We start from the raw sequence: 288,358 nt of genomic DNA on the forward strand, positions 1-288,358 counted from the left end.
TTAGGCAAAGGCATGTAACTTCAGCTTGGCCAATAGCTACCCAGGAGGAAGTCTATATGTAGAGGCAGGGTTTCAGATAGATAAATGAAGATGACATCGAACTTTAAAACTTCTGCAAATCAAAGGAAATAACAGAATGAAAAGGCAACCTACAGGATAGAAGAAAATAATTACGTCTTATATCTGATAAGGGGCTAATCCAGAGTACATAAGAAACTTCTAAAACTCAACGAAAACCCTGATTTTAAAACAGGCAAAGGCTGAATAGGCATCCCCAAAGAAGATATACAAATGGTCAAGAAGGGCATGGGAAGATGCGGGACATCATTAATTATCAGGGAAATGCAAATCGTAACAGCAGTGAAGTATCACCTCATGCCTATCAGGACGGTTACTATCAAAAGAATAGAAAATGACAAGTGCTGGTGAGGACGCAGGGAAATGGGAACACTTGTGTACTGTTAGCGGGAACATGAATTGGTACAACCATTATGGAAAAACAATATGAAGAGTCCTTAAAAATTAAAAATACTGTATAAATATTTCACTGGGTTCCTGTGAGGATTCAATGAGCTAATGCATGTAAAGTAGTTAGTATGATAGCTAGTGCAGAATAAACTCAGTTACCCAGGGGGGAGGGTTTGTGGGAGGTAATTAGGTCAAGTGGGTGGAGCTTTCCTGATAGGATTAGAGCTTATAAGAAGACAGCAGAGAGCTTGCTTCCTCTGGCTCAAGGTCCTATGACTAGTGCTGGAGCAGATATATCCAGGCCAGTTCTGTCTGGCTCCCATGCCAGTGTTTTAACCCCTGCAGATTAAGAGTTACCAAGTGGAGGCAAGAGCAAATTTTTTTTGGAGCAAGTTTGTGAGAGGATTGCAGAATAGCAGAGTATGCCACCACAACATATGTCACTTTGGCAGAAGGATTGTTTTCAGCTGATGGCAACTGAAGTAGATATAAGAAAAGCTCTCTGCCCTCTATGTGCCTAAACATAGGACAAAAATTTGTGCAGTTTGTGCCCCATACTCTCGCTACCAGGAAGGACAAAAGTTAATCACCAGAGACATCTCAGAGATGGCACCAGAGGAAGCTACATGACAAATTTTACTAACTAGCCCTTATCTTCTGTTAGTTTCCTCAAAAATTTGCCTTTACACAATTTACCACCTTAGAAATTCAGAGTCCTTTTTGCTCAAAATCTTGTCACTTCTCTAAAATTTCATTGTTCTTTTGTTAAGGTGCCAATTAAGCTCAGGTTCTAAACATCCCTTTGAGTGACTCCATCTCCAGGTACTCCTGTGTGTGTGTGTGATGCACATGCTAATAACTTGTTTGCTTTTCCCTTGTTAATCTATCTTTCGTTTGTCTAATTAGAAGGCCCCAGCATGAGAACTTAAAACGGGTTGAGGAGAAAAAAAGACTCCCTTATGGGATGAATGACTGAGAAGGGAGCAGGGTCCTGGAAAGATATTTTCAGGATTACGCACGCAGGGAGCATCAGAAGGCAGGGGAAAAGGCTCCAATGGAGGAGACTGTCAGTGCTAGAGAAATCCAGGACAGGTGAGGAGCAGAGTACTAAGTTTAGCTCTTGATTTGTGTAGATGTAAGCTAATTTGCTTTGTTGGCCATTTTGGGAATGTAGGTATCTAATTAGTTGACATGGATTAACTGGTGAGGGGAACTGAAAGGCAGTTATTATTTGATGGCAAAATGAAGTAAACTTATTTGCCTTCAATTTTCCTCTACCAAGCAATTCGTTAATGTGAAAAATTAAAATGTAAAATGAAGCTGCTACACAGAAAAATGAAGTTCCGATATATGCCACAACACGGGTGAACTTGACAACATCTTATCAAGTGAAACAAGCCAGACACAAAAAGACAAATATTGTACTATTCCACTTATATAAAATATCTAAAATTAGGGCAAATTCAGAGATAGAAAGTAGGTTAGTAGTTACCAGGTGCTGAGGAGAGGAGGAAATGGGGAATTACTGTTTAATGGGTACAGAGTGAAATGTTTTTCTTATGCCTTCCCTAGGCCCTAGGTCGAGGCTGCCCATCTGGCTTCTCATTCAATCTTCACAATAGTCCAGGGCAAGTAACCCATTGTGGTAGTACAATTATTATTCCCATTTCCCAGATGGTAAAACCGAAGCACAGGTTAAGTAACTTGAGGAATAACCTGTACAATGTAAACGACAGCTTCAGAATAGTTGAGCACTGGCTATGCTGCTGCTTTACGCTGTAAGAGTGAAGAAAGGACAGCCGCAGGAAATCTGACGCATTCCAATACATTGCAGGCTGTGGACACGGTCAGTTATCTTTTTCGTCGCTTTATTTCTACCCCTTCACGTTTCTTCTGATTCTGAAATCCTTTTCTAAGAGAGTTCACGGGGATCGCTGTTGGGAGTTCAGAAACTCAACTTCACGTCAGGATTTGCTGTACTGTCTTGGGTAAGTCATTTAATTTCACTGGGCCTCTTTTTCCTCCCTTGTAAAAGAGAGAGTTGGAACAACGTTCTTTGAGTTTAGGTGATGGTGACTGGCACTTGATGTAAAGTCACAAGACACCAGATAGAAAATAACTTGAAAAATCTCTTCGCCACTAGGGTTAAACAGATACCAGCGCACGCTGCAGGAGGATCTAGTAGCTTTATATTTCTTAAAAACAAAACAAAACAAAACAAAACAAAACAAAACAAAACTGAAATCTGTTTCCACTGCTGTAAAGGAAAGATAGCTTGTCTTCTAGTGGCGGCTACTCGCTTCCAACCTAAGTCCCACCCCCAACCACGCTCCCGTCGTCATGGAGACCCGGGACGCCCCAGCTGGCTGATTCCCTTTCCGCTCTATCCAGGTGGGGCGCGTAATGACGCACGCGCGTTCTCGGCGGCCGCGGTGGCTGCCGGGACTGAGTTCTTAGCCGCCAGATCAGGAAGTGTCGGGCGGAGCACGGGACCGAGTCGCCGCCTCAGCTGCCGCCGCCGACGCCGCCTGTGCGGAAACCCGGACCTGGCGGGGCAGCGCCCCGGCGTGCGTGCAGGCTGGGGCGCTGACAACGAGCGGGAAGCGGCGGCCACGCGGGCGTGGGCGGCTGGTCGAGGCGGCAGCGGGGCGCGTTGGGCGGCCCTTCTCGCTCAGGTAAGGGCTGCGGCCGCCGGGTGAGGGGCGCAGAGCCCCGGCCTGGAGTTCCTCGGGGCCGCCTCCTCTCGGGGGCGGGCGGGTCTCTCACTCCGTGGGACGCTGGGGCTTCCGTTCCCTACGCGAAACGCTTAAAACCCGGTCACAACTTGTGAGGAGCATTGTCTTTTAGGCCGGGGGTTCATTGACAAACTTGGGTTGGAAAGGGGAAATTCGAATCGGAGAGCTGATGGCGCCTCTTTCTAGCCCCGAAGTTTACATTAGCAGTAACCGCATGAACCATGTGTGTGGAGTTTGGGGAAACCACGGCGTCCAGCTAACTATAATTTTTATGCTCCTTCATGGACTGTTTTTTTCCACCTGCCTTTTGGAGACCTAGTTTGGAATGATTTTTAAACTTTAGTTATAATAGTTTGTTTTCTGCAAAGTCTAAAGACATTTTCCAAAACAAATTGCGGCGCTACCTTTTACCGTCCACCTCTACATTTCTGTCATGTAAGCGGTAAGCAGTCTCTGTTCTCAGCTTGCCGGCTATTCATAGTGTTGGCACCTGCGAGGCTCAGGCAGGGAAAGAAGCAAAAGAGAGGAAAAGTAGTAAGGTTGAAAGAAATCGAATAATATCCTGGAAAGAACGTGGGACTTTGGAGTCAGAAGATCTGATTTAATTTTTGGCTTCTTAGTGGGCGAACACGTGAACTTACTGAGTTGTGGTGGTGTTTTTTAAAATGTAAAATGGGCAGGGTGATATGTCCTGTCTGCTACACTGATCAGTTCATGTAAAACTCCAAATATTGAGTCATCTTTGAGAAAAAGGAGGAAAAGTTAGTTGGAGCGTGTGATGGTGAAAGACATTAAGCCTTATATGTTTCAGGTGCCACTGAACGTTACCTGCACCACACAGGTCGCTTTTGTTTCGGAGGCCTTGGCCGGCATTTCAGGGCTGGAGTCAGGAGCAGCTGACTTAGGAGTCAGGATATTGGAGTCCTGGCTCAGGCACTTTCAGCTGTGTGACCTTAACTATGCCCCTTCACGTCAAGTTTCACCTGTTGAAATAGGGATAAACCTAAATACCCAAATATTTATTATCTGATCCTGTTGTGAGGATCAAATGCTGTAAACATTTAGGTCTTTGTAAACTGTAACCCTTTCATTTACTGTGTTAAACTTGTGATTATAAAAGCCTGGGTTAATTATCTGGCTTAACAAGGTGAAACAGATACAGGTGTTTCTTGTTTTAGCTTGTCCCGTCCCCCCCCCCCCCCAGCCTTGGGAATTCTCTTGTTCTCACCTTCCCTCCCCCAAGACTCTCCTGCTTTCCTCGCCCCAGTATAACCATTCTGTTATTTCTTTTCAGATCCAACTCAAAATAGTAATACTGAAATAACATATGTATGTAGCTGTACTATTTAAAAAACTGCTTTCACAAACATTTGCTCACTTTATTCTTACAGTTGGGCTAGCTGTAGACAGCATTGATAGGTATCCTCATTTTACTTATGATAAAACTGGATTTCGAGAAGTCTAGTGGTTTGCCCAGGGTCATGTTACTCTTAGGGATTAGAACTGAGGGGAGAAGGCAGGTGTTTGATTCGAGGTCCAGTACGAGTGATTCTTCCTTAACTGAAGTTACTCTGATTATTTCTTACTAGTGCTTACGTTTTTAACTTTTAGCATGCTAAGTCGCTTTTTATTTCTTCATTGCTTTTTAAGTGAGGTGCTCTGTGCTCTCGTGTCCTCAAATGTAAGCTGCTTGAAGGCAAAGATTTATCTTCCAGAACCTTTTAGAGCTTGGAGTACAGTGCCTCACAAACAAGATGTTTAATTAATGCTTGTGAAACCATTAACAATGAGGCTAGAGCAATTTAAAGATATTCCTCATTCATTATTCATTTAACAAATATTTATTGAGCTACTCCATGCTTGAAGGCTTTCAGAGTATAAGATAGTCTTTTTTTTCCTCTGAGACCTTTCTTCCCAACTTATTACCATTAGTCTTACAATGTAGAAATCATTTACATCGTCAACTTGTGTGCTTCTGAGACTCTCCACAGAGTTCTAGGGAGAGTTCAGACAAGAGAGGAACGTTTTTAAATACTTGGTTTAATGACCTGTGGCTTTCCGATTGTACTGAAGTAACTTAGAATTATAGTTTCAGAACTGAGGGACAAAGAGATCTAGTCCCATCTCCCTGTAAATCAGGAATTTTCTGTACATATTTCTAACAAATATTAATCCAGCCTCTTCACCACTTAATGTTAGAGTTCATCAGTTTTAAAATGTATCTTTTAATTTATAAGCAATTCTGATGGTTCTCTTTTTTTTTTTGCAGTGAGCCTTATGTCTCCTAATTTCTGCCTGGTTGTCCTGATGCTGTTTCTAAAGCAGCATTGTCCAACAGAAATAGTGTGAGCTGCAAGTGTGAGCCACACATGTAATTTAAAAATTTTAAAACCCAACGTTGTAAATCAACTATACGTCAAAAAAAATTTTATTCTAGTACCTATAGTTTAAAAAAAGGTAAAAAGAAAGGAAAATTAATTTTAACCTTTTACTTAACCTAGAATATCCAAAATATTATCACATTAACATAATCAATCTTAAATATCTCATTAGTAGTTCTAAAAGTTCTTTTCATTGTATTGAGTCTTTTAAATCTGGTGTGTATTTTACACTTTGTACATCTCAACTCTTGCCCCATTTCAGGTGCTCAGTAGGCACTGTGGCCAGTGGCTGTCATACTGGACAGCGTAATTCTAGTGGTTTAGAGAATAATTCTTTTTACCTAGTACCTAGCACAGTGCTTGGCTTATAACAGTTACTAATTAAAGATTTTTTTGAGTGAACGAGTAAATGAATAAATGCAAGTGCTAGAGGACTAATAATAAAAGGTAATTTTGTTTGGGAAGTAACTCTTGTTGAGACCTGTGAATTTAGCATATAGGTTTGAGTGACTTGAATCTGTATTAAAGAAATTTATTTTTGTCTTTGCAGCATTATGGATCCAAGCCTGCTGAGAGAACGGGAGCTGTTCAAAAAACGAGCTCTTTCCACTCCTGTAGTAGAAAAACGTTCTATATCTTCTGAGTCATCATCTTCATCATCAAAGAAGAAGAAAGCAAAGCAAGAACATGGAGGATCATCAAGTTCTAAACAGAATTCTGGTTAGTAAAACTGACTGTTCAGCTTTTATTTTTGGGAAACCATTTAGTCATGAAAAGTTCATTTTTTCAGTTCAGCATTCATATTGATTGGTACTTTGTTAAGTGTAAGGGATAGAATGATAAGAGTTTTTTGCTCTTAAGTTATTAAGATTTAACTGTTAAGGTGTTAAAATTGAAGGTGTTAGAATTTAGGTTGTTATCCTTTTAAAAAATGTCATTGAGGTTTAATGTCTATACCATACAGTTCACTTATTTTAAGTGTATGATTCAAAGGTTTTTAGTAAGTTTGCAGAGCTGTGCAGCTGTTAACTACAATAGAATGTTAGAACATTTCCATCACCCCCAAAAGATCCCTTGTGTCCACTGGTAGTCACTCCTTGTTCCCATGTCAGCCCCTGAAAATAATCTATTTTTTGTCTCTATATGTTTGCCTTTTCTGGACATCTCATATAAAAGGAATTGTATAATACGTGTTTTTTAGTATGTGGCTGCTTTTACCTGGCATCTGTTGGGATGATCATGTTGTTGGTTAACACTGTATTCAGTTAATTGATTTTCAGATATTCAATGAACCTTAACATTCTTTGAATAAATGCTACTTGATCATGGTGTGTAATCCTTTGTTGTGACGTTCAGTTTGCTGATGCGTTGTCCAGGATTCATCCATATTGTAGCATGTATCAGTACTTTATTCCATTTTATTGGTGAATAGTATTCCATTGTACGGATATACCACAATTTGTTTATCCACTCACTAGTTAATGGACATTTGGATTATTTCGAATCTTTGTGTGGATGTGTTTTTTTCCCCTTTTGGATAAAGACCTAAGGGTGGAATTTCTGGGTAATGTAATAATTTTATGTTCATCTTTTTAAGAAACTACCAGATGGGTATACTGTTTTACATTATTTTATTTTTTTCTCATTCTTGACAACACTTGTTATTCTTTGTCTTTATAGCCATTCTAGAGGGTGTGAAGTAGTATTGTTGTGATTTTAGTATGCGGTACCCTAATGACTAATGACGTTGAACATCATTTCATTTCATGTGTTATTGACCATTCATGTGGCTTGGTGAAATATGTATTCAGATACTTTTTGACCATTTGAAAAAATTGGGTTGTCTTCTTCCTATTGATTGTAAGAGTTCTTTGTGTATTCTGGGTACAATTTGTTGATCCAGTATCACATGTGTTCTTGGTGTCATATTTTAAGAGATCTTTGCCTAACCCAAGGTCATGAAAAGTTACTCTTGTATTTTCTTATGAGTTTTATAGTTTTAGCTCTTAAATTTTGGTCTGTGATATATTTGAGTTAATTTTTTTGTGTATGGTTTCATATAAGGGTCTAAATTCATTTTTTTTGTATGTGGTTATTCTTTTGTCCTTGTGCCATTTTTGAAAAAGGTTTTCCCTATTGACTTGGATTGGCACCCTTGTTGAATTCATACTCAGGTGACAATAAATGAGGGTTTATTTCTGGAATCTGTTAGGTTCCATTGACTCATATGTCTGTCCTTAATGCCAGTACCACATCTCTTGATTGCTGTAACATTCCAGTCAAGTTTTGAAATTGGAAATTGTAAGCCCTTCAGTTTTGTTTTTTTTTTCAAGATTGTTTTGGTTTTCCTGGATCCTTTGCATTTCCATATAAATTTTAGTATCAGCTAATCAGTTCATGTCTGTAAAAGAGCAAACTGTGATTTTGATAGGGATTGCATTGAATCTTTAAATCAATTTGGGGAGACCTACTGTCTTAACAATATTAAGTCTTTTGGTCAATTAACATGGTTATCTTTCCATTTATTAGGTTTTTAATTTAAGAATGTTTTGTAATTTTTAATATGTCTTAAATTTTAAGTATTCTTTTTGATACTGTGAATGAAATTTTCTTAGTTTGATATTTGGATTGTTCATTGCTAGTATAAATATATTAGAGTTTTGTATATTGATCTTGTATTCTGCAACCCTGTGGAACTCATTTATTCTAGTTTTTTGTGTGGGTGGATTCCTTAGGATTAGTCTACATAATAGGATTATGTCATCTGTGAATAAGAACAGTTTTATTTATATGAGTGCCTTTTATTTTTCTTGCCTGTCAGGACTGGCTAGTATGATTTTGGATAGGAGTAGTGAGTGTGAATATCTTTGCCTTGTTCCTGATCTTAGGGGGAAAGCATTCAATCTATGCAAGATGTTAGCGGTAGGGTTTTTGTAGATACCCTTTATCAGGAGTTCCCCCCTATTTCTAGTTTGTTGAGAGCTTTTAATCTAAATGAATATTGGATATTGTTAAATATTTTTCCTGCATCTATTGAAATTATCATGTTTGTTCTTGTTCTTTATTAATATGGTATATTACATTAATTGATTTTCAGATGTTACACCAACCTTGCATTCTTGGAATAAATCCTGCTTGGTCATGGTGTGTAATCTTTTTTGTTGTGAGATTCAGTTTGCTGATATTTTGTACAGGATTTTTGTCTCTCTATTCATGAGGGGTATGGTTTGTTGTTTTCTTCTGATGCCTATTGAGCTATTTATGGCCCAATAAAATGATCTGTGAAGTATTCCATTTTCCTCTACTTTCTGGAAGAGTTGTGAAGGTTTAATATAAATTTCTCTCTAAATATTTGATAGAATTCACTAAGTAAGCTATTTGGGACTGAGTTTTCCAATTGTGGGATGCTCTTGGTAGAAATTTCTTCTTGTAGATCTATTCAGGTTTTCTCTTTCTTGAGTTAATTTTGGTATTTTATGTCTTTTTAGGAGTTTGTCCCTTTCATCATCTACATTATCCAAAGTTTTTAAAAGTATTCTCTTGCAATCTTTTTGATTTCTGTAAGTTTAGTAGTGATATCCTTTAGTAGTGATATTCCTTGTTTCTGATTTTAGGAATTTGTGTTTTTGTTTTTTGATTAGTGTAGCTTAAAGGTTTGTCAATTTTGTTGATATTTTAGAAACCCAACTTTTGATTTCATTGATTTTTTTCCCCGTTTTTCTGATTTTTAAAAATTTCATTAATTTCCACTTCATTTATTATTTCCTCCCTTCTGCTTATTTTGAGTTTAGTTTACTCTTGGGCTGTTATCTTTTAGACAGCTAGGTCAGTGCAACTTAATTCATAACAAAAATTATTTACCTATTTCAAAGTGTAGTAGTAGTGATCTTTATAGATACCATCTTGTTAGATGTTCTTCAAGCTGTTTTCCTAATTGACGTCAAAGCAGAGCCAATCTTTCTTTGAAAGTAGACTTGTCATTCTTATTAGTACATAACAGGTTTATCTCTCATTCCAATAAAATTTGCATTGAATTATGGTAAACAAAATTTTAGAAGTGTTTTAAACATTAGCAAAGACTTGCTCTTAGACCTAGTCTCTTTGATTTGCTTAAGGCTATTTTAAGCTCCAAAATCTCAGTGGCTTAAAATAACAAAAGTTTTTCTTTCATACCTGTGTTTATCATGTGTTAGCAGAGGTCTTAGCTCATTAGTCAGTCAAGGACCCAAGCTGATAGAGTAGCTGATACTGCAAATGTTGTTGGTTTCAGTGCCAGAGGGAAAAAGAACTCTTAAAGATCTTGCCTGCCAGTTCATTGCTCTGGTCTGGAGGTGAGGGTGACTTCATCTCACAACTCATTGGCTAGAACTAGTCACAGGGCTGTATCTAACTGGTTCCATGTGCTCAGAAAGAGGGGACCTGGAAATACTGGGTGTAAACACTAAAGACACCATACCACCGTAGTTCGGGCCACTGTCATTGGATTGCCCGATTAGCTGCTTACCGCGTCTCCTGGTTTACTTTCTTTATTATCCATTCTCTGTACAACAGCCATTGATTTTTCTAATCATTATTCTGATGACATCTCTCTCTGCTTAAGGCTGATCATTGTTTTCAGACAAAGTCCACCTTTCCCTGCAGTTTGCATGCTGTGCCTGATCTGGTCTCCACTTACCTTTTATGCCCCTATCTCTCTGTTCCTGTACTCTGTGCTAGTGATACTGACTTGTAGCTTCTCTAATCTGCTTTACTCTCTTCTGCCTCTTGGCCTTTCCTCATAGTACTTCCTCTTCTTGGAACATTCTTTTGTACCTCCTTCCCTCTTTCCTTTGGTTAACTCCCATTCTTTTAGATTTCAGCTTAATAGTCATTCCCACTTGGCAGTTTGAATTCAGTGCTTAGCCCTTGAATTCCCATCGCACTCCCTATTTCTGAGGAAGCTGTTGTATGCCTTTGTAATTGCATGGTTACTTGTTTGCTGTTGTAACCTAATATCTCACACAGAGAAACACTCAGTACATATTTGTTGAATTGCTAAATAAAGTACAGGGTAAGGTAGGGAAAATTTGATAGTGTATATTATAAAAAAAAAAAACTGTATATTAAAGGACCCATATGCTTCCCAACTATGGCAAGGACCCCAAAGTTTTCTGTTTATGAAAATATGGTTTTAACAAGTACCTTGGTTATTAAAGTATTTTGTATATCTAGATTTCATAAGTCTTTTGAAAGTTGGTTACATTTTCTGTGTTTGTTTCTAATGTCAGAAAAAAAAGTAAGTATTATGTCGAAAAGTGATTTCAAACTGGCATTTAGGGTTCTCTAAAACAAAAATGACAGATATGTATGTTTCATGTCACATATCAAATATTTGCTGTTTTGCCATAATTTTCAATAGCTTCTTAATTTATTAAATTGAAGTGCCCATTTAGTTAAAGGCTGTTATTTCCATTTTTTTTGTCGTTATTTTGAGTAATGCTGTTGTACACATCTTTGTATCTTGAGGGTTTTTTTTTTTTTTTTTTTTTTTGACCTGATTTCTCAGAATAAATTTCCAGGAGTGGCATCTCTGGTCTAAGGGCAGTTGTAGTGCAGTGGTTAAAAGCATGCTTTGGTTTGTTCACGGGTGGTAGCAAAATAGTGTCATGGTTATAAAATAGAATACTGTATAGCTCTTAACATTCCAAGAAATAAAACTGCCCTATTTCTTAACAGGTGTTAAATGGTCTTACCTTTTGACTTTTTTTTGCAGTTTTTTTGCATTGGGTATCTTAGCCCTTGAGAGAGTGAATATGAGAAGCATAAAGAAAGAACAAGCTCAAGAAATGCAGTTTAGGGGGTGTGCAAGTAAGTTTTAGTTTGAAAATGGCCCATCTTAGACCATGTATTTCTTACTAAACAGTAAGTCAGTTTTATGAAAAGTTTATGCAAGTGTACTTGTGACCTTTCTGAGTATTTTGAGATTTTTTTCCCCACACCAATCTTACATAAAACTTAATTTTTAAAAAATGTGTAAGCTCAATAAACTAGTAAATACTGTTTTTTAATAAGTGGGGACTTATGTGTTAGTGGAAGTATTTTACTTTGGTTTTGGATAAGCATTTTAAATAGCATTTTAATTAAACCAAAACACATGGAGAATAATTCTGTTTTTTTAGTCCATGTGATTTGTTTAGGTATAAGTAACTTGGGGATCATAAGCCTTTCTTTTATTTTCCAGTTTACCTTTTAATGAATACTGAATTCTAGGAATCTTTTATCCAGTTTTTGAAGTGTCATTTTAAATAGATTGGTAAATTATTCACATTTGTGAAGTTTCACTGTATATTTAATGAAATGGATACACACACAGAAAGTGCATATTTAATTTGTTTTTTCTTTCTAGTAGAAATCTTTTAATTATTCATAGACAGAGTCAGTTTTGTAATAACAATTGGCCTCGGAAATTTTTCTTTTTTTCTCAGTGGTTGAGGGCTGTTTTTGAAGCTAGACTACTTCAGTTTCACGTTTTCTGATGTTGTCCATCATACTTCTGAGGGGGTTCGGTTCACTTCTCAGGTCTTTCACAGTTTTGTTTTTCACACAGCAGCAGCAGTTAAGCACTTCATAAAGGAAAGCCAGCACTACTAAAGAGACCACTGTAAATATAAATAAAAGCAGAATAACAAAGCAGGCAGTGTTCCAGTTATCATGGAAAGGGTAAATTTTTTGAACTTGAAAACCAAGGTACTGATAAACAGATGTAGTTGTTTCATTCCAGAGGCTGGAGCTCAGGGAGGCCATTCTTAAAGAGATAGCACTTCTTATGTCGCTTGTTTGACTCTATAGAGAGGTAGAAAATGAATACATGTAACCAGAGTTTACAGGTTTGTCAATTCAAATCTCAGTTTTAAGATTTGTTAGTAAATTTATATAGGCTGCATCAGTGTTCCTTATTTTCTGCCATAATTAGAGCCTGAGTGGTGTTTCTGAGTTTTTTCTGTCTATGCAGTGTATTCTTTAAACCATACTATGTATTTCTTAATGTATATCATTTGTTAGACAAATATGTTTGTTCAAGTGTCATATACAGAAATTAACTGCTAATGGAGGGAGAAAAAGGCAGTTGAATTATTTTAAAAATTTGACTAAAGCAGTAGTCAGTGAGCTGTTATCTATAAAAGATATTTGCCCTTTAAAGTCTTCCAACTGCCCTCAGAAAAGCTTTTCGCATTACCCTCATGGATCCATCTCACCTGCTTAGTTCAGTGTATTTCTGTCTCTTGTTTCCTCTCCTTTAAACTTCCAGGACAGGTGATCTGAATCAGGAAGTAGTGGCTGAGTGAAAAACAGCAGATAAAGAAAAGCCAAATAATGACAGTTTTCAGAATAAGGACAATAAAATTTTAGATTAACGTTGCCTATGCAGAGACCTGAATTTAAGGTGTTTGTTTTTGGTAATGTGTACGATAGTCTTAAATGTCTTGTAATACCTCAATGACCTATGGGCACGAATACTTAAAAAAAAAAAAAACAACAGACAAATTCAGTGCTCCAAAGCTACCTAAATTGTTGTTTCATTTCGCAGAACTAGCCAGTGAGTTAACGTTTCAGTGTTCTTGCACTAGATTTTGCTCTTGTTGACCTGATACTTGTTAGGCCTTAAATGGAGTCATAAGGATTGAAGATTTGATACTATTAAAAATGCTAAATGACTTTTTATTATCTGAATCTTTTAAAAATATCTTTTTAAGCTTTAAAAAATTATGCAATACCTATATACCAAGAAACTTCTTGAAGTAAAAGGGGAAAAACCCCGTACTTCCACTTGAGTTTGTATGCTTTCTTTTATGAAAGAAATGAATTACTTTGCATACTTTTTCTTTGCTACGTAGTTGTAAATATTAAATGTATTTATTGATTACCTACTGTGTAGGAAATACTTTTCTAAGTGTTGGAGTAATGTGTGTGAGAGTGTTTTATTTAAAGAAAATTTCAAGGTGGTATAGAAATTTAAGAGTATAATGAACGCCTGTGTGCCGTGACAAGCTTCATTTCTCAACTCTCGGCCAGTCTCCACCTCTGCCCTCTTGCTTCTACCTCATACATTATTTTGAAGTAAATCCCAGATATCACGTCACTTCATGTAGGAATATTTCAGCACATATCTCTTAAAAGGTGAGGGCTCTGTTTTAAAATGTAATCACAATATCATGTTCACACCAAAAAAGATAAAAAGGTGACTTTAAAAAACTCCAAGCCATAACAATATAATTACATAGATTTGTTTTCTTTATAAACATAATTTTAAAACTTTGGGATTGATAAATTAATATTTTCTAAGTTTCCTTTTTCTTTCTTAAATATAATTTGCTTGGCAAATCACTTCACCTGTCTGAATGGACTTGTTTCCTTCCTTTCTTCCCTTTGTGTATGTTGAAGATCAGATCGATGATCTAAGGCCAGAAGTTAAGGCCTAAATTTATTTACTTATTTTTGGATTTAAGAATCCTTCCGTTTCATGGCGCTCAGTGACCCTTCCTCGTGAAATGAGGTACAAGAGACTAATGGACAGTAGTTGAATCAGTTGCTTCCTTAGTTCTTGGACATACAAAAATACATTGTCTGGCACATAGATCTGTGATTAACTTCCCACTACATTACAGCAGTTCAAACTATGTCAGGAGACCCAGCCTTTCAGAGTTACCCTCATTTGTCCTTTGGAGTTTTCTTTTCTAAGCACAGTCTTTAAGAAAGCAGGGCTGAATTGCTGTGTTGCACAACTCCAGGGAGCACTGGTCATACTGTGTTGTGGGGTGGGCACCATTCACATAGGATACAGTGTAAGCTGAAGCTGAGCAATGTGGGGTGCTGCCAGGCTACCCCTCCACCTCTGCCTTGTTGCTGCCTCTGATTTTGCACACATTGTCAAGTAACCTATGGAAACTAACTCAAACGGAGACAGAAGTTAAATCCTTTTTGACCCAGCCTTCCTAATAGACTAGTGTAGTGTGTGCATGTGCACAGACACGCACATGCCTGAAAAGTGTTCAACTTTGGAGCTCTTTTAAGGTTTTTAGCAGTACTAAAATGAGGGTATTCCTGGGAAGGGTAACATACATTGTTAGGGTTATTTTTACTTAAGTGTGAATGAGTTCCAGGTCGGTTTTGAAAAGCAGAGGAGTTAATAGAGAGGCGAGAGAAGATGAGGACCTTGGAGAAACGGGATGGTGCTATTTAGCTGGGTGGGTGAAGAGCAGGAAGACCTGCTTGAGGGTCTGTCCCATAATTTTACCTGGGCTAACCTATACCTCTTCAGCACTGATGAACGTATTCCTTAGACTTTTTGTTAAGACTTTTCAGGCTGATTCCTTTTTAAAATTTGGGAATTTCTTTTGAAGATTTCTCTTCTAAATCTGGCATTAGAGCTGATTGTGTAGGGGAGGGAGGAGAGAGTCGAGTGAAGCAATTTCCACATTATGCCCCTCAAATTAGTTGATGTACCTTATTAATGGACTTAAGCTGTTACTTCACTATTGATTTCAGAAATAACAGCAACTTAAAATAAAATTTGAAAGCATCACCTGTAATGATCCTATCTCCCTAACATATATGAAACTTGGCTTTTTTCTTTCTCCTACAAGTTGACTATATAAATCCATAATTTATACCTGGTTGAAATTATGCTGAATTTATTACTTTGCATAGTTTAATTTATTATGAGTAGGCCTTTTTAAAAAAAATTTGTAGTGACTTTAAAACTGGGGGGATTTTGTAAAGATAGATAATGTAAATCACTATTTCAAAATGAAATTTTAGAATGATTAGAAAGTTGGCTTAAGGAACTTTATACTCTATTTTTGAGATCCAAGTGAACTGCTTAAAAACTTTTAAGGTCCCCTCCCCCTGAAAAATTAGGGAGGGAGGAATAAGGATGGGAAGGATGAGAGAAGGGGGAGGAGAAGGTGGGATAGGCAGACAGACACAATTACATTTAATTATTTGAAGTTAACTTGCTCTCATTCAGTGACTCTTCTACTGATTAAATTAATACAGTATATTCACAGTTGAATGTAATGCATGAGTGAGGTGACTATGGAAAGCTTTTTAGATATGTTTTTAGGTGAACAAGATGCAGGACAGTGTGTAGAGGAAAGAGGGAAATAATACATATTTCTACTTGCTTGAATCTGCACAAAAATCTTTGAAAGGGAGATACAAGAAATTAATAACAGTGATTCCTTGTGGGGTTGGTTGGAGAGTAGAACCTGGGGACAGGGATGTGTGTGAGACTTCTCAAGGAGTACCTTGTGGACAAAGAATGCCACCTGCTGTGTCAGCAAACAAAGGATGTTGAAGCCGTGAAGCCATCAGCTACTACAGCTGCACCTGCCAGTGAGCCCTGAGGGAACTCAGGATGGAGACAAACAGGCTGCCTGCAGCAGTGCACACTGAGGGGACTCAGGATGGGAAAGAACTAGATACTGGCCCTAGATAGTTAAGGTGCATATCAAAGGAACGATTTCAGTGCTCCCAGACTCGTGCATCTTCCTGCAAATTCATAAGCCTGAGCTATAAATTCATTAACCTGAGGTATCTGGTTTTCTGTAATATTTTGATGTTCCTACTACCTGGTTTTTGTTGCAAAATCTCGTATATCCTGGCTCCTCCCTTACCTCTTTGGAGCAATCTGAGAGGCTGCCTCCTAGGCTTAAGTCCTCAGAAAGCCCCTCAAAAAATCTGCCAAATAAAACATAATTCTCAACTTTTAGGTTGTGCATTTTTTCCTAGTCGACAATTCTGTATATTCTTTTGGTTTTTGAATCATTTGAATGTATTACTTATTCAAATCCAAACTAATATATTTTAAAATTATTCCCTGCCTTTGGTTTTTAATAGTCTGTTGTGTTTTATATAGTCTATTGTGTTTAATTGTTGTGTTTGGATTACTTCTAAAAAAATGAGGTTTAGTAAACTCATTTTGGTTAGGCTGTATACTTTATCCACACACGAATGTGCCTTTAGTAATTATTCTTGTAATAGTGACTATAGAGAACAGTGTATGGTGCCTCCAAGGGTAGTTCTAAGTTTCGCTAGAAGCATCTAAGCAGTTTTAAGAAAGAGTACATACATGTCAGGTTTATGTTGTAAATGACGACAGCTGTTTGTGAATGTGTTGATAACTGATGAACAACTGAAAACATTCACTCTTTAGTTAGCTTCTGGGCGTATCTGGAAAAAGTAAACCTTTAATGTGGAGTCATCTTCCACCTTTAACTTTTTTTTAATTTTTAAATTATTTATTCATTTTGTAATTGAAGTACATTCAGTTACAACATGTCAATTTCTGATATACAGCACAATATCCTGGTCATGCATATACATACATATGTTTTCATATTCTTTTTCATTAAAGGTTATTACAGGATATTGAATATAGTTCTCTGTGCTATACAGAAGAAACTTTTTTTTAGTCTATTTTTATGTATAGTGGCTAACATATGCAAATCTCAAACTCCCAGATTTATCCCTTCCCACCCCCTTTCCCCATCACCTTAAATTTAATGTGGTTTATTCTTTCAAAGTACACTACAGTTCTTCTGTGTTAAGTTTAGGTAAAATCTAAATCTTACTTTGATGGATTAGACATAATTAGATACATAGAAAGACATTTACCATTAGTATTTCCTTGTATTTTAAGACTATTTTTGAAATTAAAACGTAAATTTATATGAAGCAAATGCTGTAAACATGCCTTATGAAAAGTAAGAGAAAATGGCTTAAGAAAAATGGTCTATTGTACTTTTCTGGATCCCTCATTCCCTTTAAAATTTCATTACAAGAATGGGAAGTATTAAAGGAAAATTATAATTTTTAGTTTATATTGTTGTTTTGTATATTCCCTTATTTCTCCTTCCATTTTAAATGGTCCTAGTGAAATATTTATAAGGATAGGACTTGGAGCTGTTCTAGAACCTTGAATTGCCAGATGAGAATAAAATTATGCTTTTGCTCTATTTATGGAAAAAAAAAACCCCTTGAATTGAATTCTGTAGTGCCTTTAAACATATCACTTTGAAATATGATCAACTGATCATAATATCATTTATATATAGAACAATTCACACGGCCCTGGAACTTTCTGAGGTAGGCCATGTCTCTAAGGTAGTTTGGCGAAACAACAGTGAGCCTCCATCTGCACTAACTATAGCTACATTACCAGTAAAATGTGGGCTGATTATAGGGTTAAGACAATGTGGGTGGTAGGAGTTTCTGCCTGCAGTTTACCTGAAGTTTACAAGTTAACTGTTTTATTTGACAAAGTTATTTTTACTTTATCTGAGACTTTTTTGGGGGCTCCCACACTTTGTATATCAAGCAGGAATGCTTTCTAGGCAATTAACCACACTGTACTGAGCCTGGAGAGATCCAGTATCTTTTTACAGAAGCCTTTGAGCTCTATAAGGGATACTTTGCTCATGCCAGCAGAACACTGGCTAAGAAATAAAAGGAAAAAAATTCTTTAAAATTTAAATAGATTTACCAACAAAGAAAAGGGCAGAAGTTGGATCTTTAGTTTAGTTTAGGTAATCTGGAACTATAGCATCTAATAAATAATTATATTTTCATGCTTGAATATTATAGAATTAGAAATTTGGTCAGCAGTTTATACTCATTTTTAGTAGACATGAATGATGGCTCTGAGCCATGAAAGTAATCTTACTACCTTGAAAGTTACCCCCTGTCCCTTAACCAGTTTTTCTTAGGACATATTTTTTTTTAAAATGGAATTTATAAAAAAGATTTACTGTGTATTTATTTTGAGGATCAGTTTAAGAATAACTTTAACATATTAAAGTACTGTGATAAATACATATTTTGTAGCATACCAAAAACATAACTGTCTAAGAAGGTTTTTAATTTAACAATGGCATGACTTGTATGTTCAGTAACATAGACTTTAAAATTTCACTGTAAGGAATTTTAATTAAAATATATGAAAATCTGAAGCTCTATAAATGATCTCTTTGGTTACAGTATAATGTAGCCTACCTATTGGTACCTTTCTGGTCTTTTTATTTTTATATAAAAATCACAGTTATGATCATTTATAGGCATTCTCTACACCTACACTCAAAGTCAAATAAAAACAATTTTGAATTATTTTCTTATATTTGTTAAAATACAACAAACTTTTTTTTTTATAAATAACTGCTTTTTACCAGCCAATATAATTTGCACATATAATCAGAAAGCTTTATGCTTTTAGTCTAGGTTTTTCTTTAAGAAAAATCCTTTGTTAAGAGAAACCAAACTGCTGAAATGAAATAGCTCAGAGAAAATGAAATTTGCAAGTAACCACGTAAATCAAATGCATATGGTTTACTCTAAGGTCTGGATATAGATCAGATTCATAGAAAATGTCATGAATTTTCTGTTAAGGCGCAGAGGGTGAGGGTGCTTGCTTATCAAGTAGCACAAGGCGGACTTCACATTTTCGTAATAAAATCCTGCCAAGCAATGAAATGAATACATTTTTTTGGGTCTTTAGTAGGAACAAAGCTTTCTGCTTGGTTTTTATGATAAAATATTTATACTGTATCATAAGGACATGTATTATTAAATAAAAAAGATCATATAAACCTACCTCTTGCTGAAAGGCTGCTGTTGAAGCGATGGTATCGTCTGTGTGTAATGCAGTCTAGTGCACAGCCAAGATGGAGCTGTGCTCCTATTGGTTGAACCACAGTGCAGCTGACAGTTTCCTCTCCGTTCATTTGCATTTAGTCTTGCCACCCTAAGAGTAAATCATTCATAAACTTGAATAGAGCTGTCTGGGTTCTCAACTGTCACCCCTTTTTCTTGCCTTTTTTGTCTTTAAGCTAAATTTCTGTATAGGAATTTGTGAGTTAGTAACAAATTGTTGATTCCTTAGTGTTTAGCTATAGAATTTCAGATCCTTCAGTGATTGTTTCAGTGCTCAGGCTAGAAGAGAGGTTGTAACCTAGGAAACAGTCCAGGTTTATCAGTTTGGTATTTCCTTCAGGAAATGTGCATAAAAATCTCATAAATGATTTTTTTTCAGTATTTGTTCTTTATATAAGTCTTGCTCTCTGAAAGTGATTATTTCCATGTGGCAGTTTGATTTATATGAAATTCTGAGGGAAAAGAAATAAGGTTTTTACCTCTACTAATTGGGAGAGGGTTAGTTTTGGTAGGTACACCACCTGCATTAGAAAAGCAGTCTGTGAAATTTAAATTGCAAAAGAATCCTTAGTTGGTCTTTTAGAGACAGAATGTTTTTATTTTGCTGTATTAGAGTTGTGGTCTAAGCATAGCAGTCATGGTTTTTATTTATGCGAATGGGCTATTATAACAACAGTGGACTGGGTAAGTGCTTGCTATGCAGACATTTTTTTACATTATGGATAAATCAGCACATTTGTTTCTGGGGCAATAAGGTGTACATGGATATATTCTTACATTCGTTCCGTCAACTAATATTTATTGTTTACTATGCCTGGCATTGAGTTAAATGCTGGAGACCCCATGGTTAACAAAGCTGTTTGTCCTTCATGATTGACCATTTGCATGATGCTTATCCTTAACATACTGTCCTTTACTGTTTTTCGTAGTCTTCCCAGTTAGTTGTTTAGTAGTGTAGGATAAACTTAATGTTATTTTACTTAAGTCAAACAAGAATTGATTAAATATGCACTTAAGAATTTCTGTACTCTGACAAAATACCCAGTTTGAGATGGAATAATCTGTGTTAAATGCTAGTTAATGATTTTTATACAAGGCAGCATCACAGGGTTTACAACTGGATTTGAATCTTTATTCTTCCTCTTACTACTCTGTTTTCTTATGCTTCAAACAGGACATAAAACCTCCTAAATAGGCTTTTTGGGAGGGATTAAATGAGAATCATTTAACATGGTTCTTGGCAAATAGTAAGTGTTCAATGAAGATTAGATACTATTACTGTTAGGAGCGTCCTGAACACCTCGGAAAATGAACTACATAGGAGGTATGAAACAGTGAATGTGAAAGCACACCTATAAGGCATTCTTAATATTGTTATTTTGGGAAACATAGTGAAGTAGGCTTTAATGTGTCAATTGTATTATCAGCATTGTAAAAAGTTATTTTTAAAGGAAGATTGCATCTGAGGTCTCATTTTAGTCTCAAAAACATATTCAATAAAGCCTTTTCACTAACTAATCTCAAAGGAATATTATGTTGCCTTCTAGAAGCTGTTCTTTTGGATCTCTGACAGTTGTTACATTTGACTTGTGGTTGTTCTAATGCATTCTTTTGTTTAAATTATTATTACCAAACTGGTGCCAGAAATTGACTCACCTTCCTTTTATTTAACCTCTTCCTTTGTGGATCAGCCACATGGGAACTTTATAATATCTGATCTGATGCCTTGCTGAATAGAATGTGTACTTCTGAAATGTCTTCCCAGCGTTTATGATTTTTTTTTTTGCTGTTCCTGCCTATGATTAATGGAATGCATTTGTGATGCAAAAGTAGCATTAGGGTTTCTGTTTATAAATATGCAACAAAATGGTAGATGTTTTGAACCAGATTATCTTCTTTATAGATTGCTCCTTGTTTCATGCTGTTATCCTTTTTAAGCACCTATGTTTACGCAGTGGCAGCCCTTGTATTTTTTTATTCCAAATATATCTCTAAAGTGGACTTTAGAATAGTTATGGTATAATACTTTTTATTAATTCCCATTAATTAATATCCATTTATTTAAGCTGGTAATCAGAAATTGATGTAATAGATGAAAAACTGAACTTTTTATTCCTTTCAAATAATCTCACTTCTCATGGTTTTAAGTCTGTCAGAAAAGCACTATGGATCAGATTGAGATTTGTATTGTCCTCTTGTTTCAAAAGGTTTGCCTCTATTTATGGGGGAAATCTAATCAGAATTAAGGAAAGAATGAGATAATGGTGCTTATAAAAGAAATGTATTTTAATGCTTTTGAATTATTTATATTTTGTTCCCATCCTTAGAAAATGGATGGTTTTTATGCATGCAAAGATTGTGAATTTGTTACTAAGATTTTATAGGATAGAATTTACTAGATAGAAAAACTCAAAATATGAAGTATTTTACCAGTGTTAAAAAATCATTTTAGCTGCTTGAAAGTCATAATCATTTCCAATATAGAAATGTTTTAATGGTTTTTTTGAATTTCATTTGCAGATCATAGCAATGGATCGTTTAACTTGAAAGCTCTAACAGGAAGCTCTGGATATAAGTTTGGTGTCCTTGCTAAGATTGTGAACTACATGAAGGTAAGTACTTTACTCAGCTAACAAAAATTCTGTTTACTTTTTGGCAGAAGAAGGGGATTGGAATTTTCAGGAGTAAATTTGTATATAATGTCAAAATGTATCAAATTATGTTTCAATATGTGTGGTTTATTGTATGCCTGTTATTCCTCAGTAAAACTAAAAAATATTTAAAACTTCAAGCCTTTTACATTATATCAAATTAGCATTGATATAATGCTGAGTGAGTCATCTAAGTATGTTTAATTTACATTATATTAATTCAGGTACACAATTTAAGCCCACCATTTCACTTGACAAAATTGTGCTCAGGCAGTAGATACAGTCACTTCTTAATTAGTCAATACCTGCTGGCAGAACTAGTGAGAAGATGTGAATGACTTAGAGGATATTACTTCCATTGTTGTGAGAAGTGAAAACTGCATAGCACAGGCAGATGGTGGTGGTGGCTTTTCTATATCTTGGAAGAGAAAATTTGAGTGTTACTGAGGGTCTTAGAAAAACATTTACTCACAAAAGAATTAGGATTTACTGTTTGATGGGAAGATTTAGTATTTTTTGAAGTAAATTTCGAAGTTTTGATTTTGGCTTTACTAAATACTTTAAATCCTAACTTAATTTATTAAAATTGAAGTTTCATTTATGGCTAAGGTAGCCAGGTGATTACAAATTTACCCCCTTTGTCTGCCAACTCTTCCATTTAGTTACTGGTATCTTTTTTGAAAGAAGTCAAACTACTAACTTTGTTATTATTTCAGATTTTACCTATCTATCTTTAATATGTAAATGAAATTTTTATATGAAGGTTTTTCTTTTGTAATTTAAGAGATCTGGCATCTGGCTGTATTCTGAAATCTATGGTTCGTATTTGATTGCTATTAGAAATCTGTTAGTTTATAATTTCCTGTTATCAAATAATATACTCTGACACTTACACGCATTCACCTTTCATTTGGTTCATCCATTTCCCCACATGGTAAATAGTTATTAAAACCTACTAGGTGCTATTTTGGCATGAATGGTATGAATACCCAGACGAATTGTATGCCGCCCTCGAGGCTGTCAGTTTATTGAGGGAGACTGACATTCAAATGTCATGTTTTTGCCACTGTTCTGAAACAGTCTTCGTTTATCTCGATGACCCTTACTTACAGCTTTGTTAATCTAGGACAATGATCTTCAGATTTTTACTCAAATGTTCCCTGAAACAATTTCAAAAAACTGTGTATCCCTTTGCATATATTTAAATTGGTAACTATAATTTTTCAGCAAAAGTTTAGTGATGCAGGATGAAATTTTTGGCATATTGTAATATTTTGATAAAATATAGCACTCTTAAATTTAGCTAAGAGAATCTAAATGCATTTTTTAAAAATTTGAATGAAACCAAACTTCGGTGGTTGGGAATTTTATTTTCACTTTCAACTTGTATGTCAGTTCTGTTACTCCCACTGAATTTTATCCTAATGTTATATGTTTTTATTTTGAAAATTTTCTGTTGATCATACTTTTTGTCACAATAATGTACATAAATTGAAATTAGGAATGTTTTCCCTGTGACCATAAGGCTCTAAATATTAAAATTATTTTCTAGTTTGAGTTTTTATAATTACTATTACCACACAGCTGATTAGAATAATATACATATGTTAAAATTTTGGTTAAAATTCACTTTGTATTAATTAGGCAACAGAAATGTGTTTTTTAATTAAGTGAATGGAGCTGTCTTGTCTGTTCCTCCAGTGGTTCTTATATCTGGATTTATATATATATATATATTAGTTATTGATAGAATGACACAAGATTTTGAGATTTTTGAGGTTTAAGTGCTGAGAAATAATTATTCATATAAATAAGTTCATTCTAGTAGAAATTTTGTGATAGCAGAGCCTTCCAGTTACATGCCAAAAATCACATAGTGACTTATCATCAAACATCCATCAGTTGACAGTTCTGTTAGGTGCTCCTTCGGTTTTGTTGAAAGTGAAAGAATGGGAATCACCTTATTTGCCTGGTCCTTAACCATTTACTTATTTAGTTTCTAGGAGGTGCACCAAAAGGATTAACAGGACTCAGTAAATGTCTTCTTACATCAGTTTTCCCGTCTTTCCCATGCAGGCACTTTTCTTTAATCTGCTATACTCAGAAGCAGTTGAGAAAATAAAAATGCTAATTTCAACACACCTTTACCAATGCAGTTTGTTTTGATGAAATATTTTTATTTTATGTATATAAATTTATTTCTGCCAAGACTGTCAGGTTGAAGGTTTAGCATATTCAATTTATGGAAATTACCTCCTAGTTAAACAAAGCTAGTCTCTATTGTCAGGCCAACCAGATACTTTGTATCATAAAATAGCTTTTACCATTAAGTTCTAATAGGTTAATACATATTTTCAGTAATATAAAAATCACTGAGAAATACAGTATAGAATGAATACTACTAAGGTAGCTGAAATTAAAATCTTGTGGATCAAAAAGAATTTACCCATTTTTATAATAATTTAAAAACATGCAGTTTACTGTCATTTTACATTGCATCATTATAAATTAAATAGTCAAATATTAATGAAGTGAGGGATATGATAAAAGGTGTGTGCTTGTATCTTCTGATCTCTGATATTCAGCTTTTAGTTACAAATAAATGGGAATGATTCAGAAATAGCTACATTCTACTTCAGGGTGGTTAATGAAGGAGAAGGTTACCTATCGCTGAAAACAAATCAGTTTTACTAGCTAGCTATGACTTATTTTTTTAATAGGAGGTAGAAATATTAAACCATTTAAAAGATGTAATGAGAATTGACTAATCAGAATAAAAATTTCATGATATAATTTGACAAAATAGGTTTTAACTACCACATTGAATAGTGCACATTCAGTCTAAAATAGTTCATATATGGTTTTTGTCTGTGGGTCTTATGTAATAGCATAATTTGAACAATTCGGTAGTCCTAGAAAATAATTGCTATATTTAAAAGAATCAGCCTCCTTAACTGATATTGCTTCAGCTCTTTAAATACATTTTTTCTTCAAGCTAATATTCAAGGAATGGGTTTTGAGAATTGCTAAAGTTAATTACTTAAATACTTGGAAGAAACCCACTTTCATCACTAGATATTTCTTACCAATGTTCCCTTTACTTTGCTCTTGCCAGATTCTCCCCTAAGAGCAATGCATTTTTGGACAGTATGGAATCTAGGTGGGGTGTGTGGGGGTGGAAGAGACAGAGTTGTTTAAAGGAAGCTGCTCTCAATTGCCCACAAACTGTAATATATCAGAATTTGAAATGTCTTAGCAAGGGCAAAAATATCTTATTTTTAACTCTGAGAAAAAGATAGGGCTGGAAAAAACAAGAAGCCCTACCTATAGTGGATAGTTCATGATACCTCAGTTATCAATTAAGAAGGCTTCCCCAAAACAGTATTTTCTGACCTGTCCTTTTGTTTGAGTCCCTGGAGTTCATTACAGTTCTAGGCAATGCGTCATAAATTCTGGGTGGAGGTGAGAGTTGTACCTTTTGTGTGTGTATGTGTAAAAAGGGGACAGGACTGTTTTGAAAGGGAAAGAGTACCTATGGAAGGTGATCTGTAACTTTTCTTGGAAAATCTTCAACTGTCTCTTGTGTACCCTTTCTAAAGATCTGATAAAACCAAGAACTTAGAAAGAAAGCAAAAAGACAACACAAAAATGCTCCTAGTTTATTCATTTACTGATGGAAGAACTCTAATTGCTCAATGACAATTATTTAGAAATTCTATGGAGAAGGTTCAAGGGACACCATTAAAGAACTGTTTGCGATAGGTGCAGTGAGATTTAGAGCAAGAAGTATTTAAACGGGGAAAAAATTAAGAGCCAGATGCAAGAACTTCACAGTCATGATACTGAGAACATTTAACAGAGGAACAAACTGCCCAACACATCTCATTGGCTCCCAAGATGGTTATTGTACCACATCCTAGCAGTTTATGTTAAAATAGTAACTGAGACATCAAAAAGATTAAATTACTTGCAGTGGACCTGATTGAGAAGATAGAAGAATTTCATGGTCCATTTTAGAATGGCTTTTATAGATATAGTTAATGTAAAACAAATTTTATTGCTTAAAAGAGTAAGTCTGAAGAAAAAAAAAAGCCCTTCGAATTATCTTAAAAATGCCTCTTTCTCCATTCAAGACACTAGTTCCCAGATGACACATCAGTGGGGCACTTTGTTTTTGATGGAATGCTTTTTTTCCTTGATCTCACTGTTGTCCCTTTATGTGGGTATATCTCAGTTATGGAAAACATTATGTTGAAAAATTTGATTAGTTTGGTTTAGCCTAGCTCAGTGGTTCTCAACATATCATTCTCTAGCCAGTGGCATTAGTATCTCCTGGGAACTTGTAAGAAGTGCAAATTCTTGGGCCCCTTCCTAGATCTGTTGGGCAGGTGCAGCTCAGCAATCCGTGCTTTCACAAGCTCTTCCGGTGAATCGGATGGATGCTGAAGATTGAGAACTACTGGCCTAGCCTAGCTTCTGTATGAATTAATTCTGACAATTTTATTTGAATTTAGAAACTCTGAAGTCCAGAGAAATTAAATGACTAGCTCATAGGCACAGCTCTGGTTGACAGCAGGGTAGAGTCAAGAACCTGGATTTTTTTAGTCTTAAGTAAAGCATTTAAATTATACAGTAGTATATCTGATAAATACAGGTGTAGAAATCCTTTAAAAGATGGGAACAAATCAAATCTACTCATATATAAAAAGAATAGTAAGTTGTGATGAAGTAGAGTTTATTCTGGGTAAGTAAGAGTGCTTACTGTTTGAAAATCAGTGTAAGTCATTATTACATTATTAATAGAGCAAAGAAGAAAAAGCATAGGATCATCTGAGTTAGATACAGAAAAAGCTTCTGATAAAATCTGACTCCCATTCATGATTAAAAAAAAAACTTGGAGCAAATTAGTAGTATAAGCTAGGTTCCTTAAGACGGTAGAACGGCCTTTCTCAATCTTCTTACCCTGAAGGAACCCTTGAAATAATTTTTAGGTCTCAGAGAATTCTTGGAAAAATTGTTATGCCTACAGTTCAGCTGTGTTACTTAATCAGTAAGTTGTGGCTATAATAAGCCGATAATAATTGTCTTATTTAGTTTTTGTACGTGGTTTTCAGTAATGCTTGAGTCTTGCTGACATCCTTCCTCACTCTCAAGCCCAAACAACATTATAAAGATTTCTTTTTGCCACATGATTTTTCCAAAGATTATTTTCCATTGAAATCCAGAAATCACTTTAAGTCAAAGCATTTTTTTTTTCCTTAGAGCCTTGCAGAAACTTGTTCAGCCAGTTCTTACAATTAAAAAAAAAAAAGTCTGCTAAGAAAGCTAGCTTCTGCAGTCATTCTTCATCTTCAAAGCACTCAGAAAAGTATGGTCTACTATTTTCTTGAGAACTCTTCCTCTGCTAAACCACTGGATTTCTGTATGGAGCAGGAGATTTATATGCTCAAGTGCACTGGTCTTTGTTAGTGAAGCAAATCATTTTTGTGACACCATTCAAGACATTTTCATTTCATTTCCAAGGGTTGTTTTTTGTTTTGTTTTTTTTTTAATACTGGTACCTCTGTGAAGAAAGCAGTGTCTCGTGACAACATCGTAATATTCCTTTTTTTTTTTTTTTAAACAAGAGAGGCAAAACCTTGTACTGAGCCAGCCATCGATGGGGCACATCAGTGAGGATACCAGTGCAGTTTCTCCAAGACAGACCTTTGTTTCTAGATATGAAGATACCACCTTAAATGTCTTACTCTTTGCTTGTTTGTGGCCGTTCTTTGCGGCAGAAAAGTTTTCTTAAAATTTACCATCATTTAAAAACTTTGCAGATGTTACTGTATAACATTTATTGGTGAAATCTGTTGGTTTGTCAACCTGGGTAGACAAGCTGTTGTTTCTCAGTTTATTAAACAAACCTCTTTAGTGTCATGTGATGTGTCATCAGTTTGCTGATATATACTGTTTGATACTTTTCAGTTTCTCATACTGTGCATTTTACTCATTATCATTTGACATGTTAATATTGTTAGGTTCCCACCAACTGTGTGATACACCCACTCACCCTCTTGTTCTGGGTGGTAATAACTTGATTTAAGCCTTTTCACTGAACGTGACATTTTTTCTCTTAACAAAGGCTTTTCTCTGTTTGATTTGAGATTCCAATAGTTGTTTAAAATAGTACCTTGACTTGTCCAATACCTGTGACTTATATTTAAGTGTATTTTCAGTTTTGCTGGAACCACTGTTAAGTCGTTTGCCGTGATGATGCACAGTGAATTAGGACACCTGGGTTACCAGCCCTTGTAAACCCGCATTGGTCAGTAGCTCATTGTAGTGGTAGGTGTTCTTGGTATCTCTTACTGCCCTGGTGTAGTGAAATGACTTAGAAGATTATAGTTCTTTATTACTAACCTTATTAGAATTGTTCTTGGACCTAGGCTTAGAATCCTTTGCTGTCACAAATCTCATCTTCAAAAATCATCACACTGGACTGTCAGGCATGTTTATAAAACAAATGCTAATAAATTATAAAACCACAGGGAATAACTTTCCAAGAACTACATCACAAAAAATACGAACATTTCACAGTGTTTTATTTTTGTTACTACACGATCCATGTTTTGCACATTTACAGCAGCAAAGCAGCAGGGGGCAGTTGAGTCCTGGTGTGTAAAAATCCTTGTTTAGACTGAACATTTCCCTCAGATTTCCTGATACATGAGCGCAGAGCTGTTTGCTGCCTTAAGTCATTTTGGTACTGAATAAGTGAGGGTTAGGGGAGGTAATTTGGAAGGGAGTTGCTAACACTGTCAGCCTACCATGCTCCCATTTGTGCAGTAGAGAGCTTATCAACTATTAGTGGCCTCTCCCTGTTTAATCAGAAACCGATAATGGGCTCAACCAAAAGAACATAGCCCTGCTCACGTCGCCACATGATGCTAGAAGACTTCTAATGAAATCGTTAGCCTGGTGGCTCATTGCATGCATTGTTAGTTGCACATTACTACACTTGCATTGCATGGTTCATGCAGTTGAAAATATTATGGTTATTTTTAAAATTACAATTTTTTGTGGTACCCCTAGTGAAATCTTATGGAACCCTAGGGTTTTAACATGCAGTAATGGTGGAAAAACCCTGTGATACGAAAACCTACTTATGGTGAGAGAATGGTTGCATTTCCTCTGAGGTCAGAAAAAGACAAAGATACACAATGTAAGAGATAGTTGGGTATTACACTGGAAGTCCTACCCAATGCATTAAAGCAAGAAAAAAGAAATAACATATAAAAATTGGAAAGGAAGAAGAGAAACTGTAGATGACATGATTAAGTACATAGAAAAGCCAAGAGAAGAGGGGAAGAAGATGGCTCAGTGGTAGAGCACCTGCTTAGCATGCACGAGGTCCTGGGTTCAACCCCACCTCTATTAAAAAAAAAAAAAGGGCCAAGAGAATCTACAAACTATTGAAATTAATGAGTATATTTAGTAGAGTTGCTAAATACAGGGTCAATATACAGAAATCACTTTCTGCAAACTTTCAAAAAAAATTAGAAAATGAAATAAAATAGGAAGTGCAATACACCAGACATCTTTTGAGTATTATGTATTCTCTAGACACTCCTGTCCATTTTTCTTAATTCCTAATCTAAGCAAGAAATAAGGAAGTAATTTTAAGTTTTTCAGGTATCTCTCTTGCTCTTTTTTTTTTCTTTCTGATCACTCATTTTTTTGTAATATCTTTTCACTTGACAGTTTGATAGCTGTATTTTTGGCTTCTCTTTTTACATAATTCAATGAAACTAGTTCAGCTTTTATACATTGAGTATTCTGTCTATTAAGCTTGGTCTGATTCTAAAAGTAGCATTTATTTTAAACTTAAAAACAGCAATAATAACAAAGATGGGGCTAGTGCTTTTTAAATTTTTCTTGAGCTGTATTTATTTGCTTATATTTCCAGATTGACATAGTCTTTTAATAATTTTATATTATGATGGGAAGGTTTTTAATGTGAAGAAAACTAAGGAAAATATATTTGATAATCAGCGATAATGGAGAATATGGAAAAATTATTTTGAAAGACTTCACTTGGCTATCCTTAAACAAATAAAATTAACCTCCTTTATTTCTTCTAGTTTAAGCTATGTACTTCCAGGTCCATGTATCCCAAATATGCCTAAATACATTGCATATATACAAAATAATCAAAATACCCATTCAAAATAACTGTACTGATCTACACCATTGTTTGATTGGCCACCCCAAGATTAAAAATCCTCTAGCTTTATACATGTACTAATACACTTCTGTACTGATACCCTCTGTGTGTTATAAACTTGCATAAAATTAGAAATTTTAAAAGTTGAGATAAAAGGTAAAATGGATATATTTTCTTAAAAAACCCTTTTGCTGACTGAAAGCAGTATGATCAAACATCTCATCGTGTCTGAAAATCTTCGTTTAGCCTTCTTTTACAAAGTGATTTGAATGTTTTACTTTATTTGAATCCTTGGCTTTAATTGCTTTCTTTGCTATAAATACAGAGATTCATATAGATCTAGGGGAAGAAAGTACTTATGTTAGTTTCTTATTGATGCTGTAACAAATTACCACAAACTTAGTGACTTAAAACAGTGCAAATTGATTATCTCACAGTTTTAGAAGACAGAAATCCAAAATCAGTCTCACTGGGCTAAAGTAGGCAGGGTGATTCCTTTTGGAGGCTCTGAGGGAACCTTCTGTTTCCCTTTCCGTTTTTGGCTTCTGGAGGCCAGCTGCGTTTCCTGACGTGTTCTGGTCCCTGCATCACTCCAGCCTCTTCCATCATCACAGAGGATGATATTAATATTCACTGCGACTCTCCTTCCTCCCTCTTTCCCTTATTAGGATATGTATGATTACATTGGACCTACCCAGACAATCGAGTCTCTACATCTCAAGATACTTAATTTAATCACATCAGTCAAGTCCCTTTTGCCACAGATGGTAGCACAGTCACAGGTTGCAGAGATTTGGACGTGGATGTCTTTAGGGGAGAGAATGCAGTATTTGGGGGAGGGGTTTCAATAATGATGGCAGTCACAGTCAGTAACTCATTACAAAATTATGAAACTAATTTTTTAATCTTTCTCACCAATTAGGCAATTTGGTTAGTAAATTTCCATCTTTCCTTATTTCAGTTCATGCAACCATATCAAAAGGGTTTATAATTTTTTGTATTTTTGATGAATTGAACTCACAAAAGGGTTTTGTATGCCTAACTTTTGTATATGTATGTTTAGTTCTTACTCTATTTGTGGAGCTCTTGAAAGGCAGAAGTAGTTTGCATTTCATTGTATGTCTCATTGCAGTACTTTTGGCAAAGAGGAGTTATAACTAAGTATTTGCATGAATAAGTGGATGAATTAATAGCAAATGTTCAGTAAATGGTTCTTATCTGGTATATGTTAAACTTTGTCTGCTTTCCAAACATACCTTTGGAAAATAATTACTCTAGTTTTCAGTGGCCTGACTGAAGCCCAGAGTTCAGTAACCTGTCCAACAGTGATGGAGCTTAGGGTCTGAAATTGTTTTTTTTATTCTTCTTAAAAATTTTATTCTTTTTCTGGCTAGCGGGGAGGGGGGAGATAATTAGGTTTATTTGTTTATTTATTAATGGAAGCACTGAGGATTGAACCCAGGACCTTGTGCATGCAAAGAATGTGCTCTCCCACTAAGCTATACCCTCCCTCCTTTTTCTTTTTAATTTAATTTTTAATTTAACTTTTTGTTTAGTATATCTCTTGGTATAAAACACAATATAAATAATGACCAAAAATTTTTCCAACTTGGGAAAGGGAACAGTCACCCACGTCCAGGAAGCTCAGAGTTCCACACAGGATCAACCCAAGGAGGAATACACCACAGCACATAGTAATCAAACTGACAAAAATTAAGGATAAGGAGAAAATGTTAAAATTAGCAAGAGAAAAGCAACAAGTAACATACAAGGGAACTCCCATAAGGCTGTCAGCTGATTTGTCAGCAGAAACTCTACAGGCCAGAAGGGAGTGGCACGATACATTTAAAGTGATGAGAGGGAAAAACTTCCAACCAAGAATACTCTGTTCAGTAAGGCTCTTGTTCATATTTGATGGAGAAATCAAAAGCTTCGCAAACAAACAGAAGCTAAAAGAGTTCAGCACCACCAGACCAGCTTTACAACAAATATTAAAGGAACTTCTCTAGACATCAAACCGTAAGAAAAGAGAACAAAAAGAAGAAAGAAAAAAAGACCTACAAAAGATTGCTTTGGCAATTTAGGGTCTTCTATGGTTCCATGTAAGTTTTACAGTTGTTCTAGTTCTGTGAAAAATATCATAATTTGACAGAGGTTGCATTGGATATGTAGGTTGCGTTGGGTAGTGTGGTAGTGTGGCCATTTTGATAATGTTGATTCTTCCAATCCAGGAGCACAAGATAATCTTTCCATTTCTTTGTATCATCTTCAGTTTCCTTCATGAGTGTTTTACAATTTTAAGATCATAGGTAATCTCCTTAGTTAAGTTTATTTCTAGGTATTTTGTTATTTTTGATACAGTGAAAATGTTTATGCCAGTTACAAAATTCTGATTTTTGAAGTTAAAAAAAAAAGTGAATGAAGGGCCAGAAATGGCAAAAATATCCTTTTTAATGAGTGAGTCATATTCCATTACATATATAGGCTACGTCTTCTTTATCCGTTCATCTATTGATGTTCATTAGGATGCTTCCATATCTTGGCAGTTATATATAATGTTGCTGTTAATAGCAGGGTGTATGTATCTTTTTCAATTAATGTTTTTGTTTTTTTCAGCTATATGCCCAGGAGTGGAATTGCTGGGCCATACGTGGTTCTGTTTTAGGTTTTTGAAAAACCTCCATATTGTTTTCCATAGTGGCTATACCAATTTACATTCCCTCCAACAGTGTACAAAGGTTCCCTTTTCTCTATATCCTTGCCAACATTTGTTATTTGTGTTCTTTTTGATAATGGCCATTCTGACAGGTGTGAGGTGATGTCTCACTGTGATTTTGATTTGCATTTCCCTGATACTGGTGATGTTGAGCAACTTTTCATGTTTCTGTTGGCCACCTGCATTTCCTCTTTTGTAAAAATGTCTGTTCAGTTCTTCTGCCCAGAAGTTGAGTTGGTTGTTTACTTTTTAAATGAAGTACAGTTGATTTAAAATGTTGTATTAGTTTATAGTGTACAGCATGGATGGACTTGAGGGCATTATACTAAGTGAAGTGGGTTGGACAGAAAGACAAATACTGTAAGATATCACTTACATGTGGAAGCTAAAAAAATAAACCAGTGAATATAACAGAAGAGAAACAGACTCACAGATGTAGAGAAGGAACTAGTGGTTACCAGTGGGGAGAGGGGAAGGGGAGGGGCAAGATGGAGGTGGAGGATTAAGAGGTACAAACCATCAGGTATAAAATAAGCTGCAAGGATGTATTGTACAACATGGGGGATATAGCCAGTATTTTGTAATAACTATAAATGGAGTATAACCTTCAAAAATTGTGAATCAACTATATTGTATACCTGTGACATACAGTATTGTACATCAACTATACTTCAATTAAAAATACGATATTGTAAAATAAATATATAAATAAGTTTTTAAAAAGAATATAAAAAGGTATTAATGAAAAAGGTCTTATTCTCACCTCTAATTCAACTTAGTTTTTCTTCTGCCCTGCTTCCTATGAGTAATCCCTTTTATAACTTTCTTGTGACTCTTTCTAGCGGTTCTTTATATGGAAACAAAATAGGAATATACATTTTTATTTTTGTCTTTTATGTGAAAGGCTTCATATGATATGATTTTTAACATAAATACTTTTTTTTACTTTTACTTTAAAAAATTGGGATATGATAAACATATTACATTGTATTATTTTTAGGTGAACATAATAATTTGATATATGTATGTATTATAGAATATAGTATTGTTAACTGTAGTCACCATGCTGTACATTACATCCCCGGGACTGACTTACCTGGAAATTTTTACCCTTTGACCACCTTCACTCATTTTCTTCATCTGTTAATTACCCACGTCCCAACATGCCTCTGGCAACCACTAGTCTGTTCTCTGTATCTGTAAGTTTTGGGGTTTTTTTGGATTCCATATATAAGTGAGATCATGCAGTATTTATCTTTCTTTGTGTGACGTATTTCACTTGCATAATACCCTCAGGGTCTGACCATGTTGTCACAAATGGCAGGACTTCTTTTTTATAGATTAATAATATTTCATTGTGTGTTATATGTATATAAAAATTTTAAATACTGATTTCACTTTTTTAGAGCAGTTTTACGTTTACAGCAAAAAAGGTTGACATACAGAAAATGTGTATATATTCCCTCCCATCCCTACAACCTCCCACGCTGTTTGCATCCTGCCACCATAGTGGTGCATTTGTTAAATCTTTGAACCTACGCATTGTTGTCAGCTAAAGTCCATAGCTTACCTTAGAATTCACTCTTGGTGTTGTGCATTCTATAGGATTTGACAAATGTATAATGAATGTGTCCATCATTATAGTTTCATGCAGGATAGTTTCACTGCCCTAACCCTCTGTGCTCTACCTCTTCATCTATCCTTTCCCCTTATCCCTTGGCAACCACTGAATTTATTCTCTCCATAGTTTTGTCATTTCTGGAATGTCAGATGGTTGTTTTGCAGCCCTTTCAGGTTGGCTTCTTTCACCTAGTGATAGGCATTTAAAGTTCTTCCATGTTTTTTCATGACTTGATAGTTCATTTCTTTTTAGCACTGAATAATATTCCATCGTCTGATGTTCCACAGTTTATCAGATTGACCGAATGAAGGGCGTTTTCGTGGTTTCCAGGTTTTGGCAATTATGAGTAAAGCTGCTGTAAACATCTGTGCAGGTTTTTGTATGAACATAAGCTTTCAACTCCTTTGGGTAAATACTGATGAGCACAGTTGCTGGACTGTGTGATTAGAATGTTTAATTTGCTAAGAAACTGCCAAGCAAGAGTAGCTGTAATATTTTGCGTTTCCACCAGCAGTGAATGAGAGTTCCTGTTCCTTCACAAACTCATCAGTTTTTGGTGTCTACATTTTTTTTTTTTTTTTGCAGGGTGGGTAATTAGGTTTATTTATTTATTTGGTTTTTCAGTGGAGGTACTGGGGATTGAACCCATGACCTCATGCATGCTAAGCATGTGCTCTACCACTTGAGCTATACCCTGCCCCTACATACGGTTTTGAATTTAGTAGTTTGTCCTGGATGTCCTTCCAAATTAGCACATAGAAAACATCTGCAATTTCTTTTTTTTTTTTAACATTTATATAGTAGCATAGATGTGCTGTAGTTTGATCAGTCCTTTATTGACTGCCACTTTAGTTGTTTCTAATATTCTCCTTTTACAAACAATGCTTGCCGTGACCTTATCACTTTGCTATGTTGTGGTTTATCTATAGGGTAGTTTCCTTTAAGTGAAATTGTTGGGTCAAAAGGTCTCAGCACATTTATATTGCCAAATTACCTTTCCCAGGAGTTGTATCAATTTGCATTCTTACCAGAATGGGTCTGTTTCCTTACAGCCTCACCAATAGAGTTGTCAAACATGGATTTTTGTAAATGTAGATAAGAAATATCTTGGTGGAAGTTGAGTATCTTTTCATATGTCTAAGGTCATTTGCATCTCTTTGTGATTTGTATGTTCCTGTCTTTGGTAATTTTCTTAGATTTTTGGAACTGTTAAAACACTAAGAACGTTAATTCTTTGTGATGTGAATTGCAAATATTTTTTCTCAGTTTATCATTTGACTTCATAGAGCTACAAGTTTGAACTCGATTCTGATTTTATAGTCCATTCTTTTCATCACTGTACTTGTACTGCCTCAAATAATACACATTCTACATTCCTGAAAAGATGTACTTGTAACTGTTACTTAATGCATCTAGCATTTTAAAACTGTCTTCTAATAACAGTTTCTTTGCTCAATAGACACGGCATCAGAGGGGAGATACACATCCTCTTACTTTAGAAGAAATTTTGGATGAAACGCAACATTTAGATATTGGACTGAAGCAGAAACAATGGCTAATGACTGAGGTAAGCATAGACTTAAAATATTGTGGAAGAAAATTGCTATAACTAGGGTTTTCATATACTGAAATTTGATCATTATTTTTGCTTTTTCTTTAAAGAATTTGTATAGGGCTTTTGTTCTTTAAACATTCACATTTTGAGATTGACTTGCTTTTCATATAATCTTATGTATCTATTTAAAACTATCAAAGACTTTAGAATAAAAGTTGTAAAGTTACATGTCAGTTATTGTACCAATTTTTACTTAAGTTTTTACAGAGTAATTGATGCTTATTTTGAATTGCTAATTTTATAATGTATATGTTGGCAAATTGTATTATTTCGGTTTTAGGACATTAAAAGCATGAGGAATGTTAGGGAAAGCAAGGGATTTGTTGTACTGCTACTACTATTATGATTTCATAGTGATGTTACTGCCTCTAGCAGGTTACTTGGAAAAATAATCTCGAACACTGTGTATATACACACAACATTGGAAGAAAAGGAATCGCAAAACCATCAGTGACCGTGCTAATTTGGAAATGAATAGCATTTAAAAAATTGAGATATTTATCTTTTTCTGTTTAAGTATGAAATAACAGTTAACAGGACAGACTTTCTAGGACCAGTGTTGATTCTAAAGACCAAATGTAAACTTCCTAAAATAGGATTCATTTAGTTTATTTTACCAAGCAAAATTTTGTTCTTGGTTTTCTTAATGTAAAATGAACCAGTTAGTGGCTTATATTAGTGATATGCAAATAGTGGCAATCCACATTTAAATTTTGATGCTTTACCTAATCTTGGGATTTCACAGACTACCCACATTAGGTAAAGGTTATTTTTATTACTGTTCTATTCTCCCTCCTTTCTTCTTTCTGTGTCTCTTCTCTTTATCCTTTCAGGGTCAGGCTGTCAGCTGCAGAAGAAAATAAATAGGTTGCTCTTTCTTGAAGAGCTTTCCTTCTAATATTAGCTGTACGAAAAGACTGACTAGGAACATCATTATTCTCAGTAACTCCTGTGTTCCTACTGAGTTTCAAACTCAAGGTGACATTATAGGTAAATTTCTTAAATGCACTACTAGTCTGGTCCTTTTCAGTTCTTTCCACAGCTGCTAGTGCTGTTCGATACTGTAGACTGACTGTTGATACGTTCATACCATGGATATATTTCTCACATTGTAATCCCAGCATGCAAACAACTGTACTTTGAGGGTGGCACAGGTGGTACTCGTCTTGCTTTGTCTGTTAATATTAATAGATGTTTTAGATTCTTACCTGTCTTCTAAAAGAATATGGGTGCTTTCTTCAAAGAAGTTGTAATAAAATGATTTCTTTCTCATCCAAGGAATTGAGTTTATATAGATATTACACATTTTCTTTTATAAAAAGTGAGCACCATGCTGATCTCTTCCTGTTGCTTTGGACCCTGGATAATCCAGTATTTTAGATCTGCTAGTTGATATTCACAGGATACTTTTAATTTGCCACTGTATTGGGTATTGTTATTTATCAAATACTTAGTAGAATTTAAGAATGTATATATGAGATTTCCTTTTGGTAATGCATCCAAGTTGTGTCACTGTTACAGGCGTTAGTCAATAATCCAAAAATTGAAGTAATAGATGGGAAGTATGCCTTCAAGCCCAAGTACAACGTGAAAGATAAGAAGGCCCTACTTAGACTCTTAGATCAGCATGACCAGCGAGGCTTAGGAGGAATTCTTTTAGAAGACATAGAGGAAGGACTGCCCAATTCCCAGAAAGCTGTGAAGGTAACCTCTTTTCTTTCTATGCCTTAATATGATTTGAATTAATAATATCCTCTTGATCTTAAAAAATAGCAAGATTTAAATTTTTTTAAAAAATTTTTCTTTATAAAGATTCCATCATATACACTTGAGGTTGTCGTGAGCCAGTTGCAGATTTGAAATTTGTGTTTTGTGCTACACAACAGGACAGAGCATAGCCATTTTTGTGTAACTTTGACAGTTCCCTTTTGAATTCTCTTGTGAAGGCTGCTAGTCTCTGTTATTCACAACTGCTAATGATTAATGCTAACCTGTAAGCAGATTAATTCTTTTTGCTATCTGTGGAGTAAAACTGCTTCTTTCTCTCCTCTACTTCTTGGTGATTCAGTTACCTATATGTTGGACCTTTTGGTATTGTCCCACAAGTCCCTGAGGCTCTGTTTTTTTAACTTATTTTTTGTTCTGTTGGTCTGCTGTCAGTTGTACTGACTTTTCTCCAATTTGTTGTTAAGCCAGATTGGTGAATTTTTTATTTTAGAGATTGTATTTTTCAGCTATAGACTTCTCTTTCTTACGGTTTCTGTTTCTTTGGTGAGATTTTCTGTTTTTTTTTTCCCCATTCATTACAAGCAAGTTTTCTGTTACACCCTTGCATACAATTTCTTGTAGCTGCTTTAAACTCCTCTTATTTCAGTTTCAAGAGCTGGATCATCTTGGGGCTGATCTGCACTGAGTCTGTGTCTCTTGAGTATGGGTCATATTTTCCTGTTATATGTATCTATATATCTATCTATCTGTATATATATATATATTCCTTCATAGATCTACTAAATTTCTTTTAAGTCTTGAACATTGTGAATTATATAGCTCAGGATATCTCGTGGTTTTGATTTGCAATTTTCTGTTGATTAGTGATGTTGAACATCTTTTCATGTACCCATTGGCCATCTGTGTGTCTTTGGAATAATGTTTATTTGGATACTCTGCCCATTTTATAATTGGGTTGTTTGGTTTTTTGCTGTGAATTCTTTATATATTTTAGATATTAATTTAGATATTAACCCCTTATCAGATAAATGATTTGCAAATAGAGTCTTCCATTCAGTAGGTTATCTTTTCATTTTGTTGATGATTTCTTTTGCTGTGCAGAAGCTTTTTAGTTTGATATAGTCCCACTTGTTTATGTTTGCTTTTTGATGCCTTTGCTTTTGGTGTCAAATTGGAAAAATCATGGCCAAGACAAATGTCAAGAAACTTACCTCTTATGTTTTTTTTCTAGGAGTCTTATGGTTTCAGGTCTTACATTCTTTAATCAACTTTGAAATAATTTTTTCATATGGTATAAGAGGGTCCAGTTTTATTCCTTTGAATGTGGCTGTCCAGTTTTCCCAGTACCATTTATTGAAAAGTATATCTTTTCCTCATTGTATATTCTTGGCATGTTTGTTGTAAATTAATTGACCATATATATGTAGGTTGAATTCTGGGCTCTCTGTTCTGTTTCATTGATCTATCTGTCTGCTTTTATGCCAGTACCATACTGTTTTGATTGCTGTACCTTTGTGGACAAAGTTCCTGTTTTTTTTTTTTTTAACTTTTTATTTTCATTTTTGGGGGGTAATTAGGGGATTGATTGTATTGAGGATTGAACCCAGGACCTTGTGCATGCTAACCATGTGCTCTGCCACTGAGCTATACCCTCCACTCCAATTGCTGTAGCTTTGTAATGTAGTTTGAAATCAGGGAGAGCAATGCCTCCAGCTTTGTTATTCTTTCTCAAGTTTACTTTGGCTATTTGGGGTCTTCTTTGGTTCTGTACAAATTCTAGGATTGTTCTATTTCTGTGAAAAATGCCATTAGAAATTTTGATAGGGATTGCACTAAATCTGTACGTTGCTTTGGGTAGTATGGACATTATTTTTATAATACTGATTCTTCCAATCCATGAACATGGAATATCTTTCCTCTTTTTGTGCCATCTTCAATTCCTTTTATCATTGTCTTACAGTTTTAAGTGTAGAGATCTTTTACCTCCTTGGTTAAATTTATTCCTAGGTATTTTATTCTTGATGCAGTTGTGTATGGGATTGTTTTCTTAATTTCTCTTTCTAATAGCTTGTTATTAGTACATAGAAACACAGTGGAGTTTTGTATATTGATTTTGCGTCTTGCAACTTCCTGAATTTATTATTAGTTCTAACAGTTTTTTTGTGGAATCTTCAGGGGTTTTTTTAGGTATGTCGTCTGCAAATAGTGACAGTTTTACTTCTTCCTTTCCTATTTGGATGACTTTTATTTCTGTTTCTTGCCCAATTGTTCTGGCTAGGACTTCAATCCTATGTTGAATAAAAGCGATGAGAATGGGAATCCTTGTCTTGTTCTTGATCTTAGAGGAAATGCTTTCAGCTTTTCACTGTTGAGTTTTTTGTTAGCTGTGGGCTTGTCATATATGGCCTTTATTATGTTTAGGTATGTTTCCTTGGGACCCACGTTGCAGAGAGCTTTAATCATAGTGGATGTTGAATTTTGTCAAATGCTTTTTCTGCATTAGTTGAGATGATCATATGATTTTTATTCTTCATTTTGTTAATGTGGTTTATCACATTGATTTCCTCATATGTTGAACCATCCTTACATGCCTGGAATAAATCCCACTTGATCATGATGTATGATTCTTTTAATATATTGTTGAATTTGATTTGCTAATATTTTGTTGAGGATTTTTGCATTTATGTTCATCAGGAAAGGGATGTTGGCCTGCAGTTTTCTTTCTTTGTAGCTTCCTTGTCTGATTTTGGTAGCAGAGTAATGTTGGCTTTGTAAAAATAAGTTTGACAAATCTCTTCTTCTGTTTTTTTGGGAAGAGTTTGAGATGAATTGGTATTCTTATTTGAATGTTTGGTAGAATTCACCAGTGAAGCTGTCAGGTTCCGGACTTTTTCATCGGGGAAAGTTTTTGATGACTTATTCACTTTATATTAGTAGTTGATACGTTCAGAATTTCTGCTTCTTCATGTCAGTCTTTATAAAAGCCTTTGTATGTTTCTGGAAATTTATCCTTTTCTTGTAGGTTGTCCAGGTTGTTGGCATTTGTTCATAGTAGTCTCTTATGATCTTTTGTATTTCTGTGGTAATCATTTGAATGCCTCCTGTTTGATTTCATTTCAATTTATTTGAGTCTTATGTAGTTTTTTCTTGGTTAGTCAAGCTAAATGTTTGTCAATTTTATTTGTCTTTTCAAAAATCATCTCTTAGTTTCATTGATCTTCCCTGTTGTCTGTTTAGTCTCTATTTAACTTTGTATGATACTCTTTAAATCTGTTGAGACTTATTTTGTGGCCTAATGTGTGGTCTGTCCTGGAAAATGTCCCCTGTGAATTTGAGAAGAATGTGTATACTGTTGTTGAGTAGATTGTTTTGAATAGGTTTGTCAGATTTAGTTGGTTTATTGTGTTAAGACTGTTGAACTTCTTGCATGTTTATATTCATATCTTTCATCAAATTTGGGAAGTTTTAAGACATTTTTTCTTCTGTCTTGTTCTATCCTTTATTAAAAATGGGGTATTAAAGTATCCAACTGTCCAACTATTATTGTAGAATGAATTCTTCAGTTCTGTCAGGTTTTGCTTCATATATTTTGCTGGTCTGTCTTTAGATGTTATGTAAATGTTCATAATTGTTGTATCTTCTTGCTGTGATGAATCTTTTATTAATATATAATACTGCTTTTGTCTTGTAACTTTGATTTATACTCTATTTTGTCTCATATTAGTATAGCTACCCCTACTCTCTTTTGTTTATTGTTTGCATGGAGTTTTGTTTTTTGTTTTTTTTTTTTCCTGTCCTTTTGCTTTCAATCTGTGTCTTTGAATTTAAAATGAGTCTGTTGTAGGTAACATGTAGTTGGGTTATCTGTTTTTATCCATTTTTCCAGTTTCTGTCTTTTGTTTGAGAGTTTATTTGCTTTTAAAAGTAATTACTGATAAGCAGGGATTTCTGTCATTTTTGCTATTTGTTTTCTATGTGTCATAACTTTTTGTGCTTCATTTCTTGCATTAGTATTTTTTTTGTGTTTAGTTGATTTTTTTAGTATTGAAATAAAAAAATTCCTTTTTTATTTCTTTGTGTATATTCTATAGCTATTATTTTTGTGGTTACCATCTGGATTATATTGAACATCCTAATGTTACAACATTCTAATTTGAAATTAAATCAGTTTAACTTTAATAACATGAAAACTCCACTTCTTTACAGCTCCATCCTGACCCCTTTTGGTTGTTGATGTCTTAAAATTACATCTTATGCATTGTGTGCTCCAAAACATGAACTAATAATTCTTTTAAATCCAATAGTTTCTTAAAGTATGTAGAAGAGAAAATTTGGAGTTAGAAAACAAGTTATGATAATACTAGTTTTTAGACTAATAATTGCTTTACATAATGTATGTCTTAAGTCATGTAGAAAATGATATGTGAGTTAGAAACTGTTACTCCAGGATTACTAACTTTCATAATTGTTCACATATTTACCTTTATTGAGATCTTTATTTCTTCATAACTACTTTGGGTTACTGTCTGGTGTTCTTTCATTTTACCCTGCAGGACTCTCTTGAGCCTTTCTTACAGGGCAGATCTAGTGGTGATGAATTCCCTCAGCTTTTTTTTTTTTTTTTTAATCTGGGAATTAATTTCTCTTAATTAATTAATTTTTGGGTCTTAATTTCTCTTCCACTTGTGAAGAATAGATTTGTTGGATATAGGATTGTTGGTAGACAGTTTTCTTTCTTTTAGCACTTTGAATATATTGGTCCACTACCTTGTGGCCTGTGGATTTTCTGATGAGGAATCTGTTTTTAATTTTATTGAGCATCCCTTCCTTGTGTATGATGGTTTGCTTTTTTCTCACTGCTTTCAAGATTTTCTCTTTGTCTTTTGAAAGTTTGTTTATAATATTCTACTATCAGGCTTTTTGCATTCTTGTCCTTATTCATTAGTAACAGTGAAATATCTTAGATCAGTTTCCTTGTCATTGTTATGTGTATTAGAAAATGAAGAATTCTGTATTTAGCTCAGTGAAAGCTACAAGACAGCAAAGATTACTCAAGATTTTTATATCTTTTTGAGAGAGGGTGTAGTTCTTTGGGCAGTACAATAAGAAAACTGAAGGATGACTATCTCACAGTTGCACACTTTTAGGTGATTTTGATTATCCTTCCATTTTCTTATTTTAGCTTTTCAAAGCATAATTGGAAATAATTGATGGGTAATGATGAGTAAGTAGCAAAACACTTCAGGGCAAAGGAAAGGTAAGAACACTGAGATCCCACGGTTATTCTTAGATCAGTAAAAGGGTCCAATAGACCCAAATTGTAATTGCAGCATAGATTTATTAATTTTTTAAATAGAATAAAATTCAATTTTCTTTTAGTACTTCAGAAGACCTCTAAGAATAAAAGTCTCAAAGTATCAATAGTTAAAACTATTCAGAACTGCCCAAGAAAGAAACTCAAGAATTAAAATTGGGTCTAGTGGACCTTAATGTTATACTGAGAGTTAAAGAAAATGGGAGTCCTTTGCTTTGAAAGAAAGAAATTTTTTTTCCTTGGGTGATGTAATTTTAGTTAACTGAAGCATTTTTCTTTATCTTTAAGGCATTAGGGGACCAGATACTGTTTGTAAACCGTCCTGATAAGAAGAAAATTCTTTTCTTCAATGATAAGAGCTGTCAGTTCTCCGTGGATGAAGGTGAGCCTTTTTGTATAGATGCTTTATTTAGTTTGCAGACATGATACAAATTTAGGGTGACAGAATTTGTAATATTTATAATACAATTATAACTTAAATTTTATAATAGTGCTTTTTTTGCGTATTACCTTAGAACAGAGTTAGTAACTCATATCTAAAATTGTTTCTCAGAATGCAATTTGAAATATGTAGTTTGAAATATTTTATGTTAATTGTACTTGGAGTAATGGTGTAGCAGTTCATGATTTCTTATGCTTACAGCCTAGCTGTACCAAACAGGAGTTTGTTTATTCCTTTTATTTTACAAATACTACTTCCTTTCTTGATATGAAAGTTTGATACAGGATGGAAAAAAGAATCAACTTTTTTGGAGACTGATATGCTCTTAAATAAGTTACGAATTTTTTGACTATCAAATTGGATAAGAAAGGAGATTAATTTTTTCTTTCTGGCAGTTGTAGAGTTGGATGCTAAGCTATATGTTGTCTTGTAAGTGTGTGACATCAGTATTTTAGATTTACTTTAAAATATTTCAGTAATATTTTCATGTAAAATAGTAAATAAATGTTTATGAGTCATGAGAAATTTCTATACAAATTCTCATTTAAGCAAATATGATCTTTTACTCTAAATTTGTATTAATTTTGAAGTTTTGTTACAAGAATTGATCATTTTAATTAAAAAATTTAAAAAGTAATACAAAGTCACAGCAAAATACTCTAACAATATATGAGGACATAGAGTACAATAGCAGTATTAGACTCCAAACAGTGAAACTACTGCTATGCCAGCCTGCTAGTCATACTGACTCTTTTTTTATGGCATTATATAAGAGGGATTCTTTTGAATGAATAATTTTGTATAAGAAATGCATTTACAAATCTTGCCCCTGTAGTAGCTCATACCTGTCTTGATTATGATTCGTAATTTGTACATAACCCTAAGTTTTTCTTTTATATGTTTATCTGGTTGTAGATACTCAGGCTTGTGGTGCTTATGGTTTAGTCAACCTGAAGTTACTTAGATGACTATGACTTGTAAAAAATAGAATGTTGTATTTTTGTGAAAATCCTCATCAAGAGTACTTTGTTATCTAGTTGATTCTCAATAAATGTTAATTAAATGAAAATTTGCAAAGTATTCTGGCTCTTCTATAATGCCATTTCTAATAAGTAAGCTTGCTGCATATAAACAAGATAGTAGTCAGCTTCTTCTGTGTGTTGTATTGATAGGTGCTCATTTCAGGAAGATTTGGCTTAGCAATTTTTAGTATTCCTTGAGTCTCTTACGCTTGGAATTTTGCTGTTATGTAAACTTTTGTAATCGTCAAATTGATTTCTTCCTTTTAAAAACTCGTATGAATGGACTTGAACTTTAAAATCCTGAGTTTAAACAAAGAAACAACAGATTCTTTATTCTTAGGCATAGTTAATCCATTTGAAGAAAATTTTCACAGTATTAAAAACCTTATCAGAAGTATCACATGTCCAAATAGTGAGGAAGATCTTACAGTAAGAAAAGTAGATATGCTTTTCCTTTCTCTAGTTCCAGTCCCTTTCTTTTATGGCAAGTAACCTACCTGGTTTTATTTTAGGTTCTTCTGATGGTTTTTCCCATCTTGCTAAATAACTTGCTTATACTGTTATTTCTTGATTTTTTAACTTGAAACATTGTCTAATGCTTATTCTTTGTCATCTCTCTGGTTCTAACACCTGTCTCTCTTTTCTACTTCCCAATATAGTATATCACTAGTTTTAGTTTCTCTTCCATTTATCTTGGGCACCTTCAGCAAATGACAGGCTTTCTCAATGGGACATTTTAGTATTAAGCCTGCTCTCTTGATGGCAGCCTGGTGCAGCATATCTTCTGGAAGTTGATGCTTACCTTGAGGCAGGTGTTTGAAAGTAAAGAGATGGTAGAAGCTCTGTAACAGCAGCATGAAACTAGGATTTCTTGGTAGTGTTTCATTGGAGAAATTTTAGGAGCACAGTTTGATTTAGCCGTGACCGTCACACTGGACCTGTACTAATAAGCATTGCTGTTTTCTGTCCCTTGTGTGTGCTTTCTGTGGATACTCTTGTTTTACCTTTTGCTCAGTCTTTTCCTATCTGTGTATCTTTTACCTAGAGTTCTGTTCCTTAGTATTACCCCCGTTTTCATTTGCCATTTTATATGGCCTTTATTGGCTTAACCTCTTCCCATCTCCTCATAACTTGGCCTTACAGGACAAAATGAGGATTTTTACTTTTTTCCCTTCAAATTATGAAAGTAATCCTATATGCTTGTTAGTAAAGTTTCACACATCCAGAAATAAGTTCTGTGAATAGCTGAATGTTTATTTTTCTGGTTTACTTTCTCTGTACTACGGATACTCTGTAAATAGCTGTTTAGTATTCCATTTTATACGTGTACCTGATGAATGAACTTTTAAACATTCAACAGTGCCTCAGGAAATATCCTTACATATACCTTACATAGAGGATATGTGTGTATCTATTTTTTAATACATATAAATCAGGAAGATACTGGGAAGGTAAACAGTAAGTCATTTTTGCATCTTTTAAGATCTTTATTGCTGTTGTGAAATACATTACTAGCTTTCCCAATATTGAACTATCCTTATACTCCTAAAATAACCCTTCTTTGGTTTATGCATTTCTGCATTCTTTTTACTGGTGTATGTAAGGATTTTTGCTTCAGGGTGGTCAGGTTTCTTTTTTGTGTGCCTTTCAGGGTTTGGTATAGTGTAATGCTGGATTCATTAGAAGAGAAATAGTCTTTCCTCCCTTCCTGCCTTCCCTTTCTGTCCTTCCTTACTTTTCTTTAGGAGTATATTGGATTTCTCAAAGATTTGAAAGCATACACCCATGAATGTATCTGGCTTATTTTTTGACAACATTCTTTTTTTCTTTTCTTTCTTTCTTTTTCTTTTTCTTTCTCTCTTGTGTGTGTGTGTGTGTGTGTATTGACAGCATTCTTAATGTCTTCTTTGGTTATGTCCTTCTCTAAGTTTTCTGTCTTGTGGGTCAATTTTAGTAATTTATATTTTCCTACAGAATCACCCATTTTAAATTCTCAAATTTAATAGCATATACTTTTACAGAGTATGGCCCAAGAACTTGTCTGATTTTTTTTTCTCTCTGTTATTTTCCCTTTTATTGCTAACTTTTTCTATATGGGCTTTCTTCCTTATTTCTTTGTTATGCTGGTTTATCTGTTTGGTTTGGTTTATCAGTTTAATTTTTGTTGTTGAGTTTTTGTTTTAAAAGAAACTTAGATCACCCAGGTACTAGTTTTTTTGACTACTTGATCTGAGCAGTGACTGAGCAAATATTAATAACTCCTGTTACTTTTATATTTTTGTTAATTTTGCCAGTAGTTACTGCTTTATAGATTTTTGTACAGGTTTTGGTTTATAAGTGTTCTTAACCATCATGGTCATAGTTTAAGTATTGTATCCATAATCATTCAGTATCCCTCTTAGTTGTAATGAATATTGTTTTATTTGAGGTCCAACTTTATCTCCTATTATTATCTAATAATCCCTTGTGGGGTTTTTTTTGATATATTTTTGCCCTTTCTCTCACTTTATACCTGTATTCTTTTATTTTAGTTTGAACTTTCTGAATCAGCTCTGAGTGTCATTTTGTATTTACTGTCTTTATTATCTAATGTAGTCTCCTCATTATTTATTTGGAATTTGTATCATTTATTTCTGGCTCATGTATATATAAAGTGGTTCTCTTTATATCTTTTAAGTAATTTGCTTAAACCTATAGGTATTAGTTTATCAACTTCATTCTTTTACTCTTGAGTTGATATTTTCTGAGATTTTTGTTACCATCTATAATCATTTATTCATGAGTCCATTTATTCAGCAGATATTTACGGATCTCCTGTTGCTTGCCCTCGTCATTTTGCTAATGTAGGGGATACTGTAGTGAGCAGCATAGGGTGGTTTCTGCCTTCATAGAGCTTAAATTCCAACGGGGAAAATAGGTGATATACAAAATTAAAAATGATTGCAGATTGTATCAAATGCTAGGAAAGAGGTAAATGAGGATGTGCTTAGCTCGTGGGTTGTGGGAAGAGTGGAGCTCAGAGATCTCTGTGAAAAAGGTGGAGAGGGAGGTAGAGCCAGCCTTGTAAAGTGTCAGAACTGTGGCCATGGGGGCAGTTGTCAGGGGAGGGAGAGGGTTTTCAGGGAGAGAATAGCAAAGGCTGGGGGAGAGACTGATCTTTTTGGTAAGCTAGTGGTTTTTTAATTGTTTAACCAAATTCAGTGGACAGTTTTTATAACAAATACTTTGTAACATCTTCTTTGCCCTTGTAAAAATAAAATTCATAAATAATGTAATTTACCTATACACAGAATTTCTTAAGTCAGTATAATACCCAAACTGTGAAATAAAGAGAAATGAAATTGATTTATATTTAAAAAATGTATTTCAACACTCATAATTATTCAAGCACATTTATACATACTAGAATATAAATGGAATAGCTGTTTACATTTATATGTAGAATTACCATTGAAGGTGATAGCTACAGATGAACTAATAAAGGTATGATTCATTGGCAGCTTATGTACCGTACTTGGTATTTTCCTTAGGTGATAAAGAGTTCGTGGGAAAGTTCTAAAAATTATGAAGTGTAACTTTTCTGTGATTTACAAAGGTTAATCATATTGTATTCATACACATTATACATTGTATATTAATCATACTATATTCATATACATTATGTGTTGTATATTACTAGAAAATCAAATGTGTATTAATACTTTGCTTATATATGTAAAACAAAATTGGGTTCTAGGCTCAATTTGTTATAAATTGGTGTTTTTCATTAATCTGTAATTTTCAGGGAAGATGGCTGGGAGAAAGCAAGGTTTTTCAGCCTTGGCAGTATTGACATTTGGAGCTAGATAATTTGTTTGGTGTCATGGTTGTCACTATGCATTGTGGGTGATCAGCAGCGTCCCTGGCTGTTTTAGGTGCCAGGAGCATATCTTCCCCCACAGTGTGACAACCAAAAATGTGTTCAGACATTGCCCAGGTTGAGAATTATGTTAAAGGTAGTTTATGTTTATAAAACAAATATTAAGGCACATTCTCTTCAAGCTTCTTTTCATAAGTTCTTTCATTCAGCACATTCAGTGATGTAAGACACAGCAAAGTAAGTAAGGTTTCTGTCCTTGAGTCCAGGCTAAGGGAGAAATGACATGGGTTCACATGTGGTACAGAATCATACAGCGTGTCATTGTGATGTTCATACGGTGCTGTAGAGACACCGGGGGTCATAGTTACTCACAGGAACTTCAGGGGTGAGACACTGTTCTTTTGGTTGAAAGTGTTGGTATTGCATAAATCACTAATTTATAAAACTGAGATTTTTTTGGTTAATGATGTAAATTATGTGTGTTTTCAGAGAAGACCTGTTGAAAATTGATGCATATCTTAACATTTGTCTTCCTCACTATCCGTCTCTTTTTTTTGTGTTTTCTCAAAATTTTTTGTCTCAATTGTGCTGATGAAGATTTTTGTTTTAGCCCACTAGGTGGCACTCTTAGCATAGAGAGGAAATCCTGAGCAGTAAGCAAGCTTTCAGTCACACTGAAGATTTACCCTTCATTCTATCTGTAATAGAAGCCAGCGTCCTAAACTGAGATATAGCATAAGTAAGGAGAGAGTCCATTGTGTTGTAAATTAAAAAATGAAATAGGTAAGTGAACACAGAGTATTTGGATCTAGGTGTGTGTTTTACTTCACATAGGCATTTATTTCCTTAAATCAGGATCTTACTCATGTAGGGGCAGTACAAATGCAGTGGTCAAGAGGATGGTCTGAGTAGTCAGCTGTAGGTTTAAATCTCGTCTCTGCTCCTTACTAGCTTAGGCAAGATACATAACCCCTCTCTGTTTGAGATTCTTCATGTATAAAATAGGACTAATGGTGTCTGCACTTCAGTGGACCCTGTGAAGATTAAACGAGTTAATGTAAATAAAAATGCTTAGGGCTTAGAACCTGGCACACAGTAAAAATAATAGTAACAGCAAGGTTAGCAATTAGTAGTAGTCTTAAAAATATAAAGTAGTACCAAAATACTAGATGTTTTAAGCTTACTCATCAGGATGCCTTACTTAGCTGATTATTGACTCACTGACTCTGTAGTTTTGAAGTTGGTTAGACAGATAGCAAAGAAGCAGACTCAATTCCAAAATTGGAGGCACTTATCTTTTGCAGTCAAATATTAGCTGGTGTTCCTAGTAAGAAGTCCAATGACAATCTGACTTTCCCCCATTGCTGGCAGCTTGTTCTTTTCTGCCTGGAAGCTTAAATGATTTCAACTTTATCCTTAGAATCCAGGACTTCTCCCAGTAGCTACTCCCCCTGGGGCTCTAATGCTGTTTTAGGTCATTCTTTTTATAATAGCTATATGGTATTCCATATATGGACGTACTTTAAAACAGTTTATCTGAGGCCCCACAGAGAGAAATGTAGTTTGTGTTTTGTTTTGTTTTGCCGTATGCTATTATAAATAATGCTTAGTTCTTACACATGAGTAGATGTGCACTTGCCTGATTATCTCCTTATTCTAGTTTTCTTGAAGTGTAATTGGTAGGTCAGAATACAAGGATACTTGAAAAAATTTCAGCGCCCTGTCTAATGCCCACCATAAAGTTTGCAGCAGTTTTTTGGGGACCAGTTTACCCCTTCACAGCAGTATATGAGAAGGTACCCATTTCATTACCCTCACTGCTAGGTGCTAGGTGCTCTTAGTTGACTTTGCCATCCTCACAGAAAATAAAGGTTATCTTGATTTTAACTTGTATTTTCTTGCAATGATTTTGTAAAATTAAAACCAGTATGTTTCTCTTTATACCTCTGTTAGCTGAGCATTTTCTGTCCCTGCATACATTAAAAAGTAATTATATTTGGGATCCTATGAGATCCTGTCTCTAAAATGAGGCCCTGCCTTGCAGTGTTCATCTAAGTATTTATTCAGCTGTACTACATTGACATAGTAGATGTATTTAAATACTGCAATAGCATTCAGCTAGGGAAAGGCAAGGATTAAAGTAGAAATGTTTTATTAGGGGAAAAAAAAGACATTTTATTCAGGTATCTTCCTCTGAATATAGCTCAAGTGATGTTTCTTTTAGCAAAAGGAAATAAATTTTGTTTTATTGTACTTTCATTTCCATTATACCATGACAATGTACAGTGTTGTCTATTCTTGGTGGTGGTATATAACATACAGACTGAGTTGCCAGACCGTTGCCCGTGATTGTGTCATAAGTGGCCTGAAGTGCGTAGACTCTGAATGTATCAGGTACAAAGTGAAACTAGTTTTAGTCTTCAAGGAACTGAAATTTTATAATGCTCATAACGTAGAGGCTTGGTTAAAAAAACAACAATGAAATTCACCACTGATTAAAAGGTATTTTTATTGTATGTATTTTTTTCTCCTTACCTTTTTGTTATGCACAGAGAAGTACACAGTTTAGTTGCTACACGGTTTTATCATGTAACACTTATTCTAAACAAATGAATACAATTTTAACAAGTTGATAGAATTTAACAAATTCGTGTTGAAAATGTTAGAAGTATTCTTTCCTGTGTGACATACTTCCTTCAACAGCTGTGGTTAATTTAACACATAAAAATTCCTGTTACGGTATACATTTTTAAACAATTTTGTGTGCTTTCTTGGAATCAGATGCTTTTTATCGCTGATGTGAGTTTGACCTGAAGCTGTTGTCTCATATGTACCTTCTGTGAGCAGAGCTGGTCATGTGAATCACATGGTTCTTAAAGTTTGGATAAAAAGTAGATAGTTGGGGGCTTCTAGCTTTCACTTAGAATGGAGAAAGCTGGAGAAAGCACTGTTCCCACCCTTACTGCTACTGCAGCAACAAACCCCAGCCCACTGCAGACCCCGTCAGAGGGCTGAGTTTGCAGGGCGACCATCCAACCTGAAATCGAGGAAAAGACAGGTACCTCCAAGAAGAGATGGCATGCAAACCTGTTCACCTGGGACAGAGAACATGAATAGCACTCAGAAGAATTCGATTAAAATGTTTGATGACCTGCTAAAGGCCTAGTGTGGACTAGCAAGAAAATACGGGGCCGCTGGGGCGGCAGATGCCCACTTGCAGCCTCTTCCTCCCTGGGCGTTTACAGGAGGCTCGGCCCGGGGTGCTGCCCTCGCCGGGAGGGTCTGCAGGAGGACAGCATAGGTGCTTCGGGAAAGACCCGAGCCCTGTCTGGCTCCTCCCTTCCCTGTCTGCTGTGAGATTAAACTGCTGCGGGAAGAGAAGAGAAAACCCTCTACCCCAGGGGAAGGGACAAGAGTGTGCGCTGGGCCAGAGCTTTAGCAGAGGGGGCAAGGCAGCAGCGCTGAGGACCAGGGTGCTTGTCTGAGGCCAAGCCTTCATCAGAATATCGGAGAACCCCCACCCCATACCAGGCTAACGGATGTTGGGTAGCAGGTGACAGTGGAATTCCGTAAGAACACAGAGGTCAGCTGACCGTCCGAGGTGTTGCATAAATTGAAGACCTAAAACTGCAGGTGGAGCAGAGAAAAACCCCTCTGGCAAAGGAGTCTCTACCCTAAACACAAGGGCTGGCTAGAGGAACTGGGAGCCTGTGGGGCATTACGAGTAACCACAGCAGCAGCAAATCCCCAACCAAGTCCATGTTCTGACAATAGAAGACCTCTGACTCCTCACACGAAAGGCCTGGCAGAAGGAAAGGTGTGCCCGTATCGAGGCACAGAAACTATTTCCCTCAGTCTCTGCAGTCCTACAGAGGATATCCTGCTTTCAAAAAAATTATGAGGCTTAAAAAGAAGCAAAGAAAAGAAAGCAGGGCATTTTTGAGACAAGGGAATGGACGGAACCAGCCTCTTTAGGACACAGATACTGGAACTGTCAGACATAGAATTTAAAATTACTCTGGTTAATATATTAAGGCTTCTAGTAGAAAAGGCAGTCATGTATGATCAGGTAGGATATTTCAGCAGAGAGATAGACGTAAGAAAATCAAATGAAAATTCTAGAAATGAAAAGCATGGTAGCAGAGACAAAGAATGCCTTCAGTAAGCTTATCAGTCAACTTGACATCACCAAGGAAACACCTGTAAACTCGAAGATAGGCCAGTACAGATTGTCAAACTGAAATGCAGAGAGAAAAATGTGGAAAAAAACCCCCAAAACAACAGAGCCTCCGTTAGCTGTGGGATAATATCAAATGATCTGAACGTAAAATCTCAGGAGAAGAGAAAGAGAATGGGTCAGAAGAAATAAAGGCCAAATATTTTCCAAAGTTAGTGATAGACACCAAAACAAAGACCCAGGAAGCTCAGAGAACATGAGGTAAGATGACCCCCCCAAACAAATCGCAGGAAAGCACCTGGACGCATCCCATTCCAACTGCTGAAAACTGGAAACGAAGAGAAGGTACTGAAGGTCGTCAGAGGAAAAGAGTTACAGCAGAATTCTCCTTTGAACCTGTACAAACCAAAACACAGTGCAGTAGCATCTTTAAAGTGCTAAAAGGGAAAAAGTTTCCAGCCCAGAATTCTGTACCCAGGAAAAGTAATCTTTAAAAAATGAAAGAGAAACACTCTCTCAGAGGAGTATTCTCTCAGTATCACAGAAGCTGAGAGAATTCATTGTCATCAGACCTTGCATCACCAGAAGTGCTAAGTTAGTTCTTCAGGCAGAAGGGATGTGATACTAGACATAAACTTGGATCAGTACAAGTAAGTGTGCTGTAAATGGAACAGATGAAAGTAAACTATAAAATTTATGTTTGTCTAGTTAAAATTTACATGTGAACTTGTATAACTTACTTGAAACTCGGCCCTGGTTAATTAAAGCTGTGTATTGTAAACCCTAGGGCAACCACTAAAACCATTAAAAAGAAAAAGTAACTATGGTTAACAATACTATATTGTACATTTGAAAGCTGCTGAGAGTAGGTCTTAAAAGTTCTCATCACAAGAAAAAAACTTAGAACTGTGTGAGGCCATGTATGTTAAATAACTAAACTTACTGATGTAATCATTTCCAGTATATACATATATCAAATCATTATGTTGCATATGTAAAGCTAATACAATGTTATATGTCAGTTACATATATCTGAATAAGTAAAAGTGTAAATAATGAGACAATGGAGATAAAATGGTATCATAAAAATGTGGTTAATCCAAATGAACACAGAAAAGGAAAAAAGGAGTAAATGGAAGAAATGCAAGATGATAGATTTTACTCTGACCATATTAATAATTATGTTAAATGTAAATCATCTAAACATACTAATTAATTCAGATTTTCATCTGTCTAAACATATAAAATCATCTAACATACTTTTTCATTGTAAAAATCATCTAAACATACTAAACTGAGGAAGATGTAAATTGTCTCAACATAGTAATGAAGGCAGATTTTCAGATTGGGTACAGAAGCAAGGCCCCAGTATGTTCTGTCTATAAGAAACTCATAAAGGCACAGGTTTAAAGTAAAAGAATATAAAATGATATCCCATACAAACACTGGTCAAAGGAAAGCTGCAATATTACTATCAAAGTAGACTTCAGAGCAGAGCAGCTTACCAAGGATTAAGAGGAACATTGCATAATGATAAAGGGTTCAGTTCTCTAAGAATATATTAACAGTCCTAAATACGTACATATCTAACACCAGAGCTTTAAAATACTTGGGTTAAAAATACATAACTAAAAGGAGAAATAGGTAAACCTACAATTAAGATTGAAGTTCACAGCACTCCTCTCTCTCTTACCGACTGAAGAAATAAATGGAAAATTAGTGAGGATATAGAAGTCTTAAACAACACTGTCAACCAATTTGACCTCATTGGCTTGTAAAACTTGACTACCAACAGCAGAATGCACATGTTTTCCAGTGCATGTGAAGTATTCACCAAGACACGTGGTGTTCCAGGCCACAAAACCTTAATGAACTTAAAAGACTTGAAAGCATACAAAGGATGTGCTTGGATCATAATGGAATTAGACTAGAAGTCAGATATATTTGGAAGCTCTCCAAAAATATTAGGAAATTAAATAACACGCAAATAACTCATGATTCAAGGAGGAAATCACAAGGGAAGTAAAAAATGTTGAGTTAAATGAAAGTGAAAGCACAACAAATCCGAATTCATGGGATGTGGCTACAGCAGTGCTTAAAGGGAAATAGAGCACTAAATGCTTACATTAAAAAACAGTATTACATTATGGATATACCGCATTTTATTTATCCATTCATCAGTTGATGGACATTTGAGTTGTTTCTACATTTTGGCTATTACGAATAATGCTGCTATGAAATTCATGTCCAAGTTTTTGTGTGGACATAATTTTTCATTTCTCTTAAGTATATACTTAGAGTGGAGTTGCTGAATCATGTGGTAATTCTGATGGCTACCTTTTTGAGCAGTTGCCACACTGCTTTGTAAAGTGGCCGCATCATTTTACATTCCCACCAGCAATTATGAGGGTTCCGGTTTCTGCACATCCTTGCCAGCCAGCGCTTATTTAAGTTGTCCTACTGGGTATGAAATGGTTATCTCATTGTGATTTTGACTTGCATTTCTCTAATGATGAGCATTGTAGCATCTTTTCATGTTTTAATGGCCATTTTTATATTGTCTTTTGAGAAATGTCTAAGTTCTTTGCCATTTTAAAAATTGTGTTTTTTTAATTACAGAATTTTTTAAAGATTTCTTTATTCTGGATACAAGTCTCTTAAGAGATTTATGCTTTGTGAATATTTTCATCCATTCTGTGAGTTGTCTTTTCACTTTATTGATAGTTTCCTTTGAGATGCAAAAGCTTTTAATTTTGATGAAGTACAATTTATTTTGTCTTCTGTTGCTTGTGCTTTTGGTGTCATGTCTAAGAAACCATTCCCTAATGCAACAACACAAAGATTTATTCCTGTTTTTTCTTTGAAGAGTCACCATTTTAGCTCTTACATTTAAGTCTTTGATCGTTTTGAATTAATCTTTCCATACAGTGTGAGGTGTGGGTCCAGTGTCATTCTTTGGAAAGTTAAATATTTATTACTATATTGTAATATGTATGACTGGATGACCAGCCATCCCACTCTTAGGTTTTTACCCAAGTTCATTCAAAATCCATGTGCACGTTGGCTTTTACTCATTATTTCCAAAAACTGGAAACAACTCAGGTATCTTTTAACTGTCCCTTCATTGCCCCCAAGTGTGGTACATCCTTCCAATGGAATATGACTTCCCAATAAAAAGGAACAGATGTGTCACACTTATTGAAGCAAGATTCAAAAGGCTATATATTGTGTTATTTATACTACATGTTTATGATACTCTGGGAAACGAAACTGTAGGAACAGATTAATAGATCAGTAGTTGGAGGGGCTGCTGGTGAGGGAGGGGCTGACTGTGAAGCAGCAGAGGCGTGGTTTTTACCGTCATGGTATTGTTCTGTATTGTGACTGTGTTCACATGATGATGCATTTGTTAAAACCTTAGGAACTGTACACTAAAATGTGCAAATTTTACTTCTAAATTATATCTTAATACAATAAAGTGAAAACTTTAAAAGGTAATTACTCAGAAGTATATTTCCTGTTGAGGATAGTGTGTCTTCTGTTGCAAAGCAGTTTTCAGAGAGTTACCCCAAGGTTTCTCTTCCTTACCCTTTGTACTGGTGTCACTTTACCTTGAGTAAAAAGTGCCATTGCTCAGGGTCACATCTTAGCAGGATCACTGAGCACAGCAAATAGCACCCAATTGTTTTCCTCCTTCCCAGCCACAGTCTCCTGGCTTCTGCCCAGTTGCACTGCCACACTGATTTTGGCAAACCATCCCTGTTCTTTCTAGGTGTCCAGTGTGTACCACTGTTCTGGTGACAGAATCCTCAACAAATATTTGTTGGAGTGCTGAGAATGAAATGTCAGGTGTCTGTCTAATCTTACCTGCTTAAATTATACTTTTTAAAGACGAAAAGTCTGAAGCCATGGGTATTACTTTCCTATTGCTGCTGTAACAAATTACCACAAACTTAGTGGCTTAAAACAACACAAAGTTATTAATTTACTTTCTGTTCTGGAGGCTAGAAGTCTAAAATGGGTCTTAGGTCTGCATTCCTTCTGGAGGCTCTCAGGGAGAATTCGTTTTCTTGCCTTTTCCAACTTCTAGAGGCTGCCCGCATTTCTGGCTCATGGCCTTGCATCACTGTGCAGCCTGCGTCTTTCATCACATCTTCTCTGGCTCTGGCTCTCCTGCCTCTCTCTTTCCCTGATAAGGACCCTGTGATTACACTGGGCCCATCGGGGTAGTCCAGGATAATCTCCTCATCTCAAGATTTTTAATCACATCTTCAAAGTCCCTTTTGCCGTACAAGGTAATATAATTGTAGGTTCTGAGGGGTAAGCCTTTGGGGAGCTATTTTTCTGTCTTATCACACAAGAGGCATTATTTGGGTAGTATCTGAAATTTCGGATTACTACTTTAGGGGATGAGGTAAATTGAGAAATGTTTGTATTTCTGGAGGTGCAAAATGGGTAACACTTGTGAAGGAAAGAGAAGGCATCCTAATAACAAGTAGAGGAAAACGCAGAAAGATGTGGTGTGTGCTGTTTGAGTTTGCCTTTTCTTCTTTAATGGCAGAGGTGTGCCTTGAGTCTAATGTTCTTAGAGCACCGTGGTCTAATGTGGATGTAAGAAAAAGCAGTACGTGTTTTAATTGCTAGTAAGTATGATCCTTCTTATTCTCAGGTTGTCATGTATGTATTTAAAAATAATGCTAGTAATATACAGACACCTCTGATACAAAATTTCTTGTCAAGAATTTTATAGGGCAAAATGGAAACTCTCGAAGCAAACCTTATTTTTTCTCTTTGGGGATATGCATTGGTGTGTATTTTTTTCAGATTTTTCCAGTGCATTTAACGTGTGTACTTTTTCTGTGTGTGAGAAATTTTTAGGATTTCGGTTTTTTTTCTATTTTATGTAAATGAGATCACTCTATCTTAGCTAATCCTTTTCTTAGGTGTTTTATACTGCTTTCCTTTACGGCGTTAGGACTCAGAAGGGAGATGATAGATGTTGGAAGATGATGGTAACTGGCGGGGAGGGCTAGTGCTTTTTCTTTTCTAAGCATTATGCTCGGTGCTTTATGTATTTTAACGCATTCAACCCCCACAGCTCTGTGAGACAGCTTAATTATCATCATCCCTATTTTACAGATCAGGAAACTGAGGCAGAGAGGTTAAGTGACTTGCCCCATGTTACACAGTTAGAAACTGGGGCCCTGGGCTCACAGCCAGGCCAGCTGGCTCTACGGTCCATGCTGTTCTGCTGACCTTGCATTTCACAGGAAGGCTCTGGGTGCAGCCAAATGTGAACGGGTTACTTGGGATTTTAAGCAAAGCCTTATCGATGAGTTTACTTATTTTCTTTCCTTCTCTGGCATACTTTCTGTTACAGGTTTCATTCTTAGCTCAAGTGGGATGGAATTCTCTTCAGGTGAAAGGGTCAAATCTGAGTTTTTAAATTCTAGTCTGTTTTCTTTTGTTAAAAGACAGCAGATTTTTAAAACAGTTCCTGTTTTATCTACCATTATAATTTAGAGCGTGCCAAACTTTCATGATACTTGGAGATACTCTCTCTTAACAAATTATCTGTCTTTAAATTTTATGTACCCTAATCATTTATTATTTTCAAAAAAAAAAAAAAGTTATTTTCATGGAAAAAGAAGACAGAATGATTAGGTCTCAGTTTCTAAATACCATTCTCCAATAAAATGAGTCAGGACTCCTTGGCAAAATGGTTGATTCCAAGTTTGGGGAAATGCAAGATGAGCTTGGAACATGTTTTGGACCAGAAGTTAAGAGTGTGCTCAAAAAACCCAAAAACAGGCAACAAAAAGGAGAAGCAAGTCAAAAAGACACAGGAACAATTTGAAGGGACTTAATGACCAAAGCCAGGATATTTGAACAGTGAAATAATGATTGTAATGGATTATAATTCATGAAATAAAATAAGTATCCATGAAGCCATAGTAAATTAAATAAACAATTGAATAGATAAATTGGAGCAAGAACAGTCTTCCTTACAGTTCTGACCCATACTTATGAAAGGAATGATGGAAATAATATGCCATTAGGCAAACCCACAATTAATAAAATTGTTGTAGGCAAGAGCCATCAATGGATGCTAAAATTAGTGACCTGAAGTATGCTGAGAAGCAGGATATTTGCATAATCTCAGTAGATCTCCCTACAGGATGCTTAGTAATTATAAAAGGAAAAAGAATAGCTTAATGGAGAAATCTGACAGACTCCACCTTAACCAATGGTTAGCTTAACAGCCCCAGTAATAAGACATAGGACCGGCATGTACCCTTGATGTTGGGCACCGAGAAGCAAGCACGGTGTCATTTCGGTGATATTCTTACCCAGAATCCAGAACCTCAATTTAATCACGAGGAAATGTCAGACAACCCCTTGGGGCCCTTGTTTAAAATAACTGACCAAAACTCTTCAAAAGTGACATGGCCCTGGGAGACAAGGCGGGACTGGGCACACTTAGAGACTGGAGCAAGGAGATCCAGTGCAGAATCCAGAGTGGGACCCTGGACCGGGATGAGGACGTTGGTGCTAATAGTGGTGAAGTTGGAATGGAATAAGGTGTGTGGACTTGTTAATAGGCTTGTATCAATGTAAATCAGTTTCAGTAATCTTACTAAGATTATATATGGTGTTAACATGAGGAGAAGCTGGGTAAAGGGTATGCAGGAATTCTTTGTACTAATTTTGCAACTTTTCTGATGATGTAAAATTATTTTAAAATAAAAAAATTTTGTTTCTTTTAAATGGAGGTACTGGGGATTGAACCCGGCACCTTCTCCATGCTAAGCATCTGATTTACCACTGAGCCATATCTACCCCCCAAAAAGTTTTAAAAATGTGAAAAGAAAACAAATACTCTGTGGTGCCCAGACTATAGCATTTCATACGTTCAGTGGTCAAATTGGTGAGGATGTACTAGGTTCAGTTCCACTGTAGTAGGAAACTTAGGAAAATAGAATTCCCTGCTCAGGGAACTTACAGCCATTCAAGAGGCTGAGAAACTCATGCAAATAATTGTCACCTGTTGACTAATGTCTGTAATGTATGCAGGTGATAGTTCAGGGGGCACATAGGAGAAGGAGGCCTCTACTGTGTCTGTAACTTAAAAAATTTAGAGATGTTGGAGATTTGTGCCCTGATTGAATTCTTTGTAGTAGATGTCATTTTTTGCAGCTGGTCACCATCAACAAAAAGCTTTTCAGCGTGTGGCAGACAACAGGTTTCCTAAGTATCACCAGAGTCCCAGCTGTTAGGGCATCATTTGCTTCATGTAGTATGTACTGAAACTAGAAAGGAGGAAAGAAGAAAAGTGAAGAGAACAGTCGGGTCCAGCACAGTACTGTGTGCCTGCTCTACTTACAGCTTGTGAACGGACCGAGCCGACAGGGGGCGCTGCCTTGATTAGTCCTCTGGGACCCTGTGTGGGAAGGGGGCTTGCGTGGGAGGCCTGTGTGAGCAGGAGGCCCGGCCGACAGCCTCAGAGCACTCAGGGACCTTTCCCCTCTTCTGTCATCCAGAGGATATAGGTCTTACGATTTGCCATCAGAAGAAATTTTTTTGTGTTGGAAAGTAGATGTTAATAATGAGGTAAAACCTGCTTATTTGAATCTGTCTTTCGGGACAAAATTTAAGATGCAAATGAGTTTCATTCTGGACGTGTCCCAATTGTGATCTCTTTTGGTTGCAAAAATAGTGATGTAGCAGAGGGGCCAGGGGTCTGTGAGAACAAGATATAGGCTGGCTGGAAAGCCTTTTCCCTTTGTTATCCAGACAGCATTACTGTCTCAGCTTCCTTCCTCTGACTTTTATGATCTCTTAGTCACCCATCCCGATTTTTTTGGTTTCAAAAGGCTCTTGTGGAAATAAACTGTTCTAATTCCTCACTCCCATATAAAGCTTTAGTTCCTCATCTCCTTATGTGTTGTTTTCACCCACAGGGGAGGAAGTGGGGTATACTGAGCTCACGGGAGATGAGCAGGAATTTGAACTATTTCATTGGAGAGAACTGATTTTTGCAATGAAAGAAGAGTGTCAACTGCCTTTTTTCCCAGGAAAGCAGCGAGGCCTCAGTCACATGGCCCTTCATTTATAGACTCTAAAAATAGAGTAGTGCTGATCTGGTCTGTAATGATGCAGTTTGTGTTCCCAGGCCCTTCTGCTACTCAGTGTCCAGCATTTGAATGTTCTTGTTTTCCTTTGTTTTTATAATGAAATCTCAGATGTGCTAATTTAGACCGGAAGAGATAATACTGAAGCCTGATGTCCATCACTGAGATGCTGTAGCTTGTGAACGCCTATTGTACTGTCTTGTTGGCACAGAGTTTCAGAAACTGTGGAGGAGTGTCACCGTGGATTCAATAGATGAGGAGAAAATTGAAGAATATCTGAAGCGACAGGGTATTTCTTCCATGCAGGAATCTGGACCAAAGAAAGTGGTATGTAATCTTTAGAAAAAATGTAGTCCTCGCTTTGAACTGTTGCCTGCTTCCTCTGAAGCTCTCTAAAGAGCAGGTCGGTAGTTTTCCCTCCCAGTTTTTTTCCAGTGCCCTAATTCCATGACCTTGGTCAGATGCAATCCAGAGCATGTCTGGTTTATTGAGGGCCAGTGGATCTCTCTGCCCTCTGGTGCTGCTCCAGATATGTGAGAGCCTCTCCCGTCACCCCTAGCCCCTGCCCAGGCAGTGCCTGTTCTTAGGCTCCAGCCATGTGAACTTTTTCTGGTGCCCATGTCTGCTCCATCAGACGTGGCCTTTCTGGTCTTAATCATTCCCCACTCCCACTTGCCATGAGCCTTGTGGTCTTGGTGCCTGGCTTTGCCTCAGCCCTCATCACATTGAATTGTCCTTGACTTTCAGATCCTTTAGGAACCAGGTGGAATTTTTATAGCCCCAAATCTTGCACAGAGGAGAGATTTGTAAGCGAATGAAGACTTGTGAATTGTCTCGTACCAGCGAATCCGCTCTCTAGTCCAGGGCTGGAGCCAGGATGAGGGATGCTTCACTAGCACCCTGGGCTCTCGCTGCCGCCTCCTCTTGTCCACCAGCGTGCCTTGCAGCTTGTCTGCTTTGTGACTGTGTGTTGTTAAGTAATTTTTAGGACTCCTTAAAAGGGAAAATTTATTGCCAGTGATCTCCATGAATTAGTGTGATTGCAGTACTTTATGGTTTCCTATCATTGTTTAGTTTGTTGATTTTTTAATCATGTGATGTTAATATTTCAAGTATGCAGTAAGGAAAAGAATACTTAACAAATCTTTCTACGTCCATCTGTGTCCCAATTTTGTCATACCTCTGTATTTTGCTGTATTTTCTTCAGGTCTTTTTTTTTTTTTTTTTAGTTGGTAATGATGGATATATTTTTAAATTCGAGATGAAAAACAAAAGAGCTTTACTGCCTCTCTTTTAATCCACTTAGTGCCTAGAATAGTCATGGTAAGTTTTTGTGCCAGTGCGTTTATTCCAGGTGGAGGTGTGCACTTCATCGTAACGGGAAACACTGGTTCTTGTTCGCAGTTGGGGAGTGTCCTGGTGTGTGTGAGGCTGGGCTGCCGAACAGAAAAAAGGTCACAAACCCTGCATCTCGCTGCTGCTGGTTTCTGAGGCATCTTGTGCAAATCCCCCCCCATTACCGCTCTGAGTGGCTGCTGTTTCTGTTTTTACCTTTTCCTATAGGCCCCTATTCAGAGAAGGAAAAAGCCTGCCTCACAGAAGAAGCGACGGTTTAAGACTCACAATGAGCACTTGGCTGGGGTGCTGAAGGACTACTCTGACATCACTCCTGGCAAGTAGTGAACAGTTTGGTCCAAGAGCAAAGAGTTACAAAGTCAAGATCTTTCTTGATGCTGGGATCTGAAGACTGACTGTCTTCCTATTCCGCTTCTTGGGACCGAGGAGGGAGCAGTTCAGTTTACAGAACAAGTGAAAATTACCAACTCGAAGCTTATTTTAATTAATGGGCTAATGAGAAATGTGATGTTCCTTGTTAACCCCGTTAATTCTTGGGGGAAGGCGCTTAGCATGGCATGCAGGTGTCTTTGCTATTTATCTCTACTTCTAAGTGGTTCCCCGTCCCATTTTTCCTTTTATTACTTTAGAACAAATTTGCTGATAGTCTTGAATGCAATATTTGTTTATTCCAAAAGAATGTATTTATAATAAAATCATTGTCGACGGAGCTCTAAGATGTCAGTGAACTCAGGTCACTTCTTTTCCATTCTTGGCAATGGCGGGCGGCAGCTCTGATCTGACCTCCGCAGGGTGCACGTTGGGAATGTTGGTGAAGACTGGTCTGTGCTGTGTTATGAGTGTGTGGATTTCACAACTGGAACCCAGATTAGCAAGTGAGGCGACAAAGGTACACTACATGTGACTTTCACTGCTTTCTTTTAAAAGGATGAATCTTGGATTTACTGTCTTGGATTTCACAAGTTTTGGTCTCATGCCGTCTCCAGCAAGGACGGATGGATTCCACTTGCCAACCTGAACATCAGCACTACTGTCCCAGCTCTGGTGGGGTTTGGCCCTGGGGTTATTCTGGTGGAGAGACTCCTCCTGTCTCTCCATCACTGGCCAAGCTCAGGAGAGCCATTCTCAAACATGTGGGTTCTTAAGTAGTGGTGACTTTTGGGGGAAATCAGTGGTCATTCCAGTGTTCTTTGGTAAACTGCACATTTTCCTTACCTGTGTGTTTTATGGTCTGGGTGGCCCTTTGGGTTGATTGTTATGGCCCTCATATCACAGATTCAAACTGTAGAGGAATATAAAACAAAGTTCAGTGTTCTCAAAAAAGGTGTGTTGATAACCCAAAGCTGTAAGTCCTTTGTATGTAAGGAGCCTTTTTTTCTGTTTTAGTTTTTATCCTTTCTGTATGCTTTTCATCCATTTTCAGTGCCATCTTATTTCAGTGTCACCTCATTCTTTCTTAACATCCAAGCCCCAAAATATGAGACAAGAAGATGTAAAACTAAGGCTCCCCAGGATAATTTAGAAAATGGGAAACTCAACCTATCTTGCTTTGTAGAGGATTTTTACTACTAAGGAAGAGCTTTAATTTCTTACGGCATAAACTAGTTTTCCTGTTTAAAAAAAAATCTGGAGCTAGCTTATCTCCAAGTATGCCTGCCTTTTGTGGTCTATACGTATCATCCGTCCCCCTCCTCTGATTTTATTGAGATAATAATTGACATACAGCACTGTGTAAGTTTAGTATGTACAACGTAGTGATCTGACTTACATTTATCATGAAGTGATTACCACAGTTTGTTTAGTCTACATCAGTCATCTCATATGGATACCAAAAAAAGTTTTTTCTTTGTGATGAGAACTCTTAGGATTTCCTTTCACAACTCTCACACGTATCATACAGCAGTGCTAACGGTAGTCATCGTGTTGTACATTATATCCCTAGTTCTTACTTATAACTGTAAGTTTATAACTTTTGACCACCTTTATCCAATTTCCCCTCACCCCGGCCCACAAATCTAATCTTTTTCTGTGAGCTTTTTTTTTTTTTTTTAAGATTCCAGATATAAGTGAGATCATGTGATATTTGTCTTTCTCTGCGTGACTTACTCACTTAGCATAATACCCTCAAGGTCCATCCATGTTGTCACGAATGGCAGGATTTCCTCCATTTTTATGGTCAAATAAGATTCTGTTGTGTGTATGTATGTATGTATATGTGTGTATCCATTTCACCCATCAGTGAATGCTTAGGGTAATACTAGCCTTATAAAATGAGTTTGGGAATGTTTCCTCTTCGATTTTTTTGGAAGTTTGAGAAGGATCGGCATCAATTCTGTAAATGCTTGGTGAAGTTCACCTATGAAGCCATCTGGACCTGGGCTTTTCTTCCTTGAAAGATTTTTGGTTACTGACTCAGTTTCCTTACTGGTAAGTAGTCTTTTTAGATTTTCTATTTCTTCCTAATTTGGTATTGGTAGGTTGTCTCCAAGAATGTTTCCATTTCTTTTAGGTTGTCTGGTTTGTTGGTGTGTAGTTGTTTGTAGTAGCCGCTTATGATTCTTTGTGTGTCCCTTGTAGTGTCTCCCTTTTCATTCAATTTTATTGATTTGGATGCTCTCTTTTCCTTGGTTAGTGTAGCTAGAGGTTTATCCATTTGGTTTATCTTTTCAAGAAACAATCTCTTAGGTCGGTTACAATCTTTTCTGTTTTCTGTTCTGTTTATTTCTGCTCTAATCTTTGTTGTTTCCTTCCTTCTGTTAACTTTGGGCTCAGTTTGTTCTTCAAATTTGTCTAGTTCCTTAAGGTGTAGAGTTAGATTGCTTACTTAAAATCTTGCTAGTTTATTAATGTAGGTGTTTATTGCCGTGAATATCCTTCTTAGAACTGCTTTTGCTGCATCCCGTAAGTTTTGGTTATGTTGTGCTTCCATTTTAGTTTGTTTCAAGATACTTTGAAGTTTCTCCTTAAATTTCATCTTTGATCCATTGGTTGTTCAGGAGAGCATTGTTTAATTTCCATGTGTCTGTGAATTTTCCAGTTTTCCTCTTTTTATTGATTTCTGGCTTCATACCACTTTGGTTAGAGAGGATACTTGGTATGATTTCAGTCTTTTTGAATTTGCTAAGACATTTTCTGTGGCCTAATGTATGGTCTCTCCTAGAGTATGTTCAGTGTATGCAGATGCCTGTTCTGCTGTTGTGTGAAGTGTTCTGTGCAGTTGGCCCTTGAAGGACATGGGGTTTAGGGGGGCCGAACCCCCATACAGTCAAAATTTTGCATTTAACTTTACAGTTGGCCCTGGTATCTGGTTCTGCATCTGTGGATTCAACCAAGCACAGATTGTGTAGGGCTCTAATATGTATTTATTTGAAAAAAATCCACATGTAAGTGTACCTGCACAATTCAGGAGTTGGCTTTGTGTCTGCTGGGTCCGTTTGCTCTGTAGTGTTGTTCAGACCTTCTGCTTCCTTACTGATCTCTGTCTGGATGGTCTGTCCGTTGTAGAGAGTGGGATATTGAAGTCCCTGATTGTTAGTTTAGTGCTGTTTATTTCTCCTTTTAGCTCTGTTAGTTTTTTCTTCATTATTTGGGCACGCTGATGTTGGGTGCATAAATATTTATAATTATTACATCTTCTTGATTGATTGACTCTTTTATCATAATAACCTTGTCTCTTTTGACCATTCTTAGTTGAAAGTCTGTTTTGTCTTACGTAAGTATAGGTGTGCCTCCTTTTCTTTTGATTACCACTTTCTTAACATACCTTTTCCTATTCCTTCCCTCTCATTTTATGTGTCTTTAAGGCTAGAGTGAGTTTCTGGTAGGAAGCATATCATCAAATCTCGGTTTTTTAATCGATTCAGCAGTTCTTTGTATTTTGATTGGAGAACTTAATCCATTTATGTTTAAGATAATTATTGATAGGTGAGGACTTAACTTTTCCCATCTTGTTAATTGTTTTCTGGTTGTTTTGTACATCCTTTGTTTCCTATTTCATATCCAGCTTTCTTTTTGTGTGTGTTTTGATGTCTTTTGGCGTCAGTATGCTTTGAGTTCATCAGGTTCTTTTGTGTAATTACTACAGGTTGTCCCTTGTGGTTACCATGAGGCTTCCATAAAATATCTTAAAATTATAACATTATTTTAAACTAAAAACAACTTAAATTCAATAGAATTCCTAAACTTTATACTTTTGCTTTTCCTTCCCATCACATTTTTGGTTATTGATGTTACAGTTTATGTATTTTTAATCTTGTGTAACTAAAATGGATTATTATAGTTATTTTTTACTGTTTTCTAAGTTTTAAACTAGAGTTGTAAGTAAATTATGCACCACCATTAATTACCATATTACAGAATCTAGCTTTGACTATATTTACCATTCTCTGTGAGTTTTCTACCTTCTTATGCTTTTATGATGTTAGTGTCCTTTTCTTTGACTCAAAGAATCCCTTTAGCATTTTTTTCCTTTACCATTTCTTGTAAGGCAGGTCTAGTGGTGATGAGCTTCCTCAGCTTTTGTTTGTTTGGGAAAGTCTGTTTCTCCTCCATTTCTGGAAGACAGCTTTACTAAGTGTACAATTCTTGGTTGACAGTTTTTTTCTTAAAATATTTGAAATGTATCATCCCATTCTCTTAGGGCCTGAAACGTTTCTGTTGAGAAATCCACTGGTAGTTTTACGGGGCTCCTTTGTGTGTAATTTATTTTGCTGCCTTCAGAATTGTTCATCTTTGACATTTGATAGTTTAATTATGATGTGTCTTGGTATAACCTGTTTTGTTGGTTAGGTCTGCAGATGCATTTTGAACATCTCAAACACTTCATCTGGTTTTGCAGGGAGTCAGACATCAAGGCCTCTGTCACGGGTTTGAAGGTGAGATGCCTTAGTGCTGCTTGTGTGTTACTAGTGGTTTCTAGCTAAGCCCGTGGTCTTCTGTACGTTGTGAACTGGCCTGATATGTCAGTATCTTGTCTAAACTCATTTCAGAAATGAGAAAATTGAGATATGGAGAAATGAATCATCTTGCTAAATTGTGATGTGTATCGTTTCTATAGTCTTACCTCGTTCACTTGTGTTTTCTCGTGTTAAGACTTGATCATCCCCTTTGCCTACTACATGAAAGAGAAATGTCTCCTGTACCCCAAGCTGAGGTGCTGGGGTTGGGGCTTCCAGTGGCGTGTGGGCAGGGATGATAGTTTTTGTGGGAAATTGTGATAGGAACCCCTGTTGTGTTTTGAAGATTATAATAGAAAGAAGAGTCTTTTGACCAGTTCTTCTGGGTACCTAGAAACACATCCACCAGAAATTCAAGTTCAAGTTGAAGTCACGTTCTCCTCTCTGCCCATTTCTGCTGGATCGGCTGGCTGTTTGAAAGCAGGCTGGAATGGGCGCGGCTGGGCGCATTAGAAGTTGAAGACAGTCTGTGTAGCACGTTTATCTATAATTCATCAGTCATCCAAGGCTTTTACAGGATAGCTAAGAGAAATGTATTTGGGCCCAGATAAAGTGTAAAAACAGAACATTTGGCCGCTGCTGTCACATCGTGTAAGCGTGGCTGGGTGATGGTGGGCTCGGGGGACGGAGGGCTGTGGATGCGGTGAGCGGAGCGTCAGCGGGAAGCAGCGCGGGGCTGCATCGTGCTCGGGGCGGCTCTGTGGACCTGCGCCCTTGGTTCTTTTGTGAGTGGTTTGGAGTCACTAGCAGAAAACACACGTTCTGAATGTGGGAATAGGGCATTTGAACTTACAAATTTTCTTACTGGCTAATGACGGCTTTCTGAGAGATAGAAGATGAGACTGGGTGTTCCCTCTTCCCTCTAGCTACTGTTTTCACATGCAAACATGGTTGATTTGTGGGGAAGATGATTTGGGGTTTTGTAAGGTTTTACTGACTGTTCTTAACAAGCTGAGGCCTGCACTGTCACTGTGTCGCAGGGCTGGAGTGCTGTGTGGAGACAGCACGGTGACCTACCACGTATTCCTGCCCTCGGGTCAAGGACAGCCCATCTTTCCCCGGTGTATTTTGTAGGAGGCAGAGGGGAAAGGGAGGCCTAAGGACCTCTTGGGAACCACTTCTCAGACAAACTGGATGTTGAAACCCTGCCCCTGTCCTGTCATGTAGAATGAGCACTCTGGAAAAGCAGAGCATTAGGCCCTGGCGTTGCGCTGTGAAACAAAGCACATCTCCTTTATCGTGGGATTTCCACTAGAGAGAGATGTGCTGGTGCTCTCGGACGGGGTCACAGCTGCTGCCACAGGCCTCCTTGGACAGGCCTGCAGCCCTCGTCCCGCTGCCCTTGGTGGAGGTAGGCCAGCACGTTCCTGCCACTCAAACCACATGGTTTCCAAACCCCGTGAGAACCCAGTGACTTTCAACCACCCAGAACTTTGCAGGGCTCAAAGGATGTTCAGTGCAAAGACTCACCATGACATGTTTTTTTAAATAAGTAAAAGCACAGGATGCTAACGAGAGAATGGAGTAAACTGTAGCTCGACCTTGGCAGGACCAGCTCCAGGAACACCAAGAGCAGGTTTACCTTGCACTTGACTGTTGTCAGATGTTGAACGTTCTTGGCTGAGCCCCTCACAGCCGGGTCCTGTGTTTTAGGGGAAAAGTGCTCCTTTATCCAGGTAAATATTTTTAACCTGAGCATCACTTCTTGTTCCATTTAAGGGGTGTCTTTTTGCTCAAGACACGTTTGAGTTGAATTGAAGCATCTGGCCCTATTAAGTTTGTAGGATGTTCTGCAATGTTCTGCAGCGGTGGCAGAGCTTGACCATGGGTGTTAAATGTTCTCCTAATTGGATGCCTTAGCAGTTAGCTGACTGCATAGGTTTTTCGGCATCAGGGTCATTGGTTTTAGCCTGAGGACCAGGACTTCAGGTGACACCTCACTTGTAAAAGGCCTTCTGCCTTCTCAGAATGTCGTAGTTGTTCGCTGTTCTGAGAGGGTGTGACAGGGGGGTGAGTGGAAGAGTAAGAGAGCGCCCGTGTGCCGACACTTCAAACTGGGTAAGAACGCACTTTTCACCTGACAGTCGGTGTCCCAGCGAGGACAGGGGATGCAGTAGGAAGTGGGCTCCGGTTCCCAGAACTGAGAGTTTGCGCGGAGCACTCGGAGCTAACTAGTTGATGCTTGTCTGTCACCGAGACACAGACACCAAGAGTTCCTGGGATGTCAGCCTTGCTCCTCCATTCTCAAGAACGCTCCTTGGGCTGCACAACGAGGACCCAAAGGTGCTGTGGGGTGCTGGGTCCGGGGGACCCTCAGAGAGAAGGGCAGGAATAAATGCAGGTCAGTCCTGTGAAAGTAGGGCTGATACATATTCAGGTACTGTGAATTTGAAGCCTCAATCTGTGGTTGTACTGGAAACATAACTTTCACTGTGAAAGTTTTAAGGTTCTTTTCCAAATCGAGTTCGTATTTTTGCTGTAGAGGTGGAAGGCACAGTACTTGGTTTCTGATGCCTGTTGTACAGCTACAGTTGTCCTGTGTTCAGAAGTGGCACATCTTCCCTCCCAGTGGAGAGTCTACTTGGTAATGAAACAAAAGATGGCTTAGTTATCATCTTTCTGGATCCTCCAAACTGGGACAATATGCACGTAAGCAAGAAGGAAAAAACAGACCTGCCTTTTCATCTCAGGTTCCTAATTCCGAAAGATAGTGCTCCTGCGCAGTGCAGTGACAAAACGAAGCTGGCCTTCAGCTGATTGGCTAGCGGGGCTGTGTCTGGAGCTCACACTAGATGGGGAAATATTGTCCAGACTTGTCAGCTGCACGGACCAGTGATGGTCAGCACGGTTATGATCGGGGCGCACGTGTGTCCATCCAGGACCCCTGTGGAAAAGCATACGGCGGTGACTGTTCAGGGCCTGGGACAGGAAACCTTCCTGGGGAGCTGCCCTCAACTTTCTAGGCTGTCCTGCCCAGCTCTGGTGCCTGAGGTGGAAGGTCCCAGATTAGCTGAAGACGAAGCCACAGGATCAAGCCGTCCCAGAGCCAGGATCCTGGAGCCATGCTGGGCATGGCCTTCAAAGCCTGGGAAGGCATTGTGGTTTCTGCCGTCTTTCTGGGGCTCCAGGGTACTGTACGCAAGGCTCTGACTGGGATCTGCTTTTGGTGGCTGGTCTCCTGTGCAAAAGGTATGTAAGCACCAAACCACAGAACCAATAACGGTGAGTGCCCGACAGGACGACTGGTTGCTTAGGGTTGTTACCATTAGTCAGAATTGAGCACTGTGGGCCCCTCTTCTGCTCTGGGGGGAGGAGGAGTTGGTGAGAGCAGATTTATATAAAACACTGGATTGTCCTGGTTATCAATGTCTGGCTTATCAGTTAATATATTTTTTACTCATAGTCAGCAGAAAACCACAAATACAGATTTTAAAGTCTTGAGCTAAAGCTTTATAGGTGGAAGTGGAAGTGGGGTCAGCCGAATGTAGTAAAAGGCATCAAGAAGTATGTGACTCTCCCTTGAGGTCCTCCTGCCGGACCAGGGCCGCAGCCTCAGGTGTCGGTCTGGGTCAGCAGGTGCCCACAGTAGAGTATCTGTGAGGGTGGTTTGCAGGCTCGCCCGTCCCCACCCCTTTCCTCCCTGGGTCTCTCTGTCCTTGGCTCCAGGGCCAGTGCTTAGCTCTGTCCAGACCCGAGAGGGAACGGGATCCGCTGGGCCCAGGTCTGCCCTGCGGGGTGCATTGGGTTGATCTTGCAAAAAAGGAATTTGCGAAGCAGTGGTGTGACAGCTGGAATGAGCACTTTATTTTTAAAAACGACAATAGAAAAGTACCTTTAAACAGTTTATAAAAGCATAGTAGACTGTGGAAGTTGCTCTTTTTTCCTTAGAAACGAGTACAGAAGTGTCACCAGGAAGCAGGCGGCGCTGAAAGGCTAAGCAGGGCTCAAGCACAGGGTAAGCGCCCCTCACCCCCGCCCTTCTTGTTTTTTGTGATGACCTTTAAAAGCTTCTTCACGTCTTTCTAAGGGAAAACAATGAAACTAAAGAAACTGACACCAACCACGTAGTCATTAAAACATTGAAACTTTCAGCACAACAGTGAGCAGATCAGTAAGAAAGCTTGTGACCAGCAGTTGAAAACCTCAGGTCAGTATATTTTTACACACGGCTCTTCTACAACAGTGGGGAGAGCAAGCTGTCCCAGACTCTGGACAGGTGTCAGCTTATGACACAGGGCTGACTCCGGCTTTGAAGAAGTCTTGAAGCCAGCTGACCAGCGTGCACTCCCCACGCCCACTGCGGCACCCGTCTCCCTGGGCTGGTGCGGTAGGAGGTGTCACAGCGAGCATGTGGGATTCAAGAGCATGCTGTAAATATTTTGGCACAGGGCTGCCAAGACTTGAACACCAGCTCTGTTCAGCTGAGGTTTTGCAAAATGAGTTGGGAGACAGGAGCTGCCTGCTGCAGCCACTTGGCTTGGGCAAAGCTGGCCCCCTCCTGAGGCAGGGCTGGCCTCCCCTTCTCAGCGAGACGGACACAGCACGTCCACTGGGGGAGCTGTGCGTCGGCAGGGCGCACGCACAGGACCGTGCTGTTAGGAAGATAAATGTAAGAAAATGACAAAACCTAGTCCTTGGCACACAGTTTTTATGGTCACCTCTGAGGCTGCCAGACTTCCCCAGAGCGCACAAGGGAAAGGCTGCTTTGCCCAGCGGGAGCCCGCCGTGCGCCAGAAGCCGCCGGAGGCAGGCTGACTTGCAGGGCTGTCCTGCTAGGAGGGGGCGCACATGGAATGCTGCAGTAGGTAGCGCAGTCCTAACGCCTACCGCCACGTGCTGATGCCCCCGGGCTCAGGCCAGGCAGGCAGATCTCTGTACATTCACAATAGGATTCTGGAAATTATGGTATTTAAAAACATGCCTCAAACATGCAGCTTATTTTAGAGGAAAAAAATAGATACTTTTAATTACAGGCATTCAAAAGTCAAGCACAAAATTTGTGATCCAGCCCAGTGTAAGATCATCCATCCTGTCATACTTAAAATGTTTGGTATAAAAATACTCACTCTCTCTGGTTTTATCATTGATATCTTTTATGTTTCATTTGAAAATATCTCCGAACTGTACAGAAATGTATGTCAGACCATGCGTTCACAAATAACACACTATTTCTTACAATTATACAGTGTAAAAGAGTAAAACATTTTATTATATTTTTTTCTTCGAGTAAAACAGATGTGTGATAGAGGCTGTGGCAAAGTCTTGACGGGATCAAAACTGGGCGCGGTTTTTCAAGCCTGAAACAAAAAGGAGACGTGTAAGGAGAGCAGTTCCCACAAGCCGGCGTGCTGCGCCCTCCGAGGCGCGGGGCTGGAGAAGGTGTGGGGCTGGAGACGCCGGCGGGTAAGACCCCAGGGGCCGACTCCCCACGGAGGTGCAGGTGCGGACGTGTGTGAACTTGGAACCTGTCAATCACCAGAGTATCAGTGGCCCCACCTTAGACTCCTGGGGAGTATGTATTTAATTTCTGCTGCTCTCTCTCTTACTAGAAACTTTTTAGGACCTCCTTTTCCTGCAGTTACAAGGAAACGTACATATGTGTTTTGGTTTGTGGCAGAAAAAGGGCCCTCGGACACTCATTAGAGTTTGTCCTGAAGCAGCCTGGGGCGGCAGGAGTGAGCACACCTGGGCTCGGGCGCCCTCCCCGTGCCGTCAGGGCCTAGGCATCAGCTCCGGGGCCGCAGCAGTTGTTTCCTCACGCACTCACCAGCTTCTGGCCCCACGTCCCCGTGGACGTCTGATCCGCGCCCTCTGACTGCAAGGGGAGCCCCCCTCCCGCCCCCCACCTCCCGGTCAGTGTCTGTCAGCAGAGGAGGGAAACCAGCTTAGAGGAAGTGGAGACCAAGCCAGTTTCCTCCCCCCGCACTCCGGCTTGTCAGGCCTGGAGTGGCCAGCTCCACATCATCCCCAAGCTTGACCCCGCGCCAGCACCCCAGCTGTGTGCTGATTCCAGGAAACCATTTCTGAGGAACAGTCGTTGCTCTACGGCTGTTCCCATCTTGGAAAAGGTTACAGGGGGCTGCACTTGGCAGAGTCCCTTGGGCTCTGGGACCCTACAGGCCTGCCCACTGTCGCCGGCCTCTGACAGACACGGGCTGGGGGAAGCCCTGGGGAAAAAGCTGAACGCAGATGTGGCAGCACTGGGGCTGTGCGGGCAGATGGAGGAACGCTGGCCACGGGGCCCCCGCTTTCCATGCTCAGGACGATGGAGCTCCTGCCGTCCCCTCCAGCCCTGGCTGTGCGGCAGGGCCAGGCGGGTCTAGAACTCAAAGGCTACCTTTGGGCACGTGCACATGGCCAGCTCCCGCCTCTTTCTGTTTCCACCGCCAGTTCCTAGGCCATTATCCCCACTCCCCTCGGCTGTGCCCTGGACGCTCTGCCATGACTTTGAAGGCCAGACGTCTACACCCGGACTCTCCACCTTGCCTTCTCTCGGGTCACCTCATCACCTTCTTGGTTCGCCTCTCCTGGTATGTGTCCACTTGACTCCTAATCTCCTTTGTTTCAGGCAGCAAGAGGACAGTTCCTCAAGCACCTCCCCCACCCCCAGCTCTCCAGTGCCTCAAGACCCTCAAAAGTTTGGTCATAGTCTGCTTTCAACAAGAGCATGCCGCCCACATTCCTCCCTCTTCCCTTCTGTTTGAAAGCCAGCAGGGTTCATATGTGCTGAGCATACTCAAACTCAGTTTAAGCCCCTTCTCCTCCAGCCCGCAGGGCTTTCTCCTCTGAACTCTAACCAGGAGCTCTCCTTGTCCAGGCCATGGACCGGCTTCTACAAGGACTACCTGGGCTCATTTTCTTCCCTAAGACCATCTCTGACATGGTCGCTTAGACGCAGCAAAAATTCAGGCACTTAGGTTCCAGGACAAATGAAATGGGAACGATGGGCCATTAACGGGCTGTGGTCCAGAGACTCCGTCCCCGCCCGGGGGCCCCGTGGGGCTCTGTACACTGGCCTTTCCTCTGCAGGAAGCTGATCGGGGGGTGAGAAGGTGCCCCCAGCTTCCCGAGGCCATAGCAGCCCACCTGGCCCCCTGAACAGGAGGGAAGGCGCAGGGGCCTGGTTAACTGGGGCTGACTAGGAAGACTGATCTAGTGAAGTTCAAGATCAGGGAAGGAAGAGACAAGGGAGGGGTGAGAGTCGATAGTTTCCCGAGCTTTTCCATAACTGTGCTGGGTAAGTGCAGCTCTCACATGGGAAAAGAATGTGTCCACACTGCCATAGATGTCCCCAGACTGAACAGAAGGTCAAAATGTGGCTATTTTGGTCCCAGTAAACAAGGAAAGGGGTTTAGCTAGGAACGGAGTTCAAACTTTGGAATGTATTAACAAGGACATTCTAAACAGAATGCAAAGACATCCGGGAACACAGAACGGTGGTGGTGGGGGGGCGGTGTCAGGCTCTGTTTAGAGAGCAGACCTCCTCACAGAGCCTCTCTCCTGAAAGGGGGTCAGCTATGACGTGCGTGTCACGGGGTAAACGAGGGGAGAACATGTGTACAACAGTGTATCTGAAGCAGGTCACAACTATCCCAATTTGAAGACACTGGCACCTTCAGGAACATCCCACAGTTCTAAACCAGTTCATTTCAGCTGTCTTTGGTCGAGAAGATGAGTCCATGGCCCTCAGTACCTGGGGACATCTGCTGATGGGAGTGGGTCAGGGTGCTGGCTGCCCTTCCCTGATACAACTTGGTAAGTTAGAGGCTGTTTATCCAAGTGCCTTGTGAGCTTTTTCTCCTGGCAATAAGAAAATCCCTTCGGTTTTCCCCAGTCCATCTACATGTATGTGACCTATTTACTAACGATTTCTTCCCCCAGTTTTTCTAACATTTATTTATTTTTACCAAAAGCCAGATATAAAACAGTCCCATCCCAGTCCCAGTAAGCATGGGGCATCGTATAATTAGGTCTTTAATTAATAAGAGTGGTTTAGTTTTCATTTTATACCTGTCAGCTTGATTTTTAAAAAATCAAATGCTGATAGTAATTTGTAATAAAGACTAAACAGGTTCAGTCTATAGTCTCCAGGAAAGGTCTTCTGCAGTTAGACACTCCTCCCTATTCTAACGCTGCAACTCCCACGGCTGTAGCCATTGGCCCCCGTCCCGAGCCACCTAGGCGTTTCCTGCGTGGATTCCAGCCCTGTGGCCAGAGAGCCCCTCTCCCATTATGTCCAGGCCTCTCTGTAGTGTCTCCATAAGCGGTGTCACCTCTTCAGATCAAGCCGCCTCTAAACTCTTGTAAGCCAGAGGTGGCCCTGGAACTGGTGAGCCCCATCCTGAACTTGACTAGAGCTGAAGACAGCACCGCACCCCCACCCCATCCACTGCCCACATTCAGGCCTGTCTGGAACCTGACTACTCTTTGCTGCCCGCCGTCTGTAGAGTCTCCACTTAGGCCAGTGGCTGCTGCTTCTGGTCTGGGCTTCTCTGCATGTGCCCAAATTACTGATGTTTGGGGTTCATTTACTGAATTAAAAAAAAAATCACTGTCCTAAGTGGCTTCTAAAAAAATTGTATGGGTGAGTTTTAATTGGTCCTTAAACTTCCCCAGAGGAGGGGAGAAACCAAACAAAATCTCGTCTTTTTGAACAGTTTTCCTGGGAGGTAACAGCCGTAAGAACATCGTGAGCACAGCTATGAAGGCCCATGACACGAAGGGAATCTGATCAGTTAGGAGGCTGTAGAAGCAGGGGGAGATACACTGGCTGCCCCCACGTGATGTGGGAAAACATTCACCTGCTGGTGAGTTTGGTTAGCGTTGGGGAACACAGCCCCCAGGTGCCAGCTTCCCGTCCGGGGGAGGAGGCAGCCCGCACTGCAGGTGTAGGTCTGAGCATGAAGTCACTCTCACCCCAAACCAGGTGACGTCTGGTTCTCTGTCCTTAGCAGGAATCTTGTTCCCTTTCTGACTCATCTTTTCTTTATAAGCCCCTTGTAGGGGTGAAATCTGCCACCTTATTTGGGCCCAGACGTAACTGCTGTTGGCTTGCGCCTGGCATTCCTGCTGTTCTAGGTCAAGCTTTCCAGAGACTGGAAGCCTCACACGTGGTGCCCAGCAGGCGGGTCGCCTTCGGGACGCTGCACAATACTTCCAAGACCGCATTTACTGCTGGAAGTAGGAGAACTGAGAAGAAACAGCTGGAATCCACAGAAGAGACAGACATATCACCCAAATCTTCACCACTAGGAGAGCCTGGCAGCTTAGAGGAACACGGTGAGATTCCAATTCAGCTGTGCCCCGGGGGGAGGGTGCAGCTCAAGTGGTAGAGCATGTGCTTAGCATGCATGAGGTCCTGGGTTCAATCCCCAATACCGCCTCTAGAAATAAATAAACCTAATTACCTCCTTCCTCTAAAAATAATTCAGTCATGCCCAAGGGCGATCACCCTATTTCTGAAAAGTCTCATAAAAATGCCTCTGAGTCACCAAGAAAGGACTGCACGATAGTCAGTATAATTGGATTAACAAATCAAAAGGAGTATGCAAGTTACATCTGAAAATTTCCACCAATGGTTAATTAAAAAAAAAAAAAAAGGCTTAGGGCTTAGGAGAAAAAGCTCCATTCATATGTAAGTTCCTTTCAGTGGAGTATCTCATTCCAGATGAAAGGTATTGACATCCTCGCTCAGGCATCAGCCCGACCAAGCAAGGCTGCGAGGACCAAGCGCTGGGTGATGTGCTTTGAGTTTGCAGAGCTCGCTTGCTACCCTGGGACCATCTGCCCGTGGGAGGAGATGACAAAGAGCAGACCCTGGTCCTGAGCACCCACACCAGCAGGTATCAACCCAGAGTGCCCACCACACCCCAGAGGCCTGGGTTCCCAGGGGATACTGGTGTGATGGTCCCGACAGCGCTGCCAAGGACATGCTGCTTCTTGGAGCAACTGTTTAGTCTCTAACTTTGGGACTCACCAGCATGCTCCAGTTTTGTAGAACAGCTCGAGAACAGTGCCACTTGAAGATTGTATTAATACCCACAAGACAGATTGCAGCCACCATCACACACCTGGAACCTGGGTGGAGAAAGAAATCGTCCATTAACGCACGCAGTGACGTCCACCCCGGCTAGCCGGCCTCCCCGGGCCTTGCAGCCCAGCACTTCTGAGGGCACAGAGCTGGGAGGACAGGCACCACTCAGAGCGACTGTTACATCACTCTCGCCCAGGATGTGGCGGAGCAAGTGCGAAGAGGCACTCGGGGGCCAGGGTACAGTGCCCCTGTCAGCCAGCCTGGGGGCAGGGCACCTGGAGAGAAGTGTGTCCTTCAGGCTACCAGGGTATAAGCCACCTGGGGGCAGGGCCTCGGTGTGCACGATCCTGTGGGCTTGGAGCCCCAGGACTGTCCCAAAGCCCAGCCGGGGAAAGCATGGGACTGCGGCCTCCCACGAGAGCAAGAGCCTCAAACGTAACCACCTCCAGGGCCACTCCAGACCCCAGAAACAACTCTGGGCAGCCTGAGGCCACGGAAGCCCTTCTCCAGGAGCTCCCCATGCACCTGTGAGCTCAACTTGATTCCAAGCACCTACTAGGGAAAAACAACCAAAAGCAAATACTTGTGCACATAATCCTGCTATTCCTGGGGTCTGAGAATTTTGAAACAGAAGGGTGCAGAGACCCAGTGAGTAGTCCATTTTTAACATTCTTCCCGCAGGTGCGGCTACCTTTGAGCCGGCTGGTTTTACCAAGAATTCCTGGTGCCGAGGAAGGAAGCTCAGCACACAGACTCCAGGGCCCGTTCCTGGCTAACAGCTCTCAGGTGTTTGGCGCCGTGCTCCTTCCTGGGCACGGAGCCTGAGTCTCCGGAGCGGGAGCCACCCCTCCCGGATGCAGCGCAGAGAGGAAGCCGCCTCTGAGATTGTGGGTGAGGCTGAAGGGAGGCTCTCCTTCCTAAGGCATCTCTCAGAATTAAGAAAAAAAAAAAGGTTTTCCCCACAGTTTCACTATAAAAACGTTGAAGGATGAGTAGATGTGATTCTAGTTTCCTAGTAAAAGCTAGGTTATTTGAGGATAGGAAAACAGATGTTCATCTCTGCAAACAAAACCTGACTGCTCATCCGACTTTAACCAGCCTTGTCCACACCTGTGAGCAGGCGAGGGGGGCGGGAGTGCCTGCAGCAGCAGCCCTGCGGGGGTCCTCCTGGTGCGGCCAGACCAAGGCTGCATTTTTAGGATGCCTGTCCTTGAAGAAATCACACTGATGACCAGATGGAATCCTCTTGGTCTCTGGGCTTAAGTTAATCAGGATGACTCAGTACTGGTGATTTAAAAGTACTGGGCCCACAGGGTTTTCTTTTGTCACCAAGCTGCTCTTTGCAGTTATTATAGCAACAACACTTGTCTGCACACCAGGGTTTCCCAATGGGCAGAGAGGAGGCATGGGCTGGAGTCTGCTCTACAGGGACCCCATGAGATGACTCCCCAGAGGACACACAACACCAGCGGGAATTCCAGACGCACTCATCTTTAACTTGATGGTGAGCCTGCAGGTCTTCTGAATTTCCATTTTCAGCCAAGCAGGGATGATGGCAGTGGAGGGTGGGGGCCGTCTCCTGTCAGTGGCCTTGCCCTCGCGGCTGTGGAGAGGCCCTGACTCAAGGTCCTGATCGTAATGGACTGCACTCTTCTGGGGACCAGCCAGGCCACTCTCCTGGTGCAGTGCTCAGGGATCTCCATCTTCCAGTCAGACTCACAGAAAGTGACAGCTCTGACTGCACTGGGCTATCGCCACAGTCACCCGCAAGGTGAGCTCCGCACATGCTCGTCAGTCGTTAGCCGGTGTCTGATGTGTCCTAATTTCCAAAGCCTGGAGGAAGGGCAGTGGCTGCGAGGGGTGCCACGTCCCCTGCTTTATAACTCATGCAGGAAGTGGAACAGACCCTGGGGCGGAGGGTGGGGGGTCAGAACCAGGGCACATAGAGCCCTCTCTCAGGGAGAGGCTGACCCACTTGGGCTGCCCGGACACCCTCTGCCAGCACTGCCTTGGAGCTCCCCCTGGCTCCAACCTGCTGACATTAATTTAACTTCTCTAATCCTCTTCTTGCCTGCCCTTTTGCTAAATCATTCTCTTAGCTTGAGCAAAGTGAGGTCTGTTCTGAAAAATGAACCCTGTATCAAGGTGAGAAGGGTTTTATCTGTGCTCCTGTGTACAGTGAAGCACCTGCCAACCCCTAACCTTTACCCTTTCCTTATTTTGCTTTTTCCTATTAGCCTTTCTCCCCATCTGAGCTGTTGTGTTTTAGTATTTTATTACTCATCCTCTCCATTACTGAATGTCAGCTCCACAAAGGCAAGGGTTTTGTCTACTTTTGTTCACGGAATATTTACTTTGTTAATGAACTTAAGTGTGACTCAGAGAAGGAAAGGAACTGGCCCTGGGGTCTAGGGAGGCAGGGGTGACTGCAGGAGTCACAGCAGCTATCTGGGCCGCTGTGAAGACTCGGGGCCCTTCCCCCCTGCTAAGTTCTCAGCTCGGCCTTGATGTCTGTCTAGCCCTTGTGCTCACAGCCAAAGCCAGACGGGGCCACTCCTCCCCAAAACTAAACAAAAAGGAACAAACAGCTTCAAATTCCAGCCTTGTTATCTCTTGCTATGTCCTCCTTTAATTTGGTGAGGCTGTAACTGCATGTGCTTATAATATCTATGCTGTGGTCTTGGCCCATGGCCAGGGAAATTTCACGAGTTCTCCCATATCCCCTCCACCTCTTTCTTCCCTGTTCTGATTTATTTAACTACATTTGGACACCCGACAAGGAAAACCATGTAATCCTTATTCTTTGTAAGGAGTGTAAGGACTAACGACTTGCTGTGCTTTCCTCTTCTCAACACATCTGGGAAACTGATCCTTCCCCATCATTATCGTGTATCCAGGGCCCTCTGCCACTCGGCTGGACCATTAGCAGAACTCTGGTGATGTGCACACACTTACAACCAGACTACACACCATCTGTCGAGCAGCATGTTGAGCAAATCAGAACATCAATATCACCCACCCCACCAGCGACCACTCTTGAGGGTCTCACTGAGGCCACACGCGTGCCTACACCCCCTCTGGAGCATCAGGGGCTACAGTTCTAAAACCGTCCATGACTCCTGCCCTTTGGAACTTCAGCTCCTCAGGGCCCAGGCCGAGTGCTGCGCGTTTCCTATCTCGCACACGGTGGACACAGGGCACACGTCTGTGTGAAGAGTTAAGAGCTTGTTCACTTTCCTAGTCTAGTCGCTGGTTTCCCCTTAGAGTTACTTCTAAGTCCTTGAAGGGACCTCTGGGAGAACAGGCCTCCCTCATGCCCCACACATCAGAAACGACAGGAGCGCATCTTTCCATGGGGGAAGAAACCCCCTCCCAAGGCCTGCAGGAAGGCCACGTGGATCTGCCCTTCATTTGCTCTTTTCAAGAGGCTCATTTGGGCTCTCAAATGTGTCTTATTTCATCAGCACCCCTGTTTTCAATTCTAACTTCCCTTTCCCTAAGATTACAGAGCCTGGATTATGAGCTATCTTGGAAAGGACTCAAGAGACTAGAAGGAGCCTGAGTAATGATCCGTACTGAGCTGGTCTAACATCAGGCAGGATGGAGATGGGAGTTCCAGCCCCAAGTGCAGTGTGACGAGTTCAGTGACCTGTCCTCCTTCCTGACCACTCCACTCCCTTCAGACCCCAAGGGAGGAGTCTGGCCTATGTCCCCAGCTTATCTCGGAACAAAGGCTACACCCACAGGAGACAAGCCTGACTCAGGGGGCGTGGGGTCAACTGCCAGCCTTCTCTGGTAGCCACACCACCTGTAGATCCCTGGGGAATAATGAATGGATCTCCATCTATTCAACTGCTAAATGATCATGTCTTCTCTTTGTTCTATATGAATGCTTAAAACAAAATCCTTCCTTAGGCCCCATGCCACCGCCATTTTTTGCCAACTGGAACCACCAAAATCGTACTCAGCTTTCCTGTAGCACTGGACACCGCAGCCAGCACTGCCCTTCCGAGGCTCCATGCCTCACCTGGCTCCTGGTCACTCTTCATTTTTGATAAGCTAACTCCTTACATCTAGTGAGCCTTTGGGTTCTGTCCCACTGACCTGTCTTCTAGTTTAAATTCCTCAACTGTCAGCTTGTGCTTAATGCCAGATCTACATTCCAACCCACGAACTCTCGTGAGCGTCACAATTTCCAGTTTTCTCATCCTAGACACCTCCAGGTGAACACCTACCAGCCTCTGAAAACAGAAGCACTGCTGTGAGGGAGAGAGGCGCACAGCAGTGGACCAGTCACCCTGGCAACAGATGAGATTCCCACACAATGAATTGAGTAAGGTTTTTCTGAGCAAAGAAACAATGGCTGGGGATACATAACTTGAGTTTAAAATTAATGATAGGCGTTTGGATATGGAATATGGACTTAAGATTTGTTGAGTCCAGAATTTCCTAAGATTTCACAAAATAGTAAAATATTTTAAAGAACACTTTAGGTATGTACCATGGAGTGCTGAATTTATTTCTAAGAAAAGATATTTAAAATATGACTGTTCTTCACTAACACTGCCATTTCATTTAGGAAGAGTAGTTTAACACACACAGAAGAGCATAAGGGACACATTCAAGGAAAGAATCCAGATTTCCCCGTCATCACAGATGAGTGCAAAGTGTTAACAGGTGCCACTGGCCCCAGGACGAGGTGTAAGGGTGCCACTGGTACAGGTTCTGGATAAGAGGGTTAGGGTTGCAACATTAGTCTCCCAAGATTCTAGGAATAAAGGGTTCACTGGTCCCAACTAGGTTTGAGAAATACTGCATCCTGGAGTTTCCTAATCTTAAACTGTCACGTTGCGCATACTGTTACGAGGGTTCTGAGAATTGTTTGGTAAAGAAATCTGTTTAACTCTCAAGTCTCTGGCCACGATTACATCTGAGGACAAGCACACACTCAGAAATATGTCAGGTTGGGGAAGAACAGGTACATCCCTAACTTACTCAAGTTGATGTCTTAAAGCACAAAAATACTATCCCTCAACTTATTTCCACAGCCCGGGGTGAATCCCAACTAGTTGGTCTGTGAGTCTCCTGACTGGGCACGGTGCTGCCCGTCACTAATCCTGTTGGGTAAGGCCCTTCCTTCACGAAGACGCCTTCCTTCTGACCTAGGACCGGACTCTCTGGAAGAGACTGACCTTTTACAGTACTGAGAACTTTGGCAAATGAAATCTGCACTCAGCAGCTCCCCTGGAAATTGAGATGAAGGTGACATGAGCCACCAACTGAGACTTTAGGTCAACAGGGCAAACTGCATGTGGAAAGTAAACCCTGGAACACTTGTAAATCCCATTTGGGGCTCTCCTCCCTCCTCGGTAAGAGGGCACTGACCTGCACGAGGCATCTACTCCTCCAGTATGGCCCTGTGAGTGGTCAGAGACAGCTCTCCATTAACGGTGGGACTAAGTCAACCCAGGCCACTTTCTCCCCTCGTGCTCTTTCCTTCTCCAGAGTCTCAAAGGCCTCAGGTGACCAAACACAGGACTTAGTACTAATGGAAGAAGAAACAGAACATCTGAAGTATTTTCATCTTAGAACAGAAGCTCTCCAAGAGAAGGCGTGTCAGCATTAGGTAGAGATGTGTAACAACTCCCCATGGCCTCAGCATTTATAACTGGATGAATCTGGTCCCAACCTAAGTCTCATTTTTCTTCCTATTTTGTGAAGGAATGATGTAAACCAAGGGCTGAGTGTAAAACGGTAACATTTAAAACACTTGACTTTAGGGCAGACTTAATTCACCAAATTAGAGCTCAGAATAACAGTGCTAAAGAAACAATCCCTTTTAAAACTGCACCCAAAACAATAAAATACTTAGGAATAAATCTCACCAAGGAGGTGAAAGACATAAACATGGAGAACTACAAAACATTAAGGAAATTAAAGATGACTTAAAGGAATGGAAAGATATCCCATGCTTTTGAATTAGAGGAATCAATATTGTTAAAATACCCATAATGCTGAAGGCAATCTACAGATTTAATGTGATCCCTATCAAATTACCCACCATATTTTTCACTGAACTAGAACAGACAATCCCAAAATTTATATGGAATCACAGAAGACCCAGAATTGCAATAATGAAGAAATAGAATGAAGCTGGAGAAATAACCCTCCCAGACTTTAGACAATACCCCAGAGCTCTAGTAATCAAAACAGCATGGTATTGGCATAAAAATAGATGTATGGATCAGTGGAACAGAACAGAGAGCCCAGAAATAAACCCACACACCTATGGTCAATTAATCTTCGACAAAGGAGGCAAGAACATACAATGGAGAAAAGACAGTCTCTTCAGCAAGTGGTGCTGGGAAAACTGGATAGAAGCATGTAAATCAATGAAGTTAGAACACTCTTTCACTCGTACACAAAAATAAACTCAAAATGGCTTAAAGACACGATAAATTTCCTAGAAAACAGACAAAACATTTTCTGACAAATCTTAACAATGTCTCCTAGGGCAGTCTACTCAGGTAACAGAAATAAAAGCAAAAATTAACAAATGGGACCGAATGAAACTTAGTAAGCTTTTGCACAGCAAAAGAAACCATAAACAAAACAGTGACAACCTACGGAATGGGAAAAAATATTTGCAAATGATGCAGCTGACAAAGGCTTAATTTCCAGAATATATAAGCAGCTCATACAACTTACTAACAAAAGAAACCCCAATCCAAAAATGGGCAGAAGACCTAAACAAGCAATTCTCCAGTGAAGACGTATGAATGGCCAATATGCACAAATGCAAATCAAAACTATAATGAGGTATCACCTCACACCAGTCAGAATGGCCATCATTAAAAAGTCCACCAAAGATAAATGCTGGAGAGGCTGTGGAGAAAAGGAAACCCTCCTACATTGCCGGTGGGAATATGGTTTGGTGCAGCCATTATAGAAACAGTATGGAGATTCCTCAAAAAACTAAAAATAAAGACTTACCACATGATCCAGCAATCCCACTCCCGGGCATATATCCAGAGGGAACCTTAATTCAAGGAGATACATGCACCCAATGTTCAGAGCAGCACTATTTACAATAGGCAAGACATGGGAGCAACCTAAATGTCCACTGACAGATGACTGGATAAAGAAGTTGTGGTATGTTTATACAATGGATTACTACTCAGCCATAAAAAAAAGAATAAAATAATGCTATTTGCAGCAACATGGAAGGACCTGGAAATTGTCATTCTAAGTGAAGTAAGCCAGAAAGAGAAAGAAAAATGCCATATGATATCACTCATGTGGAATCAAAAAGGAAGAAAAGGACACTATGAACTCTTCTACAAAACAGAAACAGACTTGCAGACATAGTAAATAATCTTACAGTTATTAGACAAAGTGGATGGGAAGGGATAAATTCGGGAGTTTGAGATTTACAAATGTTAGCCACTATATATAAAAACAGGTTAAAAAGTTTCTGCTGTATAGCACAGGGAACCACGTTCAACATCTCATAATAACCTTTAATGAAAAAAGTGAAAACGAATATATGTACGTATATGCATGACTGAGACATTATGCTGTACACCAGGAATTGACACATTGTAACGGGCGGTACTTCAATAGTAAAAACAAACAAAAAAACCCCAGTGTTTTGTACTTAACTGAAACTCGGGCAAGACACTGAATTAAAGAATGCGTTTGGGATTTTACAGAAATTCTACATTCCTAGGGAAAAAAAATCATAAGGTAGTTCTCTGAAGCAAGGTTAGGCCTATGATAAAATGGCACAAAGATGCCAATGTAGGATATTGCTTCCCTCAAGAAAATTTAAGGAAAGCCTACTGTAAACAGCACAGTCTGCCTTCAGTAGAAACATTAGGTGTTTTGGGAAGATGAGAACCTCTCCAAAGTTCTAACATACACACAGGTGTGCGGGGAAGTCAGTGCGGCAATCTGAGACTCCCACACTGAAGCACTACGTCTGTGAGTAGATTACTCACGCTTGTAACTTGAGGAAGGTTTGTGTTCAACATTGGCAGCAGGTGAACTATAATCACGTAATTTTCTGACGCCTGTTTCTACAGAAACTAGCACAAACTGCTTATTTAATAAAGTGGGAAGTCCAAGATCGTTTCCTAAGTTAGGCTCAAACCAGTAGCATCCCTCACGTCTCTGTCAGTCCCAAGTGAAAGCCTCTTGGAAGAGACACACAAAGCAGTTCTTCCGATGAGTGCAGTGCCCTTGGACAACCCCGGGAGGTGCAGAAGGTGTGGGTGCTGAGGCAGGGTGATAGCTGCCATTGACCAAATCTCACCCTGGCCTGGGCTCGTCCACACACCGGACCCAGCTCTCATTGAACCTTATTGCGTACTTACACAGTATTCAGCAGAACTGACGGGACTTCCAGCCCTGAGAAGTAGCCTCGGAGGGAGGGAGCCAGCGCATCTGGAAAGACATGTGGGGAGAAAGCTGTGAACCAGGGCTCCCCGGGGACATCCCATTCCTCACTGGGCATCCTGCCGGGATGTTGCCCTCTACGCTGTTCCGAGACAAGACGGTGCCCCTTCAGCCTTGACCGCGGGCAGCTCAACCCCCAGGGGCTGAAAAGCGTCAGTGCAGCATTGTGAGAAATCCCCCGAAACCCCTTTTTGAATATAGGACCCCCGTTCTCAAGAGAGCGCCCAAGGCCCGGCAGCTCCCTTGCTCCCACCCTCCTTCTGCTACCAGCTCTTGCTGGGCTGAAATCTGTCCCAGCCCCCTTTTCCACACCCGTTTGGCAACACCTAGGCCAGGGGACAGGCTGCCTAATGGTTTTCTAAGCAAGATGTAGAAACATGTATCTGCTTTGATAAAGGGACGGTCATGACACCATCCACACTGCAGGTCTGGCCAGGACTCCTGGCTGTGAGATTCTGCTCCATCCTGGCCTCTTGGCACTGGGGTGTCTGGGGCCCTGTGATGCTTTGTGTACCTGGCAGGCTGTTCTCTGTCCCACACTGAGGAATATGTGAAAGAAGAAACAAAAGGACAAGTGCACTTTGGCTCTAACAGAAGTCCGTCTACTGGCACCGTCAGCCTTGCCTTCAGACAGGCAGGACGTGCCTGTTTACTGCTGCTTCCGCTGACACTGAGGAGGGACGGCCTTCCCCCAGCCGATAAGCGGCACAGGTAGCAGTGCTGGGAACAGGGAGGGCGAGCAAATTACAGCCAAGGGGAGGCTGCACAGCAGAGGGCCGGATGGCCCTGCGAGGAGGTGGCATCCTCCCCAGCGTGGCAGGAGAAAGACTGCTCCTTATCTGGGTTTGGTCCAAACCAGTCAGGTCAAAACCTTTCTGGAGTAGAATGCAATGCTGGGAGGAATTTTAGCCTAACAGTCAACGTCAGTGGTTTAGTAAATTCTGTAGCACACCACTTTCTTCACGAGGGATCTTACTACTGTCTCCAAAGCATAAACAGATGAAGCAGCAATCTGGCTGAAACAGAGATGCGAGGGGCCTGAGGCACTGACGGAGACCTTCTGCCTCTTCTTACCTGATTTGTACAGGAGGGGAAGTCAGTTGAGGTCTGGGTATTCTGAATGACATCCACTATGGTCATAGAACCCAGTGGGGTCAGGGCTGGTCAGAATCCAGAGCTGAGCCCCCACTAGTTCTGACTTGATTCTAAGAGCTGGGCTGTCTAGGAGTGAGTCCTAGAGAGCCCACACAGTACCCCTGGGGTACTGGTGCAGAAGTCCCCGGAGTTCCCTTCTACCCTGTGGGCCTCCTTCACGGAGTGGCTGTTACTGCACCATGAGGGGCCACCTGGGGGACTCTGGCCTCACTCACCCAGGAAATAGGGGCTTTAAAGGACCAAGGATGTATTTTGAGCTTCTGCCTCGCTGGGGCTCCACACCTTGGGGAACCCCTTGGGCCCGCTGTGCGGTAGTCTCACCAGAGGAGCACATCAGGTATTACTAGAAATCAGATTACCAGCCAGAGTGGGGCCCCCATATTCTGAGAGGGCAGAGCTGTATTCCTCGGGAGGTACTGAAGCTCATTTAAGGCTGAGCCAGAGCTGTTTCCACCCTCATGGCAATTTTGAAGACAAGGGACCAAAAATGTCACAAGCAGATAGGCTAAAAACATGTCACCCTGGGAATTGGGGGGGGGGGTATGCAGGACAAAGGAGAGAAATAAAGAGGGGAAATGTGGGAGGCAGGAGGATGGAAAGGGCGAGAGGGGGTCAAGTACAAGGGCAGAGAGGGAGAGGGCAGAAGGGAGGGGAGGAAAACAGAGAAACAGACTCAAAGAAAAAACTCATACCTACCCATGGCTTATGGCTTTGTGCATCTGAGTCCACTTGCTCACTAAGCAAAGGGCAGAGTTGGAGCTGCCTTCCTGAGACAGGAGGTAAAGGATGGGCCCGGGGCACAGCCCTGTGGCAGGTGTGGGGCTGGGAACCTAAACACACAGTGGAAGGGGATGGGTCCGAGTGCGTCAGGGTCGGGGGAGCGCAGTGTGGCGGCTGGTGCTGCCTGGGTGTGGGGCTGGGGTGCTGAGCCCAAGGAGGCCAAGACACGTTGGTGTTTCACAGAGGAGACGCGGGGAGAGGGAGGCTGATCGGGGAGGGGAGAGCGCAGAGTGGATGGCATGATTCCTGCTTCAGTGAAGGTGACTGCGAGAAGGAAGGCCCTCACCTCCCGGCACCCACTCCAGCCTCTGTGCCTGCCTCTCCCGCACCCGCGCCTTGTCCCCCGCACACAGCCCTCGAGCTCTCTCAGGTGCACACGCGCCTGTGGTGCGGGGTCAGAGCACTGCAGTCAGCCTGAGCCACATGACTTGAGCAATCCAGGTGACAGGTGGATTCTGAGCCAGGGTGAATTCAGCCTGCTGGCTGATTCTCAGGGAGGATGTCTTGGCAATGAAGTAAAAGCAGGCCCTGAAATCCATCCCTCTGGTGCCCCAAGGCTAAGACACACTGCTCACCGCGACCCAGACTCCCAAGGCTGCCTCCCTCCAACTCTGAGAGGCGCAGCTGCACCCACCTGCCAGCAGAGGGCAGTGAGCTGAGCTCCCAGGGACACACCTTAGCCCAGGCAGCCAACCCCAGGGAACAAGCTCTTCGGTGCTCATCCCTGTGGTTCTCCAGGAAAAAGAAAAAGGCCACCTGTTCTGCTGTTGTTTTTGGCCTGAGGTCACTCGTGGCCACTCTGACCATTGCCTAGGGGCTGCTTTAGGTGCATCACAAACACCAAGGAAACCATGGTTCCCTGACTCCGGCTCCAGGAACAATCCAGCAGGCATTAAGTCTACATGGGTGACCTTCCTTGTAACGCAGTGGTCCTGTCTGCAGAAAAACGCACGTGTACTCAATCACAGATACACAACTGCACGCTCACAACCTTGCATGCAATGCTGGGAGCTTCTGAAGTCCCCTAAGAACCTCTAACATAATATATATGTGCCAGAGACTGCTAAGCACATCACACAGATTGTGACATATAGGTCAACAAACCCCACAGAAGACCCGGGACGCGTCTCTGCTAGAACTTAGTAATGCTGACAGTTATTACTGTTAAAATTCACTGTGCAGGGGCCACACTGTCCGGGAGTCCACTATTGCACTTCCTCAGGAATACTCTCAAATGCAGTGGCCCTGCAAGGGTCACACTGAAATCTCCAGCACCTCAGCATGGGACCAGTGACTCCTGTGAATGGTGACAGACTAGACAGGAGAGCACCCAGAAAAAGAAATAACCCAGAGCAAAAATAAAGTGGAATGCCAGACAGAGGACTAGGTATCCGTAAAAATAATTGCCATCCTCTTCCATTTATAGATGAGGAAAATAAGGCCCAGAGGATTAAAATACATACAGACTTCACATTCCTAGTAGTGTTGCCAAGGCCAGGAAGACCTTGACTGGGCTCCAGGCTGGATGCCCTGCCTTATCCTCCAGCCCTGCTACAGCGGTTTTCCAGCAGCACAGTGGAAAGCACCGAGAGTCATTATTTGCAATTATACTCTCCCCTTCCTAGTAACCGAGGCTCATCATCCCACGTGCCTTTAGAAACAGAAGAGCTCATTAGGTAGCTGGCTTAATTCACAGCAGCTAATATTAACAAATACCCCTTAGTGTAGCTACTTCCTTCTCTGTGGAATAAAGGGATAAATCTAGACCAGTGGTTCTCAGTGTGGCCCCTGACCATCAGCACCTGGAGACATGTCAGAAACGCAGAAACTGAAGGGTAGAGCCCAGGGATCTGCATTTCACAAGCCCTCCAGGTGATGAAGACGCGTATATATGCTCACATTTGAGACACTGCTCTTGAACGAGGTTTCCAAAAATGTGAACAGAAGAGGAGATGCTCTAGAGTGGAGTATGTTTGAGAAAAATGCAGCCTCAGCAGATTCTAGACACCCCTTAGTACATTAAAGGCTCTGAGAAGCTGCTTGCCTTGAGTTAACCCTGGCTTTCCCAAGTTTACCTGACCACAGAATCTTTTTTATTATATAACAGCTATTAATACCTGTAGGTGTTGAGAAATGTTGGTCTGGAATGCCCCTTCCAGCGGAGACGTGGATCCAGGAGGCTGAGGCACGCCAACACGACATCCAAGTTCCCAGCTCGTAATGGAACTAATTAGAGCTGGAAGACTGTCCGACCAGCTGGCACCCTGGATGTCTAATCTACGAGGAGCGTGAAGATGTTCTTACCTCTTCTAATGCAGGTGCTCTACCAGAAAGCAGACTTCCCAGCACCATATTCAGAACCAAGCTCTCTCTCCTTTTTAAGGCATGGATATTCTTAGGCAGGTTTCTACCACTGTCCCCAAGATATCCTGCCAGGGCCTTCCCAGCATTGAGCCAACGGCCACCAGCCACTCACACATTATTTAATTATAATCAACTCCGAGCGACTTCAGATCTAAGGATCCGCTCTTCAGCAGGATCACCAAATAAAGCAGGTCAGGTCCCACAGCGAACTCTGTTGAGGGCTGCCAGGCTGAGGAGAGGCTGCCAAGCCAGAATCATACTCTGGTCCAAGAAACTCCAAACTCACCAAATAGACTGGAGTGATGATTTGCAACACACACACAAAAAATCATCCTCTTTATGGGACTAATTACAGAGCTCTTTTAAATAGCAACCATCCCCATTTCTAATAAAGCATTCGCCACAACTGGAAGAACACTTTTCAGGAATTTCTCTCCTTCAAGAAATGAGACCCATGAGGATTACTCTCTAAAGGAACATCCCCCCACCCACCCACTCATACTCTTTCTCTTTCTTAGACACAGACACGAAATGCAATCAGCTTTCTCTGCTACTTACTTAACACCTAATCTTCCTTGCCTAGGGTAACGAGACAGGTTTCCATTACCCAGGCAGAACGTCAAGATTTACGTGAACTAGTCCAAAGGTGAGGTCTGCCATCTGACCCATCCCAGCAGCTGGGAAGGAGGTGAGCAAGCAAGTCCTGGCGGGAGAAGGCCCTGTTCCAGCGCAGCCCTGTGACCCCACATGGCCTCCCAGTCTTCATGGGGAGATGTGGCTGAGGTCCGAGACCAGGCAGCACCTGGGTCTACACCCCAAAACAAGGCCCCAGGCCTGTGAACACCTCTTGCTAAGACCACTCAAGGCTGGGCTTAATTAAACATAAACCTGTAGGGATAATTTTCTCTCCTGAGCGACTCTTTCCCTGTCAGGCATGTGAAATGTGCTCAGACATCGCAGAAGTTCACTCAAGACACCACTCAGGTTGAGGGCACCCAAGCGTGTAACACCCTGTGTCAGATTAAGTCCACAGTGGTTGCTTGTCATCCATATTTAATTTTGTCAGTCTGTTAATTTTTAACTATGTTTGTTATCAGGGGCCATTAGAGGTCTCCAAGAACTGCGCTCAGTGGAGCGAGAAGCACTTCGTGGCAGAGCGGATGAGTCCTGAAGTTGGGGTGTCCCACTTTCCCATCCTGTCACCGAGTTCTGGCCTTCCCCACTGGCAGCACAAACCCTGAATAAAACATGATCCCATTTGGAGTCGATTTTCCTTTTTACCCCTGTCACAATTCGTTTTCTTCAAGGAGAAGTTCACTTTTCTTTTATGAAGGCTACATGTTATAATTCCAAAGTTTCTTTGTAAACTTGCTACAAAGCAGTTAGACTTCACATTCTTCCCGGCGGTATCTAGGTGCCTCTTCCTACCAAAGACGCCCGTTTTGCCCTGGCATTAGCCGCTTCTCCCCTTGACCAAAGAAAAAAGCCTGCCTTGGGGCCTTAGGTCTCTCCTGGCAGGGTGCTGTCCTGAGTCCCTGCATCCTAACTGCTCCTTAAGCTACAAAGGGAGGGCTCAGGAGCCCCTGGGCCATGCCTGGGGTTCTGACCACCTCCTACTCCAAAAAGGAAACGGAAAAGCTCGTTTAACAGTAATTACACCATGCCACGCATTTCACTCTTTCCCCCAAAATAACCCCATGAAATAAGTGATAGATGAAGAAACTGAGGCTCAGTGAGGTTAAAAAAAATTTGCCTAAAATTCCAAAGTTAGAAGAATGGGTGGAAATTCTCATTAAAACCTGGCCTGTCTGATTTTAAACACTGAGTCCCAGTTATGTGCCAGCTCTTGGCACCACCTGTCCTGTTGTGATGGGGGGACCACACCATTGTTAGTAATCCCAAAGCAGTGGACTCGCGAACAGTACTTACGGGTGAGACTCAGTGAAGGGCTCTCACTGCTAGTGATGTCCGGGAACAGACACAGGATCTAGTGAGGTTAGCCTTACCAAGGAGAAAATGGAACGTGCTTAGGAAACCTGCAAAACACAGCGCAGCCAATGAAGGCAATCCTGGTGCCCCCCAGTCAGAAGGAGGCCCCCTGAGCTGTTCTCTCAGTCCCGGCAGTGGTTAGTTCCACTGGGGGCTGACGGGTCTCTCTGCACAGCTGTTGCTGAAAGCTGCCCTGGAGAGGGACATCTGGGCCTCAGTAGCAGCTCTGGCCCAAGGGCTCTGGAAGAAGGACTGCAGACTGCTTCTGAGGGGCCAGTGAGGACAGGACAAAGGTTTGTCTCTGCCTTACTAAGGAGCTCCTTAGTTCTCCAAATACCAAAAGCAGAGAAGGTGGGGGAAGGGACGGACAGAAGGACGCAAGAAGATAAACAGGGTATTTGCTTGGCCAGAAGTGGGCTCCCCTGGGGTTCAGCCACAGGACTGTGAAGAAAATCATCTCCCTAAGACACAAAATGTAACCCCACAGCCTGGAAATGGGGCTGGGCAGAGTCCTGGTGGAAGGACTGTGAGAAGAATGAGCTAGAATGCCCAGGAGGAATGGGCTGGGTGATCAGCAGCTGGAGAGTTCAGGGACAATGGGTTTGAGTAAAGGCACACACACGAACCATCTGTTATCTCTGAGAATTCAGCTGTTTCCCACTCTTGATCTGTTTTCCTGTCAGGGCAGGCTTTCTTCTGAGGGGCGTGTCCAGGCCTGGCCTCAGGGGAGACTTCCTCCAGGGGGTCCTGGTGCCAGGACAAGCTGCAGAGACCACCCGGCAGATGCGGGGTGCAAGGCAGGTACCGTCACTTGGTGATGGTGGTGGCTGTCATTTGATGTCTCGCTTTGCTCACCTGCTCCTCATTCTTTCCAGCCTCTGGCCTCTGACTTGGCTGCAGCCATGAGGACTCTGCAGCCCCGTCAGTGTCATCAGGACGTGATCCATGTTCTCAGTGTCTCAACTATCACAGCCCCGTGGGGAGCTTGTCCTGGGCTTCCTTCTTGAAGATTCAAATGCTCTGTAAAAGGCCAGCACTAAGCTCTTACTGTCTGCCAGGCGCTCTCTGAAGGGCCAAGGGCGCCCGCTACATGAGGGATTACTAGCCCCACTTGAGGTTAAGGAACTTGTTCAGTGAAGGTCCCACAGCTTATCAACGGCAGAGCCCACGTCTGACCAGGCAGCCCCAGGAGAACTCCAGTCCCAGCCCAGGCCAGGCCTCGTGGGATTGGCAGGGAAAGAGCCCAGGAAGGGGACTGGGAAAGGAAGCGGGGGGGGGGGGGGGGGTCCCAGGTTCACAGGAGGCCGGTGCTGAGAGTGCCTGGCCTGGCCTGCCTGCCCCCAGTCTCTGATGGGAGTTAAGCCAGATGCTCCTAGGTGACCAGAAAGCCAAACAAAACAGGGAACTAGACAAGGCCAGTGTGCTCAGGAGATGGAGTACCAAGCGGTGGTTCCTCCTCCCAGCCTGACTGTCACGGAGCTGCAGATTTAGAGGGAAAGGGAAACGTCGGAGAAGTAGTAGTTCTGTTTCTACCTGGAAACAATTCAGATCCGTGAATTGTACTGCCTCAAAGGCAACACTGCAGTCCTTCAAAGCTGTGGTTCCCCGGACAGTCACAGCCCCAAGCTGAAGGCAGACAATGCACCTTTGTGAAGGCCGAGCCCCAAGAATGAGGATGTCAAGAGTTAAGAGCAGATGCTGTGTGTGAGGCACAGAAGCAAGGCCCAATCTCCTGGCTGGTGAGGGGCTGCAGCTGCCTCCCGGGGGCTTGGTCAGGGTCCCACTACGGTCCAGTCACCATTACAGCCCTGGCTACCGCCTTCTGAACAGAAGTCCTTCTCGTGTGAGTCCCAACACATGCCTGGGCAGGAAGTATCGCTGCCGGCCTGAGTCCACACTCACACCTGCCTGCTCCCCGCCTCCCTCTAGACACTCGCGTGCACTGTCTGTGGCTGTAGGTCAGACCCACGCCAAAGCCGATGTTCTCCTGTCTCCTTTATCTCAGTATTCTCTGTGGGGCACAATTTGACAGAGGAGATGCTTAATGAGATTAGCTTTTTAAAAAAATTTACAAATGCAGCTCTCCAAAGTCGCACAGCGCTGCTCAGTAGACGCCTGGATGGGGAAGGGGTGGGGGGTGGGGGCCCAGCAGTTAGGCCACCCACAGCCCACCCTAGGCCCATCTCTCCCCGGGGACCTCTCTTCCCAGTCTGCCTATGTCTCTTTTCCCATGGTCCACTCTTGCATTTATTTTGGGTTTAACCTTTAAAGTTTTTCCAGTGTGTCACAAGGGACCTCCCAAGGGGCAGGTCTTGCCCTGGGAAGTCTGTGTTGTGATTTTAAAACCTTTTGTTTACAGGCAGGTGATGTGTCCCAGTCATCAGCGGCCCAGCAGCGCTGGGGGGAGACCTGCTGTTGCTCAGGGCAGATGAGGCCTCTGTGGGAGAAACAGGCAACCAGGACTTGCTCTCTCAGTCCTACTTACCTGCAAAGTTTCTGGCCCAACAGTGTGGCTCTGGTTAGGGGTACACAGTACTGTTTCTAGGAGGCAGTGAGGACAGTGCACTTTAACTTTCTCTCCGCCCTGTCAGCAGCAAGACTAAAGGCAAAGATGAACCCAGACTTAGAGCCGAGCTGTGTGAATACGAGGTGAGAGGGGCTGTCCGTATGTTCTCTTCTGAGTATAACTTTCCTACAGCTCACAGACGAAACCTTCCTCTCCTGTTCAGTGACTCGCATAACAAGTTTAATACATTTCAAATACCAAGGACGGTGAAAGTAAGGACGATCATTTCTTAGATTGTTAATGATCTTCGAAATCAGATGTTTGCTGCACCATGTTGTTCTTCCACTTCTAAAATAATAAGGCAGTTCTGAGGCTTATAGTCCTGCTCCCTGCCTCATAATTTTTAAGAATTATCCAGAAGTTCTTTAAAAGGGGGATCTGATGTCAAATAAGCATCTTCAACTCAGAGATTGAGGCAAAGAAAGACCTCATAATGAAGCTGGGCAGAAGTAGACATAAGATGCAACTCCTTTTCAATGAAAGCTTCTGTCTCCTGGGTCCTCGTTCTCGACCAGACAGACTGGAAAACACATCCACCCTGTTGAAGTGAGATCTCCTGGCAGATGTGACTCATGGATGCTAGAATGAGACTCTTCTAATACGAAGCTCTTGATGGTTCAGGAGCCTAAGAAGATACAAGCAGCAGCAGCGAGGCCTCGGCTCTGGACAAGCCTCCCCAGGGTGCTTCGAGTGCGGCTCTCATATCATGTATATTTAGTGTCATGGGCCCAGTTCTACCAAAATCTTAAGAGATAACGTCTCCAAAATCACATCACCACAAAAACAAAACGCTGCAGTCTACTTGAGATCATTTTTGCTCTAATTAAAATTTTTATTGAAATCTCTCAAATGTTACCAAGAAATAGTTTTTGCAAAAGGGGGAAAAATAGCTAACAAGCAAATTCAACATGGGAGCTCCCTCTGCTGGTCTGCAGTAGGTTGATATGTTACAAACACATTCCCAGAGACAAATCTAATTTGCTGGAGAAGTGGACAAAAGACAGGTGTGTTGGGCTTTGCCTCAGGAGAGAAACACTAGAAGAAAAAAAAAATCCATGTCTCAAAACAGAGCACAACATTGCTAAGAAAAGCAAAATTAAAAGCTTCTCCAAAGACATATAATAAGACTTCCAAAACAAAAACGGAATTATCCACTAAGGGGATGCTCCATTTTGGTCTTCCCCTCTGCTCTACCTCCAGTTAATAAAAATTCTCTTAGGCCCTTTGGGTGAAGGTTAAGTTCTGATTCCCTTGTCTCTGCCTCCAAGTCTCTTCTTACAGGCTTCTCATCTACTTAGAGAAGAAAGATCCAAGGAGTCACTGGAGGAAGGCCTTCCCAAAATTCCATCAAAGAATTAGTCTTTGGTGAGCCAGCACTGAAGTGTGGAAAGAGCTGGGAGTCAGGTGACCTGGCTCTAGTCATGGCAGAGCCACTTGCGACTTTGGGTAACTCTCCATCTTCTCCGGTCTGTTTCCTCATCTGTAAAATGGGTCAGACCAGCTGATCTGTAAAGCCTCTCCCAGTTCATTCTATGATTCTCATATTGAACAAAGACATTTAAGTAACCATATTTGTTCACCAGTCTTTAGGATACAGAACCCAAGCTTGCACTGGGAATGACCCCAAACAAGAAGTGGGGTTGAGCACAAGGATCTCACTGGTAAGATGAGAGTCCCACCAACTCTAGGACCGACGTGGCGGTGCCAAGTGGATTCCAGGCTGGGAAGTCTCACAATCAAAGATGAGCACACAGGGAGGGTGCTACCATGGGCAGTCCATCCCATTAAGGCATAATGGTTGAGTCCATCTAATCTTGGCACTGTCTCTCACCATCCATTCTCACAAATGGCCTGGGCTTTCTAATCTCTTAAGACTTTTCAGCTCCTTCTCCCACCATATTCCCCAGAATGACTTTTGATTTCATCCGTAATATGAATGAAGCAAGGGCAAATTACCCAGATGTCACGGCCAAAAGCCACCATTGCCGGTCCTTTCTGGCCATTGTCAATTCTTGCCTCTTCAGGGCAATGGTGAAAGGCTTTGCTGCTGATTAACCAAAGCCATGGATATTTAGACGATTATGCCAACTTGGCACCATTTCATGGTATTATGAACATTTGTCTCAAATGTCAACTGATCTGTATCTAGGCAGTCCAGGAAGAGGAAGAGGTGGATCACATGCCCACAGATGGCGAGGCTGGGCCACAACAGACGGGACTTTTTGAGCTGCTCCACAGCATCTACAGAGTTATCTCTGAGGCCACTACGAACATTCTGAGACCTCAGACGAGGGTACCTGCAGGTTTACTCTCTCTCCTCCCTCCCCTGCTACCTGCAAGGGTAACCACACGCTGACATGGACAAAGGTGGGAAAAGCAGCAGGGAAGGAAAGCAAAAAGCACAGTGAATCTAGAAACTGGGTGATCAGCCTCAGAAGAACCCTGCTGCTCTGTTTTCTGTGCCAAGAACTCTCACCACCACCACCTACGTTTTCCTCCACTGCTGGTACTACTTTCTACCCACTTCTCCCAACACCGAGGGTAATCACTTCGGGGCCCAGGCACCAAGGCCTTCTCTCTGTAGTCTGCCTGCATGGTGCCCGGGAAGCTGAGCTGTCCGTGCACACACGGAGCACTGACAACTCAGCTGAAACGGAATGGACGGGTGTCCAGCTAACACCACAACTGACCCCACAGCCTGCGAGAATGCTCGCTGGGGCTGCCTGCAGGTGTCTTATATAACACAGTAAGTTCTGTACAACATACAAGAGTTTTAAGCCAGAGAGTTTTAAGAGTTTTCTGGGAAGCTATTTATTTCATCCAGACTTGTAAATAAACACTAAGCAAAACAAACAAAACTACCACCTTTCCAGGATGACAACTTATCAAAACCAGGTTTTCCTGCTTCCAGGAATTACACTTGCAGTCAGACAAATGAAAGCTACACTGCCTTTCTTTTCCTTTTTTTCGCTACTGACCATCACTCTGAATCTTCACACTGATTACTACTTCTTGTACTAAAAGTAAAGCTAACAGAAACTTTTTTTCCCAAGGGAGGAGAAAGGATTGGTACGTAGACAGTAATCTTTGTGAAGACACAAGGGAGTTTGTTTAGAAAACTCAGGCTATTCTTAACTAAGAAAGCAAGCTGGTCAGAAGAGAGACCTCTATCTTGACCTATGATTACATTTAAGACACTATACTGTAACTTCTATCCTGCAGGGTCTCTTAAAACTGGAAAAAAGGAACCCTTACCTTTTCTTTAACATGCGTATGATAGCACACAGTCCTCCCAACTTTCCCCTCTGTCACTGGATCTCACAGAACACGAGAGTGGAAATCCCTCAACACACAGAAACACACACACACACGTAGGCCCTGTGACAAGTGCACGCCTCCCGCTGCAGCCCGTCCACACAAGGCACACAGGTCTACGCTCGGGCGACGCCCACTAGCCGGCTGGGAGCTGGGGAGGTCACCGGGCCCGGTCTCTCGTGTGTGATATGAGGGTGAGATCATTAAGGAAGAGAGAGGTGTTGTTTCGGGCAAACATCAGGCAGTGGGTGATATCATTGCTGTCAGATGGTCCTCATGAGTCCCGGAGGAGTGTCAGCTTGATTTAGAGGGAATCAGTAATCTCTTGAAGGTGGATCTGTTAGCTGGATAGGTGTTAGTTGTATGGTGTGCTCTGGGGAACCAGGTTTGAAAGGACTGGTGGTGGAGTGAGTGAAGTCGTGGCCGCTGGGTATAAATTACCTGGGCATGCAGTGAAGCGGGATAGGTGAAAGCAGGAGGAGGTAGAGCAGGCGCTAACTCCGCTGGGTACAGAGGGTACGGGGCCCACACTTCAGGGCTACTGGGGTAAAGTGCAGGCACTGTGAGCTCATCTGCAAGAAAAGAATAAGGGAAGAGTTAGTGGTTACCAAACAGCTGGTTTCAAATCAGAAACAAAACACCCAATAACCCCGAGCCCCAATCAGTGTCAGAAGTCCAATTATTCTCATTCTTTTGATAACCTGTTGGCTTTGGTCCCCCAAACGCAAAGCAAGGGAAGGGTAAATACAAAATGAAAACAGCAACGAGCATCTGCTGCCTGTCTGGCCTGCTGAGATCTCAGGCCTGGGCTCCACCTTGGATACTCTGATGTCTTTCCAACTGTAGCAGGGGGAGCCCAAGAACAGTGGGGATTTCCTGCACAAAACAGCAAATGTGGCCCTCTGAAGAAACAGGGAGGAAAAGAGCCAGCAGGCGATATACCAGGAAAACCCACTGCAGAGCCACTGGGAGAGCACTGGCTTACTGGCAGGACCCTGACAGACCAGAAGGACAGTGGGATTCTTCTGTTAATCAGCGTAATTACTACTGACAAATGTCGAGATCACCAAGCACGTTCTGTTTAGAAGCACGAGGCCCAGACACTGTGCAGACAGGGCATTTAAGACGTTACAAGCTTAGAGACTGGAAATGAAGAGCCTGGGGTGTTCTGATTAAAGCTCAGAGCCACAAAGATACAAGTAAGGCCGTTTGCAATTGCTGTTTACACCGACTGTGTTTTCCAGGGGAAAGCAGTGAGTCATATTGCCAGCTGACTGGTCTGATGTTCCTCGTGCAGCCCCCATTCCATTCAGGTCAAGCTGCAGTTTGCCAGACTGAAGGGCAAGTGCCCGGGCCTCAGAACGTACCAGGAAGCAACCCATTAAAGTAACAGCAAACACATGAGGGAGCGTCTCAGCAAAGGCAGAAATAACTTCAGTCAATAGTTATGAATCTGGACCCCGTGAAGCAGCAATCTCAATACTGGCTTTTATCACTTGTCAAAGTCTGAAATCAAGTAGTCCGGGGTGCTCCCTAGGCCCTCGAGGGAGTCAGCAAAAGGTGACCCAGTATAGCCATTAGTGACACCACCGTTCAGGACTTTCCAGAAGTCTACAGTGCGTGTGACCCAGGGTCAACAGAGTCACTTCACTCGTTCCCACCAGGCCAAGCCCTCATTCCAGGTCTCCCTCAGTGCCCCCACCCCAGCTCTGACTCTGGGCGGGGTTTCAGTGTGGGAAGGGGGCTAGAAGACAGCTTTGCGGAGTGTCACGTGGGGACTGCTCTGTGGAACAGGAAAGCAGCTGAGCCTGTGGACTGGTGGACGGCAGGGTGCGGCAGCCAGAGTGGCCGGAGCTTCTGACAGGATGAGAGTCCAGGGCGGACAGACAACTATACTTCAGGGGGAGCCGGGCATCCCGACAGTGCAGTGTGACACACTGTGCTCACCAGCCACCCGACTCCCTCTTCAACAAGGCAGTTCAAGTGCCCTCTTCAGGAACTGTGACGGGAATCCAGCCTGCTTATGCATCCAGGCTGGGGAGTCCAGGCCAGGAGCGGACAACTAGTTATCACTTGGACAGGGAAACAGCAGCAGCAGCAGCCTCCCTGGGATGATCAGGCCTACACCACCTACTTCCGGTCCTAGGGTGTGCAGGCAGCTGGTCTCTATAAGGAGATTCCTTACAGAGGGGTTAAGAGGACGCTTGACAGACCCCGGTGTTTCATGCCACGATGAGTCCATATGATTTCCATTAGAGCAACTGTTGTGGCAGCCTGGCTCGTGGAAACGGACCACTGCCAGAACCAGTGCCCTGGATTTTAAACAAACAACCATTCTCAGGAATGGCAAGCTATTATTGTTGCTGTTATGGTTATTTCAGCTACCATGCTATTTTAAGACATTCTGAGTCTTTTTTTATAGAGTCAAGAGAGTCTCAAGACCCAGCACAGGAATTTGTCAGTCTGTGCTCGTCCAGCGCACGGTGACAGCAGACTACCGGCACATCAGAGGGGCTGTGCTTGGCCTGCGGCCGATCAGTGGTGCTTCCTTTAGAAAGTTTCAAAAATGCAATGAATTTGTCTTTTAAGGTATCTGATTCTAAAGAGAGAAATCATGGAGATAAGGTAGTCAGGGTTTGGATCTCAGTCTGAAGGAATTTATGACTTCCAGACATTTCCACATTTATCCTAAAGCATTATTTCACACTGAGTCTACAGTGACGCTTGGAGACATCTCACTGATTAACATGCACAAAACCTAGCCCAGCAGAATGGTGGCAGCCGGTGGTGGTGGGGGGGTTGCTTCCAAATCCCCTAAACCCCAAGCTGCAGAGTAACAGCACAGTCAGGTCGTGGGGCAGAGGGCTAAAAGAGGTTAGGGGGACATACACTTGACAAATCCCTTGCTGCATCTCGTCATCTCCCCCTCCACTCATATGACGGGATCTGGAGATACTGTCAATATCCAGAGGCACGCAGTGGGTTGGTCAGGAAGAGGATGAGCTGAGAAAGTGCCGATGGGGAGATGCTCTGTGCTGGAGAGCACTGGGAGAGGAGGGCAGTGAGGCTGGTTTCTAACAGCCCGTTCTCAAGGTCAGAGCTGGGTCTCACTCAGATCTGCACCCTTGGGCCGGCTTGGCCTGGCATTTACTGTGCAGTAATGCTTTCTGTATTAAACAGTATCCTATCCGACAAAAAATTCCAAAAGTTGTTTAAAGATACACCAGTTTTCTCTGTTAAAGGAACTTAGGAAATACCCATAGGAACTAGATCTAAAATTTCTCAGTCCTTACAGTATTTGTCACATGCACCAAATAAACTGAGCAAAGGGAGGCTCAAACCAGAGCCAAGTGTTTCAGAGCAGTCATTTTCAAAGTTAAAAATAAAAGCGATGGAACCTTTCTTCAAGCATGTTCCCAGAATCCTTTTTAATAAAAGTGTAGCTGTTTTGATTGACTTGGTGGTGGTGACAGGGATGGCTGGAGGACCTCAGCCCGTGACAGTCCCCGAAGTACACTAGGGGTCCAGAGAAAACAGTTTGAACACCGCTCCTACAGATGCCCTCAACCAGAGACCAATTTTTAAAGTAAGCGCCTCTTCAAAATCTCTGAAGTCTGAATTCATTCCTGCAGCTCCTGGAAACCCATCTGAGAGAGGGAGGGAGGGCAGTTGAGTAGCCAGAGCAGGGCTGAGAAGAAACAAAGAACAAGGAGACAACTGGAGTGGAACAGGACAGGCTCTCTTGACTGACTTCAGTGGCCAAGGTACCTTGGAGTGTCTACAGTGCCAAGGGGGCCAGTGAGTGAACCTTTATGGCCTCATAGACGAACTGCTGAAAAGTCTGACTCAGGAAATACAGTAGGTAAAAAAAAACAGGGAGAACAGTAAATAACTCAGGCAGAGCTGTTCATTCCCTCCATGCTCCCAAGCTGTATCTCCACACCCGCACCATGGCACCCACGGTGCCCTCCCTTTCCTGTGAGCCAGCGCTTCCCAGAGTGTGGTCCCCAGACCAGCAGTTTCAGCAGTAACTGGGGGCTTGACAGAAATGCAAACTCTCAGCTCTACCCCAGACCGACTAAATTGGAAATTCTGCCCTCCAAGTGATTCTGATGTGTATTTAAGTTTGAGAACCACTGCTCTAAGTTATTTTGTCTTTCTCTCTTATTATATTATTAGCTGCTTGAGTGAAGTGTTAGGCATTTTGCTTTCAAAGTACTTAGCATAGTACCTGTTGCACAGAAGTATGTTGAATGAATGAATGAAACATTCCAGGAGAGAAAACGCAAGTGAAAATCATAATCCCGGGCTTGTTTCATGAGAAACTGGAGGGTCAAAGCAGACCCAGCCTGACATCCCCTGCTTGGCTCAGAGTCGCTGGGGACAGCAACACAGGGGCAGGAAAGGCAGCCGGCCCACGTCAGGATCACAGCTGGGCTAAGCAGCCCTTGTGGACGTGGACACTTCAGCACGAGGATGAAGACCCCCAAACCCACGCACCCTCCTCTGACGGAAGAGGGTGGTTCGCTAAATCGGCTTTTTGCATGTGTACACACTCTTTCTGGTTGCTAATGTGGTGCTGAGAAAATTGCAACAGTTAGACAGACAGGTTTTCCACAGCACGACTACCTACTGAGGGAGCAAGCAACCGCACTGCGCAGTGGGCTTCACCTTCCAGAGTCACTGCCCATCGTGCTCAAGCTTGATAGGATGGGAAGGCTGAAACAACAGAAAGTTTGCTGCCCTGGGCCCGTTAGGAAGAACTGGAGTTCAAGGAGGGGGGTTAAATTCCCCGTAACAAAAGAGGCTCTTGACCACCCAGAGTGAGCCAGGCCCCAGTGAGCAGAAAGGGAGCAGGTGGCCAAGGCTTCCCGTCTGGGCCTAATCCGACCCTCCTGGGAGACTGCGCCGGTCCTTTCCCAGTGCGTGCGCCCCATCGATCTGGCTACATCCTTTCTCCTTTTGCACCTCCGAGGGTAAGGTTGTGGAGGGCTCACAATATACATCTTAATAGGCCTTTTTCTTAACATGAGGTATACAACCAGAAGAGCTCAAGCTGGATAGGACTGGAAACATCCCGAACTCCGCCCTCCAACCCCTTTGACAAGAAAGAACTGCAGTCTTTGACGAAGGTTAAAGCCGAAAGAGCACACGAAGGTCCTCTAGCCTGCCTTTCCATTTGGAAGAGGAAACAAAGATGCTGACTGGTGAAGCTTCCAGTCTAAGGTCACACTGAAAACAGATAAAGGTGACTGACTCTTAGAAAGAACTGAGATAAAGAGGAACAAGGAGAATCTTTCACGGACGTAACCTCAGTACAAGCTGACAACACAAGGTCCCAGGATTTTGGACCACTATTTACTGTGTCCCTTGAATATTTCTATTTGGAAATATTCCACAGCAATCTCATGTTCAACGTGTCTGAAATGAAACATACTCCCTTCAATGGCCTGTCCAGATTTCAGTAAGAGATGCTTAGTTGCCCAAGCCAGGGTGACCTGGAAGTCACCCCATCCGGCCTCACGTTCAATCTTTCACCAAGGTCCTACTGAATCTATCCCAACATCGCTCTGATCTTAACTGCGTCGTGGGATTACTAAAAGGACTCCTAATAGTCCTCCTGGCGGCCGCACTGCACCCAGGTCAACTTTTAAAATACTTTACAATCTCCATGATTTCCCCTTGCTCTCTGGACGGTGTCTGAACTCCCAATACCACGACCTACAAGACCCACGTGATCCTGCCATCGTCCACCTCTATAGCCCTGGCTCTCACCTGGTTTTCCCTCCTGGTCTAGGATCAGTCAGTCATGTTCATGACTTCACCGTACGTGGGTCTCTCCCACTTCCAGACCTACTACATATTTGTTCCCTCTGTCAGGGGTGTTCTTTCCTTTCCTCTGGCTTAATTCTTATTCATTCTGCAAAGGACTCCAGCATAGATGTCACTTCTTCGGGGGGGTGGAGGAGAGGAGGTGACTGCCTTCTTTTGGTGGAAGCATCCCCTCTGTGTTCTAGAGCATTCTACAGCTGCCAATCACAGTACTTACTTCCAAGACTGTAAGTTCCTACTCTGTGCCTACCCCAGTGACTAGCACAGTATGCCCGACAGTATCAGGAAGTCACCCATCTCCTCTGTGCTTGACAAAATGAACGGAGGAAAACATAGCTTGCCCTTCAGAAGGAAATGATCAAACTGTAGATTAATTCAACTCTCTGTGGGAGAGAAACAGGCCCAGAAAGTGGATGAATGTGAGAGCATGTAAATGCTACTCCTTCAATAAGTAAGACTGTTTCAACCCTGCTTCAATATCACCTATCTTCATACATTTTCATACACAGCTAAGAGCGTGCACATCATTATGCTGGATCCTGATTAAAAGCTCTGGAGAATGGGGCAGGAATGGGTGTCTCAGTTACATGACGAGAAAGGTCTACTCAAGGTCTCAAAGCTAACCCACAGTGTCTGAACTGGGGTTAGAATCCGGGTCTCACGTCTCAAGGTTCAGGCTCCCTGCCACCTCCCACCCTGTCCTTCCTGACACCCGATGCCCTCACTGCTGGTGGCGGTGACAGGCCCCTGGAGTGCAAGTGGCCTAGCTTTTAGCATACTCAGTTCACGGGAACAGACTCAGGGACACAGTCCGCCAGGACAACTTGCCTGACAGATGAAGAATTCAGCCAGAGGAAACAGCAGCCATGACACAGAAGGTCCAAATATGATGAAAAATTCCAAATAAGCAAAATAAATCAAGGATTCTGTGAAGCAATCAACTCCTACTCACATACCTCAGCCAGGAGTCGATCCAAGTTTGTTAAGTAAACGCTTCAAAAATCAGCCTCGCGAGGCCCAGTCTGCTGGGGACTAATCCATTGGACATGCTTTTCTGGTGTCGGGGTTGAGAACATAGCCCACTCCCAGCTCCTCTGGCCCAGCACAGCGCACACAGCTCCTGCAGTGGGTGCAACAGTGTCCCCCCGAAATTCACATCTGCCTGGAACCTCAGAATATAACCTTTTCGAAAACAGGAACTTTGCAGATTTAATTATTTAAGAATCTCTAGATGAAATCATCCTGGTTTTAGGGTGGGCCCTAAATCCAACGACTGATGTCCTAATAAGAAGAGGAGAGGGCATGGAAAAAAGGTGACTAAAGATGGAGACAGAGGTTGGAATGATGTGCTTACAAGCCAAGGAATGCCAAGGGTTGCCGGCAGCACCAGAAGTTAGGAGAGACGCATGGGACGGTTTCTCTCTCTGAGCCTCCAGAAGGAACCAACACTGCTGACACCTTGACTTCAGACTTCTGTTCTCCTAAACTGTGAGAGAATACATTTCTGTTGTTTTCAGCCACCCAGTTGGTGGTCATTTCGTATCACAGCCCTAGGAAACCGTTAGTTACCACAGAATGTCACACACACCCTTTCAATTAGCTCCCCAAGAAGAAAGTATAGAGGAAGAATCAAAAGATTTGGTGAAAAGTTTAAAAGCTGTGTTCAGCACCACCCAGCACAAATCACGACTGTAATTTTTGTGTTCTGCACAGGGAACCAGCTGTACTCAGTGCTGGAGATACCAGGAGAAATCAAGCCTGTGTTCAGCCCTCCTCCACTTCTGCCTTCTTATCCCGATCTTGGGCCACCTTCATTGCTGCAATTATTAATTCCATTTAGGATGATGCATAAATCTACAGCTTTCCATGTAGACATCCTAAACGCATCAAAGTCAACTCATCCAAAAGCACACTGTCACTCATAAACCAATTCCTCTGCTTACCTTCCCACAATGTCCTGTATCCCATTTATTCATGTCCAAAGCCTCCTTTATTTCCCAAATCCAAACGACTGCTAAGTCCCAACACAAAAGATAACAGAGACTGATGACGATGACTAACTGCAGTAAGAAAGTAGCTAACGTTTCCTGAGCATATTTCATGTGCCGCACACTGTGCTAGGGCTCCTTATGGGAGGTACCAGTGTCAGCCCCTTTTACATGACGAGGAGGCAGAGGCACACAGAAATTAAACCCCTAGTCCAAAGGCTCACAGCAAGTGACAGAACCAGGGTGGGAATCAAAGTCATCTCAGCCCAGAGTCCAGATCCCTCACTTCCCTGCCTCTCCGTATTAACTATGGTGCCTATATACCTTTAACACTACCTTTTCCTTTCCATCCCTACTTCTACCACCCAAATGCAGGTTCCCACGTGGACTATTTTAACAATCTCCTGACTTGTAATAACTTCCACCGTCTCTCCACTCCAATTTTTCTCTCATAACACATATTCCTAGAACAACTCTTTAAATCTGCAGGCCAGTCCAGACCAAAGAAGTAAGTATGCCAAGGAAATTCCAAAAGCAAGCTGGTCTTCATTCAGCTGGCCCAGAGTCACCTCCCCTCCAGTTACTGACTTTCTGCCATGCCTCTGGGCACTCATGGTCCTGTTCGTTCCTTACTGTGCAGCTGTTCCATGCCAAAACAACATCCAACCCATGGTATTAAAAGGATTTGATCCCTGATCTGAGAGATGAAGGGAACCCAGAGCACAAGCAGGAAGAAAACAGTTCCTCTGGGGACTTGATCTAAGTCACCACTGTTACCTACTTCAGCTCACCACAATAGGACACTTTCATTCCTCTTCCTTCCCGAGACCTGCAAGCCTCCCCAGGCACACGAACTTGGAGGGCATCTCTCTGAGAGCCTGGATTTCTGTTAACTGCAATCAAATTGGGCTGTTTAATAAGAGCTCTACTTCCAGAAAGCACTGGATTTCTGTCATATAAACAACATAAAAACATCTGCCCAGTTCTACTCTATTAGAGACCTTGGGCAGCTTCATGAGGGTAGAACTCGTCAGCTGGAGTCACCAATGTGCCCTTTCAGTGTCTGGTGCAAAGCACGCATTCAGTAAATATCCCCTGAATGAATACACCCTCCCTTTTACATAGCATACCCCCTTCCTCCTCTTTTCTAGTCCAGAACTGTACTGTCAGTTAAAGCATTTCTGCTGTCTCTTTAGCAGCCCAAACAGCCTTTTCCACCTGTGGTAGGTAATTTAATTATAAAGAGATTTCGATACTGTACGTAAGAGTGGCTGTCTGTGGGACCAGGCACATATCAAATGGTAATAAGGTTTATACAGCGCACACTTTCTGCAAAATACTTTGCAGACTTTAACCTATTTATCCTCCAGAACATCCTTTTGAGGTAGGTACTGCTAATCCATGTCACAAAAGCAGGATGCCAACTAAGGGCTTGGAAAGGTTAAGTGACAGGCCCAAGGCTATGCAGCGGCGAGGAGTGAAGCCGTGATTTGACAATAAGCAATGTGGCTCCAGAGCTCACGCTCACACTGGTTAAGACAGTGGTTTTTTCCTAGCCCAACACCTTCCCCTCAAACCACAAAGCTTAACTTCCTAAATTAGAAAAGGCAGGTCACCCACCACCTTCAAAAACAAAAAAGAACAAAATACTACTTTAGGGTAGATGAATAACAGAAGAAGTTATTTTGAAAACATGAAAATTCTGGTCTGCCTATCTGGGCCCTGAAGATTTATCATTAATACTTAATTTAAAAAATTTGTAATAAAAAGAAAAGCATACTCATAAGGTAATTTTGACCTGACTTTTACAAGAAGTAGTTAGGAGACATACTGTGTGAGGATGAGCAGTAAGGAAGGGAGAAAGAAGGCATGAGACGTTACAGGTTTGATCCCTAAGACGGCCTATGAGACATGTCCACCACTTGTGCTTCACCGACAGTACTGAAGGGAGTAGAAAGAAAGGAAGAGCTGTTCCTCCCTCCATTTAAAAACATTTAGGAAAAAAATTAGTGTTTGAGTAAAACTTCCACTTGCCATTCACCTTTTTAGGGTACACGTCAATTGTCTGATAAGGGAAGAAAATGAGGGAGGGAGAGGTATGTTTACAAGAATATGGGCAGGCACAGGTGTCTTTTAAATGAAATTGCTGCTTGGACGTATCTCTATTTAGTCTATAAAAATAGATAATCTACAAAACTGTTTTACTAAACTACATGCAACTTGAGTGCAGGGCCTGTCTGTTTTACTTACCATGTACCCCCAGTGCCTAGCATAGTACATTTATCCAGCAGACACAACTTTTTTATAAATGCCGTGTTAGGCATAAATCTTTGCATACCTTTTATTCTTTGAGATAAATTCTAAGAGTGGAATGACGATGTCCCGGTGATAAGCAAGAACCCTGATACATCTTGCTGTACTGAAATGTCTCAATACATATCCCCAATAGAGGCAGAAGCATTTGTACCAACTTTTAATATGACAATATTGGGAATCATTAAAAACAAAACTAAACAAAATGTTGATTTTTTTTTCAGTTTCTAATTTTTTTTTTAATGAAGGTACTAGGAATTGAACCCAAGAACTCATGCATTCTGAGCATGCTCTCTACCACTGAGTTATATCCCTCCCACCAAAACTCAATTTTATAAGCAAAAAGATCAAAAATTTTAATGTACATTTCTCTGATAGTTAATAAAGCTGAACCAAGTTACTCTAGATTCTTAGTTGGAACAGGTCCTACCCAGAAAAGTATTCATTAAGGCATGCTGCTCTCTTAAAAAGCCCAGGATAGACCAAACGTCCTTCCCCACAGCTCCCATAACAGCACGTGTACCTTGATTACCGCACCTGTCTACTACTGCACTTACATGGAAAATGGGCTCTTTCTGTATCTTTCACCCTCCCCGAGCTGTGATCTCCTACTCCTACCTAGCACTATGTCTGGCACACAGAAGATACTCAACCAAAGTCTGTTAAACTTACTAGTATTACCAAGTGCCTGCAACTTATTACACTATCAAGGACATGTAACACTGAGAAATAATCAACCCAGATGGTTTACAATTTAGCATATTTCCTTGACTTTTAAGAAAATGTCAGTCTAAATCTTCGCAGGCTCCAGTCCTGGATAAAAAGGCAGAAACTTTAATAACTTGTCACAGCTATCAGTTTTCAAGAGATTGAAATTAACTTAGGGAATTGATGAATCAGAACCTCAAAATATACCTTAGAGTACAAATAACACAAATCTAGACACACACAAGCACAGTGGACCACGGGCCACGGAGTGAAGCTGTGCGTCTCCACAGAGCTCCTCCTCTCATCCCTTCCCTCATCCTGCTCTATGAGCTCAGCAACTCTACTCCATTATGGTTCTCCATCTTTGTTCCCTGGCGGGCCCTGGGCTATTCACCCTTGATATATCCACAGGGAATGGCAGGGAATACTCACACGTCACTGGCAGAGTGTAATATCTTGGCTGCACAGGCGGGTGGGCCACAATGGCAAAACCTCTGCCCTCCCTGCTTCTCCTTTCCTGGTTTTCTCTCATGTTAGAGCAATCCAAGTCTGTCGTTTGTTGTTTTGAAAATAGCTGAGTTAAATATGCATGGTTATGTCAGAAAGTTCCAAGCATACTTTCAAGAAAATTTATCCATGTTAATGGAAACAGGCAATAGCTTATGCTAACGCTGTGTAGCTCCAGGAAATCACTGGAAAGTATAGCCCATAGACTGAAAGGTACCAGCCTTTCAGAGGATAAAGACCAGCTGAAGTAAAATGCCACCATCTCTACAGATCAATAGCTGGAAAGCTTACAGTTTTTCCTGGTTTCGCAGGTGATACTATAATTTGAAATTCAAATTGCAACTGTAAAATGGAAACAGTTCACACAGAGGGAGCTGTGCATGTCATTTAGCACCTTCCTGACTGAGGTGGCTGAGGCACCGTACTCCAACAGCCACCATCATCACCACCCCTCCCCGACTCCTGGCTGTCCAGGGCACTGAGACCGAGGCACCAGAGTGCCCTATGGTCAGAGCTGGGGCCGGTCAAAGGCAGGGATATGGCAGTCGAAGTGCACGTGTGGTAAATGTCAAAAAAAAAAAAAAAAAAAAAAAAAAAAGCCCCTGTGTGAACATGCCTTCCCAAACTATCCCTGCCCTGGCCTCTGAATGGAAAATAAGGAGGAAGACACAAAATAACGAGAACATCGGTCCTTTGTGGCACAGTGATCACCGCGATCACTGTCCAAGAGAAAGTCTCCTCCCTTAGTGTCAGGTACCTCAGCACCACGATGTTGATGGATATGGCAGACTGCTTGAACACTTCTCTGTGAGGAGGTGTTTTAACACTGCAGGAGGGCTAGAAATTAATCACTTAAATATGGAAAGTCTCATATTGCCAATTACTGTAAACTATGAAAAACCATAGGAACAAGGCCATTGGTAGACCCAAAACTTCCTGTCCACAAGTAACAAATTTATTAGCATACAGAGAACTAAGAAACTTGCCATCCTTTTCCATCTCCTCCAAACTCTGCTTCCGGATTTATTCAGTTTTATAATCTGATGACCTCAGAATAAATCCTGAGTGCAAACAAAACTCCACTCCCAGAAACACTGGTTCCAAGAACTGCTTTCCTTGGTCCCCCTATGCTCTCAGAGCTGACACAGGCTCCACATGACCACAGAAGGACAATTCCACCTGCATGCTCTATGATGGCACTGAATAACATGTTTTCTGAGAGGGCTGAACCATGAGGCCACAAGATGGTGAAGTAACTGGGCAATCTCCAGTTAAGAACAATAGAAAGAATAATAAGCCAGTTCTTAAATGCAGCTCAGGGCCAGCACAAAAGAATAAAGCCTACAAGATACAAAAATCTCCATCTAGTCAGGGTTGCTTTCGCTCAGATTTTATCACACCTCTGTCAATGGCTTCAACAAATACTTGCTAAATCCCTACTAGGGGCCAGATGCTGGGTGAAGGCCATCATTTTCAATTTCTCCCACCCAAACGTGGGACAGTAATGCTGAGCCATGAAAGAGCCTCACTATCTACAAACCTGAAAGTGTCTTGGTGAAGAGAATGTACTTGAAAAAGATTATTTGGAAATGGAACTCCTCATTCATCTCATGGCAGCACGTTGTAAGGAAAATATGATTTGTCATCTGGAAAGTGCTGTAAGGGCTGTAAACTCTTCAGCGAATAAGCAAATGGTCACTGAAAAAAATATGGACAAGCGAAGAACAAATGACCTACTTGTATCAGTGTTACAATGGGGTAATTCCAGAAATACAGTGAAAGGTGACTTAATACGTTTCACCTCAAAGTCAAACAAGTGTTTCTCCTCTTTAGGTCTTAGTTGTAAATCTTGCTAACTGTGCAACCTTGGACAGTTTATCTAATTTAATTTCTCTGAGCCTCAGTTTCCTCAGATGAAAATACAGGCTATCACATAGGTTCATTATAAAAAGTAGATGAGAACGTGGAATGTGTACAGGAAGTGCGCTGGACTACAGTGTCAGCTAACAAGAACAGTTGACACCAATATAGGAAAGGAGGTGAGGACACAGTCTGGAGGTGCAAATAATGTCTGTGCTATAGGAAATCTATCCTGACTACATGAAAACTCCCTGGTTCATCAAATTGCCTGGGACCTGCTTGGAGGAGACGGCAAGGAGTGGTGTTTTGGAATGTGTGTCCTCAGCTACTTTTTATGTTTAACTCTGTCTCTTCCTCATTCTTTTGTGCCTCATACTTACTGTTGAGCTCTTTTTTACTAGGAGTAAGCTGATGATGACTAGAAGATAAAGCTTTGTTAACTACGTATTCACTTTTTTAATTTTTTAAAACAACAGTACTCTCCTTTAAGAGTAGAAGATTCTTTTGAAAGAAGTCTCACTGCCCTTCAGCTTCTCTAAGAGGATCTGATCTGTTCAAAAGGTCCACTTAACCTCATAAACAAAACTGTCCAAGTACCTTTGGAGACTCTGATCTACACCTCTCTGGCCACCCAATTCCACCAGCTACAACAAATTACTATTACTATTACTAGGTCCTAAGTTACAACAGCAGCTCCAAGAGCTGACGTTATCTTAGTACTCTGATGGCCTTTACCGTATTTGCCTTTTTTTCTCCATTTGCCTTTTCCTCTCCATCTCTTTGACTCACAAAAATCAGAAAGATTTAACCACAAAGTTTAAGAACAACCATAACAAAAAGCCTAGATCTTAATTGTGCAGGAGGTTAATAGTCGCACTGTTGACTTTGCAGTAAGATAAACAGTAAAAACTTGGCAAGTACTAAGTATACAATCCCCACTTCCCCACCTCTCATTCCTGAAGATGGTACTCATTCCTGGGATGTGAATGACAGGAAGAGTTCATGAGAGAGAACAGGGCATCTAACCTGGTTAGAAACACTGATACAGTGAAAGAAAACTAGAGGGGTCAGGTTACTTGAGCTTCTTTACTTGGGGGAAAAAGTCATCCTATCTCATGAAGATCTTGGGTTTTTGGTGATCAAGATTACCTTCAAACTCTAAAAGGCTGCCAGTTAGTCTAAGTCTTTTTCCAGTTTTATGCTCATGTGCAAAACTAGGAAAACCTGTGCGAGAGGGTCAGCAGGAAAGCTGGCTGGTTCTGGCATGACTTTGGAGCCTTGGCGGGCAATCCACGCTGGAACCAAGGAGTTTGTGGGGCGGCTTCACCTCCCCAAAGTTAGATACCAAACTTTTTAACAGTAGAAAGGGTATGCCCAAAGCGGTCCCAGTGCCAGCAAGATCTCTCACAAATCTAGAGCTTGCAGCCAGTTAAGCATTCTGAAGAAAGTCATATGAGGTTCTTTAAAAAAAAAAAAACAAACCAAAAAAACAACCTTGAGGGAGAGGACCTTAATGTTCAAATCTAGAGTCTGGTTAAATAACTATGAAAGGGCACTTTATTAAAGCCACTGAAAACGATGATGTGAGAGATGTATTTATAAATATGGACAAACAACAAAACACTCAGTGAGAAAGAAAATGGGTTATAAGACAATACGTGTAGTATAATTTCATTAATAACACACACACTTTGCATGAGGTATTGGTCTAATGCCTTGGTAAGCAGCCCAGGATTTGAGTCACATATTAGCTATGTGACCTGGGCTAACTAAGTTAGTAACTTCTTAAAGGCTAAACTTCCTCATCTGAAAATTATTAAAGTGAAAGAAGGGGAAGAGAAGGAGGAGGGGAGTACCTGTTCTCATAGGCTGTCATGAGAATTAAATTAGATGTGTAAAGGATTTAGAAAACTCCTTGTGACAGAACACATATTCAATGATATTATCGTGATTATTTCTGAATAGTGGATTTTACATATTCTTTTCTGCTCATTATGTTTTCTGAATTTCTACTATGACCATGTATTATTCCCATATTTTTTAAGGGGGGAGGGAGTAACACAAAGGAACATAAGGGTCATTTAGGGGATGAAAAAGATGAGAACACTGTTCTTCCAATGCTACAAAAACAAATATAAGAGGATTAAATATAAAGACTGAAGATTTTCTTAATTTCATACTTGTTAAATTTTATGTCAGAAAACATATACAGAAGAAAAGTATCTCCACCCCAGCAAATGAGACATTTAAAAAATAACTATTAAGTATTATATGTCTCAAAATAACCTTGAAGGACTGATACTATTGCTTCTACCTTACAGACGGAGAAAATTCAGGGTGAGAGAAGCTGAGTGCCTACAAATGACTCATGACAGACCTGTACTTCAAAACCCAGGTCTGCCTGACTCTTGTCAATACTACTAGAAAAAGCCGGTGCAACGTGGAATCCTCTTCCACAAGGTACAGTGTCCAGGACTGAAATCAGGAGATTCCACCCTGGGGTGATCCTCAGCTCATGTTGTAATGTATATGCCAGTTAAAACTTAAAACTTGGGCTTTGCACACCAGCCAAAAGGTGGAAACAACTCAAGTGTCCATCAACTGATGAATGGCTAAACGAAATGCAGTCTATCCAAACGATGGCATGTTATTCAGCCATAAAGAGGAATGAAATTCTAACACATGCTATAGTATGAACGAACCTTAAAGACATTAAGCTAAGAGAAAGTAGCCAGACATTACTGGCATGATTCCACTTACATGAATTACCTAGAACAGGCAAACTCATACAGACAGAAAGCAGGTTAGAGACTCCTTGGGGCTGTGGGGAGGAGAGAATGGGGAATTATTGCTTAACGGTTAGTTTCTATTTGGGGTGATGAAAAAGTTTTGGAAATAATAGTGGTAATGGCTGCAAAACACTGAATAATTAATACCACTGAATTATACACTTTAAAATGACAATTTTTTATCATATACATTTTATCACAATTTTAAAAACTAGTAATATACAAAAACCCACATTGAATTGTATACTTTAAATGGGTGAATTGTATGGTACACAAATTATATATCAATACAGCTGTTTAAAAAACCAAAAACATCTTGTGCTCTGTATACCCGGTGGCCCAACAGACCTGGTTTTAAACCTCAGATGGGCAGCTTGTCAACTGTCACCTTGGACACATTTTTAAAACTCTCCAAGTTTGATTCCTCATTTATAAAGTGAGGATAATTAACTGCATTTATGTGACAGGTTGTTGGGAAGAGTATATGAGATAATGAATATAAAGAGCTTAACAAAATGCACTGAATAACAATTGCTATTATTGTCATCATTATTTTTGAACTTCTCACACCTGAAGATTCCCAAGGTCAAACATGTCCTACCTATTGGCTCCAGGCTTTACCAGCTCCCACAACTATGTAAGACCTGAAGACCCACCATGACAGCAAGAAAGATATGTCCTGGCTCCCCAACCGGAGTCCATCAGGGAAACGGAGCAGGAGCTCCACCCTCCCACATGCTACTACCCAGCCATAAGAAATAATCAAATAACGCCATCTGCAGCAACATGGATGGACCTGGAGACTGGCATACTAAGTGAAGTGAGCCGGAAAGAAAAAGAAAAATACCATATGATATCACTTACATGTGGACTCAAAAAAAAAGACACAAATGAACTTATTTACAAAACAGAAACAAACTCACAGACATAGATAATAAACTTATGGGACCAGGGGGCAGGGGGTGGGAAGGGCTACATTAGGAACTCGAGATTTGCAGATACTAACTACCGTATATAAAATAGATAAACTACAGATTTATACTGTATAGCACAGGGAAGTTTATTCAATATCTCGTAGTAACCTATAATGAAAAAGAGTACAAAAAGGAATACATGCATGCATATGGATGACTGAAACATTATGCTGTACACCAGAAATTGACACAACACTGTAATCTGACTATACTTCAATAGAAAAAAACAAAACAAAATACTTGCAGGAGCTCCACCCTCCCCAGTCCTACATGTCCCATGTAACATCAGCTCACCCTCGCCTCTGCCATCAAAGTTTCACAGCAAATCAGGAGGGACAGAAAGGCAGAGAGCATAATTCTATTGGAAAGACTGTGTGCACACCTCAGACCACCCCGTCCTAAGTAATGTAACATTCTGCACAAAAACAGTCCATTGCTAAACAAGGATTAGAATTTTTTAAAGTATCTTTAAGGACAATACTGTAATCATGATGAAGATTAAGTAAGCAAAGGGGCTGCTGACTGTTCTTTCTCAACCCTGTTCTCTGTCCATCTCCTTCTCAGAGCTAAACCCACCTAGTTCCTTCATCCTTTTCTCTTAGCAACTCCTCTTTCCAATCTTTCAATCATTTTCTTCACGCTGGATCCCCTCCAAGTTTTTCTCCTCTCGCACAGTGCTGAGGCCCAGCCTGGGGTGCAGGGGCTGGGAACAATCTGGTAAACGAATCAGAAAGTCCATGGCACACACAGTGTGCAGCTTGGATGGTAAATTATGAAAAGATTAGGCTGTGAATGCAACCGATGGCTGTGGGCCAGCTGGTGGGTGACATGACAGGAGTTTACAAACGTTTCACAGAGGGAAGAGAAACTGTTTGGAGAGTTGTCTCTAGACCCTTCCTGAGAATTGATGAAAAGAGATGAGAATGGGAAGTTTAGTTCAGAGACCTGGACATTGGTGGGTGGGGGAAGAACCCCCAATTAACCTCATCTAGAGTGAGGCAGGGGGGCCCCAGAAAAGGCCTCTCAGGGCAGCTGTGAGATGGTGGCTGGGGCCTGGCTTCCACGGTGTGGAGACGTCACACCAGCTCCCAGGGCCATTCCATCTGTTAATTCCTCTGTTCCTGCTGCAAATATAGAATGAGAAGCCCACCTGAGGGTTTACAATACCTTATCTCAAGGTTTTTGTTGGAAAAGTTCTTTTTCCCACACTTGGAATATCTTTAGACGAGAATCAGGTCTGAAGGGGCCAATGGTGTTGGAAATAAATAGAGGTGGGGTGGGGGGTACCAGGAAAGTTTCTTGAGAGTACGCGTCAGAAAAACAGGCTAACATGCCCTTTTTAGGTCGGAACCACAGAAAGCTATCTGAATCATCACCCTGGCACTTCTGGTGGATGCATTTTTAATCATTTGTTTAATTTTTCTGGATGAGAAAATACCTAAAACAAAGTCAAACCTCCTTTAAAATCTACTTCTGAGTCCTTTCCAATAAAGTACTTATCCTTCTTACAGAGCCCCAAAAGCTTCCAATTCCTTTTTTTTTTTTAGACTGATGTATATAGTCAGTTTACAATGCATCAATTATTTCTAGTGTACAGCATAATGTTTCAGTCATACATATATTCATTTTCATTATAAGTGACTACAAGATATTGAATATAGTTCCCTGCGCTATACAAAAGAAATTGGTTTATCTATTTATATGTACTAGTTAATATTCATAAATCTTGAACTCTCAATTTATCCAATTCCTTTTGAAACAAAGACAACTCCTAACTGTAACAAGGATTTCCATTTACTCCTTTCTTCCTTCCTTCCTCTCCCCATACCTACCACACACCAACTCACCTCCAGCTGGCTAAACTTCGTTATGACTCTTGAACGAAGTTATTCTTGTCACTGAACTTTAAAACCAGTTCCACCTCCTGCCTGGAATATAATTTATCTAAATCAGGGGGTAGCCACACTGCTCAGAATGGTCTTCCCAAGGCTGTGTGTGCTTCCACAGCCAACTTCAGGGCTTCCCAGCCTTCAAAGTTATTAAAATAAAATTGAGCTTGAAAATCTGATCTCAGTGGAATGTTCTTACTTTTAAGAACTTCTTAAACCTGTCATCCAGCTTAAATGCAGTCAGTATCTACATTATACCTTTACTGTCTCTGTCCTTCATTAGAACAAAAGCTCTACGGTATTTGCGTACCACTCTTCAGAAGGAAAGCTAGCCTTTAGTCGTCTCTCGGTGACAGCTCTCCTACAAGCAAATAAGTATGCTCTGACCACGTATAAGAAATCACTCTTTCTGGAATCTCTCATTCTTTCTGGAGAACCATCTGCCAGAAATCTAGATTCTGAAGGGCTAGCATATACTGCAAGGCCCAGGGATAAAAAATGGATGCTGGGTGGAAGTTTCAGGGTATACAGAGTCTGGACAGTTAGAAGCAGAACTGGAGCAAGAACTTACTGAGCAAGTATCTATTAAATACTGCTATGTCTAACACTATGCCTGGTCTTATTACTGAAGAAGCTACAGAGGGGAGATGGAGAAGTAATTAGCAATTTCAATACAGTGTGACAGGTTTCCTCTAAAGGAATAAACACAGTTCTCTAGCAGCAACTAACCTTGGAGGGCAATGAATCCAGTAGGGCAACTAATTCCTCCTTTGGATGGTCAGACAGGCTTTCCAGAGGACAAGACAGTTATGGTGACTTCCACAGGACAAGCAGCTAATTTGTAAAAGGACTGAATTTATGGCCAGGGAATGGGCACTCTAAGTGAAGAGCCCAGAGGCAGAGATTGCCAGCACAGTCTCCCAGGGGCTGAGTACTGCCAAGGTGCAAATCACAAAGGGCCTGCACACGGTGGTGAGGAGGTGAGACTCAACCCAGAGGGCAGTGGGGCTCATTCTTAGGCCACTACAACTTTTTTGTTTTATTATTATCAAAAAAACCATTTTAACTGCTGTCATAACTGCTGCAAAGCTGTGATTTGAATGCATCAAATATTTTTAAATAAATCAATATGTTTCATGTAAGTGTTGAGGAACTCTTTCACACACTGGTATTCAGGGGAGAATTCAACAGAGAAGTAGCCAGAGGCTGGGAAGGCTCAGAGTAAGTAGGCAGGGGTGGGAAGGCCAGCTGGAGGGGCTGTCACCAGTGGCAGAGGTGGGAGGTCTATTTGGCTTGATCCTGAGATCAGCAACCTACTTGGCCTTGGGAGGGTCTGTGCCCCATCAAACACCTTCCTCTGCACCAGGATGTACCTACCTATAGTCCCCTCAAGGCGCTTACATTCCCCTGAACTAAATCTCTTTACTCATTGACTTAAAGGAGTAACACAATCTCTTCTAAAAAATAGAAAAAATGTTCCTGTGGTTCCATTTGATCATTTTACGGCACTTAATGTTTCTCAAGTATAGAGTCTCACAGTTTTATCTGATGGTTTGTATCACGGCTCCAGAATTTTAGATGACTTCAGAGAGGAAGTCAGTGAACCTTGAAAGGACATCATTTACATTTGTTTGCCATATCAGGTAGCACTTAAAATATATAAACAGGGAGATGTGAGGAAGAAAAACAAAAAGATTTCTAAAGTTTCCACAGGTTCACTGTAGATCCTTTTTATTTGGGGGTTAAGGGGGGTCAAGTGGAAAAATTATATGATTTAAAACATTTAAAAAAAGAACCACATAGTTTCCTGTCTGCACATCTTTTTTGGCATTTGTTAACATCAGAGTCTAGGTCTTGGGAGAGGCCAGTATATTTAGACTTTAAAAAGTTCACTTAGATTTAAACTAGAAGTGAGAGACTGCTAATTGCTAAATTTAGCTTCTACGCAAAACTACTATATTCAAAACTTAGCTCAACCTTTGAGGAGTAAGTATTTGCCAGAAGTCAAATTAACCTGCTATTTTGGCAAGAGAACAAGTTTGAGAAACATTTACTATTTAATAAAATGGCTTTTGAAATACCTTTAAATGACAAGGTTTATTCTTATTATATTTTTTCATAAATATACCTAGATTAAATTTCTTCATAAATATATCCAATAATAGATTAAGAAAGAACTGTTAGGAAAAGTGGTATGTTTAGGTGAAATGATGGATTAAGCTTGTAATGTTCTCATAGGCTCCCAGCTTTGGTACTTAACATTATTGTGCTAAATGGCCTTTAAAGGGCATGGGAAACGGTGCTACAAAAAGTAGTCTTTCTGGCAAAGTCTGAAATTAAGATTCTAAAGCCACTAATGTTTGGTTAAATGCATATTTTGAAAACTACATAGGCTCAGGCAATAAATTAGCAGAACTAAGAAATGATCATCAATGGCTAGCTAGGCACCTGAGAATCAAAATAACAGGCGACCTGGAGAATGCTCTGGAAGTACTTCTGTATCTTTAACCCTATGTTAACTATTCAGTTCTTTCTTTTAATCTCCTACCTTGCCTTCTTTTCTATCCTTTCTCCTAAATGAAGATGAGCAATTACCTGGAGCTATGGTGAAAGAAGAGAAGAAGGAAGTTGGTGTTATATATATGTATGTATGTATTATATACATACTATATATATATATGTGTGTGTGTGTGTGTGTGTGTGTGTATGAGATACTGAGGCAAGACCCATATATTGAACTCTAGGTATCATATTTTGTGAACTTGGGGATAATTACGACTCCCCTTAAGCCTCAGATATCTCATTTATTAAGAAAATTAAAATTTATTTACTTGTACCTGGCTGGACATGATGTAAATTCTTATAATCCTTATATACAGGGCTATCTGGCAAATGGCAAATATGTAAAATGTTTTAAAATTTCATGAAATACATTAAAATAACCAAGATAAGTAAATAACAATATAAAAGGAATGGGCTATTAACTAGTATATCTAGGTAAAGACTGTCAGTGGCTGTTAACATTACAAAAAGAGATTAGGTTCCAAGTAATCATTACGTGGAAGCACATACTGCCAGTATAAGGTATTCTTTCCCTCCTACCACAAATTCCAACCTAAATCTGATCAAGCCGCCTGTAACTCAACTACAAATTTACAGAAAGTTCAGAAACAGGAACGTATTAAACACCACCACAGAGAGACAACCAGCAACATCCCCACCATAGGAGATTAACAGACAAATAACCCGGGTTCTTCAACAAACACACTACAAGGGGAGAAAATGAGCAGGAACACAGAGCTTACTCTATTATAAGAGACTTAACAGACCAAACGCAAACATGGTGTAGATTTGGATCTTGATTCAAAAAAACTGTTAAAAAACATCAAAACACTATGCAATCTCTACTTTTGTGTATGTTTGAAATATTCCAGAATAAAAAGTAAAAAGAAAAAAATTAGGAGACTCCTGTTAAAAATGGTACTGAAAACAAGATAGTTTAGAAACTATCTCTTGGTTATTTGATTATTCCTCCAGTCACCAGAGTGTAACACACCAAGACTGTTACCACAATTTGTGTCTATATTAAGTGTAATGCAACTATGTACTTTGTAACTTAAGCCCAGGAATTAAGAAAAGGTATTTCTAGAGGAACAACCTGTATTCTAAATGTGTTTAAGCCAAGTTTCAGGTCCTTCTGGTACAGCAATACCATTTGCAACATGCCATTATGTAGTGTTTAATATATTTTGAAGCACATTATTTCATTTTATTCTCACTATAGCTTAGCGAGGTCAGTCAGAACAGAGTCATCGTTATTTTAAAGAGAAACCACCAGCTGTGATGGGTGCTCATGTTATCAATTTTGAGGAGGAAGGGAAAAGAAACACAAAGTTACCAGCTTTTCCTTTAACCACGTGATAAAGAAATTATCCACTAAAATAAACCACACTAGCCAAGAAAGCACTGTTCTTTTCACATAGACATATCCGTAAGGGAAATAAGAAGCAGATAAACAGAAAAACACCATGCTCAAGTTAAATGGCCAATGAGTATACGACAAGAAATTCAGTTTATTAATAAACCATTAAAATGCCAAGTCATTTTTGCCCACCACACAGAACGAATCAGTTTATATGCAACAGCAGCCCCAGCTGAGGGGGAGAGGTGGGGAAACGGGCATTCTCACACCAAGCACCATCTAAATTTCCATCTTCGTGCCGGGCACCATGCTTGTTGATGGAATCAATCTACTCTTCATAAACACAAGATGAAAAAGTCAAGTAAGCTCAACCTCAGACTTCAGTGTCTAGGCTTTTTGGGGAAAAAGTCACTGAACCCAAACATATCATTACGAAATGACGGATCCATACTGTCTTGATTCCAGAAAGCCACCAAATTTTCAATGGTATTAAAGAGAGTGCAAAGAAACAACTACAGGGCTTACAGAAACAAAGAGGAAATGTCAAACAAACCCACCCATATCACCGAGTGTCTTCCCGACTACACATTCCATTTCAGGGACCAAGGTCAGGTGTTAAAACAAGCAGAGGAGACATGTTCCAGGAATATTCCATCAGTGGTACACTGCTACAAAGCTAACATTTCACACTAATCTAAATATTTAACTTTCTGCCCCCTGAGCTTATTTTAAAGTATCTAGTCAATACCATTGCTCAGTCTGTTTCACATTTACCTTATGTGCATAATTCAAAGGCACTTTTTATGATAAATTTCACTTTTGATGACCATTCTGGCTATTACAATCTCCCACCTTCCCATTTTCAGTTTAATCTCATTGGGGGGAATTTCTAGACATGGAGAGTTCCTTTTCATTACTCTTCTCACATATTCTTAAAATTAAGAATAAAAGAACCAATCCTATTTAATGAGTAGTAATCTCAGTGTTCTACTGCAGTTCCTAGTAAGTGAATCTGAATACAAAACAAAAAACAACAATCTCTTATCTTCCTAAAAATCTTATCCTCAATAAGGTCATAAGTGGCCTTTTCTGAGGATTAAAAAAGTTGATTTCACCAAATATATACCCAGGGAAATTCATTATACCCCAACAGCGCAAGTCCTACCGAGCAGGCAGGGAAGCACACAGACAGAGCACACTGTCCCAGTCCTGAGCCACCAGGCAGGAGAGCCCATCGTTCCCGAGAATCACAGACATACCGAAGCTCTGCACAGCGAGGCAGTCCTGGAATTTCTTTCCATCAAAAAGAAGCTGCCCCTACCCTATCCCTGGGTATCAGAAAGAACAGTGACTGCAATACGCTGAAGCACCTTGAAAATATAAAAACATCCATTCATTATGGTACGCCAAAATAGGAAAAGTGAAGGAAAAAAAAAAGTGACAAAGACCCCAACAAAACAGTGATTACCAATGTAGATAACCAGCTACCAATTCCTTAGGCTCAAAATTGGCGATGAAAGGGAAAGAACTAAGCATTTATCCTGCCTTTTTGGGGAGGTAGAGGGTGGATAAACAAACTGTATTTCAGAATAAATAAGCAAAATTAGTAAAATCACCATTTTTCAACCCCTAATCAAGCAGTGAGGTAAAGATCAACACCCTGGTGATGAAAGCAGGGAAACCAAGCTGACAGGAACCTTCACGAGGGAGGGATTACAGAATTGCTGCCTGAATCCACAGGTCCCTTTCAGCATCACTAAACACAGATTAACCCAACCGTTAGCTACTTCATAATTCAATGCCACAAGAAAGCACCAGCACCACCCGCGATGGTGATTCTTGACCAAAAAAGGTGAACCTGGATTTAACCATACCTTCCAAATCGAATCAAGCATTTCAATTTGCAGTAAATAGAGGGGACACAGAAAGAAGTGAAAAGACATCTAAAGGAGATAAACTGAAAAACCCAGAAGGAGAGTGTTTTCCTCTGTAAGGCTGACACTTTTTTCAACAAGTCAATGGCATGTAAAAGGAAGACTGGGTAAGGGGAAAGTGCTAGGTTAAAAGACACGTAAGAGACTTAATGAAACGCAATTGACTTGGCATGAGGAATTCAACTGTAAAAAGACTTGGGATAAGTGTTTTACCATTTGGGATGACTAGCCACACAAATGTACACGTCTGCTATTTATATGCATGGGATTATGTATTACATGCTGCTCTCACACCTGCTTTCATTCTCAGTTCGAGGCTTCATTTTTGAGTATCAGTGAATATACAGTTGATCTGTAACAATGGTTTACCATGTAATCAAGGCTCTTTTCCTTGCGGAAGAGAACAGCAGAAGTGGTGCTTGCTTGGAGAGTAAGAAATGAAAAATGTCAGGCTTGAAGTATAAATGCAGGTTCTTCGTCACCCTCCTCTTCATTCCACAATGTATGTAGCTACTAGGATTTTAACTGCTCCGAGAAGCGATGGAGCTGGAATCAGAAGCTTCTCTACTTGAACAAAATAGTCTAATTAGTGGCTGAGGGTGGAGGAGTGTCTTTCTGTCTTTTAATTAAATATGTCTCAGAGGTCAAGAAGATCACCCGGTCAAAAATTAACAGCTCTGTACTAGAAATTATGCTGAGTTCATTTCAATTTTCTCACTTGAGTTTAGCAAACATTTGAGGGGAGCGGAGATAAAAAGTAGAATGAGGTCCGATTCTGCTCTCAAGATGTTTACACTTCAGTAGTAGAAACAGCCTGTAAATGACTGCGAGAGAAGCCAGAGCAAGTACTAAACTGCAGTGTGGACAATACCGTGCAAAAGATGAAGCTGATCGTTACGGGGAGAATGGGAAAGTCCTCCTGCAGGCCTGCTGACCTCGCAGCTGAAGATGAGAAAGACTTCAGAAAGCAGAGAATGTGCAAAATCATGTGAAGGCTGAAGGGGCAGCTGACGTGAAGATGAAAACCATGAAGGTGCAGGAAGGAAGGGACCACAGACGAGCTCACGACTTGGTGAGGCTGAAGAGGTGCACAAAAGGAAACAGGGCGACAACACTGGACGGGGATTTGTACCAAAGTGAGGAAACCCACAGACACCAGGTGACAGGTTTTGTTCTGTGAACAAGAGGAAACCGTTTTAGGCTTTTTACAACATCGCACACTACAACTCACCAACATGCCACTCCAGTCTATCTCAGATAAGCATTTACAGAATAAGCAAACTTATGAAGGATCTCTGAGGGTGAACGGGAGGCCTATATCACCCAGCTATGCAAACCACCGCGTATGCACTCACCCCCGCGCTGGTCCCTGGAGGACAAGCAGTGGGCGCAGAAGGCCCTCTCAAAGCTGAGGCCGGCACAGGAGCCTGCAGGGTCTCGGGCACTGCTTCTCCCTAGCCTCCTGAATGGCTTCAGCTGCTGAAGCCAAATCGTAACCTGCCCCAAACCTATGGTGGCCTTCTGGTAACTGCAGATCTTCAGGCCCACTCTACTCAGCCAGGAACAAAATGGTAACTTTAAATGTTTAAGACGAGTGTTTTCTAAACTTTACTTTCAACACCCTCTTTACACTAGTAAAAACTACTGAAGACACCAAAGAACTTTTGTTTATGTGGGTTTTATCAATTGATATTCACCATATGATATATTAAAATTAAAAAATTTAAAATCAATTACATATTGAAATAGGATATGTTCTGAGATTGAATAAAATTCATAATTTTATTATTACTTCTTAAGCTAAACTTTTTTTTAAAAAGGCAGAGTGTGAAGCAGTGAAGAATACCATGAGTACTAGTACAGTCGGGTGCCAGCAGGTGCACCTACCGCTACAGTGAGAAAAACTACTCTCACGAAAATAGTTTAGACTGTGTAAACTCCCTGCATGGGTCCTGGAGACAAACTAGGGGTTGGCAGACAAATACTTTTAAGAACTGCTGTACAAGAAAAAGCATCCCTTTATTCAAGGGTTACAAGTGTATGAAAAAGCAGAAGGGAAGAAATAAGGAGCCTGCATCAAACTTTAATGAAGAAAGAAATGCCTTCCTTTCACTGAGCAGGTGAGGAGAGTACATGGCCTTAAAAGAATGAAGTCGGAGGTGGCTGTTTCTTCTGGATTGTCCTAGTAAATTAACTCCCTTTATCCCTTCATTTCTCTGCAGAAGAAAGAATCTGAGTTTACAAAACACTTAAGTTGGGTCAGTTATTTACATTACAAAAGAATTCTGCAATTTCCAAGGAGATGTGACTTCCTGAGTTCTTAAGGTATTTGTTCGTAGCTCATCAATGATCAGATAAACAAGGAACAGGAATTCAAAGCAAAATGTTAATAGCCATTGTTAATCAAAGATTAGCAGGTTTGAAGAGAAGACAGAGGTAGAAGTGGGTGAATTTTGGTGTGGCTCAGTAAGTGTTTGATTCTTCTTTTTAAAAGGAAAAAAGTATTTTCGCTTTTTCAGAGCAGGACATGTGTAGAAATCAACATTAGTTTAGGTCTCTCGTTTCTAAGAGTATTTTGCTGTCCTTATTTACTGTAGTTTTGTTTCATTTTACTATTTCTCAGGTATCTCGGGCCCTAGGCACCTGGTGCCCTTACATATATCCTCAAAGCTAAATATGTGTCCTAACTCACAACAATCCAGCCTACACACGCCTGCTGGTATTGGGAGGTGAGGGTGTTAGAAAATGCTCAGTGGGTTATTCAATCATTATGGAGTCTCAGCACAGAGAACGCAAATCACTGGCACATTTCTGTGAACATCACTTCTGGTAGCTTCAAACTGGTCCAGAGCAAGGACAGAATTCCTAGACAGATCCCACTGCAGAGCTGCCTCAGGGGCAATGGGCATACGAGTCAAGCAAGCAGGATTCTGCAAGCTCAGCTTTTGTACCGTGATGTCCTTGTCTCTTTTCCTCTCAGCATCCAGATGACTCCTGCCTGCTCCCTGTGTCTACCTCCTGGCCTCTTTTCATTTACTAGTTCCCAGTGACTTTGGGGAAGTTACTAGAACTCTCAGTGTTTCAGTCTCCTTGGCTGGAAAACAGGTATCTTACACACAACTCCTAAGGGTATATATAGCACAGTTGCCCAATACATGTTCGTTTCCTCTCTTCCCATCCATTTAATAAAAACCTAGGGATCATTCAACCAACCACCTGAATTCCAGCAGCTCAGGAGCTTGCTGGACACACTTGAGACATCAGATAGTTAAAGAAAGACAGCCCTATACACACCACCACTCCTCTTGCTCTAATTCTAGCAAGGAATCTGGACCTCCTCAACACACAGTGCCCTACAGCAAGCCCGACACAGAGACTGTGGTGAAGGGCCGTGAGAGCTAGATTTCACTTCTGGCCTTACCAGGCCATTGAACCTCACTGGCCATCAGAACTTTGTCCTGAAGATAAAAGGGTGAGTTGAACAATTGTGAAATTTACAAACCAGATACACTTTTATTACGTGCATGCTAAAAGGCACGAAAAGATAGATACCAAAATGTTAATGGTGATTTGTCTCTGGGTGGTAGAATTTGATGACTTTTATTTTCTTCTTTTTATTTCCCTGGACTGCCTAGAAATGTTTTTCCTCTGTGAGACACGTAGAATTTTTATCATCACAAAAAAACTAAAACTATCTGCATTATGAAACATAAAACTCCCAAATTCAAGGAAGTTGCTTTTCAGAGCAAAAAAATCTTGCCCTCACCCCCACAGAACACCTTGTCTTTCCTTGCCTCCCTCTGCCCAGTGTGGCTAGGTCTCCTTCAGGCCCAGTTGCCAAGTTCCTAGGTGACCGCACGGGAAGACGGCAGGTGTGGGAAACACAGCACCTGATGCTGTGGAACTCAGCACATTTTCAGAGGAGAGGTGGAGACTGTCAAGACAACCTTGGTCTTCCAAATGGCACATGCTGTGCACCCTGCCCTGGAAAATGCAGGTATCTTGGCTCTATCTCTTGGGCACAGGGAGCATTCAGACCAGGCCCTGGAAGGCCCCCACTCCACAGAAGTGAAGGTTAAGAGATTTCATATTTGCTGAGTGTTGTCCCTGGCAGGGCACTTGCCAGGAACTTTACAGCTTTCCTGAACTTTCACAGGATCTCTTCAGACATGAGACAGAAAACTCACTTCCGATAGCTGGGGTCAGTACTGGACTAGCGGGAAATTCCATGGTGTGGCAGGAAAGCTATGAAGTGGTCTGATTGATTATTCACCAAAGGGCTATGTGCTTACCAGGTATAAGAGCATCAATTTGACAGGGCACTGGTTTTCTTTAGCGGGAGGGGTCAGGGGTGGTGCTAGGGTCAGTGAGGAAAGTGTGTGAGTAGGAAGGAGAACCTAACTTGACAATTCCTTGCTCTGCTGGTGATTCTCAAACACGACTGTGTATCAGAATCACCCAGAGCTTGTAAAAAATACAGAGCGTGAGCCCTAGGCCAGACACAAAGTATCAGATTCCTTGAGGCTGGACCACAGGAATCTGAATTACTGCAAAGTTCTAGAACCTTTTCATATTTGCTCCATAAAATTTGAATTGAAAGGGGAGAATCTGTCCTTTTTGAGTAAAGGCTCTGTTAAGTGTTGGCTGCCTCCACCTTTAGGGGCACTACTGCAATAGGGTATGCTGCAAAGCAAACAGATCAAGAGCATTCATTCAATTAAATTCAATGCATACTATGACAAAGCTTACCAAATTAGACACTTTTAAGTATGCACATTTTATCATAGCCCAATCATACTCAATAACACTGAATTTAAGAAGTTCCAAATAATAAAGCATAAAATAAAATCTGTGGTATCTTAAAAACTTCCATGTGTATTTCTAGGAGCTAGGATACTGAGTATACAAAAGGCAGAAAAACTACAGGTCTCACGACAAGAGACAAAAAGGCACATAGACATACATTCTCACACACACACATGAACAGCCACAGAGGAATCACTATGTGGACCCTCTTCTAAATTTCACATTTGTCAACTAATTTGCCATCTTATAGTCGAGAAAACTGAGGCCTGGTGAGGGTTAAGTAATTAAACCAAAGTTACAAGACTAGTAAGTGACAGGCCAGAATTTAAATTCAGGCTCCACCACTAGACGTGTTAGTCTGCTCAGGCTGCTGTAACAGCATACCATAGACTGGGTGGCTTAAACAACAGAAATTAGTTTTGTCACAATTGATGAGGCTCAAAGTCCATGCAGGTTTGGCTTGTCCTGAGGCCTCTGTCCATGCTCACAGTGCCTTCTGGCTGTGTCCTCACATGGCCTTTTCTCTGTGTGAGCATATCCCTGACATCTCTTTTTCTTCTTATAAGGACATCAGTCATATGATTAGGGTTCCCCCCTAACAGCCTCATTTTAATTTAATCACCTCTTTAGAGACCCTATTTCCAAATATGGTTATATTTGGAGGTGACCCTCAGGTTGGGACTACAACACATGAATTTCGGTGGGGAGGACACAATTCAACTAAAGACACTTGATGACTATGTAACCTCAAGAATGTTACTGTACCTACCTAGGCCTCAGGTTTTCAATTGTAAAACAGTGCTATTGAGAATCAAGTGAGGTAATTCATGTAAAATGCTTGGCAGTGTCTGACACACAGTATCATCATTTTACAGATGAGGAAAACAAAAGCGAGATGGTAACTTGCCCTGTGTTCATCTCTAAAGTGGGTGTTCTTACACTACAGAACACTACCTTCCTGTATAACCAAATGCATAATCTAGCAGAATTTTTATATAATTTACAAGTTTTCTTCATCACTTAAGTTCTTGCTTTTTTTTTTTTGGAATATTTTTCTTCATTACATAGAAAAGAGAAGTTCAAACTAATAAACATTCAGTTAGGGAAGTATACTACTTTCCTGGGATTGTATATGAATTTCACTTACCCTTCCTCCTCATTTGCAAAGACAATGCCTATAACCACACACTGATAATACCTCAGAAGATCAATACCTACTTTTAACATTACGAAAGAAAAGTAACTCAATTTTTTAAAAATTAAGATGGTACTTGACATTTGCCTAGTACTCTACGTATATTACACCCATTTAATCCTCAACACAATCTTACATCATTTTATTTAGCTCTCATAACAACCAGGTGAAGAAGGTATTATTCCCATTTTATAGCCGAGGGAACAGGAGCACAGCAAGGTTAAGAATTTTTCTTTAAGGGCACACAGCTTGACAATAACTGGCAGAACCCAAACTCTCACAGACATCTCAAGGCTAAGGCCACCATCTACCTTTGCAAGTTGCAGTACCTGGTTTTCTCATCCTTCATGCTTGGCATAGAGCAGGCACTCAGCCAATAATGAAGTCTGATTTGGGGCAATCTAGACTAAGCTGCAAGGACTCTCTTTTACATCCTTTATATGGGCCAAGTTTCCTGACCACTTTGATCACCACCAACCCCTTGTACTGACAGCTCTTTTAGGGCAGGAACCACACTCCCTGTCTTCCTCAGTGTCTAGTACACTGGGTACTCATTTAAGTTCAACAGATATCTGAGAAATTAGAGTTCAAGTAAATATTTGTCGTGTAACTGAATCAGAGTACATTCTTCCTTTAGTGATGGCAATGGATACTTTTCAGCCATCACCATATAAAAAACATACACAAAAAAAGCATTTATAAAAAACTCTCTCTTTTCATGGCCTACAAGGCCTTTTCCAACTGCAAAATTCTGTGATTCCATCACAGTCTACTCCTGACAGGTAGTTAAATTGACCACCTTGAGTACCAATTATGGGCACAATGGAACTGGATTCGCCAGTACAGATCTATGGCAATGTTCTTAGTCTGTGATGTGCTTCCAGGAAAATAAGAATTCTGCGTATGTGTCAGAAAAGTTCACAATTCCCAGAGGGAATTGTAAAGGATGATAAGGTCGATCTGAGTCACAGTGAACTGCTGTCCATCAAGACCCCTATGTCATAAAAAGGAGCTATATTAAGAGAAATCATGCTTATTTTCTCAAGAATACCCTGCTGTTCGGGATTTTTTTAAACTTCAAGTTTGTTTTGCCTCATGAGTTGCCAGGCAAATGTTGACCCTGCTATGGAAACTATCTGACTGCTTCTGAGCGGTTCTGTACACAGGGAAAGGAGGTGGGCACAGCCGGCCAGAGCAGGGTTCTAAACTCTGCTCTAAGGTCTCCTGTAACTTCAGGGACTTTAGGATGTCCATTTTGTTCATTTCTGTTGCTTTTAGGTATCCTGTTGTAAAATGGCTATCACCTCCCTAGCTAACTACTTCACAGAGCTGTTGTAGCAAATTTATTTAAAACAAAAAACAAAAAACAAAAAACCCAAGCTCCTAGAAAGAAAAGCATTCAATAAAGAACTGAAAGGATAAAGTATTGCCAGCGTCACACTTCCTCTCTGAACTAATCTTTTCAAAGTACTAAGATCTGAGACGGGCAAATTCACCAGAAAAGTGAAGCGTTACTCTAGGTTGTCTAAGTCAAGGCATCCTACAAATACTCTTCTCTGATGCCTTAAAGCAGAGAAAAGACATTTCAGAAAGAAATCAAGAGGCATACAAATGGAATAATTCTGCAAACAGCCAAACTAAAATGTTAAATTTATACACTTATCATCACTAATAAGTATTTTTCAATGTATACAATATACAAAGCACTGAGCCAGAGGCTGTGAAAGATACAGAATTAGTAAGAAATGTCAATATGTCCTCCTGTAGCGCAACTACACCATACAAAGAAACTTTTGTTTAGATTTCCCAAATAAACAAAAGTTTTAAGTTTCCCCAGGACACAGAAGAACAAAATGTTTTTTCCTATTATGATTTCCTGGCTTCACAGAAAACTGTAGATCACACTGGGGAAGAAACTCTTCTTTTATCTTTATTAGTTTCCACTGACAAGCAGCAGCTTTTTCAAGAGTGACTGAGCTACAGAATAACTGTAACTTCCACAACAACCCGATTAAATATGATACACACATGACATGGGGGAAAAAGGAACCCATGTGCCCTTCAATTTCAATCAGAAAAGCTAAAGCGTCCTGTCAGGGAAAGCAGGAAGAAGATCAAAATCATGTGGTTTGGAAAGAAGATCAAGAACGATAGGATAGAAATATTCCAAATAACACAAGCCACTTGGGACTCCTTGAATACCCTGCCATATTAAATCACATGCGGCAATGCACTGAAAGAAGTTAAGGCCTATCTCACGCCTCACTTCTGCTACTGATTGAGCTTGAGAAAAAATTAAGATAATCTTTTCAAGTTATTCAATCAAAGGTAGAAATTATAGCCTGGACATTTAAGGGAATAAGCTCATTAGGTGGGGTAAAAGACTTGTCTTACAATTAGTCAGTGTCTTTATTCAATTAATTTAAAACAGGAAGCACCAAATTTCCTTAAAGCTTTACTGGTATTAGTTTGTTAGAACTGACTGTTCTAATATTTAACTTCTTTATGTATGTTTACTTTCCCCTTTAGATTTATGGCTAAAATGTTCTCAGAAAGAGAACTTATTATCTGCTCATTTCACATTTAATATTCTATTTTTCCAAAGCCACGAAACTGATATTCAACAAATGAAGCAAAGTGAATGCTAAGAACCAGCTCTTATGTCCAAGGATGGTGAAATAAAGAAGGGTTTATACCCCAAAGCAAATAGGGCATATTCATAATAAGGAAATCTACAGTGCTTAAAATGAAATTTTGTATTCACGGTTCTGATCAAGCTGAACCTTCTTTTGGGACAGCCAATCATGAACAAGACTGCTGTATTTGGAATTCAGACAGCAAGAATAGGCAGCCTCTTCACAGAAATGGAAAAATGACACTCTGCCAACTCTACGTCCCGTGGTGTAATCTCATATGAAGCACTTGAACAATTCTTAGTTATTATTTTTTTTTCAAAATGAAAAGTAGATCAACTTACATGGCTCTCTGGCAATGAACTGAGGTACAGTGTTGGGCAGAGGAGTACTAGGGTTTGGAGTCCCTACTAGCTTGTTCTTGGCCATCTTCGTGTTTGCCTTAGCAAACTCTAGTCGTAGTGTTTGCGGAATTTCAGGATCGAAGCGGATGCCCTTTGGAAATAAAGAACAAATGGAAGATGTTTTCATTTCCTTAGAGTCAAACCGGAATGGTGACAAAATAAACACACCAGTAAACCCTGGCCCATCAGAAAAAAAGGTCAGCGAGAGCTCTCATCCTCACTGCTTACACAGAACACAGGGAAACCCTTAACGCAGCCATGTCCACAAAGTCAGGAAGATTTAGTTTACTTTATTAAAATTTTAGATGCATGGTTTTTCAACTATTCCTTTTCTTCCTGGACTAAAACTTTCGGGTTCAAATTTTAAATTTGGACCAGCAAATTCCTATCAGAGTTTAAAACTAATTAACAGCTACCAATAAGAATAAATTAATGTAAAACACTGCACAACACTTTAAAGTCTTAACATTTAAAATCTAAAGAAGCAAAGCTCTGACCAGTGTTGACAGTGACTTAAAACAATGTAATTCTTTAATGCCTTAGTTTCATCACCTCTACAGGGGGAGAATTCCCATCCCTTCTAAGTGCAGAACTTTCATAATAGTAGTATGTGTACTCTGAGTTATTAAGTAGACAAGAACTAAACAGTTTTAAGATTTCAATGTAACTAGTATTATTTAATTCCAGTTAGCTTATAAATTTATATAGAATATGAATGTCTTGATATGGCACAGTCCTGATTTTGATTATAGCTGGTTTATTGGCTACACGGATAAACAGACAACAGACTATATGGGTCAAAGGGAGGGTAGTCATTTCAATTACCCTTAACCCTATTATTGCAGTTTATCTAAACCAAAACATATTCAATAAAATAAATCACAAGCACTGTAAAACACAAGATTTAGGGCAAGATAAGTCTGTTCTGAAACCCTCCCACCATTCGAGAATGCTTCTATTACTAAGTATAATGAATAGTCACATGGTATCGACGACCAGTGCTATGGATTCTGGCCCCTAACAATACACAGGTTTTTTGTTTAGCACACACAGTGGGGCTGTAGGTCTCAAAGCCCCATTTTTCTTTTACTAGCTTGAAGAAAAGAGCAATTTCCACAAGAAATTAGTAGGAATCTCTCACTCTGTAGACCAGGATGAATTCTGAACTTCGCAGGCTCAGCTCCAAAGATGGGAGAGGAAGAGCCTGTGACTGAATGGTAACAGCAGTAAGAGAAATAAGGTGGGGGGTTGGGGGGGAGGTCCTCAGGGAGGTACAACAAATGCCACAGAGCCGAGACCCATGATGTGGGCAGAATTTCTTCATGAGTCTGATCTATCTATTTCCTAAGAAGAAACCAATTAAAGGCAGCAAACAGGTGGGGATGGACAAGAAGAGGAGTCCTCTTGTATGGCACTAACCAATGACAAAAGTGCAAAGGGGGTGCCAGCTATGTAAAACGTAAAAAGAAATTCTTTAACTGGTTTCAGTTTCTGTTTTAATTTGGGAAACCTCAGGATCACCTTGCCAAAAATGCATAAAAGAGCAAAAGACAAGGCAGCCTTCTGAAGCAGCGTTTGCTTCCATTCACTTCCACTGAGAACATTTCACTCTATCAAAGCTAATATCACAACACAGTAAATATTTCCAAATATGGGTCTGAAGAGCTGTGGTCTTGCTGGGAGACAAGTGCAGTCCCTGGCTGTCACTTAAAGGCATGCTGGGGAGGGACTTGCATACTCCTATCAGCTATGTCCTCTCTGGCACTCAACTCCGCAAACCTTCCTGTGAAGAAGCAGCTTTCCTACCAGCCCACATCAACGTGAGCACCATGGGTAACACAAGAAGAGCATCCTGGGACCTGTCAGTGGTCCTCCGGAGCTCCTAGTCTGAGGGAATGAGGCTGCACATCTGAATTCTACACTTCAGTTCTTCCATGGATGCTCCAGAGTTGATCGAGGCTGCACACAATGTGTCTGCCTCTTACACAACCTGCTCTCGTGGCTCAGGTCCCAAAGCGTGCTTAACTAAGTACCCCCCACTCCCTGCCCCTCCTTCATACCCCTCCTCCCTGTTTGAGCTGAGTTAACACCACCATCATGTTCCAAATCAAAGTTCCAGCTCCTTATTTAAAAAGAAGAAGAAGAAAAAAAAAAAAAAAAACTCAGAAGTTAAAATGACCTAATTTGTTTGGCAGCTTATTCAGAGGCCGGAGGCTTAGAATACAAGCCACATTCCTCTAACATCTTTAGCAGCAATACCATATTTGGTAATCAATATCCTGCTAAGCTCAGTTTCTATCCAGAGGGATTAGCCAAGCCAAAAACATTTTAAATGTTAAAGGATGATGAAGAGGATGCAGTGTGGGGCAGGGTTAGGGAGAACATGGAAGTGAAGAGGAACAAGAGAGAGAAGAAAGATGAGAAAGAGCAAGACAGATAAAAGATATGTGGAAGAAAAGAAAACAACCGTATGCTTTTAATTAAAGCCCAATAAGATTATTCTCTGGCCACACTGACTTCACATTAAATGCTGTCAGGGTAAGATTACTACCAAGCCAAAGGGGGCATGTGTGTCTTTCAAAACCAACTTTTCCCTCTCTTGCCTATAATTCACCAAAACTCTCATAAGTAAATAAAAATCTCTTCTAATCGTAAATGGTGTCTTATCTCCTTGGTGATCAGAAAGGTCAGTTTCTGGATATCAGCATATCCATTTGAGAACAAACAGTAAGTTGCTTAGAAGCAACCCAATCTGACTGGCTATAGGAGCAGCCAATCATCTCTTCAAAATGGCCTAAACACTGTGACCAAAGCAACACAGGTCCACTGTGATCCATGAAGGCTGAACTCCTTGCCCAGGGCAAGCTCTGGAAGATAGAAAGTATCTTTAGTAGTCTGCTAAAGAGTACGTCAAGGCAGTTGCAAAAATATGCTTACGTGTCATGGACTGAATGTTTGTGTCCTGAAGGATTCCTGTGTAACCCCCAGTGTGAGGGCCGTTGGAGGTGGAGCCCCTATGAAGGGATTAGTGCCCTTCACAGTGTCACAAAGGGACATGAGGAGATCTCTCCAAGTGCACACACCAAGGAAAGGCCGCAGGAGCACACAGTAAGGAGGTGGCTGTCTGCAAGCCAGAAAGGCGGTCCTCACCGGATAATGAATCTGGACTTCCTAGTCTCCAGACCTGAGAACTAATGCTGCGTAAGCCATGCTGTCTGTGGCTGTTCTGTTACGGTAACCAGAGCTAAGACACCCTGTTAACACAGTTTTCTTCCCTGGGCCATAGTTCCTAAAACACTTCAAAGTACTGTTTCTGAACTTTCTGTAGTCTCAAACCAGTAAACCTCCCCTTCTCCACCAGCCCGTCCCCACCCTGACCATGCCCCTCACTGAGGTGGCTCAACCCACAGCAAAGTTTTACTCAAAAACCTTTGTTGATATATGTGATTACCAGAAGTCTTAATAATTCAATCTCAAAAGCTACAGAGAGCAGTTAGAAGCTGGAAGGAAAATTCAAACTCTGCATTTACATACTGCAGTGCTTTAAGTCACAGTGTACCACTGCATATAGGACTCTTTAGGGAATTTTCAAAAAATCCTCTTTCTGCTCCTTTCTCTTAAAAATGAGTAAAGCTTACAAACTATTTGTAAATAGAAAATCTTAAGAAGAATTTTCTGAACTGTGGGTTTAAATCCCCTATGCAAATCTGTCTCCTGTTTTAAGATTCTAAGCAGGTTAGCAAGCTTAAAAATACCATTTTATTGCTCTACAAACTGTATCAAAGCCTGGAGTCCTAGGATGATAAGGGAAGATCTAATATATAATAAAACACAAGGAAATGGGCAAGATGAAAGGAAATCACTAAATCCTGAAGACCCAAGCCTCCAGGAATCTAAAGTCAGTGTAAATGAACTGCAGCTCTTTCAGTGACTTTCTGGAAGACAACATGGAGACACTATTAATTAAACATGCTTCAAAGCTCAGGTCCAAAGTAGCTCTCCTGCTTCCCTAGCTGTTGCGATACTGGCTACTTGTGCACACTGGTTGTGCTGGAATGATTAGTTGGCTATAGACCATGTGTTTAGAACCATATGATTATCCTGAACATAAAGGTTCAACACCATCCCAACTATTTAGTAATCAGTGTCACTGGTACTAGATTAATGTCATCCCACAGGAGTGGAATTGGTATTAATGTCATCCCACAGGAGTGGTGTTGGTATTAGTCAGGAGTTTATTCAATGAATAATGGGAAAAAAGAAAGGGAAGTGTTCTTTTAAAATGATTAAAACATCCTTAGAGGTCTACCCTCATATTCAATGTGAGGTCCTTGATTGAACAAACCAGATGTAAAAGACCTTTTGTGGGAAAATGGAGAAAGCTGAATACAGAATGGGCATTAAGGGATATTTGGGAATTGCCAATTTTATTAAGTATGATAATGTGGTAATGCAGAAAAAGTCTTTAGTTTTTAGTACTGAAATACAAATAATATATAATGAAAAAAGGTCATAACATCAGGTATTTACTTTAAAATACTTAGAAAAAAAGATGAAGCAAATGTAGCAAAATGTTAAGTTGGTAAATTCTGATGATGGGTTAATGGATGTTCATTACTATGCTCTCTACCTTTTGGTGTTTGAAGTTACATAATAAAAAGTAAAACCAAAACAGATTTAGCCAAGCACATAGAACGTCCGTCATGTGCTAGCAACACAATGATCACTGGAGAGCAGTCCCTGCCTTCAGGAGCTCAGAGCTCACACTCTGGTTGGGCAGCTGTACAGGTAAACTAGTGGTTAGATAAACATATAAACACAATGTTTAGGGGTCCATGGGAAACACAGCTAAGGTGGAGAGTAACTGGGGATGAGGAAGGAATCACAGAGGAAGAGACAGGAGAGCAGAAATTTACCAGGTGGTAGTCCAGGAAAGAGCTCAGCAAAGTTCTGCGTGACAGCAAGTGGAGAGGGTGCGGGCATGGGTGTGTGTGCGTGCAGGGGAGGTTTGTAAGTGACTGCACAAGCACTGGGTAAGATCACGAGGAGCTCCTGAGTCATGAGTGAGGACTCTGGAGTATTTGCATGGCTGAGCCATTAAAATGTTTCAAGCTGGGGGGTTATGATGAGATTTAGGTAGTAGAGCGTAATCCTCAAATGTTAGCATGCATCGGAATCATCTGGAAGACTTCCCAGAGTGCTGAGCCCCACCTCCAGAGGTTCTGATTGAGTAGGTCTGGGATGAGACCTGAGAATCTGCATTTATAACAAGTTTCCAAGATGATGCTGATACTGCTTGTGTAGGAACCACATCTGAAAATTACCACAGTGGGGGACGACGCTTAGTGATGAAAGAGCGGCTGGACTTAAAGGAGAGACCGGAACAGGCCAGAAGTGAAGCAATTAGAACAGCCCTGGAAAGAGAAGTCAGCTGGGATAACTGCTCTGCTGTTCCTTCTTCTCTGGGAAGCACCCAGAGGCCGATGTCCAGGTCCTATGTCCTTACTCCCCTGACAATAGCTGACTATTTAAGGGACACACGCTGCCCACAATGACCAAACATTTTTTCTTCTGAGGAGTTCAACCTTGAGTTTAAAAGTACAGAAAATGAAGGTGGCTGAACGTGTTACCTTAACAGCCTCCCACTAGAGAAAATGTCTCCAAAAGCCTGTCACTGAAGTCTTCAGAGCCGTCCTAGTGCCTGATGGAGTCTTTTATTTGGTACATCCTTGAAATATCAGCTATACCTCAGCGTCTTTAACAAACGGTTCTACCATTAAAGTAAGGGGGTTTATCAGTCCTTGACAACAAGTTTGAGAGACAATGGAAGTATTCAGTTAGGGAAAAAATGGTAAGAATGAGGCAAAGCTATTTACATTTACTGAGAAAGATGTCCATGTCAATATTAGGTTTAAAAAAAAAAAGATACTCAACAATGTTTAGGAGTCTTAGGAGGAAGAGACTTGGTATATATATATGTGCATGAACACATCAGTAAGCCCAGGAACATTTATAATGTGACAATCCACTTGCTAACAGTGGTAACTGTGGTGGTGACATGGGAGGTGGAGAGCTGGGATTTGTATTCTGTATAATTTTGTATCACTTGAATTTATTATAAGTATGTATAATTTATAGTAATAATTTATAAGACCTGATACAGGTTAAGAGAAGAAGAGGGAGAAAGTGGGAATAAGGGATTTTCTATGGAGTACTAGCAGAGCCAGAGCAAACCAAGTCATAGATATTCTGGCACACAGCACACAACCAGCAATGTTGGTCTTTTCTGTTTAAGTTTTTTAAAAATAGTTATTTTGAAATACTTTCAGACTCATAGAAAAGCTGCAAACATAGTATAAAGAATTCCTGTATACTGTACCCTTTGCCTAGATTTCTCCACACACTTTTTTTTTCCTCCCTGAACTATTTAAGAACACACTGAAAGCACAATGACCCTTTATCCTTTGCAGTTTGGCTTCCTAAAAACAAGGACATCTCTTTGTTTTCCTGATCCAGGATCTAATGCAGAACCATACATAGCATTTAGTTGTCATCTCTTTAGTCTCCTAGAGTATTTTCCACAATCCTTGTCTTCCATAACCTTGACATTTTTTAAGAGTACAGGCTATTTATTTTGTAGAATGTCCCTCAATTTGGGTGCATCTGATTTGTTCCTTGATTAAATTAAGGTTATATATCTTTGGCGGGGGTTATCACAGAAGTGTGTGTTATTCTCAGTGCATCGTATCAGGAGGCACATGATGTCACTTTTGTCTCATTACTAGTGATAATAACTTTGGTCACCTGCCAAGGTTCTCCACTGTGAGGTTACTATTTTTTCCTTTTTAAATTAATAAATAACACATAGGGAGATTCTCTGAGACAAAATATTTTGTTTCTCATCAAATTTTCACCCACCAGTTTTAACATCTACTGATTCTTAACTGAAGCGATCATTCCTGTTGTGATTGCCAAATGGCTAGTTTCTAATCCCATCCTTCCTTCCATATTTATTAGTTTTCTACTCTAAGGAAAAGCTTACCCTTCTGACCTGTTTATTATTTATTCCTTTCTATATTCATTTGTTCATTCACTCACACGTTAGTACTGATTCATACCTTATTTTATTCTATGATTTATAATTTATTACCCTTATGTGTTTTGATGCTCAAATTGTCCCAGACTGATACACACCCATGAGCGCTTTCACATCCATATCTATTTCTCTACATCTATTTAGATGTATTAAGAACACAAGTTTGTACTGATAGCCCCGATTTCAGTCAAGCACCATCAGGTTAATTCTAGGCTTTCCTTTCCTTATTTGTGACTCCCTCTCTGAAGCCTAGTTCTCATTATCCACATTTACTTATTTGCTCAATACGAGAATGCATATTAAGTAGTTTCAAAATTGCTGAACAATACCAACATAAAGAAAACCTATTAACTACAGTTCAGTATTTATTTACAGTTCTTTTTGCCTTTAGCCTAAAGATACTATATACCCAATATGTACCTTCAAGAATTATTTGGGTAAATTCTCCCCATTCCTCCCAACTGCAGTGTGGCTGTATTATTCACTGGAAATAGTTAGATTCATTTGTTTCTGTTTTCATTCAGTTTGGAGTCTCTCCTCATCATGGCTGTCTTCACTTTATCTCTCTATGTATTCATACCAAGTAAAACCGTTCTACCATTTGAAAAGTTAAAGTTGATTTCTCAACCCATTCATCTTTAATGCATTTCTGAGTTTCTGTTTACGAACTTATGAATAATTTTATGTATGTTGAATAAAAAGCTGAAGACCCAGAATTTTTTTTAAGTCTCAAATGTGAATATTTAAAAATCAGAAAAATAACAACTTTATTAATGGCCTCTAAATAAGTTTTTCTTATTTCTTCTTCAGCATACTCTGCCTCCTCATGTCATAATATCCTAATATAATTTTTTAGAGACATTTAAAAAGTAAACTAATTTTTCCACTATCATGGTTGACTGGAATTTATTTTTTAGCCTCTTTTTAATTTTTTATTTATTTATGTATTTATTTTATATTTTAAAATTGAAGTATGGTTGATGTACAATATTATGTTACAGGTATACAATATAGTAATTCACAACTTTTGAAGGTTATACTCCATTTATAGTTATTATACAATACTGGCTATATCCCCCATGTTGTACAATACATCCTTGCAGCTTATTTTATACCTGATGGTTTGCACCTCTTAATCCTCCACCTCCATCTTGCCCCTCCCCTTCCCCTCTCCCCACTGGTAACCACTAGTTCCTTCTCTACATCTGTGAGTCTGTTTCTCTTCTGTTATATTCACTAGTTTGCTGTATTTTTTTAGATTCCACATGTGATATCTTAGAGTATTTGTCCCTCTCTGACACACTTTACTTAGCATAATGCTCTCCAAGTCCATCCATGCTGTACACCATAAACTAATACAACATTTTAAATCAACTGTACTTCAATTAAAAAGCAAACAAACAACCCATTTAAAATACAGGCAGAAGAGCTGAACAGACATTTTTCCAAAAGAGGAAATGCAGATGGCCAACAGGAACATGAAAAGTTGCTCAACATCACTAATATCAGGGAAATGCAAATCAAAATCACAGTGAAACATCATCTCACACCTGTCAGAATGGCCATCACCAAGAAGAACACAAATAACAAATGCTGGCAAGGGTGTGGAGAAAGGGAACCCTAGTACACTGTTGGTGGAAATGTAAACTGATGCAGCCACCATGGAAAACAATACAGAGGTTTCCCAAAAACCTAAAAATAGAACCACCATGTGGCCCAACAATTCTACTCCTGTGAAGACCCAGAATTTTAACACCCCCACCCATCTGGCTGCGACTTCCTGAGATACTGAATCTTTTGAAAGAAGCTTCTAAATAACCAAGGTTTTTTCATGTCATTTATTATAGTTAAATTTTTAGTTAATTTTCAATTTCTAATTAAAATACATTAAAATGTTAAAAAGGGAGGGATAAAGACAACTGGAGCTAAAATTGCTGTAATAAATATTGCTATAAAGGGTCTATTAAGTTCAGGGCTTGAAGGAACCTGGGTTGTGCTTGATGCCTGGCTTCTCCTGTTGAGTCCTGGGCTGAAAGCCTTTACAATGTCCCAATATGGGCAAATTCAAATGTTTAAGAACACTATTCCATTCAGGCGAACCATACGAACCTCGACTGGAAAGTAACAGGTGGCCCCTACCACTCATTCCACTGTCAGTGGACACTGCTCTCCTCAGAGACAGCCACAAGTGACCCATTTCTAGAGCTAAGGTAATTTCCTGTCAGAAATCTCCTGGCGTTTCACACACGCCCACTCTGATCCAGTAATCCAGTGGATCTGAGGCATATGTATTGAACCAGATGAAACTACTTCAAGTGTAGAATAAAATAGTAAAGTAGCAATTTCACAAGATGCAACTTAACACGCTTGCTGAGTTTCCTGGCTGATGCTAATAAGCTTCTTACTGCCCTTTTCTCTATACCCAATTCCAAATGAAAACCCACTCCTGATGTAAGGCATGTGGAACATCCAGAAAACCCTGTCTAGCCAGGTGTCTATGTGAAAGGGTAGAAATAATGTTCCTTGTTTAGGTTACAGGTTTTGACCAATTCATTCTGAATTTTTAATACAGAATGAGAATAATTTGTCACCAGAAACTATATATGCAATACAACAAAATCCCAGCATAGGAAAATTCAATTTTCTTTTGCAATTATCTGCTCAGTTCTTCCTTAGCCTTGAGAATCCTCTAACCTTTATGGATGAGGTTAATGAAACCCCCATCCTGTGTCCCGGAAATAATAGGGCATCTGAGGAAAAGAGCTCAAGTCAAGATCAAACTCAGTAATAATAATACCTCCCTGATCTTATAATAGAATCTCAGGGCCTGGATCTTATCTCCCTGCTCCACACCACCCTCCTTATTTTGGTTTCTAGTACTAAACCCCAGATCCTTTGAGGGCTGGAGTGGCCTCTTCAGGTTTACCCAAGGAGAGACCCCAGTAAATCTCCAGGCTGCTTCAAAACCACCAAACCTAAGAGATCTACTAGGTGGTAGATAATACACCTGGTGCCCACTGACCTTTCTTATCACTGAGCTGAGTTATGACTACTTATATTTTTATTTCTTTTTGAAGGTAGTGACTATTATCCTACAATAAACAGAAGAAATGAGATAGTTTAGTGGGATTGGGAGAGGGGCGTAAAGTAATTTCCTTCTAAATTATCAGAATTATCAAACATTAAACAGAAAAGCGGAACCAACACTGCTAGTTTCTGTAAACAAGTGTACAAAAAACAAGATCCATGGGGAAGGAAGAACTAAATCAGTTCTCAGGAATGACTCTGCTGATGACATGGGAGTTTTGTAAAGCATTTATATTCAATTCACTGAGATCGTGACTTGGCTCAGCTTTAGTAAACAACTTCCCAGTTACTCAGCAACCAAGAAACCAAGATGGCTTCTTCGTTAAGAAACTCAGTGCTCCAACACCACTTCCCTCTACTACAGCTGACCAGAACAAGCTAATAAATAAATCATTCCTTCCCCTACTGCTGACTAGAACAAGCTAATAAATAAATGAGAATGATTCTTAGTACCTATTCTTGTACACACTGTACTCACAAGATTTCCAGTCATAACAGTATGTGGGGGAAGCAATGGGCAAAATATTCAGAGGTTGGAGGTGGCTTAATTATACTGCATACGAAAGATTTTTCATTCAACCACAAAAATGTATTTGAGTCCTTTCTTGCTAAATGATCAAACACTGAGGCCTATTTTATTTATGACTTAACTTTCTATTTAATTTATTTAATGTTGACAACTGAAAATTCAATGTTCTTATTTTTTACAGTTTCTGGAATATCATGTCATTATATATTTCATAAAACTATTATTAAAAATAATTCACACACTATAAAATTCACCCTTCTGCATAAAATTCAATGATTTTTAAAGCATAGTCACAGAGTTGTGCAACCATCACTACTAATATAGCTTTAGAACATTTTCATCACCCCAAAAGAAAACTGTACCCACCAGCACTCACTCCCCATTCCTCTCTCATCTTCACTCACTCCCCTCCCCTGACCACTAATCTCCTTTTAGTCTCAGAATGTGTCTATTCATTCTGGATAGTTCTTATAAATAGAATCATGCAACACCTGCTCTTTTGTGACTGGCCTCTTTTAACCAGAATAATGCTTTCAAGGTTCACCCATCGTTTATTGCTGAATACTATTCTATTGTACAAACACACCACATTTTGTTTATCCTTTCATCAGCTGATGAACATTGGGTGGTTGCCACTTTTTCCGGTTATGAACACTTGTATACAAGTTTTTGGGTAGATACCTATTTTCAATTCTCCAGGAGAACTGCTGGGTCATATAATAACTACGTTAACTTTTTTGAGGAACTGTGAAACTGTTTTCCAAAGTAGCCATACCATTTCAAACCCATCACCAATGTATGCAGATCCCAATGTTTTCACATCCTCACCAACACTTGTCATTCCCTATCTTATTTTAGCTATCCTAGTCGGTGTGGAGTGGTGTTTCAACGTGGTTTCGATTTGCATTTCTCTATGCTGTAATATTTTAAAACATCTTGTAAAGAGGGTTAAGAATAAAAGCCTTCTATTTCCAAAGAGCACTTTGGTCACAAGGAAAAGAAATAACCTAGGGAACCACAAATCTTTCAACATATAAAAGGGAATGAAGCTGAAAGAATTTAGCCTTTTAGAATTTAAAAAAAAGTAAGAAATACAAACTGTTTTCTGAAAATTGATAGGCATCTCACCTTTATCAGAAACTAGGAAGTAAATACATACTTTAGAGATATTTGGAGGTCTCAGGGGACCAAAATATATTTACAGTTTTCTAAGTACTTTCAGCCTTTTCTTCTAAAGGCCGCATAACACATTCAGTTGGAGTAGAAACAGATTCTAGGCAAGATTTATGCAAAAGTTTCCCCAAGATTCTGAAAACAATTGTTACATTCATCTGGAGCTTTAAAGTGGCTCAATGACAGGTCATACAGAGATACACATCCCAGTAGCCTGTTATCATGGAGTGGATGGGGCTCACGCAGAGACAACAGTGTGGAGGAAGTTAAAGGAAGAGCTGCGTGCTATACATACAGAGAAAATGACTAGGGGAGAGAAAATGGGGCGAAAAATATCAATGGCACAATTTCAAAGTTTTCTCCCAACTCAATATTGTTTCTGAAAATGAATGAGTAGAAATTTTCTACCATTTATAAAATGTCACCATACTGCACGTGAAAACTTGTGATGCCCAAACATTTTAAAAAACACAACACTATCTGTGAGTAAAGATCACAGAAGCGGGGAGCTAGTGGAGAAGTGGGTTAGGTTCTCTGATGCTAAGCACTGAATACATAAAGGATAAAATTCACAGAATTTAGTACTGACTTATGGGGACCTCCTAACCTAGTAGTTGTGAACCACGGGTAGTGCTCTTCACTGCACCTGTCCCCCAACCCCACTATCCTGCACACGTCTCAGGGATATTTGGAAACGTATGAGGGTGCTTTTGAGCTGTTACATGGCATTCAGTGGGCAACAGGTAACAAAGATGTTAACATCCCACAATAAGCAGGACAGTCCCATACAATATAAGAACTGTTTCATTCAAAGTGCAATAGCCTTCTCAACACAGAAGAAATGAAGATTCAGAAAAGTCAAGTGAACTGCCTAAACTCCCAGTTAACTATTGGTAGAATGCAGATCAGAATTTTCTGATTCCTCTTGTGTCCCTGCGTATACACTGCAGTTCTGTGAAGTTCCCGACGTTACAAAGACTACATTATTTTCAGGTAATAATGGAGGTTGTTACTTGGTTCCCACTGTGCTGAAATTTAGGTAGATATGAGCTCCAACAGAGAATGAGTAAGTGAGGAGAAGAATCCATCAGATGTAAACCATATTTCATACTTTTCCTAAATAAGGGCATTGCTTGCAGAAACATTAGGACTGTTAATACAACAGCCTGTGCTGCTGGGTCACTGCCCGTTGAGAAACTATCAGACCAATTACGCCTTGTTCTTTTTCTTAATCCAACTACCTCAAAGTGCTTGCCTTGGACTTACCTTTGAATAGTCTGATTTACTACTCACTGTCCTCCTTGCCTAAGCAGAGTCATTTGGAAAGAATGTGTCCCTCTCCATTGGTATTATACTTTATTCAGATTATACTTTAAGAAAGAGATCCCAGAGATCCCTTTCCAAGGGCTCTCCGTGGGTATATGTGGCCATGCAGATTGGAGCTGGGCTATGAGTCCAGGTACAATTCCTTGCTCCACTGACTAATTTAAGCCCTCCAGTAAGCATTTGGTTTCTCGATATCTAATATTCCTGTCTTGTTTTTAACCTCTTGACTTAAGAAAATCTGTAGAATTTTGTTTCTAAACCAGATGTTCCATAAAACAATGAAATTTAATCTTGCTTTGAAAGTTTTAGCAACAGAAAGGAATACATGTCTATGTCCAGCCTAGACTGTCTCCAGAGGTTTATCCTTGATTTCAAGCCTATGTAAGTCCTCTGATAATATTCTGGGACAAGCTCATGTCTCTGAGTGTTATAATGGGATCAGCTTGGCCATGACAGAGAAACCCATTATCATCCCTCACTAGCCATCCTGGGTCTAGAATAAAAGAATTTTTATATTTCCTAGCATCTAGGCCACTTTGTAAAATACAGTTTATCACTGGCTTCACTTTTATTCATGTGAACAAATCGCAGGAACTCGATTTAACATCCTCTCATCACTAAGCCAGACTCTTATGGGGAAACCTACAAAGTGGTTAAGGTAAGGCTATATCTGCCGCAACAAAAAAAATGAGGAAAACTTCATTTCTGCCCCCCAAATCCAAAAGGACTAGAAAAAATATAGAAGATGGTCTTGGTGGATCCCCTTCCACTTACTGGTGAAGGAAGCAAAAAACAGGTTCTCCAGAAGCACCATCAGTTGTAGTTAATTACAGCGACAGTTATAAAGTAGATACCCCACCTCAAGGTCACAACAAATTTTGGGTAGAAACCCCCTCACCTGAAAAAAGAGGCTTAAAATGTGGCATTTCTGTGGGCTCTGAAGTCTGCCTGGGTGCATTCAAAATCTACCTCCACTATTAATCTTGGGTATGTTATTTAACCTTTTTCTGCACCTCAGTTTTCTCATCTATCAACTGGGAATGATAACAGCCCATACTTCACAGCGTTGATTGTAGGAAAAAATGAGTTCTTCTTTCTTGTCAATGGTTAGATCAATGTCTGGCCTATGAAACACTCCTGTGGCCCAGTACTCATAGCTAAAGAGCTGTTCCTCCTAACATGGGCTAACAGGGGTTTCTTTCCCTTTGGACTTTCTGGAAAGGTGCTTCTACCACTTGTAAAAGAGAAGGATGAGATTGCCCTCAACTGCAAGAAGCGGGATACCTGAACTGCTGTGTGAGTGGCTGGTACTGTACAGGTTCAGACAATTCTTGCATTCCACCTGGTTGCATCTCCCCAGCAGAGGATGGATGTGAGTCCTGCTTCTCATGCCCACTGCTGTTGGTTCTCACAGCCTGAGTAGCCCTTGGGAGACTGGCTGGTAACTCCAGGGACTAGATCCACTATGTAGGAGAATTAGGTAAAAATACTTTTGGAGGAATCTGGGTCTCCATTTGACCCGACCATTCACTCCAGCAAAATTTATTTCTTTTCCACTAAAGCACACTTTTTGTTAGGCAGCCGCCCCCTGTGTACATAACCATGCCCTAGGAGAATCTGCTTTGTATAGGACGACTATAAAGTCATGACAGCGCCTTTGAAGAAGCTATAAACTCAATCTTTAACATGTCAACAGAATCAGAGTCAAATGGAGTTTATTTTCCAAGAGGTTGAGTGAGAGGGCATGATTGTTTGAACTTCTGCCACTATGTTCTCAAACTGTCCTGAAAGGATGATTGAGAGACCTGGGCCCTGACAATGTTAGGAAGGAGACGTCTCCACTTCAAGCACAGTTAGTTACCCACTAGAGCAGTATTTTTCAGCGACACTTTGAAATAGATATTACATGGAAAGAAACATAGGCCAGAGTGCGGATTTTCTTTCACTCAGGAATCCTGACGTTAACACTTTCACTCTGAGGACTCTGAAGGTAAACAGGGGTCAACTGTTCTGGTAGGGTCAAAGGCAACTCTTGGACTCCCTAACACACAAATGTCAAATGTGGCTTATGCTGCAAACAGTCCCTTTTGCAGGATAGTCCTCATGCCTCTTTCCTCCTATCTCACTGTCGGGACAGTGACTAACTGGGAGCATCTCCTTTCCCCTGAGGGACAAGGTGACAGCTGAATGACCGCCTTTTACTCCTGCTATCTGCTGAATGAAGGCACTCAAACGGACCTCACAATGAAAGCTTAAAAGAAAGTGGATCCTAGGAAATGGCTTTTAAGTTTTTGACTGAAAAGACCTTGAGGTGATATGGGGCAAACCTACAAACTTTTGATGGTCCACATCTGCTTAATGTGAGAAACCTCAGGATTTTGATGGTTAACTTATTTGGGAAATTAATAAAGAGAGTATGCCTCAACAAAGTGCTTCCCCGTACTTGTCCACAGACTTTAACGGCTGTCACGGCAAAAATTTCAGAGATTCAGGAGACAGCCTAAAGAAATGTAAGGGACAAACCATGCTCTGTTAATGTAAATCATTTCTAGGTTATGTGGTTCATCTCTGGGAAGCCCAGATCACATGCTTGCATCAACAAGTCTGGCACCAAAGAAAACAGAAAACTAAACAATAAAGCAAAAGAAATCACAACCTTATTCTTAGCCACTGTCTATATTACTAAACCAGCTAGTTTAGAAAATGTACATCTTTGGTCACATCTGATGAAAAAGCAAGAGTGTTTATGTGCAAATCCATACTAATTATAACTTTAAAAATATCTTAAACCTCTTTTCCTAGTGATGGCAAATTGAGGGCATCACTTTCCTTAAGGCCACACATGAGCTCATACAGCTTGCACAAATCCTAAAACCCAGGGTTAAACTGGGAAGGGATAAGTTTCTAAATGCTTACTAATTATACACCCAGTGTATCATTAATAGATGACCTGGTCCTTTAAAGATAAAAAAGAGTTACTAATGTTGAGACTAGAGTTTCAAGGATGGTGTCAGCCCTTCAAAGACAAGGATAATCATATTAATTGCATACTAATCTACTAATTATTGAAAAGGAAATCAATCTGCTTCTGCATCCAATACATATTAGGTGCATGCCAGGAAAAATAAGACAGTGGATATGTGTGTGTGTTTGAAAATAATTTCTGAACTTTGAGATATGTTGAATGATTAACACTTACAATATAAACAGTCTCAGAATGATAAAACCCAAGTATTTCTGTGTCTATGTAGAACAAGGCATATGAAGAAATAAGTCCTACCGGTGAGGTAGAAGCAGGCAAAGAACGCATTTAACACACTCTTATGTTCACCTGACGCCTTATTAGGTTATATGAGCATTCATCTTAACTTTCTGTATATGTTCTAAGGATCTATCTGCAGAGTTTACTTTGAGTCTTTAATAGCGGCTGGTGTAGAAGAAAAAAGGGGGGAGCCGGGGAGAACAGTGCTGATATAAACAAACTCTACACTGAAAAAAGACAGTTGTCTAAACCTTCCAAAACCATTTTGAAAAGACTTCCATTTAAAGATCAGACCCAGCCCACAACAGATCTCCAAGTATATTTTTACAGCGCCATTCCTGCTTTCCAGTTTTCTAGCAATGAACATCCCTCACCCCAACAAGGTCCAGGAGACTCTCCCACACTGTGTGTGCATAACCAAATTTAGGGTAATCTTAACAAAGTTAAAGGAAGCGAAACCATGTACATCCTAGTTATCGATTTTCAAGCTACTCATAAGGATAATGAAAAGTCCTCAGAAAGTAAAGGCTGTATTACATTTGAAAATTAAAGTATTTTTTTAAAGTCAATGATGATATATCCTCAACTTTACCAAGGACAAAAATGACTGCCATCTAGGTAAACAAGTTATTTATTTGGTCCTCAAAGTCACTCATTAATACCACTACAGATAAATCAATCCATGGGCAGGAAATCTGTTCTGACGAAGGCAGCAAAAATATAGAAATAAAAAAGGAGGTTAGCATCTGCTCCTTAAATCTGCTTTTAAAAAACTCTAGCACAGACCATCAAATGGCTTGCAAGCTCTCTGCAACCAAGAATTTGAGGCTTAGGCAAGAGTTAGTTGAAAAGAATGTAAACAGTGAAGGCCGAACTTCGGAAGTTCACTGCAAAGTACTTCCTTTGCTGCACAGGGAGCCAAAATAAAGTGAGTCAAAACGGATCTCACCTCTGAGCAACTTTAATCAGCACTCTTCCTCCACCCTAATGCATCACCTCAAGGCCACTTACGGGTGATCTGAGCAGGCAGAGGCTGGATTTCTCCCTCTCTAAAAGGCTTGTCTAGACAAAAAAAAAAACCTTTAAAGAATCTCACTGGCTGTTAAATAAATCAGTTTATATGGAACTGATGTGGGGGTCTTTGGTTTTAAATAGATTCAACTGGAACCCGAAATGGAGAAAGACATGTGCATGATTAGCTGGATAGAATAGAATACAAGGGAGATGTGAGTGTGCTTGCTGGGCTCACAGGACTTTGAAGGAAGGCCTGAGAATATTAAGGACAACATGGCTATTGTTTCCCTGAGAAGCTCCCAGGAAGGACTGATCAATCAAGTAACCATTTATCATCTTATAATACAAATCAATGGTTAGAAATACTCCGAACCAAGCAGAATTTGGGATTCCATAGAAATTATTTCAAAAATCAGTCTGTAGAAAGGGGGCTTAAGGAATGAAAACCAGTCCTTTGTGAAAGTCATCACCACCACCATCAATATCAGAATTTTTACCATTTATTCAGTGTTAATGGCTTTAAAAATACCAATCTCATTTAATTTGATCCTCTTACTTTCTGTGATAGGCACTGTGAACAGAGCATTAACAGAAGGAAATGTTAGGCTCCGAGACCAACCTCGAATTGGTAGGTGGTAGAACCTGGATTTGAGCCAGGTCAGCCTGACACCTTTATTACACTGCCTCTGACCAGAAAGCTGCCCAGACATGGTGACTGGTAACCAAGAAGACACACTTTCCTTGCTTTCCTCTCAGTCTCAATTTAGAGATTTAGTACCTTTACATAGATACACACTTAATGTTATGCACAAATACATAAAACCACCCTAATATATCAAATACTGTGTATTTTTAATATCAGTGAATTAAAATTCATTATTAGGATTGTGTTAAGTATGTTTGTAGAAATTTGGTGAATATCCCTACAGATAAAACACGAAGATACAGTGAAGTGTTGGCAAAAATTAACATCTTCTTACTATAGTTACCTAGGACTTTTCTAAGCCTAAAAGACTTTCCTCCATTTGTTTTGTCAGTAATTTATTTAGCATTCTAAGACGTGTAAAATAGCCAGATTCTCTTTCATAACCTAGTTGTTTGCTTTTCTTATTGAGATGTATCTATGGCCTGTAACCTTTAACAGCCTTTCCTGCCTTGTATTCAAAATGAATGCCAAAATTCTATGAAAAATTATACTGTAATCATGTGTAGACTCTACTTTTTACTCCTATTTTTTAAAGTGTAGAAACAGGACTTTTATATTTTGCCTGTTTTTGCTCTTTTGTTATAAAATAACTTTCTGCTTGAGAACGTGACGCAAATTCCTTTCCATCTAAACTTACTTTCATTTCCCATCATACATTTCCAAATTTGCCTTTAAAAAAAAAAAATTTTACTCTCTGTGTTTATTCACCCATTCACTTTTGGGTGATATCTTGTGTTAGACAAATAAAGAATAAAATGGATTTAAATGGTTGAAAATACAAGAGAATCACTGGTTACCAATTTACACTAGAAATTTTCTACCCAACTGCATTTTCTGGGGAAATTACTTGGATCTTTTAAAACATTAATCTTTAAAATTAACTTGCCCACAATGATTAGAAAATTAAAACTTACATCCTTTCATGTAATGTACCACCACTTAGTTTTTCAAATTGCTTTCTACTGAAACTTACCAGTACATTTTTAAAAGATATTTTTAGTCTTAAAAATATATTTCATGATTTTTCTATATATATTAGCCTTTTAAGACAGATTTTATTATTTTTAAGATTCTAGATTAGTCAGTCTAATGTTCACTGGAATTGTTTTCTTATTCCTCCTATTCTCACGTTTATAATGTATTAGATAAACATTTCATATTCTAGAAGTACTCTATTTCCTCTCCTCTACTTATTTTTACATGTATTAAAAAAAACCCTGGACTGTTTGTGGTTCTCTCATTTAAATTTTGTGTTTCCATGTAATAATCATTAAAGTCTATTGAAACAGCAATAAAAGTTTGCATTTAATTATAGAAAGAAAATACTTCATGCTGTGTATGTGTGTAAGGAAGTAAGATTATAATTGACAATTGTCCTGTCAAAATACCCAATATCACTCGAAGAGAGTTAAGTCCTACCCCACTCCCCAAAGCTTTAAAATGTTCCAGTGCGTTCCAATTACAGAGTAAGACAAAGGATTTCAGCTTGGTCCACAATCAGAAACATTAAGCCAGCGTGTGAGGGAGGTCTGTAGCCCCTTGTCATTATGACGGTATGATCATTCACTAAAAACCAAAAGAGTGATTTTACAGCAAAGACAGTGATTTAAATCACCAAAATGTGCTGCACTGAAGAATGATCACTAATGCAGATGGCCTAGAGAGTCAAGACCTTTGGTTCTAAAACTAGCTTGGCTTCCTTAGCAAAAAAGATCCTAGCAAATAACTCATTCTTTGCACTACATGTTCCACAAACACTAAGTATTTTCTACTTTCATTTACAACAGGGGCAGAGATTCTCAGCATTCCTGAAATACCTGAAGAACCACGGAGAGGGGCAAGGTCAATACAAGATAGCATTTTTAAGAGTCTAGATAAGTTTAAACAAGTAGATCCTCAAAAAAGGCCGCAGTGCTAAGTCTGAGGGCAGTTTCACACAGCCATGTAAAATTTGATGAACTATTTTACTGAGAGAAGAGCTGGGTGAACTTGAGATTTCCACATATACTTGTCACTGGAGTACACATTGGTTTATAAATGAGAACCTGTGGTTCTTCCTGCCTGTTTCCTTGGGGAAAGGATGAAGCTAACACTTCCGGCTACTTTTCCTTCTTCAAATTTCCTTAGGATTTCCTTCCTAGCATTTTATTTTCCACTTTCCTATGTGAATGCTCAGGAGATTTAAATAACCTACTTTTCTTCAGGCGAAGACTGGTAATTTAGCAAATTCCTGACATTCATCTTCATTTGCTCTTTCAGAACAAGACAACTTTTATTTTATGTGCTGCACCATTATAACGATCCAAAATTGCAAGAAAGAGCAGAGCACAGCCCCTACACCCACTCCTCTACTGCTCCTGCAAAAAGGGCCTATTTCAAATTTCTTTTAGGGGGCTAACTGGACTGTCAAGCCCCACAGAGCATGCAGTGGTTGAAAAAAAGAGAAGAGTCCAACAACGGCACCATGGCGGCTCTGGACTGGCAGAGGCATAGCCCCCAGCCCAGTGACGTCAAATGGCTGCTTTAAAACTGCAAGTCAAGAGTAAGCAGTTATAAACAGATTTAACAGATAAACACCAGATCAGACCCATGATCTCATCTGGCAGCCCTGCATATTTCCCATCCAAAAGTCCCAGCTGGGATCACACTAATTGGGCCTCTTCAACCACTCTGAGCAACAGGCTAAGAGAAATTTAGGGAGAAATTTTTGAAACTGATAAGAAACATATTGACATGGTGCCTGGTGAGAGGGGAGCGGAGATAGGCCATCTGGATGCTTGTGTATGTGAAAAGTTTTGTTTAGTGGAAATAATTCACCTAACTCACAAGCTGTACAAATATTAAGATCAAAAGTCCTAACTTTCGCAAACTGTCAGGAAAACCTCTGATACAGGAAACAGACACTGTCGTCCAGACTTCTTTTAGACTAAAGCCAAACCATTGTTGCGTGGCTAGTACCTGTCTCCAGTGCCCTGGTATCCCTCTCTACTCAAGAGTTGTACCAGCACTTTACAGCTATGTCTTTTGACTAAGAAAGTATATTTATGGTGTAGTTCACATGTAGAGCATTTGTAAGTCTTTTTGCTTGATTTCCCTTTAACACTTTTGGAAATGAATAATACTATTTCACAGATGAGAAACGTGGTATAGGAATAATGAATTAATTATATACAAGTGTTTAAAAACTCAGCAGTTGGAGAGCTCAAGCTATTCAACAAAACTGAAATTATGCTGGAATCTTTGTGATAAAAATAACTATAGTGTTTGTTTCAAACCCAGAAATTTATGGAGCTGGAGAAAATTTTTAAGTTTTCCTGATTACATCACTTGTTTCTTTCAACGTGTAAAATTATCAAATACCTTATCAACACGCTTTCTTAAAGTTATTAAAGATTTTTCTAAAATTTCTTTTTACCACACACACTATTGAATAAATTTCTTCAATAACCAATAAATAATACTGTATATCCTCCATTTCTCTTCATTTTCCACCTATTAACTGCCACCTTTCTGCTTTTATCTCTTTAATACAAAGTCTGTTTAGACCTTAAGAAAACACCTTTCCTTCATGTTTTGCAAACTGTATATAAAAGAATACAAAATCCAAGTCTTATCTTATTAAATGAATCATCCAAGGGTTGGGGTTTTGCCTCTCTTCTTTCATTAACAGATACACTATTTAAGAGTAACACTGTTCCATTAATTAGAAATGGCCATCACAGAAAAGAAATGTTACTAATCTCCATTCAGAAACACTATTTTAAGTCATGTGGGATTCCAAAAGAACCCAAATCTACTACTGAAATTAGTCAATAAGTATTTATCAAGAAACCAATGACCACTTCACATCTACTAGGACAGCTGTAACTTTAAAAAACAGAAAATAACAAGTATGAGAACAGGAAAAACTGAAACCATCATACATTGCTTGTGGGAATGTAAAATGGTACAGTCAATATAGCAAAGTTTAGAGGTTCCTCAGAAAGCTAAAAATATAAACACCACATGACTCAGCAATCCCACTCCTAAGTATATACCCAAAGGAACTGGAAAACAGAGACTCAAACAGATACTTGTATACTAGTGTTCATAGCAGCACTGTTCTCAATAGCCAAAAGGTGGAAACAACCCAGGTGTCCATAAACAGATGAATGGATAAACAAAATACGGCATACCCATTCAATGAAATATTATTCAGCTATAAAAAAGAATGGTGTTCTGATACCTGCTTCAACATGGATTAATCATAAAAAACATTATGTTAAGTGAAAGAAACCAGACCCCAAAGGACAAATATTTCAATATTTAAAATAGGCAAATTAACAGAGACAGAAAACAGATTAGAGGTTACCAGGGACTAGAGGAAAGGAGAAGTGAGGAAGTATTGCTTAATGATTCAAGTTTCTGTTTGGGGTGATGAAAAAATTTTGGAAACAGTCATGATAGTTGTACAACATGGTAAATATTAACACTGAATTGTACACTTAAAAATCATTAAAGTGTCAAATTTTGTTATATTTTATAATTAAAAAATAATGTAACATCAAAAACCATTGAACTGTACACCTTAAGTGGGTGAATTATATGGTATGTAAGTTAAATCTCAATAAAGCTATTTTTAAAAGGACCCAATAGACTTGGGGTGCAATGATAATTAGAGATCACTTAGATCGGTGAGTCTAGATTGTGAATATAGCAAATTATTGTACTAGGCTAAGTAATGTTTAGCTGTGAAGGCAATTTATAGTAATATACACAGTTTGATTGCATGAGATTTCTCTAGTTCCAATAAAATAACGTATAATAAACCCTATGATAAAACCTAGGCCAATAACAACTATTTAAAATTAGAGGACGAGGGATATCAAACAAACTGGCACATATACTCAAGAGGCCACACACAACCTTCTAAAGTTCTTTAGATGAACAAATCCCACCAAAGTAAGACACCAACAGAAGACAATGCCTGTTATGCAACTTTACACAAGCAGGACCAGGACAGGCCTGTGGATCTTAAGTATTCACTACAAATTATTCTTATTTATGAAAACACAATTTCAGCTACACAACAATGGCAATATGGGGGTCTTCACAGTTGGTAGGAATAGCCAGAGATGGTTTATTCCCACCTCTGCTCAGGGTCCTCATCCCTAGGCCTGCTTTGCTTCCTATGTTTCTTCTTAAAATTTCTACTTATCAAAATTCTGCTAGGTTATAACTCTCACTGTCAATGTATTTGATTTTCATTCCAAAATTATAAACGAATCCTAAAAATAATTTGATAATTTGGATTATCAGCTCCCCCTTCCATTAGCATGGAAAATTGAACAGAAAGCTGGTACAGAAACTACAAACGTGTGTGAAGGATAAAGGACAGGTCAGATATTTTGCTATTGGGTTAAAGAATGGATGGAGTTTCTAATCATGTGGATTAATGGGGCCATAGATAACCTGAAAGTAAGTCTGGGTTTGGGTTATTTTTAGCTTAATTTGGCTTAGTTTGCGAGTTTTTGCTACAAGAACAAAATATACTGAATTTACTTTAGAAGATTTGACTAACCCCCTGATAAAAGTTGTGTTACCACTTAATTCAATCTGAGCATGTTTTTCCATAAAATTATCAAATCGACTAAAGCATAATCCAAAAATGGAAGAAAATGGATTGAAAAATCATTTAAAGTCATTTTGGGAAGACTATTAATACTAATAACTGAACTAAACATTAATCAAGACAGAAATAACAAGAAGGAAAGCTCTAAACATGGACAAGTGGTTCAGAACACTGTAAGCTGTTCTATATGGAGGGACTTAATGAACTGAGGCTTAAGTTTCTTAATAGTAGAATGAAACAAAATATTACAACATGGAACCTTCCCCCAAAGGAATGCGAGGAAGAGCTTTTAAGAGAAGTCTGGATGAATGACATGAGAGGAGAAAATTTTTTAATAGCTATGAGCATCGTATGTTTTTAATTCACCAATTAGAAAAAATGATCCTGAAAGAGCAAAATGTGTTGGGTCGTGGGGAAGATGTGTCAGCTTCATGATTAAGTACAGCATCCCGAATCGGCCCATTTTCTCTACAGAGAGAAGAAACCCTGGCTCCGTGGTCACGTACCAAACTTTGTAATGACCATTTGTCCTGGACAATGTGAATTAAATAGTCTGTCACTGCCACCAGGAAAAATGCAGCAACATTCCATGGACCCAGCAAGCAGCAAGATGGTATAAAGTAGACAGGACTAAGACACAGGAGTGTCTAGTTGTAGGTTTAAACCTACACTTCCTGGTTGAGCCATCCATCCTCTCTAGTCTCAGTTTCCTTAACTATAACAGTAGGACAGTTCTAAGGTACAAAAACCTAATACTTTCATATAAAATTTTAAAATAGAGAAAGAGATCAACCAGGAGCTTAATAAATGCTCTAAAATCAGAGGCAACCTCTGAGCACAAGGGAACTCAGGTTTAATACTCCACAAGTAAATACTGAGAGTTATCCTTAGGTCCACAGAATAGAACAGAACTGGATCTGTTGCACTTGGAGTTCTTCCCACGTTATTAACACATGAGCAACAAACAGCATTAGTGATTAAGGGAGAAGGTGCTGCTAACGGAAGCTTGCTGCCAGTGAAAAGAGCTGAGCACAAGAACTGAACCTAAATCCAGACGTCAGGACAAGAGAGCACAACGATGTGGGCCAGCTGGCATGGGGATGGGCACCTCTATCACCGTGTGACAGCAGGGCTCCAAACCTGTTGTCTGTACTGATGTAACCCTCTGCACTGAGAAAAAGGGAAATGATGTTTGCTATACTCTGCTTAGTAAGGAAAGGAAATAGTTTATGGCCCTTTAAAACTCTTAAAAAACTTCATCAGATGAAACAGGTCACTATTAAAGCCTACTGTTTTTCCAACAGCGGGACAGTGACCTGTGTTGTCATAGAGCTGAGACAAAGTAAGGCGACGGAAGGCCTATTCTGTGAACAAGCTTCAACTGCTGTTATTCCTTTATATTAAGAACAATGAGGAAAAAACCTGGTGAAAACGTCATCTAACAGCTTTAAAGGATCCAGAATACTTTCGCATTTAGAAAGATGCCACCTGGTTAGAATGAAAGAAAACACTGCCTAAATCGAAATCACAGTCTTATTTTCAAGTTTAAAATTTGGTTATGTTGAGAGGATTCTGATTGTATCTATGTAATACAAAATGGTTTTATAATTTTTTTGCATCAGAATATTCAATTATACACTGTGCGTCGGTACTGTTGAAGTAAATAACTGGTTTACATTTTGTTCTGTGGGAGAGGAACAGAGTAAGCAGTTACGCTGACTAGAAGGTCACTTATCCAAATCCAAAAAAATTCTGAGCAGTTCGGAGCTCCTGGATTCCTAAGATGTTCCTGTATGCTTTTATGAAAAACCAACAACAGTAACAAGCAAACCATTCTTCTGAGAGTGTACACATTTTTTTTCCTCAAGCTTAAAAACCTTTCAAGACCATGTCACTATGACACTATCACGCCAAGTAAACAGACCCCTTAAGAGGCCCTTTCCCTTAGGCCTCCAAGTCATTAGACTGGGTCTCTCCTACAGCCCTCCTCAGCATGGGGAGCCTTAGTCTCCAGGCACTCAGAGCAGCTGGCAGGGCACCTGTAAGGTTCCACAGCGACACAAAGGCCAGCAACACAGAAGCCAACAGTCACACAGCAACCAGTCAAGTGGCCATCTGCCTTTTAAGAAGCACCCCAAACACTTCTGGCAGCTTTCATCAACCATCATTTATAGCTGTTTAGGCCAAGTGCCTGGAGAAGGATGCAGCCAGACTCTTCACTGAGACGCCTCACTTAAGGATTGGCCCTTGGCTTCCAGAACTAAACTGTGTTTCCACCTTCTCTGGGCTTGGTTCTCCTTAAGTTGTTTTATTTTTTTAATACACCAAAGGGGAAAAATATTTGCTAAAACAAAACTAGTAAAAGGCTAAAAAAATTAGCAGACAAAATGCCTACAAACCAAATACAGGTATCTCTATTCAATTAGAGTTGACTATCATTTATTATATCACAATGCAGAATGTCTTTTGGGAAAGCCATATATGCAAGTTTCAAATCAATCAGAATAAAGACTATGACTTGTTTTAAAAAAAAAATCCACACACCTAAAACAAAAACCTCATGTGATAAGGAAAGCCAAGACTGTGATCTGTTCTTGGCTTAGGCTTAGCCATTGAGAGCATAATGATGGCCTAACTAAAATGGACACCACCCTGCACGTGATTGAGTTGAATTAAAGTAAGACCCATGTTAGCAGGTATGTTGAGTATTACAGTAAAGCTAGAGAAGAGCCAAGTGTTATTTGATAGCACATCCAATCACAATTCTAAAAGGCAAAAAATATTTTTAGAGGGCTAACTAATGACTCCCTCCCTGTTAGACTGAGCTGTCATATTCCTGCCATTTGATTTCCTATCCAAAGAAGTTCTATTACTTCCTACCACCTCATAAGGAAATTCTCAACAATTAACACCGTTAGTACTTACATTCAAAGCATTCTTTGCAGCTTCTGCTTCTGAACGACTGTCAAAACTGACAAAACCTACGGGCTAAGGAAAGAGAAAAAAATATGAAGGAAAATAAATCAGAGGATGCCTATTTTTCTGGGTCAAAAGTGATGTCAAATTGAAGAGCTAAGATATAGAAATGACCACAGGCAATGGGTAGCAATAAGAAAGCCAGCCCAGAAGAATCATGACTCAGTGGCTTAGCCAAATTTCTAACATGAATCAAGGGGATTGTGAAGGTGGTTCTTCAAGGGCACAGCTGGGGATTAAGAGAATCATAAAAAAATCTAGAAGGGGTTGGAAGGTGAGCAGCGGTGAACAAGGGAATAGAGGAAAACTTGGGTGGAGAGGCTCTACTTTCCTAAATCAAATTCACTGTACCTCAGTTTCTTCATCGTTTAAAATGGAAAGAGAATCGAATCACCTTTTGGTACACTGTAAGTGCAAGGAATATAATGACACAATGATAAAAGCCCTGTCTTCTCACTGCATGATCAAAATTATATAACCTACATTTTAATCTCAAATCACAAAGGATGCCTTTAAAAAAGTCTTGTGTTCAATTAGTTGTAAACCATATTGTTTCAACTAAAGAGAGAGGGGTCATAACTCCTTTGGACTCAGTATCTTTCAGTCCAGAAGGATGGTTGCAATAGCATATTTCTGATGAACCAGAGAATACCTTACTGATGAGAAGTGAAGAGGTAAGCACCCTGACTGCTCAGCCGTTTAAAAAAAAAAAAAGCATACATCTAAAAATTGTCAAGACACTTGCGGGCACCATCAGGGTTATTGATTACTGCCTCCACTCTGCACCTTCTGTGCCCCCTTACAAACCTGGGATTCTGCCTGTGGTTATTAGGGGTTTGAGAGACAGTGTGATTCTTCACCATTCAAATACTCATACTGGATTGTGATAAGTTTGCCTGTTAAAGTTTATAAAAAATAGGAAAGAAATGGCAATAAAAGTGAATTTGGATAGTAATTAATAATTTCTTTTGAACATACAGTTCTATCTTAATATAACTACGCTGGATGCATTATATTTGCCTTCCTTGGGGATAGTCCCAGACACCCTACCTGTAAACTATAGAGTTAGGAATCATTTACAGGTACTAATTCCTAACTGATCTCATCCTTAATTTTAGAGCAGCAACAACAAAAAATCAAATCTTAATGGGAATAAAAAAAAAGAATGTCAAGCCCTAGTAACCTTCTGAAGAAAGTCAATCCAAACTTATTGTGGAAGTGATCATTTATGTGCAAGTATGAAATTCTTACCTGCTTAGATGTGAGCTTTATAAGAGAACCCTCGTAGCCCTGAAAAGAAAGAACCAAAATTTAGACCAAAAAAAGTACTAGGGGAAAAAAGCAATTATAAAGCATCTTGCTCAAGTGAAAATGAGTCCTTTTTGACTATGGACTAACTCTTCTCACAAATGCTTAAGTTAACTGGGGAAACAAATTTTACACACCCACACACCCACAATGTATATCCTGTTTGGATACTTGGGCCCAAGAGAAATCAAGTCCCAAAATTCATGCACTGATGTTCCTTTCCTCTATATATATTTTCATGAAATTACGCAATGGTAAGAAAATGGTGTCTACGTCAACAACAGGTCCTTTTCATTTTACAGAACAAGAAGAGGGAAGGGGGCGGGGGGAACTAAATGAGGAAGGTCAGAGTATGTGATGACTTGATCATATATTTGCTATAAAACAACAATAAAACATTAAGAATATACTTAGTAGAACTTATTAATGAAAATTTCAAAACTGCCAGGAAAGGTTAAACAAGCAGTCATGCTAAATTTTGTTAAATTCTTTTGCTTATTTACTGCAGCTGTCAGTTTTCATGTTGGTATTCTGATTGGGAGATGCAAAAATTCCCTGCTGGGTTTTTTTACTCCAGCTCATCCTCCAGGGAGATGGAAACACTCCCTTCCACCCCTCCCTTTACCTTTCCTGGCTCCCCAGGACAAGTATAACAAAGTCTGTTTATTTCTGAAAATAATCAATGGCCGGTGGCTTGCACTGATGGCTGACACAAGAAAGGAAAAAACACCACTTGACATGATTGACCACCACACCTATCAGTACAGAGACAGATTTGCAGACGAGGGTCAGCCTCCGGGGACTTTAATTAAAAGAGGGTTGTTAGGAATGTACCAGGGTCCTGACTTTAGCGTTGGGGTTTCTGGGCAGGATGTTGGGATTGATTCATACTCCTATCTTCCCAGCAGAGAACTATGTTACCAATTAGCTACTGTAAACATTTTACCTCAAAGGCCTTGAGCTCTTCTGGCCAGAGAGGTCATGATTCACAGCCCTGCCTCTTCCTTTTTCAAGGTGTTCTCACTCTCTGAAAAACCTGAAGGTTTAAACACCCTGAAGGTCTTAGAGGCAAAGGACAAATGGATATTTCACTCAAGTAAAAGATCACTGGTAGGGATATATTATCCTCTCAAGTCACAAAGAGAGACGTAGTATCACATAACAGTTCAGAACAGGGATTGCAGAGTCAAACTGCTTGGGTCTGAATCCTGGCCCTGCCATTTATTATGTGTATAAACTTGAACAGAATTTATTCAACTGCTCCAAGTTTCATTTTCCTCATTTGAAAAAAAATGAGGCCAATCCACGTTAAAGAAATGTGGTGAGAATTAAGTGAGATAATTCATAGGGGGCTTGATGCAAAGTCTCTCTATACACATATGAAAACGTAATTATTTTGTCCATTAATAGGATCAATTAGCTTAAAAAGTCCTCATCCTACAAAAGGGACAGATAGTTAAAAAAAAACAAAAAACAAAAAAAACCAACTGCAACCCTGCAGAAGAAACTCAGGAAATTCTATAAAGTTGGCACTCTCCCCACACCTTCTCTTTCTCTCCCATTTCCTCCCAGCTAACCTCATGTCTAACCTTTATTTCCCTCTGTAATGTCATCATTATTGTTCCATTAAGAAGATAGCTGTCAGAATGGAGTTACGTCCACTATTACGTGGTGCCTTTTTGGTACATAAGCTAGATTCTGTTTAACCTTCGTTGCTTTAACTGGCCGCTCAACCCTCCTCTACCCTCTCCTACCCAGCTGTTTTCAGGGCCAGATCCTCCCCACTCTCCCTAACAAGCTACATACTGTCCCTCGACATGTCCTGCCTCTGTGGCTGGGGTCCTGCTTCTACCAGGATGGATCTTTAACTAGAACTCAAGATGGTCTATCATGTAATCATAAGTGTGGCCCTGGCCAGGCATTGCTGCTGACATGTCCTCAGCTGACATAACTAGCTCAGACATAAGCTCTTAATTTATCATAAGCTCCAGGTTCATTCCTTGAGGGCTAAGGTCTCCAGCCCACATTTTGCCCAGTCTCAGCTTTCTCCTATCCTCCAAAGGCTAACCTGCAAGGCTTCTCCTTAGACCACGGTTGTTCCAGATTTAGTTGAATTTCTTGTTAAATTTTCAACCCCAGCAACATTAAGTATCTCTAAAGTACTTTAGTCTTGATAGTCACAATGGACAGAAAATTGCATTAAATACTTCACTAAGCACCAGGAAAGATTAGCCTCCACTCATACCAAACAACTCTTTAAAATTTTGTTTTACTATGCTTGAAACTTAGGGCAGCCTGCCTATGGAAAACATAATGGTGTTAGGTTCCTAGTCTAGTTCATAAAAGTTCATTTACCCTATTATGTCTTCAAAGAATATTATCAACAGCAGTATTTCAACTCAAAAGGAACCTCCTAGGAATAGGGTTTAACTTATATTATCGTATTTGAAATATAGATACGTAAGTAATTGATAATATTTTCCGGTGACGTGTACTCAGAAAAACAACCCCAACTGGCGAAGGACAAACAGGGAGGACACTAAGGCTGTTGTACGCAATAAAACAGAAACAGGTGCATGCCCATGTCAGTGAGAGACTGCTTCAGGTTAGCGGCTGGGAGGACAAAAGGCAGTCTCAGTCTTTCCTAAGTGAGAATGTATTAGAACTGAGTAGTTAAATCTCCTTTACTCACTAGCCTTTTAAAAACATGACTTTATAGGGTACTTTCTCAAACATTTCATTTCTTCCTTCAAAAAGCCCCATGAACCTTATACACACACTTTTGGTCTTTTTTTTTTTTTTTTTTTTTTTTTTTTTTTTTTTTTACAATTTCTGAAAGATACAACAGGTACCTTAAATGGTCTGAAAAGCAGATACAGCTCCCGAGGTTTGATATCCAGAGGGAGACCACTGACAAAGAGAGTCCGGACCTGAAAAATAAACATGAGAAGAGATCAAGGGCGTGGACAAACTGAATAGCTCAACTGAAATCCCAAGAACCCATTTCTTCAAATATTCCATGACGCCTACCTAACTCACGCTCTTTCCTGACACAATGAGTGCTCTAATGTTAAGGTGCCACTGAGCCAACTCTCGAGTATCTGAGTGGATTATCACAGTCAATCACTGGTAGCTGATTTAAATTTACAAACTGACCTCTCCATTTCCAATTAGCCACTGCTTGGTTCCAAAAATGTGAGGAAAAGAGAGGGTCCATAATTAAAATATTAGCTTAAGGAAAAAAAAAATGTCATGAGGACAGTAAATCTAATACTCCTCTGGACTAATCAAATGAACATAGAATGTGGTTCAAAAATAAGATTGAAAAATTTTTGTTTCCTCCTGACTGTCTTGGCCATTGTGTCCCACATTGGCATTGATAATTACAATAACTTTAATAAATGCAAAAGTTTATTAAACAATTGAAATGCATCTAAATAGTAGCCAGATGCATAACTCTGCATTTGTTCAGTTCCAAAACAGCAGAGCAGAACTCACTGACCTATAAGGCCTACGGTACAAATGTTATGTATTTTTGATGTGTCTTAAAATACAAAACATAGATTACTCTGATCCTTCCAGCTGTAAATGTGTAAACATGTTGGCATCTGAGTTGAAACTTAAAGGATAGAATTTCCCACGTAGATATAAAAAGGTGAGATGGGGAAAAGTCACAGGCAGAAAAAAGAATTCACCAAGGCAATGAAGAGGGGGAGACCACAGTGTATTCTAGGAGAAAAGTGAGCCAAAACTGAACAGGGATGGAGGATCAATTCACCGGGGCATCAAGTCATTGGCTCAGGAATACGGTCTTGATTCAGGAGGCAAGGAGTAACCACTGAGTTATCACCACCAGATTTTGTTTCTACTTGCTTATTTGAGTCTGTTTTGTGTACCTTTAGTCAGTTCCCCCTCCTCCAGCTTTCAGATAATAGTTGACATACAACATTATTTAAGATGTACTTTTTGATCTAATAAACATATATATATATATATATATATATATATATATATATATATGTATGTATATTGGAAAATTACTACTATAGCAGTAGCTAACACCTCTATCAAATCACAAAACTACCATTTCTTTATTGTGGTGAGAACATTTAAGATCAACTCTCAGCAACTTGCAAGTATATAAAAAACAGTATTTTAAATATAGTCACAATGTTGTGCATTAGGTTCCCCAGAACTTCTTCAACTTCTAACTATTTTGTACCCTTTGACCAACATCTCCTCTCTTTTTCTCTTACCCCTCAGCTCTTGGTAGTAACCATTCTACTGTTTTTATGAGTTCAAGTAAGTTCATGCCGACATTTTCTATTCCTCTTCTCTAAATCAAGCTCATACATGATTGAGTTCATTAGAAATCACGTTGCTCAAGGGGAAAAAAAAAATCAATGCTCAACTGTAAACCACATATAATTATGGAAGGGTTTTCCTTCGTGAGAAGTAAGGAGAATATTTGTTAGAATCCTAACACTTCCCATTGATTCTGGCTTGAAGAAGTACAAACCAGCAAGCAAGACCCTTTTTATTGGTCTAGTACAGTACATGGTACAGTGTCATGCATACCATTTGCATGTAGCTGTATAATAAACATTATGATAATGTAAACAGCCCTAAAATCATGAATGCCTTATTTATATTTTAAACAGCTGTACTGAGGTACAACTGACATATAATGATAGGTTTTGACATATGTAAAACCTGTAAAGCCATCACAACAGTCAAGATAATGAACATATCCATCACCCCCGGAAGTTTCCTTATCTCATGCCCCTTTAATCCTCTTCCATCTTGTCCTATTATTCTCATTCCTTGGCAATCACTCATGTGCCTTCTGTCACTATGGATTAGTATGTATGTTCTAAAGTTTTATACAAATGGAGCCATAAAGTATGTATCCTTTTTTGTCTGCCTTCTTTCACTTTGGCATAATTCAGATTCATCCATGTTGTTGCATATTATCAACAGTCTACTCCTTTTTACTACTGAGTAGTTTTCAGTGGTATGAATACATCAGTTCATTTGTTCACTTGTTTATGAAACACGGGGGTTACTTCTAGTTTTTGGCCTTTACAAATAAAATGACTACGAACATTCATGTATCGATGGACATAAGTCTTCTTTCTTCTTGGGTAAGGAAATGGAATACCTGGATGAAATGATGGGCATATGCTTCAGCTTTTTAGAAAACTGCCCTTCAATTCCTTGTTTTATGGCCCAGAACACAATAAATGTTCTGTGTGTACTTAAACGTATGTTCTGTTGCTATTGGGTGTGGTGTTTTCTAAATTTCAATTAAGGTCAAGTTTGTTTTTCAGTATATCTTTTGCTCCCCCTCTGCTCCCTCAGCTTTGCCAGTGATAAACACTCTTTCCAAGGAACTTTCTTTATCAAAGCTACTACTGCCGAATTACTAAGAATTGCCGAAGACACAGGTGATGAGGGAATCTTGCTATCCAGTGTGCCCTGTCTGCTCTCCATAACCTTCTTCCCACAGTCCAGAAAGTGAGCACCATCTGTTCTACCTGGCTGCTCTGGCCAGGACAACCTGGACAGAGAGGGAATCCCAGCTCCCACTCATTCAGATTTTGCTGAGTGTCCATTATGTCTAACAGTATACCAAGTGCTAACCGGATTACAAAGACTTCCATGGAAATAATAAGCAGATTCTGTGTTTTAAACACTAGAGTACCATTTGTCCAGCAGGGATGCTTGGCCATGTGACAGGTATCAATTAGGACCTGAGGAGTTAATTCAGTAAATGAACTACAATTTATAGTAGTGTTCTAAAGAAAGGCTTTAGAAACCTGCAAGTCAAATAATTTATCAACAAAACCCACTAGAAATCTGGGGGTTATCAACAAAAGATTACTAGATATAAATTAAGGTCCCTCTACATTCATAAAATGTATTATCCTGCAACCAATAAAAATGATGTTCAGGGGAAAAGTACACATAATTTTAGTTTTATCCTGTAAAACAAACAGCCAACACACATAGGTATATGGAGAAGAGGAAAAAATGCCTTCTAGGATATATATTTCAAAATGTTTACATCTATATGGTTTAGCCCTGAATAACGGAATAAGTAAAATGGAAAAAATACTCGTACTTTCTTAGCTTATTTGTACTTTCTATCTTTCTAAATAAGCATATTTTAGAGACTATAAATTTATTGTTAGGTTGAGAAATGCCTAGATTTTTAAGTTACTTTGCTTTCTTCAGGAAACCATAAATAATGTCAATATTTATATCAATAAAAATTGAGAAGTTTAGGGAGAAAATTTTTTTATGTAAGTATTTCAGAATTAGAAGATTCTTATCCTAGTGTCTCAACAGGAAAACTCCTACGTGCTTTAAAAAAAACCTGCACTCTTGTTAGGCCTGTTTGTCAATCACCCATGAATAAAGAGAGACTCGCAGCCACTTTATTTTGTTCATCAAATTAGAAGCAACTAAGATGTCTGGTATTTTATTTACATGTGGACATGAATTACATTTCTTAGGATCTTACTAGTGAAGTGCATTATTGTCTCAGAAATCTGCCAGGCTATCTCATCTTTCACTGAAGAGATATCCTCTCCTCTGATGGAACATAAAGACTGACTGGGAAAAATAACTCAGATACTTACAATATGAATTTATAAGTATAACTAAAGGTCTCTTAAATCCAAGTGCTTGGAATCTCTGTGTTCTGAATCCTTTTTAGACCTTCTTAGACTAGGAAATTTCATTAAGTTAAAAAACAAAAAGAAAAAACAAACAAACAAAAAACTATGGATAATGAATGGAAAAAACCTCTTTCTGAATATCTAATTCACGCTTTTCTGTGGTGCCACTGGGACCTAGAATCAAGAGGATGTTTTAAAACGCTTTAGTTCCCTACTCGTCTCACAACCAGTTGTTTTATCTGAGCCATTTGAAACAGCAAAGCACTTCACGGTTTTGCCTTTGCTATGTCTATGGAAATCTCAAAGGTAAGACATGATTCTTGCTTGCAGGGAGCTTACTGTCACTGATGGAATATGCAGCTTTCTGTGACAACAGAAAGTTTAGCTCATTTAGAGAGTAACCAGTTAGAACACCAATAGTGAGATTAAAGTTTAAGACAGACGTAAATCCACGATCAAAAACTCGGAAAAAAAGTGCCCCAAGACAACAAATGAATGATGCCAAATGAACTCTATAGCAGGTCAGTCATTATCCAGGGCAACCCTTAATTTAACAGCATTGTCTACGGACACAGATGTACCTGGCACTATGCCTTCAGCACCACAGATGTTTACTTTATCAGACACACGGGGAAACTCAACATTTCTTAGTCAAGGACACAACATGCCTCATAGAAGTTCAAGACATGAAGCTGCTGACAGCTTTATCCCAAAGGGGCGCTAATGGATTCTGTAGATGTACCTCCAGCTTCATTTCTACCCCAACAGGACTGGAAGAATAAGTGCCAGGAGAAATCGGCCTGTGCCGGACAGTGAGAGCAAGGCTCTTCTTGGCTCAGCCATTATCAACCTTCCCGCAGAGGCTACAATTACATTTTGGATAAAACTGTGTGTTCTTTAACGGCACTGTCAGCTCCCACGGGGAAAGACAAGCCACATTTCAGTGACTGACTTCCAATTTAATAAACTCTAATTCAATAAGGAGAGTCATCATGTCACTCTTGGGCTTTCCTGGCTAGAAAGGCCAAAACAGGCCTTGAAATGGAAAGGCTCTCCCTCTAACGAAGAGCATGCATTATCTCGGAGGTAATCTAGTATTACAATAAAAGCCAACAGACAAATGCTTATTAATTTCAGCGCACAGTGGAGAATAATCTCACACACTTTTCAGCAGCCACATCTGGTAAACACCACAATGTCCAAAGACTATGGGCATTTTCTGTGTATGTTTTAATCGTTTATAAAAAGGTCTTTGACATCATCTCTAGCTGTTTTGATCTGACCTCTTGAGGTTCCTCTTAAATTCATAGGATTGGGATAGGCAACTTCTCATTTTCTAATGACTCACAAGTAACTGTGGATAGTCACTCATTTGAAACATTCTAAAACCCACGGCGGGTGCTTCTACGATCATCTATCCTCTGCAAATTCTCTCTCCATCTATCCACATTCTCCAGAAGCTTTCAAATGTGTTGTATGTTTAAATCATTCTTTTGGAGTAACCATTCTTTGAAACACGCAAGCGGATTCCCAGATAAAATATTTCAAAGGTCATTTCAGAGTGTCAGGGTGCTTTTGTGGGTGGTGTGCAGCACAGTCCTAGGCACATGGTACAAGTAAGTATCCCACTTACTTGGGAAATAGCAGTACAGTTACAACATCAAATGAGAAACATGACAAAAAGGCAGAAGAGATTAACGTTATAAGAGACAGGTATTTAGAACAAAAAGAGAAATGAGATGAAAAACAAGGGAGGAAAAGAAAAACAGACTGAAATCACAACAGACCTAAAAAGTCATGAACCGACCACAAATTCAGGACTATGCACCCATTAATAAGGAGAGAATGATTAATATATGGATATTAGTAAAATCACATTTCAACTAATAATGACTGAAACATACTTATATGTAAGTAAGTCCAATCTCAACAAATGTAAATAAGTAATACACAAGTCTGAAAAGACGCTCAAACTCTTGCAAATTTAAAATGGTGAGCAAACATCTGTAGCTAATGACATAGAACGAGGTTCCTGATTATTAAGTGAAAAAGCAACACCAGAAATTGCCCATAATCCTAGTAATTCTTTCAGTGTTTTTATAAATTAGTACATGCTCAAGTTAAAAAAAAAGTACTGGAAGAATGTACACCACATTAACTATATGTTAATAGTGAGGAAGGAAGGGGGGATTACAGAGAACTTCCAAGTACTTATACATTCTGGTATTTAAATAGTTATTAAGCATCAACTATTTCTTTGAAAAAAGAACAAACACAAGCCCAAATGTATCTCCTTTCTTCAAAAATACAGCCCTTGGGTCCTGCCTGTCCACTTCCATCCTCAGAAATAAATTCTCATCTTCCTGCCTGTCCTTGCTCCACAGGGACAAACCTGATCTACTAGAAATATACATTCATGTATCTTACTTCACATTTTAATTCTGACCATGAGTCAGTGTTACTTCATACCTACTCTAAAAATAAAATCTAACTAAAAGAGGGGGCACCAGTGACTGTAAGGTAAGGGCCAAGAAGCAGGACCATCCATTCCGGCTTCAGTCAAATGCTAGCTCTGTAGGACAAGAAGAAAGGAATCACTCACTCTCCGACATCTAAGGAAGTGCCATCTCTCTTCTGAGACATGAAATACAAATGTGGTTTCAGGGACAGTAAAGTTAAAGAGAGGGGGAGAGGGGAGAGGGGAGAGGGAGGGGGAGAGGGGAGAGGGAGTGTGTATGTGTGTGTGTGTGTGTGTGTCAGCATAAATCCCAGGGAGCTGTGGCCAGGTCAGGGGGGATGTGTGTATTCCAGAGCCCTCTAAGTTTTACACACTGGTTAAATTATTTTATTCTTTTTAAATAAAGTGTGTAAATGGATTTAGCTCTTTGCTTTTTCTATAAGCACCAGCTGAAAAACTAAACTGCAAGACTGAGCCCTGCTGACAGCTGCTGGTCCTCTCAGTTCCAAAGAAAGCTCTACTGGCCTGCTATGATTTCCCATTCATATCTTGCCACCATGAAAATGGATTACCACAATCATTAAAATGGTCTGCCAGGCATTTAATTCTGGTTGCAGCTCAGCAGAAACTGACCAGCCTTTGGTCAAGCTACAGTTTCTTCCTGGCATTGGCTTTAAGATGGAACAGGTGGTCAAGTTCTTTTTTCCTGACAGTGACCATCTATTGGACTTAAAGACTTGCTCCCTTTCTAGCCTGGGTAGGTATGTTTTGGTTCAGGAGGACAGGTTGCTACAGACACCAAGGACTAACTGACAGACATAGGATAAAAGGGTCACTATGCTGTTGTTACGGACTCCCAGGTTTATTTGTTTTAAATGGATAATTGTTCTAACCTTTCTAAAGAAAAAAAGCCACATACCTATCTACAATGCACACTTTTGTAGTTTTGAGGGATCCACTAGTATTTGCTCTGGGTGATATTCAATTAGTTCGCCCTATCTATATAATCAAACTTATACCTTTATTTAAGGCCAACAGAAAGCAAGGTCCCTTTGCCAAGATGATCTAAAAATTGCCATTAAGTATCAGGGAAAGGAGGAAGACTTGTGGGAGCTCATACGGAAGAAAGAGAAACACCACATTCCATAAACTTGTATGTGCAGGGCTCAGAACATGCACAGGAAGGTGGGATCCCACGCGAGCAGTAGGTAGACCATGTTCATTCTTTGAGGAGCCTATTGCAGGCCAATCCAATGTTGATTTATAATCGGATGGTCTCATAATCTCTCACCTTGTTAGGACTTCTTAAAATCAAAGTCTAATCTAGGCTATCCCTCGAGTCTGTTACATTTCTAAAAGGATAAGACATATCAAAAATTTCTAGGGTTTGAAACTGCCCAAGTATAGGCAGATGTGTCTGTACATGTAAGCATTTAACCACATTATTATGAAAATTCCTTAGTGCTATCAGACACAAAGGAAGGTGGGTACCAGAGGCAAATCAGGAATTTAGAATTTGAATCAGCCTAAATAGGAAACTAGATATGTGTGTGTGTGTGTGTGTGTGTGTGAATTTAACCTCATTATTAGGAAATTCAATGAGTGCTGTCAAACACAATATATGGTAGCCAAGTCCTTAGAGTTCAACAAGAACTTCCTTATAAAGGCAGAAAGCTTTACCCTTTAACACCCCACTCTGGCTTCTCTTAAGTTCCTTCAGTCAACTTTCTTATGGCTTTTTCTGTTTAAATACTGGTTAGCCAATGAAATCTGACTCTTCATCCCATTACACTGCACTGCTTATGTTGTTAAAACATGGAGATTTTTAAATGGATAATTAATCCAGTGTATTATAAACGGAAGTTTGCATTCTAATGCCCTCAAATGCAGCTATCCTTAGGGTTTTTTTTTAATCCTATAGAGTACTCTGAAATTTAATGTCAAAAAAGATCTCCCAGAGAAAAAGGAATCCTCCTACACAGCTGGTGAGAATGTAAACTGGTATAGCCGCTATGGAGAACAGTATGGAGGTTCCTTTAAAAAATAAAAATAGAGTTATCATATGATCCAGCAATCCCACTTCTGGGAATATATCCAGATAAAACTATAAATGGAAAATATACAGGCACCCCAATGTTCATAGAAGCACGATTTACAATAGGTAGGACATGGAAGAAACCTAAATGTCCATCAACAGATGAATGGATAAAGAAGATGTGGTGTATATATACAATGGATTACTCAGCCATAAAGAAGAATAAAACAACGCCATTTGCAGCAACATGGATGGACCTAGAGATTATCATATTAAGTAAATTAGACAGAGAAAGACAAATATCATATGATATCTCTTATATGTGGAATCTAAAAAAAATGACACAAATGAAATTATTTACAAGCCAGAAATAGACTCATAGACATAGAAAACAAACTGATTACCAGAGGGGGAAGGGGTTGTGGGGGACAGATAAATTGGGATTAACATATACACATTACTATAGATAAAATAAACAACAAGGACCTACTGTATAGCACAGGGAAATGTATTAAATATCTTATAATGACTTATAATGGAAAAGAAACTGAAAAAGAATATGTACATGTTTAACTGAATCTCTTTCCTGTAAACAACACTGTAAATTAACTATACCTTCAAAAAAAGAAAAGAAAAGAAAAGATCCCCTGGGCCACCCATAATACCGACTTTTCCATGGCCTAACAAAATGAACTATAAGCAAAAACATGAAAGATACTATCAAAGTCCCAAGACCTCTCTCCTGCATAGTTTGGGTGACTGTCATTTTACAAAGGAGATCTGTTAAAAGTCATTCCACCTCTCTCAAACTACATAGTTCTTCATGGTCACTTAAAGTACCTGGAAAAAAATGAGCAGTGGCAGATTACAGCCCCAACACTGCCCAGGGGTCTAATATATTTATTGCCTTTGATAAAAGTAGTGAACAAACCATCTGAGGAACCTTATTCCACTGTCGACTTCAGCTTGCAGTGCATTCTTAATAACCACCCACAACTCATCACAGTTCTAACAACTACAGAAGGTATTACAATCGCAAAACTAAAAAGCTATGAAAAAAGGTTTGCTTCCCAATGTTTAGTCATGAGAAACTACTCAGTACACACCTTGAAATTCTTGATGCCAGGTCAGTACACCTTCAAAATGAAAGTTCTTCCCCACATGACAGAGCATCCCAGTAATTGCTATCCCAGTAGATGCTAAGTATCTACAGAATGAACTAAATAAATGAATATAAGTTTAAATAACAGAACCAGGAGTGAGGCATAAAACAGCCATATAATTCATAATATCCAGATATGGATGAATATGAAGAAATAAAGTCACTGGACTTTATTTAATACGCATTTAAAAGGTTAAGTACTCAAGGCAGTAAAGCATATGTAGTAAAAAAAAAAAAAAAAAAAAAAGAAAGAAAGAAAGAAAGAAAAGAAAAAAAGAAAAAAGATTCACACAGAAGAGGTGCCGAGATGGTGGAGTGGAGAGACTCACAGCTCGCCCTCTCCCACAAATACACCAAGAATTACATCTACAAACCCACTGAATCACACAGAACATCTACTGAACTCCGGCGGAGCATCTCTCGCTTTGAAATACAGGAGAAGTCTCACAAAACCGATAAACAACAAGTTCATACTGTATAGCACAGGGAACTATATTCAATATCTTGTAGTAACTTACGGTGAAAAAGAATATGAAAACGAATATATGTATGTTCATGTAAGACTGAAGTACCAGAAATTGACAACATTGTAAACTGACTATACTTCAATTAAAAAAAAAGAAATTCACACAGAGCTGGGATTTAAACCTCCAGTTCTCCTACTAGCTATGCATGAACCAGTCACTTAACTCCTCCATTCACAAGTTTCCTCATCTGGAAAAAATCAAGACAATAGTGGTAACCCACTTGTGGCAGTTTTAAAAATATGTCCACAAAATCTTCAGTACTCCTCCCTTCACAAGGTAGACCCTAATCCCCCCTACCCCCAACGTGGGCTTCACTTAGTAACTCACTTCTAATGAACAGAATGGCAGAAGTGACACTGTATGAATCCTAACAACTGAGTCAAAAAAGGCACTGTGACTTCCTCAGTAGAAGATTCTCGAATCATTCTCTCTGGGGGAAGCCAGACACCATGTCATGATAATATCCAGGAAGCTCCATGGGGAAGTCTACCTGATGATGGAACAAAAGCCACATAGGCAAATCATCTTGGAAGCAGATTTTCCAGCCCCAGTCAAGTCTTGAGATGACTGCAGCCCCAGCTAAAAATGCCTTGACTCCATCCTCATGAGCTAGATCCACTTAGCTAAGCCACTCCTAAATTCCTGACCCTTAGAAATTGAAATAATGTTTGTTCTTTAAGCTACTAAATTTGGGGATAATTCCTCACACAGAGTTTTCGCAAGGATTTAATAAGCTAATAGATATGAAATGCCTAGAGTTCAGTGCCTGGTTCATAGTAAGAGCTCAGAAAATGTCACCTATATTAAGGTGGTTTACAACATTCAAAAAGATGCATTTTCATGCTCCAAAGGCAACTCTAAGAGAGGCAGAAACTGACAGTATTATCACACAACTGTTACACACGGGCTTAAAGTGGGTGAGAGAAAATGAAAATAAGTTTGCATAGCAAAAGGAACTAACACGCATATGATAAATTAATCTATTGCCAAAATTATGAACCCCACAAGTGTGGCTTGAAGTCCCTTCACTACCCTCTTTCTACCTCTTTAAAAGCCATGAGCACATCCCATCCTGACCAGCAGCCCAGCCTCCTGCTGTTAACACATCCTCCTGCTGTTAACACATCCTCCTAGACTCTTCTCCTTCCTCTCCTTGTTCAACTTTTGTCACATCAGGAAGTTCTCTTTTCATTTTATTTCTGAGATTTAAAAAAATATCAAGGCTGATAGGTTTAAATATTCCTATCAAGGAAAAGTATTAAGAAAAACGAAAAAGAGTGTTAACAAATTTTGAAGTGGTTTTAGGCAAATCATCAATCTCTTAAAATCTTTAATTAAACTTGGACATAATAAAATCTGTCCTCTTCCTATTTTAAAGGTAAAATTAAAAGTATGAATTAACTCCTTGATTTAACATTAATATTGAAGGTATATTAAAAGTACATTTTATTCAATTTTATAAGACTTGATCTGTTTAATCACTACTTTTTATTGTGTATGATATTTTAGCTACCTGATACGTCAATTAATGTCCATAACTCATTAAATCATCCATTTGAGTAATATTCATACCATACTGTATCATCACATATGACACAAAAATGATGACAAAACCAACACTGGTAAGGATGCAGGGAAACCAAATCTCTCATATAACACTGCTGTCTTTTCCAAACTGAAAGTGCCATTACCATATAACTTAGTAATTGCACTTGTGAGCAGTTATCCCAGAGAAAAATTTACACTCACACAAAAACCTGTACACAAACATTCACAAATGCTTTATTCATAATAGCCAAGAACTGGGAATAAGCCAGATATCCTTCAGTGGGTGAATGGTCAAACTGTGGTGCACCCATACCATGGAACACCACTCAGCAATAAAAAACTAACACAAGTAACCTGGATGAATCTCAAGGGAATTATGTTGAGTGAAAAAAATCCCACCAATTCCTAAAGGTTACATACCACATAATTCGCTTCATCTAACATTCTTGAAATGACAAAATTAGAGAGATGGAAAACAGATGAGTCTCTAGAAGTTAGGGACAAAGAGGGAGCGAGGGGTGAGGAGGAAGGTGTATATTATAAAGGCAATAATGACAGGGATCCTTGTGGTGGTGGGAATGTTCTGTATCTTAACTGTGGGGGTGGATATACAAACATACACATGGGATAAAACTGCAGAGAACAAAACACACACATCTAAAACAGGGGAAGTAAAAATAAAATGAGGGGATTGTACCAAAGTCAGTTTCTTGGTTGTGATATTATGCTATAATTTTACAAGATGTTATCATTAGAGAAAGGGCACACAGGATCTCTCTGTATTCCTTCTTAGAACTGTATGTGAACCTACAATCATCTCAAAGTTTAAACACATTTTTAAGTGTACATTTTTTAAAACTTTGACGTAAGTAATTACATAAACATTAGTCAAGAGATTTCGATCAGCTGGTAAAACTAGGCAGTAAAGCTATAATGTTACGGATTCATGTGCACTTCTGTTTTAAAGCACAATCAGAAGATTGTTTTCTCCTATGAAATTTTTACTTGATAAGATTCAGTACTGCAAAAAATATCAAAATGAAATAAATATGATTTCTTTAAAAAAGTATATTTTACTCAACTTATAATTTTCCTGATTTGCTCAATTTACCTCTTATTGTGGCATATATCTTAGTGATATTCTATTTTAGTATCTATACCTCATTCAAGATTCATCTCAGATGATATGGAAAATAAAAATAGCAAACATACAAATTTAAAATATTTTAAACTACTACCGGGGAAAAACTTGGAGGATTCAAGGCCTATGAAGCACACAAAGCACAGATAAACATCAGGCTATATTTTGTATTAACAGGGCTTTTGTGAGCTCACTAAGAACCACCCACTTTTCTAAACCTGTTTCTACATGAAAATTTCAACCAATATTTGTTTGCATTTAAAATACCACAGGACTGAAATACAAATTTTTAAAATACAACCTATTTTACATTGGCTACTTCCTCTAATTCATTAACTAGTCAGTTTACATTCAACACTGCAAAGCCCAGTGCTTATAATGCATTCTTCCAGTAAAAGAGCACACATTGATGTTTAAGTTTAGATCACCTCCTAGCTTTTCCAACATAGGAATTTTCAATACTAGAATACATTCCAAATATTTAGGCTATAATTTGTAATCTCCCAGCCCACTACAGGAACTACCTCTCTACTGGGATATATTTGTTTGATTTAATAACCACCTATAATCATACCTGTCTTCCATTTATGTGGTCATTTGAATCAGGTAATATTTAGTTTATATTTTCCTTATGTGTATGTGTGACTATGTAAAGGGATACAGGTATCAAGAGTTGGCATGACTTACAAGCAGGACTGTCTGTGCTGGCTGGGAGCACTGAAAGACATTAACAAATGTCAGAAAAGAAATGGTGAGGTTTGAGGCTGAGAAATAACCTAGAGTAACAAAAGTACAATATATGCTTTTCAAATAGGTCTAAAATATTTAAAAGCTTATTAGACATTTAATCTGTGTTCTACAGCACAGTAACTTCTCAATTTCTATAACGAAAGGGAAAGACCACTAAATTGAAACTAGTCACTTAAAATCACATTTGTGCTTCAAAACTAGCAGTTGGGGACTTGGGCACTGGCCTCAGTTTCCTTATTTATAAAATGAAGGTGTGGTAGTTGATCTCTAGGTTCCATCTCAACTCCAAAGGTACAGTGAAAGGAAAGGCTCTATAAAGGCATACTGGGGTCAAAGGACATCAGTCAAGACCTAGTTCATGCCACTGAGAATTTCTCAATCAAGCCATTGGAATATATGTTTCATTTTATATTTATATATTTTTAACTGTCTACTTTTATTTACAATAATAAAGCAGAATGTTGTCTTAAGCCACAAATTTAAAAAACCCAGGAGAGATATTAATACAAAACAGGTAACTGGCCTCCAGAGTTACTGACTGACATGCTGTTAGTTCAGACACTCTGACCTAACAGTCATGATTGAATCTATTTGTGTTGGTTTTCTCCCTTGTAAGAAAGACTGACTTAGTAGAGCATACACACAAACTCTGGAAACAGACGGCCTGGATTTGAATTCCAACTCCTACATCTATTAGCTAAGTGATCTTGGACAACCTATTAACCAACTGGAGCTTCAGTTTCCTCATTAAAATGGGAGATAGAGTAAAACCTACTTCATATTGTTGGCTAAGAAGATTAAATATGATTATCTATGAAGCATTTAGAAAAGCACCTGGCACATAGTAAGGATTACACAAATTTCTACTAAATAAGTAAAATAAATATAACCCCTCAACTGCTATCAGGTAACACTTTTTGCTGGTGGGACAGAATGAATACTAAAGAATAAAATTATTCAAGTCCTAAAACTTATGATTTCATTTAGCCAGCTAAAACTACTTCGAAAAATTACCCAAGATAAAATAGTTTTTCAACAATAGCTATTAAGGAAAAAACATCACCAATGAACAAACTGCATACTACTTAAGACACAAATATTTCACTATTAATACTGAATTTCCAGAGTGAAATGCTATTGCTCACACTACCTCCATTCCCTTTCAGGAACTTCTCGGAATTCCTTTTCAAGGCTTAACGTGTGAATGAAAATATGCATTCGTAATATAACATATTTGTAAAGAACACAAAACAGTACACTTTCCAGAAACCAGCTCTGTATTTTCCATTTTGTGAATAGCTCAAGCAGTTTCCAAAACTGTTCTTCTCCAATTGAGGAAGAATTCCCAAAATTGTCAGAACCCAGGGCATGTGAAGGATCTTTCATAGTGGACATGACTCGGCCTGTCAGTGATCTCCCTGGAACCTGATGTGCCAGCCCAGCTCTGGGCAGAACACAGGCTAAGGTAAGCACAGCCAAAACAGTTCTCATCTGTGCTCTAGTAAGACCAAATAAAGATGAAATCAACTTCCCAGATTATGCTGTTCTGTTGTGCCAAAACTTCAAGATCATTCTTCCAAATGCCACATCTAATTAAAGTGTAACTTATTTGGAGCCTAGTGGAAGAATTTCCAAATGTTTCAAATACAATAGAATATAAAACGTCATCAGGAAACTAAAAAACAGTATATGGATATACTGAGCTACAATCTGTCCATGACTTTAAAAATACTTTCTGGTGCGGTTAACACTACACACCACAGGCAATACACTTTTTTGCTAACTGAAATTGTGTCACAGGTACTATGAACTCAGGGAAGATGAAAATGGATCCCTAACCTCACAACTCATCCATTCAACACTATCCAAGTGTAAGCAGTGCTTGGACAATTGGCCCCTAACTCTCAGATGGCTCTTTAAAACAAGCACAAGCATCATTTTTTTTTCTCCAAAAGTCTTAAACTGTGCTGAAGAATTTCCTATTCACCAGAAATTTTAAATTTTATTTGTAATGCCATCTCATGGCTCAACGATGTTAAGAAACAGAATATCAGATACACATATACACATACATATGCACACACATTTGGTTTTAGAAATGAATAAAAACACAAACAGAATTACTGCTTTTCTAACCTCATGATCAGCACTACTGTAACAAGCATTAGTTTCTTCCAACCACGTCGGAACAAAATTCCCAAGCCTCTGGCCTTCAAATATTCGTAATTATGATTCCTTCCTCCTCTGCAGCATTTCTTCCCTAGGCTCTACTAGATCAGTCTTAACAGCCATCATACCTTGCTTGCTCCTGACTAAAAGCCTTTTTTCTTAAGAGTTATTCTTTACTTGGGTAAAAGGCTCACTTCTGGACTTAAAAGCCCAAAGCAAGTTTCCTTCCTTCTCTGAAGGAGCAGCATTCCGTGAACACTCCATTATTTCCTTCCTCCTTTGTTGAGCTCCTGTTGCACTGTTTGTAGCACAGTCATATGTCTTATTCTGTCTCAACTGTTCACAGGCTTTAAATCCTTTCTAATTAAACTATAATTTCCCTGAGAGCAGGCACTATATCTTTCTCACCTATCACTATAATCTTGAATTAGGAATCTAAATTTCTTAAGATTAAGGATTGAAGTTTCCTTCAGGATCTGACATTTACAGATGACACATTCATTTAGGGAAAACCACAACTGGATAGTATTCAAATTGTTTTACAGAAATGGTCAAGACCTTAATTATAAGAGGAAAAGGCTCTCTTTCCATCTATCCATCAAAAACATTTTAAACCCATGAAATGATTTATAAAGTATGAGAATTTGAGATCCCAAAATAACATTACCTAATGTCATAATGGACTTACACAAATAGATCCAGTGACTAAGACAGTACCCATAAGTATTTGATAATTTATCTTTGTTTTACTGCTCAAGACACAAGGATTACTCTAATCCTAAAGTAAGAGATCAACACAATTTTGTTCCTTTCCAAGAATCAGCTTTCTTTTGCAAAGTTCACGAAAGATAGCACATAAACTATTTAATTACCAAAAAAGCAGCATACTTCATTTCTCTAAATAATGGTAATTAATAAAAATTTATCTGAGGTTAAAGCACATTCAGGAGTTAAATGTAAAGAAAAGGAGTTTTGAGATAAGAGATGGCAAATGACGTATTCAAGACCCTTGCCCCCGCCACATGCACAAACAGGCACACATATCCACCCCCTCAAGTATTTTACGATGCTTCATTACTTCACCACCCTAGATCTTAACACTTGCCATCTTTATGATGTTTTCAAAGGAATGTAAGTAGTATGAAATAATTTTTAATTTTTAAGTCCTTGAAAAATATTACACAGTACTTAGTTACCCATATTTTTCATTTTCAGTTCTAAACTGGTAATCCTGAGCTGTCTCTTTACCACTCTTTGGGGCAATATATGTTCAAGAAAACAAAAGAGAAGATAAAAAGTTTAATCAGAAAGGTAATCTGCTGAGGGAAAGATCACATAATTCAAGGTTTCTCAACTATGTCTGATTACGAGAATATCCAGGTATCTGTTAAAAAATCAGACACATTTGGAGTAACATTATAACAAGTTGCCAAATTCACAGGAAGGTTTTCTAGTTTTAAAAGAATATACCAAACAATATTCAATTATACTTACTCCTACCGAGATAAGGTTGTGGCCCTTGAAAACTCTTCACTGCCAAATGCCACGGGGCCTGTTGGGAAGACTTTGCTTGATCTTGGAGCAGAGGACTCTGAGCCAGGCCCAGAGTCAATCTCACACAGGCAGAAGAGAATTAGACCCTTTCATATGAAACAGACTCGTATTTTATAAGGGACTTCAGTATTTATTTAGGTGGAAATCACTAAATCTGTGCTTAAACTAGTGACACAATGAACTTGCATTGCAATTCTTTACTGAAAATAATGCAATAAGACTATAATTCTAAAACACTCCCTAAATTTCTGAGAAGCTAAAAGTTTGTAAATGTTTTCTTTCCTTTTAGAATATCTGAGAAGCCAATCAATGATTAATTGAGAGCTTACTATGTGTAAGGAGTTGTGAAGCAGTCTGCCCAAGCTTGAGTGTGTGTATTATTTCACAGGAACTTTTATTAAATGTAGATTCTGATTCAGTTATCTAGAGTGGGGCCTGAGATTCTGCATTTCTAACCAGCTGCCCAGTCTACAGAACATACTAAAGATTCTACAAGAATGACTACCCAAACTTTAGTAAGCCTAAGGTTCACAGGGGAGACGTGATGGTTATTAAAAATGAATATTCTTGGTCTCCATTCCAGGATATTCTGATTAATTAAGGCGGGCCCCTGAAATGTGCATTTTTAAACAGGGCCCCAAATGATACTGATATAGGCAGCCCATATAACAAACATTGATAAATACTTCTATAGAGGTCAAAGACTAATAAAGCTTGGTATCTCTTTCTGAGGAATTTACCGGGTAGAGGAAAGAAGACATCTGTGCCAAGTAGCCAGACTTCAAAGCAGTGTGAGAGACTTCTTAAGAACAGTACCCACAATTTGCTCTAAAGTTAGTAGATATTAGTATTTTAGGAAGGAAAAGATTCTGAATTTTTTTGACTAGCAAACAGAAAACTACTACGTATGAAAAGAATAGTTTATAAACAAATAGCATAACTATATCTCGTATAACATAAATAAATGTCGGGAATCAGCTCCCCCAACTCTCTGACAAGGAACTGTTTGATGCTGAAGCAAGCGGTCCTGATATATGTCCCATAGCAGAAAATACTTCAAATACCCCATTGATGAGCAGGAATTTGAGGCATAACAATCACTTGGTATGCTTCCCCACTCAGGTAACACTGCAGAGATTAATGATGGAATGACTGGTACTAAACCAAAAGAAATGAGAGAAGGACCAATCCTATGCATTGAAAGAAAAAAAAATTCTTGTATGAGGGGGCGTAGAGGTGGGCAGAACTAATAAATCTAGCTGCAATGATCATGGTCATCCAGTGTCTGAACAAAATAACAGCATGGAGTATCTAATTCCAACCTAGTGATTTTCCACCTCCCCTCCCGTTAACATCTATTACGGTTTAGATGCCTTCTCTAAGTGGTAATACCCTATATGGCCATCTTTGCACATCAAACATGAATTCCTCCTTCCTTCCTGCTTTCCCACAGGCTGGACGTGATGGACCTGGGTTTCTTGGCCACCTCTGAATAAAGATAAAAGGCCTCTGGAATGTCTGTATTTTTCATGATAACTAAGCAATGGTGACTGTAAAATACACTTCTGATGACTGCCTTTCTTTTATTTAAGTTCAACTAACATTGAAATTAGTACAGAACAACTTGTATTGATGATCTCTTAGAAACAGGAATGCAACCTGTCAAGGCAGCTCACAAAGGAGGATGGTAGAGAGATACGGAGGAAAAAACACTTGACGGGAAATGATGAGTCCTATACTCTAGGACTAAAGACCTCTGACCACCACTTCATCCCTAAAAACTGTAGTCTATTGATGTGACATATTTCTGAGGATGCTTGAAATAATACTGTAACTAAAATAATGACGGCAAAGAAACACAGAAGCAGCCACTTTATAATGGTTAGAAGCCAAGGACAACTTCTAAATCAACACTGCATCTAACTAGCTGCTGACTATTCTGCAATCTCTAGAAGATGGGAGACACTTGGATAATTAATTTGATTTTTAAAAACAAATAGGCTAAATGTCTCCATAAATAAAGCCAGTCCCCAACTCTGTGCAAAGAATCTCTAGTTTCTCACTTATTCTCCATTCTTATCAGTATATCCATCACTAACAGACTGCTTTCTACTGGGAAACATCAGTAAAATGAGTTTTTCCTGAGGAAAGACACTACCCCGTTCACACTTCTGGGGGCCTGAAATAATGGAGCTATTTCCAAAGAGAAAACCTTGGGGATAGTGGGAGATAATCCATATCTATCAAACTCTCAACTTAGTCCCTGTGCAAAGCATTCATGCTTTGCTTGACAACCTTTACATGACCTCTATCAAAACACCCAAATAATGAAAGACATCTCAGTCTTGCTTAATCAACAAAGCCTGTGAATACAGACTCTGTGTCAGTGGCTGAAAACCTGAAATATATCCATTTATACATGAAGTTTATTAGATACTAGTTTAGGGAGGCTCTGAGGCTTAGGATACTAGGATGGCAGGTGTGAATCTAAAGACCTCGGGAACCCAGGCCAGTGGACTGTTTTAGTCTGCCTACTTCTGCTACAGAGCAGTTTATAAAAACCAGAAAGACTCCTATGTAGCAGCATCCAGAGCCTGTTTTAAGATCCCAGGATTGGAACATTTTGGGGCATGCAAGTGATTAAATATTCTAGCTCTGGGGCTTTTTAAAGCAGTCTACTTTTAAACAAATATTAAAATGCTGGCTAGTCACCATGCTTATTGTATGTTTTCTACTCAATTTAATATATGCAGTAGGATTTTTACTAAAGAAATACACCTGCCTTTCATCAGTGAGTATCATAAAAAGGTTAAGGAAAAATAATTTTGCTCCAAAGTTTTTCTATTTTTAAAGAATGTTTTCTTAAACTACAGGAAAACCTTATTTTTATTGCATTCAGTCAATGGGAAACCAAGTAAAACCAAAAATGACAGATAAATTAATAGCAACATTTAACCATGTTGCTATGGAAGTCTATATCAACTTTTAGAATGCCCATTAGTTTTTCATAGTCATGCAGCTCTGGAAATATTATGCAGCATTGAATGTGGTGACTTCTACCCAATCAAGTGTCATGAGTTCCAAGCCAGTAACTGGTACTGAAGGCCTGAGTCGCTTGGAGGGAAACTATCAAAAGTAGCTATTTGCTTACCACCTGGAGTTCCCAGCCAATACCAGAGGGATGGGCATGCTGTTCTGCTCACACCCTCCCAGCCCTTACCTACAGAGACCTCCCACGGTGTCTATCCCACCCTCCTCCTCAAAGTCTAGTTCTGCGTATAAGGAACAAAAAGCAAACAGATTGGGTTGTAACCATTCAGAGTTTTCACCAGCCTGAAACAAAGCCTACTTGGTAGACTTTCCAAAGTAGTCCATCTGCAAGTTTATTTCATGCTGAACTAATTAATTATTAATTCTTAGGAACTAGCAGGCAGGTGATTAAATATTCTACCTCCAGGGCTGTTAAAGCAGTCTACTTTTAAACAAATATTAGAATGCTGGTTAGTCACTCTGCTTCTTGATTGTAAAGTGACTAAATGTAGCAACCTAAAGTTCTGTAATTTTAATCCGTTCTCTGACCTCTCATTTTAAGAGGAAAGTTATTCAGGAGGCGGAAACCATGCATTAATTTATTTTGATGTGGCAACCTGCCTTCCATCTGTGTCCCCTGTAATACCTCCATTTGTTTAAAAGAAAGATAAACTGTTCTTTAAAAAGGCTTGGAGCCCTGCTTCTAACAGGACATCCTAGTTAATGTGGAGTATAAATAAATGTAAATTGTAATTTTTCATGATTTTCTGTTGAAACTAAATTCTGCCTATAAAACTGTAGACTCTGGTCCTGCACGAGCTCTTTCTAAAACAACGGAAAAGTACTCTGAAAGACAGAGTGCCTCAGAGACTATCAGAGGAGCAGAACTCCCCTAGAATCTGGCCTCCAGACTCCCAAGAGCAGTGATGCTTCTCCAGTGAGTCTCCCTGAGGCCAGTTTCTCCTTGGTGGGGCGACAGTGCCTGCATCTGTCTCCTGAGAGGAGGTGGTACATGAGGCAGACAGCCTTTATGACCTACGAAGAACTAGGGGCTGGAGGGAGAAAGGGGTCATGACTTGAGTTGCTTCAGGGTATGAGAATATGGGAGTAAGTTAGAAAGGGAGGATCATGTTAGAGATTCCTAGTATTTTAACTAAAAACCCGAGTTTAAAAATGCTATGAAGTTTTGTTGTCTTTCACATTTTCCTTTCTCGTACAGAAGTTTTCCCCTGCACGTCCCCTATCCCTCTTCTCCGGCACACCCAGCTGCATGAACAAATGTAATATGCCCAATCCCCAGGTTTCTAATCCTGACTTCAACTCCAGGGGCAGGGCAGGCATGATGACAGAATGGACAGAAAAGCTCCTGTGATTGATAAACTCGATGGAGAGAAGAAATGAAAGGTACAGAGGTGTATATAATACCTGTCAAACAGACTACCAAGCATTTTAGTATACGCATTACTTAATCCTAACTCCAACTAGATAAACTAGGTCCTATTTCTGTCTCCATTTAACAGATGAGAAAACTGAGGTTCAGAAAGCTTAAGTAACTTGTAACAAAACTACAAAGTGACAGAGCCAAGACTCGAACCTTCAACAAGATCAGATTCTCCTAAGACCTCTAAACCATTATACCCATTTCTACCCACTGTTCTATGTACTTTTCCAAATTCTCGCCAATTTCTACCTGTCTTTCATTTCAACGAATTCCATACTTGACAGATAAAGCTATCCTGAATTTGAGAGGCGACACAGTGAAGATGGGAAGGAGTGGAAAGGGAGCTGGTTTTAAGACTAGCACTGAAAACAGTGGTAGGCCTGATCCTCATGCCAATGCTAAAAAGGGCACAGGGGCCAAACATGGGAGTATACCACCTTGCAAGCATCTTAGCATCTCCCACCAAGACTATTACGCTATACATCAAAAAACAAATATGCAAAGGAGAACTTCACATATGTTCAATGTTACAGCATTAAAATAACATGTAAAAAATACCAAATATAGGTAACTCTTTAATACTTTACTAACATACAACCTAATTAGTTAAATCCTAATATTCTAATTAACAGAAAAGAATAATGCAAAAGTGAGCTAGAACTAGAAAACATTTTTTAATGTTTTGTTCTGAACTTAATAGTGGACACTGTAGTTGTAACCCATCTCACATTTTTTGTTTGCTTTTCATGCCAACACCATCTTACATCTAACAGTGTATGTATTTTCAGAGAAAATTTAGGAATACTCAAAGACCAGGCTGTAGATTTCTGAGGTGAGAACAAAATGAACTAAGGGGCTTTATAAGTCTCCTGTTTATATCAGGGAGCTATCTGTAATTCATCACCTAGCAAAAAAGGGTAATCACAAATGAAGTATGTGACAGTTATATTAACAGCATTGTTTAAAAATTCCTCAAATAAATGCTAAATAACATTTTTAAAAACTGAGGCAGATCCACATTGCTGATAAAGAAAGATGTCAGAGATACAAAAACACAATGCAGATGCAGTTTTGTATACATATGGACACATGAAGTCCTGAAAGTATTTGTCTCAAAGCAAGTTAAATGAAGGACTTCCTTTTTTAAACGTTTTAAACTGAATTCATTATTTAAACCGTGTTTCATTTTTAAAAATAATTTCTCCTTACAAAGTCTTTCTTTTAAGAATTAGGAGATCCCTCTCTACAAACGACAGATTTGTAAGGAAATATTTATCAGGGATATCCAAGACTGGTGATTTATAGATCCCAATTGCTGAGTAAGAGGTGGGTCTTTTTCTTTTAGTAAGAGTTGATAATGAGCACCTAAAGTTAACAGAACACTGCACTTACTATTTATTACACACTATAGTAGCATGTGCTAGTTTTCTCCAGTATCTATTCTTCCCATTTTGCAAAGTAATATATTTTAGCTGGGTACACAATTTCCCAAACTCCCTTGCTAGTTAAGGTTATACTCCTAATCTCTGCCCGTGGTGTGGGCAGAAGCAATGCCGGCAAGTTCTAAATAGTTTCTGTAAAGGAAGCATATCTTCCCTCTGTTCTGCTGTATAGAAGATCTGATGGTGAGAGCTGGAGCAGTTCACCTTACACCGTAAGATAAAAGTTACCTGCTGAAGACAGCAAAACAACAAAGTAGAGTCCCTGATGAATACGGACCAACCATACTGACAGTGGATCACTTTTCAGGATTTCATGTGAGAGCTATAAATGTCTTATGTTTAAGCCACATTATCCAGGTTTTTCATTGCTGCAGTCAATGTCATACTGTATCCATGTGTGTATACACACACAATAAGAAGTTACTCTAATGCTATAAATATCGTCTCATTTTAAAGCTAAGTTTATTAAACTGATGGCTGAAAATTAATCTACCTGTATTAAATCTTAAGATAGAAAACAGAAGCAGAAGAACCTAAGATATTTTGGTTTCCTCCTTAACCTCCTTGGTTTTTGAGCAGCAAGTTTGAAACAGAGCAGCTTCACCCTTAATGACTGCTAGCCTTGATTCCTACTTGTTAAAAGAGTAAAATATAAGATTTAAAATACCATGAGACTACTAAAAATAAAATGTACCAAATGACCTAATAGACTTCAGAACCATAATAAAGAGAAAAGTGAACTAGAAGGAATCACTAAACACAAACTATAAAATCATCTCTAAAATTAATATCCCACCTCACTATGATGTGAAGCAGCAACAGAAATAAACTTATACAAAGAAACAAAACATAGTTCAAAAAGGTGATTTTTGGCTATTTTGATCTAACTTTCCAAGTTACTTTTAGGATGTCACACTGGTATGTCTTGACTGCTTTCACTGCCTCTTTCTTTAACAAAGTCCTCACACAAATATATTTATAGACAGACTAAAGACAAATGATAAAGAAACGTTAGAGAGAAAGAAAAAATAAAAAAAACCTCCAACATCAGCTTTCCCTCTACAGAGAATCAATTATTTTTAGGGACTAATGGACTACCAATTTATAAATAAAAGTGGAATTTATAGTCTTCAGAGAATAGATATCCTTCAACAAATTAATCTAAAAGCTTTATTATTCTCCTGAAGTGCTTACATACCTATGTATTTAGTTACTTTTGTCAGTGTGTCAGTTTCTTATAGTCATTAGGATAGTAACATTTCCTTTAAAATTTTAAATTTGCCCTTCATAGATTATATAGTTTCTGCTTCCAGTATCTGTCTCACTTTTTCAAAAGCATGTATTATTCAAACATTCCCACATTCTCCTTCTGGTCAGGCTCTGACCGGCAAATTTATGCACTAGGTGAAAAAAGGATGAAAAGTTAGGTCTAATTATTTCATACTATAAGCTACAAGAGATTTTTTCCAGTGGACTTTTAATAGGATAAAACCTACCCAACTGCTAGACTTTCATGCCAATCCTGTATGCATGAGTTCATACAAGACACTTAACCCCTTGGTCCTAAGCTCAGGAGGCTCCTCTCTTTGGAAAGGAAAGCTACAATTTCAGACACACTTAAATAACTTAAAATTTAATATTTTTTCTACATCAGATGTTCCAGAAATGATCCACTGGCAGCAAAACAGATCAAAAGATTCAGAGTAGCTTTCTGTTCTTAACGTGCGCTTAAGAGTAGAGGCAAATGAAGGCAGAAGTCACAAACAAGAACAAATGAAAACATTTCAGAAATGTGAAATCTTTGAAAGAGATGTTCTTAAATTGTTCTATGAGGAGCCAACTGGCAGACCAGACAAGATGGCAGTTAAGAAGAACATGGAATATTTCTGCTCCACCTTGTTCTCCCATCTTTCTTGTTCTTTTACAACTGGAAAAAGGGGTAGACCTGAAACCCGAGTGAAATTGTAATATGCAAAAAATACATATATTTGTGACCCCCACCCTATTCACTTTAAACCACAATGATTTAACTATTCTTATAATGACAAGCTAAAGGTCATAAAGTACACAAAGAACTCAGTACCGCACGTAGCATTACTAAGGTGCTTACAAATGCTTTGTATGTATGGATCCACAATCCCTAATTCAATTCCAAAAACTAAAAGCTCAGAAAGTCTAAAGCTGTGTGTGCTGGAGGGAGAAGGTTGCGTACGCAAATTCGCTGGGTGGCAAAGCATGGACTGAAATGACTAGCTATTCACAGTTTTAATTTGTCCCATTTAGTGTAACTATTTATGTTTCATCGAACAAATGTTAGTGTGCTTAATTACCTTAAACCTAAGGGTTATTATGTTGTCAGTGGGTTATACAGTGTGTTACCTTTCCAAATCTGAAAGACTTTGAAGCACATCCAGTCCCAAACACTTCAGAGAATGAAGCATGGCCTGCCCTTACCACAACCTTATGAGACAGGAGTTATTTTGCAGATGAGGAAACTAAGGGTTAAGGAACCTGTCCAAGGTCAAAAAGCTGGTAAGTCTTTAAGCTGAGATTTGAACTCAAGCAGTTCAGAGCCTGGACTCTTAAACCATCATGGTATATGTAATTCTTTTTTTTTTCTGACATCATGCAAATGGGATTAGACTTTGGACTTTCTGGCCATAACTACCAAAGCAATTCAAACAGGACACTTAAAAAAAATCTTAAAAGCCACAGTTAGGCTTCAGAAGAAGAATAGTAAGTACTGCATTTTAAGGAAAAAGAGAATTCGGGTAAACTCACTCCAATATTTTATAAACAAGCAACATACACGCAGCCCATTGCTCCAAACTAGGGTTGTCGGTAAAGGGTGGAGCTTGAAGGGGCTCTGTCACAACCTTCTCAGTACCAAGGAAACAGCGCGAGCAATGTGGAGAAGGGCACCCAAGCACATGCTTTTTTCACAGCTCCTATTGTCGCAAGTGGATGTTTCAGGGGCTGTAGTACTAACACCATGGTTTAAAAGTTATTGTGGAGTGGAGGGGAAGTAATGATTAGAAGTCTAAACATCAGCAGGGAGAGCTAACCACCTTTCCCGGGAAGCTCTAATTCAGTCACTAATACCACCCCAAAATCCATTCTGACCCTTCCCTCCTCCCACCCAAGAAAGTTTAACAGACCTCTTACAAGTGTGCGGGCTCGCCGCGATCTCCCACTCCTAACACCCAGCTTGGGTTCAGGCCCAGCCCGCACCCGCCGACCCCCTGCCAAGATGGCGGCCAGCGCAGCCCGTGCGTGACCGGAAGTGCGGCTGCGCACCTGACACAGCTTCCGGCCCGCTCTGCGCAGTCGCTCGTCAGTCGAAGAAAGAGAGGCGGACAGCAAGCTGAGGACCTAGCAGCTCCGCATCTTTAGCAAAACAGGAAGCATTCCAGGAAGATGGCAGGGGTGGAGAGATTGTAATTAAGGCGGAGACGGCTGTGACTGGTCAGGAAGGTTTACAGAAACAAGATAAAGTGCCACTAAAGCTGCGTTCAGGGGCTGCCAGGGTCAGAGGAAGTGGGATGAGGGAAGAAAACCCTAGGAGTGCTACAAAATGAAAGGCAAAAGGGAAAAAAGCAATGAGGACCTGGAAATATCAAGAATGAGAAAATGGAATATGAAGAATCCCAAGTGTTTCATTTCATGTTTTGGCTTAATTGTGCCACTATCACCAGAAGAACATTTGGCATACTAAAGGTCCACAAAAGTATTGTTTAAGATTGTCACAATGTGCTCTTAGTTCAGAAATTTCCCATGTTTTTCTATCCAAATTTACTTATTTCTCTAATACATGTAGTCTATAGGAGGCAGGTGTTATTTATAATTTTTAAGAGGATACAAGAATAAATAAATACTATGACAGGTCAAACTTCCAAAACAATAGGTTTCTATTTTTGGAAGGTTCATTTTTTTTCAGATTTGACAGCAAGGAAACAATTTTGATACTATCTAACCTCTGTAACAGAGAAAGGACGGAAAACTAGGCATTATGATGGAAAAAGTGAAACACTGGAGAGGTAAAGAGATCCACCACCATATCCGTCTTTCAAAACTGTTCAGTCTCTGGAACATTTCCATTAATGGGCAAGAAACATCCTAGTACACTATGTACACCTGTTATTTGTAAACTCTTATGACATGAATAATGCTTTCCCCACAATCTGCTCTACTGAACTTTACTTTTTTTCCTATCAGCATAATAGTTGTGCCAAGTTTGAGATCTGCAGTTTTAGCCACCATAATGTTCCACTGCTTTTTCTACCTTGGTTAAAAATTCCCATACAGTCTTTGCTGAAAATTAAGAAGAAACAATACTTTGCACCATACCTATTAAAAACAAGTGAAAGAACAATTTAAAACACCAGCTCTTCAGACTATACACAAATCTCCCATTTGTGTACCCTCAGGCACTCAGAAATTATTTGACCATTATGATTAATGTGAAAAATTGACGATTACTACAGAAAAGAAAAACCAAAATAATAGGGTTGGCAGGAATGCAAAATGGTGTTGCTGCTATGAGAAATAGTATGGCAGTTCCTCAAAAAATTAAATGTAGAATTACCATATGATCCAGCTATCCCACTTCTGGGTGTATATCCAAAAGAACTGAAAGCAGGATCCCATAAAGATATTTGCACACCCATGTTCACAGCAGCATAATTATCCACAATATCCCAGAAATGGAAGCAACCCAAATGCTCATTAACAAAACAGTGGACAAACAAAATATGGTCTATACATACAATGGAATATTACTCAGCCTTAAAAAGGAAATTCTGACATGCTGCAACATGGATGAACCTGAGGACATTACGCTAAATGAAATAAGCCAGACACAAAAAGACACCTGTACAATTCCACTTACATAAGATTATCCAAAGTAGACAAAAACATAGAAACAGAAAGTAGAATGGTGGTTGCCAGGGGCTGGAGAGAGGGGGAAACAGGGAGTTGTTGTTTAATGGGTGTAGAGTTTCAGGTTTGTAAGAAAAACGTTCTGAGATCTGTTGCACAACAATGTGAATATATGTAGCATTACTACACTGTACACTTAAAAATGGTTACAATGGCAAATTTTATGTTTTTTAACCACAATTTAAATTTTTTAAATTATATTTTTAAAAACAATTAGCAAGAGAGAAGCAAATGGGAGATTAACTCTAAGGAAGAACATTTTTCCTTATAACTTAGAAAAACAGATCGTCAGAGCATCAAAAGATTTCTCACAACATTCCTTTTTTGAGACACTCATTGCAAAGTCAGCCTACTTAAGGTTCTCGTAGGTCCTATACAGTTCTCGTAAACCATGGATCAGTGCCTCCACTTCATTAAGCTACCCTGAAAAAGGGCTCTCAGAGGAAAATATTTTGCTTTATGAACTATCAAAATTACTTTTAACTTTGTGGAAATTGCCAATTCAGGAGTCCTCCAACTCAGCTGAAAGATTCAACAGGAGTCATGGAAGAAAGAACACATCCTTCCCTTTTGGCTTTAAGATTAGAGATTTGGTTTTAAATGACACATACATAAAGTTTACCCTCCAAACATTATTTCTTGAGCACAGAGACTGATCATAGCTCATATTAATTTCATCTAAAATAAGGACAAAATAACCCATTAGTATTATGGTATCAGAGTATTCTTGACACATTTCCAAGTAAATTCAGATATTCCCTCTCTGCAAACAAACATTTCAAATAGGACCACATCTCCGTATTTCTGGCTCTCTCTATAAATACAAACTTAACATAAATCACTGCACATCTGGGCTATCTAATAATATCTATCATTAATGGAAAGGGAAAGAAAAACAAAAAGGTAGACTAGCATAGCCTGTACCTGAAATGCCTGTACCTTCCAATGTGTGTTAGGATAAAGAATTAAGTAATTTAATCCCAGCTGCAGAAACAAACAGTAATTCTCATTCCTCTGTAAAAGGTAATCAGTTACAACTTTGCTTGAACAAGTGTTTACTAAGTCTCTTAGAAGTTTCAGGTAAAATGACATTCTTGTCTGCTATGGTTTTCCTTACCCCTTGCAATAATGACCACCATCAACTTCTGGTTCCACATACTGTCAGTCTACTTCACTGCCCAGGAAGGACAGAGGGACACATCTACTTAGTTATGCTCTATCTCTGATCAAGGTTATAATGACCATCCTAAAACTTGGAAAGAAAAAGAAAAAGCAAAGCAGTTGGCTTAGAAAGTTTACAATCTGTTATTTCAAGAACCCTGCTGATTAGCTGTTATTTTATTAAAAGCCACGAGGCTACTTATCAGCAAGGGAGAGGAGGATGGGAATGAGTAATAAGCAAATAAATATCTAAAATTGTGCTCTAAGACAAACTTACATAATAGATAAATCATTTCCTAAGTAAAAACAAGTTTTGGGTTTTTTTTGTTTTTTGTTTTTTAAAAAGCGCTCAGGGTTCAACCCAAAATTCTTCTGAAGTAAACTTGTTTATCCAAATGGCAGGCTTTGATAAGATCAGTTTTAACATTTGACCTATAATCCCGACAACTCTAGGTCAAATTGCTACACGTATCACAAAAGGAGGGTAAACATTTAAAGATTCATTACTTATTCAATTCAAAGGTTCTTTCTTATTGAAATGTTCAAGCAACATTTATTAAGTCCCATGAGCAAGGATCTCTGCTAGTACAAAATCCAATCCTGTGAATTCAACACAATGAATCCATACCTCTTTTGAAAACACACAAGCAAACCCTAACTGCACAAAAGAACGGAAGGGCACCAGCAAGCCGTGGTGAACCACACACCCCAGCCTTGGAGAAGCAGGGAAACAAGAGTGACATGAGCTGAGAAAACTAACATAGTCCTAAGTGACAATAATGTTAGATGAAGGAATACAGTAGTGCCAACCTGTTTTGCAGAGAAGGGCTGTGGCTCAGAGCACAAAATCCCACCTGAAAACTTCCCAGAGAAGAGCAATCAGGTCAGTAAAGGAACTGGAAACTGTGGCGTATAAAAATGGTTGAAGGAGAGACGTTTATCCTGCTAGGCTCAGGAGAAATGTGACAGCACAATTTAAAATAGCTTTAGAGTTGCCCTGTACAAGTAGTAGGTTAATTATGTCGCCATCCAACTAGGCAGAAACAGTACCAAGCATGGCAGTCACAGGAGGTTCCGGGAGTGTATAACCATTGGAACTGTCCACAGTCAAATGGGCTGCCCTGGAGAATAGAAAGCTCCCGGTAGCAGGGAATGTTTAAAGGTTCAGAAGAATGAAAAGAAAGCCTGACTTGAAAGGGAGTCTGAAGGAATTACTTTTCCGCACCTCTAAACATTTTCTGGTGCTGGGAGCTTTCTATTCTCCAAGGTACCCTCATTTTACGATGAACAATTATTTTCTTCAAAAGAAGAATGGGGCTCATTATTGGAAATAACTAAATGACAAGGGTTTAAGGAAATGTCAGAAAAATTGTTGTTCCTTCCCTGTCTTTACCCACAGTGCAAATTTTTTTTCTATCTTGAATTAATATATTGCTGACTTAGGTTGTTTCCTTTCTCTTCCAGTGAGCAACTTACCTTTGAAACCTCTTCAAGATTACTCCCAAGAGTCCTCCCTAACTCGTCACCCCACCCCACACACTGCACACGACCCCACTGGCTGCTGTGTCTTCAAGCTGCATGTTACCTGTGTACATCACCAACGCAGGACCCATCGCCCCATAAGGACAGAATTCTAAGTTATGGCAAAGACTCTACATTCATAATGTCATGTATCAAAGTACTACTACTACTGAAATACAAAGGCCTAAGAAATGTATGAAAGATTTAACTAAATCAAAAAGCAATGCACCTAAAAAGGCCTCCAGAGAGCAAACATTCTAACTTGGAGCCTTCACAAGGATTTAGTAACCACTTGGACTGCAGGGATATGTGTCTTCTCTAAAAGTTTGTCCCTTCCAAACATATTTTAGGATCTTTTTCATTTTATATCATTCAGCCTTACTTAGATTATAAATTCCTTGAGGAAGGAGATGTCTTCCTTTCCCTGTCCCACAAGAGTCCTTAGTAGCTGGTTAAATGAAATTCCATAAACTGCCCAAGTAGAAAAAACTTGTACTTGGAGAACTAAATTGTGTGATTGTGTATGTATATGAGATGGGGGAGTCATTATTATCACTGAAAATCTGGTAGATTCAAACAATGACTTCTTTTTCTGTTCTTAGTGGACACAAAAGAACATGGATAGTAACTCCCTTACCTCCAACGCTCATGTAATCATCCTTAATACACCTAATTTCCTAAGAGTTGTAGCAATTAAAAGCTCCCAGAGTTCTGAATTGCTAGGTTTAATACCAATCACAGAATTTCAGAGTTAAAAGGTAACTTAGAGACCATCCAATGTCGCTCCCTCATTTTATTGCTTAGAAAAGTAAAGTCAGTTGATGATGCAGGACTCCTAACAGTTTTTTCCCTTTTTCTTTTTAAACCACAAACAATATGGGCTCAGTCACCCCACAGAAGTCACGGCACTGAACTTAGAACCAGTTTAGGCTCATGACTGCTCATTTTATTCTTGAAGTAACTCATACTTGGAAGTCATCACTTAGATGTGTGCAATGGCAAGTCTGATGTATACAATGGCAAAAATCAGAACCTGGGAGTTCTAGGTCAAGTCAGTAATTATAATAGTGAGCCGACTATAACAAGAACAGCTACCATTTCCTAAACTCCTACTGTACCCTAGTGGGTTCAGTCCTAATGCACACCGTTATCTCATGTAATCATCCCAGTCATGCCGTCATGGCAGGTATAATTCTCCCTGATTGACAGATGAGACAAATGAGGTTCATTTTCCCCAGAGACAATGCCTCGAAGTGCACAGTCTGGATTTAAACCCAGGCCTGTCTGACTCTCTGTTCTGCCACCCTAAGTGCTGTCTCAGGGCTCCTCAAAGCTGTCGCAGTTCTCCACGAACATTTGGGAAGGCATACAAAGTAAGAAGGGGTGTGGTTTGCTGCAACAAGGGAGGGCTTAGAAGCCACGCCCACCAGGCTTGCAGTCCTGACACCATCACTCACTGGTTCTGAATAACCAGGCACACAGAAGAGAGAGGTATTATGAGAAGCTTAACAGGGCAAATTTTACGAAATGAAGTCTTACTGAATTAGAGTTATTCATAAATCATCACCCTTAAAATTCACAGGAGAGTATATAATCTTCGGATGGAACCTGATTAATCATTCCAAACACTGTATGACAACTCCAGAAAGAAAAACTCACCCCTCAAAAAAATATCTTAAAACCCAAACATAAAGAATTCTCCTCTATTTTGCCTCCCTTGTGGGTGTTTATTTTGTTTCACAATTAAGTGGCCATTGGAAGAGTAAGTTTTTTCAAAGTTCTGGAAAGTCATCTTAAATTAGGCCCGGAAAGAAATGGAATCTCTTTTAGTAATGACTCTTGTTTTCTTTGAAAGTTCACGTTTGGGTCAGCCAAGTTTTAAACGGTAAAATTATATTGCTGTGTTGTTATTCAAGTTTGGGGGTGGGGTGGGGGTGAGGCCGCTAGCTCTCTGGATCACTGTAGGACAGCTTATCTGGTTTCTATACTGAAAGAAGGGTCTATTCTTAGGCAAAAGACATCATCAATTTAGAGGAGCAGAAGCTTGCACTGGATTTCTATCGAACATTCCACATGGGAAGACTCAAGAAAAGTCTAGCTCTCCAAATAAAAGCTGTCTTCAGAGTTGCATGATTTTTCTTGGGTCAATGGAATGTCTAAGCTAAAGGGTTTGTCTTTTGTTGTTTTCCTATGTTGCAATCAAGCCAGATAGAAAACAATTGTGTAAGGATTTGTTCCCATTTATTTATTCCTGCCTTTTTCTAACAAGAATAAAGCCATGAATAATAACAAATAATTTAAACCACCTCTAAGTAACAAAAATGAGCCAGAAGCTGTACTTGGTTATTACAAAAGCTATTACCCTGATCTTAAACTACTAGTCATATAAACTTGCACACCACACTCTCATCCTCTGCTAATAAAGTCTATCTGATTTTAGTATTACCACCTTCTTTTAATACAACTACCTTCATGGAGGAGGTCACTGCAGCCACAGGAACTTCCTGGCTGACAGGAAGGCAAAACAGGTAAGCGACACGAGGCAATAATCCTCGAGGGATAGAGAACATTTCACTCCAAGAAGGACTTAAGTAGCGCTTGGCACCAACATCCTCAAGGGACATCAAGAGAAGTCGTGAGCACCTCTGAAGTCAGTACTGTCAGTACCAGATCGAAGGTCCTGGTGAAGATTTCTTGTTTAAGAGTAAAAATCATAATGCAAATGAGATGCAGGGCTAACCTGTCCACAGTTTTCTATCTAATCAAAGACTCAGGACATCTCATCAGACAATGGGATGAAAAAATCATTCCTTTTTGGTCAGAGAGTCAGTTTAAAGAACTACGGGATTATCTGTCAATTTAAAGATTGGTTCTGAAGAACAGTGGTCTTTAGGAAGCTACAACAAAAACTTTTAAGACTTTTACCTGACAACAGAACCATGTGATCAGGAATAAGTATCCTTGAGAAGCACCATTACTGAATGGGAGAAGAGGACGCGAGTGACTGGAGCAGGCCTTGTCCATTTTAAAACCATTTTAACTTATACATTCAAAGTAAACCATACCCACAAAGCGCTACTTATCCTCCTTCACTGTCATCATCTGCTTCAGTGTGTCATTTTCACTAAGAAAGGGGCCTTACTTGTCTTTAAATTTTAGCAGCTTCAGCAGTGCCTAGCACATGGTAGATGTATCTTTTTGGAATAAGTGAACTCTAAGAGGAATTTTTAAAATTTCTAGCACTTTCATCCATATCTAAAGAAAAGTAAATAAAGAGGCAGAGGCTATAATTTTGGCCTTTAGGAGAAACTACTAAATACGGTGTTACTACGTGTCCCTCAGAGCTATCCTAAATTATAAATTCTCAAACGTGTATAAAAGGATTGCAGCATGATTATTCTACCTTCTCAAATTAGTAACTGAGATACAAACACTAGTCTCTTCAGACAACATTTAAATACCACTAATTTTTTAAAATCCTGTCATTATTGCGTTTCTGTTCTTTGATATGATACACTTTGTAATGTACTTTGGGGGAAGGGATCAAAAATTATTAAGTAACTCATTAAAAGATTGGTTCTCTTTTTAAGATCTGAAAAATGTGTCCAAAAAGTACATTTCAGGGATACACACAATGAAGCCTCTTCCTTGCCTTCAGTTCAGATGTCTTGTTCCAGAGGAGAGCAGAGAAGACATCTAACTTGTTTATTCTTATAGAAATACTACAGGTATAGGGTATTAAGTATGATTCTCTCCTATACTGCCAACGGTGGCAAAGGGACCTGCATGATTTCACATTTTCTAAATTTGCCAAGTTTATGTGTGGATTATGTAACCACACAGTTACAACCGAAAGTACTGTTCTATAAATCAATTACTAGGGCTTGGGCATTTAATTTATAAATTACTGTTATTTAATTTCCCCTAAATTTCTTCTAGAGTACTCCTCTTCTTTCACTTTAAAAATAGATTAAAATTCACAAATTGACCTACATTTTGAAAAAGGAGACAATAGCAAATGTATACCATTTCTTTGAGCATGGAAATCTGGAGATAATAGTACCATTTATTGGGCTGCTGAGCTTAGAAACTATGTAGACACCAAGAAGCCAAAACATGAAAGGAAACAGCTGCAAGAAGTTGATGAAAGGAATCTTGCTGGGTGACCTGAGGACCCAATTGCTAAGGATGCATTGAGACTTACTATAACTGATTAAACTTTTGACTACAAAATAAGATTACAGACTTTTTATATTTCACTACAAAAATTTGGGGACACGTATATTAATCACTGGATGGGGTGGTTAAGGCTTCCAACACTGTCATTAGCTTAATTGTTTTGCTTTTTAAAAAAGGGAAAACTAAATACCCTTCCAGGAGGCCTGGATTTCACGGCTTTTAATTTAGGCATAATTTAGTTTTGAAAGCACAAAGGAGATACTGCCTGGGGAGTCCAGGAAGGCTTTCTAGAAGCGAGCTGTGTGCTTGAAGGCAGACAGGCGCTCCTGCACAGACCGCAGTTGCACGGGCACTCCAGCACCCTCCCCACCCCAAGCCAGCCACACGGCCACCCATGTGAATTCATGTGAGAAATGGTATATGGCAAATCAAGCCACCTTTTTGGACCTCAGTTTCCTTATTTGTAAAAGGAAAAGAGGCTGGACTAGTGACGTTTGTTCCAGTTCTAAAACAGGATTATTACATTTATGACTTTAGCAGGATGTCTCCATCCTGCCTACAAATAAAACACAGTAAGTAAAAAACTCCGATGACATGTTTTTCTCACCACCTTTGACTTGTCTTAGAAGCAGATGCAACTGCTTTTGTGATTAAGTGTTTCTTGTGGATTCCCACAGGGCTGAATGTTACTGGTGGGGGCTACACATGGTGGTGACCCCCTCCATTTCCCAAAGGTTTCTGGGGCTGCTCTCTAAGTGATTTGAAAAACACAAGGTTTTGAACACATTTAAACTATACATTAAAATAGTGTGCATTTCCTTTAAAAAAAAAAAAGCCTTATTCCCAGAATATCTACCTCTAAGTAGTTTAAAGCCCTCACATAGATGACAGGTAACATTAATACAAAGAGATGGATGGTAGACTAAAGGGAGAGTGTCCTACCAAGCCTCGTGGGGTGTCCTACAAATGTTAGATTGATTTACTTGGTCTATGCTAGGATTTAAACTTGGAGGATACAGAATCAACTAAATTTCTTTAAAAAATGTTATCTCCAATTATGGCTGGATTATTTTTTAGAGTTTTTCATTCACTCGATAATAATACTGCTTAATGTTATGATTAATTATCACTGATGACTAACACTCGCTGACTCTCCTGCCGTGTGCCAGACACAATATGCATTGCCTTCCCTCCCGTCCCCCACGCTCCCCTCCCCCGGCCTACAGATAAGGAAACAGAGGCACAAAGAGACAAAGTAATTTCCTCACAAGGTCACAAAGTCAGAATCTGAATCCTGGCATTCTAACCCCACTGTTTAAACACTGGATGGCAAACACATCAAGCAACCGACACCGACACCGTTCTGGGTGATCAGAGATGATTTAAGTCAAGCACTTGGTGTACAGGCAGTGGAGTCTGCCAAACAGATAAAAAATAATTACAACATGATACCTGTGCTGTAACCCAGGCCTTTAAAAATTGCTAGGGCAATACAGGGAGACGGGAGAGGGGAGAGAGTTGGCCAGGGGAGGAGTTCAGCAAGGCTTCTATTTGAGCTGGGAACTGAAAGATGAGTACGCATTCCTGGGGTGTAGGAAGAATGGAAGGGCATTCCAGGTGGAGAATGGCATGTGCCAAGGTACACAAAGGTGAGTGAGCTTGGGGAATCCGGTGCAGCAGGAGGAGAGAGGCTGGGCAGGAATGTGGAGTGCTTACAGGCGAGCTCAATGGACCCCTTTCTTTATCAGTTTCTACCTGGAACTGATGGCGAGAAAGGAGGGCCTACTTGACAGTCTCCTACAGGGACAATATCTGGTAGAGTTTGAAGGAACGTTTCTTCTTCCCTTCCCAGCGTCAGAAAGACTTCAAAATGCAAACAGATCAGGGGTGCAAACAAGAATGTTTAAGTGTGATAAACTCACCAGTTAGCTGAATTTTAGGGCCAGGCTATCCAGGAAGAAGATGGCATACAGAAGGGGAGGGGTGGTCACTGGCTTCCATGATGAATTGCCATCTACTCTGAAGTCTAGATTTGTGGCCCTTACGGAGTTATAAACTGTGTGTGTGTTTTCTGGGGAGAATACCCGTAAGTTTCACCAGATTCTCAAAGGGATCAATGACCTCCCCTCAAAACAACAATCACCGCTTTCAAGCAGACACCACCAGGCCAGACCTCCCTGCAACCTGTTAACACCTGGGGCAACCCTAAGACACAGTAACTTAAAAAAATCAAATCAGTGCAAGCAAAATGAGAAAGCCCCCCATCTCTTGGCCCTGATCTGAAACTCTTACAAACACTTCAGCTTAAGACTCCATTCAAAAGGCCTTTAAGATATGAGCTAGCTATGTTTGCCTAACTTCATTCAGGTCCTATTATGCAAGCCTGCCACCTATTCCAGACCCCACATGTTCATGATTTACTGGTAAATACAAACTCTCCAATACATAATCGAACTCCCCTAAGAAAACCTGCCCTCTAAATGGTGAAAACAGGAAATCCAAGAGGTTGGATCCACAGGCCAGGTACGTAATTAACTTCTCTAAATTAATATTTAAAAGAAAACTTCAGAATAAACCACACTTCAGTGAAACTCACTTTTAATTTTCTACCACAAGATTAAAAGGATGACTGCTCCCTGAGGAAGAATAATCATCACCAAAGAGCCTGAACACAAGAAAGCTCATTTACAGACTGGTGATTTGGTCCCCTGGTGGAACATGAACATTGATCAGCATCTGTCATCATCATCACATCTTACGTCGCCAGCACTTCAACATATTACAACTCTTCCGTTGTCAGAATTTACTCTATTTCTGTTCAACCCCATGCAGCCATCTTTAAAGCAGCACATAGGTCAAGGGAATATAAGCGACTTTTCATAAAAGACACAGAGAGAGAAGCCCTTGGGCACTTGGCCTGTTAGGCAGCAAGGAGCAGAGTCAGGGTTAAGAACACCAGTGCTGGAGTCAACGGCTGCCTGGGGTTCAAGTGCCAACCTTACCATGGAGCTTTGTGACCTCAGGCAAGCGACCTGACCTCTTTGTGCTTTCTTCACTTATAAAATGAGGATCATAGTTGTACCTCCTCATAGGATTGTTATGTTTGTTAAAAAAAAAAAAAAAAAAAAGAAAGTTTAGAACAGCATCTGGAATCTAGTGTTTGGCAAATACACTAAATCTTACCAAAATTCCTTGGTTAAGGACACCAGCTATTTCAACAAAACTGAGAAAGAAAAAGGATGTTCAGTAACATGCCAATATCCAGGTTAATCTGCCTCACGTTCAGTGTGAAATAAAACACCAAAATAATCACTACAGTGCAAGTACTTTAAGTTTCTCTGGAACAAAATGTATTTTCAGAAAGAAAAATTATCTAAAAATTGAAAGATCAAATTAAGTTAAAGACATTTATCGAACTACTACCATATTATTAATCACTGTGCTAGATGCTGGTGATAAAATTAAAATTATGTACATATATGTCTTTAAATCACAGGAGCAGATAATACAGAGTAGAATTCATGCTTATATCCATATATGATATATATATATAAAACAATATATACACATAATTATATATATATATAGAGAGAGAAAGCTAGTCTTAACTTTTAAAGGAAGACAGAAATTTCTACCCAAGTAATAAGAGAGTAGTGTTATTTAATAACGGACTAATGCTATTGTTGTGTGTGTATGTTTTCTCTGGGGAAATAACGCAGGCGTCTCAAAACTTTGGGAAACAGCCATGTTTCCAAGGACAGAGAACACAAAGGTGTAATTGTCTTTGTAGCATTAATTGCTCTTTTTACCTTGAAAGTTTACTATAAAGTAAAAATAAGACCCTTTCTAGGTCAAACTCTTTGCCACACACTCTGTGACATGTTCTCCATACAGTATCACCTTACAGTTCCAAGAAGTAGATATTATCATCATTTTCTTAAAAACAGATGAAGAAACTTAAGGTTTAGAAAGGTTAAAAATCACCCAGCTAGCAGGTGAAACAGACTATATGAACCTAGTGATAAATTAAACATAAGTGTGCACCTTAAGTAACTGATTTATAATTAAATTTTCAATGTCACAAAAGCTGGCTTTATTGGCTGATTTCTCCATAATCTACCCCTCATTTCACTTCTCAACAACCCCCCTTCCAAATAAACAGTAATGACAGCTCTGTTAAGCACATTTAAATTCTAATGAGGCATGCTCTCTAATAACTATTGCTAAAATCTCTATGTAACCCTGTGTAGTAGATTTTGTTATTCCCAATTTACAAAGGAAGAACTAGCCTCAGAGAAATCAAGTAACTTGCCCAAGACAACAAAGCTGATAAATGTCAAAGCCAAGATTGGAGATCAGGATTTAAAACCTGCACTGGCTGACTCCAAAGCTCATCTAAGTTTTCTGAATGCAGACCCAGAGTAAAACTCTTCACCATCATGCCCTTCCTCTCATCTGACCCATGTGACTGGTCTGTGAAAATCTAAGATATTCTTCCAGGAAGTTCCCCACCCCTTGAACGATTTACTCCACAGATTCTTCGGTCCTAGTGAGCACCAGCGGGCCTGAGAGAGAAGCAGAAATGAAGAACTAAAAACAGGAGAAGGAAAAGAGTACACAAGACATGGAAAAGAACTGGCCGTTTCTCCAACAATAGATTTTCCCTCTGCCCCTGGAAGCCCCGCCCACACTGGAGACCAAGTTCGGTCAGAGTCCAACTGCGACCCCTCCAGGCTTCCCCTTCCAGCCCCGTCCTCACTCTGTCCCCTCCGAGGTAGTAGCCAGGCAACCAGACCAACGTACACAAAGAGGAAAGAGGTGCCAAGCCCTGCCACACACACAGGTCTTCAAAGGAAAGCAGAACTGGTGACCTATAAATAACCACAAGGTGACGGAAACACAGAACAAAGAGATAAGGGACAAATAGTACAGATGTTTGAGAGTCTGGATCTCTAGTCAGAGTGAGAGTAAAAAAAGCCCTGGTTAAGACACTGGTGGATAGAAAACTGCAAGTCTAGGCTTGGACATGAGATAGCAAAGCCCATGGCCATTCAGCTCAAGAGCAAAGAGGTGGCAAGTGAGGCTGAACAGCTCTCTGCTTAACACAGCAATGGAGCTGGAAGGCATGGACTTTGTAATACACATTTCAACTGCTCCAAGACATCTGGGCCGGGCCTGGTTCTCAACCCCACTTTGCACAGTCGGAAATAAAGGATACGTAACCTCTTCAAAAGAAACATTAGAACCGGACTTAATGCAGTCAGTAGGATTCCCTGCTTTACTGAGTTCCTCTAGCACAAAGAGGAGACAAATACTAACAGCAAATACAACTTTGTTTCAGTAAAACACAACCATTCAGCACCATTAAGAATGAGATCTTTCATTTTAAGAAGGTGCATTTTTAATGTATTTTTTCTGCAACTTCTTGCGTGTTAGTTTACATTTAAAAATTATGGCAATGAGCCCAAATGGAAGGATTTTCAAAATCTGCCCTCAGATGTCTAAATTTGTTCAGAAACATACATTCAGGGTTCTCTTCTATATTAAGTTCTTACAAGAGGAAGTGCCTTGGAACTCTTTCCTGCCTAAGCAAAGACCAGGTTTGTGTATAAAATAACAGTAGGTAATCCTCCACATCCCAGCCCAAATGCTACTGCTTCTAAGAAGTTTTCCTCAATATCCTATCCAGTGATTATTCTTATGTGTTATAGCAATTAACCTTTTCTAACCTGATATTTAATACTCCCCACCTAGCCCATAAACCACCTAGAGGCATTGTGATGCTTGGCACATAGTAGGGATGTAGAGAAAAAAATTTTTCTTAAATCATCTTTGTGATGTTATACTTCCATCAAAGAACACTAAATATGGCACCTGGATATGGCATTTGTCCTTTAAGGAATTTTTAATGGGAAAGACATATGCACACACAAACGATAAAAACACTGTAAAGGATTCATGAAAAAAGCCCCCAAGAGGAAGCCAAAAAGTGCCTACATTTTAAGAAATTTTACTTCAAAAATGATTACTGCAGATGGGCTTGTCCAGAACTAAAGTTAAATTAGCCTGGTGGCTGCTGTCTGGAGATAATTTTCTTAGTGCCAGGAAGTTGATGCGTTTGTGATTAAACATGTTTCTGCCCGAAGCTCCACCCTAGATGCTATCGGTTCCTTAAACAGAAGAAGGTTCTGCAGCTGACCCGGCTCACACCACACTTCACAAGAAAAAAAAAAAAAAAAATTGTGCCAAATTTTCCTACAAACAAATTCTAAACGCCCCCTCCCCTCTCCGTGCACTTTTTCTCATCTTTTTTACAGCACAGCATAAATTTTAAGCATAGAGGGAAAAATCCATTAAAATTGGCCATTCTCATGACTTCCAACAGATCAATATCTTCAACTTTTAACTCACAATGTCACAAAAATACCAGCCAGCCTGTCAACTGATTTCAAGATTCTGAACCATTCCTAACCCTCCTGTTCTAGATCTACCCTAGGGCTCTTCTCACCTTCCCCCACTGCCCTCCACCCCCAAACTGCTCCCCCACCTTCACAGGGAAAACACCAGAACATGAAACACACACGGGCTTGTATGAGCATCTTCCTTTTCTAACCTCTATTCAAGTTTGTGAATGTCCAGCAAGTTGATAATCTTTGTGAGTGCAAAATTTCCCAAAATACTCTATCTTTTTAGATGACAAAACCAGAAATCCCCAAGTGGAGTTTTGCTGAAAGCTGGAATTGCACACAATCAGTTCAGAAACAGAGTAAAGTTTATATTTCATGGGAAATGTCCCTATCTAGCTCTATGAGCTTAAGCCAGTCATTTCACCTTTCTGGCCTTCAGTGTCCTCAATGAATTATCTCTTTCAATTACAATGCTATACTATTTTTAAATTTTTAAAAAGCATTTTGAAATCGATTTTGGTATCTGGTGAGGAAAGTCCCCTTTATAGTTTTTTCTTCCCCCAAACTTTCTTGGCTTTCTATACGTTTCTAAGTCCAGCTGAACTTTAGAACTAGTTTGCCAAGTTCTTTTAAAATTGCTTTGAAATTTTTATTGGAATTGTATTTAATTAATAAATTTGGAGTAAACTGGCAACTTTATAATATGCATTCAGGAATAAATATAGTCTTTATCTCCATTTACTCAGGTCTTCTGTGCCCTTCAGAATACAGTATTCTTCTGGTAGTTCTTATAAATTTGCCTTTCTTGCTGCCAAGAATGTGTCTTTTTCATTATATTTTCTAGTTGATTAGTACTGCTTTCTGATGCTGCTATGTTAAAAAAGCCTTGTTATTTTGTGTTTATCTTGTCTGGCCACATTACTGAAGTTTGTTATTCTAGGTTTTGGTGGGGTTTTTTTTTTTCCCCTCAATTGCTAATTTTGGATTTCCTAGGCAGATAGTCACACTGATAGCAAATACTAACAGTTTGGGGCCTATCCTTAAAACACAAGCAAAAAACTAGGGAAAGTATTTCCAAAAGACATAAGAAAGTACACACATTAAAGAATGTTTACTGTATATAAAGAGTGCCTAGAGATCAATAACTTAATAGCAAAATAAAAGACTACAGTAGTTGCTCCTTATCTGCAGGGAATACACTTCAAGACCCCCAGTTATGCCTGAGACCACAGGTAGTACTGAACTCTACGTATACTGTTTTTTCCTATCCTAACTGGTGGGTAGTACATACAACATGGATACACTGGACAAAGGGATGATTCAATCTGAGCAGGACCGAGTGGGATGGCACAAGATTTCATCACGCTACTCAGACCAGCGTGCAAATTAAAACTTAGGAGTTTTTTATTTCTGAAATTTTCCACGTAATATTTTTGGTCCACAGTTGACCATGGGTATTTGAAACCACAGAAAGCAAAACCATGGGTAAGAGGGGACTGACTACTAACCGAGTTATTTAAAAACTAAAAACCAGTGAACATACGAAAATGTTCAACTTCATTAATAAAAGTACAAATTAAAATAATGAAATGTCTTTTCTCCAGCCAATTACTGCAAAGAAAGAAAGATAATATCTGATAATAGAAAGGATGTGAAGAAAGGAACATTCTAGATGGGACAGTACATTAGTAAGTCTTTTTGGAGGGCAATTCAGCACTATCAAAAATTAAATGCACATTACTTTCATCCAGAAATTCCGTTTCTAATATTCTTTACATTATACTCAAGTTCCAGAGTTAAAGAGTAAATTTTTAAATGGCATATGGTAGAAAAGAAACAAAACCGTTCAAGATCCCTTAAATTGTCCAAGTGTATATAGTTCATTTATTCAAATATGCATGACACTATACATATATAAATGTATTTACTGATATACATGTTATAAAGAACACAGATAAAATTTTATATTTTTAATTACATAAGAGTACATTATGGTTGAGTTCTAACACGTGAAATGCATAAAATGCAACTCTATTACTGTTACAAATACCAACACACCTGTGCTCAAGGATGGCTGTGTTAGGTTGCTTCCTGCAACAGCACTAGTAACAGCAAAATAGTGAAAATAACTTAAATGTCAGTCAGCAGGAAGTGGTAAAATGTTAGTGTATATTCATATAATAAATACTATGTAATTATTAAAAAGAATGAGCTTGACTGTACATTCTGATACGTAAGATCAAAGATTCATTGCCAAGTTAAAATAAAGGAGCAAATGATATGTACTGCATGTAAGAAAACATTTTTATCTGCATCTAAGTGCATAAAAAGATGTATAATAAACCATTAACTGATTACACTTTTGGAACAGGATGGGGTGATAGATTGAGGGGGAAATTACATTGCTGCATGTACTTCTATATTTTTACATTAAAAATATATATGTATCACCAGTACTACTTTGTAAATTTTTTAAACAACAGAAAAATGAGGGGCCATGGTGTTTTTGGTCCTTGCAACTTTCTAAGTTTATGAAAAACAGGTTTTCTGGGTATTCTCCATGTTGATTTCAGCCACAGATAATGTCAGTTATCTGGTATTGGATAGTGCAGACACCCCGTGATGTACAGACAGTGAGAAAGAAAACGGAGGAGGCATCCAACAATCCCAAACATCCTGTAAAAGCTTAAATATCCAATCAATGTGATCTACTCCTATCATGTTTCTGTATGAGAGTAAACGATCTGAACATTTTAACAAACTTTTCAGAGATTACAAACACCACCAAAAGATTTTACTGTATTCTCAGATTAGGCAAAAAGATGTTATCTGTGTCTCTGAAGAACAAGCTTCCCCCACCAAAAGAAAAACCATATAAAAAACCATATATGAAAAACATCAAGATGGCAGAATGAGGGTAAGAGAGTGGATCTGTAAGAGTGAGGAGCAAAGAACATTCTATTTCCCAGGGATTAACGTTTACACAAACACTGCCTTCACTAATGGAGGACTTTTCTACCCTTTATCATTTTGTTTAGTTTATGTGGCCAGAATGATGCAAAACAAACCCAAAATGAAGCAGGGGACATGGCTACTATATATGCAACTCTTCTAACTCCTAAGTCACTAGTATATCCAGAAACAACACTATGTCGTGGCTCACAGGGATTTCCCAACCCTGAAAATCCCACATTGCAATGTAACATGACTTGGAATATTACAAAAGGGATTTATTGTATTGCATTAAAATTTTTTGCCCTATCCGCAGTAATTCTAAGTATAAAAGCTAACACAAAACCAAACTGACAAGCCTCAGGCGCACTTAATTTTAGATGAAGAAATCAGATGTCCTTCTCTCTGCACAATGTGCTTCCCACATACTCCTCCCAAGGAGCCAGCCTTCAAAGCCCTACAGAAACAAACGCAAGCTGAAACACTGCTTAACTTCCACATGCCAAGCACTATGCTAGGCACAGTGTGTACAAGCACTGCCATCTAATACACCAAGCAGTGAACTGCATGGTTCTGGCCCAGATTTTCCCAAAGACAGAGCCATTACAGCCTTCCAGGCAAGCCCACTCCCAGGGCTGTCTTGACCCCTTCCCCAGTCTCTTTGGAGCATGTTCCCAGAACCTAGTGTCTGACATGGTAGATATTCAATAAAAATGCTTACTGAATAAATGAACAAGATGGTGTATTAGCAACGAAGTGAATGAAGCTTGGCATGACAAAAGCAGCATCTGCAAAAGAAAGTGTCACCCATAAGGCCACCTGGTGGAGGGGATGCAGTCAGAGATTTTAAGCAGGAGAATGACAGAACATATTTCCATTTCTTGAAAGGCAACCCTGGCTATCCTGAAGATCAAGGACTGTGGGGAGGCAAGCCTGGAGACAGAAAGGTGTCTCAAAGCTGGTACAGCAGTGCAGAAAGCTTTGATGGTGCCCTGAACGACAACGGCAGCAGGGAAGCTGGAGAGAAGTCAACAGATCTGAGAGAGATGTGGGAGGATGAATTGTTGGATTTGGTGACAGACTAGTCAGGGAGGGAGAGGGGAGAGTTAGGCAGCTGGGTAAAGGGTGACTAAGATGTGGAATACAAGAAAGTCTGGGGGTGAGGATAATGGAATCAGTTACTGGACAAGTTTAAGGCGTATGGAAGACATACAGTTGGAGGTGGTGTGGACACTGGATATCTGAATCGGGAGCTCAGGACCAAAGTCTGACACAAAGGACATGATTCATGGCAGAGCAGGATAAGGAGAAACGAAGATGCAGGACAGAGGGCTAAGGACTATTATCCCTTAAGAACAAAACCAAGGAAAAAAAGAGAAGGGGTGGGGACTGGGGGAGGAGTCCAGGGTATCATGGAAGCCAAGGAAAGAAAGTGTCAAGAATGGGAAAAACCCAAAATGTAAATAAAACCTGTTAGTAGTGGGATAAGTGACTTTTGTTTCCTTCCTTACAATTTTTTTTATATTTTCTTAGGATCCTTAATCTTTACATATTTTATTTATCAGAAATCATTTTAACTCTGTAAAATTTCTAACTGTTGTGCTATATCCCCATAAACTGAAGAGTCACAAATAGTCTTCTACCCACAGGGCATGTGTTTTGAATTTGTCCTCTGGGTCTGGTGATCTATCTGCTCCGGCTTCATGACCAGTGACACACATGGCCCAGCCTCCTGGCCAAGGTCTGGAATCCCAGCAGAGCAGAGCTGGCTGGCCTACACACAGATAGTCCAGTGACCCTGGGGTCATTAGCACACTGTTCTAATCAAATGAGCTAACCAGCACCAGGCCCCGCCTACTGAGTCCCATTTCCCACCATGACTAAGGCCAAAGTTCTCCAACTCTGTACCATTTCCTATAAACAAGATTGCCTATAAACATTCACAGATACTGGAGGTCCAAGGCTCACCAAAAATATTTGTTCATTGCCTCTGAATAGGATTTACGTTTACTTGCAAGGCACTACCCTGGCAAGCAGAAGTGTATCATTAATGAAAATGATGGTAACCCACTGAGCCAGCACCATTAGTAGCCAATGACTCAATGCCTATTGCTCTGATGACACTTAAAAACAGGGGAGTTTAACCCAGATACTTCTCGAATTCAACAGGGAGATAAGAAATTATCTTCTAACCTTCTATCCCTCTCTCTTGACCCCCAAAACAAAGTTTGGTGTATTTTACACCATTCACCTTAATAGCACCCTTCTTGGAGTAGACAGACTAGCTGTCATCCTCTCTGCTTTATCAACCTACAAACTCAAAATAAAGGAGTTATTTTGCTTGACATTAAGGGATCCCGAAAGAGATGATAACTCTTCTTCCAAAGACACAGGGGTCAATTAGAACAATGCAGGCCTGTTTAAAAGGGACCAGGCTCCAAACCAGACCTGGGGCTTCCCAGGTCCTTTCCAGCTCCAGAACACCTACGAGAGCATAAATGCGTACGTCATAACACTGACAGCCAGAGCAAGAGGGGAAACCTTTAAAACTGGCTTTCCAACACATGAATTTCCACATTTACACACCACTGTCAGGAAAGCAGTCTCTGTTTCATGAGAGGAAAATGAACAAACATCGCTAGAAATAATCTAGATTGAATATGCGTGCATTTTCATTCACTGATTTCAAAATGAGCACTACTGGAATGTTATAGCTGCTGTTTCTTGGTTAAATACAGCATTTAAAAAAAAAAAAGAGTGAATTGACTTCAAAGTAATTCTTGGGATGAGCAGTCTTTCTTCCCAAAAAAAAGGAAATTTAAGAACTCTGCCTGGATTATTTCGTTCACATGGATTTGACTATACTTGGTTTTCGGAGGGAGAGAATAAAGGAGGGTGCTAAAAATAGATGCAATAAAGCTGGGGGGAAAGTACTTGTGAGACTGACACTAACAATTAGCAAAAAAGCGGTGTCACCAGTATTAAAATAAGCAATCAGAGCCCATTCTGGGAACACTGTCACAGAGCACCACTGTCATCTGGCCTCAGGGGCTGGCCCGGCTCCCTGACAGAAGACCCTCGGGCCCCAGTTGGACGGCCTTATAAGGCAACTGTGCTCAGAAAGGAGATAAGAACACCAAGCACTTAACATTTCTAGAGGCCTCTGCACATATTAACTCATTAATCCTCACGGTATTCTGGGGGAGCCACGCAACTGCCATTCCCGAGGGAGACAGGAGAAGACAGGCACCTGACATTCCAGAAAACCAAGGGGCTGGCAGCTCTCGTGGGGCGCCTGGTTCAGGGCCTGCCACACCCCAGTTTTGTCAGGAACTGTGTGAACGCTCTCCTACTCACGAGAGGAAGGAGGAAAATGTCTCAGCTCTGACAGTAAATGAGGAACAGACTCCACCCTCCCTCCTCTTGCTCCCACAGGGTCTGCACAAGATTCCAGTCCTCAGATTAAGACTCCAACATGAAGCAGGGAAGGCGTAGCTCAGTGGCAGAGTGCGTGGTTAGTGTGCACAGGGTCCTGGCTTCAATTCCCAGTACATCCATTAAAAAATAATAAATAAACCTAATTACCCCCCCCCCGCCCCAAAAAGATTCCAAATTGAACAGCTCAGGAAAGGAGCAAGAAGGCAAGGGTCTGGAGGGACGGCATGGCATACAGGAGCACGTAAAACGTCTTCTCCCCACATTGGCTTCCAGTCTCCAAGTGGACACTTCACATCCATCCTTTCACCTTCATGAATAAACCTGGCAACTGTGACTACAGTGCCAGTAAGAAATAAGACAGCAACCTGTACTTAACTGGAGAGGATGAAGTGGCCTCATTTTCTCATGAAAGAGAATTTCAATGCAATAGTTATCAAATAATGTAGACATCTCGAGGCCAGGTGGAAATAGAAGAGTAACAGTGAATTACACGTACGTATTTAAAAGTCACCTAGAATGTAAGTCCTGCTAGAATCTGAAAGTCCCCACAAAGGCAAGGCTCTCAGCCTTATTCGTTGATTGACCTTAAACTCTATATATTTGAATGAATTGTCTTTAAAACTTACCAACAAATGAGCTCAAGGTCCAAGTAAACCTATGTAGATAATCATGAAAGGACTTAAGTAAAAATCCTAGGCAGCTTATTCAGTGTGGTAAGTCAGAGGCTGACATAACAGTCCTATGCAGGGAAAGCCCCGGGGGCTAGTAAGTAGGAAAGCCGATTGGGAAAAACATAAATGTATGGAGTGGATGGAAGAGAAGAAAGCACTCTAGGGATAAGCAAGTCAGGGACCTGGAGGTGGAATCATCTTTGTAAGGACAGGGTGCCCAAAAAGTGGCAACAACTCATGTTCATCAACTGACAAATGGATGAACAAAATTCGGTATATGCATACAAAGGGAATATTACTCAGCCATAAAAAGGAACAAGGTACCAACTCATACAACATGGATGAACCTTGAAAACATTATGCTAAGTGAAATAAGCCAGACACAAAAGGCCACATTTTGTATTATTCCATTTGTGAAAATATCCATAGTTGGCAAGTCCAGGAAGATAAAAAGTAGATTACTAGTTGCCAAGGGCTGGGAGGAGGGGTTGATGAGCACAGGTTTTATTTTGGGAGGGAGGGATGGGTAGCAAAGCGTTCTAAAATTAGAGTTGCAATGGTCACACAACTCTTGAATATACAAAAAAAAAAAGAAAAGAAACCTGACTGAATTGTGAATCATACCTCCATAAAGTTAAAAAAAAAAAAAAAAAAGAAAAAGAAAAACAGGACACCATCACCCAACTAACTGGTGATGGAGGTTCAAGAGAGACTGCACACTGGCAGACGTGAGACACCAGTTTGGAAACATGGGGAAGAATCTGATCGTGGAGAGCTTTAAAAGTCAGCTACAGAAATCTGTATCTCATACACTAACTACAGCCCAAAAATGGTGGTGGGCAGTGTTCTCCAGTCTCCAGAGTACTTTCCTAGTCATCAGATCCTTTGATCAAGGAGTCTCCAAATGTTTTCAGGTGCCGGCTGATTTATAGGGAATAACGCCTTTGGAAAAGTATCTGCCACTAATGAACTAAGAGTGAGAGAGGGACAGTTGAGGCTCTGAGGGTCTAATTTAGACTCCAGACAGGTGAGATGGTGAAGATGGGAAAGGGCAGACGTGGCAAGAAGTCACAGACCACCCACATTTCCTGAAAATAGATGCTGTGTCTAGCTGGGTGACTCGCCTCCTTGTAAGGAAGCTGCCACCTTGCTGATTCCTGGGGGCTTCGGCAGGTCCTGTATCTCAAATTCTCTACGAAGGCAGGATCCTAAGAGGTATAACAGGCTCAAAAGGTCTCTTGATCTCCTTGGAACAGATTTCTCAGAAGAAACAGTACTCAAAACAGACTGGCAGTGACACTGAGCTTGAAACGAAAGAATCTGAACAAACTGCCCAGGTTCAAATACAGGCTTTGCAATTTGTCAGCTGTGACTTTGAGAAAGTTACTCAACTCTCCGTTCCTCACCTGTACATTAGGAATGATGGTTGGTCCCTACGTGACAGTGTGACAAGGACTGAAAGAGTGAACATACACAAAGTGCTGTGAACAGTGCCTGGGACCCACCAACTGTAGTTCTCACATCAGCTGAGCTTTTCCTTCACACCATTCATCACAGTTCCTAATTTTATATTTTCTTGGGCTTTTATTTGTTTAATACACACTTCCCCACAACAGTGGAAGTTCCAGGAAGGTCAAGGACAATGCTTGTGTGCTATCCATTGTATCAACAGGGCCGAAAACACTAGGAGTGTAATATCTCTGGAATGACTGTATCACCTAGGAGTTATATATTCTGTTTATAAGGCTCAGAGCCACCATGATCCATTCGTGCGACTGCAGAATGAAGGCGAAAAGAAACAAAGGCAATCCTGGAGTAAAAGGCTCATCAAGGAAGCTGAAGGGGGAGGAAAATGCTTTACTATTCCAGTATCTGACCAGGTAGCGTGGCTTTGCTAGTCTAATTTTTAAGACAGAAGAAAAGGCTTACTTAGCATGTTGGCATTGGGTTCTGCAAGTGGGAAATCTGTCACGTACTGAACAGGCCTGGGTGGGGAACCAATGACAACTGACAAATATTCTTTAAAATATCCTCATATCTTTATCATTTATTACTCATTCATTCATTCAAAATTAACAGCCAGATAAGGCTCCTGCCTGCCATTATAAATACGCCAGTCATTCCAACTTCCCAACCTTTATGGTGGTGAAGTCTGCTATCCCAGTGCCCATTTCTCTCTACCTATTTAAATCTTCCCAATTCTCTTTCTTCCGCTTTCTGAAAAGCCTGTTTCACTTTCATCCATACTTATCTCTTTGAATTTCTAAGCCTTCCGTCTAAATTGCACAATGGTGTCCATTTACATAGGAACCCATCTTATTCTCCTGTTGTTTTGTCTTGAATGAGTCTTTCCAAGTAGGCAGGAAAACTGCTTCTTGGTGAGCACTTCCACATTCTCCCCCTCCCACACCCCCAGTGTCCAGCACAACCCCGGACAACAGGGCACCTTGTCTTCCTCAAGGACCCCTGACTGTGCCCCAGAGAGTCACACCTCTTCCCCACTCCTCAATGTTCTCTCCAACTCCTTCCCCATCTGTCAACCACAGTCAAGGACTTGAAGAAAAGGCATGTTTTTATTTGCAAGAGTTTCCAGTTCCTTTGAGAAAGGTGCCACATGCACAGAAATTCAGTATTTCATGACCTCAGTGGGCATGTATCCTGAAATACTGTTAGATTAAACGCAAAATGAGATGCAAATTCCATTCATATGGAACACTCGGGATGAGTCAAGCCTGAGGTTTCCATGACATCTGCTCATTTCCTAGAGTCACACTCTAAGAACATGTGTGTAGGCTTTGTGGAGGGCGTGTGCTCTGCAGGAATGTTCTGGTAACAATTAAGGAGGCCTTGTGGACTGGGATTAATGGTGATTGCCTGGCCTGCATGGAGAGACCTAAGCTTCACTGCTCAGACTCATTTGGCCCTTGTATTCTGTGGCCCTCCCCGGTGACAACAGCCCCTCTGGGTGGATGAGACAGTCCTGACGGTCCCCCATTCAGACTGAGGAATACTCGAGACACCCTCTACATGGAGTCCAGACCCTCATCCTCAATTCAGAGAGGAGGAGAAGGAACATCTCCAGCAGCAGGTGCACTGCATGCTCCACATCTAATGAAAGGCATTACTGTTTTAACTTTGTCCAGGAAAGTTCCTTAGGATATAACTGGCTAGCTGTCCATCAAAACTTACATCAAACTGACCAAGATCCAAGTGTCTCTATCTTCACCTCAAGAGCAAACCAACCATGTAACCAGAAAAACAGAGCTACAAGGACATATCCACCGGTTCTGACACGTTTCCACTAGGTAACATCTCTGAAATCGGCACACATCTTACAATACGGTTTCATCAGCAGTGTTACTGGTTCACCTGACCTTGCAACCAATTCAGTGAAATTCTGTACATGCACACAGAACACCCAAAGTACTGGCCTCATCACTCAATCAGGTTTACTGTAGCCGGCAACATATGTCAAGGACCTAACACTTAAAATCACAGAATCAATATTTTTCATTGTGTTCAAGGAACTCAAGAATAACATATCCAGAAATTATCTGCTAAGCATTTCAGTCCCTGCAGCAGTACCAGAGACAATTAAGAGATGTCTTGAAGTGGGGTTTAAAAAAAAAAAGTCAACTTGTAACATCCAGGTGTTGGACAGATCAGATTGGAGTATTATGAACCACAACTAGAACACATTTGTGAAAAACACCACAGCGAAGAAACAACCTCTGAAACATTTTAAAACTGCAGTGGCAGGGGATGCAGGCAAATGGGCTTGCCAATACTCTTGGTGGGAGTATAAGTTAGTACAGTGTTTCTAGAGAAGATTTGGCAATAGACATCGAAATGTCTTAAAAAGGAATGTAAGGCCTTTGACCCAGAAATTCCACTTCCAAGAGCCTAAGCTAAGGAAATCAGCACGGGTGCACTCACAGATTTAGCTTGGAGGGGGTACAGCACCATTTACATCACAAAGCTGGAAACAAGCTCCTTGCTCCTCAATAAGGAATGGGTTAAATATATTAAGGCATATCCTTAAGACAGCTTAGTATGAAGAATTAAAAACGGAGCTGCAGAACTTATCCACTGGCATGCAGAGATGTTCATTACTTAATATCAAATGAAAAGAAAATCAAATGTAAGTGAACACTACAATAGTTTGATCTCATTTTTGTTAAAACAGGGGAGTGTGTGTGAGTGTGTAAGCTCACCTGTATTTTTGGAGGTGAGGGAGGAAGAGGAGGGTGTCATCTAGGTGAATTTATCTGCCAGTAAGGAAAAAAAAAAGGTTTCACCTGGAAGAAAAAAAGGGGGGGGGGGACTGGGGCACAATGTGATTCGATTAGGTAAACAAACGGCTTAATGCATCTTGGAAGTCTCAATCCTAAAAAGCAGATAAATTAAAAATCCAGTGGAGTTATTATTTTAATGTTAGGAGAAATGACTGTAGAATTAAGTGCATAACAGCTATTAAAATAAACAATAATATCCCAGGAGATGATCTCTGCTGCACCCCGAAGCTAAGCTGCGGCCCAGTGCTGTAGGAGTGGGTACCACAGCTGTCCAGCACAACAAAAAATGGCATGAATATCCTCAGAGCTTTCGATAAAGGAAGGGAAACCATCTCAGGACTTTACAATCAACAGTATGCTTTAGTCTCTATCCCATCTCTGCATGACTGCGAATGAATCCACGAGGGTGGGGAGGAAAATGAAGTATTTATGGCACTTTTTCCAAAGAATAGGATTGCAATTTCCATTTAGAAAATATAATACTTATTAGGTTTGCGGAGACTTCAGAAAGCATCGGAATGAGCTGGAGGACCGAAGTCAAATTGCCAGGTTTCTATGCCTGGGTCTCCTGCACTGAGCAGCTTTCTGGGCTGACGTCATTAATGAACAAGGAAAAACACTTTTTTGTGGAGTTCAGGCTTAAGCTCGTACCAATTGGATTTTTCTGTAGAATCATGACCCACAATTTACAGTAATAGAAATAAGAGCAATTTTCACATTGATTGCGGGTCTGTGGAGTGTTTTGGAAGGGAGAAGGGGGGGGCAGTTTAACAGTTAAAACTTCTCCAATGAGTATCCGCCAAAAATCAGAAACTCACTATATTCCAAAGCCCTACAAGTATTTTGGAGTCTCTGCTCCCTCCCTACTGGCTTTTGTTTTTGTTTTTAAGATACAGAGTCAGCAGGCTGGGTGCACTATGACCAAATGGCAACAGATGCTAGTCTTGCAAAGGGCAAGACGCTTCCCTTTGATCATCCAAGAACATTCCTGATCAGGACATTTTCCCTTTGATTCAAGGTTTACCAGTAGTTGCACAAATGGAAGAGCTACAGAGAGTGGCTCCTCCGCCCAACACACACTTCAGACACACTTCATTCCTGAATCCACGTCAACCACAAAGGCACCTACCTATGTAAAGGACGCATGTCGGGAACGTTCAGTCTTAGTCACCAAAGCTGATGCAGAAACGGTTCTCAATGCAGAGAATTCTAGCACTTTCTATGGCATAATTATAAGTGCTTCAATACACAGAGTAGATTATCACTGGCATTTTAATCTTTTTCTTGGTAAAAATACAGGCGATGTTAGAGATAATAACTGATATTTTGCAAATGAAAAACATGCCCAATGGATATTGCATACAAGCCTCCGAACGAATCTAAGTCAATATATATTTCCATGTCTGAAAATTACTAACACCACATCAGAAACCTTTCTGTAAAGTTTATGCATTAAGAAAATGGGAAAACCTACCAACACACCAGACACTGGCTTTTAACAAGAATAATTTTCCCCTGTAAACCTTGGAATTTACAACGATCACATCTCTTTTAAACAATACTACACCCCTCGAATCAAATTTAAGATAGAGGCTCTCAACATACTTAATATACAAACAAAAGCCTTTCATACTGGGATCTGAGCACGGGCCTTAATCTTATCTCTGCAGTTCTGTTAAGTGTCTGGTGTGGTGACGGTAAACCACCTCTCTGCCCCCAACACACTACACTGTACCCACCAAATACATCAGTAGGCCTTTCTAAAAATATAGTTACAATACAAAGCCTAAAAACAGTAGGTAACAATGCTTCTTTGAGAAGATGTTTGTCAGTTTAAATGTTCTGAAAACTAAGTAAACCACAAAACCATTTTCAACAAAATGTGTGTTTCTAATTATTAGTGGGAAGATTTATATTCCTGGGGCAAAAAAAAAAAAAAAAAAAAAGGTATGCCTGGAAGAGAAGTTGGTTGCTGCAAGTCAGCAAGAATTTGTAAAGGCAAAATAATTTTGATAAGACACAACTACTTTCCTAGCAATATAAATTCAGGATCCTGCTGTATAAATACTGATATAAGGAATGATCACATTAAAGTGAAAAGCAGCAGCATTCCAAAGCACGGACACGGCCCAACGCTGCTTCATCGTGGCCCACGGTCTAACACAAAAATGATTCAAGTGCCTTCTGTTCGTCAACCGGCAGAAATTACTGGCTCTTATCAGTTTAGATTTTTTTTTTAATCAGTTCAGATTTAGAAAAATGAAGACAGTAGTTAGTGCAGTATTCAAATCTTCAATTTATAGGGTATTTATTTTCCAATTGCAGCACCCCAACAAAGAGATCCTACAAAACATCCTTTTCCTCTCCCTTCCCTAGTCTGTATTTTGGCATTTTGCTAGTGATGGTTTTTCAAGTAGCAGCTGAAAGCCAAGGTGAAAGCTGAAGGTCACAGCAGGTATAAGGCTGCCCAGCCTGGTTCTTTTTTGCATGTTGGGGGTATGAAGCCACACCCTCCCCAAGAACCACCCTCCCCCCGCCTCACTCTTAAACCTCTCTGGCACTCACAGTGAGTACCGCCTGGTATTTTGGACTTTGGGGAGTGTGAGCAGGGCAGGAATCTTCTTTCTCCCCTCCCCCAAGAGAATGGCTACAGCAGAGATTAATTTCCGAGCTCTGGTTTTCTGCATAAGCCCTCCTCAAAACACAAAGACTCAGGATGGGCCTTAAAGGGTCCTTTTGTTTAGAGAGGGTCATTTCCTGCCGTTAGCTCACACCCAGAAACTCCCACCCATTTCTCTAGGAGAGGCACTGATTTTCTTAGTGAAAAACAAACAAACAAAAAAACAATCTCAGGCTTAAAACCATTCCCCTCCAAACAGCCTCCCCACCTCTGCCCCGGATGTATCTGGGCTGTCCACATCACTTAAGGGAGGTGAAATTGGGATGGTGTAGAAAAATGGCAGTGGAGTTAAGGCTCTTTTAAAGCACAGCAGGCGTTGTCTGTCCATCTCTCTCTACATTTTAGCCAGGGAAACAGACACTTCAATGACTTGTGCCGAGTTCCTTAGGAAAAGGGATAATTTAAAAAAGGGGGGGGGGGGGACCGATGATTTGATCAAGAACTAACACAAGGATTTATATATATACACCACTGGTTCTAAGACTATCAGACAGTGGATGATGGTAGTTTAAAAAGTTTGCTCAAGGCCAAGTACTATGACATCATACATGAGGGTAATCCAACAGCCTGCGTTTTCATGAGTACATTAGCGAGCTCGATTAACAGGCAGCCTGATGACCAAAAGCAATGCCGACTTAGATTTCTTTCATCCTGAAAAGTCATCTGTTGTGTTCCGCAGTGAATAAACACAGCTCCTGAGTCCGTAAGGCCGCCAAGTGGGTATCGACTGTGGCTGTGCGGGGCCTCCGGAAAAGGTTCACGGGCTCAGAGTGGCCGCTCCCGCAAGGCTACCCACACAGGTGCTCCACGGCTGGATTCGGCCAGCCAAAGCCCGCACTATCCCGGGCTGCGTGCCTTTTTACTTTGTAGGCAAACGGAGGAAAGCACGTGGAACTGGAGGCTAGACTAAATCAAAGGACTGAGAGTGCTAAGTCTATCTCCAAATCAGTTCCACCTGGGTTATTAACATTAACCCTTTGCAACCCAAAAGTCTCACCTACCAAAAAAAAGTCAAAGTCATCTTGCCCGTTTTTACTCCATGGGAGGCCGACATTTCACTCCTGCTTCTGTGGAATTATGTAGTTGGTTTCCATTCTAACTGGACAAAGGGAAGGGCTCCTTTATATGTGAAAAACTGCTGCATATCGCCCCCCCCCGAGACAGACACAGACAGACAGACACAACAGGCTCTAGCACTTACCATCCAAAATTTCTGGCTTAAAAGCAAGTGGTAATTGTACTTTCTGATAATTAAGTGGGGATGGGGATCCAGAAGTGATCATCTTGAAGGCAGCAATTAATTAAAATTTAATCTAAAAACTGCTAGAAAAGGTTTATGATGATGTGGTATATTCTACAGACCTCTGAACCTGACAGTTGGTTTGTATTCCAGTCATTTAACAAATAACTTACTTATTGGGTTGTTCCTGGCATTGTTCTAGGCATTGTGGTTACAGTCTTAAGATAGGAGTCACATTTAAGGCGTGCAAGACAAGTAAGTACCAGAGGTAATGTGAGTGAGTAAAAAGTACTATCTGGAAAATAAGAGGGATGTGATCATGGTTGAGAATGTGGGACTACTTTAAACTTGGAGGTCAAAGGGCTCTCTGGGTAACATCTGATCTGAATAAACGACAAGGATGAGGCTGCCATGAACATCTGGGTGTCTGGGTGTGTGGTTTTCCAGGCAGCAGAATAGCATGCACAAAGGCCCTGAGGCAGGAACAGGTTTGGCAAGTTGGAGATACCTAAGTAAGGCCCAAGCAGCTGAACCATAATGAATGAAGCTGATTCCTGCTGGATGAGGTCAGAGAGCCCAGCTGGGCCCAGATCACATGAACCTCGTGTACGGCTGAGAGATTTTAAGCTCCTACCACCAACTGCAAATAAAGCCTCACACAAATTACTTTGTCTCTCAGAGCCTCAGTTTCCTTATCCCTAAGCACGGGCTGAGAACATTTCATTTGGTTTAAGTGCGATGTTTAAAACAAAATAGACATTACTCATTAAATGCTTAGTGAATTCATGGGCAAAAAAACCGTAAATACTTTTACAAGTTGGATTATATCTGGACATGCACCTGATCTTCAATTTGCCCTCCAATTTTCCTACACATGTTAAGACGAAAAAGGAAATTCTTGCAACAAAAATGGCCTCAGTGCTAGTTCTGACAATCCCCCCACCCCATTGTTGGAAAAATGCTTGGAGGTCCTGGAAAAGAAGGAACCAGGTTTTGAAGGATAGAGAGGGGAGAAGGCAGAACAACAGTGATCTGGCCTAATGATGGCTGACTGGACTCCAGGACCTCTCCTGTTCCTTCTACAGCAGGGAGAAGCAATTACCAACGTTTTCAGTCCCCTGTCACCCAGCACCCTAGGGCAGGCGGAGGACGGAAATGCATGTCTGTGTGTGCGTCCCTCCCCCACCCCAAAACACATCCTGCAGGCTTAGAGGGATACTGTATTTAAAAACAGATGCCTCTTTGGAAGCTCACACATTTTAAGTCCTGTAAATCACACATGCTGGGGAAAGTAATTACACTTTCGTCGCACTTCCCCTCGGAGCACAAAGGAAACTCTGGTACTTCTGTAATAAGATAGCACTTTCTGTGCAGTCCCTTCTCTCATGAGGCCTCAACAACCCATCCTCTAGGTGGGCATAAGAGAAATTTTCACAAAACAAGATCCTGGGGATTCGGGGGGGAAAAAATTTTTTTTAAATCTGTAGGATTTCTTAGAGTAACGTTGGCCACCTGCCAGCACATCTACCTGGTGACAGAAAAATTTACGAAAAGCGGAGTAAGGAACGTCATTTTTAAAAAGTCAACTCATGAGAAATAAAAATTAAAGTAGAAACTGGTCCATCCCTAACTTCTTTTCATGCGTTGGTGACATGTACCTCAATCTTGAGACTCCCAGATTTCTGCAAAATCCTTGGGGCTGACTGGATTGAGCTAGGCTGCTCTGGCACTCCCTCCACACTTTAAATTTGTGTAACAATACTGTATTACAGCCTGGAATTTGGAACCATCTTCGTGGTGTGATTGGCATTTATTACTACCATTTCGTTTTTTTCTCCAGTAGTCTACATAATGTGCATCATAATGGTTGCAGCAGGGTTATAACCTAGAAGAAATACAAATGCAATTGCTGTTTTCTTAAATTCCTGAGCTACTTTTCCTTATTCACGAGCTGACAGTTAGCTGTGAACAGAAAAAGCAAATTTTTAGGAAAGCACGTAAAGAATAAACTGAAAATGTGACCCACAGAAAACACTTTGGGTCTAGCCAAAGGCTCATGCTTATCCCCACGCCACCCCCCATTAAAGTTTAAAAAAAAAAACAAAACAGAGCAACTTGGTAAATTTTCTTCTTAGAAAAACACTCAAGTGTCTCCAGGCCTTCCACCTCTACCTTCCAAAACCATCTACAAATTTTATGGTAGAGCGTGATCTTCCCTTCTAGGTACAGGGTTGGGAAAAGAAAAATTGAAGCAGAAGTCTGGAAATTAACTGCAAATTTTAGAGGAAAACAATTTCCAAAGACTGTTGATGAGAGTAAAAAAAAAAAAAGTATTTGAAATATACTATATATACCTCGATTTTTTTAAGCTCCCCCGAATCAGGCTTTCAAACGGTAAAGTATACTAGACACTATTATAACTAGGCAGACTATATGCAAAATATTTTTATGATCCTAAATTAAAAAGTGCTTTTAAAAAAAATCTGCTTCAATTTTTCCTGAGAATTTCCAGTTCTCCCTTTTTTTTTTTTAAAGACATAGCTTCAAATTTTAGGTAAACTGTCTCTTTTGTTGCCTACCCTCACAAGGTTTCCTAGAAACTGGGGCCCCACACCCTCTCCAGTTTTCTGGGCACTCAATGCGTATTACCCACCTTTTCGTTACCAGCTATATATTCTGCAATTGTTCTGAAAATTTCTTTGCAAGATCAGACGTTCTCCTCTGCATCTCAAACCCAATCTCTTCACCTCCCAGTTGCCCTCTTTTCTTCCCCTATCAATGTATTTTCTACTTCTACAAATACAACCACCATTCAGCTAGTCATCCAACAGAGAAACCCAAGAGGATCGACGGATGAAAACTCCTAGTCTTCTCCCCTGGCATCTGAAGGTTACTGCAGTCCCTAAACACCTCCCCAGCCCCTGGCTCACTCCCACCGCCAGCCACTGCCTTATTTTGTGACAGGACTCCAGCAGCATTAGCCTCGAAACCCACTGTATCCCCTTCCACACTGGAACGTCCCAGAATGCCACATTCCAGCTGCACAAAAGCCCAGCTCCCATCACAGAAGCGTCCTGTTCCCTGGCGTGGAAGGCCAGCTCCTCCATCCTGTCCCAGGCCAATGCCTCCCCCTCCCCTGTTCATCCTTACTTCCCTTCCTCTCCTGCTCCTTTTCCCTTTTAAGCCTTGGTATCTTCATAGGGGGCCAATCCCTCTGACTGGACCATCTTGCCCCCACTGTCTCAACCCTTTGCTCATCTGTTAAAATCTCAAATGTCACTTTTTTTTTTTAAAGCTTTCTTTGCTATAGCTCCATCACCCTCTCGTCCTTGTAGTGTGGTTGACTGTGTTCTCAACTCAAACTACCACTTCACCTAATTGAACACAGTACTTTATCATACATGTTTACCCAGGGCCATCAGCACTAAACCTGGAGCAATTTAAGACGAAGAGCTGTCACAGCTCTCCCCAGAATCTGCACGTCAAGGCTCCAGTCACTCAACCCCTCAGTGCCTCAGTCACCTCCCCCTAAAATGAGGTTCGTCATCACAGTCATACCTCCATCAGCTTGTTGTGAGGATGAAGTAAGATAATACACATCCAGTGCTCGGCATGTAGTAAATTCTCAAAAGTTAGCAGTCACCTCCTGAGTAAATGGTTAAAAAGATTTCTGAAAATTTCCCAGGATCAAATATTTCAGTATTTTCTTCTCTCTGTGCTCAGCAAAGACGACAAACTAGGCAACTTTGTTCCAGTAAGCTCCGCGGTCAAGCGCTCACCCTTCCCCTCCACATGCACAATACACTGAAGTGGTCTGAAATATTCTCCCAGTGCACTTCAAGATAGGGGTCTGAGTTCCAGGAATCATTACCAAGTCATCCCTGCAGGACAGACAGGCTCACCCCCATCAGGGGAGGACATCCTCTTATCAGCACAGCATCAATTTAAATACCTGGTTCCTGCTGGCCTCAAGCCCAAAGAGCCATGCGGCCACTTTTGCCCCAGCTAGTATTAAGGTTCATTCTCTTCATTCCTTCCTAAATTTTTTCTTTGACCAAAGCAAGCACTGTTCAAGAGAAACACTGGCATTCCCCTTCCCCTACCCCCAAGCAGACACGAAGGTGCCAAATGAAACTGAACACAAACATTCCAAAGTGGCCATCACACTGAGCAGGCTTGTTTGGAAATGCAGGGAGCTCGATGCTCTTCCACCTAACCAGGGCTTCCGGAGGCCCTTGCCCAAAAGGTTAAGCTGAATCCTGCAGCAGAAACCAACTTCTAGTGGTGAAACCAACTGCATCTCGGAACAAGCAGACCCACGTTGGCAGTGGCTGGTGGATGGACCAGGCACACTGGCCCGTGAGGGCAAACAGAGGCTGTGGATGCCAGGGTGGGGTCCATCCATAAGCGGCTCTAAATCCCACATTCAGTAAGTGGCTGCTTTTAGGCAGCTTAGGCATTCAAGGTCATCACCACCAACCCTACCAGTAAGGGTCTTTCGTATATTTATAAATTATTTATAAAGAATTATGTGTGTACATGTTTGTGTGTGTGGTACTTACCTGGTGCTGGGGTACTAACTTTGGGAAGATACTGGAGACACTGTGATAAGAGGGCAGAGAGCTTTAAACACAAACACAAACACACATACACGAAAGTAATGATCCAGTACAGTACCTTCTCCTGAAATTCTGCAGAAAGTCATCTCTTTGGAAATAGGACATTCAGATGGGACTGAACTTGGGATGGTACTTGCAAAATGTAGGCTGAAACTTGACGTCTGCCTTGAAAGCAGCTCAAACTAGATCAAGAGGGGAAAAGGCAGCTGACGCAAACGGTGTGCAGAGTATGTACGGAGGTACACTGGAGCAATCTTGAGTGTCAGATTTGGACTTTGAGTGCTGAACGAGTTGGGGCATCGGAGGTTGCAACAGTTTGTGTTAGGATGATTGAGACAGCATTTTAGAACAAGGAGAGCAGTGGAAGATCACTAGGAAGAGACAGGATAAAGGAATGAGTAAGATAAACATTGTGAGAAAAGGCCAAGAGGAACAGAAGAGGCCTGATTCCCACCGCAAGGCTTGGGAGCAAAACCAACCAAAATGCAACCAGCCCAATGGTTTTGTGACACCTACAGATACTACAAGGAAACTTAATGAAATCTTCAAAGTGAAAAGGCATCTGATTGGTTTTGTTCCTACGTCCATTCGAGGAAATTCAGAAAACAAAGGAAAGCATCAGAAAGTAAGTAAAAAATGATCTGTAATCCACTAGTTTTTATTACTGTTTGGTTACTGTAAAGAATTGGCATCACATAATATAAAACTTTTAATTCTGCTCTTTTCACTTAATGTCGTGAGAATTAGCCCCTCAATTAAAATGCAGAAGCTGGAAGAGAAAGTCAGATTCTCCCCTAAGCATTTAGAGGGAGCGAGGTGATGCTAACACCTTGATTCCAGATTTCTAGCCTTCAAATCTGAGAAATAAATTCGTTGTTTTAAGCCACCAAAGAAATTTACACACACACTTTAAAAATGCGGCTTTTAATGGATACATAATATTCTCTTTGAGGAATTTCACCAATTTACTTGGCAATTTCCCTCTTAGACATAGTATTTGAATTTTCACTATCGTAAATAACTCTAATAATCGTCCCTATGAATAAATCTTTGTGCGTGTTTATTATTTCCTTAGGATAAATTTCTAAATAAAAGCATGGAGTCAAAGGGCTTGAAATTTTGATATATAGTGCCAAAGTCCTTCAGAAAGCTGCAGTAATTCATAACCCCATTGCTGCGCACAAGAATTTCCACTTTATTGCCTCATCACCAGTGTCAAACACTTCTATCCTCAAAGCAAAAATTAAGATGAACCTTCTAAAATTATACGAAAGCATCTCCAGTAAGAACTTCTACCCTATCCGATCTACCTCTCCAACAAATGCCTTAGAGACAGACGACTGCCCGTGAGCATAAGGGTTTATCAGGGAAATTTTAAAACCCCTACTGGAAAAACAATTCATAAGTGCATGTCGTATTGGCTGTGGTCTTGCTACCACCATTCTACTATGAAGTTACCACATTTTCACCCAAAATGCTGTCACCAAACCCTATTTATGACTGAAGTATAAGTTTACTGTATTTGATTTGATTTGGAGTAACAAGACTCCAAACTTGGTTAAACTGTACAAAACCATTCTGTATTTTTCCCAAGTCATAATGTAAATTAATATTAATGTTCAATGAAAACCTGAGGTTGCCACATCGAGCTAACATGGTACCCTCTCTCTCTGCCAATCCCTCTTAACAGTTTTCTTCATGAATCCGATATTTGCGCAAAATTAGTATTTTAAAAGAGGGAATGCGAAGTAAAGATTTGTGTTAACTTTTGAAGACCTGACTTTGTGATTTCTGCCCCACAGCTGCCAGACATCTTTTTTGATCAATTTTCCAACAAGGTCAAGCTTTTTGTTTTAGTTTTAAATACAAAGAATGTTCAGTCAAAGCAATTTAAGGAGAAATTACTCTAACACCAGTGCTTCAGTATAATAAAACACCTTTTAGAAATGATTTGTAAATCAGCCTGAAAAATACTCAATGACATGGATAAAAGTAAAAATAAACCCAAATTACCTATTTATCTTTCTTTCCAAAAAAAGAAAGCTTCCGTTTTGAAAATTCAGTGACCAAAAATAATTTCTATTTACAAGAATAGGCTGTCCCAATATACAAAACTTAAATAAGACATATAATTATGTCTAGTACTCATGTATTAATTTTAATAGTCAAGTATGAAATGCCAAAGGTGTTTTAAGAGAATATTGTCTAGTCCAAAATTAGAGGCAAATTTTAGGATTATTTTATTCATTGTCAAGTTATGTAAGAAATGATCTAATGCCCTACATATACATATACAGAAAGCTTGTAAATCTTAGATCCCAGTGAGACTTTGACAACTGGTTTTTCTTTACAGGGACAACTTGCATAGGAACAGATGTGTATAGCACACTAGAAGCCAGAAAGCCAGATGTATTCTCACTCCTACACAGCTGGCTAGCCAAATCTTATTTTTCCTCAAAGCTTTAAATACTACCCAAAGCAAAAGTCTTCATCCTGCCCACGTTCTCAAAAACTTTCAATGATTAAAAGCTGCAAAAATTCTCCTAAATCCTGGACTGTTCATCCTATTCAATTAGAGCCAAGTAAGTGTTTTAAAGTAAGCTTCAGAAGCGCTCAAACAGGGCTGAAACGTACTGGAAGATAAAAGGAAATCACTTAAAAAATAGGAAAAAAAAAAAAACAAAAAACCCTGGACTTTACAAAGTGGTATAGAAAGCCTAAATTACCTTGATGACTGTGAAATAAACTGTCTTCTCTTAATGATGACCCGACTCACTCTCCTTCCTCAGCTCAATGGCTACCAGAAACTACAAAACACATATTTCCTCTTTTGTCATTATATGTATATACGTCTTACATGTGTGTGTTCTGTTTACTGGAATCCGCAGGCCTGGCTTTTAAATGTGTTTGAGAGCAAATTGCTGATCGCTGGGTGGGCAGGGAAAGGGTCCAGGGCGGTGGTTTTGTATAATGCTGAGCACATTAATGGGACTCACCCAATACCATATTTATTTTACTTGTGGCTTTCAGGGTTAGGAAAAAGAGGTTAGGAGTTTTTCAATACAAAACATAAACCCAAAACAGGGAACTAGGGCAAAATTACCTAGATCATTTAGGCCAACTGACTTTCTTTTCCTGAATTTTCAACATTAGAAAACCTCTCTCTTCAAAGTGTATCTGTTTTGTAGGCTCCACCTCTTGTGCAACTTGGTTTCTGAAATGTTTTGGACTGTCCCTTTATTTTTAAAATAAAAAAGTGTCTGGCTAAAAACGGATACTTCCTAGAGCCACGTATCATTCCCACCTGAGAAGAAACACTGAAAGGGCAACAGGACGGGTATGACGCAGAGACTGTGCTGGGATCACCTGTGTGTGATTCCACTTGGACACCACCTCGCACAGTGAAAGACACTCAGGAACAGGGCAGACAAGTCAGTGCTGGAGGCAGTGAGGCCGAAATTGGTCAAGCAGAAATCTGATTTTTCCCTACTTAATTTGTCAAGTTGGTTATGGTTTGGGGACACTTAAACCAAAACAAATCTTTGGTTTACCTGATTAACTTTCCATTTCTAAGTTCTCAATCAAGTGAACAGAGAAAGATGGTTTCACAGAATATATTCTTACCCTTAGAGGTCAACAGATTGCCAATCTGAGAGTGAACTAGGAAGGTTTTTAAAGCAATTATTATCTCAGTGTGTTAGATGAATTAGTTAATTATAGCAACTCCTTAAAAAAGTACAATTATTTTTAAATTTTTATTTCAGGGGTAGGGAAAATAAGTAGAAAAGCAACCAGTTATGGTTCAAGAAAAAAACAGAACTTGCAATTCAAGTCTCCATCTCTTTGAAAAAGAAGGAATGTCAGTAGTATTCGATCACTTGTAGTATTAAAAAAAAAAAACTAGCCATGTAAACAATGCTTTTCAAAATAATAGTTTATGATAATAAAAGCGATTTCCTCAGGTAAGAAAGCAACTTCTGGCTTATGGCAATTCACCTAGGTTGTACTGTGTTTAGAGTAAAACCTTGTATTTATTTTGTATTGTTCTGCATGGTCTTACGGCTCTCCTCCATCTTCTCCATTTGAATAGTTCCCATTTTACAAGTGTTGAGGGCTTATACGTGTTCATTAAATCCTCTGCAACGTTTGGTTTCACTATCAGAATTTTAGTGTACACAGTTATCTTCATAATAATCGCAACATTCTAACTTTAGAATCAGTTTACCTTTCTGTTAACCTTATATAGGAGGATGCAACACCTGTAGGAATGCTTTATAGGTCATATCCAGATGCATACTTTCTTGCATCTACATACATTCTAAAGTTCCTTTTGGAATGTTTAAGACAGTTTTCCGGGCTTTTTAACAAGTAGGTGAAAAATATTTTTTATTGGGCTCCTGAGAAATGGCTCTGTTCCTGCAGGTACATTAACAGGCTATCACAAATAACCTAACTACAAAATCCTGAAACGTTTGTTCAGGAGTTCCCTCCTACATTTATCGAATTTTATTTCTACCAAAGGAACGCTCCGCAGCCGCAACGTTTTTATCGTTATGGACGCACCACATAAAATTTACGTTCAGACGTCAAAGTCCTATTAAAATAGCCTCGATGATCACTTGGTGAATTGCAAAGTTTGAAACTCTTGTATTCCGCTCCCCACGACCGCAACGCCCCTCAATCTACAAAACCTAGTTACCCAGGTTCGGGGTCTTTGACTCATCAGAGAAGAATGCGGCTGATGAGTTATCTATTAATCCAAAATGCCTCAGCTGGGAAGATTTCACCAAGAACTTTTCACGTTGAAAGGGAGGGGGCAGGGAACCAAAGGTGTCTTTTAACGAGAACTTTCCCCGAGTTTATTCCTTAAACTACACGAACACACCCCACAACTTCCAGCTCTAGATGCAGAACTAAGCGCTGACCCTCCCGGTCCCACTAATCTAAGGTCACCCGGGAGTCACCTCTCGATTCCGCTTTTAAAATCAGGGGCAAACAAAGCTAAGCATTATACTTACAAATACTTTCTCAGGAAAGTCTTCAAAGTTACGCAATTTTAGGCACGCAGACGCGCATGAACCCACAAAAACACACTCTCCCAAGATCCACCGCCCGGGGGCCACAGTTTGGGGCTGCGCCTCGGGGCCAGGGCGATCCCCAAACCCTCCACCGCGACGCCCCGGCTCCGGCGCAGCCTGGCTCCCCGGGACCCGCGCCCCACCGGCCCGGCCGCGCGCACTTCGGAGAAAGCCGTCCCATGTCGTACCCGCCACCGCACCCAGCCCCTCCGTACCTCTTCCTCCTGAAGGTTGGCCTCGTTCGGGGTGTTCTCTTTCTCGGCTTTGCCGCCGTTGTTCATCTTCCCGGTCCTCCCTCGCCGGGCAGGGCTGGGACGCGGGGCTGGGCGAGGACGCGCTCGCCCACTTTTCCCTTCCCCGGGCGCGGGGGGCTGCGGGGGCTGGAGCCGGGGCAGCGGCGGCGCGGCTCGGCTCCGGCTCCTGCGGCGCTGCGAGACTACGGCGGCGGGCGACTCAGGAAGTGCGAGCGAGAGACGGGGCAGGGCGAGGCGCCGGCGGACAGAGAAGGGGACGGAGACAATCGGGACCCGGGAGGGAAACCTGAAGAGGGAGGGCAAGCGGGCGGACGCAAGGGAAGGAAGGAAGGAAGAAAGGATGGGGCGAGGAGCGCGTCCCAGGAGTGAACCCAGAGAGCTGGGGATGTGGACGACGAGGGGCTGGGGGCGGCTGCTGCCCGAGCGTAGTAGCTTCTGGAGCGAGGGGGCGAGGGGTACCCGGAGAGGAGCAGGAGGAGGTGCGGGGCAGCGGGGTGCGGCTGGGACCCAGAGAGCCGCGGAGTGCACGCTCCTGGCTGGCTGACTCTGGGAAGTACGGGCTCCAAGCAGCTCCCCTTCTCTCGCCTGCCTTCCTCCCTCCCCTCTCTCCACCCTCCCTTCCTCCCCACCTCCTCTTTCCTCCGCCCTCCCTGGACGTGGGCTGCAGGCTGGAGCCCGGAGGGACGGGACGCGGGACGGCAAAGCCCCCCGCGGGAGGAGGGGCTGCGCGGAGGGCGGCTGCCCTGCGGCCGGATGGCGCGCGCCGGGGAGGGGCCGCGGGCGGAAGCGGCAGACCCCAGCCCCCGACACAGCGGTAGGTCGGAGGGCGAGGTCCGAGGAGGGAGAAGGAAGAGGGTCGGGTCCTCTCGCTCGCTCGGCCCCTGGGGGCCCCGGCGGCTAAGTAGGGCGGTGAGCGAGGCTTGGAAAGGGGCTTCGGGGAGCCAGGCCCTGCCCGCGCGAGGACCGGGAAGTGGGATGTGCTACTTTTGTTTGCTTGCTTTTCACAAGGGATTCGCACCCCTGTCCCTCAACCTACACCTCCTTTGCAGTACCAGCTTCGACATATTCCTTCTTAGTCGGCAGCTTGAAATGACAAGACCAGAGAACTCGAGTGATATCCGGGGGCAGCCCGCTCCGAGCCGCCGTTTTCAGGGCGCAACTTCAAACCCACCTCCGACGCCGTTTCCTCCGAAACCTCTCCAGCCTCCTCGCTCTGGCCGGCCCTTGCTCTCCGCGAGGCTTCCCGCGCGGCTCCTCCTCCGATTCCTCTCCAGCCCTTATCAGACTGTCCTGGAATTAGTTGTTTACCTGGCTGCCTCTGATTCTTCTGGGAGATCTTTCTTGGAAGACAGGACCAAGCCCTGTTTATCTTTTGAATCCCACGTTAATTTGAATATGCTACCCGGTGTATAGTAGGCACTCAATAAATATTTGTTGGCTGAGGGACTATTCTTCACTGCCAGCCCAACTGGAGGCCAATACAGATGACATTCCGAGGATCAAAGCAGCTTAAAGAAGGGAGATAGCATTCTGGGAGGTCAGCGCACGAAGCGCCAACGTCTGAAGGAAGAACTGCCTGGTTTCTGTTTCCTCGTCTGTGAAATGGAAGTAGTTCTGTTTATCTCCCAGGAGTTTGCTGTTAGAGATGAGTTGATAGATAAAACTGTAGCACCTGGCACCCATTCTTACCCAGTTAAGTTTACAATACATGGAAACTGACATTAAGGAAATTTCCATTTTTCCTGAGCCATCGAGAACTTTTCCAACGCTATCATTTAAGCTTTCAAACTTAGTGACTGGTACAAACACATACATTTGAAACTCCGAACATCGGTAGATTCTCCCTCACTTCTCACTCCCAGGAATTCTCCCTTACAGCAGGCTGTTCCCTATCAGCACAGCACCAATCACAGTTTCTAATTATTTATTTGCTTGCTTGGCTGTTTGTCTCTCCTTCCCCACCCCTCCCCTACTGGGTATTCTTTACCCTGTACTGGTTTAAGTGCTCCTGGGAATGGGATGGGGGTGGCGCCTGGAATTAAAAGATAAGGCTTCTGCTTTTAGCGAATTTAAAGTGGTGTGGAGACAAGATAACTCCCGACAACATAATCGCAGATCCTGGTTCAAATCTTAGAAAGCAAAGAAAATATTTGTTTTTATGAAGAGAAAACCAGTAGTGATACTTGGATTAACATACTGAATTTTCTAGGGTGGAGGGGAAGTCTGAAGATTTTGATAAAGTGAGTTCATTGCTGTCACGATGTCATTTCTCTCTATGGGAAAAAAAAGTGTATCCCAGATAAAAATAAACCAAGAGTCTATTAAAACTGCAATCGAAGTTCAGGAGCAGCTTAGGTACAGTTAATCTGGAAATTTAAATGGCCTTTTCCTCTTCCAGTTCCTCCCTCAGTTATATGAGGAGCCACGAGGGGGCAATATCTTCCTGAGCAATGGCTGAGTGGTGGTCTTGGGCGCCTGTGCTGACCAGTGATGCCAGAACTTTACCCTCCTTGGCCATTCTTGCCTGTTCCTGAACACACTCCACAGAAAGGCATTGTCTTGCTGGAGCCTGGCAGAGACCCAAGAAGAATGACAATTGACCTAGTCATTGATAGTCCCCGTCAGGCTCCACTTAAGAGTAGGTGAATCTTGTGTGATTCTAGGATTCTGGGAGAACCTCCCCTACCCCCATTCAAGGAAATGTGACTTAATCTAAAACATGGAACCCGATTCCTTTATCTTTAAGCCAAGTTGGCACCTTGTCTATCGTTACAAGTCAAAAACCTCTGGAATAAAAAAATGAGAGTAAGTTCCATGAGAGGATCCTTGTCTGGCTTGTTCACTCTTGTGTCCTCAACATCTAGACAGTGCCTATCACATAGTAGGCACTCAATAATTATTTTCAAATGAATGAACACATTCTTACCAGGTGTTGGTTGTAGGGCCTGGATAATAGTAAGACATCCTTCCAAGATCTTGCACGAAGGACTGAATTAGTGGAGGCATCTTGGCATGGAGAGCACCACAAGGACACTGGGCAGATTCCTGGTAATCATTATTTTGCTGCGGGAGACCCTAGATAGAGAGCTTGTGCAGAATGGAACAACTGGTGAGGTTTCAAAAAATAAAAAGTAAAATCACACCACTCAGCCAGTCAACTGACAGACACATCAGGCAGCTGATACTAAAGCAGGGAGATCTAGAACATACAGTCAGTGGCGAGTGAAATCCAGGTGTTTTCAGAAAAGTGTATGAGGACAGGGTAATATTGTCCTTCCTATGAAAATGGTTTAGAAGACTTTTTTGGAGGAACAATAGAGTAATGTTGCCAACAAAAGTGACTGAAAATCTGTAAAAAGACTAGGTATTTATAAAATTTTGTGAGTGAGGCAAAAGAGTTGTCGGGGGGATATACATTCATTCAGGAAATAAATGATCTTTATGACCTGTTTACTACTTCAAAGAAAAAAGTTTCAAAATGAGATCTCAGTAGCAGTAGTTTCCAGACAAACGAAGAGTTCTAAGACAACAAAAGGATTTTATATCCTAAAAAAAAGAAGTCTAGTGACCAGGAGACATCTGCTTTTTCCCCTGCCCACCACCTCATTGCTTCTGCAAGGTTATATGCTAGATTGAAAGGGAAATGCTGTATGCACCTGTAGTTTTCATTACCCGTCTCTGTTTCTCTGGCAGGGTTCATTTTGAAGCTTCCTTTAAGAAATCTAAACCTATAATTATGTCTTAAATGTTTGTCTCTGGGAATTTCAGACATTAAAGGTCTATTTTGAGGCAATTTGCGTGGCATGGGCTTGATAACTCTGTTAGCACTGAGGCAGAAAGCTGCAGTGTCTACCACGTGCGTTGTGACTGTCTGTTAACTCTTCTGCAGCCTCTGCTGGACAGGAAATGTTTTTGAAGCCAGAGGGGGTCTTTGGTTGGTTTTTGTCATTCTTAACACTTCTCTTTCCCTCACTCACTCCCATCCGCCTCCAGGCCCTCACCACCTTCCCCTGATTGTATTAATTAATTTTTAATTGTGGCTAAAACACACACACAACATAGTATTTACTGTCTCGACCACTTTTAAGTACGATTTAATGGTGTGAGATATATTCACATCATTGTGCAACATCCTGATTTTTACCTCCTAAATAGTTCTGAGATTCAATCACTTCCCTCCAACATTTGTGGAAGCCCACGCAGCCACGTGGAGAGGCCCATGTGGAAGAGAATTAGGTCTCCGGCTTATAGCCCGAGCTGCTCGCTCAGCAGACAGCTGGTACCAATTGCCAGCTTATAAGTGGGTTATCTTGGAAGTGGATACTCCAGCCCTCGTTGATTTGCCCCAGCTAACCACACATGGGAGGGTGATGAGCTTTCTTCACTGAGTCGTGCCTGAATTGCAAAACTATTAGCAAAAAAGTGAATGCTGTCATTTAAAAACACTAAGTTTTAGGGTGGTTTGTTATACAGCAATAAATAACTGAAACACAACTGCATATCTAGAAAATGGGATTCTGCTGTCACAGAAATTTAAAACATGTGGCAGTGGCTTTGGGATCAGGTGGAAGATGGAAGCTGGAAGGACTCTGAGGAGTCTGCTAATGAAGAGCATTATTAAAGGACAGTGAGAGTATTGTTACTGCAGGAAGGAGAAAGGGGAACCCCGTTTACATACTGGAAAAACAATTAGCCAAACCAGCTTGTTGTTACATGAAAGATAGACAAGATACCTAATGAACATGTGGATCTGGCTAGATCTGGGTGGAATATTAAAAGGCTTGGTTGGTTTCTTTCAGATGCTTGTGATATAGTACAAGAGAAATGAGATGAGCTAAAGAAAACAGGAACTGTTCCATTTTCAGTCACAATCTAGAGGAAACTTAAAGAAGCCAGGAACTGCTGGATTTAAAATAAAACATTCTTTCATTCCTAGCTTCTCCAGAAGATAAAACTTTCAAAATGAAAAATAGCCCAGAGTAAAGGTCAAATCCAAGGTGCTACTAGGAAAACATGGCCTTAGGTAAAGTTCAGGTCAAAGGTATAGCTAGAAGACCCTGTGGTAGGCAGCCTCCACAAAGATCCCTACCTACTGGTATTCAAGCCCCTTGAGTGTGGGCTGGACATAGTAACTTGCTTTTAATGAATAGATATAATTTCTGAGGTTAGATTACAAAGAGACCATGACTCCCATTTTATACACCCTCTCTTGCTCTCTCCCTTGCTGCCTTTAATGGAAGCCAACTGCTAGGAAGTGAGCTGTCTGATGGAGAGGCACATGTGGCAAGGAATGGTGGAGGCCTCCATCCAAGAGCAAGGAACTGGGGTTTTCAGTCCAACAACCCACTAGGAGCTGAATCCTGTCAACAACTATATGAGTAAGCTTGGAAGCAGATCTTCCCAAAGTGCAGCCTTAGATGAGCTCTGTTATGGACTGAATGTTTATATCCTCCCCAAATTCATATTATGAAGCCCTAATCCCCAATGTGTTGTTGGTATTAGGACGTGCAGCCTTGAAAAAGTAATTTGGTTTAGATGAGGTCATAAAGGTGGAGACTCCAAGATGAGATTAGTGCCCTTGTAAGAAGAGACAGCAGAGCTTTTGCTCTCTCTGCCATGTGAGGAGGCAGTAAGTAAATGGCTGTCTGCAAGTCAGGAAAAGGGCCCTCACCAAGAACCAAACTGGCTGGCACCTTGATCTTGGACTTCCCAGCCTCCAAAACTGTGAGAAAAAATACATCTCTTGTTTAAGTCAGCAATCTATGAAATCTTGTTATGGTTGACAAGATCATAACTCTGGATATCTTGGTTAATAACCTTTGAGAGACCTTAAGGCCAAGGGACCCAGCTAAGCAGGGCCTGGATTCTTATCCAACAGAAACTGTGAGATAATAACACTGTTGTTTTAAGCCACTAAGTGTTGGGGTGACTTGTTATGCAGTAATAGATAAGCTAATATCTCAGCAAAGTTTAAGGTGGTACTTCTACCTTAACTGGACAGCAGGGCTTCTGAGGATCTAAATGATGTCCCACAACAGTGTCACACTGGCCCAAGGTAGAGAAGGGCCTGTCCTGATAAGAAACATGAGGACAGCCTTTGCCTAAGGGAGATGATTATAACTTTAAGTATAAAAAACCTATGGCTTTTATTATGGAAAACAGTATGGAGATTCCTTAAAAAACTGAAAATAGACGTGTCCTGTGATCCAGTAATCCCATTCCTGGGCATACATCCAGAGGGAACTCTAATTTGAAAAAATACCTGTACCCCAATATTCACAGCAGCACTATTTACAATAGCCAAGACATGGAAACAACCTAAATGCCCATCTACAGATGATTGGATAAAGAAGCTGTGACACACACACACACACACACACACACACACACACACACACACACACAGAATGGAATACTACTCAGCCACAAAACAGAATGAAATAATGCCATTTGCAGCAACATGGATGGACCTGGAGTCATGCTAAGTGAAATAAGGCAGAAAAAGGGAGAAAAAAGACATATGATATCACTTATATGTGGAATCTTTAAAAAATGACACAAATGAACTCATTTACAAAACAGAGACAGACTCATAGACACAGAAAACAAATTTATTTTAAAAAAAGAAAACAAATTTATGATTAATGGGGGGTGGGGAAGGGTAAATTGGAAGTTCAGGATTTGCAGATACTAACTACTATATATAAAATAAACAAAGTCCTACTGTATAGCACAGGGAACTATATTCAATACCTTATAATGATCTATAATGAAGACATGAAAAGGAATATATATGTATAAATGAATAACTATGCTGTACACCAGAAATTAACACAACATGGTAAATCAACTATACTTCAAATAAAAAAAAAAAAACCTACATCTTTTTAAGGATCTCTACTAGCCTTCACTGAAATAGGCAGACTATTCATAATGAAGAGAGGCCTCTGGACCTTCAATGTTATAGGCAGGAAGCAGGCTGAGGAAGCTACCCATTTGCAATTATGAGCTGTTTCCAAAAGAGAAGATAACTCCAGATGGATGAAAGAACCACTGAAAATTATTCCTAAAGAGCAGGAGTGGGCATAATTAAGGAACTGATATCATTTGACAAGCTGGGTTTCAGAATTGCTACAGACCGGTTTCTGGGTTCCTCTCATATTCTCCCCTTTTTGAACGGGTGTATCTATTATAGGTTTTCTGTCTCCACCTTACCATTAGATGTTGGCTATGTGAGAGATAGATATTTTGTCTCTGTCATCCCTGGTCTTCAGGTCAAGAGGAACCATGTCTGAGGAGCCATGGTCAGGGAACCACACCCAAGGAGCCAGATCTGCACTCGGACCTGACTTAGATGCTGATACCCTAGACCACGGCTGGCAGACTTTTTCTATATAGGGCCAGACAGTAAATATTTTAGGCTTTGCAGGTCACATGTGTGATCTCTGTCACGTATTATTCTTCTTATATTTGTAAAAATATAAAAACCATTCTTATCTAAGGGCCTGTACAAAAATAGCCCACAGGTCAAAGTTGGCCCTCGGTCTGTGATTTGTTCATCTCTGTCCTAAACTATGAACTGATGTATAAAGGGCTGAGATATTTGGATATCTTAGAGTAGGAGATAGGTGAGTTTTTCATATGGGAGGGAAATGTATTATGGCCATCGGTGGATGGTGGTTGCTAGTCTTCATACACAGCCCCCAAACAACTTCACCTTTTGGTATGTGCAAACCACTCCTGCCATCGAGAGCCAGAGCTTATGTGCACTGCCTTTGAATCTGATCGAGCGAGGCCTGTTTCTGCTTTGACCAACAGAATGCAGAGGAAATGACATTCCGGGAAATCTGAGCCCAGGCATTAAAAATTTCTGGCAGCTTCTGTTTCCTTCCTTTTGGAACCCAGCTTCTACGTAATGGGAAAGCCCAAGCAGTCACCTGGAGAGGCCCATGTGGAGGAAATTCAGGCTGTAGCCATGCTCGTCCAACCCTCACAGCTTCATCTGAGTTCCCTGCAACAGCCAGCGCCAGCAGCCAGCCTTCCGCATGAGGCAGATACTCTACAGAGCTGCCCCAGCTGACACCGCATGGAACAGAGATAAGCTATCTTTTCAGAATACTGCCCAGATAAATGATTATCGTTCTAAGCCACTAGGTTTTGGGGTGGTTACTTAAGTATAATACATAATGAAAACACTGGGGGAGGGAACAGTGGAAGCAAGGCTCTGGAAACCAGGAAGCACTGGGCATTTTTAAGGATTAGCCAGTGTGGTAACCCTTGACCCAAGAGTTAGATCTATAAAACAACAAAAATCACCAAAAGCCATTTCTGGCACGTTTTTTCCTTCTAAAAGGCAGTAAAGTGGAATTGAAGGATATCTGTGGTCCCTTCAGAACCTTCATAAAAACTTCTGAATACATGATGATAAGTAAAAAGCAACGAAGCCAGACTGAGGTGTGGCTGTGGGGCAGCTGGCAAGCACCCTTATGATTAAGTGACTTTTCCTGTCACCGACTTTATAGCTGTGATTTGAATTTGCGCTTCGGGAAAATAATAAATTAGCAACTGTCTCTGGAATTTGAGACTCACTTATAAACAATCAAATGCTAACTTAAACATCTGTAAATGTCTACTGTACTCTAATTTGTCTACCATGTAGAAAATCTGTATGTGAACATTAGGAGATGAGGCTGAAGATTTAGTTCTTTTAGTGCTTAATAAGAACTGCCCTTTAGAAAGAAATCTTCAGTGGTTTGTAAAGTAGGTTTGAGTGAGGCAAGATGGGAGATGGGAGACATGGATGCTGAGTGGTCCATGGACAGGCAGTGAAAAAAGGATGGAAATGAAAGCCATTTCCAAGGAGTAAGCTACATGATTTGATAAATGATTGAAGGGAGGGGTAAGGGAGAATGATGCATCTGACCAAAGAGCCAGGTTTCAAAGCTTCAAGGATTTGATGGTGCCAACTCCAAAAAAAAAAAAAAAAAAAGCAGATGTCCAGAGGACATCAGGCTTATGAGGTTAGCCATTGTTGGGATCATGCTGATAGTTGGAAAATGGGTCTGTAGCCCAGAAGAGATAGGAGATAATACATATATTTGGGTGCCATCTGAACTGAAATCATAAGTGAGCTTAAAAAATCAGAGGTGGAAGAATAAAATCTTAGGAAATTCTGTGCTTAGACAGGACAAGTAGAAAGACTAGCCAGAAAAGAGGCCACCAAGCAGTCAGATGTAAAAGGAGAACAAGCACACTAATTAAAATAATAGCAGCTAACAGCACTGACCAGGGAACCGTGCTACGAACTTTACGTGGATTGTCACATTTCATTGTTTGAAGATGGCGGGTTAAACATACACGTTTCCATCCACTCTGTTCAAAAGCCTCCAAGAAAAACATGGAAAAGATTTGATGCTGTTGTCATTATTATTTTAGGACATAAATTAACAAGGTTAAAGAGAATGAAAGAAAACAACAGTAATAAAATTAGGGGAGCTGAGAATACTAAATCCTAAGCCTGATGGGAAACAACTGAGAAGAAGGCTCACGCTGAAAAATCTCCAAAAGCCTTGACAGCAGTTGGCACCTCGGAAGTGCCAGTGAAAATGGGGCTCTAACTGGGAGGACTGATCGAAAGGAAAAGTGGTTTGTACCCAGATTCCTCTCTGGTTTTTTTGCACATTTTATTGTTAATGTAACATTAAAATTTTTTCTCTTCTTTTTAGGAATATTCAGCAGGAAAAAGAAAAGGAGGCTTTTTTCCCCCATTTTTGTCAGTTTTTTTTCTTCCTATGAAAAAAGCCTCATCAAATCTGCTTAAGTATAAAATAAATATACACATTTTTTAAGAGGGAAAAAATGACTGCTTAGGTAAGATAAACATCAGTGGCTGAAAAATTGCAAACCTAGATCTTGTGTGTGTGTGTGTGTGTGTGTGTGTGTGTGTGTGTGTGTGTTTATGCAAATTTAGGGTCCCAGTAATCTTAAGCTTTGCTATAATTTTCACCCTAAGTGACTCACTTTAAAATTTATGAATGACTAATCTTTGTAAATATAAAGTAGATATATTCTGAGACTGAAAAGTTTCAAAACTAGTAGCTGGATATATTTCTCTTAGTCCAATATGTTTTTGAACAGTTTGTTTCAACCAATTTATTTAATTGGTTCAATTGGTTTAAATTTTCAAAATCAATTTTAACATATATTTAAAATGGCATAATTATATACTAATACGCTATACCTCCTTTTTCAATTAAATACATGACTGTTTAGACATATCAAGACACATTGGTTTTTCCTATCTCATCTTTTTTAAAGCTTTGAAGAATGCCACTATGTGTGCACAACTTCTAGATGAATGAACATTTAAATTGTTTACAGTTTTTAATATTAATCATTGCTATGATGAACATCCATGTACAAATGTCTTTGTACATTGTCCGATTATTTTCTTAGGATACATTCTAAAGAAATTGCTTGGTTAGATGGTAGGCACATTTGAAATGTTGATATTTATGGCTAGAAAGTTTATACAATTTACACTCACTCCTACAGTGTGTATGAGATGGTCCAGTTCATTACCACATTCCCAACATTGAAGAGATCTCTTTTCATTTTGCCAATCTGTTGGTGAAAAATATTATTTTTTTCACTTGCATTTCTTGATTGTTACAGGGCTGACCATCTTTTCATTTATTTATAACCATTTGGAAACTGTCTATCATGTCTGTGCATTTTTCTAGTGAGGTGTTTGCCTTTCCCTAATCCATCTTTGAAATTGCTGGGCTTCCAATATCCTACAACTCCTTCATGTGTTCCACAGGTATGACTGTTAGGTACCACCTAGGTTCTTAGTGGCTATGTTCCTTGTGTTGTACAATACATCATCGAGCCTCACACCCAGTAGTTTGTTCCTCCCAATCCCCCATGTCTTTACTTCACCACCTTCAAAAAAAAAGAGAGAACAAGCATATGAATTTTGCTGGAACATTCACTGACTTTTTTATTGAAAAAAATATATATTCCTTTGTTCATTGACTTTAAGACTAAACAGTGACACAATCTCAACTGACCCTTCCATTTTATCTACTTACGCCATATTTAAAACATGTGAAAAATACTGTAGGCAGACTTGGCTAAAAGAGTCTTTTTTTTTTTTTTTCAGCCATGATGTATATCCACTGAATTGTCTTTCAAGTTTGTTGCCACATCAGTTAAGCATTCTAGAAAATGTTTTTTTGAAAAGCATGATTTGTTCTGAAACTGTCTGGAACTTGTGTTATGAGCGCTGATCTTGATTTCTGGCTGACCAGAGATAATCCGACTTGCTGTCACAGATTCTGGGCTATAACCTATAAACTGGTCTGATTCAACAAATTTTGTCTGCATTTTGAATGTTCAATTGAACTGCATGGCAGCCAGTCAAGAGACCTGGAGAAGTGTCATGAGGAGATTTTGGGAGAAGCTTTATGGTTTAGCTAATACAGTATAAACACTAACAAACATTTTAAGCAACCATTGATGCTTCCAGTACATGTTAGATGTTTAGAAAATGAGTTCCAAATGAGGACTTCATACCATCTATTATTGAATGAATGAGCTTTTTGAGCTACACATCATAAGATATGAACAATAGTCTGAGATCACAGAGTTACTGCTTCCTGTTGATGTGTGACTCCCTTGAGTGGGCCTGGTACCATGAAAACTGCAGCAAATTTAGAGACGGTGGAGTTCAGAGATCTATGTTGAGCCCAGGCCCTGTGGCTTATAAGTATCAGCTTCAGGAAAGGTGCTTCGTTTTGTTTAGATGTGGTCTCCTTATTTGTAAAACTGGACCAGTGATAAAGGTCACCTGCTCAGAGCTGCTGTCAAGACCGTATGAAAGAGCCCATATATTCATTTCAACAGAAGTACGAACATAAGTTAGTACATCTGTTGCTAGTCCGTAAGCTCCTTGATTGATGTGCTTGTACATGAACACATGAAATAAATTTGCCATAAGCAAGCTCTCTACAATATACAATACGATGCTGTGCACTGCTGAAACAGCCTACTTTTCTGGAGATCAACTCGGCTTAAGGCACCGTGTGCTTCTTCCATCTTTATGACGAAATGCAGACTTCCCATTAAAAGGTGTATCCTTTATTTGAAAAGCTTAATTAGTAATGATTCTTTAAAAAAAAATTCTAGATGGTTAAATTTAAGCCTGAAGCCCATTCTGAGAATACCCTCTGGCTCTGGGCCCACAGTACTATATATATATTTTTTCAGTACTGTATTTTTATTGGATTTTGAACTGAATGCATTTTCTTCACTTTAAACTCTTGCTTTTCACTGTGAGTTGTTTGTGAGATCGTAGCAATAATTGCATTGACCTATGCAGGTCTAACTCCTTTCTTGATTGACTCTATTTCTGTTATATTTTTGCTAATTAATACAAATGTTATTGGCTGTAATATTTTCACTAAAGGCCTGTGAAAGAAATACTGATAGTTTTCAGCCACACAAGCCTTTTCATTTCTCCTTTCATGTAAAGGCTTTTCTTTCATCCATTTATCACAAAGAGGTGTTTGAGTATTTGAGTGTTCTGTCCTGTTCCCACACCCGGCATTCTTCTGGCTTTCCTCTGTTCATAATTTTTCACTTTTTATTTTGAAATAATTTCAGACTTACAGAAAAATGGCAAGAAGAGTGCAGGGGATTCCCATACACTGTTCACCCAGAGACACCCTCAGGTTTCACTAACTGTCTCAACGATGTTCTTTAAAGCAAAAGGATCCAATCCAGGGTCCCACGTTGCCATGTGTATGTATGTCTTGTTACATCTCTTCAGTGTTCTTGGACTTGAAATAGTTCATCAGGTATTTTGTAGAATATCCCTCAGTTGGGTCTGCCTGGTGTTTCTTTCCTCGTGATTGGATTAAGTTACCCATTTTGGCAGGGAGAGCACAGAAGTGAGGCTGTGCTTTCCTTACTGCGCATCAGGTGGCTTATGATGTCAGCTGGTCGGAAAATAATGTTCATCACGTCTGATGGTAAAATTACTCTTTCCTCTTGTAATTAATCATTATTCTGTAGGAAGGAACTTTGAGGCTGTATAAATATCCCGTTCTCATCCAACCTTTACCTTCCTGTTTTAGCATCAATTGATGTTTCCTGCCTGAATTATTACTAAAATGATTGACAAGTGGTAATTTTCTAATTCCATCACTCCTTTTAAACTTATTAGTTGGCCTTCTTCCCATGTATTTCCTCATTTGTCTATTTATATCAGTGTGGACTCGTGGATTCCTGTTCTGTTCAATGGAATGTAATCTGTTACTATCATTATTTATTTTAATGCTCAGATTGTCCCAGATTTGGGCCCCATTCAAGCTGACTCCTGTGTCCTTTTGATACGTCCCATCAGTCTATAAGCACTTCCTTATGCTTTGGTACAACAAGATCTTGTATTTTCCATGCCCTAGACCTGGAATCAGCCATTTCTACAAGGAGCTCTTCTTGGTGGAGAAAAGGAATTTAGAGACCAAGATCTCAGCTTTATGTGGGCTCATTGCTACAGCTCCTCTTAGTGGATCTAGCAAGGGAATATATAAATGTGTACACACTCACATTTATATTTTTGTACACACACACACACACACAAACAGATATATTTGTTTCTGCATCTCTGTATTTTAAACCATTGGTTCACCTCAATCCCTGTAATCCCAATCTGACACACAAAGCTCATTCTAGTTTTTTCCTTTTTGATATTTGTAATCCCCTTTCCAACAGTGAGAAACCTGGCTCTCATTAGCCTCAATATATTTACTTATTTCTCAGTTTCCTTGTATGTGCCCTTCTAACGCCTGCCAGGCTGTCACCCTCCTTGGCTGTCTTTCCTGTGTGAACTCCCAACCACCATATATGCTCAGACCTGCATAATTAATACTAATATATTAATTACTGAATTATCAAGGAAGAAAGGAAAAAGAGTTGCTCACGATTATTAACGTTTTAATTAAGTCTATTTAACATCACTAATATTTAAGGTGCTTTTCAATAACCCAATAAAAAAAGTGGTCAAAGGACAAAGAGACACAACTCACTTAAGAAATGTAATATCTAGATGTTTCACACAACCTAAATGTTCAGAAGTAAGGATTGAATAAATAAATTGTAATAACACAGGGTATACTGGGAAACCATAAATAGGATTAATGTAGGTCCTTATTTATTGATTTGAAAAGATTTCCATGATATATATGACATTAAAAATTGTTACAAAATATTACCTTTTTATATCCTATTATGTGTGTGCATATATGTGCACAGAAAATAGCATCAGAAGTTAAAAAAGATACTATTAACACTGTTCCTGAGGTTTATATTAATAGATATTATGAGAAATTCTTAGGAGATCCTCTGAAACTTCCATTTAATGATATTCCCCCTCCCTTTGCAAAGCACATGGGTTTAATAACTTTGACTATTAGTTTACAAACAATAAATGGGGGAGAGGGTGTAGAGGAAAGGGTATTTACCCAAGTGAAATAAAAACTTATATTCACATGAAAGCCTATATGTGAATGTTTGTAATATCTTTATGCATAACCTCCAAAAACAAGAACAAGAGCCATGTGACAATTGAAGAAATTTGAACATTGCCTGGATATTTCATGGTATTAAAGAATTGTTATTAAATTTCAGGTGTGATAGTGGTATTGTTCCTTGTTTCTATAAGGTCCTACAAAGGAACCTTCTGGGTAAACTGGAAGCATTCTAGATCTTGATCTGGGTGGTGGTTTCACAGCTGTGGGTGTACCATCTGAAGATTTGTGTACTTTACTCTATGTAAGTTTTACCTCAATTTTTAAAAGGTAGGGTCCTTGTTTTTTAAGGATACATTCTTAAGTTTTTAAGGATGAAGTGATGTTATGTCTGGAATTAACCTGAAGATACTCCAAGATGGCCCATGGCTGGGTTGCTAAGTGTTGAAGCTGAAGAATACTCATAATATAATTCTCGTACATGTTCAAAATTTTCCATAATATAAAGCTTAAAAAAATGTCTGGCAAGATAATGTTGCCAAGGATGTGGAACAATGGAAATCTTCATACACTGCTGGTGAGGATGTGAACTGAACAACTCTTTCATGTTATCAAGTAAAAATGAAGGTGGATATAGTTTATAACTCAGCAACTTCTGAGTTTATAACCTCGAGAAACACTAGCACAGGTGCTCAGACATGTGTGGACATGTGCATACAACATCGCTTATGATAAACCATATAAAAAGGGAAGGGAACAACTCAAATATCGATTGACAGGAGAATGAATAAAAACACTGTGATCTATACACACAAAGGAATTCTAGGTGTACTTATCAACATGGATTGACTCACAAAATTAATGAGCAAAAACTTTTTGCAACAAGTTGCAAAATAATATTAATACTATTAATTAAATATTCAAAATATGCAAAATAAAACAATGTATTTTTGCAGTACGTATCTGCAGTAAAACTAAAGAAAAGCAAGTGAATGAGAAACACAGGATCGTACAATTGGATAGGGGCCTATCAGGGCTTCAAAGTTCTGATAATATTCTTCTTCTTAAGCTGGGTGATGGGTGTTTATTTTAATACCTTTTTTATTCCACATATATAGTGTAAAACATTTATATGTGTAGAAATCTTTTATAATATTTTACAAGCTATTTCCTGTTGTTTTTCAGCAGTCTTAAAATCTGGCTCATAGTGGTGGCATGGTGTTATGCAAAGAATACGGGACCATCAGGTATGTGAGAACCTGGGTTTTAGTCCCAGCTGTACTACTGAGTAGTCCCGTGGCCTTGCACAAATCACTTAACTTCTCTCAACCCAAGTTCCCTCGTCTAGAAAATGGGCTGATCCACATTTCCCAAATATGTTCTTCAGCACACTGGTGCTAAGATATGTTATTGACATTTTGTGGCAACAACAACAAAAAAGCTTCATGGTCAAATTGTTGGAAGAACTCTGGATTAAACAATAATAAGAGAGTTTCCCCATAGCAAGACTCCTCAGAGCTTTGACTATACAAGTGTGAGCTGCAAATCTCCAGGAAGAATGCAGACTTTTCAAAAGTAGTTTGCCACAGAATCAGGTTTATCTGTGTGTGTATAACCACTATTTAAAAGAACACGGTATACATCTTGTAGTAACTTATGGTTAAGAAGAATATGAAAACGAATATATGTATGTTCCTATATGACTGAAGCATTGTGCTGTATACCAGAAATTGCCACAACATTGTAAACTAACTATACTTCAATAAAAATATATTAAAAAAAAAAAAACAAAACCATGGTATGGGAAATTCTGGAAGAGCTGCTTTCTAAGGTCTCTTTAACCTAACCTTCGATGAATCCGCAGTGCTCAGATGACCGTTACTGCAGGATGTATGGTGAACTGTTGGGAAAGAGATGGGAGCTGGGATACCCATAAGGAGATGATTGTGATGGTCTAGGCATGGAAGCTTGACAACCTTAATTTAATAGCAGTGTAGTAAAAGGGATGGAGAGGGAGGGACATAATCAGGAAACATCGCTAAGGAACCATGAAGCAGGGCAGAGCACAGGGCCACCCCTTGCCTGGTTAAACTCTACCAGTGCTAATCAGGCAAAACCGCAGTGTTTGCTCCTGCACTGATCAGTTAACCACTCTGAACATAGCTGCGGCTTTGCAACACGTGGGTATTTTTAGACTAGGAGGGACTCATCATGTCCAATTCTTGTGTTTGCATGTGTGAACATACTGTGTTCTGGAGTTCAACTGACTTCTTCAAGGTCACGTAGCTCATTAGAGTCAAGAGCAGTACAGCTCCAGCCTCCTGATTTCCAGACCAGCCTCTGCACCATGACACCCTGATATCCGAATATGTGTGTGCAGTGTGTCTCACCAAGGGCTCAGTCTAGTTTTTATTCATTTCAACTGCAATAACAACCTTGTACCATACAGCACCTATCCAGTGAGGTGGTGGTTATGAATTCCGGGATCTCAGAACCAAGAAAGGACCATGGCCGCTTTCACCCTGGATAGCCATCTCCTATCTGCCGTCAGTGACGTCTGAGTCTGTGGATGCATTAAGGGGTATCTGCTGCAACTTGAATAAATAAATAAAAGGGAGAAGAGAGAATTCTCCCATGCAGAATAATTACAAATAATTTATGTAGATCATCTGCCCACAATGGGGGAGGCATCACTCCCCTTTAAGTGTGGGCTCCACATAGTAAATTCTTTCCCAAAAGTACAGTATGGAAGGTGGGGGAAGACATCAACAGTGGAGAAAGCTGACAAACAACACTTCAACCAAGTGATCAAGGTCAACATCAACAGTGATGGATCATGTTGATAGTATGTGTCTTTGATACGATATGATGAAAATGGCACTTTACCTCTTCCCTGAAACCTGTAACGTCAGTCTAACCATTGGACAAATTCCAATGGAGGGAAATCCTACAAAATACCTAATCAATACCCCCTCAAAACTGTTAAACTCATCAAAAATAAGGAAAGTCTGCAAAACTGTCACAATAAGAGGAACCTAAGGAGACATGACAACTCAGTGTAATGTGGTAACCTGGGTGGGATCCGGGAACAGAAATGGACATTAGGTAAAAACTAAGGAAATTTGAATAAAGTATGGACTTTAGTTACTAATGTATCAATATTGTTCATTAATTATAACAAATGTACCATACTAATTTAAGATGTTAATAGAGGAATTGGGTACAGGATATTTGGGAACTCTGTATACTACCTTCTCAATTTTCCTGTAAATCCAGACTGTGCTAAAAAATAAAGTCTGTTTTTTAAAAAAGTCCTTCTCCTTCCCTGTCCCACCTCCCCCAAATCTTCTGGCTCAGATAGCTTCAATGGAGAGTCCTACCAAACACTTAAAAAAGGGTTAATATCAATTTTATACAATCGCTTCCAGAAAATAGAAAAAGAGAGAACAATTCCTAACCAATTTTATGAAGCTAGTATTACCCAGATAACAAAACCAAAAAAAGACTGTACAAAATAATACGACAGACCAACATCTCTCATGAGAATTAAGAACCATGACAAAGTGGGATTTATTCTAGGTATAACTGGTTCAACATTCAAAAGTCAAAGTAATCCACCAGATTAACAAGGAAGGAAGAAAAATCATAGGATCATAACAACTTGATGTAGAAAAACTTTTGGTAAAACTCAACATTGATTCATGATAAAACTCATAACAAACAGAGGGGAAATACCTAAACCCGATAAACAGCATCTACAAAAAACCCTAGAGCTAATGTCCTACTTGATAATGAAAGGATGAAAGTTTTCTCCCTAAGATCAGGAAAAGGCAAGGAAGTCTGCCCTCAGTCTTATCCAATATAGCACTGGAAGTTCTAGACTTTGCAATAGGCAAGAAAAATAAACAAATAAAAGGCAGCCAGATTAGAAAGGAGGAAATAAAACTATCTTTATCTGCAGATAACATATTATCTATGTAGAAAACCCCAAGAAGTCTACAAAAAAACTCTTAGAATAAGTTCATCAAGGATTTAGGATATAAGGCCAACACACACACAAAAGAATGCATTTCTATTTGACAACAAATGTACAGAAACCAAAATTAATATATGATGCCATTAAAATTAATAAGCTATAAGGATACATTGCACAGCACAGGGAATATAGCCAATATGTTATAATTACTGTAAATGGAGTATAACCTATAAAAATTGTGAATCACTATGTTGTACACCTGAAACTTAAGTAATTGTAAATCAACTCTACTGCAACAAAAAAGAAAAAAAAAAACTTGATGCCACTTACAACCACTCAGGTAAAGCCAAATATTTAGATATATGTAAAACATGATCTGTATGCCCAAAATTACAAAACTTCAATGTAAGAAAACAAAGGAGACCTACATAAACAGAGACACATATTGCAGTTATGGAGAAGGTCCAACATAATAAAAATATCATTTCTTCCCAAATTGACCTACAGATTTAATACAATTCCTACCACAATCTCAGCAAGGTTTTTTTGTGTATATATAGACAGGATTACTCTAAAATTTACATAGAAAGTCATGGGCCTAGAACAGCTGAAACAATCTTGACAAAGAATAAAGTGAGAGGAATCATTCCACCCAATATTAAGGCTTACCGTATAGCTACAGTAATTAAGACAGTGAGGCACTGGCAGAGAGACAGACACAGCAATGGAACAGAATAAAGATTCCAGAAATAGATCCACAGAAATATTCTCAAGAATTTTTGATAAAGGTGAAAAAGCAATTCAATGGAGGAAGGATAGCCTTTTCAACAAATGGCACTGGAGCAATTGGCCATCCATAGGCAAAAAATAAACTTTCACCTAAACGTTTAACCTATATAAAAATTAACTATAAATGGATTCCTGATTTAATGTAAAATGTAAAACTATAAATTTTTTAGATATAAACATAAGAGAAAGTCTTCATGGTCTAGGCCTAAGCGAAGAAGTCTTAGACTTGGTACAAAAGCACAATCCATAAAAGGAAAAACTGATAAATTGGACTTCATCAAAATTGAAAACATTTCCTCCACAAAAGACGCTATTAAGAAGATGAAAAGACAAGCTACAGGCTGGGAATGAATATTTGCAAATTATATGTCTAACAAAGGACTAGTATCTGGAACACATGAAAAACTCTCACACACACACACATACACACACAATTCCCAAAGTTCAACAATAAAAAAACAAAGTCAATTAGAAAATGGACAAAAGACATGAACAGACATTTCAATAATGAGGATATACAGATGGCAAATAAACACATGAAAAGACATTTAACAGCATTAGCCCTCAGGGAAATGCAAAATAAAACTACAATGAGATATCACTACACATCTATCAGAAAGGCTAAATTAAGAAGTCTGAACACAAAGTACTTGTGAGGATATAGAGAAACTGGATCACTCATATAATGCTGGGGGGAGTGTAAAATGTATAGGCAGTCTGGAAAATAGTTTGGCAGTTTCTCATAAAACTAAACATGCAATTACCATATGACACAGCAATTGTACTCCTGGGCATTCGTCCCAGAGAAATGAACGCTTATATTCACACAAAACCCTTGTCCACAAATATTCATGGAAGTCTTATTTGTAATAGACAAAAGCTGGAACATCCCTACCATAGAGTACTACTCAGCAATAAGAAGGAATAAACCATTACCCAGGACAACATGGATGAATCTCCAGGGAATTATACCGAGTGAAAAAAGCCAGCACCAAAAGTTTGCATACTATATGATTCCATTTATGTAACATTAAAACAGAAGACAAAATTTTAGAAATGGGGGAAAGATGGATGTCAGGGTAAGGGACTTGGGGATGGAGGTTGGGTAAGGCAAGGAAGGAGATGGATGTGGTTTAAAGGGGCTTCATGGGGGTGATCCTTGAATTATTGGAATATTCAGTATCTTGACTCTAGTAGCAGATACATAAACCTACACAGGTGATAAAATTGTATAGCACTTAATTAACACACATACATGCAAACAAGTGTGTATCAATAAAACTAGGGAAATTTGAATAAGATCAGTGGATGGTAGCCATGTCAATTACCTGGTTGAAATATTATACTATAATTTTGCAAATTGTTACTATTGGGGAAACTGGGTAAAGTATTAAAAAAAACTCTCCGTATTATTTCTTACAACTGCATGTAAATCTACAGTTATCACAACAAAAAATTCAATTAAAAATGTGTAAATACCTAGATGCTGTAGTCAGCAGCAAAGGAATGATTTTACAATTGCTTAGAAGACCAAATGATCGTATATAAGAGGAGGAGAAAGGAATCTGGAAAAGGCAATTAATAAAAACAACAAAGAGAGAAACTATGAGGAATGCCTGACGCCTCTGAATTTTGGAAGTATGGATAATATACCAAGTTGCCAACAGTTCTTAAATTTCCTCTTCATGTACTGTCTACATTTGATTTCCGACTCAGAGTAGCTGATCTGTTTGTGGTGTACAGGTTTGAAGCTCTAAATGCATCTGGATCTAATTTGATGGAATCCCCTCCACTTTAAGATGGGTATATCTTATTCCCCTGACTTTCAGTGTCCAACTCGAGCAGATTTAAACATTTCTGGCAAGGATTCACTTACTTGTGATTTCTCATGTGCAATCCTGTAATTTTAGGTTTTCCTTCCAATCTTTTGACTTTGTGCTCCTTGACGTAAATGGTTTACCTTGAAAATTGTCCAGGGTTTCGTAAATGTACCCATATAAGGCACGATCAAAAAGTGATGCCTCCTCATTTTTATCTTCCTTGTCAGTGATTGGTCATTTGCCAAAAATTATTCTTTGATGTTCCTGAATCTCCTATTTCTACTCCTGAAATTACATGAAGAACCAATGGTTGGAAGCTAATTAGGAAGAGCTTTGCAGCAAAGTGATTTTAGCTCAGCTGCATCTCATAATCTACAGTCTCTTTTAAAATATCCGATGTGAGGCTCTCCCCCATGCTTAATAGTGATAACTAATTTCATCCCATTAACAATTCTTTGTGGTAGGTTGCTGTTATTATCGTAATTACATAGATGAAGAGACTGAAGTACAGAAAAGATAGATGACTTGCTCACAGACACATATAGTAAGCCAGAGAGCTGGAATTTGAACCCAGTCTGATTCCAGAATCTATAATCTTGACCTCTGAACCTCTTAAACTTTCTGAATCAGAGTCTCTAAAGTGTTGGTGTCTGAGTACCTCTTATTTTACAAAACAAACAAATCTCCACTCTGCCAGGTTTAGGGGCCTCTAGGTTAAACACTATTCTACTGAGATGACCCTAAGCTGTGGGAGGTGCCTACCCTCTGTCAAGAGCTAACAACTTCCTGCTGACCCACACAGCTGTTCTGAAATAGGTACCATCTGCTGTGGTTAAGTGTTTTACATACATTTTCTCCTTACAAGTGCCCTTCAAAGTTTAAATATTATTATCCTTCTTTTATAGATGAAGACACTGAGTCTTAGAGAAGATAACCTGCCCCAGGTCATTCTCCATTAGTACGTAGCGAGGCTGAACTTAAACTCTGAAGCCCAAGCTCTTGACATTAATATTGCCTCCTCCATTAGAAGTCCACCAGTCAATCTTGAGCAACTGGTTAGAACACCTGCTCTGAGGTATTTAGGGAAGAAGTCTTCCCAGAGGTGCTTTGCAATCTTCAAAGCAGAACCATAAATGTAATTAGCTTTTAAGACTCCAGGGGAAAACTGTCATGGTGGAACCTCAGGCACTGTGATAAATAAATCTATAGGAAAGTTAGATGGGGACTAGGAGGTCTGTGCCGCACCTTTTCAGGTTACTGCAGCTCTGTGGAAGTGCCGCCTGTGGGTACCACCCATCCCATCCCACAGAGCTACCCTCCAGTGAAACAGGAAGTCAAGGAGTTGGCTCTTTCTGGCTTCCCCAGTGTCAGTCCTCTCTTCCTTTTCCTTTTTTGGGATCTACCATGAAACTTTGCCATGTGCCAAAGAGTGTGGAGAAGGTTTTTTAAAAAATGTTCTGGATGTGATTGTTAACGTTTGCCCAGTTTAAATACAACTCTGTTCATTGTTGTTTCATAATGATGAAACTCATTAACTGTGTAATGGCTTCATGCTCCCTGGTCTAAAATATAGAATATGTTCAATATTAAAAATTAAAATCGATCCATCAAAATCTAATGGCTAAATAGGGATATTAAAAAAGCAAGAGGGATTATTTGGATTCATGTAAAATTGTCATGGGATTCATGAAAATAATTGGCAAATTTTGACACAGGACAGAGCCTGAGGTAAAAAGAAAATCTCACACAGACCAAATCACAGATTTGTGAACGTGCATTTAGTGTAAGGGTTCATCTAACTGTACCCTGGTCTCAGCCTGGCATTAGCTCCTTCCCTCCTTCCCACCTTCCCACCTCTCAGCCAGCTCTCTCCCAGGTCACTGGAGGCATGTGCGCTAACGTGAAGAGGTGGTGATCGCCACTGTAAATCAGCCAAGGGCTTCCTGCGCTGACTGTGTCTTCAGCTGCTTGTAATATTTTAATCATTTCAAAATCTTTCTGGTTGGGTCTCTGTCTAATTCAGCGAAGCCTCTGTTGCTCTTTGTTATTAACTTTTGTCTCCGTGCACTCACTGGTGTACTGAGTCCTTACATAACTAAGCAACAAATGAAGAACGAAGCATATTCAGTTTGGGTAGATTTACATGACTAATTTTTTATATTAGTTTAATACTAACTTCAAGGCTTAGGAATTTCTCCTCATTCTTCAGAGTTATAGTTGATGACCCATAAATTCTTGGTCATGTATCAGTCTTTGTAATCACATCAGTGCTCTCAAGCTGTAATAAAAAGAACATACCATCTTTGAAAGTGGAAAAAGAAAATCTTTTATTTTACTCACTAATCTAAAAGAGGAATATGGATTTGGTCCTTTTGAACTGTATTTTCTAAGTTTATTTTATTTTATAATTATAATGTAATATATGCTCATTTAAAAATGTATGAGAAATAGGTAAAAGCGGGAAAACTACCAAATAGAATTCCATTGCCCAAAGATACTCTCATTTGAAATTTTTTGTTTATTTAAAGTGATTTTTATATTATTTACTTATTTAAATTATGTATATTATTATTTATTTAATTATTTAAATTATGTATATTATTTTTACTGAACTATACTCATAATGGACATCCAATTTTGTGTCTAGCTTTTTAAACTTAACATTGTAAGTTTATATATAATATATTATATAAGTAATATTTTAAGAAGTATAAAATTCTGTTGAGTAAATATATATAATAATTTGCACAGGCACTCAAAAATTGTTGGACAGTTTAAATTGTTTTCAAGTTTTGTCTTTTTTTTACCTTTTTATAAACAATGCTTTGATTAACACCTTTGTATAGAAAACTAACTTTTTTTTGTATGCAGAATCTCATTTGGGATCCATTTCCAGAACCACTTTGAATGGTCAATATTCTGGTATATTTTGTGAAATGGCTTTCTAAAAGGGTTGTACTGATTTACATTGCCAATTTGCTGTTTGAAGGTTTCTAATTCACTACATTGTCAAAAACACTGGCTATCACACAGGTTTAGAACCTTGCAATTAAATAAGCAGAAACTGCTATTCATTGTTGTTCTAAAACCACGTTATTTTTAGAGGTAATGATAGTCCTATTAATATTATTTTCTTAAAAATATTACTTCTAGATATAAAAATTTAACAACAACAACAGAAGGAATCCCTTTAACTTCCAACTCAGTAACTTGAAATTATTTGATCTTCCAACTAGTTATTGACCAGCCTTGTGACTCTGGGAAAATATTTAACTTCTATAAGCCTTGGTTTCTTTATGTATAACATGGGGATAATGATAACATCTCCCTTATAGGGATATTATGAAGATTAAATTAAATAATACTTGGAAAGTTTCTAGATGCAGAAAGCACTCAATAAGTGATAGCTATAATTATTACTATGTTTACCTAGTTATTACTTATTATTGACTTCTGGTGGTAAGAATATTTGCTATTTTAACCATTTTAAGTGACAATTCAGTATCATGTTGTGCAGGTATCACCACTATATCCAAAACTTTTTATCCCCCCAAACAAAATTCTGTACCTATTAATAAGCAAGCAGTAACTTCCCATTTGCCCCTACCTCACCCCTGAGTAACCCCATTTCTACTTTCTATCTATGAATTTGTCTTTTTTAAACATCTCATATAAGTGGAATCACACAAGATTTGTCCTTCTGTGTCTGGCTTATTTCATTAAAGCATAACGTCTTCAAGGTTCATCCATGTTGTAACATACATCAGAACTTCATTCCTTTTTAAGGCTGAGTACTAGTCTCCATTGTATGGCTACATCACATTTGGTTTATCCATTCATCTGTGATGGGCACTTGGGTTGCTCCCACCTTTTGGTTATTGTGAATTATGCTGCTATGAATATTGGTGTACAAGTATTTGGGTCCCTACTTTCAATTATTTTTGGTACATACCTATGAGTGAAATTGCCAGATCATATGGTAATTCTATGTTTAACTTTTTGAGGAACCACCAGACTTTTTTCCACAGTGGCTGCACCACTTTACATTCCAACCAGGACAGTATGAAGGTTACATTATTTACTGTAGCCATCCTAGTAGGTATCTCATTGTGGTTTTGATTTGCATTTCCATGACCTGATGTTGAACATCTTTTCATGTGCTTATTGGCCATCCATTTATCTTCTCTGGAGAAATGTCTGTTCAAGTCCTTTGCCCATTTTAAAACTGAGTCAGTTTTTTTTTTTGTGGTTGAGTCAGAGGAGTTTTTTTTGTTTTGTTTTGTTTTTTTATTGAGTTATAGTCATTTTACAATGTTGCAGAGAAGTTTTAAAAAATATAACCTAGATAGTAAATCCTTATTAGATATGCAATTTACAAATGTTTTCTCTGTTTCTATGAGTTGTCTTTTCACTCTCTTGATAATGTCCTTTGATGCACAGAAGTTTTTAATTATAATGATGTCCAATTAATTTTTTAATTGAAGTACAGTCAGTTTACAATGTGTCAATTTCTGGTGTACAACATAATGTTTCAGTCATACATATACATATTTGTTTTCATATTCTTTTTCATTATAGATCACTACAAGATTAAATATAGTTCCCTGTGCTATATAGTAGAAACTTGTTGTGTATCTATTTTTATTTTGTGCTTTTGGTGTCATCTTTATTACCAAATCCAAGGTCATGAAGATTTATTTGTCTCTGGGTTTTCTTCTAAGGGTTTTACAGTTTTAGCTTTTAAATTTAGGACTTTGTCCATTCTGAGTTAATTTTTATATGTGGTATAAAGCTTCATTCTCTTGGATGTTAATATCCAGTTTTCCCAGCACTGTTGGTTTAAAAGATTATTCTTTCCTCCTTCAGTCTTGGTATCCTTGTTGAAAATCAATTCCTTGATATTTAAATGTTAACCCATTAGATAAAATTTATTCCTGTGTTTGGATGGGACAACTTCTTTGGTTTTCTTCTCTCCCATTCTTTGAAGGTAAACTGAGCTTGTATCTGTCTAAAGCCATATAGACCAACAGTCCCCTTAGGAGCCCCCAATGAGGAAACTGTGTTATAAGCACAGAAGAAAGAGATGCCCTAGCTGATAGAAGTTCTGAGTCAGCTCCACCTGCTGAGGCATCTACTTGTCTGTCCCTTACTTGGCCTTTTGACTCCCACCACTGTCCTCTTTCTGATATTGACTTCAGTATCCTCTCTAGGAATCTCAGTCACCCATTGACCTGAGTAGACTGGGTTCCAAGAGTTTTACTCACCAAGCCTTCAGCCTTCAACCTTCAATTCAATCATTAAAAACATGACAGAGTTCCTGATATATATTAGGCACTGGGAATTCAGATTTTGGAAAAAGGAGACATTGCTAAGAATTTGCCTCTTCTTCCCACAATGAGGGGCATTTCCCCACAACTGTAAATACATATCTTCTACATGTCTAAAAACTTACTGGACATTTCCACTTGGATATCCCTCTTTTATGTTCAAACTCAGTGTGTCTAAAATTGAATTCATCATTTTCTTCCCAATACCTACATGGTACTTCTGTTCTCCAGGCATCCACACTGCAAACCCTGGGGCCATCTTGAATTCATCTTGTTCATCACGCATCACATCTCATCTTCCAAGAAAGACCTGCTAATTCTTCCTTCCTATGTCTGTATTCCTTCCTTATCACTCCCACACCAGTTCGGGACCTTGTAATAATCTCTTAACTGGTTTCCATGCTCAGTATACCTGACATTTCACAAGTTGTTTAGCTCAGACCACCTGCTTGAAAACCTTAGTGGGTTTCCTTTTCTTATAAGGATAAAATCCAAAATCTTTAGCATGTCCCCCTGGACCTTCCATAATCTTAATTCAGAGTATCTTTCCAACCTGATGTTAGCAACTTTCCCACATAGATCTCCAGCTTTAACCAGATTAGTACATCACTTTTCCACTCTCACGACTTGCATGCTTTTTTACCACGTTACTGCTTTCCTTATGCTGTCCCCACACCTGTAAATGCTTTTCCTTCCATTTGTATCAAAATCTTTTTCATCCGTCAAAGACCCGCCACATGCAGTACGTTGGAAATCTCAGAGGGGTTAATAAATTGCATAATAAATAAACAGCATTATCTCTTCCTAAGTTGTGAAAAATTTGAGAAATAAAATGAAGAGGAAATATGAAGACCAAGGTGTTAGCTTTACTGATAGAGAAGAGTTGAGGACCTAACTCAGTGAGAGGACCAGATGGGTTTGGCATCCAAACTACAATAGAAAGCAGACCCACTCACCCACCCAGTCCTGGGTAGCACTTACATCTTGGTCACTGCCAGGAGTACATGAGGAGAACACTTGCCCTCCTTGGCAGTGCACTCCCAAGAGGAAGGAGAAGGGCTGAGACAAACTCTTTTCATGGGAAGGAGACATCAGGATTGAGAAAAAAGGCTTTCACATTCTCACAATCTATCGCTAAGAACTGATACCAGCTTTTTACTCCCGAGTATCTCCCAAATCCATCCACTTCTCTCCTCCAGTGTTACCACTGTCCGCTCCCTGGTCTAGTGCAATTGCCTGTAGCAGAACTGTCTCCTGCACCTACTCTGGAGCCGGAGAAACAATCATTCCCCACCATGTGGCTGGAATAGTATTTTTATAGATTAATCTGATTGTCTCTCCTTTTCTTAAATCCCTTAAGGAGATCCTCATTGCTCTTGGAGTCAAGACTGAAGTCCTCACTCGCCTAGGTCCTGAGTGGCCTGGCTCCAATCTTCTTGTTCTTTCCTCTTTCCTATTATTTTTGCTACATGGCACATTTTAATTTTTTTAGCTTGCTGTTCTCACTCTTATCTCAAGAATTTTGCATATGCTATTCCCTTTGACTGTCATTCCCACTCCCCTCTCCTTTCTTTTTACTTCTCTTTTTTCCTAGTTAACGCCTCCTCATTTATAGCTCTCAACCATGCGTCCCTCCCATAGGGACGTCCTCCCTGACCCCCTCCTTTGTGCCCTCATAGCTCCCTCTACTTCCTTCCTTCAACTGACCATGAGTTATTATATATATATATGTGATCATTTAATTAATGTCTATTTCCCCTATAGGCTCCCATGGGAGCCCCAGGACCATCTCGGTTCTACCCACTCTCATGTTCCCCAACAATCAGCACAGCCCTCAGTCCTCAGAGACACCCAGTAAATATTTATGAAATAAGCAAAAAGCAAACCCGACTCTAACTTCCTCTGTTAAGCCAGAAATGTTCTCTCCCTCCTCTGAAATCCTATGGCACTTGAGTCCCCCACCACTCACTCCCATGGCATTGGTGGCACACTGCCTAGTAGTGTGGCTAACTGTACACATCTTATCTCCCCAGCTAGACTGTGAGTGCCTGCAGGCTGGGGATCACAGCTTCTGTGCAACTATAACTCTCAGAGTGCCTAGCACTTGACATGAGCACAGTAACAATTTATTCAAAGAATTAATAAAGATGTTGGCTTTTCTTTTTTTGTCTGTTGCAGTGTTGGTGGTGACGGGAGGAAGTTATCATTCCCTGATGTTTGGAAATGCAACAGAGACCGCACTTTATAAGTTAGGCTAGGAAAAGACATTAGGATGCTGTCCCTTTATTGCAAGAACATCTCTGCCAATTTGCTTGGCAAAGCAAAGCCTCTTCTGTAAACACAGCAGCTGGTTCTAATTTTATGCAAAAAAAGGATAATGTAACCCCAAAGCTGTATATCCCCACAAAGGTGAGCCGTTTTCATTTAATCATTTGAGTTATGTTTTATTATATTTAGTTGCTAATGAGCATATTAGTTCTCAATCACAACTGTATCTGTTTCAACCTTCAACTGTTCATTCATCTTCCTAGTGGAAGATATGGGGCAAGGGTGTCAGAAATGTGGGATTAACAGGCCAGAACCAAGGGTGTGGACAAACACAAGAAGGACCAGATTGCTTTCTGGGACACAGTCGGTGGGGCCTGTCTGCAGAGAAGTCAGAGATGCTCAGGACCAGGCTAAGCATTTACCCTGAGGCATGGTTTTCAGAGGAAGTGCTGTGTCAAAGAAAGATGCAAACACAGCCTGAGAAGACCTGGGCTAGGAGGGCTGGTGAGCAGGGTGGTTGCTGGTGGAATGAGGAGAATGCTCTGGAGAACTTCGTACAGCGACGGGGAGGCCCTTGGTTTAGTTAAATCAGTCCTTGCAGGCTGGGCATCAGGGGACACCTCTTTCATTCAGACCCAGGTTGCAGGAGGGCTGGGGCAGTGCCTCAAGGGTCCAGGGTAGACCCTGAAGTGGGGGAGCTTCTGACGCATCCCTGCCTTGGAGCTGCTTACAATTAGGTTCTTTGCAGATGGTCAAGCCCACAACTGACTTTAAAGAAAGATCACACAAGGGAAAGTACATGTCTGGGTGCATAATCCCAAGCCCAAGATGCTGGGTGAAACGTGAAAAGGGTGTGCAGAGCTTCTGTAATTCTACATTCACGAATGTCTAATTGGTGGGGGAGGTAAGAGAAAACCATCACACCTTATATATTCCTCCGTAAGGAGTAATCATGAGTTTCATGAGTAATCATGAAAACTGCCCTCCCTTTCTAACTTGCTGTTTGCCCTCTGATGGTCCTCTACCTGGATTCCACCCCCTCGAAGGACCTTCACAATGGTGCTGGCTTTTGAATGGGTTTTGAATTCTAAGCCCAGTCTCTCTATTCACACTTAACTCCATGGTCTGTGCCCTGGAACTGGGTTCTCCCCTCCCCAAGCCCAGGTCAAGCCAACTCAGATCTGGATAAGAAATGTGCACAGTAAGAGACTGCTTGCCAAAACAAAATGAAAACACAACCTAAGGACTGGGAGAAAATATTTACAAATGATGAGATTGACAAGGGCTTAACTTCTGGATATACAAACAGCTCATACAACTCAATAACGAAAAACAAACAACCCAATCCAAAAATGGGCAGAAGACCTAAACAAGCAATTCTCCAGTGAAGACATACAGATGGCCAATAGGCACATGAAAAGATGCTCAGTATCACTAATTATCAGAGAAATGCAAATCAAAACTACAATGAGGTCCCAATTTATCCCTTCCCACCCCGTTTCTCCCCTGGTAACCATAAGTTTGTTTTCTATGTCTATGAATCTGTTTCAGTTTTGTAAATAGACTTTGAGAAACTAACTACTATATATAAAACAGATAAACAAGTTTATACTGTATAGCACAGGGAACTATATTCAATATCTTGTAGTAATCTATAATGAAAAAGAGTATGAAAAGGAATATATGTGTGTATATGTATGACTGAAACATTATACTGTACACCAGAAATTGATGCAACATTGTAAACTGACTATATTCAGTTTAAAAAATGAGGGGAAATTAACTACAATGAGGTATCACCTCACACTGGTCAGAATGGCCATCATTAAAAAGTCTACAAATGATAAATGCTGGAGAGGGTGTGGGGAAAAGGGACCCCTCCAACACTGTTGGTGGGAATGTAAATTGGTGCAGCCACTATGGAGAATAGTAAACTAAAAATAGACTTACCATATGATCCAGCAATCCCACTCCTGGGCATCTATTGAGAAGAAACTCTAATTCAAAAAGATACATGCACCCCAATGTTCACTGCAGCACTATTTACAATAGCCAAGACATGGAAGCAACCTAACATGTCTGTCATCAGATGTCCATCAACAGATGATTGGATAAAGAAGTTGTGGTATATACATACAATCAAACACTACTCAGCCATAAAAAAGAATGAAATAATGCCATTTACAGCAACAGGGATGGACCTGGAGATTGTCATACTAAGTGAAGTAAGCCAGAAAAAGAAAAATATCATATGATATCACTTATATGTGGAATCTAAAAAAGTGACACAAATGAATGTATTTATAAAACAGAAACAGACTCACAGACATAGAAAACAAACTTATGGTTACTGGAGGGAAGTGATAGGAAGGGATCAGTTAGGAGTTTGAGATTTGCAGATACAAACCACTAAATATAAAATAGATTAAAAAAACAAGATTCTATTGTATAGCACAAGGAACTATATTCAATATCTTATAATAACCTATAATGAAAAATAATATGAAAAATAATATATATAAATGTATAACCAAATCACTATGCCATACACCAGAAACTAATACAACATTGTAAATCAACAATACTTCAATTAAAAAAATAAAAAATATAAATAGAAAAAGAGCCTGCATACCAATGATACTGAGTTGCCCACCGTTCAAAGTAAGTTAGGCACGTTCTTACCCCTGGGAGCACATAAGCTAAAGCAAAGTAAAGGGACACAGAAGAGACATAATAACCAACTACATCCCAGAGGAAAAGGCAATGAAAAGATTTATATTGTGAAAGTCAAAGGGACTCTCATCATTCTCCCTTGTCCACTTGAAGCCTCAAGCATCACCCCTATGGGGATGACTTCTAAATCTCTGTCTCCAGACTTACAGCCTTGCTCAACTTCCAATTGGAAATCTGTCATTGTATTCAGTACATCTCTGCTTAAATATCTCATTCTCCAAGATGGGAATTTCCCAGCTGAATGCATCACTTCTTGTCCTCCCTTTCCCAGCATTTTCCCTCACAGCTGGTTTCTCTGTGCCTATACCGACCGTGGACATTATTTTAGCATTTTTACAGATTATAAAACCTGTCCTCACACTTGAGATTATTAATTCCCCCAGCTGCTTAGGTTTGGAGCCTGAAACATCAACATTAACTCCTGTTTCCCTTCCATCCCTTTCATCAAATTTTCTACCCGTGTCCTTGGTTTGACCTACAAATAGTGTGATTATCATTACTCTTTTTTTTGCTTTGAGAAAAAAGAATGATCTCATTTACTTATACAGAGAGAGCCAATGGGATTTTTGCTAACTGAGATCGGCAGTGCTGCAACTTTGAAACTAGGCCCCAGTGAACGCAAGGCTTACTAACCTAACAGACTCAATGGGCTGTTTAAGGCTGTTCTTGTTTACTGATTTGATGCATATGCAACACAAAGAAATAAAATACCATTTGACCCTTTTACAAGTTAAATTACAACTTTCATATATTCACCCTCATAGCAACAGGTATATCCACACTAGATTAATTCTCTGTACCATTCCCTTCCACAACCCCCCCTCACTTTTTTTTTTTTTTTTTTTTTGGTTGGGGGATATTTTGCCACTTAGAACCCTTCCAAACAGCACCAAGAAGTCATGTTCAATTTAATATTTACACTTTGAGTCAGAGAGCTAACTAGAGAAGGAGAAAGACTAAAGGCAAAAGATTTCTGGGGAGAGGAAGGAAGAACCTCAGGCAAACAGAATTTTGAGAAAAGGGCAACCTAGTGGACTAGACGGTAGATTAGTTCATAGACAATTTCCTGCGGACAGAAATGAACTGAAAACAGCAGGTGCAGTAAAGTGTAGTGCAGACAGCATCTGCCTCCACAAAGATGTCAGCTATTTGGGGAGGATATTTGGGTGTCTTCCTACCTTCCTTAACCGTACGGTCGGTGCTGCTAGCCAGTGGAAACATGAGTGTCGGCAGCACGAAGCAGGTTTAATCCATTCGAGTCTCACATTAAAGGCGGCTCAAGAAAGTGTTTCAAGTATTTTCTTAATTTGGAAGCTCTGCTGAGTGTGAAGCCTGACATAGAAGAGCTGAGATTAAAAAATGACTGATAACGACGTCTAACGATAGAAAATTATCCTCTTTTAAGAAGTTTGTACTCTTACAAAGTCTAAACACCAAATTCACACGAATGTCACATTTATAACAACATAAATTATATGATGAATAATATATTTGTCCATATATTTCAATAGCTATTCTGAGTCCATGAGACACACTGTACTTTGATTTTTGCTAAACTCAATCTTTCATATATTCGGAAAAAATTCATTCAGGTACCAGATTCTCTCATATTTAACTTCCCACTTTCTTTTGCTTTTGGAAAACTCCCTAAAAGTCCATTTGGCTGGTTTTGGTCACTTTAAAAATGGTGAAAATGTTTCCTTTTTTTTGTTGGAAAAAAAGGAGATGCATTTTTATGCTCATAACCAAAAAATGGCTTTGTTTTTAGTAACTTTGGCATGTACTAAATTTGGTCATAGACGAGGAATAAGGCCTTATTTAAAGAAAGTAAATTTTGAGTATGTATTTGTAAATGTTAAAAAAAAAAGTTTATTTCTGTAAGACTCACTTCAGTGTGCTACTTTTATCTAAGTATGTTACTCCCCCTTGGCTATTTCACTGTAAGCATGACTCAGTGAAGACTTGCTTCTGTAAACAAGAAAGTTTGAAAAAGTACGTTATCTGAATCAATATGAATTTTTAAGAATAATTAGGTTCCAGGAAGGATGCAATGGTCCTTCCTGATATGAACTTACGAGACTGGGCTGTAAATCTTCACAGCACTTTTGGCTATCGGAGAAGCAGGAAAAGGGGCACCTAAATGATTAAATTTGACTGACAGAATTCCTCACTATTAGGAGAGCATCAGTTTCATCACTTGATAAATATACAGTAGCTTGAACAGATGACTATCGCAGTTTGTCAAATATAGGACTGCTATTTGGTAACACAGACAATGGCTGAGTACTTGATGTCACCCCCACATGGGCTGAAGGTGAGTGCAAGCTGAGGCACACATGTCTTTCTGGAACTGGCTGACCTTGGTGGGAAGCAGAATCATATAGTCACACAGTGATGATGCCAGATCAGGTTTCCAAACATAGGAAGAGCTATCTTCGGCAGGAGCCCAGGCTCTTGGCATCTCTCTCTCCCGGAAGATCAGAGCCCACAGGATAGAAGCCAGGAGTGTGGCCCCCAGGCGTTGAGAGAGACCTTGAAAGATCTTGAACAGAAGAGCATCCTCTCTCTGGAGAGCCAGATGGACAAGCCACTCCCTCGTTAGGAAACTAAAGTCATTCACCAAGAGCTTTTACTTTTAGAAAATGTATTGTTTTATTGAGCAAATTCTGCCTGGTGGCAGCCTTATTCCACAACACACCACCCATACTGTTTCTTCAGATTGCTTATCTTAAAAAACAAACAAACTACCTTTTGACCATGAACTTGTGGTCCATTATAAAATTTCCAAAGTTTCTCTTTTTTAAATCAAGTTGATATTAAATTAATTCTCCCATAGCCTCCACTTTGTCTATTTTAAGATAAGATGTGTATTTGTTCTGTTACGTTTTACATTTTGGATTTTAAATCTGTCAGTCTCAGCTATTGAGATAATATTGGATCCTAGCACTTTCTAAGATTAGAAGGAAATCCACATTTATTGAAGCTCTCTCCTGGGTGTTTCATGCCTGTTGTGTAGTTTAATTCTCGCAAAGCCTCTGGGAGGTACTCTCATTTCACTGAGACTTGGAGAAGGAAATTGGAGCTCCCAGAAGCTCCCGCAGCTGGTGAGAGGGTGTGTGGACGCCTGTGTGGCCCCTTCTGATGTGTCAGTGGTCCCTTGTAATGTGGGGTCCATCACAAGCGTGATAAAGTGGTCTTCCATGTTTCCATTTGGAGGCTAACAAAAACAATTCAGTGGACAGGACTGAGGACAGACACTTCACAGGCCTCCCGGGCATTGCTCCTTAGGCTCCTGCAGGGCCAACAGCCCACTCAGTTGTTCTACCACCGTGAACCCCCCCACCCCACATCCCATGGAGTCCATGGGAGATCTTCTAACCAAGGGACCCTGAGAGACTTGGTTACACGTCTATCGCAAATTAGAGTAACACAGTACACAGACTTCCCCTATTTTTTAAAAATTAATCTTTAAAAAATATTTTTAAATAACCGAAGTTAGTTTGGTGGTATCTTTCACTTGTCCCTTTTCTCAGTGTTTACTTACCATCTGTTACTCATCAGTTTGGGGGTTTTGTAGGGAATCAAAAGCAAAGAAATTCTGTTCTGCATTTTCTTGGCTACATCTGTTTTCCCTTGTTGAATTTTTGCATATTTGGTTGCTTTCTATTTTAAGTTTGTAAACAATTACCGACAATGGCTCAAATTACATTCTTACAGTACCATGGGATGTATTTCATGTTGCTTTTTTAAAAATTGAGGTATAATTGACATATAACATTATATTAGCTTCAGGTGTACAACATAATGATTTACTATTTGAATCTATTATGAAATGACTAGCACGATGAGTCTGTTTAACATCTGTCACCATACATCATTTTAGAATCTGTTTTCTTGTGATGAGAACTTTTAAGATTTACTCTTAGCAACTTTGAAATATGTAGTTCAGCATTTTTAAATACAGTTCTCATGTTGTACAGTACATCCCCAGGACTTACATATTTTATAACTGGAAGTTTGTACCTTTTGACTCCCTTTCCCCATTTTGCCTTCCCCTACCTCCCATCTCAGGCAACCACCAATCTGTTCTATCTATAATTTGGTTTTTTTTTAGATTTTACATATAAGTGATATCATATGGTATTTGTCTTTCTCTGTCTGACTTATTTCACTTAGCATGATATCCTCTAGGTCCATCCCTGTTGTTACAAATGGCAAAATTTCATTCTTTGTAAATGACTGAGTAATATTCCATTTGTATGTGTGTATATATCTACACACACACACACATATCTTCCTTATCCATTCATCTGTTGATGGACAATTATGCTGTGTCCACATCTTGGTAATTGCAAATATATATATCCTTTCAAATTAGTGTTTTTGTTTGCTTTGGAAAGATATCCAGACTTGGAATTGCCAATTCATACAGTAGCTCTATTTTTGGTTTTTGGAGGAACCTCCATAGTGGCTGTACCAATTCACAGTCCCACCAACAGTGCATGAAGGTTTCCTTTTCTCATGTTGCTTTGACATGAAAGTGAGAACTTTTCTATCAGAAGTGTCTCTGCTATTCCTGGTTCCATCAGAAAGACATCTTTCTCTTGTAATACTATTTTAATGCCCACTTGTTTATTGACTTTGGGGTTCTCTCTCTATAAACAGAATCCAGGGACTTTCCTCCTCCCTCTTTTTCATTGGAGAATTTCAGAACTGAAATGAGTGATCAGTTGAACCTCCGAGAGCCGTGGCTGTTGTGCTCAGTCTTCCACGGAACCCCTGAGTGAGTCAAGTTCACTCAAGTCAAGTTCACCGTTCTTCTTTGCAGCCTCAAGTGTGCACGGGGTGATTTCTCTCCCAGCTTTCTTGTCATGTAAGAGTGCATTAAAAGCCAGTGAAACGAAACAGCAAAGGAATGGTGTTTTGCGTTCCAAACTCTTGAGGGTTAAGTGAGTCTGTCGAGTGCTCAGCCGGGTTGCCCGGTGTCGCACTGCCACTGAAGGACCTGCTGGTCCAGCTGGATTCACTTACGGTGCTGTAACCACTTATCTGCTCCCTCGTTTCAGCACCGCTCTTCCCGCATTCCTGACAGCACTTAGCTCGACCTAATGGACAGAATGTGATTCCCAGATGATACCGCCTCATAAATCCAACCTGCCAACCATACATTAACGTCTCCAATGGGCACAGAACCTGCTCATTCCAGGAGACTTACATTTTAAGATAAAGCAGGTGCCCTTGCAAGGAATTTGAACAACTTTAGAGCAAAGACAGTTGTCTTTGCTATTTCCACAGGCGTGGGTTGGGGGTTACCCTGCTCAACTAAGAGGGCTCCCCATTGCCCAGACCAGTGGGTAGCTTGTCTATAGCTGTGACATCTTCTTGCCTTGGTGTCATCGGTAAAGTTTGCCAGGAAGCCTTGACCAAGGGGAGGAGAGCGTATGTGCTGCATTGAAGGAGGACACAAATAGCCCAATTATAGGAGAGTTCTTTTTAGAGCCACATACCTGTTCACTCAGTGCACTGAGCGCCTAAAATAAGCAGCTGTGCCCTCAGCTCTGCAGAGGGCATTAAAATAGACCTGCTGGGCTCCAAGGGCATCTGAAAGATGACTTAAGTGTGCCCTTTGGCTTAGAGGGCTTTTGGTGTCAGGCTTTGCATTTGGCAATGCGCTGTATCTTTCCCCCTCTTGTGTGTGGCAGTTGCTCCTCAGCCTTCAGCTCTTGGGACAGACATCCTTTCCTTGAGAGGCCCGCCCTGGGTACCTTCTCTGAAGCAGGGTCCTCTCGCCTCCTTGTCACCTTGCTTATTTACTTCATGGCCCAGGACACAATTTATAATCAGGTATTTCTTCACGTGCATGTATATTTTCTGTCTCATACACTTGTTTATTATCTCACAATCTCAGGGGCCCTTTGTCTGGTTTTTTTCCCTTTCTGCTGGATCACCAACACCTAGCACACAAGACCTAATTGGTATTCAGTAGGTTCTTAATAAAAACTGAGGTAATAAATGAATCCATCGTTAAGTGCTAGCACTACTGACATTCCATGATGAGAGCTCTTATTTTTTAAAGCTTTCTATCTAGTTGTTACGAAGTTGCATATATTTTACTCTAATATTTTATTCCTCATAGTTTTAAACTGGTTTGGGAACAGTTGCTCAAACCACAACTCCAATATCTACCAATAGACCAAAACTGTTTTCAGAGATGGGGGCTTTTGTTAGCTCTCCCCACTCTCTCACATCCTCATGCGCCTGCTCCTCCTGCAGCTGCTCCAGCGTTACCAGACTGACTGCTCCATTGACAAGAGCTCTGGTCTCTAGAGTGACTGTCCACGCTGAGGGCAGGGAGGAGGGGTGAGTAAAATGACCCAAGGGGTTTGGGAAGAAAATCCTAGAACTTCTGTTTATATACTTTTACCTACAGATAAGAAAGAAATTAAGCTTTATGAATATTTAATCTGTTTTGCCAGTAATTCATGGATAACAGACAGATATGAGGGGAACACACTCAATTTTTTTTTTCTTTTTTACTGAGAGGAGTTCTCAATTTTAAAAGTGTGGAAGCCACTAGTCCACGGCATCATGTTAAGGTAAGTTTCTTGAAGGCGTGATTGTTTGCTTGATTAATGAGATCAAAGGTCACAGGGGCTGCTCAATTCAGGATAATTCATTTTCTATTGGAAAAAACAAAATCAACAGGTTGCACCTCTGGCCTGTCTATGGTTCACAACATCAGTTTGCCAATACTTAGCATCCATCCTAGGAAAACAGCTCAAAACGGAAGCCCCACTGACAGTAGAATCATCTTGGTATATGAAGGGAAGAATATTCTGTTTTTACCATATGCTTTCCCCTCAGGACTCATGAATCAGAGGAACTGTGTCAGTCTCCCGGGTTGAGGCATAATCCTGCTCAAGTTGGCGAATGTCAAATTGGAGGGTCATTTAGGTGATGGAACCTCATAGGCTTTGCTTCCGGACTTTCAGAGGGACTCACTGCCTCCTGGGAGACTCGACTCCTCACATGGACTTGAACTCTGCTCTTCTATTACTTCTGTCCACAGGTCCTGGGGCACCCCAGTCCCCCAACAAGCCCACTCCTCTTCCACACGCTGCTTCCCCAGAGCTGGAGGAGTGCTTCCTGGGTCTCTGATAGGTTTTTCTGCTTCAGGTCAGATATCCTGAGGCTTTTCAAGCTCTGCCATGTTCCGCGGTCTTTAGTCATCACAGACCCTAGTTAGCCTCCTGGAAATGAGCTCTGGTTTATCAGTCTCCCATCCACATGGAGTGCAGTGCCTAGGACCATATGTAACTGTGGAGAGACGGCCCCAGGACTGTTGGCCAGGCACCCTCCCCATGACCCCCACTCTGAACGCTGTTTCTATCACGTCGATGAGCGTGGAGCTGGCTCCTTAGTGCAGACACATTACACTGCAGACACACACTGAGCCTCGGGATTAGGAAATTCCCTCTCCTCCCCATGAACAAAAGTTAATGATGAACCTTCTTTTGTGGTACTGTGGACTTTAGAGGGGGGAAATGCTATAAATTTTGAGCACCGGCTATTTGCAACATTCTGTTGGCTTCTGATCCTTATCGATGCGCCTGCAGACTGATTTATGTCCGCAGCCAGAGCGTGCACACTCTCTTGCATTCTTCTCTTTTCTCTTAGATTATCTTACATGGGCATTTCGATGTATCAACAGAATCTGTAAACTCAAACCCCTTTAATAGCAACACAACATTCCATTGTCTTAATGCACCGTCGTTCGCATAACCTTTTCCCTATTAGGGGCATTGGGTCAGGCTCCAGTTTTCCACTGTTGTGGATGGTGTTACCGTAAACATCTTTGTGGTCTTTGCTTTTTTTTTCTTTTGCATATTTCCCCGGGGTATATTCCAAAGTGGGATGATTGGGTCAAAGTGTATGAACAGTTTTATAGCTCTTTTTATATATTGCCAGATCGATTTTCAGAAGGGATGGATTTTTTTTGTTTTCCCCAAAGTGCCAAATAAGACAATGGGGCATGGAGAAATTGTAACTTAACTGGAAGAGATGGCCCTGCACGTAGCCTCTGGTCCCCTTTGCAAGTCCTCTACTCTTAGCACCAGTGACGTAAAGATGAGGGAGAGGGCGTTAGGAAGACCAGCACCCTCAGTAAACATCTGTTTACCCAGAAGTGCATTTGCTTCTTCTCTAGGAGGGGATTTTACCTCCTGAGATGAGGTCACACAGCCTGATTCTGATTCTAATCCTAGTTTTGCCACCTCCTCACTGTGCACCCTTAGACAAGTCCCCTAACCTCTCTGAGCCTGATTCCTTCCTCATCTGTGCCAGAGGTTATACTGAGGGGGTTTTGAAAGGTACTTGTAAAATTCTGGGCTCTTGTTACTACCTACGACCCACTTACTGTGAGGGATCTACGTGTTTCTTCCTTCTTTGTACTGCTAGGGTCCGGCTCTGTGCTGGCCCCGCGGCTGAGGGCCAGAAGTGTCTACTGTGGAATGCATGGATGCTCTTTACCCATGATCTTGCTTCCCAGCGTTTAGGAACTGGAAGAACATAATGGAAAAGTTTATGAAGTATTATGGCCTTAATATGTAAAGAAAGGCCTGCACTTGAATGTTTGTAGGATGTGCCAGGTTTGGGGCCAGTGCTTCGGTTTACTCACCAAGCCTAATATGCTGTTGCAGGAAAAGCACCTCCAGGTTTTTGAGACTTCCGGGGGGGTGTACGAGATTATAGACCACGTGGGCATAAAGCTTGTGGAGAGAGGTCAGAGGGGGCTCTTCGTTTCAGAGAAAGGTGCTCACAGTGAAGGCCTGGGGCTGTTTGCAGTTCACTCGAGTCTCCAAGAGGGGCTGGGTGGATGTGTTCAAGATCTGCCTTGTATCTCTCCAGTCCCAGTCTCCTTCCTGCTCCTGCAGAAGGAGCTGGAGAAGTGAAAAATGCTTCTGCAGGTGGCCCGCCTCCACTGGGTAGTAATGTCTTCCATTCTCCCGTGTTCTAGGTTAATGGTGGCCGCAAATGCTTAGTACTTCTCCCACCGAGAGGGGGTGTCTAAAGCCTCTCCCCTTGGAGCTGGGCTGGCCTTAGTGACTTGACTGGGAGAATGCTGCGTAAGTGACATTCTAGAACTTTTGAGGTGAAGTCATAAGAAGCTTTGCAGCTTCACCCAGGTCTCTTGGAACATTTTCTCTGGGAGCCCTGAGCCACCATGTACGAGGCTGACTACCCTGAGGCTTCTGTGCCATGAGGCCACACAAGCACGCTCTGGTCAGCAGTTCCAACCAAGCCGGGCTCCAGACATGTGAGTGGAGGGGTGGAGCCAGGCTGGACCCTCCAGGTGAGACCCCCACCAGCTGACCACCGCTGACTCCTGAGCTGATACCACATGGGGCAGAAAAACTGTCCAGTTGAAATTTCCTGACCTTCAGCGTCATGAGACAGACTGTTGTTCTAACCCGCAGAGTCCTGGGGAATTTTCGTAGGTGAGAGAACGCCAGAGCCACCTGGGCTGCGCTGGGCCTCTGCCTTGCTTCCTTCCCATCCCTCAGCTCCACACAGCACAACCCACCTTGGGATTTGTCATCTCGTGTCTCACACTTTAGACTAAATATCAAGGGCCGTGCAGAAGTCATTGACGTCAGTCTTTCTGTTTGACAGGAGTCCCCAAGTGTATTTTTGGCCGCCTGTCTATTATTTATGATCCCTTGTTGAATTTTACAGGCAGATAGGGCAGGAAGAGTCGGCAGTGTTCCAGAATTCCAGTGAAATGGACATTTCTGTTGTATTTCAAGAGGAAATGACAAAGCAAAAATCTCCAGAGCTCTTCCTGTTAACCCATCTCCCCCATTATGTGTTGGGAGATGGTTCTAGGGCAGCCCTGGTCTGAGTCCCAAATCCCACAGAAGGACCGGGTCAGAGCGCCCTGATATTGAAGGAAGTCAGGGTACCTTCTTGACTACTCTCATCCTTCTTCTGGGAACCCAGGAGATTTTTGTTGAAGTTGACCTTATTTGGGTTTTTTTAATATATTTCAGAAGGTTAAAATTGCACATTCCCTTGCTGGTGTTTCCACATCTCACAGGGCCCAGACACACAGGAGAATCCAAAATAATGAAACAATTGCCATTTCAGTTTTCAGGCTTCTCTGGTAGGACGTGTCAATTATTAACTAAGAAGTTAATCGTTAAGGGCATTAATGAAATTGGCCCAACTGTCTCATTGGGCCACAGTGCTCCTTAGACAATGGAGCGGGTTAACTTCTGGCCTTCCAACCCTTTTCTAGCAACCTTGTTTCTCTGAGCTGTGTGTTTTTAAGAGAGCCAATTCTTTTTATTTCCATTACTTCCGTGGCTGTGATAGTGACTGCTGGAGACATCAAAGCCAGCACTTCATCTAACCTTCAACTGCTCCAAGCAGATTCTCAAAGGTCAGTAGTTCTATGTTGATTCATTTTTCCTTCCTTCATTTATTTTTTTTCCCACTCATACATTTACTTATTCAATAAGCATCGACTTAATGCTTGAAATGTGCCGGATACAGTGCTAGGCACGTGGGATGGGAGATGAAGAACACAGGGTTCTGCTTTGCAGGTGCTCACTGTGCTTAGTAGATGCTCAATAAACAGCTTGCTGGATAAGTAACCCCTCTCGGAGAGGCCATGCTGGGGATTCTTGTTGGGGAAACTGAAGCTCAGCGTGAGTAATGAGCACAAAGCTGGACAATAGGAAAGCAGGAAGGAACCAAGGTGTGTCTGCCTCTGCATCCTGACCTCATCCCTGTATTCCTTTCCTCTCCTGCTCTGCTCTTCCTGGTCCTTCCACCACATTTAGTCATACATTGATTCAAAATCTGAGACTTCAGTCCCCTGGATTCAACTACACTTTGTCTCCTGGCTTCAAGACAATGCTTATTAGACAATCCTACTGCCAACTATAGAGCATTTTCTACTAATTGTTATGGAAAAGCGACAACTGTATTCCAAGGAAAACAAAAGATAGCTCAAGGGAAATTTTAGTCCATGAAGGATGCCAAAGCCTCTCTCTGAGGGCAAGAGAAGGCCAACCCTTATCTTTGGAGCTAGTGAGTTGCTGGGCACTAAAATCTTGCTCAGGGATACAGCTGTGTGAGGAGCCTGGAAGTCCTGAAGCCCAGAGCTTGATTGCACTGGGAACAGACCTTGAAGACCTCGAAACTGAGAATAGTCTGAAACTTAGCTGATACAGTAGCATTAAGGGCATTACCATTAACTCCACCCCTCACCCAACGTCCTATTTCAACAGTGCTCAATCCTTTCTTTAGAGACTTTTTCCCTTTGTCCACTCCGAACATAGACATGGCCAATCAAGGCCAGGGTTCCAGAAAATAGGGGAATGCTTGGCCCACCTGTATAGAACAGGGCAGGAATTGAAGCAATTCCCAGAGGCAGTTACCAAAGAGGGTTTACATGTCAAATATTTATCATGACTCACTTCCAAACTGGGCTTGGGCTGCCCAGGAGGCAGGAAGAAATTCACAACTCCAAGGTGACAGATGAGAAAGTTCCCTGAGTTTCAGAAAGGAGACTGGAGGCCCTATCCAGCCGACTTGCTGGACACAGCCTGGGTGAGTGATACTGACCCTGGTGTCTACTCCACACAGCTCTGAACCTTGCCCTGCCCTTTGCCCACATCCTTGGCTCTCTCAAGAAGCACTCAAATTGCCTTCCACCTTAGGTTCCTGGTCCTAACTCTACTAACCATCAGTGTTAGGACAGAAGGAGCATCACTAGGCATCTATGCTGAGGCTGACCTGCTCTCTCACCCAAATTGGAACCCCTGCATGCTCTTCTGCCATCGCTCTTGCTGATGGCTGCCAGCTGTCAAGGGCTCCCTCTCAAGATGTTCTCCACCCGATGCCCTGTACCCTATCCGACCACTCCCCAGAGCACACGAGAGGCATCTTGCTACAGCAATACTGTGAATCATCACAAATTAGTCTGAACCAAGTTGATTAAGAAATATGGTACTTATGGACTGAAAAGAGCTTATGCCTAGGAAAAAAAGTCATGTCTTTAGTAAGGGGGAGAAAAAATAGGAAATAAAATTGTATGACATAGCATAAATTTAGACTTAATAAGTCACTTAGGAAAAATAACAATCCTTACCAGATATGAGCTAACAACAGAGCAGCAAAATATGTGAAGCAAAACTGATAAACTGTAAAGCGAAAGTGTAAGAAGGTGAATCCACTATCATAGTTGGAGATGTCAACAACCCTCTGCTAGAAATGGACAGATCCATGGGGCAAAACACCAGCAAGGACACAGCTGAACTCAACAGCACCATCAGTAGCTGGATATGACAGACATCTACAGGCTACTTCATCCAAGTACAGTGGAACACACATTCTTCCCAAGCTCACGCGGAACGTTTACCAAGATAGACCATCTTCTGGACCATAAAAGACACTTTGGGGGTGGGGGGTGGGAACGGACAGACTGGGATTTCAAAATTTGTAGATACTGACAGGCATATATAGAATAGATAAACAAGACTATACCGTGTAGCACAGGGAAATACATACAAGATCTTGCGGTAGCTCACAGCAGGAAAAAAATGTGACAATGAATATATGTATGTTCATGTATAACTGAAAAATTGTGCTCTACACTGGAATTTGACACAACATTGTAAAATGACTATAACTCAATAAAAAAAATACGCACCTTAACAATTGTAAAAAGAAGAGAAATCATACAATGTCTGCTTTCAGACTGCAATGAAATTAAATTAGGAATAAGAACAGAAAGATAGCTGGAAAATCCCAAATACTTTAATATTAAGCAGCAACATCTAAATAACACATGGCTCAAAGAAGAAATCTCAAGATAAATTAAAAAATATTTTGAACTAAATGAAAGTGAAAATACAACTTATTAAATATGTGGGATGCAGCAAAAACAGTGCTTGGAGGGAAAATTTGAGCATCGAATGTATATATTAGAAAAGAAGAAAGATCTAAAATCAATCACCTTAGCCTTAGGAAACTAGTAAAAGAAGAGCAAATTAAATTCAAAATAAGCAGAAGAAAATAAATAAAAATTAGAGCGGAAATCAATGATATTGAAAACAAGGCATAGAGGAACCCTAAATGCGTATTACTAAATGAAAGATGCCAACCTGAAAAGGGTACATACTATATGATTCCAACTATATGACATTCTGGAAAAGTTCTGGAAAAGTCAGAACTGTGGAGACGGTAAAAAGTTCAGAGGCTGGGGGATGAAGAGGCAGAACACAGGATTTTTAGGGCAGTGAAACTATCCTGTATGACACTGTAATAGCGGCTGCGTGTCATTATACATTTGTGAAAACCTGCAGAATGTACAACACCAAGGGTGAATCCCAGTGTAAACTGTGGACGTTAGGTGATGAGGATGTCAGTGCAGGTTCATCGGCTGTATCAAACACACTGCTGTGGTGCAGCGTGTCCACAGTGCGGGAGGCTGTGCATTTACAGGGGTAGGAGAATAAGGAAAATCTCTGTGCCTTCCTTTCAATTTTACTGTGAACCTAAAGTTGCTCTGAAAAATAAAGACTATTTTCAAACAAACAAACAAAAACAAAAACGTCAAAAGAAGCAGGACATAAAATAGTACCACATAAACACAGACTGGAGAAAAGGACACTAAAGTGTTAATAGTGACTCCTATCTCTGGATAGTGGAATTACTGATTATTTTAATTTTACATTTTCTTTTGTCTTTCCAAATTCTCTGTGAAGAATATGGATCACTTAGATAACCAGCAAAACAACAACAATGATTATTTTTAATTAAGAGGAAATTAAAAAGCACAGACTTTGAACTCAGGACTGAATTCAGGCTCCACCCGTTACTAGCCCTTTGACCTGCAAGGCCCTAAGCACCACAAACCCCAGTTTCTGCATCTGTAAAACAAGGAATAATGAAAATCCCCCACAGTAGTAGGTGTGTGTGTATGTGTGTGAAGATAAAACTATACAAGGAAAACAAATGTGCAAGATGCCTGGGAGATGCTCAATATAGATTAATTTCAGAGCCCTTTAAGGATATTTGGGAGTTTACAGGTTCCAAAGAGATTTTGCTGGGCATACACAAGGTCTTTTGTTCATCCTTCTCCCCTTCCCATCCCAGCATTCCTGATGAAACAACCAACCGGGCTGAGGGCAATCCCTCCCCTGCCACCACCAAGCTTCTGCAAAGTGGCTGATTTTTGTTCTTTTTCTCTCTCTGCCATCCTTTAAACATGATTCTGTGCTTCCTGTCCCAGCTGGAGGGGGAAGCCAAGGGTACACGTCACCAGATGATAGCTGCAGGGCCAAAGTCTTACACAAGGATTTGGATACGGAATGGGCTTTTGACAGACAAGGAGGAGACTGTTGCCAGCCTGGGACAGCAAGGAAGGGTGCCCAGGGCCACAAGCAAGACAGGAACAAAGGACTTAGTCTCCCAACAAGCCTGGGCCAAATCAGGCGGAATTGGGGGAGTCATGAGCGGAAAAGAACTGGGCCCCTCCAGCCAAGAGGGAGGTGTGGAATGTGAGAGGAAGGTGAACAGAATGGAATGAAGGGATTTTGGTTCCTGTTCACATCCAGTTTTACTCTGAAGCATTCCAAACATGGTGGGAACGAAGCCTGTTTGGAGAGGATTGTTATCTCAGGACAGGGCAGGACGGAAGGACTGGGGAGGTGCTCCGGGTGGGGGGTGACGGCTGATGGCTCAAGGGAGCCTTCCAAGTTGGAGATAAGTGAAGCCAGGAGGTTAGGAATGATTCAATGGAAGTCTAAGGAACGGCTCATTCCCCTCCTGATGTGAGCTGAAGAGTGATAAATCAGAGAACTTTCTATGCTCTGCTGGTCCTTTCGTAATGCTGGAATTGATCAGTGGCTGTCAGATTTCAAATAAAGATGGTTCCTCTTACTCTAAATTTTAATTTCAGAAAGCTTGCCTATTCTTTTTCCTTTTCTTTTTAAATTGAAGCATAGTCGATTTACAATGTTGTGTTAGTTTCTGGTGTGCAGCATAGTGATTCAGTTATACATACATACACGTATATATTTCTTTTCAGATTCTTTTTCATTATAGGGTATTGCAAGATATTAAATATAGTTCCCTGTGCTATACAGTAGGACCTTATTGTTTCTATTCCTTTTCATTTCTCTAATTTTTCTTTGATAGGATAGGATTTTAAAAGCTAAGGAAATTTGAATTAAAACTACCAATGATGGTCACGTTACCAGGGCTGATCATGACAAGAAGGTAGCAATAAATGATGACAAAATTCCGGAAGCACTTTTTAATGACAAATGTGACTCCCGTAACTGCCTCCAGCCAAGTTCCCTTTTGCCTCATAAGCTCTTCCTGTGCTTGGGGGTACAAGCCATTTTTTTTGAGTGGAGATGAAAGAGGATGGTTACTAATATACCCTCAGTATCACCTACATCCACTGAGCACCACGAGGGTAGAAGGAGGTAGGGGACTCATTCACTGCTTTCAATGACCTTACTCTGTCCTCTTGGGAAATGTCAGTCTCCAGTATTTTAAATGGATGAACCATGAGGTTATGGAGGACACCAAGGAGAAGTAGATGGGTCATTTCTGAGCATAGTGCATTATCCTGCTGTGAACTCTCTCTCCTCGACCTTCCAGGTTTATATTATCTCACCAACGTGTTGTTCTGGAGGAGCCAGTAGGGCCTTTACACTTGCTGTTTCCTCCACTGTAAAGCCCTTTCCCCAGATCTCAGCATGGATGCCCTCTCTTCCCCCTCACCTTTGCACTTTTGCTCAAATGTCATCTTCACAATAAAGCTTTCTGACAAGCGTTGAATTATGTCCCCTCAAAAGATGTTGACGTCCTAACCCCGAGTGTCTGCGAATATGACCTTATTTGGAAATCAAGTCTTTGTAAATAATCAAGGTGAGATGAAGGCACTCATGAAGGGTGAGACCCTAACCCAACACGACTGGTGTTCCTATGGAAAGGGGAAATTTGGATACAGAGACAGATGCGTACAAAGTGATGCGAAGATACAAGAAGATAGCCATCTACCAGCCAAGGAACACCTGAGGTTACCAGAGGCCAGGAAGGAGACACAGAACGCGTTCGCCCTCACAGCCTTGGAAGGAACAGACCCCACCGATACCTTGGTTTCAAGCTCCTGTGAGACAATACAGTTCTGATATTTGAGCCACCTAGTCTGTGATTACAGCATCCCCAGGGAACAAATGTACCTTCCTTGACCCACGCTATTTAAAATTGCGCTGTCTGTACCTCTTGTTTGCTCCAGAGTACTTACTGCTGTCAGACACACTATATATGTAGCTACTTATAGTTTTACTCGTATCTGTTTATAGTCTGTCTCTTTCTCCACTGGAATGTAAGCAGCATGAAGGCAGAGGTTTTGGTGCATTTCCTCATGTGCTCTGTGCACCTAGAATCAGTACTGCCTTTACCCCTGTCAGACTGTAGGAGGCCCTCTCTGGCCCTCCTCCGGCTCTGCCCCACCCCCTCGGTGAAGAGTCTGCGTGGCCAAGGGCATGGAGCCCACTCCCCTGCTTCCAGAACATGCACCAAGAACCCACACTTCGGCCCCAAGCCCACCTCCCGAGTCTGCATGGGCCTATTTCTCGGGTCTGCCCTCCTTTGACTGCAGGGGGTGAGGATGGAGCTCAGACAGGCAGTGGGGAGCATCCACAGTTAGCACAGGGCCCTTCCTGGTGGGGGATGAAGTCTCGGGTGGGATGCGAAGAAGAGTAGGACACAGGCTGGGACCCTGCTCTGTCCTTTGCCTCCTGCCCCACAGAAGGTGGGGAATTAAGTATGAGTCTGCCTTGAATAATGCCTGGCACAGAGCAGGCACTCAATGAATATGAAGAAATGAATAAGTAAAAGTGCAAGTTACCCTTATAAGCTGTTTTTTTTCCTTTGAATCACATAATCCTTTAAAGGGAACGTCAAGTCCTCAGTGATTCAAATTGAAAGTACCACATTTTCCTTGCTTTCAAACTCGACCCAGCTTTCTATAACTGTGAAATCGACTGAGACAAGGCACCCCCACCACCCAGTGCCCTTCATCTTTGCCATCCCATTCCCTTCTCCGCTTCTCCTTTTTTGCCTCCTCATTGGCCTATTTTGTCCCCTCCCTCTGGGGCAGGATAAAGGAAATATTACATCAATTCATACAGGTAATGAGGGAGACTTTCAAAGAAATTTGCATTGAAAGAACTGTAAGGAAACGTTAATAACTCTACTGAAAGAATGAAATTTCTAATGAGATTTGGGGGGATGATCTGTGTCACCTGGAATCAGGGAAAGGCAGTTACTCATCACCCATCCTGCACATGGTCCAGCTGACTCTCTTCACTCAGGTTAAACCTGTGTAGAAGCTGCTTCCTTCTCCAGGAAACTGTTGGGCAGATGATTTTATTTCTGACACTCACCAACCTGGTTTGCCATCCCTCCCACGTAGGGAATACACATTTGATCACGTTTGAACATAAAGGAGATTTTAAAACTGTTTTTAAATTGAGATTTGTGGAAGGGACGTGAGAATATTTATACAAACTACTAACCAAGGCTCCCTGATCCAAGAGCATCCTCTGTTATTTCACAGGAAGGGGACCCTTGAGAGGTCAAGCCCTGAAGATTCATTCAGGTTCCCACGAAGCTTCTAAGGACTGTGATTTGAGGGCTTAGAGCCCCACAGAACCCGAGCCCTGCAAGTCCCACTGCCTTTGCTCCCCTGCAGCATAGAGTCTGAGAGGGCCAGGAGCCACGTCCCTGGCTGTCAACAAGTGAAGTACTCACATGCAAACACTGGTTTGGGGGCTTCATTAAACGGAACTAGTGAGTGAAGAATGCCTACGACCAGGATAAATGCCTCATTTCTCCTTTTAGAAATGAAGACGAGGAACTGGATTCATAATTTCTCCTATTTTTGCACCAAAACCTCATTAAAGCAACTGCAGAAGCCCTTTTAAAGATACCACTAATTACGCACCATTTTGTGGAAGCCCTTTTAAAGATACCACTAATTACGTACCGTTTATTAAACAGTTACTACGGGCCAGGTACTCTACCCAGGTCACTCACTCCTCTCAATGAACTGTTGTGGTGGGAATGATCACTCTCCCCATTTTATGCGGAGAAAATGAAATAAAGCTTTTGTTTATTTAAAAAATAAAAGTAAAAGATCTCACCCAAGGACACACAAGTAATCATCTAGGAAGCAGCCGATCTGTCTAACCGCGCAGCCTGTGCCATGGACCACGAAATCACTCTGCCTTTTGGATGCGGTTACCACCTTACATTCAGTTATTTTGTTCTACAGATGTGTGTAGCACATCTGGAGCATGCAGCTCCCGGTCAGCCACGTGATCACAAGGTTAAACAACCAATACACCTACAACCATTCTGGACCCATCCGCCATTTGGTTTTTCACTTTCAGGACAGCATTCAATAAATTGCAGGAGATAGTCAACACTTTGTCACACAGTAGGCTTTGTGTTAGATGATTTTGCTCAAGTGTAGGCTCATGTTAAGGGTTCTGACCATGTTACAGGTAGGCAAGGCTAAGCTATGATGTTCGACAGGTTAGGTATAAGAAATGCATTTTTGACTTACAATATTTTCAACTGACAATGGGCTTATTGGGATAGAACCACATCATAAGTCGAGGAACATCTGTAATTGTTCAATAAATCCACCTATTTATTCATTCATGTTTATTAGGGGCCTACTCTTTGCCAGGCACTGTTCAACGTGCTGAATAAGACATTCTCCCTTTCCATAAAGACTCTCAGTCAAGCGAACCCTCAGAGGACAAAGGAAGGTGCCTTTGAAGGATATCTGCAGCTAGAGGGAGGGAAGGAACATGGCCTGTAGCCCTGCAGAACTTCTCTAGTGGTCTCAAGTTTGGGATACATGGTCAACTTCTTGGATGTAGGTGGTCCAACTTGGTGAATACTTACTGATTACTCACATTTCGTAGCCAAAGTGGTTTACTTTTCTGGTAGAGTTTTTAATAGAATCACTGAATGTTTACCTGTTTCATTGATCATCACATGGAAACCCCAGTTGTATTAGTTTGGAATCTTTTGGTTGCAGGTAACAGAAAATCCAACCCAACTAGTTCACACAATAAACAGAATTTACTGGCTCATATAACTGTTAAGTCCAGATACATGGTGGTTTTCAGGCAAACAAACCTTGATCCCAGGGTCAACAATTTCAACACTGGTCTAGTTTATTTTCATGCCTTTCTCTGCCTTCTACATTGCCTGTTGTGTCTCAAGGCCAGGTTCTCTGTTACCATAAGATGACTACCGGCAACTTCCCTGAACTGAAGATTTTTCATTCGTGTCCAAATGGAAAAGAGCATCTTTGTAGGTCATTTCTATGGAAGAGTGAGAAAATTTCTATCCTTGCAATTGCCAGCAAATGTCATCTCATCTTGCATTTCATTGGCCTGGAGTTGGGTATCTGCCCATCTTGGACGAATTACTGTGGCCAACAGCATGGCAGGATGTGATGATTGGCTTAAACCAAATAAGGCTTGCCCCTTGTGATGGTTAATTTGATGTGGCAACTTGACTGGGACATGAGTTCCCAGACAGTGGTCAAACATTATTTCTGAGTGTGTCCGTGAGGGTGTTTCTGAATGAGATTCACATATGAGTTGGTAGACTGAGTCAAACGGATTGCCCTCCCCAGCGTGGGTGAGCTGCGTCTAACCCGTTGGAGGTCTGAATAGAACAAAGGGCTGGGGTAAGGAAGAATTCACTCTATGTCTGCTTTTGAGTAATGACGTCGGTTTCCTCCTGTACTTGGACTGGAACCTAAACTATCAACTCTCCTGGGTCCCCAGCTTACAGATGGCAGATTGTGGGGCTTCTCTGCCTCCATGGATACATAAGCCAGTTCTTTATAATAGATCGTATATATATTGGTTCTGTTTCGCTGGAAAACCCTGACTAATACACCCCTGGAGCCAGAAGTAGAATCAGATTTTCCCAAAGGGCATTGACTGCATGAGTGAGGAATGGATCACTGATGAAAACTGGGATTCTGTTATTGAAAGGAAGGAAGAAAAAAATTGGCGAGAGAAAAAGAACAAGCATCCGCTACACTTGAGTTTATCTCGTCTTTAGTGGCAGAGTTCTAATACTTATTTCTCTACCCCCCACACTCCCTCTGATTATTTATTGCCTGTAATGGGTAACTCCCTGTGCCAAGTGCTGTGGGAAAATAATGCCCCCCACATGTCCAAGAAACTAGAGTTTAATATGAGATAGAAGGCAGCCACAAATAGCTATGGTGGAAAGTAATGTCATCATACATGTCATCAAAGAAAAATAAGTAAGATGCTCCCTGTAGAAAAACTTCCGCAGACAGACACATGGCACTCCCTTCCTTAGCAGAGCTGCACATCACTTTTTGCACTGGGTGCTGAGAATCCTCACCCTCCAGAGAGTGCGTTTCACAGAAACAGCACGTGGCAAAATCTTTCCTTAAAATTAACATGTAAGATGAACTCATATGGAGAAAACGTAATTCTCTTAAGTCCAGGACTATTACCATATTCTTTAGGGGGGCTGGAGACTTCACTGAGTGGTATATTATGCAATCTTATGCTTTAAAATGTGTCCCTGAGCCTCCAGATATATTCCTGAAATATTTTTCCCTACATGGGAGAATATCTAGTGAGAACGTTCCTTCCTCCCTTAGTCCTAAAATAGTCGTTTTGTTTTGTTTTGTTTTCGCATCTCCCTGCTCAACACTAGAAAGGGGACATAACTCTTTTGTTCTGAATTTAATGGGTTATGTTTTTAAAAATGCCTAGCCTAGTGCCTTGTGTATAACAGGTCCTTGATAAATGCCAGTTGAACCCGAGTCTACAGCTACAGATGATTATCATGTCTGTCTTCTCTTTAAGATACTCCGCTTAAGCAACACCCAGCTTCAAAGTCTTCCTGGCTAAAGGTTTCATTCCCCTGTGCTGTTTAAAATGGAAGTCACCGTCTCCTCACTGAGCACATTCTCTTGGCTACCTAATATTACCATTCTCATCAAGGGTTGCAAACTCAAATAGCCCCAGGGGCCATGCAGGGAAACAGAACAGTGAAGCACTTATGGTAATCTGTTACCAATCTTGACCCCATATGCATTACTTTTTCCGCATCCTTCTCAAACTAAGACAATTAACAAAATAACGAGAAACCATAAGTTTACAGAAAATTTTACGGAGAGACAGAGCAGAACATTTGAATGCCGAGAGCAGAGACAATCAAATTTCCCATCTTCCCCCAGAAGATCTCCTTCCCTGCCAGCTACCTCCCTCTCGGCCTTCTCTTTCCCACACCACCTTGCTATGGATGTAGCAGATTCTGGAATATAACAAGGGCAGACCTTGACTTAGTCAGGGACAGATGTCCACGTCTCTTGAGGCAATTCCACCCACGAGGAATAAAGTGTGGTGAACACTCTGTACACTTATTGTGACGGAGGCCGAGGCTACAGGGAAAGGGCTACAATAGGCAGGTCACCCATCAGATGTGTCCTCTTTCCAAGTGTAGAGTTTAGATGGGAAGTGAGCCCTGTTGGTACGGGACGGGAGAAGTATTTAAGAGACTCCAGAATGGAAATTCTGCTCACTTCCAAGCCCTTTTAGAATTGTTTGCCTCAAGTGGTTTTAAGCCCCTAATCCTCCAAAAATCATTAAACATTTGACTGGCACAGAGGAGAGGCCCTACCACAGAGGACACGGCATTAACGTCTCTGAGAAAGATTCCACTGATGGGAGGCCAAGGAGCAAGCATTTGCTCTTTGTGGCCAGACCTTGTTCTTCACGGGGAGTTAGGTTATTCAGAGGTACCCTTTGGCTAAAAGCACCTAAAACCAATGAGGGAAAAAATGTTTTAAAGTCTTCATAAAAGCATCAAGTTACTAATCAAAGAAAAATGAAAAAATCAGGCCAAATGCTAAGAGAAAGCAAAAATCCAGAGGTAAACAGAGCACTCTGAACCACTTTTGTCCTGATAGCATTTGCCAAATTGGTCCGAAAAACTAAGCAATGGTTTCCCTAGACTCTCTGTGTGAGAGGGACAGAAACTAAAGTCCAAGACTGTCTAAAGCAATGGAAGTCTCCACACTGAAAGTGGGACTTTCAAAGGTGAAGCCACCTCCCTGCTTCCACCCCCAAAGGGTTTGAGAGGATTTAACTGGGCCAGAAGGAGCGAAGGAGAAAAACAAAATCCATGAGAAGTTGTAATTACAAGTAGTAACTCCCACAAATTCAAAAGACTTGGGTGGTCTAAGATATCTTAAAATGGTACTAGACAGAAGGATATCTATGTGCCTAAAAGCACATACACATTCAAATACAAATTCAAGTTCTCCTTCATCTTAGGCCACAGAGCATCTCCACAAATAATCTTCTAAGCACAGTGTGCAGCAATACCAAGCAGGGGGCAGGATAATAGCTCAGTGGTAGAGGTTATGCTTAGCATGCACCAGGTCCTGGGTTAAATCCTCAGTACCTCCATCAAAAAAATAAATAAGTAAACCAAATTACCTATCCACTGAAAAATAAAAAGGAAATAATAATAAAATTTAAAATAAAAATGAATAAAAAACAAAGTACAGGCATGCAAGATGGCCCAGCAGGAGGCCAGAAGAAAATATTAAAAAAAAAAAATCTAAGCACACAAGGAAATCAACAGAAACAACAGAAAACCATGAAAAGACACATGTAGACTTTAGATGATTAAATTCGTGGTTATAAATTATAAACATTCAGGCTTAGTGTTTAAAATATAAATTTAGAAATACCTGCAGAGAATGGTAAACTATAAAAAGTGTCATTGGATTTTAAAAACAACAAAGTTTAAGTTTAAATTAAAATTAAAATCTCAGGACAGATTAAGACACAGTAGAAAGGGGGAAGGTATAGCTCAGTGGTAGAGTGCGTGCTTAGCATGCACGAGGTCCTGGGTTCAATCCCCAGTACCTCTATTAAAAAAAAAAAAAAAGACACAATTGAAGAACAATTAGTGAAACAGCAATTAAATGTTCTGAACGCAACAAAGAATCAAAAAGATGGAAAATATGAAATAGAGCTTAAGAGACATGCAAGATAATGTTAAAGAGGAATTCCAGAAGGAGGGAGAAAAGAATTGGGCACAGGCAATATATGAAGACATAATACCCAAATATTTCCAGAACTGCCCCAGATACTTATCCAGAGATTTGGGAAACCCATCGAATCTCAAGCAAGATAAGTAAAACATACTTAGATACATCACAATGAAGTTGCAGAAAACTAAAAAGAAAAAAACCTTAAAAACAGAAAAGAAGAGAGAAAAAATTGTCTTTAAAGAAGCAGCAGCTAGACAGACAGCAGATTTTCAACAGCAAACAACGGAAGAGATAAAAATAGGACTATGGACTACGTCTTTAGTGCATTGAAAAAATAATTTGCCAACCTAGAACTGGATATCCAGTGGGGAAAAAAATCTATCAAGAATAAAGAGAAAATAAATAAATATTTCAGAGAAATAAAAATTGTTCATTCATCACTACCAAAATCTCCTGAAGAAAGATATACTTGAGGCAGAATAAAAAGTGATCCGATATGGAATGTATGAGATACAAAAAGAGTAAAGAGTAAAGAAAGTAGCAGGTACAAATGAACATTGACAATATAAAGTTGCAATTAGTAATTTTTGGTTGTGTTTTTAAAATTGGATTAAAATAAATGAAAAGTACTAGGGAGTGACAGCAGCTTAGAGTGCCACTTCCCTGGGGAGTGTCACATTTTCCTCTGCAGTGAAATGTGACCAGCTGTTCATTTAATAAAGCTGAATTGGGCTTCTACCATGGGTCCAATCCTCTGCAAAGGATTAATTCAAAAACAATGCGTCTTCCTCAGTGCTACTTGAGTCATGGGTTGAACATTCATTCATTTATTCATTTATTCAATAAATCTTTTTTTTTAAAAAAAAGAAGTACTGGGGATTGAACCCAGGACCTTGTGCATGCTAAGCATGCATTCTGCCACCGAGCTATACACACCTCCCATTCAATAAATCTTTACTGAGCTTCAAAAAATAAAATAAAATAAAATAAAAATAATAAAATATTTGAAAAAAATCAATTTATATAAGTAGGTAAGGGGGAATGGAATGGAAGTATCTTAAGGTCCTTCTATTGCCTGGGAGGAGAGGAAAGATACGGATTAACTTAGATTTTGGTAAGTTAAGTATGCAAGTTGGAATTTCTGGAGTAACTACCAAAAGAATAGAAATCGAATATATAACTTCTAAATTAGTGTGTGTGGGATGGAATAATTTAAAATTCTTAGTTAAACCAAAAGAAGGGACACAATCGTATAAGCATCCAAGATTACACCATTTCCATCTAGTTTTGAGATATGTTGGGGGCATAGAAAAAGAAGGCTGCTCAACTTGAGAGATTCTGCCAGGGGTCATATCTGTACTATCTGGCCGTCCACAATGCGGAGACCCCTGACTCCTGATGGACTAATCAAATTGTCTCACAGGAACTTGCACACATGAACAGAAATGATAAGACTAAAACACAATGATACCAGCAGCTCAGAAAAATATGTCTCTGAGCTTTGGCCCTTGGGGTCCCTGGAGGAGCCCTGGTCCCTGTCCTCTCGTCCTTCCCAAGGCCTTGCTGGTCAGTCTTTCCTTTGAGTCTGGGAACTCTCCCATATGCTTCTAATACATTCTACCATCAGTCCCTTCCCCCACACACTCTTGTTTTCTCTTGCTTAATCGGCCCTGATTTGCTTGAAACAAAGAAACTTAACTGATGCCAAGAACCATTGTGGCTCATGCCAGAAGTATCTTCACTCTCTTACATAAAAATCCAAATGTTTGGCATGGATGGTAAGGTTGTCTTCTTAGCAACAACTTAATCTGAACTGCAGCTGGATTCTTTAACATCTATCAAATATGTGAGATGAACATTCCCAGGATGTGACCCAGAAGGGGGGTCTCTCCCATGGGGGCTTGGGCTCTGACTTTACACTCACTTTGAGTCCATACTCACCACTTTGTCATATCCCCCAAAACACATCCAATACCACAACACATTAATGAGAAAATCGATGTTTTATTGAAGATGCTCTGAAGTCCATGAAAGAGGGGTTGCATCCCACACACATCACCAGGCAGAAACTGAATCTATTACCCTAGCTGACATCTTTTTCCTTCCCACCAAAGACTCCAGCTGTGCCAGGTACCTCTTTTCTCTTCTTTCTCTTTTCCCACTCAACTTTAGAACTTCTTTTTGTTATCTTAAGAAAGTCAGCCTTTGCCCTCAGCTTGTATACTCCATTCAGCAAAACAGACCCCCTGGCAGTTAGCAGAACACATATCCCCTGGGGTTGGGGATCATGGTTCCTTTTCCACCTTATCAGACGGGATATGTTCTTCCTCAATAAACTGTGAGTCCCTCTACAGTACTCCTAGCATCCTGAATAGTGCTCGGCACAACAGGCTTTTCACAAAGTCATTGAATGAATTTTATACATCTCTGTACATCTTGTAGAGCCTAGAAAGGTTCACAGGAAATGTGTGCTTGACAAGTGGTCCTTGAGTTGATGACTGCATCACCACTATTTAGGAGACTGTAAGAGGACTAAAGCCGTGACACTGGCATAAGCACTCCAGTGGTGGTCTTTGGAAAAAGAAACCCAACAATGGGTTGGAATGGAGGAGAGGATGGGGTTATGCCACTTGCAGACTATTACAGTGTCCTAAGCTGAAAATAATAAATGTTCTAACTAGGAGAAGGCCAGTAGGGAGTGGGGGAAAAAATGAGGAAATTTCTTACTACAGACAATCACAGTATTTTCAGGACAGAAGGATATGGGGAGCAGGGAGCAGGGATGGACTGGGAATTCATGGGGTAAAGTAAAGGCTGTGATCAGCTCTGTGGGGGTATGAGGAGTCAGAGTGCTGAAAGGGTTGCAAAGAGTCACTGAAGTCCTCCTCGAAGTTAAGTAGTAAGAACTAGGAGAAAACCCAGCAACGAGGCTCCTCAGTGGTGGCCTCACAGCAGAGGAGAGAAAGTGGAGGCTTCCCCACAGTAGGAACCTCCTGAGGCTTGTCAAAGAGAAAGGCAAAAGAATCAAAGGACAAGGATGTTAAGGGAGAACCCTGTAGAAATGGCAGAGGCAGGGAACCATCCACCCAGGAGACTGTGTGGCTCAGAAAGGAGAAGTCTCTAGTCTGGGGAAGGATGCAAAGAAAGCCAGGAGGACACTCAGAAAACAGTGAGAAGGGAAGTGATGGGCTCATTGGCTCACTAGGATCGAGGGAATATGAGATCCTGCAGGGCTCAAAGGAGGATTTTAGGGTTTCAGAGCTGGAGCTGGGAGCGATCCCGTATGATTATCTGCTTGTGTCTTGATGACATAAAATTAGTGGAGAAAAGGTCTCTGGACCCAAAGAAGCTGAAGAACTGTAAGAAAAGGGTACCAATGGATGTTTCTAGAATGGAAAGGAGCAAGAGACTAGGACATCTGAAGAAAAGCCTAGAGAGTGGGAGGCAGGAAGAAGGATTGGGAAGGGCAAGGAGACAGAATGGTGTGGACCTCTGAGAGGCTGATGAGCGCTGACGATGGACAAAATCACCAGGAAAAGGAACCTGGGAGCAGGGATCAGAAGACGCTCTTAACAGCATGTCAGTCTGGAATGGGGAGGGCGGGAGAGAAGGTAATGCGTATGGAATGCCATGCAAAGAGAGGAGGAATGTATCCTCCTGCAGATAAAGTCAGATTTTGATGAAAGTGAGGTGATGAAATGAGCATTTGAAGCAAAGATTAAGGCTCTGGGATGGTTTATTTCCAAGGGATGACTGGTTCCCCAGGGGCCCTGAGGAGAGCTCAGACTGAGCCATAGAGAACCAAGAATGTAGGGAAAAGATGAGCATGGCTGATAATTTTTTTATAGTAAGTTTAATGAAGTGAGAGGTAGCTCAAGACTCACATTAATGATAAAGAAGCAGACATAGGGAGTTGGGGAGGGGAGCTGGAGGAAGGCGGGCAAAAGGTACAAACTTCTAGTCACAAGATAAATAAGTACTAGGGATGTAATGTACAGCATGATAAACACCATTACCACTGCCCTGTGTTATATAGGGAAGTTCTCAAGAGAGGAAATCCTAAGAGTTCTCATCACAAGGAAGAAGAAAATTTTTCTCTATTTCTTTAATTTTATTCCTATATGAGATGATGGATGTTCACTAAATGCATTGTGACAAGCACTTCGTGATGAATGTAACTCAGATCATTATGCTGTATGCCTTAAAGGTCTACGGTGCAGTATGTCAATTACATCTCAGTAAAATTGGAAGAAAAAAGAAATCAATTTTTAAAAACCTTGTAAAAATTATTTTTTTAAAAAAGAGGCAGATGTAGGAAGATGGATTATCCCCCAAATTCTTTTAAAAAGATTGTTTTCACAAGTATGTACATATCCCCTCCCACCCCTTGAGCCCTTTATTTGCTTGGCAAATCGCGTGTGTGCACACATGTGTGTGTGTGTGTGCATGCAAGATAACAAGAGCTCACTGGACTTTTGCTGTGTTTGGAGATGGGGGACCTGTATCCCCTCTTTTGATTACTGCATAGACAGCAGAGCATAAAAGATTTCAGAACAAATAGATGTGTCCCTGACTCTCTTATTCAGTCTTCTGGCCAAAGAAAAGAAAAAAAAAAAAAAAAAAGAAAGAAAAGACAGAGAGAAATGCCAGGGCTGACTGAAAGCTGAAAGTGGAAGCAAAGGTTATCTAGGGCCACCTTCTGAGATAAGTCCATTTTCCCTTAATGGCTTCGTCTTTCCCAGAGCCTCTGATCTGAAGATTATCACCCCTTTGCTCTTCTCCCCGCAGCATGGATGTAAGACA

General features: G+C 40.2%; 3 protein-coding genes and 2 long non-coding RNA genes across 11 annotated transcripts; 3 read left to right on the forward strand and 2 right to left on the reverse strand.

Annotated features, from left to right (window-relative positions):
• The first annotated feature begins 2,927 nt into the window (after nucleotides 1-2,927).
• On the forward strand, nucleotides 2,928-62,828 carry GTF2E2 (general transcription factor IIE subunit 2). Of its 2 annotated transcripts, XM_010987983.3 has the most exons (8): nucleotides 2,931-3,143; nucleotides 6,135-6,304; nucleotides 21,791-21,882; nucleotides 35,927-36,034; nucleotides 37,604-37,786; nucleotides 43,413-43,506; nucleotides 60,968-61,083; nucleotides 62,320-62,828. In XM_010987983.3, exons 2-8 carry the CDS (start codon nucleotides 6,139-6,141, stop codon nucleotides 62,434-62,436), a joined length of 876 nt encoding a protein of 291 aa, XP_010986285.1. In that variant the 5' UTR covers nucleotides 2,931-3,143; nucleotides 6,135-6,138; the 3' UTR covers nucleotides 62,437-62,828. The 2 variants fall into 2 exon arrangements, with proteins under 2 accessions (XP_031296037.1, XP_010986285.1); XM_031440177.2 differs by lacking the exon at nucleotides 62,320-62,828 and having other exon boundaries at nucleotides 2,928-3,143; nucleotides 60,868-61,000.
• On the reverse strand, nucleotides 11,948-19,417 carry SMIM18 (small integral membrane protein 18). 2 transcript variants are annotated; one of them, XM_064477361.1, is made up of 4 exons: nucleotides 19,212-19,417; nucleotides 16,695-16,795; nucleotides 12,820-12,901; nucleotides 11,948-12,406 (listed from the first exon to the last, which is right to left on the reverse strand). In XM_064477361.1, the coding sequence occupies exon 4, from the start codon at nucleotides 12,365-12,367 to the stop codon at nucleotides 12,071-12,073; it is 297 nt and encodes a 98-aa protein (XP_064333431.1). In that variant the 5' UTR covers nucleotides 12,368-12,406; nucleotides 12,820-12,901; nucleotides 16,695-16,795; nucleotides 19,212-19,417; the 3' UTR covers nucleotides 11,948-12,070. The 2 variants fall into 2 exon arrangements, with proteins under 2 accessions (XP_064333431.1, XP_010986283.1); XM_010987981.3 differs by lacking the exon at nucleotides 16,695-16,795.
• An 8,021-nt stretch (nucleotides 62,829-70,849) lies between the features above and the next one.
• On the reverse strand, nucleotides 70,850-229,566 carry RBPMS (RNA binding protein, mRNA processing factor). 5 transcript variants are annotated; one of them, XM_031440172.2, is made up of 10 exons: nucleotides 228,903-229,565; nucleotides 162,421-162,498; nucleotides 159,512-159,550; nucleotides 158,210-158,272; nucleotides 131,421-131,571; nucleotides 98,168-98,298; nucleotides 87,409-87,542; nucleotides 85,476-85,545; nucleotides 77,044-77,144; nucleotides 70,850-72,364 (listed from the first exon to the last, which is right to left on the reverse strand). In XM_031440172.2, the coding sequence occupies exons 1-9, from the start codon at nucleotides 228,966-228,968 to the stop codon at nucleotides 77,130-77,132; spliced, it is 747 nt and encodes a 248-aa protein (XP_031296032.1). In that variant the 5' UTR covers nucleotides 228,969-229,565; the 3' UTR covers nucleotides 70,850-72,364; nucleotides 77,044-77,129. The 5 variants fall into 5 exon arrangements, with proteins under 5 accessions (XP_031296032.1, XP_031296036.1, XP_031296035.1 ...); XM_031440176.2 differs by lacking the exon at nucleotides 87,409-87,542 and having other exon boundaries at nucleotides 228,903-229,557; XM_031440175.2 differs by lacking the exons at nucleotides 70,850-72,364; nucleotides 77,044-77,144; nucleotides 85,476-85,545; nucleotides 87,409-87,542 and adding an exon at nucleotides 95,220-95,446 and having other exon boundaries at nucleotides 228,903-229,558.
• Nucleotides 75,604-84,899, forward strand: LOC135318902 (uncharacterized). The gene is made up of 3 exons (XR_010377328.1): nucleotides 75,604-76,346; nucleotides 76,735-76,909; nucleotides 77,782-84,899. It is a non-coding gene; the product is annotated as an uncharacterized LOC135318902 (long non-coding RNA).
• Nucleotides 228,600-231,750, forward strand: LOC116149150 (uncharacterized). Its single transcript, XR_010377329.1, has 2 exons — nucleotides 228,600-228,917; nucleotides 229,991-231,750. It is a non-coding gene; the product is annotated as an uncharacterized LOC116149150 (long non-coding RNA).
• Nucleotides 231,751-288,358: the final 56,608 nt, after the last annotated feature.

This window comes from Camelus dromedarius, chromosome 22, assembly GCF_036321535.1.
Source record: "Camelus dromedarius isolate mCamDro1 chromosome 22, mCamDro1.pat, whole genome shotgun sequence".
Taxonomy (NCBI): Eukaryota; Metazoa; Chordata; class Mammalia; order Artiodactyla; family Camelidae; genus Camelus; species Camelus dromedarius.

What these genes read in the sequence shown, in the direction of transcription:
- SMIM18 (XM_010987981.3), bottom strand. Translation starts at nt 12,367, where the DNA reads ATGGCCTCCCTGAGCTCCAGCCTCTGGAATGAAACAACTACATCTGTT.
- GTF2E2 (XM_010987983.3), top strand. Translation starts at nt 6,139, where the DNA reads ATGGATCCAAGCCTGCTGAGAGAACGGGAGCTGTTCAAAAAACGAGCT. An exon ending in AACAATGGCTAATGACTGAG is followed by an intron (nt 36,035 to 37,603) that starts GTAAGCATAGAC and finishes TCACTGTTACAG; the next exon opens with GCGTTAGTCAATAATCCAAA. An exon ending in AATCTGGACCAAAGAAAGTG is followed by an intron (nt 61,084 to 62,319) that starts GTATGTAATCTT and finishes CTTTTCCTATAG; the next exon opens with GCCCCTATTCAGAGAAGGAA.
- RBPMS (XM_031440172.2), bottom strand. Translation starts at nt 228,968, where the DNA reads ATGAACAACGGCGGCAAAGCCGAGAAAGAGAACACCCCGAACGAGGCC. An exon ending in CCAACCTTCAGGAGGAAGAG is followed by an intron (nt 162,499 to 228,902) that starts GTACGGAGGGGC and finishes TTTATTTTTCAG; the next exon opens with GTCCGGACTCTCTTTGTCAG. An exon ending in CTGCAAAGAATGCTTTGAAT is followed by an intron (nt 131,572 to 158,209) that starts GTAAGTACTAAC and finishes TTATTTCCAAAG; the next exon opens with GGCATCCGCTTCGATCCTGA.